This window comes from Dipteris shenzhenensis, chromosome 26 (assembly GCF_047967505.1).
Source record: "Dipteris shenzhenensis isolate YYH24624 ecotype China chromosome 26, Dip_SZ_1.0, whole genome shotgun sequence".
NCBI classification, from domain to species: domain Eukaryota; kingdom Viridiplantae; phylum Streptophyta; class Polypodiopsida; order Gleicheniales; family Dipteridaceae; genus Dipteris; species Dipteris shenzhenensis.
Genome location: NC_141621.1, coordinates 20261807 through 20550164, shown reverse-complemented (window position 1 = coordinate 20550164; position 288358 = coordinate 20261807). Strand labels below are relative to the sequence as shown.

At 44.8% G+C, this 288358-nt stretch overlaps 3 protein-coding genes and 1 pseudogene across 5 annotated transcripts; 1 reads left to right on the top strand and 3 right to left on the bottom strand.

Moving 5' to 3' along the window:
* Window positions 1-61985: 61985 nt before the first annotated feature.
* Window positions 61986-237115, bottom strand: LOC147884787 (uncharacterized). Of its 3 annotated transcripts, none has more exons than XM_087397171.1 (17): window positions 236940-237115; window positions 236395-236533; window positions 217095-217246; window positions 216836-216919; window positions 216688-216750; window positions 190362-190499; window positions 168309-168524; window positions 115620-115730; window positions 86429-86484; window positions 86086-86236; window positions 85854-85994; window positions 72641-72748; window positions 72378-72476; window positions 67831-67920; window positions 63050-63137; window positions 62784-62914; window positions 61986-62699 (listed from the first exon to the last, which is right to left on the bottom strand). In XM_087397171.1, the coding sequence occupies exons 1-17, from the start codon at window positions 237024-237026 to the stop codon at window positions 62547-62549; spliced, it is 2007 nt and encodes a 668-aa protein (XP_087253297.1). In that variant the 5' UTR covers window positions 237027-237115; the 3' UTR covers window positions 61986-62546. The 3 variants fall into 3 exon arrangements, with proteins under 3 accessions (XP_087253297.1, XP_087253298.1, XP_087253299.1); XM_087397172.1 differs by having other exon boundaries at window positions 62784-62908; window positions 63122-63137; XM_087397173.1 differs by lacking the exons at window positions 85854-85994; window positions 86086-86236; window positions 86429-86484.
* On the top strand, window positions 79511-82115 carry LOC147884789 (uncharacterized). Its single transcript, XM_087397966.1, has 4 exons — window positions 79511-79996; window positions 80113-80838; window positions 81103-81572; window positions 81728-82115. Exons 1-4 carry the CDS (start codon window positions 79511-79513, stop codon window positions 82113-82115), a joined length of 2070 nt encoding a protein of 689 aa, XP_087254092.1.
* On the bottom strand, window positions 226573-228162 carry LOC147884788 (uncharacterized; annotated as a pseudogene).
* A 31330-nt stretch (window positions 237116-268445) lies between the features above and the next one.
* LOC147884786 (peroxidase 46-like) lies at window positions 268446-271171 on the bottom strand. Its single transcript, XM_087397806.1, has 4 exons — window positions 270352-271171; window positions 269860-270048; window positions 269451-269616; window positions 268446-269173 (listed from the first exon to the last, which is right to left on the bottom strand). The coding sequence occupies exons 1-4, from the start codon at window positions 270592-270594 to the stop codon at window positions 268758-268760; spliced, it is 1014 nt and encodes a 337-aa protein (XP_087253932.1). The 5' UTR covers window positions 270595-271171; the 3' UTR covers window positions 268446-268757.
* Window positions 271172-288358: the final 17187 nt, after the last annotated feature.

The window sequence follows — 288358 nt, the reverse complement described above, 5'->3', positions numbered from 1 at the left end:
CTACAATGATGTGTCCCAAACATGCAATTTTCTAGGAAGCCCATCAAGGGACATCGGGTTGTTATTTTGCAGGTGATGTGATAGTGAAAAATATTTTTTAAGCTAGATTGTGGTGGACAATAGTAATTAAGGATTCATACAAATTTCGGACAATGTGCCTTTAAGGGAGAACAACCAGTGAGCATACTATCCAATGCACATTAATACATGACAATACTCAAACCACTGACTAGGTAGACTCTTCGTACAGCATATCTGTAGGGTTATCATCTGTATGAACCTTGACAAGCTCTATGTGCTTGTCCTCAAGTACCTCCCTGATGAAATGGTACCTGACCTCAAGATTCCGTGCTAGCTGAATAGCACTCATGGAATCACTATGCAATGTCGGTACACTTGTATGAATCCCATCTCCCACTAGCCAATCAAGCCATATAGCGTCCTTGCAACCCTCTGTGGCTGCAACATACTCAGCCTCTATGGTAGACAAAGCAACGCAATTCTGTGCACGAGACATCCACGACACTGCACCACCTGCAAAGGTGAACACATAACCAAAAGTGGATCTCCTACTATCCACATGCCCTGCATAGTCTGAATCTGTGTACCCAAGTACATGCATGTCTCCTCTACCAAAGCAGATGCACATCTCCTTGGTACCCTTCATGTACCTCATGATGCACTTAACTGCCTCCCAATGCCTCTTTCCTGGATTAGCCATATATCGGCTAACAACTCCCACTGCAAATGCAATGTCTGTTCTAGTAGCTATCATAGCATACATAAGACTCCCAACCACTGATGCATATGGAACCTTGGCCATCATGGCCTCTCCGCATATGATTTGGTACTATTTGTATGACTCAGTTTCACATATGGAGGCAATGGAGTACTCACTGCCTTCCCCCCCTCCATATTGAAACGCTACAATACTTTTGTAACATACTCCTTCTGTGAAAGCCAAAGGAGTTTCCTACTCTGATCACGCGTGATGCACATACCAAGAATATGACTTGCAAGTCCCAAATCCTTCATATCAAAGGCCTCATGCAACCTGGCCTTTAATGCATCTAGTTCATAAGTATTCTTGCTAGCCAATAGCATATCATCCACATATAGTGTTAGGAGTATCAGGCTATTATCCTAACCCCTTTTAGTGTAGAGGCAATGATCAATTTCACTCCTTCTAAAACCTTGGGACCGAATGAAAGCATCAAACTTCTGATACCATTCTCTAGGTGCTTGCTTAAGACCATAGAGACTCTTCTTTAGCTTGCAAACTAAATGCTCTTTGCCCTTTTCTTCAAATCCTTCCGGCTGCACCATGTAAATTTCTTCATGCAAATCCCCATGCAAGAAAGCTATCTTGGCATCCATCTGCATAAGCTCCATATCTTCTGCTGCCACTAGTCCAAGCATGCATCTTAGTGTGGTCATCCTCACAACTGGAGAGAATATCTCATCAAAGTCCACACCCTTCTCTTGCTTGAACCCTTTAGCAACCAAACAGGCCTTGTACCTAGGCACATCATCACTTGTGACCTTCATCTTGTAGACCCATTTACATGGCAATGCTTTCTTTCTATGTGGCAAAGAAACCAAGTCCCAAGTCTTATTCTTCATAAGTGAACTCATCTCTGATTGCATAGCATACTCCCACTTGCGTTGATCCTCACGCATCATAGCCTCTCTGTAGCAAGAAGGCTCCCCGCAATCAGTAAGCATCACATAGTCTATTCCTGGAACAAACCTATTAGGCAGTCTAGACACTCTACATGATTTTCTCAAGAGCATTTCAGCTTGCTGTCCCACCTGCATATCAGCCACATTTGGCTCATCATTTCCACCAATAGATGATCCATCATCTATCCTTGATTGTATATACCTGTGGGAGTACTTGGTGGTACCATTTCTTGCACATTTGGTGCATGGACAACTTGCTATCTATCAACATATGCAGGTGGACTCACATCCTGGAAAGTGATTCTCCTCATTTCCACATCCCTCATGGGTGCCTTATGCATCTTCTTCTCATTGAAGACTACATCATGGCTGCATATGATCTTCTTTGCTTCTAGATCCCAGAGACAATAGCCCATCTCTCCACTTTCACCATAAGCCAGAAAGATGCATTTCCTAGACTTAGGGTCAAGCTTCTTTCGAAGCTCTTTTGGCACATGTGCATATGCCTCACACCCAAATATATGCAAATGAGAGTAAGAGGTCTTCTTGCCACTCCATGCATCTTCAGGAATACCACCATCCAAACTCTTACTAGGTGATCTATTGATCACATGCACTGCAGTCTTCATTGCCTCAACCAAAAAACCACCAGAAAGACTTGCATTGGAAAGCATGCATTGCAACCTTTCTTGAATGGTACGGTTCATCTTTTCTACAACTGGATTTTGCTCTGAAGTATGAGGGGATGTGAGCTCCCTCTTAATCCCACGTGTATCACAGAAATGCTAAAAGTCATGAGAGAGATACTCTCCACCATTGTCAGTCCGTAGGCATTTAAGTGTTCCACCTGACTGATTCTCAACCAAGGCCAGAGCCATTTTTGAAATACCTGGAACACATCACTCTTCCGAGCTATAGCATAAGCCCACACTTTCCTAGTTGCATCATCAATGAATGTCACATAGTACTCAGCCCCGCCTAATGACCGTGTAAGCATGGAACCACATACGTCTGAATGCACCAAATCAAGCTTTTCAAATTCTTTCTTTCCCCTTCTTTTATGGGCTGATTTGGTCTGCTTCCCATAGAGACAGTGCTCACAAAATTCAAAATCAGAGAAACTCAAATGCAGTACATAACCCAAACGGCATAAGAGTTTCATTCCATTCTGGCTCATGTGCCCCAAACTGCAATGCTACAAAGAAGTGCTTGGCTGCTCCGTTATTGCAACAACATGATCAAATACCCCTGATACATGTAAGGGATACAAAGTCCCACACTTGGCTTCCCTGGCCAAAAGCATAGAGCCCTTTTGAATTTTCCAACTCTGAAAGCCAAAAGTAGTGTGAAAACTAGCATCATCTAGCTGACCCACTAAAATAAGACTCTTGGTCAACTTAGGCACATGTCTCACATGTTTTAAAATAAATGCAGACCCATTTGCAAAAGAACACTTTATGTCACCTACTCCCACTATGTCACATGCACATTAGGAAAAAAGGGAGCTCATTTTGGGGCCTTTTAGAAGAGAGAGAAAATAGGCTCTCAACCAATCAGGAGTGGGCCAACGTAATGTTGAAAATTCAACAAAAGAAGATGAAAATAAGAAAAAGAAATAGTACTATATGTTCGTAGAAGCATGTCACATTAATGAGGTGATCTGATTTGAATCTTTAAAAAATTTATTTTCTGTGCAGAATTTGGTGATTCTGACACCGCAGACGCGTCCGGACGGCCCAAAACCCCAAGAACGGCACTGGAAACACTGGAATCGGACATCCGGAGGCCCGGAAACGGCCAAAAAAGGCCGAAAAACGCGATTTGCAGCAAAGTGCGATTTGGCACTTTGAAATTTCAAAAGTGCCAAATCGCACTTTGCTGCAAATCGCGTTTTTCGGCCTTTTTTAATTTCAAAAGTGCCAAATCGCACTTTGCTGCAAATCGCATTTTTCGGCCTTTTTTGACCGTTTTCGAGCCTCCGGATGTCCGATTCCAGCATTTCCAGTGCCGTTCTTGGGGTTTTGGGCCGTTCCGGACGCGTATGCGGTGTTAGAATCACCAAATTCTGCACAAAAAAGTATTTCTCTTATATGAACATTGAATGTAAAGCATGTGAAAGAATATATTTATTCCTTTTCACACTAACATTTCTCATGCAAGTATCCATATTTTCTTGCTTTTGTAGAGAGAGAAAAGAGAAAATAGTGAATTTCGTACAGGGCCCCAAAATGAGCTCCCTTTTTTCCTAATGTAGTCATTTCCAAGATGCACACAACCTATCTTTCCACTATCATAAGTGGAGAACCATTCCCTATGGGAAGTAACATGGAATGAAACACCAGAATCCAAAATCCAATCCTGGGAATATGCATCATCTGAAGTGGTAAGAAACTCTACAGATAAAGTAGACATGAAGAAAACATCATTATCACTATCATGTGTGACTGCATTGATCTCCTCGATCTTCACTTTTCCTTTGTCCTCCCTTAGACTCTCTTCCTTTTGATTTGCACCCTGATTTGCATTTCTTTTCTTATCCTTTTGCTCTCTTTTCAGCTTGTAGCAATCCTTTTTCATATGGCCCTTCTTGCCATAGTGGTAACACTCAATGTTCTGTGCCCTAGATTTACTACGAGACTTCCCTCTTTCTTGGGACTTCCCCCTGAACTGTGATCTGCCCCTTTGCACATTTAAGGCTGCATCCTGCTTGTTGTCGTCCATATACTTTCGTCTAATCTCCTCGGCCAACAAGCTGCCCACAACATCATCAAATTTCAGTACTCCACCAGGTGCAGAGTTACTAACAGCTGTACGAAAGTATCCCATGAGGATGGCAATGAACATAAGAGAAATATTGCCTTAGTCTTCGCATCAAAATTCATCTTCTGAGCCTGAAGCTGGCTGAAAATAATATTGAATTCATTCAAGTGAGAAGCAATGGAGACCCCTTCCTTCATCTGTAGCTCAAACAACCTCTTCATGAGGTAAACTTTATTAGAGGCAGTTTCCTTCTCATAAGTGGCACACAGTTTCTTCCATAAATCTTCCGTAGTCTGCTCATTTAATACTGTGAAATAAACTGACTCTACAAGATGAATTTTAATAGTAGACTTTGCTGATGCATCCAACTCATTCCAATCATCCTCAGACATATTTGCAGGCTTAGCTTCAATCCCTGCCAAGGGTTTAATCTGCTTCTTTTGAATAAGCACATCCCTTATCTATTCTTTTGAATATACAGAGATCTATAACTCTAAAAATCCTCCACTAAATCGCATAAGAACTGACAGGTAGGGGTCTCTGGGCGTCTGGAATGCAATGGAATAGACAGTTTTGGAAATTGTGGTCTCAATCACTGGGTCCAACACACGGACTGAAAAACGTCTTTGGAAACAGAGTTATTTCTAAACTCCACCGGAGTTCGAATGATGAGCAACATAGAAGTTTTAGAACCTCTTGAGTCCACCGGAACTGACAGATCTGCAAATGGTTGCTTCAAACTTGAGTTCCAATACCCGGGCAGAAAAACATAGAAACTAACATAGTGAGTCAGAAATCCAATGAAATGATCCCAGATTCAAGAATGAAGGTGTTTCCAAGCTCTTGAAGTGAAGTGGACACCAAAAGCAAGCAATAGTTGCCTCTACAAGTCAATACGGAGTCTTTGTCATTGAATGGAACATGGAAAAGCTCAAAAAACGACTTTTTCTTTGAAAACACCTAACAGGCTCCCAAAACCACTTTGCAAAACCAAAGCGACTTTTCCAAAGGTTCCTCTAAGGTCTCTGCACACTCGAATGCAAGTAAAGTCACCCACAAAGCTTCCCACAGAGCTTCTCCTTCCTCCCACAAAGCTGCTGAGCCTCCAGGCATTCACGTACGCTCAGCTAGATCACTCAGGCTCTAATACCAGTTGAGAGTACTCTCAACGGAAGCAAGAACGAAAGAGGGAGAGAGACAAACAGAGAGCCACACAAGTTTTGGTGGGTGCAGAACACCCTAATCTTCTTTTCCATTCATTTATATATGTGTTTGAGTATTGTACATAACCGAGGTAAAGGCACAGTGACCTTTAACCCCCACAGTGGGACCGTTCAATCTAGATGCAAAACACATTGGGAACAAATACATTTTGGTAGCCACAGATTATCTCACTAAGTGGGGAAAAGCACAAGCTCTACACCACAATTCATCAGACAACACTGTAAAGTTCCTATACCATGATATCATTACATGGTTCAGATGTCTGATAAATTTGGTATCGGAACAAGGAGGACACTTCCTAAACAAAACCATTAAAAATTAACAAAAAGTTAACATGATTGTTCAGAAATTTGTATCAACATACCATCCACAACAGGTAGAAAGTTCCAACAAAATCATGAAGCGGATTCTAAATTTGACAATTTCAAAAAACAGAATGGACTGAGACACAAAGCTAGATTCAACATTATGGGCATTCTGAATAGCATTTAAGGTGAGCATGGTGTGACACCCTTCAAGTTGGTCTATGGAGTTGAGGCAGTGGTGCCCATGGAATTTGTGACCACCAGTTTACAATTTTTAGTAGAGAAGCTAAGTCTGGAGGAGTCGATGGAATTTTTGACAATAGCAATAGAATCAATTGGAAGAAGATCGATTAGAAAGTTGGTATACTACATAAGTCATCCAACATCGATGAAAATCTTGGGCTGACAAAAATATCAAATTTAAATTGTTCAAGGAAGGAGATTGGGTACTGATGTGTAACACAAAATTGGGAAATTTCCTTGGAAAATTGAAATTGAGATATGATGGATGATTCAAAATTGTGAAGGATTTAGGCCAAGGTACATTCCAACTGGCTGATATGCATGGTAATATATCAATGAAAGTAGTCAATGGATTTCTACTAAATGGATATGCATGGTAATATATCAATGAAAGCAGTCAATGGATTTCGACTAAAGCCCTATTTCGAATTCAAAAGCAAGTACAATCTCTGACTTTGGATCAGTTGGTTGGATATCAAACTTTTGGAGATCTGATGGTTAGGATTTCAACACATGACAAAATCAGCACTTCACTTTGTTCACAATAGTCATTCCAAATTTTCCATCATCCTGCACCTGCTTCAACTGCTAGTAAATCATAATGAAGAAGCAGGTTTGGAATGCAGAATATTTATGTTAAGAACACTCTATAGGGTATGAAGAAGTAGGTTTAGAATAACACCATTTTTACATGATTTTTATGTTAAGAAGTAGGTGCATCATATTTATTTGGAATGGAAACAATTAAAAGAATACAATGATATCTTACTTAAATAGAATCAATGTTTAAAAAAGATTTAGCATGTTATGTTTCCATTACTGCTTTTCTGAGTGCAATTTTATATCTATTTCCTTCTTTCCCTTTGAGCAATGAGAGAGAAGTGTATTTTGTTCTGTAGTGACAATATCTCAACTATCTCATAGATCTTAGTTCTTTCCTTCAACAATGCATAGTTAGTTCAGTTCTTTGTTTTCCAACCCCCCAAAGAAAGAGACACACTTTGAAGCCTATTTTAACAAAAACATTGTCATCACCTTCCATTTAGCTCATCTTTTGACACTCAAAATCATTGCATATATGCCTTCTAAAAATGTTAGACAATTGTCTTATCTTACATGTAGATGGATATTCTTATATTGTCTACCTATTTTAATGCATGTGTCAAAGCTCTAGGTCTTTGCATCCCCATCAGACACTTCTTCTATGCCTTTACTCTTTTTACTTGATGTGCTATTACCACATGAAGAAAAAAGGGAGCTCATTTTGGGGCCTTGAGAGAAATTCATTTTTCTTTCCTATAAAATAATAAAACAAGACATAATACCACTGACATATAGTGTAGAATTTGGTACTTACAACATCTCGACACAGCCGGAGTAGGTTGAAAACACATGAAGGACTTTTGAAACACCAAAAATGAGTATCTGAAGGTATCTTATTACTACTTTGACTATCTAACCATTGTAACTCTAACTCTTGTGTTGGGAATCTAAGTACTTTGACTCTTTTTGGGTGTATGACTTTTTTGTTGGGTGTCTAACTACTACTCTGACTCTTGTGTTGGGTGTCTAACTATAACCACTTGTTTGATTCTTTGTGTTGGGTTTTTAACTACTACTTTGACTATTTGACTATCGCACTTCTTACACCTTTAGGAGTCCCTCATGAGAGATCTATTAGACACCTACACACACTACAACTATGCACACCACATATGGTAGTCATGATGTCCATAGTTGCAATGGTCCAACCTATTGTACCAATGCACTACAAATTGTGGGTAGGTGACATGCCATCCATTTTGACCCCACATCAGCGTTGTAGATTTCGAAGAAAAGGTAGAGAAGTAGTGTCCCATTTCATGATGGGTATTTAATTACTACTTTAACTGTCCAACTACTACTACATCTATCTAACTATTTGACTTCCAACACCTTTAGGACTCCCTTTAAAAATTTGAGAAGAAAATGACCTATAGCATAGATCATGTAAGACTAGTGTGAGATTTTTGGAATAGCTATGCACAACATAGCTTTATGTCAATACACTAGTCGGCATGCTCCAAACCTAGCATAATTTTTTCACCACATAAATTTCTATTGAGATAGTGGTAGGCATGCTCCAAATCTAGCCATGTCACCCATAGCTTTAATGGTTTAGTGTGTTGTACCAATGGCCCTAGCAGTCGCCCAAGAAGTAGAAGCTTTGGTGTTCAATGAGAATGGTGCCACTAATGACTATGTGTCTAGTAGGCTACTCACTTCTTGATATCCTGCTCAATGGAGGGTCCAATTTGAATGTCTTACCTAATACTATGTGCCTACAACTCGGATCCAATGTAGTCAAAGCAATCAACTTGACTCTCTAGTGCTGAATTCACCCATTGGAGTTGATGAGGATTAATGATCCTATGCTTGGTTTTCCATTTGTGGTGGTTTCTTGTGGTCTTGTGTGAATAGATGATTCCAAAGGGGAATATCCAATGTTGGTCCACCTATGGATCCAAAAATCTCAGATGAAGCTATAGTTGGCATTCAATGTTCCATTGGCACTAAACACATCAATTGATATGCCTATCTATTCCCAATAACTTGCACATGCATGGATGTCATTTATTGCCTCAGAGGCCCAAATCTCTTGGGCAACATGAACAAGGTTAAGAATGGTTACCATTCATCTGCATGAAAGTGTTAATAGTCACTTACATGTAAATTGACACTAATACATGGTAAGCACATGAAATTATTTAGTATCTATAAACTAGTGAGATGAAATCCCTGTGGAAGGTCACAAGTACACTCTCAACACTAGCTTTATCAAGGGACCACCATTGGATAAAGGGGTAGATGTTTCTGCTATTGACCTAGCGAGCTATGTTTGGCAAGAGTGTCAAGAGAATATCATCTAAGAAACCACATCGATACCAACTTGTAGCTCATTATAGGTATCTCTTGAATTTATCTCGTTGTAGAATAAAACTGTTAATATTTCCACACAAGCTATATCATGGCTGTAGCATTAGCCGTGCCATAGCATGGGCCTCCTTATTCTTAACATGATTTCATAGGGAGATTTCCCCCCAAACCAAGACAAATGTGCATATTTAGCTAGGTCATTTTTGCGATCCTTTTTGTGGAGATGTGGTTCCATATTCTAGCCATTGTGGAGCATTGAGTTGAGGGTTGGATGGGAAGTTGCTCCCTGACAACAACTAGTGGCAATGCAATCTCTACATAGGAGGAACCCACAAGGATGGAATGGACTCAAGAGATAGGCAAAAGCTCCTAATTATTCATCTCCTCTTTATTTAAATGCAAGCTTAACATGTTTCTCCTAAAGGCAGGTGAGAAAAAGAATTCCATGGAAGTATGCAAGGTTGGAGAATCTACATCAACTCGATAACCTTTGATTGTTTGGACCAACCACTAGATCCTATATTGTCTATAGCTCTTTTTGCACCTACTCAAGAGGATGGAGCTAGCAATGATGACCTCATTGATGTGTATTCAAAGTCAATATTAAGCTATAGCCCTTTGGTCTTCATTTTGTTCAATTATCCAACTACTGCTCCACGTGTTCACTTTGACTATCCAATAACTACTCAAAGTGCAAGCCCAGAGTGCAAACCCATTTTAGTAATTTTGGGACAATCCCAAGTCCCACTTTAATTCAAAAGCACAAATTTTTATACAATAGAATTCAAAATTAAAATACTTTTGTACATAGATTTCTTCACTTAGGAATCAAGTTTCTTATAAGTGTGTGCATTGATGTGATCTTTATAGACTACTTCATTCAATATTTAGGAGCTTTTGTATAATAGAATTATTCATTTAGGAGTTTTTAAATGATAAGTTGGGCCCCAACCACTATATTAAGAGGCATTGTCCACATGCACTTGTGCATTCTTGTTAGAACAAACTTGTGATGGGATTTTCTATCATCAAGAGCGGCATGGATTTGTTTGATCTTTGGGATCACAAATTTGAAAAATAAATTTCTATCCCAATGATCGTACAAATTCATTGCTCTTCTTGATGATGAGAGAGGATGACTGCAATTTATTGTGTCTAATATTAATGTCGACACAAAGTTGTGCACCCTTGCTAGAAGATTTGTGACCTGCTTTTCTGTCATTAAGAGTTCTAGATGGAGCAAAGCACCAACCATATAACTTTTTCAACACCGTTTTAGTACATTTGGGACAAACCTTCAATTTTGAAATGAATTTGATATAATCTCTCTCTACCCTGTCTATCTTCTTATTTTGCTCTTTGCCACCTTATCTCGCACTTTCATCCTTGCTCTTCTTTCCCCTCTCATCCACCCTTCCCCCCTTTGATTCTTGCATGGCGTTTCATGACACCCATATTCAAACTTAACTGCACCCTCTAGAAGCCCTAGCTCCCTCACTCCCACCCACACCACACAAAAAAATTCCTACATCTCCTTCCTATCTCCTTTAAAAAGGACGACATTTTTCTCAATTATTTAACTACATACCAATTATAATTTATTAATAATATGTTAATTAATTGATTAATCAATTAATTATTACATCATAATTGGAATTAATTAATATTACTATATATTAAATTTTATAATAAAGAATGAATCTATTTGCAATTTTTCTTTTTTCAAACCAGCTGAATTTTGTAAAGGATTTGTTGGTAGTCATTCTCAATTATAAAAGACCCAATTTCAAGAAAAAAACATGATGAATAATCAGCCAGTAACATTGCAAGGAAATAAATATATGACCACTAGTACACACAGATCCTATTACAACATTTATGTATCGACATTTAGCATCCGCTGAGTGTTAATCATCAGTATGAAAAGTGGGTTTCGTAAAGCGTCACTATATAGCGACTCTTGCTAAAAGTCGCTATATAGCGACCATTATAAAGGTCGCTATATAGCGACTTTTAAGTGTCGCTATATAGCGACACTGATATACTATTTTATAGCGACGTTTTTCTAGAGAGGTTTTTTTTTTAAATATAGGCCTTAAAAGTTAGTTTTTTCTAATGACAAATTTTTTTAAATTTTCATACATGTTTGAGTTCATAGAGAATAAAAAAATGAGAGCATGTACATCAATTAAGAGCATTTGCATCAACTGTTTCATCTTGAGCCAAGTCTAAGGCACCAAACAAGTCTATCTCCAACTCTATACCGAGTTGATCTCCTATATCATCATCATACTCTAGCATCGTACGTTCACCTAAAAGTATTTGATCATCTTCTTCAATAAAGTGTGGTGATTCTTGATGATTGTTGTCTTCTTCCTCAATATCATGATCTCTATCTTCCTCCTGTGCGATGTCATTATGTGCATCTTCCTCTTGGCTCATATGGTGATCTACATCTTCTTCGCTAGATTAATCAATTGGATCCGGCATTGGTAGTGGCATCTCCATATCCACATCTCGATCTTCAAAAATTTACTTACTTCGTGGTGCAACTTGGATCACATATCTCCATCGATCCAGATGAAAAACCACCTATATTGAAGATGGGTGCCAAATGTTGTCAATTATATTTATGAAATTATGCTCAAGTACATGTATCAATGGACTTTAAAAATGAAAGCTTCGATTAATTAAATCATTAGTATGCACCTACTCACAGTGCTTGGGAAGAACAAAAGTATCACTTTCATCGGTCCAATGTTTAGTGGAGTCTATTGCAAAGAGACCGCTACTATCTTTTCTCACTGTCACATGGGGACCGTTGTACATAGTTCTAAACCATTTTACATCAAGAATGAAAATACTAAATCGTCTAAAATCAATTTCATAGATGTTGCATATGGTTCCACAATAATCCAACTATGAGGAGAGAAGATTGGTATCCGAAGCACTTGCTCGGCTATCTTGTGTGAAGTTAGCCATGACTCCACAATCATACGTGACTCTCTTTGAATCAATGCATTCCACGTGAAAATGTCGTCCATATGACCATAATGCACTGTACTTTTTGTATTGTAAAAGAGCATCATTAAAACAATGAAGATGCATCTATTTTATAGCATATATTGCCAGAAATAATTACTTAATTACGTCAAGAGGTAAGAAACTTACATGCACCATACATCCAAATGATAACTCTCGCTTGCACTCGTTTATTGTCTCTCCATCATGTTCGGCTTTACGTAGAGCTAGTTGTAGCCAATCAAGTGACATGTGAGTAGGGAGAAGAGCCAGATCCCATGGATATGGTTGTGATCGCCTATACATTACTCTAAATCTCATCCTTGCATTTATTCTTTCTGCTTTGGCCACTTCATATCTCTCAATCCACTTCTGCATCTCAGGGCTATTGAGGATACAAAACTTATTGAATTTCTCCATTTGGTCTTCGCTCATCTTTCTTTCAATACCTTTTCCTTGGGGAACCTCGCCAACGATGCGATGATCATCCTTGTTATGCCAAGCTTGTGGCATATCGGGATCCGTGGATGCAAGAAACTCTGTGATATATACTAATGACTCTTGCACAAGCCATCCCTCTGCCATGCTTGCTTCCGGTCTTGCTCTTTGTCTTACAAATCCCTTTAAAGTTTTCATAAACTGCTTGAGAAAAAACATCCATTGACTATGAACGGTAGCTACTATAGCCACCTCATCAACTATGTGCACAAGCAAGTGGACTTGAGTTGTCATAATGCTCAAGGGAAAGTGCTTCTCAAGCAAGCATACAGCTTCGATGGATTCCACCCTAGCCTTCTCGATGCTTGATATAGAGATCTCTTTTTGAGATATCCACCTATTTCACATGTCCATGTAAGATATTTTCATAATCAGTCTACAGATTAATCAGCTTAAATTGAAGAAAATACATTCAATGCGATTTGATAGTAAGCATACCTCACAATACCACAGATCTTGAATATAGCATTTCTAACATCTTCTTGTAAGCACCCTTTTATTGTAATTGGGAGGATGAACTATCAAAGCAACAATGAAGTCATGTCAACAATACAACATAATAATAATTACGCTAATGCATCACGATTATTGGTACAGTAATTCTACTTAGAATACTTGTAAGACCTTGTGCCAATCATGGGTCTTGAGCCCACTAAGCTTATTGTCCTTTGAAAATGCTCCTTTCAAGCAACGCATGTACCCTGTCAATGTTTGAAAAGAGGCAATGTCTGCCTTGACCAATGCCTCCTCCCTCGTAGAGAGGATCCACATTGCTTTCGGGAGGACAACTTTTCCCGAAGCATGCACTTGGGGCCACAAACGAGACATCCTATTCATAGCACGCAAGTCTTCTCGCACTCCTCTCGAGTCCTCGGAACCAACCAAGTGTGCCCAAATAGTAGCCCCCACATTCTTGAAGATATCCATGGGATCCAAGAGATGATTGATTTGTAACTGACCCCAATAAGGAAGCTCGTGAAAGATCGATAGCCTCTTCATACCAGGAGGAGGTTCCTCTCCATTCCCCCTCCAAGCTTGAATCCAGTCACTTGCCTTCAAATATGGTGGTGGTGAATCAAGCTGACCTCCACGTGCGAGATGGTCGAGCGGAAGGTATCGAGCATGACCTTTATAAACATTTTTCCTCATATGTTCGGAGTAGCATGCAAGCGATTTCAGAGCCGGTCGACAAACAGGACAAGCATGGTACCCACTTATAACAAGTCCTACATGCGTGCATGAATGTGTTAGTACAAGACATGCATGCGAAAGAGAGTCAAAAAAGCATAATCCCTCATTGTACATGTAAAGACACAACCACGTACCTACGCACTCTCCATATTCTGGGTAGTCATGCATGGTCCACATCAAGATACCCCTGACCAAAATATCATTGGTATGTCTAGGAGCTCTAGAAATATCAAAGACCTACGCTTCTCTCCATAATATCTGTAACTCCTCTATCAAAGGTGCCATGTACACGTCCATGTTTTTTGCCTTGTACTTTCCTGGCACAAGTAGTGCAAGCATGAGGTGTCCCTTTTTTATTGTTAGCCATGGTGGGATATTGTAATTCACCAGGAGTATGGGACATGTCGACCAAGATGTCGAGCGTAGCCTGAAAGGATTCATGCCATCCATGGCTAGCCCAAGATGTAAGTTGCATGGATCCCTCACTAAGTCCGGCCACTGATTATCTATGTGCTTACAAGCTGCATAATCTGTGGGAATCCTCAATGTGTCATCAGTGGATGGATGAGATGCATGCCATGTCATCAACTCTGCTATGGATTTGCATCGAAACATGTGTTGTATTCTTGCAATGATGGGAAAGTGTCTCAAGACCTTTGCCAGTATCCGCTCACCCTACAAGTCATCTCTATATCATCCTTCCCCACACTTTGGACAACTAGCCAAATCTCCATGCTCACGATGAAAGAGAATACAATCATTACGGCAAGCATGGATGGTATCATAATCCATACCCACCGTTGTTAGCATCTTTTTTGCTTCATCTCTTGATGCGGCATGGTATTTGGTGCAGGCAACATCTTCTGGAGCAACCTATGACAATTCAAAACATACATAGGCTTCGAACAATGATGATTCGGTATACACTATCCAAATGATGATTCTCAAAGCAAACAATATCCACATAATGAGTTAAATTAATGCAAGAGCTAACCTCATTAAGGCCGAGACACTTGTATCCGACCACCCATACTTTACTTGTAGATTCAAGATTGAGAGACAAGCACGTAGTTTAGACATCCTAGCATCCTCGTACAATTGTGTTGATTGCAACTCTCGCATTTTGACCTCAGACTCTGACATCACGTGTACATGGGATGTAGTGCCCCTAAAAATGGAATCCATCATGTCGACCATACCATCGTCATCATCTGAGAAACTATAGTCTTGCTGAAAGTGAGAAGGTATATGCGTACCCTCGTCACCCTCCTCATCCTATTTTAAGATTTCATGTAAATATAAGATCTTTTATTTCCTGGTATATACAATAAGACTGTGAACTTAAATAGCTTTGACTTACCGATGGTCCATCAACACGTGCAACACCAACAGTGGGTACTAGTTCCGGCTCCTCCCCATACATCCACAAGTGGCGCCTGATAATACGACGTTGATGTCGTACTTCTTGCTAGCAATGAGTGCAATGACAGTATAACCTCTCCGTAAGCCACTTCGTGCTCCCGGGCATTAGTGCATCATCAGACGAGCTTCCACTCATCCCTTCCATCTACACTTATAAAATCACAACATAAGCATGAAGAAGAGATATTAATAGTTATAAAATAGCATCTATAAGCTTTTTTTCATGCTACAATAAAAAAGTGACTGTAAGCATCGCTATATAGTGACGTTTTTGCTCTGTTCCGTTGCTATATAGCGACGTTTTTATCAAAAACATCGCTATATAGCGACGGATAAGCGTCGCTATATAGCGACACTATGGGTTAAAACCCGAGACTCTCGTCGCACGGCACTTTCTTTATCCTCTTCTCTAATCTCTCAAGTAAGCAAGCCAATCTCTCCTCCCACCTATTTTTTACGACCTCCCACCTATTTTTGACAACCTCCCACTCTATTCCCCACTCCTCACCCTTCTCCTAGCTCTTGTACTCACTCTCTACCCTTTTCCCTCTTCAGTTTCTTGAAAGGAAGTTCTTCAAAAGGTGAGTTTGTTTCAACAATGTAGGTTGTTTGTTTGTTAGCTTTAGTTTTGTGAGTGCTTCTCCTTGTATTGCTAAACCTGTAAACTAGTTTTCATGCTTGTTTTCAAAGGATTGAAACAAAAAATGAGATTTCAAGAAAGAAAGAAGACTCACCTCTTTTTTTTGTATTTCTCTTCCTTCTCTTTCTCCTTGTCTCCTCAATCTCCTCCTTTCCTTGTCTCCTCAATCTCCTCCTTTCAAGAAATTACTTTTGTAATCTCCTCCTTCCTCTAACATCTTATTTGAAAAAATGGCTTGTTTCCTCTCTTTTGTAGGGCCAGTGAAGTAGACATATGCTCATGCATAAACATGAGCATATGTCTCTTTTTTCCCCCTTCTCTTATTCTCTCTTTCCTCCTTCTCGCTTTCCTTTCCCATTTCCTTTCCCTCTTATTCTCTATTTCCCCCTTCTCTTATGCTCATGCATAAGCATAAGCATGAGCTTATCCTTATGCTTATGCTTAAGCATAAGCATGAGCATAAGAAAATGAGACATATGCTCATGCTTATGCTTATGCATAAGCATAAGCGAAGTAGACATATGCTCATGCATAAGCATGAGCATATGTCTCTTTTTTCCCCCTTCTCTTATTCTCTCTTTCCCCCTTCTCTCTTTCCTTTCTCTCTTTCCTTTCCCTCTTATTCTCTATTTCCCCCTTCTCTTATGCTCTTCTCTCATTTCCCTCTTCTTTTATGCTCTTCTCTTATGCTCTTCTCTTATGCTCTTTTTTTCCCCTTCTCTTCCTCTTATGCTCTTGTCTTATGAGCATAAGCATAAGCATGAGCATAAGAATGCTTATGCTTATGCATGAGCATAAGAGATTCCTCTTCTCTTATGCTCTTCTCTCATTTCCCTCTTCTCTTCCCTCTTCTTCAAATTCCTCTTCTCTTCCTCTTCTTCTCTTCCTCTTCTTCTCTCTTTCCCCCTTCTCTTATGCTCATGCATAAACATAAGCATGAGCATAAGAATGCTTATGCTTATGCATGAGAATAAGAGATTCCTCTTCTCTATTTCCCCCTTCTCTCTTCCTCTTCTTCTCTTCCTCTTCTTCTCTTCTTTCCCTCTTTCCTTTCCCTCTTCTTCCTCTTCTCCTCTCCCTTCTCTTTTCCCTCTTCTCTCCCTCTTCTTCAGATTCCTCTTCCTCTTCTTCCTTTTCTTTCCCTCTTTGCCTATGCCTATGCCTATGCCTATGCTTATGTTTGTTTTTTTGTTTTTTGTTTTCGTGTTTGTGTCTATTTTAGACATGGGATCACGACGCTCATCTGATGAGTACGGACAGCCTCACAGGAGAAGAGCTCATGATCTTTATGCTCCAGAGGACTTTGATTCCTCTCAGGCGACTACCCCGAGGACTACCCCTGGTCCGACTCCTCTCGAACCTAGCACTATGACTACCCCTAGTCTGACTCCTCTTCCATGTAGCACTGCGACTACCCCTCGGGGAACTCCTTTGCTAGCCACCCATGGCTTTGTCGGGAGTCCCGGCGAGTTTGTAGCACAGATGAGCGATGAGGAGGTAGCGAGATTCTTCTCTCTGCTATCTCAGAGGACCTTAGCAATTCCCTCCCCTACACTGACAGGTGGATGTACTGCCCAGCCGTCCCCTCATGGCCCTTTGACCGAGGGGTCATCACTTGCGCATGCCTCTCATAAGGGAAGGAAGAGTAGGAAGGGCGGCTCATGTTGTGCTGACTTGGGAGACGTAGACGAGTCAGCACACTCACGTTCCTACAGGTCTCCACTTGGTCTAGAGACATAGTATCAGTTAGGTCCCTTTCCCTCTCCTACTCCCACTGCTACTCCTTGCTCCGGAATCGCTCGCGCAGCTTCCACTCCTTCTGACTCTGCTACCGTCAATCCTCCTTCCTCATCAAGGGATCTCTCCTATCAAATCACAGCTGCCGGAGAGATAATAGAAGATAGAAAGGGCAAAGCAGTGATGGCCACCATGAGGAGGTTGATGAGTCATCACTTCAAGAGCGGTATTGCTACCAATTGGTGGTATCAAGATGGCCAAAAGAAGTAGGCAGTCATCGATGAGTTAAAACAAAGATACCCTAACCCACCAAATTGGGAGTTTAATGAGGATTATATGCGAGAGCGCATGGGTTTGGTCTTGAAGCACCGTAGATCAACCTTGCGTACTTCCATCACAAAGGGGTTGGCTAAACCCAGCTGGGAAGACAAAGCTGATTGGAAGTTCTTCAAGAAGCAAAATAGGGACCATCCCAAATTGTTCGAGGGTCAGAGGAGGGCTACGAAGAGATGGCTGGACGTCGTAGGTACTTCGCACTTTGGTGCAGGCGGATGGTTGGTGTTCGAGGCAACCGTGGTAAGTCTACTTCTTCTCATTTAATGTATTGTTCTATTTGTTTTACTACATATTACATGCACTTTAGCTAACTCTAACTCTCCTAAATTGGATCCACAGCAAGCTGTGATGGGTTGTCTTCCTACAGATGCAGAGATGCGATGCGCATTTCGGATAGGAACAAAGCCGTGGTTTATTGAGCAAGAGGCAATGGGAGCGACGGTCGATTGGGCTGAGGTGGCTGCTTGCACGGTATAAGTTTACTCCTACTTGTAATCTCACTTTTTAAATTGTTTTATTCTTTAAGTTCCAATCTAATTTCGATTTATATGGTTCACTCTTAGGGTCAAAGCTCAAGCGTCTCATCATCGGAGACGAGCGATCAATAGGGCCAAGAATCAGACGCACGTGACGAGGATGAGGGAGAAGACGCAGCTGACGAGGACCAAGGAACAGGCCAACAAGACGAGGATGATTTGGATTCGGATGAGTATTAGTGGTAGTAGTGGTAGTAGCATTTTCTTTACCCTGTATGTCATTTTGTATATCCGCTCGTTTGAGCAATTTTGTATCACCTTTTCGAAAGGGTAATTTTGTTACAAACTATTACAAACAATATTGTATATGTCCGACATGTATATGCTTTTGTTGCTCATCATTTCACAAGAACAATTTTGTATCACCCTTTTCGCAAGGGAAATTTTGTTATAAAAAAGCTTTGTTTTGTAATTACAAAAAAAAAAAGAATTAGTGGGGCTAAACAGGGCCATACCAAGCCCTGTTTAGCCCCACTAACCCTTTTTTTTAGTTCTGTTAATCGTCGCTATATAGCGACATTTACCAGTGTCGCCATATAGCGACAATTAACAGTGTTGCTATATAGCGATGTTTGTCATCGTTGCTATATAGCGACGATTTATAGCGACAGTTCTTTTTCGATGCTTTTAGTGGCTCTTATAGCGATGTTTGCGCTTGTGAAAAAAAAAATTAATGTAAAAAGCGTCGGTATTTTCATCGAAAAATGGCCTATGCCTTGTAGTGGACGCTTTCAATTATTTTCATTTTCTCAATCTAAATGGTGAGGAACATATAAACAAAGTTAATTTGTTGTCAGAAACATGCAAGGGAACCCCTTATTTTTGTTATCCATGGGGTTGGATGAAATAAATCCCACAAGTTAAGTTCTACACAAAAACAAATCTTCTAAATAGCATTAAAATGAATCTTCCAAAAGTGTTTTTCAAGAAGTAGGTAATGGCACCATCGAAATTCCCTTGTAAGAAGAGATTTTCTTGTGCTTTCTCCCATACCTTATCAAGTATTCTTATAGGTGCATTTTTTCCTTTTTTCATGTTAGTTGTCTAGCTCTAAAGAATTGTGTCAACATGCTCCCATCACTGTGGATCTTTTTTGTTACATAGCCAATCTTTTTTCCAACAATTCCTATAGATATTTTCAATAGTGTCATTGAGTAAGAGCCCAATATTGCACCTTCACTTTCATGTTATTTGTAGACTCTCAATCAAGAACAATTTTAGACATTGCAACTCTTAACCACATTGGATAAATTTTGTACTCAGCCTTACAAGAATAAATTCATCCTTTTTAACATCAATCATAGGGTCAAAAGCTTCCTTTTTCTTATTGCATGCTTGACCACAATAATGATCATTTCCAATCCTACCATGTTTCACTCATCGTCATAACTATTATTTTTGTCATCCATGAAGATGGAATCATGGTAGAATGTGATTAGACACTAGTATGTGATGGGGGATGCATCCCCCCAAAAAACAAAAACAAAAAAAAGAGTTCTGCCCCTTGTTTTAGAGACCAATCAATTGCCTTGGGGTGCATCTTGTATTGCATCAATGGCACACGTTCTTGCATGAAGTATTGAAATTGCAATGGTATAGAGTTTCCAACCAGTCTGTCATTCTTATCACACAAAAGACAATCCACAAAAACCTTAAGTATAGAACGTCTCAAACCAAGAACGGTGCAGTTTTGCACATATACACTCATTAAAGCTTCACATTAGATGTGGGAATGTGAATGTGCAACTTGTTCTTAGGTGTTCTGATAGTCATCTAAATAACACTCAATGTATTTATGTGTGTGTTTTACCATAAGGAATACTAATTGAACCATCTCAGAGACTCCCCTTGCAACAAGCAAGGAAAAGAATGCAAACACAATCTGTTTTTATTCTCAGATCCGCAATTCTCAAGTTGAAGCATAAACACTTTTCGCAAGGTTTTAAATGTTGAAGTATTTGGCTCACCCTGCACACAACCATCATCATCTTGAAAATGAATTGGTATAATTGAACCCACTTGTTGGTTACATCCCATATTGTCACTTTGCCCTTGACAATGCATTTGCCAAATTGAGATTTTCAGTAGCATTGATATTCTTTTGTAGAGCCTATACGTATGGATTTTTTTCTTCTTTGATTCTCATGCCATTATCCAAGTCCACCCTCAAGGTCAGTGATTCAAAAATATTACATGGGGATCTTTCATCTTGTCCAAGCATCAAGTGTCCAAAAATATGTTTATCATTTCCCTCCAAACTCCGTAAACACATGGTCAAGGATCCCACTATGAAATTTGGGTCTCTTGGTCAAAGTCCAATAGCAAAGTGGCCATAGGCATTCTGCCCATGACCATGTGTTATAGATCTCATCAATGACTTTGGTAATTGCATTGCATGACCCAATGATTTTGGGATAGGTTGTAGCCATGGAATGCATGTCTTTTGTTGATCCATCTTATCATGCATGATGCACAAATATTGTTTTGGATTTAGCTCTAAGTATAGTCTCCAACCATAGTGAACATTTTGATAGGTCATTTGTTTAATCATGTGCACTCTTATTTTCATTAGATATTTTGCATACTCCTCTCAACTTTTCGTGCATTCCAGTTCCAATTTGATGGATGTGCAAATATTACATTTTGAAAATGTGCTTGTCTTTGATATACTCATAGTTTTGAGCCTTGTATGCCAAACTCTATTAAAGGTAGACCTGGACATGCTCTTATGTTGCAAACCATTTAGTGCCATGTTAGATATCTATTTGCTTATACACCGATGGAATGACAAGTTGTGTTTCTTGAGACCTATGAAAATATGTCGTGCAGCTCTTATGTGGCATTCTATCTACATTCTTGTCTACAAACTCTTGTATAGCTACTTTCCCCATTTCAATATGCTCCCACGCCTTCCTAATGATTCCTTTATTTCCATGCTTTGCTTTCTTTCCCCCTAGAACGTGTTGTTTCTTGTACCTAAAAAATAAAGTCCTAGAAATTCCATGTATAATGTTCCATGCAGTGTAACAAATGTCTTTCCCATCACATGAAAACATTATATGTTACCCATTTTCATCATCGCACATGGCCATTGTTAAGCTATCATACACATATGTTACACGATGACTGATTTTTTGTCCCCAATATTCTTTTCTTCTCTCCATAAACTTTTCACGGTCGTCCATTTGACAACATTTGTTCTTACAACAATCAACAGATGCTACCAGTCAAACAACTTCTTTAGAACATGTTCCAAGATTATTCCTTTTAGTATAGGCTTTTGGCTCCCTACTTATCATTTTGTACTTTCTTTTACCCAATACGTTGGGTGCTAGACTAGATTGCTCTTGGTTTGGACCGACACTGTTGTTCTTGTCTTCTTCTTGATAGCCACTGCACATGCCTGCTTCTATATCTCCCGCTATTTCCAATTTAGCGCCATCTTCAAAAGTCAAATGTTATATAGGCCAACGGACTAAGTTCACATTTCCAAGTTTGAGTTGATGGTACTTAAGGTTGAATTAATTATTTTCCCAAAGTCACAATCTACAACCTCACCTAAGTTTCCATCCCCAAGCTCTTGCAAGTTGATGGGATCATAGGGTACACCAATAAAATAAAACGACTTCCCACTTTCTCAACCCCAGATGACAACAATATCACCTTCTTAAAAACCTTTAAATCCCCTCTCATGTTATTCCAGGATAGCATTCCTTTATGGACAACCTCACCCTTAGATTAGGACAACTTTTAAATCCCCTCTCACTTTTGATAGCATTCATTTAAAGCCCTTGCGCAATCCCCATAGATAGAGAAAGTCAAAACAAACACTTAGGCATTTGCCTTTGGCATGCCAAAAAGTCACAAAGGAAGAGGGAGATGCACATGGAACTCCATTCTCTATTATGGGATGCTCAATGCAGGTTATTGGCTAGCTACCTTCACACGCTTCATCAAGTACCCAAAACTTGTTTTATCGTTTCCCTAGTTCTATGTGATAATGTGGCATACCACATAGCCTATGTATATCTATCACTACACACACACACACACACACACACACACACACACACACACACACACACACACACATATACATACATACATACATACATACATACATATGTATGTATGTATGTATACCTATGTGTGTGTGTGTGTGTGTGTGGATATGAGAACACTTATAAATCAACAAGACCCACCAAAGGTGTGACCTGACCCCTCTAAACTTGAAGAATATGGAATTCTTGTGTCCAAGATGCCTAGAGGTACAAATATTAGGGTTGTCATGGTTGTTGTTGATGAGCTAGTATCCTTCTTTTGGCTTTGCAGAGGGCATTGCCTCCAATAGTGATTTTTCCTTACCACAATAGTTACATGATTGATTTTCTTTCAAAGCCTGGTGCTCCACATTGGACTTCTTGTTACACTTTCCTCTACCTCTATTGTTGTGTCTCCACCTTTTTTCTTGTAGGGCAGCTGGGGTTTCAGATTTTCCCCCCTTTAGAGGATTGTCAATTTGCTTCTCCTGGTCCAACACCATAGACAAAAGCTCCTCGATCACAAATGAGTCTAATGTTCATCCTCCCACTCATCATTTGGGATGAGTAAAATGCTCAAAACTATTCAAAAGAATGGAACCCAAATTAATGGCCATGTCCTCCAAAAAGATCTCCATTCTTGCTTGCAAGGACCTCCTACTGAAGTGCCTACAACATATTGATGTAGCTGGCTTTGTCGGGCTCAATACTCACATTTGGACTTCCAAGGAGACACACTTCATTGGAGATACCCTATTATAGAGAGACACCAAATGCTCCCAAATACTTCTAGCTAGTGCCATGTTATTCACATGGTTTATCACGTCGGGGTACGAGATAAAGGAATGAACTCTAGCATTGGCCTGATTCCATGACTGGGTCAATGTCCCTTGCTCCTTCTACTCCATAATGCCAAGATCCTCCTCCTCCGAATCCATCCTCACACTCCAATGTCTCTAGCTCCTTCCTCTCCATAACTAGGCCAATGTCCCATACTCCTTCCGCTCCATAACTAGGCCAAATTTGTCCCCTACTCCATAACTAGGCTAATGTCCCCTATTCCTTCCCCTCCATAATGGCTAAGATCCTCCTCCTCCAAAATTTGGCCTGACAAATCCAACAAGAATAAAATGAGCTTGGTCATATGATTGCAACATTGACTCCATCATCACTTTCCACACCCCATAATTATTTTTGTCCAACTAACGGCCTGCCAAGAATTTGGGAAAAATGGGATCCTCAGTGGCAGCTTAGTAGACATGGCATCTCAAGGGGGAAGCTTTCTCTTTTAAAGGGGAGAGTGGATGGGACAAAAGAGAAGGGAGGGTGGGTAGGAAAGAAGAGAACGGAATGTGGCTAGAAACATATGCTAGAAAGAAGAGGCTAAGAGCTCTACGTTAACAATCTTGCAAGACTCGGTTATCATCCCGTAAGTTTCCATGAGCAGCCTGTGTTTTCGAGAGTGGATCTTCATCCAAGAGAAGATGATTTTGTTTTCAAAGGCTAGTGTTCGTCAGTGGGTGTGATCAGCTAGAGGGTGGCCGTTTTTGATTCGAGGGAGTCTAATGCTTGCTTCAAGAATCTGTTTGCACAGGGAGCTGCTGATTGTGAGGGTGATCTAAAGGAATAGCAAAGCTATGCTCAAGCAAAAGCCAGCAACGATCAACGAAGCAAAAGCCCTTTCGGATTCAGAAGCTTTGTCTACTGCTGAGTTGCTTGCAGTCTGGCTGGCGCTGCTTATTGCTAGCTTGTCGAGCCACTTATAATTCTGAGTCCGTGTTGGCTACTGAAAAGAAGCGTAACATGAGACAAGGCGACCAAGTCTGGAGACTAAGTCTGTAAAGGAGGCGTGAGCTGGTTGAGCAGAAGCAAAGATTTTTGGAGAACCATGGACGAGATGCAGTGAACCAAAATCGGCTATTCGTTGAGCAATACACCGTGAAGAAACCTCAAGGTTCTAGAAAATTGCCACGTGTCACACAGTAATCTTCTATGAAGCACTCTTTCCATGTTGCACATGAACACAGTCTAAAACTTTTGAGACGCTATAATTCGTGATACATTAAGAATTTTCTTGCTGTTCAACAATTTTTTGAGCTCTTTCCATTCGTCATATTTGTAAATGAGGTAGACACTACCAACTAGTACTTGGAAACACCCCTCATGGAGCACACACAGGTGACCGTAGCAAAATTCAATGGAGATGGATTCTATACAATGCAAATGAAGACCATGTACACATTGATGAGAAAAGGTTTATGGGAGTTAATCGAGCTGAGTGAAGAAAGTGAGTGTGCACAAGAACCACAAACAATCACAAGGCACTTGGCATAATGGCCCAAGGGTTAGGTGATGAAGTTACGCATCACATTGCAGGTATCAAAGATGTGAAATTAGCATGGGAGTAACTCAATAAAAGCTTTGGAAGTAAGACTCAAAGCTCAAAGATAAATCTCTTAATGGAGTTCTTTTGGTTAAAAAGGAGAAGACACAATGACAACTCACATGAACAAATTCAAGGCATTAAAGCAATAACTGGTCGGCATGAAGAAAAAGATTGAAGAAGATGAAGTTTAAAGCCATATGGAACCCTAGTATCCACACTCAAAAATGTTGATAAAAGTCTCAATAAGATTGAAGCAGCACTGCTTGAGCATGAAGCAAAAATAAAAGACACAGTCCCCCCTAGTCCATCAAGCACTCTATGTCAAAGGGAGGAAAAGTAACTCCTCAACTCCACCAAGATGTTACCATTGTGGGAAGGTTGGGCACACAAAAAATGAATGTTGTAACAAGCACCAACCAAAGTTGGAATGCACATTTTGTGGAAAGATTGGGCATGTAGAAGAGCAATGCTATCACAAGAAGAATCAAGCCAACTACTCCAAAGCCAAAGAAGTTGTAATCCAGGATAAAGAAGGGCTTCTATAAGAGCCATGATATGTTGTCACCCCTACAAAGAGTGTTGTAATCCACCCTCTAAGGCCATATGATGCTCAAGGTGAAGATCCAAAGTAGTTATAAGGCAAAAGTTGCCTGAACACATAGCGAGAGTGAGGAAGAGAGAAAATAAAGATTGTAATCTCACATCTACCACCTTGCAGTAGCCTTGTTGGCACCAAGGGGGGGTGTTGAGAAGTGTGGTGCCAAAGTGCACATGGATGTAGTCCTCGAGGATAGAAAGAGTGCTATTGAGAGAAAAAAGAATGAGTGGATATGGTGATTGTGACAAGCAATGATTGGCTAAAACCATCTAGAAGGATGTGGTGGACAATGTACTTTGCCTATATATTGAGGCACTATGCAATGGAAAATATTTCACTTACCTTGCTCACTTTCTCTCTTATCATGTTGATTGTCTTTTATCCTCCTTAGGTTTGTAACACCATCTTTGCTGCATGGACCTACTAAAAGCAACATCTCACGTACAAAATATACATGTGACTAGAACCACCCTCACTCCAAGAAGAAACACAACACCGCATGGACCCACTCAAGCAACATCTCATGTACAAAATATACATGTGACTAGAACTGCCCTCGCTCCAAGAAGAAATACAAATCCACCAAAGAAAAACAAATCATAACACTTTCAAGCCCTTGTCAAGAAAATTTACTTATTCTAAGTCATCGTTTGAAAAGGAAAATCCAATAGATATAATTGAATGATTTAAAGTTCCATGGATTATTAGAAGAATAATTAAAAGTTACTTGCACAAACATCTCCCTCCCCCCCTTAGACACATGATTAAATCTTTTATAATGAATTGAATCTCTTATACTGACTCACCTTCTCACACATATGATTAAATCCTAGCATTAAATTTTGATTATTCACAAAAGAATTGAATTTTCTTATGCAAACCCCATGCTTCTCAAAAGCCTATCTAGTTTGCTTTGTCCTCTTAAATAAGCCTATGACAAAATATGAAGAGGGGAGAGGAGAAGAGTGGAGATGAGGAGAGAGGGCACAGCTAGAGAGCACACCACAAATGACTAACTATACACTAGATTTAGTTGGAAAATTAGAATATATACAAACCCATTTAGGGTTAGGGTTAGGGGATCTAACCCTTTCCTTTATAGCACTCTATAAGGTTAGTGCTATGCACACATGATCACATGATGTTGAGCGTGAACTCTCAACACCTTCCCTCAAGATGATGATTGTGGGGAATCAAAGAAGGACTAAGCATTACATTCCATCACACCCCTTTAATGGGAATGTCCTTCCTCTGCATCAAACCAAGAGCTAATTGGTGTTTCTCGAAAAGCTCTTTACCGAGTGGTTTGGTAAAGATGTCTGCAACATGCTCTTTGCTATCACAATGTTGCAGTGTGATGTCACTAAGTAACACTCTTTCTCTGATGAAGTGCTCTCTAACATCAATGTTCTTTGTCCTGGAGTGGATTTTTGGCCAATGCTTGAGCCAATTGATTATCGCAGTATATTGTTGTTGGCTTTGACTCATCAAAGTAATCTGTTTTTGACAATAATCTTCTGAGCCATATAGCCTCACATGCACCTGTAGTGAGTGCTCTATATTCTACTTCAGTCGAAGACAAAGAAACAGGTGGCTATTTCTTTGACAACCATGATATAGCACCTTGACCAAGGAAAAATGCATATCCCTGTGTCGATCTCCTGGTCTCATGATCTCCGGCATAGTCACTGTTACAGTATCCATGCAACCGTGGATGACTTCCTCTATATTCTATCCCAAACTGTCTTGTACCTCTGATGTATCTCAAGACTCTTTTGGTTGCATTCTAGTGAGACCATTTTGGATTTGCCATAAACTATGCTAGTGAGCTTACTGCATAACAAATATCTGGCCGTGTGATTGTCAGATATATAAGAGATCCGATGAGCTGCCTATAGTATTTGTCATTGATTGTAGGCTTTTCTGAATCTTTAGTAAGTTTCAAACTCTATTCCATGGGAGTGGCTACAATCTGCCATATGAAACTTCTTCAGGAGACTGTTAACATACTTGAGCTGACTCATGAATGTGCTATCTAAATCTCTCCAGATCTCGATTCCAAGACAATAGTGCATAAGTCCAAGATCTTTCATGTCGAACTCTGCAGATAAGTCTTGTTTCAGTTTTTCGATGAAGCTATCCTTGCTTCCTATCACAATCAGATCATCTACATACAAAAGTGCAATAATAATGTCTTTCCCTTGAACTTTGTAGTAGAGAGTATGATCTGCATTGGACTTCATGTATCCCAGATCGGCAAAATACTTGCCAATTTTGCTATACCAACTTCTGGGTGCTTGTTGTAAGCCATAGAGACTTTTTTCGAGATGGCAAACCTTATTCTCCTTTCTTGGTTCAACATAACCTATTGGTTTTTGCATGTAGACTTCCTCGTCTAGGGGTTTTACATGTTAGAGTTAGCTCAAATGTCCACCTCTCATGTAACCCACCAATATTCTATGTACCCAATGTTGTAAGGCCCCCATATGAGGAGAAGCCATGATGGGTATCGGATATTGGGAGGGATCCCCAGTTTAGACACTGGAAGGGGTCTTAGAGTAGACCAGATGGTTATGAGACAGCTTAGGAGCCAAGAGTAGATACCCGTCTGCAAAAAGGGGGGGTTCGGGGGGGCGATAGCCCCCCCGATAGCAGGGGGTCCGGGGGGCGCAGGCCCCCGGTGGGGGTCTGGGGGCAAAGCCCCCAGCGGCAGGGTCCGAGGGCTTTGCCCGACGGTATGACCTATGCGCGATCCTTCATCTGCCCGCCGGCATGTTTTCTGAAGGGTCGGCTGGTCTTCCAGGCCGACTGTCTATTAGGCCGATTGCCTATTACAAGGCCGACCGTCAACCGACTTACACTATATAATAGTGGCCACCCCCTATCATCAGATCACCAGTTCTTCACGCTCATAGTCCTCCATCCAGCATCTATCTAGATCACCATCAAAGCTCTGTCTGTAGAGCGCACGGGTGGACAGCCAACCATCAGTTGTATCAGCAGTTTGGTATATCAGAATTTTTGTATTCTCTCCAGCTTTCCATCGTGTACTTGCGTTTTGTGTTATCTTCCGCTGCGTACTATTTTCTTACATGGTATCAGAGCTCAGGCTATCTGAGTAACGACTTTATTGCAAGTTCAACGAGCTTTGTTAGCAAAGGCTACTAGGAGTGATGGCTGCACCAACCCCGTTGCGAATTCGTCCACCTGCCTTCAATGAAGGCAAGCTCGATGGGACGAATTATACTTTGTGGAAATTCAAGATCAGCGCGATCTTGGATTCATACGAGCTTCTGGATACTGTTCTGGGATTGGGGATCCAGAACCGGTTGGATCACCGAATCCAAACAACCCCAACGTCATAACCCCACCGAATGCAGATCTTCTTCGGGCATGGAAACGAAGGAACGCAGATGCACTCTGCGCTCTTGTTACCAGTTCAAGTGATTCTGTTTTGACTCTGATTCAGCATACAGACAAGGCAAGTGAGGCTTGGAACATACTGAAAGGTCAGTATGAAACGTGGAATCAGACCAAAATTCAAAATCTGGAGAATATGCTTGTTGCAGAGAGGTGCTCTGATGGAGAATCAGCTGAGACATTCATCACACGGATCAAGAATCTATGTGATCAGATGGCGGCGGTTGGGATTACAAAGACCAGCGAAGAGTTGGCCAGAAGGTGCATTCGGATCCTTCCACAAAAGTACGATGCATTGGTTACGACACTCAACACGCAGGTAAGAAATCCACCCCTCACTTTTGAAGAGTTTAGCGCGATGCTCCTAGAAGAGGAGATGCGAATGAAGACCCGCGATGGCGGAAGTGATGCAGCATTCTCAGCCACATCCAAAGGGAAGGGTGGAGAGAAGAAGAATGGTAAGAAGAAGAAGTTTTCAGGTAAGTGCCACTACTGCAACAAAAGCGGTCACATGATCAAGGATTGCAGAAAGAAGCAGCAGGACGAAAAGAATGGCACTACACAGTCTTCTTCGAAAGGCAAGGAATCTGCCAACACAGTTGAAACTGAGTTGGAGCTATGGGTTGCAATTGAAGAAATATGCTCCTCAACAGAAGTTTCAACAACGAATGATTCGTGGCTCCTTGATAGTGAGCGTCCCGTCACATGACCAGAAAGAAGGACTGGTATAGCTCTTTCAAGCCTCTACAAGAGCCCATGAATGTGACGGTCGGTAATAATGCAAAATGCCCTGTGGAAGGTACAGGTACTATCGCTCTTTCCATTCAAGAAGGTGAAACTAAAGAGCTTTCTGATGTATTACTAGTTCCTCAGCTAAAGAAGGACTTGCTTTCGGTTGCTGCGATAACTGATCGCAACTTGGAGGTGCATTTCAAGAGGACCGGAGCAGAAATCCTTAATGCAGCGGGCAAGGTGGTCGGCAAGGCAGTAAGGAAGAACAATCTCTACGAGCTGATGGCACTAACAGTCTCTTCAGGAGTGGGCATCAGTAAGGTATGGCATGAAAGATTTGGTCATCTTAGTTATCCTATTCTTTTGGAAATGCAGAAAACAGGGATGGTTGCACACTTGCCTGCACTCTCAAAGGTGCAGGAACCTTGTGAAGCTTGTATGATGGGCAAGCAACAAAGGAAGGCCTTTCCACATGAGAGCGACTATTGGGCAAAGGCTCCTCTACAATTGGTTCATGCTGATCTCAGTGGGAAAGCTCCGACTCAAGCTTTGGGGGGATGTAACTACTATATGCTTATCATCGACGACTACAGTAGATACATGTGGGTGTATTTTCTACGAGATAAGGCTGAAGCTCTTGGAAAATTCAAACAGTGGCAAAAGATGGTGGAAAATGAAAGCGGGCTAAAGGTAAAGAAGCTTCGCATGGATCGAGGAGGAGAGTTCCTGTCAAAAGAGTTTGACACATACTTGCACGAGAATGGCATTAAGCGCCAACTCACGACTGCACATACTCCGCAACAAAATGGTGTTGTAGAGCGTCGCAATCGTACTGTCATGGAGATGGCACGATGCATGGCACTAGGTAAAGGACTGCCTAAGTCTTTTTGGGCTGAGGCAGTCAATACAGCAGTCTATATCCTCAATCGAAGCTTCACAAAGGCCTTGACGGGCAAAACACCTTTGGAGGCTTACTCAGGTAAAAAGCCTTCCGCTTCTCATTTCAGAACATTTGGATGTGAGTGCTTTGTTCATGTTCCAGATAGCACCAGAAAGAAATTAGATCCAAAGAGCAGAAAGTGTATCTTCATGGGCTATAGCCAGGAGTCAAAGGCGTACCGGCTATATGATCCAGAGGCAAAGAAGATCGTGGTCAGTCGTGATGTGGTGTTTTGGGAATAGCCACATACAGTGGAGGAGGAGGTATGCCCTTCCACTTTATCATCAGCCGTAAAAGTAACTCACCTTGTGCCCGTATCTAAAGCAGAGTTGCAGAATGAGGAGGAGTACTTCGAGGAACAGACTCCACCAACACCACAACATGCCTTGGCTCCACAAGGTAAGCCACTTCCAAAGTGGGCAAGGCAACTCTTTGATGAGAAGAATCCGGTTCCAGACTTGGCGGAGTCATCTGCAGATGGACTTCGACGATCAAAGAGGATAGAGGAGCAGAAAAGGGCTTCTGAACACATAGTCAATATGGCCTTGATGATTGAGATTATGAAAGTTCAAGAGCCTACGAATTTGGATGAGGCAATGGTCGATCCAAATTGGAAAGCTGCCATGCAAGAGGAGTATGACAGCATCATGAAGAATCAGACTTGGGACTTGGTTGATCGTCCAGTAAAAAGGAAGATCATTGGTACCAAATGGGTATGGAAGGCCAAGTACAAATCTGATGGATCTTTGGAAAAGTACAAGGCTAGGCTTGTTGCACAAGGATACTCTCAAGTTGAAGGCTTTGATTTTGAGGATTCCTTTGCTCCTACAGTAAGGATGACAACTATTCGGGTGGTACTTGCCTTGGCTGCTCATAAGCAGTGGCCGGTGTTTCAAATGGATGTGAAATCTGCGTTCTTGAATGGACATCTCAAGGAGGAGGTATATGTGTTCCAGCCACCAGGATTTGAGGTGCCCAATTCAGAGAACAAGGTTTGCCGACTAAAGAAGGCATTGTATGGGCTGAAACAGGCCCCAAGGGCATGGTACCAACGGATTGATAACTTTCTCATATCTATTGGTTTCTCAAAAAGTGCTTCTGATGCTAACTTGTATGTTTGTAAGCAGGATGGCAAGTATGTGGTAATAGTCCTTTATGTGGATGACTTGATCATCACAGGAGATCATGAGAAGATGCTGCAACAGTTGAGGGGTCGTTGAGTTCCGAGTTTGAGATGACAGATTTGGGGCTCATGCACTTTTGCCTCGGCATTGAGGTTTGGCAAAAACCTGGCAGGATTTTCATCTCTCAGCAGAGATATGCTCGCGAGATCTTGAAGGCATTCGATATGACCGAGTGTAAGGACGTGGTCTCTCCCATGGAGGTGAATGGTAAGCTCTCAGTGGAGGATGCATCACCACTTGTCGACATCAAGGAGTATAGGAAACTTGTGGGGAGTCTCATTTTTCTGTGCAACACTAGACCTGATATCAGCTTTGCAGTTGGTGTACTTAGTAGGTTCTCAAATCAACCTCGAGAGAACCATTGGAAAGCAGGGATGCGTGTGCTAAAGTACGTGAAAGGTACACTAGAGTATGGCATTACCTACAGAGCAGGGAAGACCTTGGCGGGTTACTGTGACTCAGATTGGGCGGGAGATTGTGATTCTAGAAAGTCAGTTTCTGGATATTGTTTCTCACTTGGTTCAGGAGTGTTCTCTTGGATTAGCAAGAAGCAACCAACAGTGGCACTATCTTCGACGGAAGCTGAGTACAAGGCAGCATGCATTGCTGCTTGTGAAGCAGTTTGGCTAAGGAGGATCCTGCAAGACATAGGAGTTCCAATCGAAGATGCGACGGTTCTAAAATGCGACAATCAGAGTTGCATGGCCATCGCAAAGAATCCTGTGTTCCATGCTCGTACAAAGCACATAGAGATCCAGTATCACTACGTACGAGAGCTCATCGAGGATGGAGTCATAGAGCTGGAGTATTGTCCCATAGAGGACAATTGCGCAGACATCTTCACGAAGGCTCTTGGGAGTGATTTATTGTTGCGGCATCTACATCGACTCGGCATTGGGCCGAACACGTAGTTCATCTTCGGGTGAACATTGAGGGGGGGTGTTAGAGTTAGCTCAAATGTCCACCTCTCATGTAACCTACCAATATTCTGTGTACCCAATGTTGTAAGGCCCCCATATGAGGAGAAGCCATGATGGGTATCGGATATTGGGAGGGATCCCCAGTTTAGACACTGGAAGGGGTCTTAGAGTAGACCAGATGGTTATGAGACGGCTTAGGAGCCAAGAGTAGATACCCGTCTGCAAAAAGGGGGGTTCGGGGGGGCGATAGCCCCCCCGATAGCAGGGGGTCTGGGGGGCGCAGGCCCCCGGTGGGGGTCTGGGGGCAAAGCCCCCAGCGGCAGGGTCCGGGTGCTTTGCCCGACGGTATGACCTATGCGCGATCCTTCATCTGCCCGCCGGCATGTTTTCTGAAGGGTCGGCTGGTCTTCTAGGCCGACTGTCTATTAGGCCGACTGCCTATTACAAGGCCGACCGTCAACCGACTTACACTATATAATAGTGGCCACCCCCTATCATCAGATCACCAGTTCTTCACGCTCATAGTCCTCCGTCCAACATCTGTCTAGATCACCATCGAAGCTCTGTCTGTAGAGCGCACGGGTGGACAGCCAACCATCAGTTGTATCAGCAGTTTGGTATATCAGAATTTTTGTATTCTCTCCAGCTTTCCATCGTGTACTTGCGTTTTGTGTTATCTTCCACTACGTACTATTTTCTTACATTACAGGTATCCGAGCAGAAAACCATGAGCAGAGAAGTCCGAGTGAGCCTTTTTACAACATGTTCCTATGTATATTCATTCAAGGAATCATATTGGAACACTATTACAGTGGCATATGTTAAATACCAACTATATTCATTCAATTCTAATAGTACAAACTTTCCATGTATAGTATTTAAAGAAAATGTTAAAATAGGTCAAGGTCATTTGCAACCCCCCTAGAATGATACATTATCTTTCAGAACATTCATATGTTTAAATTCATTATTTTTTTTCTCTATTCTCGTCACACCTAAAGTAGACTGTTCAACTAAGTTGGTCACTCATGTATGTGATTCCATCCATGAACAAGGTTTGGACATATTGCACAAAACTTTTACCAGATGTGGAAGTTTTGCCCAATATATTCCTAACCAAAAAAACATTAAATCTAGATCATGAATCCAAGATTCCACACTAAAAATTATAACCCACAAGCATAACTTAACTTTTGAATTTCAATGAACCAATCCGACCAATAAATCTACGTGTGCACTTCAACTTGCTCATCTATATGTAAGCCACCAATTGATATTTTACAAACCACATGCAACAAGTTTACCAGATGCAGGTAACATAACAAGTAAGAGTGACAACATATGAAGGAAAAGGAATGCATATCATAGAATGTTGCATTAAATTATGCCAACCAACAAAATAGAAGCTCAAGATTGTTTCCAAAAGCTAAAACAATCTGTACCTCCAATGTAGATTTTACTTGCACATTAATAAACACGAGTGCACCCAAAAAAAGTTTTCCAAACTATTGTCTCATACGCATAATGTCACAAAATTTTAGAATCAAAACAATAGCCAAAAATAAATATCGTGTATGTGAGATAGCACCAATGTCTAGTAGATCATAAAGCATAACCATAAACTAATTCTCATCGGCGGAGTCATCCACAAATAAAGTCCGTTGTCTCCTCTTTTCCCTCAACTCATAGTTATATGACTTGTCTTTCCTTTTCATGTGCATGGCCATACTCTCTGCATAAGTTGGCAATTCACTTTAAAATGAAACTCTAGAACTCCCTTACATGCGTAAATGAAAGGTATTCATTCAAAATAAAGAACAACATTTTTTACTCACTAGTCCAATGGCACAGCAACATTGATTTCTTCCTCCTCAGCATCGACGTCCATGAGCATATGTTGTTGTGTAGATGATCCCACACCTGCATAAATAGCATCCACCACTCCTGGAAGTAGTCTAGTACATATCTCTGGGTCATTGTCTATTGCCAAGCAAGGGTGACTAGAGTGGAGTGTAGCCCTCAATCCTGGTCTTGTCCTTGCCCCCATCTCAAGCATGGAACCATTTGGAGGACATAACATCTCCAAGAACATAAGTATGGATGCAAGATTCTTCTCAAGAGATCCATGCCATGCACCTCCCTTGCCAACTCTTTCGGAATGATGGACTCCCAAGTGATGTGGAAGCAAGTTGCCATCTAAACTCATCCTCATCATGGAGGCCACACCCTTTGTTGATTGCATGTTAAATGTGGGTCTTTGTCCTATCCTCCTCATAGCCATAGCATGGAAAACATAAGACTATTCAAAAAAGCATGAGTCAATTTCTATGTGATTTATGATACAGAAGTAGAAGCAAACATACATCTGAAGACTCACCTGCACACCAATCCCAACTGTATTTGAAATACCTTAAGGTTCCATGCTTTGTACTATCCATCTGCTTGAAACGAAACAATATGTACCAGAATACTATAACCTATAAGACTACATGAAGTGTTCAACACAAACATCTTATATTTTCCTTTTGTTTCTCCACCAACATCTTTTGTTGCTCCTCGAGATTTTTACGCTGCTCCTCGGTCATGTCTCCAGAGGATCCAGAATTAGATTTACATTGACCTTTCGAATGCCTTACCAAGAAACCCATGGAGCCAGTCAATCACAAAAAACTAGTTAAGAACAAGAGGCACATAAATAACCAACATGAAAAGTTGAAAGCCTTATAGTTCCCTTTGTAGTCATGTCCTCACGAAAGACTTTATGTGTGTACATGCAATATGTAGGAGGATTGAGCACTGTCCATGCCTTGCAAATAGATGGAATAGTCTGTATCTTTTTTGTTTCTAGCAAATGAAGAATAAACCTATTCAAAACCCAAGCAATTAAAAGCATAAGAACACTATGAAATAGAAATTTAAGAATTAGGCAATGAAAGATGAATGCTTACCTAAAAACAACTCTTCTGCTTGCATTCACAAGGTCAATCTATTTTGCAGGCATGGTAGCCACAGACATGAAGGATGCAAAAGGCTCATACAAATCACTCTGATGTCTTGCCACAATATCCTCAAAATATTTCCATAGTGTAGGATGCTCTGGCAACTCCAAAGGAGAAACACCAACAAAGGAAGCTTCAACCTGTGACAACAACCTATGACACTCTTCAAGAAGCTGGTCCATAAAAACTTCCTTTGTAAGCCACCCAATGAAGGCATGGTCACTTCTTGGCATTCCATAACTATTCTTCAAATTCAAATCAGACCCAAGTAAAGATAATAATGAAAGTTGCCTAGCCTTGCTGCAAGAAGCAATGGCCACTTGATACAACTTGTCTAGTGTAATTTTAGTGATTATGTCTTCATATGGCAAGGACCATAATTTGTGAAACCAATCTTTGCCATGTGCAGGATTTATTATTGACAAAATCTGTGAAAACCACACAAAAGAAATTCAACGTGACATTTGAAAGCAATGCATAGTAATATTAGACAAAGGAAAATGCACAAACTCACCCTGTGCACCTTTCTCCTGTATGTTTGAGTGCCTATTCTTTTAATCCTAGCTATTTTAACAACGCTTTCATCTTTATCCATTCCAGGAGGCAGCTTCTTACAAGCTGCTTCAAAATCAAATTTCCACTTGCCCTGCAAAAGCAAGTATGCAGAAAGCTATAATTCAAACTATATAGAGGAAGTGATGAAGTAAAAGTAGAAGGAAAGAAAGCATGAGGTAGAAAGCATAAGAACTCACAACATAAACCATGCGACCAAGAATAGCCTATGTGAGGGGATACCAAACCCTTCTTCCTTGACCAATCTCCTTTTGCTATACAACCTCAATATTTTGCTTTTTTTCTTCCGTGAAATCTTCTAGAAATACTTGTGCATCACAACTAACAAGTGTGCTTGTATGATACAAGTAATCTTTAAGATTTGTTGTGACAATTGCCTCCTCATTCAACTTGGACAATGGAATCTGTTTTAGCATTAAAGTTGAAAATAGAAATATGTTCTTGAAACAACTAGTGGAAGAAAGAAAGATGATACTCACAAGTTAAACCTTTGTAAAGCTGCAATCAACCTCAATTCATTGTCAGGCTCTGGAGCTATAATATGTGCATGAATCCTAATATGAATTGCCTTGTTATTAACAAAGACCTCCCCAATGCTCTCCATCCATGAGGCAGTTTGACGGTTTCCCTCCCACACATATAACATCTTGCAAAATAGGAATTCCCACGCAGGAGTCTATTGAAGCTCATGCTCAACTCATCATTCATAGTATGCCAATGCTTATCCCATGAAGCTCTTATCTCATCATCCACCTCTTTGGTTGTCCCATCAGACATCCCAATTGAAATAATAAAGGACCCCTTTGTGGGGAAATATCCCTCCATCTCAAATGCTCTCTTGAGAATGGAGAGGTTAAGAAAATCACTTCCAACATTACTATCCATTGATTCAGGGACAAATTCATCACCTTCTGTATCACCCTTAGCCTTTCCACTGTCCTTCTTGCTAACAGACTCTTTCTCCACCGACATCTCTTTAACCTCCTCGGCATTTGAAGATTTGGCTTGTGTGTTAGCAGATGTGGGGGATGGTGTTGGTGCTTGCTCTTTCTTTTTGGCAGTCTTTTTCTTCTTACCATGAGCTTGTCCACCTATTGGAGATTTTCTCTTTCCTGACCTAGTCATGACTTCTAGCATACACAAAAGAAAATTGGATATTAGATCTCAGCCACCATTCATTTTTTATTGTACTTTGAGGAAAAGAAAGCCATTGAATGAACAACGAATCAAAGAATGCAATTGACCAAAAGAGAAATACTTGGTGATCTTGGACCTTGGGCTGATACCACAAACAATTCAGTTTCCAATATTCCAACCAACACTCTGCAAAGAGAGATTCAAGAAAGTCAAGAACACATATTGACATAGGAGCATAAGAACATCAAAGAGCAACCATAGTGTGAGAAAAAACTAATGCACAGTCCCCCTATTCCACCCAAATTCAAATTACAAAAGGAGAAATTCCTAAGGAGCTAGGACCTCTATCCCATTTCCCCCAAAAATTCAAATCTCCAATATTTAAAATGACAACTTGTATATAGTGATTGAAGTAAAGTAAGGAATATCTATTGACATAGCAACTAGAGAATTATGAAAGTAAAGGGTTTACAGTTGGAGCATTTAAAGCAATGAGAAGTTACAATAGTCTACATCTAGTTGCAGATGTCTACAAAAGAATATACTTGCACATATCCATGTGGCCGATACACCAAGAATGACCATCCAAGTGATCTTCAACATGCTTGGATGTTAGAGATACAAGGTCTCTCCCATATCATAATGAAGTCTTTCCCCTATTCTACTAGCAAAATAGGGTGGGGAGGGCATCAAGGATGCATAGTGTTTGCATAGTAGAGAGGGCACGTTCATTACAAAGTGCTAAGCAAGAAGCAAGAACACTAAAATGGCGTTGCCTCTCCCCTCTTCTATTGGTAGAATAGGGAAAGGAGGCCATCAATTTGAAGCCCGGTTGGACATTATCAGTTGCACTAGCCAAATGTGATGTAGCCTCCAAGTGGTATAGTATTGCCTCTCCCCCTATTCTGCTAGTGGAATATGGTAGGGAGGCCATAAACTTGAAGCTTCCATGTGATCTTCAATATTCTTGGATGCTTGAGATGCAATGACATTGAAGTATTCTTCAATATTCTTGGATGATTGAGATGAAAGTGACCTTCAGTATTCTTCAATATCATGGCAATCCCCTAATACATCAACTTGAAGCTTTGCCATAGCTTCCAAGTGATCTTCTAGATGCTTGGATGCTTGAGATGCAAGGATACTAATGGCAAAAAGGGACCTAACAGTCTCCATTCTCTTAAATTCATTTAATTAAAAGATATATTTTTTTTAATTTATCAAATGCATTTAATAAACTACATGATTCCTATCAAGTGCATTCCAAAAACTATACAATCTCCTATTCCACTGGCAGAATAGGGAGAGAGTGACATTAAGAGGTTTCTTAATAAGGGGAATAGATTCAGTGAAAAGCTTTTTCAACCCAAAATGGCAAACTTTCTATCTCCTCTTCCAATGCTACATACCTTCAAGGCCAGATACCCTATCAAAAGCATGCTAGAGCTCCCAACTCTTTAAACGCACAGTCGGCCATCTTCAAGAAAGGTGCTTCCATACAAGCCTCCAGTGGCTTCAACAAACCAAGGCCTAGACAACATCCAAGGATCCAACTCTGTGAACAAATCATAGCCAATGCTCATAGCTCACTCTCCATGACCAGATCCAAAACTATGTCAAAGCTCCACCACAACCAGCCCGTCCATCAATGACCTCCATATCCGAGACTCAAATGATGCCTTTGACAAGCAACTGACTGAGCACCTCCATCGGTAACATTTTATTGACGATCCCTTGAAGCCGCTATCTATAACAAGCAAGACGTCCTTCAATGTCCTTGAAGGAGGCAAGAATGCAAATCCCCTATTCCGCTGGTGGAGTACGGGGAGAGAGACTCACAAGGTCAGTTTTCTTTTATTTTCTATCCACTAAAATCAGAACCCAGCAGAGGCCATGTGATCTCTATAGAGAAAGGTGATTATACAGATGGGAATAGACGACAGAGAGAGGAAGCAAACTAACAAATGTAGAAGCTTCTTCACCTTTCTAAATTGTTGATGTAGCCTAAAAACGATCGAACGACTTCTCTGATGTCTTCAGGGGTGAACTCTACGAACTACAATGCATGGGCTATGATCAATCCTTGTGACTTTTGTGTCTCCACACTTTCAAGAAACCTTATCCAGAGCCAGGTTTTGAAGAGCTAGCAAAGACAACTAGTTAGTCAAGCTTGTAGAGCATCTCCCCTTTCGTTAGAGGTGCTTGGTCATCATCTTCGGAGGGTAAAGAGAAAGGAAATGTGGGAAGAAGCAATCACTAAGCTAAGGAGTAATAAGCTGTAGTGATAGCATAAAGTATTGCGAGACAAAATGAAGAGTCCTCTTAATGTCTCTCTCCCCCTATTCCGCGAGCGGAATAGGGGAGATAGAAGCTTGAAAGAAAAGCTCGAGGTAGTTGATGCCGAAGAGCTGGGAATTGCAGTTGGAGAACTTGCAAACAAGGTGGTCGAAGGAGCAGAGGGGAAGCTAGGAGTAGGAGATGCAACCTTTGGAAAAAGAGTTCCTGCGATAGCAGGAGCTGATGTTGTAGCTTTAGCAGTAGAGGAAAGAGTAATTTGGGTACCAAAATTAGAAGCCGATGAACTTGCAGGCTAAAACCGAAATTGCCGATGAACTTGCAGGTGGTGTCGAAGAGAAGGCAGGGGCCGAATCGAAAAAAGAAGGCGCACGCTAGAAGGTAGTAGGAGGTGGAGTTATGGATGATGAGACCCCAAAGAGTGGCATCGAAGTAGATAGCAAGGCACCACTAGTGGCACTGGTGGTGATCCTCCAAATGAGAAGTAGTCGAAGAAGCTTCTTTCAGCTATGGCAATGATGATCATTGCATCAAAGGAATTGCTATAGTTTCTTCCTCTTCATTGCTATAGCAAAGCAAAATTTCTTGCCAAAAGATCACTTCAAGATAAACAGAAACCCTCAAGATCAGCAAACGATCATCATGTGTTTCAAGACAAAGAAGATAGAATCGCTTGCTCTGCCAAAAACCTTCCCTACAATCATCTGGCCACACAGCGATGAAGTATTCATAGGCCTCGCATCAAGCTCATGTGTTGTTATGGCGGATGCATCTCCTATAGCCGCACGACAATCAACTCAAGTATGTTGGTAGAGAGACTCGCATCGTGGTGGTGAGTAAGAATGTAATGGTGCATATGGTTGGGTGGTGCTACCTACTACTTTAAAGCTCCCTCTCCCTTCATACTATTGTACTATTATCCACACTACTCTACTCAACATTCTTGGCTACTCCCCTCTTCTGAAGCTTTCCCCACCATCAGGTACACTCGATTTTGAATTGCCGCCTCTCTAGCTTTTTTCCTTCCCCTCAGCTGCTACATAATCTATGCATGCTTGGAACTTTGGGTGCTCTTATTCTTTCCTACAAGATCTGCCACAACAGTACTTGCCTTCTCCCAAAAGTCTCCTGCAGATGCGTATCCTCCCTTTTTCTCCATCTTGTTGCTATATACTAGCTACTCATGTGTGACATTTGTACACTCAGACTTGCACGGTTTCGAGTCACTTTGGCCTCCCACCTTGGTCGCCGTCCTGTGCATGGCTAGCCATACTACGCTGGTAACTCATATCCCAAACATGGGATTGTAATGTGCATTCATTCTGGTGTGTTTGCTCTGGTCTCCAACCTCGATTTCTTGGGCACATCACTTGTTTTCATGCCGTACATAGCCGAGAGGCTGTTTGATGATCTGGATGCTGACTACCTTGGAGGAGGATTCTCGACTATCTCGGCTTCTTTCTAGATGCCCACAATGTCACTCCCAACTATCTCACCTCCAATCTACCTGATCATTCCTCAATCAACAAGTCTACCACCACACTCTTTGGATCTCTCTTCAAGCCCCCAGTGAGATCTCCTCCGCCCCTAGCTCTCTACTCATGAGAACCACCATGAGTATGAGCTCCAAGTTGTCTACCTTTGCCGATCAGGCATTGAAAAGGCACCCCACCAAGCAAGCGGCTCTACCATAGGCTCCAGAGACCACAGTCGAATGTGCAAACCAAAACAAACTCCAGAGACCATAGTTGAACATGCAACACTGAAAGAAGGCTCATTACCACGGAATCGATTAACACAAGCACAGCCACAGTTTCAGCAGCTACTTCTGTTCCAGGGCGCATTGATGTATGGCTTGCATAGTTTCAGGTCGAAGCCAACATCTAGGGGAGCCAAGATTGATCAAACTATTAATTACATCAATTACCAGGGATGAACCTGAGAATGATTAATATCAACAAGGAGTTGGATAGAGTATATAAAATGGATGGCTAGAGTTTAATGAGAGTGCTAGAAAACCAGGACCTAAACCTGTAGCAGAATGATGCTTGGAGACCATTTTCTACAGTAGAATGTAGAGCGGCACTTGTAGAAGACCACTTGTTGTAGCTTTGGCGTGAAGGTATCGAATGGCAAAGGTCGAGTAAATGCATGCAAGACCACTTGTCCACTCCATCATATGTACAAAAATGGGCGTTTCTTGAGGTTGATCGTTTCAAATCCAGTGCTCGAGCATGGTAGGAAATCACATGTAATCGCATGCATGATTGCAATGTTATCTTTCTCAATCTAAAAAATGGACATTGTAGTCACATGCATGATTGGAATGTTATCTTTCTCAATCTGAAAAATGAATTATACCAAATTTTACAAGTGTCTTGGATTAATTATCAATGCAAATGAATTTCATATTTTTTTTCATAATTTGAAATAAAATATTTATGATATCAAAATATAATATTTAAACAAAAACAAGGCAAAGCATACACTAAGTTTTGAGTTAATTTTATTTAAATGCAAAGTTGATAGATTTAAAAAATAACATTTTCTGCATCATTAGATAAATATTCCTTAGTAGTTATACAGTTGTATGTGATTAATTCTTTCACATTGTAATATATCTTTTGCAAGACATGCATTATAATATGTTTTTCAATCACTCGCTTAAAATGTTTTTTAATCACCCCCTTAAAATTTAAAAGAATACATACATTTAAAATATACCCCATCCTTTCATTGGTGGCACACACTTTTCGAGCTCGAGTTACTATACCACTACTCCACCTCCTTTCATGGCATTTATAACTATACCCCCTCCTTTCATGAGTGCCATGCAATTTAAGAACTATCATTACTAAATCACTACTCTAGCACTTGCCTCCAAGTTTCATAGCTTTGTTCACACCTGCCTCCATGTTTAACTTCAACCATCATTTTTTCTTGGGTAGCTCCACATAGCATTTGAGGTGCCTATTTCATGTTCAATACTACCTCTACCACTTACTTTTGTGAGCTGTGGCCATTCTTGTTCTTTTGCTTTGGCAACATTGAACTTCCTTGGCATGTGAGGTATCTCCACCTTCAAAAATTTTCCCTTCCTTTTTCAGCATTATTTATGGGACATTGCACGGTAGATATTTCCTAACTTCTATAGTCTACTGCAATTGCTTTCACAAATTTTGAAGCTTCTTCTATAAAAGGAAGAGCATTTATCCTTGTTCGAAATCTTTCTGATGGAAATGGAGAGTAGTGCTATGCTTCATGATGAGAATGGTGTTTTGTTGCTACAAAAGGTTGCTCAAATTGGTGTGTGCATGCTTGAGGAGAATGAAATATTTTCGGTCTTTGATTTGATTTCTTCCACCATCATGATTCACCAGTGTATGGATGTGTCATAGCAAGAGGTTGTGTTTGAGGTGCCATTTGCAATAAGAGATGGGAGGGAATATATTTTGGACATTCAATTCGGGAATAAGTTCATTGAGACTGGGGATAGATTGCCTTCAACAGAAAGAGACAAAGATAAGCCATTTCACAGTGTTGTTGACTTGTTACGTAAATTGCCACCTTCTTATTCTCTTTTTATTTCTTTTCAAATGGTCTCTTCAATTAAATTTGTTAAGGAGCTACCCAAGTCATATGATGGAAATATTCTGTTCGAGCTGCCTCCAACATTTCAGAAGCAAAAGACAGTAGGATTGGAAAACAAGTTTGATGGTCATGTCTAGAGTGAGGATGTTACAACAAATATTGCTAGCTTCAATGGGATAGTTAGATTGAGGAAATGTGCAGGTCGATTGCAATGTGATAGTAAGATGTGTCATTTCTTTCTGAGATTAGGTGTTAGAAATGAGAGTCATTGGAAGGGACAATTAATAAAGATTCCAAAGGTCCACCAAGTCACAAGTGGTACTCTCAAATGCTATCATTGCAAGACTAGTCCACTTTGCATTGCCAACTATCCTTGCAAATTGTACATATTCTTCCAAGAGACACCATGGAGCATCCAATGAGTAGATGTGTGATTCACATTGGTTTTAATATGCATTTGGTGGCAAAGGGATCATCTAGGAGTGAGTTGGATGAGTTGAAAGGAAAGGTTTCTAAAATGGTGGAAAGTAAGCATCCTTCTAGGCCTAAGGCTTTGCAAAAGATGGTGGCTGAAGAGATGGTGTTGAAAGCTATCATTCCAAACAATGATCAATCTAATCCCTTGAACTGGATTCGTTGCTAAAAAAGATGGAGCCTTTGCTTGATAATAAGAGGTGAGGTGTTCAGTACTTTTTCATTACTCTTCTTCTTGAATGCATAGTTCCTACCTTTGATTTTAATGAGTTCACTTTTGTGCCTGTGTGTAGGTTGTCTAGATGGAAGAAGGATGTGGATGAACAAAAGGGTGGAGGTGAACAAAGCCTTGATAGTATTTTGAAATTGAAGTCAAGGAGTAGATACGAATACATCCAAAGTATTATTTTCCCAGGATAGTTATCTTTTTCATCCTTTAATAGATGCCACATTTTCAAGCTTGGTTTGCTTTGATCATGTGGAGAGGATTCGAGGTTGGTCAACCATGGCTTGCCATGTTTACAACCCTCACCTTCAAGAACTCCAAATAATAGCCATTGGGGATTTCAAAGGTGAGGACACAGAGAGTCAGGTGATTTTTTGGTAATTGTTGAACCAAGACATGGGGAAAGAGGGTTTTCATAAAGAACAGTTTCATGGTTTCATAGGGGATGAAGCTCAGGCAAATTGGAGGGCTGTTTGGATTGTCTTTAATGGGGGCCCAGAGAATGTGATGCTGGGAAAGGAGCGCACTTGTTTGTGGCACTAGGAGGATAATCATCATAAGCATGCTACAAAATGCATCCCACCTCATGACCAAGAGGAGTTCAAGATGAAATGTAGGCAATGGAAGAATTCTCCAGCCAAGGAGGCTGCCATGCATGCATTCAAATCATTGTGTGAATGGCTTGAAAATGGTCATGCAATCGAGGGCAACATCCACTTTATTCAGACATGGCTCATGTGGTGGCACTCAAGAGTTTATCACTGGGGAGAATACATTTTGAAAGTGAGTGACTTGAAAATTTTAACATTGTTAATCCATTAAAATCTTGCATCGCTGCTTCCTCCTTACCAAAGTTGATTTCTTATTCTTGTGTAGGAGATGGAGGCTCAAGAACATTACCTTGTTCCTTGGACTAACCTGTCTAAATCAATCCATGGTAGTTGGTTGAGCACAAACAATGGTGTTAAGTATGTGTCATTGTATGATGCATGCATCACTGACATGACTGTAGCAATCTTGCAAAGTAGTAAACAAGGATCCTATATGAGAGGAAAACATATTGGTAAAGGTCTGACAGTGCAAAAATTGAGAAGAAGAGAATCTATGTGGAGTAAAAATCCATATTTGAAAAGAAATTTCATTGACCTTACAAATGATGTGGCTACAGAACTTGGAGTGGCACATGAAGGTGGGATTGACCTTGGAGATATTAGAACAATATGGAAGAAAAGACCAAAATCCATGTCCTCTGCAATCCATAAAGATGACTCCCATAGACCTGAGCATCAAACAGTTAGCACACCAGTGCCAAGAAGAAGACATTCATGTTCAATCGTGATTGACAATAACAATCTTGATGGTTGTGAATAGGGTGTGGCAGAGGTGCAAATACATCAGACAAAGTGGGCGATTCGACGTACACAGGCAGGGAGTCAAGTCCACTGCCAAGGGTATCTACATCAAAGGGGGGGGAAGTGTAACAAGTTAATTGACTCAAAGGGAAGAAAAGGAGCTTTGGGAGTCCCTGCACCTTCATTTTTTGGGAGGATTAGAACACCGATAGGTGTAAAGTCACAAATGATCTAGTTCTGTGGGGATAGCATGGACCACTCTTGGAATCCAACAACAGCAATTGAGGCATTACAAGAACCAGCGCCAACAAAGTGGAAGGTTGCTGAAGGAACTAATATCAGCTTGGAAGAGTTTAGAAGGAGGATTTGTTCTGGTAAAACCACTTCAAAAAGGGTCAAGGAAATTTGGGCATGGCCATAAAAAACATTTGGAGAATCAAGCGAGACCTGAATTTCGAGAGGGCCATAGAGTTGTCTTTAGAAAAAAAATAACTAAAGATATGCAAGCAAGGATGGATCTAGCAAGGGTTATGGAATGTGAGGTGCTTCATGTGAATGAGGTGGAGCCTAAGGAGCACGTGGAGTTCATTGTTGGTACAACTGGGTCTTGCATGAGGGGGCTTCAATATATAGTGACCATATCTGTTTTTCCATCTTGCACTTGCGAAGACTTCCTATTTAGGTCTAGTAGATTGGATTGTTACATTCCTTGGAAGCACATTTACTACATACTAGGATTTATGCTTGGAAAATGGAAACCCCCTCGTCTAGGTAACCATTGAGAAATGCATATCAAGAACCATATGGAATCATCTTTGCTATTGGAGCATAAGTCTCATCATAGTCCTGACCATATTGTTGTGCAAATCCTTTTACAACTAGTCTAGCTTTGTATCCCTAAATACTTCCATCTGGATTGTACTTCACCTTGTATACCCATTTGTTTGCTATGGCCTTCTTTCCTGGTAGAAGGTCGCATCATTCCCAAGTATTATTTCTATACAAAGCATCCATTTCTTCATTCATAACAATGTGCCATTTTGGCTTGTCTACTGCATCTTCAAAGTACACTGGCTCTTCTGTAGCCATGATGGTAGTCATAAGAGCATAGTTGGTAGTTTCAACCTGAATTGCTTTGCCTTTTGAGCATACGTCAATCTGGCTGGAGGTCTGCTTTCCCTAGTAGACCGTCTGAGCTGCTGTGGCTCTGCTTGGGGTGTTATTGGCAATTCTTGCTCTTATTCATTAACCTATTCTATAGATGACTGTGAAGTCAATGCTTCTATCTCCTGTGTAGGTGAGGTTTTCCATTCTGATTCCTCATCAAAGATTACATATCTGGAGATAATGACTTTGCGGTTGATGGGATCATACAATTTGTATGCTTTGCTTTCTTCACTGTAGCTAACCATGATGCATTTGCGTGAATTTGCATCCAATTTCTTGCGATGATCATCATGTATGTGGGCATATGCTATGCAACCAAATATGCGGAGATGCCCAATGTGTGGCTTGTGTCCAGTGAATGCTTCATAAGGAGTCATACCCTGTATCAGTTCGGTAGGAAGCCGATTAAGCAAATACTTTGCTGTAGCTATTGCTTCTGCCCAATACTAATTTGGAAGATGCTTTTCACTAAGCATTGCTCTAGCACTATCTGCTAAAGTCCCATTCTTCGTTTCAACTCTTGCATTCTGCTGAGTATCTGCACGTGAATTGTCTTCGTATGCCGTAATTTTTGTAAAAATTCATGAATGCTGAAGACATATATTCACCTCCTCTATCTGATCTCATGACCTTGATCTTTTTTCTTGTCTGGTTTTCTACCATGGCTTTGAATTCTTGAAATCTGGAAAACACTTCAGATTTCTCTTTCAGAAAGTAGACCCAAAAATATCTGCTGTATTCATCGATGAAGGTCAAGTAATAAAGTGAACCATTGATGTTGCGGGTCTGGGCATAACACCATACATCTGTATGTATCAAATCAAGAATACCTCATGCACGAGAGGTACTTCTGACAAAGTTTGTTTGCTTTTGTTTGCAAAAGCAGCATGCTTCGCAAACCTTTCCAAGAAACTGTAGCTTTGAAATCTCAATTGCCATATTCTGATTCCTGAGATCTAACAAGTACTTGAAGTTGACATGACCATATCTCTTATGCCATTTTGCAGATAGTGGCATCTATTGCATTTGAGCTGACATGGCATGCTTATTTGGTACTATAGCTAGCATTCTGTATAAGCATCCTTCCTTGACACCTTTTGTTACTAGCTGACATCTTTTGGATTTATCTCTGATAGTGCATTCATCACCATCGAAGATGACTTTGTAATTTTGTTCCGTCATTTGACCTACTAACAAAAGGTTCTTGCTGAGCTTCGGAACATAGAGCACATCTTTCACTAATTCTTTTGTACCAGTGAAATTGTTCATAGGGATAACACCTGTCCCTTGAACTGGATTCAGTGTATTGTTTGCTATGTAGATGACATTTTTCTGACCTTCTAATGGTTTCATCTCTATGAACCATTCATGATGATTTGTCATGTGAGATGATGCATCGCTATCATATGTACCAAGAATCTTGTTCCACTTGGTTGACTTGATAGTTGTAATCCTCTTTGGGATTGAAATCAATGTCTAGGTACACTGTATCAGTCTGATGCAATTCCTTGCTTGCAAGAAACATATTTCCATGTTCATTTGCAAAATGACTATGACTAGAATGTCCACCATGTTGATTTCCTCTACCTTGGGAATTCCCTCGATTACTGTTGGATTGACCGCCTTGGTTGTACTGCTTCTTGCAGCAATCTCTTTCATAGTGTTCAAACTTGTGACAGTAGTTGCACTAGATGTTTGACACATTGGTGGATGCATTCCCTCGTTCTTGAAATCTTTCTCGATTGGAATGATTTCCTCTTTGCTGATTCTGATGCTGCTGAGGATGATGCTGATTCTGACTTTGATTTTGTTGATGATGGCCACTTTTCTAGTATGATCTACCTCTGCCTCTACCTCTGCCTCTGCTTCTATCTGAAGCTATGAATGCCTAATTATTAGAATGACCTTTACGTGCTTGAATGGCCTGAGTCCTGAGTTCTTCACCAAGTAGGACTGACTGAGGTCCTTTCAGTGTCAAAATTTGCCGTTGGATGGCAATACTCTAGACTAGATTTTCGTATCCCTCTCCTAGTCCATTCAGAATGACTTGAACCATTTTTGCGGGGTTCATAGTCTCTCCTGTTGCTACAAGTTGATTGTTGTAGTCTTTTATGCGAAGTACATAAGCATGACCGGTTTCACTACTATTGCGAAGACTCTGGTTTATTTGGTTTCTCAAGGTGAGAATCCTGGATGTGTTCTTGGACTTGTAGAGAGCTGTGAACATATCCCATGCTTCTTTTGATGTCTTGACTGTATTGAGCTATCCTAGCATGACATCTTGCACATTCTGCTTGATCAGATGATAGGCGTACTTGTCTTTCTTATCCCTTTCTGCCTGAGCTCGGGCAATGGCAGGATCTGCTACTGGTGCGAAAAGTGTTTGTGTAGATGTAGATGCCATTGTAGATCCCGTTGCTAGTGCTGTGACAACAGATGAAGTGCATCTACTTGTGGTTGGATTGACCAATGGTCTAGGTGTAGACCCATCGACATACTCCCATTTGTCCTGAAGTACAAGAATGGTCTCCATTCCGTATTTCCATGTACTATAATTGGAGTTGTCTAACTTAGCATATGCCTCCAAATTGAGGTTGCTAGTGGACATGGTGCAAGAAATGTACTCAAAAGTGTCTTGAAAAATCTCTGTATGAATCAATTGCAAATACACTGACTATGCCGAGTGAAATCTCTAAACTGTCGGTGAAGATAGAACTCCAATATATAAAATCTGATCTGTATTACAAGGCTTGTGGCAATGATTTCGGGAATAGCCAAGAGGCTTTACAAGGTCGAAATGATGTGCACGATGCCATGAGATAGCCGAATAAGCTTTAAATGGTGGCATATCTGTGTGAAATCAAATGCTGTCTGCCCTCTGAAACAATCTGCAATGCCTCTGAACTCTAAATTCTGCTCACTGAACTGATGAACGTAAGGTTTCAGGTAATGTAATGATGTTAAACCATATGTGAGCATATGGACTGACTCCAAGTAGGTACTAGTCGGGAATTTCAAGCATGGCTTAGATTGGCAACTTGGGGAAATTCAAAGCGTCCCCTCTATGACAATCTGGACTACTCTGATCTAGATCTATACCAACCGTTGATTGATGAAAGAATAGCAAATAATTCCTTTTCTTTTATTCTTTTTAAGTGCTGGCTCAGATGCGTTGATGTAGAGGCAAATGTGCGTAAGTGGTTTTGTCGACGAGGCTAAAATGTGAGTGTAACTTGCACTGAAATGTGCGTATGATGTGACGAGTGCATAGAGCATGAAAAAACGAGCGACTTTCCTTTTTGGAGCGCCCTCAAATTCTTCTTGGATCAAGAGATATGACTTGATCTAGGTGGAGGGGCAAAAGGAGTGCAAATGTGCTCAATGATGATGTGTCACTGTGAGTCACATGCAGTGATGATGTGTCACTATGCCTAGCAAGAGGTGTGCCTGTGAAGCCCTGTGCTGAGGTGGTAAGAGTGGTCACATGAAGTGACTATGAAGCACTGTGTGTGCCTGCAAAGGTCAGTGCTGACTAGACAACTGAGGTGGTACAAATGATGATGTCAATAGATGATGTGGCAATGATGACATGGCATTGATGAGCTGGCAAGATGATGTGGCTTGCTTATGTGGCTGTACCATCCATCTGCTTGAGGCACTGTGTGCCTTGGTCACTAGCTCGTAGGAGTCCTCTGCTTTCTGCAGGTCATGGTGGCCGTCACTATTGCTACTTGAAGCTGTTGGCGTTGATTGGAGCTAGCATTTGTAGGAGTTCTTGAAGCAGCTCATCATAGGGAGACTTAGATCCCTTAGTTGCTAGACGCATTGGAGAAGCTGGAGCATCACACTACTATGCAAGGCTACTTGTTGTAGAATAGAGTTCTCTCAAAGCTGAAGAGAAACTATCAGATTTGAAGAACCCCTAACCTTTCTGTTAGAAAGTGAACCTCTCAAGAAATGAATATTCTCACACAAACCTTTCGATGAATTGTCTCAAAGAATACACTCAAGGAATGAATAAGGACTCTTTCTTTCAATGGAAATCTCTCAATCTCTCATGCACGAAATTCTGTCAATGCGGAAGTTCTCGCAGCAGAAGAGACACGCAAGAATTCTCAATCTCTTGATCTCTCTATCTCACTCGCACAAGGTGGATGGCACCTCCGTAGAAGGCTAAACCATGCTCTGAGACCATGACAAAATATGAAGAGGGGAGAGGAGAAGAGTGGAGATGAGGAGAGAGAGCACACCACAAATGACTAACTGTACACTAGATTTAGTTGAAAAAATATAATATATACAAATCCATTTAGGGTTAGGGTTAGGGGATTGAACCCTTTCCTTTATAGCACTCTATAAGGTTAGTGCTACGCACATATGATCACGTGATGGTGCTATGCACACATGATCACATGATGTTGAGCATGAACTCTCAACAGTCTACAAAGTTAATATATATATTTGTATATATCAAAAGGATATCAAGTTGCTAAGAGAAACTAACAACAAGCCCATTAATATATATAAAGTGTGATAAAAAAGTGTCTTTTAGAGATTGCACTTAATATCAAAAGCAGGCACTAATAGATTCAGTATGCATCTCTCTCTCTCTCTCTTTCTCTCTCTCTCTCTCTCTCTCTCTCTCTCTCTCTCTCTCTCTCTCTGTGCACACACACACGCATGTCTCTCGCCAAGTCATGATAGTATAAACACATGCTTTGGCAACATGAGCACGCAAAGCATCAAATGATCACATGAAGGGAGGGTAGCGATAGAATTGGCATCGTTGGACAGAACAAAAAGCAAAAGGGTGAATGAAGCTACCTTGAACTGGCTATGCTAATATGCCATGACATACTTACATAAAATTAAAGGATAGTGTGCTCATACAAAGGCTTCAAGGACTCATGACCACATGAAATGGATTGAGAAAATGAGAACTTACATGAAGCAGACTCCAGAGCCACAAAAGAAAATGGCTAAAGTAAACCTTTTATGGGGTCACCATAGCCAGGCTCATAGATTTAGGTATAGGCAATAGCTACCAGGGAGGTGGAAATGGAAACAGTTGTCATCCTTCACCAGCATCCCTCTACATGGCAAGGAAATTGAAAGCAACAAAATACCTTATCGACCCCATCGTGGCCAACGCATCTGACCAAAAAAGGTCGCAACTTGTGTGGAGACCATAGCCACCAAACAAACGACGTATCCCCGCCATCTCTACATGCACATAACCAAAAAAGCATGGATCCCCAGGGAATGAGATATACTAGATGAACAAGAGAGTCGCCTGTGAGAATGTAGGAGAGGTCATCCCCATGAGCTTAGAACCAGCCACGCGACTTGTCAAAAGGAAATATTAGAAGGAGCAGAGTGATGAGATTGCTCAAGCTTGTGTCCATTCAAGGAAAGGTTATTCAGGTCACTAAGCACCCATTAGAAACCCCATCTCCCACCCATTAGAGACCTCGTCAAAGGCTCTCTATGACCAAAGAGAGCACAACTAATGAGTCTCGACTCACCTTGGACAACTCGTTCTACTTTTTGTCCTTTTGTAGCTCACTCCATGCCTTGCTCCATGATCTCGCTTCATGACTTTTCTCCACATGCTTTCCCCAAGCACTCGCACAATGAAGACGGGAAGAAGAAGATAACGTTCTCCTGAAGTGCAAAACGGTGATGAATATGAGACCTCAAGTATTTTAAACAAGGTGAAAAAAGTTCAAGTGGCCTACCTTAGAGATTTAATGTGTAGGAAGAAATGGATTGGAGTGGTGTTGTTTGTTTTGGAACAAGTTAGCATCACAGTGGTAAGTAACAATGTTGGATAATACCGTACTTCTAGTTTATGCCATGATGATCGAGTTACACATTTTTTTATGCTTGTAAAGTTAGGATATTGAAGTTTATATGAGAGTATGGTTTGACCAACACATAAAAAATGTTCCATGATGATCATTTGTTATTGTGGATGTGACCCATATGTGGTCGATGGTAGACCCATGGATTGTTGTGGGTGTTGTGAGAAGATGTTTCATGTTTTTGGATTCCATAAATTGCAGAAGGATTGATGTGCTTGTGGAGTTAGAGTGATAGTTAATATTGAAATCACCTATTGTGTATGTTGCAATTTCATTCGGCATTTTTCTGTATAGTTCTTCTAAGTTTTGAATAAGAATTTCAGTTTTCGGGTGCGGAGATTTGTACACATTTATAATCGCTATTTGTTTATCATCCCTTGTGTTAAGTAATGTCAGGAGGCACTCACAACCTTGCTTCTATGTGCTCGTTGTGTCTATAAGTTTGATTCATTCTTCAAAGCACGTGATGAGGCCTAACCCTTCCGATGTCGCGATATTTTTTAGGCTTGGTAGTGTTATGTCAACTGATGGATTTGCATGGGTTTCTTGTAAACATAGTATTTTTGTATTCATTATGGTTGGTGAATGCAAGAAATCTTGTTTATGGCAAGAGAAGGATCATGTGTTAAGGCTTTGTAGTGGTGATAGGCAATGGTACACAAATTGTTGTGCACTGATATGTTCAGTATTAAATATTGTGTTCCCCACATTCCTGATTTGCTCATTCGCTTTGTCTATTGTTTTGGATACTATATTTGATTGCTACTTTTACTGTATTGTTTGTCTCCTTGTCAATTTTCATTATGTAATATGAGGCCAATCCATGAGAGTTAATGACAAATTGGATGTCTGTGTTTGCTTCCCATAGCTCTGAGATTGTAGCATTGAAATTGTTTGTGTTTATATCTTCAAGCTTTCTTTTTAAAGAATAATGTGGGTTCAGAGATGCTACTTTGAAGGGCGAGAATATAATCAACTTCTATTAGTTGTAACTTCTGAAGGAATGTGTCATAATGAGTGAACATTGTTTCTCTATTAATAGCATAGTTGATACCATTTTGAAGTTTTTCATGTGTTTATTTTTGTGGGGGGTGCTTTGTAGAGGCAGTAGCACACGAGCTTGTTTAATGGGCAGGTGTGGAGACCCAAACCGACATTTCTTATTGTTTTTTGTACGTGTACCCTTTTTGTGCCTATGTGTTTGTATATCTCTCAAATGTAACAGTAATTTCGCACTGCCTGTTGTAATGTGGTTTGTCGCCATATTTTTCTATGATCTCATTATTACATTTTCAATAGATTTGAGCACTGTCAATCGACAATAACCCATGGTCATGCTGGCTCCCTCTAAACTAATGTTGTGTTGGAGATTGACCGTAGTGTTCTTGTTTCTAGTGTTTTATGGAACGTTGGAGAGTCTTTGCATGCATGATACCAACAGCTCCCACCGCTTCTCAGTGTGGCAAAAAAAGTCGCAAAGATTGTGGGAGGCCCCAACTGTCTAAGCATTGCGAATACATTTCATTTGAGACTCTGCTTGTAATCAGCTGACGTGCATAAACATAGGAAGTCCCTGTACCCTATCCTAGATTGTAGCAATTGTTTAATGTTTGTATCCACCATTGCAGTCTGTGTTTGTAAAATGATCCCTTGTAGCTGTCCTTTGCACATCCCCATCGGACCAAGACTTTCATGGTTTTAAAGAACAAGTTTTTGATAGTGGATGAGAATCACTGATTGTTGTGCCTTAGCTCCCACTTCATGATGTCTTGATATGTTCTTTTGGATGTTGTGTCATATGATCTTTTGTGTCCATAGAATAATGTAAAAAATCCTAGCTCTTCGCAAAATTTGTTGTAAAGAAGACTACTAGGTGTAAAACCTTCTGATGGAGCAACCACTATTGGTTTATCTTCAAAATCCACCACTTGTTGGGCGACGTAAATTCCATGTACTAATGTGTCCATCCCTTCAACATGTTCGATGAAAAGTTTACTGAATGATGACAAGTCAGGCTTAGCAAAATGGTTTTACCAAAAACAGCCAAAAGAGTATTTAGGAGTGTTACATGTCTTTACCATTTGCAACAATATCTGGTCTAATGGTGGCCCATCGAGGTCTACTTTCACAACAACAAATGCTATGGTGTTCATCAATGACAAAAATGAGGCTTTGGTTGTTTCCACCTGGTTTGTTGCTTATGGCGCATATATTGTTATTGGTTTCTCAAGGACAAATGATATGACACCATCAAAGAGTTCACCCTTGATAACTGTTGTTGCTGCTGTCAGAAACCGAAGTGGAAGCACAAAGGAGAGGGAAGGAGGGAGGAGAATATGAAGAGACACGCAGATGGGACAACCAAAAGCTTAATGGAGGATATCCAAATACAAAGGTTAGGAGCCTTTAAATAGGCTAGTCAGCCCATGCACAAAAGGGCCGGCCCTCTACCCAAGAGACTACTCTCGTACTACACCCAATTGCCCCATCCCCCCCCTCGCAGGCACACAGCCTACTCACACACCCTGGGCGGGCACACCCACAGTAAGGCCCTCTCTAGATGCACACATGAAATGCCCTATTCTAACACCCTCTCTATAACTCAGGTGTGCAGAGAATCCGTAGAAGAATGCCGATGAAGATGCAACCATGGACACTCTAGCATCACGAATATTGGATACACCTCAGAAAGAGCACCTATCTACCTTGCATCTCGGAATACACTGTCACCACAAATAGAGGAGGATCTACTTGCCCACTCCAACTTCCCTGATGTGGAACCTTGAGCTGATGAAGTCGGTATCCCGTCCATATCCACTTCCGTACCATGCAGTGACCTCGAAACTCATCCTGTTCAAAAGCTGGTACCACGCCAAAGTAATTTCAACATGAGCCCATTCTCCCACCCACAAGCCCTCTCTGGCCGTGACAAGTGGGGGGAACATTCACTGCTCAGAAAAGTTCTAGGACATGACAATCTTGAGCAAGGTCTTATCACCCTATGCCTTTGTCGATGAAGTCGGGTCACTCTCTTTAGATTTGCCCTTGTCCTTAGACTGACAATCTTTTGCCTGATGACCTTTCTTCCCGCATTCAAAGCACTTGCCCTAGAATTTCCTCTTCTCTATCGACGTTGCGAGTGCCTGCTCATCACCTTGAGACCCCTTCAGCTTACCCTGGGACACAAGGACAGTTTCCTCCTCTATGAGAAGAGAGCAGAGATCTTCGAAATCCAACTGATGGCTCGTGACCTGGCACCGCAAGGATCGAGCAACCATGTCATATTGCTCCGAAAGCTTCGTGAGGATAAGTGCAGCCAACTGTCCAGATGACAAAGTAGCACCCATTGCCGCTAGTTGATTCTTCACCTTGACCAAAAACTCCTGCATCAAGCCACTCTTGGAGAAATTAATATTGTAAAGTTGACCTTGCAATGTGATAGCTCGCATAGATGAATTTCGTTCATAGAGATCCGCCACCAACTTGGACCATACTGTAGCAGCACTATCCAATGTTTGCACCACCGGAGAGACCTCCTTCGAAATAGTCCGCACCAGTGCCGAGTGTGCCTTCAAGTCGCGGCTTTCCCAATCCTCCAATTCCTCAAGAAACTCGTCCTCCTGAACCTTGGTCCACCGTTTTGGATTCTCGGGTCCTGCCGGCTTCTTCTCATGGCCCTGAACGAGGTTCCACAGACCCTTGTGGATGAACCAAACTCGCATGGTCACCTTCCAATGCGCGTAGTTCGTGCCATCAAGCTTGTCTTCCTTGCTGATACACGGGGGAGCCATCGAATTCCAGAGCACCAAAGTCGTTTACAACGTCCTTCTACAGAAACGGTTTCTTTTGTAGAATGAGCTACTGCAACTTTATATACAAGCATCGAATTCTTGTTTCGCTTTGAATGTAGGCCATGCTTCTTTTCTAATGGTGCGTGTGCTCGTAAGTTCTGATGGTGCGCCAAGAACTTGCAGAATTCTCTCTATTGTTCTTGTCATGCATCGATGCAGCAACAGCAAACAACGCTGCTCATGCTAGGCATGCCAACAAGCTAGTGACGATCTCAGCATCAACAGGAAATCTGCCGACTAACACTTTGTCTAGCACCTTGTTATTGCACAGCCTTTAGCTCGCCGACCTGTAAACGCTTACGAGCTGCTCCCCAAAGCTTTCATGCTGCCGTTGGAACCACTGCCTTCCATCACTGTTTCTTAAGCTCAGTCGGCGTGTAAGTTTCTATTGATCACGGTTGCCTTGGCTTCGTGGCTATCTCAAGATCCCGTCCAATCTTGAGTCTTCAAGCCTCGCTTCTGTTGTTGGGTATCTTCACCAAGCCGTCATCCTGCAGCCAGACTTCTCAAGCTTGCCAAGAATCATAAACTACCACCTCGCTTATACCACGACTCCCTGGAACAAGTTCCCAGTACGCCACCGCCATCGATAGCTCGCTTCCATAGCCAAGCGGTGTTTAAGCTTGCGATCCAAGCCTCTACACGTAGAGAAATCCGGAAGCCAACTTCCTACAAAAAAAGGCTTCCTTACGTTCATATCCACCACGCACTGGCTACACATGCGCCAACATCAACGGCCACATCGCAGATAACTGCAGAGAGCCTTCAAGCTCCCTCTGACTAGCTCACTGCGAACAATGCTTCCACCTCCCTTATCCCAGGTCTCAGCCAAGTCTACCCATGCTCAGATACCATGTCAGAAACCAGAAGCAGAAGCACAAAGGAGAGAGGAGGGACGAGAATATGAAGAGACACGTAGATGGGGCAACCAAAAGCGTAATGGAGGATATCCAAATACAAAGGTTAGGAGCCTTTAAATAGGCTAGTCAGCCCATGCACAAAAGGGCCGCATCCCCCCCCTCGGAGGCATACCCAAGAGACAATTGCCCCATCCCCCCCCTCGGAGGCACAGCCTACTCACACACCCTGGCTGGGCACATAGAAGTACCACCCTCTCACGCACACCGTTTTGTAATGGCTGGTCCTTCTATTCTGAAGAAGCTATCAACTCGCAGCACGTCCCTTAATTGCAACACGTATGCGCGTGGAACATGGAGAGTGATTGTTTCACCACATTGTGCATCTGTCAAGTTGACTCGCATGAAAATGGGGTAGGACACGTCCCTAGCTTTGAAAGTGCCATTTGTTGCTAGAACATTCCCCTAAAAAACAAATCAATATGGCACACACTCTGAGAGTGCATCTATGGACAAAACTGGGAGGTTGTTTCAGTGCACCAGGCCTAACTCTGCCGAAACTATTACTGTAGGTGGTTGTGCTTTGATGGACGCAATATTTGTTGTGTTAAACGAATCCTTTCCATTGCCCTTGTCAATCCTATGCGAAAAGCTTGAGCTTGTTGAAATATTGAATGAATGCTATTGTAAGTAAACCTTGCTTTGCCTAGCGATGCTCAAACTATGTTGTCCCACATGTACCTTCTCATGCTAACTTGCAAAAGCAAATGATTCATGCTAACCTTTCAATTAAAGAACAACTTTTCTCATTTGTTGTACTATGTTCTTGTGAACGGTAAATGTTGCATTTGTCTCCATTCCAATTCAATACGACATAGTAAACCAAATGCTCTTTTGCAAAAAAAATGTTTGAACTTAACTCACTATCGCATGGTATGATAACATTACAAAAACTGTTTCTCTCTCTTTTGTCTTCAAATGTTGTTAACAAACTAATTTACCATTATCTTTGTACATGCAAAAACAAATCAAGCTTCCCAAAAAACCTAACCATCTTGCTACAAGCTATTTTCACACACTTTGATTTGAAGTACAAAAAAAAAAGTGTTAAGGAAATCATGGGGACATGCTAATCCTTGGTGATCTCGGATTCACTATCTTCCTCAGTAATCAGTGGCGCAATTTCCATCTCTATCCTACAACGCATCTTCAAAACACCTCTCTTGCGTATTTCTTCGCAGGCTGACCAATAGTAAAAAGGAATTATAACCACAATGTAGCACAACCTCTTCAAAGTAAAAACTTAAGCTTGCTCCGCCATTGCTGCATGAAGAGCAATTTTCAACATCTTCTCCATGGTCTTCTTTATGTTGGAATTCTTGAGAAGACTTCCATCTCTATGGACTTCTTTCGTTGAGTCCAATACACAAGGCACATCGATTGTTGATACTGGACCAGGTGACGCGTTTAGCAGACAACCTCCAAATACACAAACATAGCCTTTATTGGCAAGGGCGCAAACAGCTTCAATGACAACTACTGCAAGATATCATGTTCAATCTGAGCTACGCATGCAAATTTGCCTATATTCAATACCCATTATACGAGAGGAAACTATGCATATTGTAATCATCCACGTTGAAATATGCAAGAAAACAACAAACTGCCCAACAATAAATCGGATAATTGTGACAGATGATGAGCACAACAGCACCAAAGCGTCGAACAATAGCTCGTAGGATTTTGCCACATTTCCCAACGCCCAAATTCAAAAGAAAAGACAAGGCTATCAAACAGCCTGATGAGAAGCTGGTCTTGACAATTTTGGGAAGTTAAAGAAGCAGTCTTTTGTTGTCTACCTTCAAATATGAACTCAATTCTAGCAGTGATCCAACAAGCTTACAGGAATAAATACTTTCTTCACAACCAACTACACAATACACCTTGTTCAAAACATAACTTGGTGTACACCTAGCAAATGCAGAGATGTGAAAGCAACATCATTCTACTAGATATGGAGCTCTCTCTCTCTCTCTCTCTCTCTCTCTCTCTCTCTCTCTCTCTCTCAACAATAGCCTTGCCCACCTCAACATGAGTCAACATGAATCTTTCATTTTTGTGGGAGCATATGTTGAGATTGCCACAAATTAAGTGTATTTGGAGTACATTTTCATAGAAAATCAATTCAATATCAAGTCAATAGCTAGACATACTATAGGACATGCTTCATTGGTGAGAGTAGAGAGGCGATGCTTTTAAGCCCACATTTGGCATTACACTTGAAATCCCTCCTCTTTGACTTTTTGGTCAGATTAGGAATACTATATGTGGGGGTTTCTGGGAGGATTAGCTTTAGGAGGCTACAAGTCTAGGCCGCTTCATGATGTTCACAGATGAGAATGAGAAGGCCAAGGAGCAACAACGATGTTACTGCAGTAAAAGCTACCATTTGTCTACTACTAGACGCATCGAAATGCAAGCATCCCAAACCATGTCCCATACCCACATGAAGCCTCTCAGAGCCCCCCAAAAGGTCCCGAGGAGTGGGATTCTCTAGAGCGGCTAGACAAATAAGATTTAGAGATCACATCACCATCCTCAAAGCTAATCAGAGGCAAAACACAAAAAACAATGTATATGGATGCTTTGTGCTCTTCTGAACGGCCTTCAACTTTGTACCATGAGCTCTTCCCCTTGCATGATGTAAACCATGGATATAGCATGTCATGATATGGGCAATCGTTGGTTTGTATTAAGTGTTATAGCCAAGGTGCACATCACATAAGGAATGTTACAAGAGTTAAGCAACAATATGACCCCCCTCCCCCCACGCTCTTCAAACTTTACATTGACAAGACGACCCCTTTCGTGGATGCATTCATAATTGACTTTTGGCGTAGTCAATTCTACCTATCTTATAATATGTAAATGATGAAATTGTTGATGCTACAGTGGGACTACAAATGGATCTAACAACTTTGCGAGCTTTTTGCAAGACGTGCTCTAAGGTCAAACTTTTAAAACCAAAGTTATGATACCTCAATTTTAATAAAGGTCCACTTCAATGAGAGCCTTTCACACTTGTAGGGGAGCCAATTGAGAAGTTAGATCCTATGTATTTTCTCAAGCCCCAGGTTTTCCATGGGACAACCAAACCATGCACACTTGACTAGAGGGCATGCATCTTTATGGAGACTAAAGAGGACTTCCACACATTTCCAACATGTCTAGCACTGATCGCAAAACCAAAGGGACTACAAATGTATTTGGCAACCTTGCAAGATTTTGTGAGAGCTGAGACATGAAGGCCAATGTGGGTAAATACTGAAGTGTCTAACTCAATGAGACGCTTTCGAACGAGGAGCCGATTGAGATAGCAAATCTTATTCATATGTGGGGTGCATTTCACGAGTCTCCAGTTTACAATGAAACCGATAACATAGGCACACTTAACCAAGTAGCATACCTCATTGTCGAGATAAGAGAATGTGTTTCCATACACATTTCTACGAAATCACTCCTCTTTGACTCACGATCGACTAACCATCGTACTTTCTAGGTAGTCAACCTCAAGGACTATGAGTTGGCTGGTTTTGAGAGGCTAGAAGTCATGATGTTGTCTTGCTGCATTCAAGGAAAGAGATCGTAGAGTTTACGAGACCCCTCCACACAGATGCCTCATTCCAAATCACACTTATTTAGACCATGTTAAACAATTCGGCTGGACAAATGCAAGTCATCAACGACTATCATCGATGTAGATCTCACAATTGAGGAACCTGAGCAATGTCAATATTCAAGTGTGTCCACATGGTTCTGATCTCAATGCATGTCTATCAATCTATCAATATTCACTGCATCCCTTTCCTAAATTTAACCTAGGGTAATTATATATATATCCATAGGATATGGGTATCCACCGCAACCACATAAAACCAAGTTGGACTTCTACAAAGGACATTTCCTCCACCGTACATATATATATCCATAGGATATGGGTATCCACCACAACCACATAAAACCAAGTTGGACTTCTACAAAGGACATTTCCTCCACCGCCGGAGTGACGACATCATCTAGGCACCAAGATGCTTGCAGTTCATCACCATGGACCAGCTCAAGATCTCATCCCATTGATTCTAGATCGAGGCAGGACGTGAGATGGCCGCCACACGAAATCATCAAGATCTAAGGCTCTACAGTCTACAATACGTAAGGTGGAGAGTTGAGGAGCATGGATTGATGTGATGCCTTGAATACTATGAGATATAACTACCTCCACCCATGAATACACATGAGCAGACGTGGCCGACTACCCAAACAACAGATCTGCCACACTCTTCACACACAAGGTCAGCCGACTCAAATTTAGACTCGTGAGAATGACCAAAAGCCAAGGTAAAGACAACAAAAGATCACAGACGACTACACTGGAGAAGACGTGACTAGAAGACGTCGGGCCCGAGAACCCAACCTTCAAACATGCTAAGCCAACAGGCAACTAGACAGAGGTCTTGCGAGCACTGCCCTAGTAGAGAACAATTTGACCAGTCTATAGTAAGCAAGAAAGGCGATTCGACAACACTATGCTAAGTAACAAAAATACCACAACCCTTAAAAATAAGGAAATTGATCTTACAATTTAAAACTCTTGGAATTTGTTGAGTTAACTCGTAGTCTAGACATCATTTGCATACTGTACTGGGTCAGATTCTACACATCAGGACACTACAATATTTATTCATGTATCAAACAAGCATCGCTTTCTACAGTTTAATTTATATAAGTACAAGTAACTTAGAAGAGAGGAAATGAATTTTCAACAGTCAGAGTACTCACTGAAGTGTGTATAAAGTTGTTTCTTCCATTAAGTATATACATTCAGCAGAGCCCATAGTGGCCACAAGAAATAAGTCTCATCCAATTTTTGAAATGAATAAGAAGAAGAATACTCCCAGCTCTGATATAGACTGCAATGGCAGTAAAATATCAAACCATTTACCTGGTAATGACACAGAATGTTTTGTATTGCTTATGCTGACATTTTGAACAAGGAGGATTCTGGCCACTACTAGACATAGCTGGGCACAGTCCTCAAAAATTTCTCGAACGATATTTCTTATATGCCCCCCTTCTATTTTATTTCAACCATCTATGATACATTTGTCAGTCTTCAACACTTGAAGGACTGTTGCTACTCTCTCTTGTGACTATCCACTGCCACTACTAAGGGTGACAAAGACTACATCCTGGATTGTAATCATGGCAGGTGGCACCGCAACTTCCAAAGAAAGAAGTGAAGTGATCCTTTTCCCTTGAAGTAAAGGATACCGGTGAACACTTTACCTGAATGGGCAAAACTTACATACACCCCAAGAACGAGATGAAAAGGAACATAGGTGATTAAGCCTGATACCTAGAAAGCACGTTATTTTTTCCTCACTGGCGGTGGCTGGTGTCTCCGTTGCATTTGCTGTTGCTCGTGAAGTATCCTGTCCTGATACATCGGGAGGCGCAAAATCTCCTGTATCTCTGCGAGAAGGACATCTTCAGTGATGTTGTCTTCAATGCTTTCCATTACCTGCATGATAAATACTCATCAGTTTGCCATGTGTACAAAGAAAATCAACTCTCCAAGACTTCTAAAGGGAGTATTCAACGTAACCTTTTTATAAGTCTTCACTGCATTAGGATATTCTTTGTCAACTCGGACCCGCATAAATTGCCATTTCTGTTCATCGGGGAGCCACGCACATTCAATGATTTTCCCTGAGAAGATATTTGGATCTTCTCCATCTGATGTGCAGTCATTAAGTCAACACATTGACTGGGTATTCTACCCATACACAAAATTTAGCAAATACAGAGTCCACATTTTTTGCCTTCCCACACCCAATTGCCAGGCCTTGGAACACAGAATGCAGATCTTACCAGGGAAGACCACAGATGCGCCATCTAGAGGCCATAGCTTGTTTTTGTCAATCAGGAACAGTTTGTGTGAACTTCCATCAGGGAAGACCTGTACAGTGTACAGAGACGACCAGCAATGATCCCCGATAGTACCTCAATATCACAAAATAGATTCAATTCAAGAGCTAGACAATTTCAAACAACAAATGACACAGCAGTTCACGAAAACTTGACAGTGTTGGGATGCAGAAAAGTGATTCAACTTGACTAAGCTGCAGGATCTTAGAGAATAGTCACTAAACATTGATGAGGTTTACCTGACAGCCAGCTTGTGTCCTTAACCTCATTGCCAGGGTCTTATTTATCTTTCCAGACTTTCTCTAAATCTGTCTAAGGGGTAGTACAGTTCCATTTCTAGAATGTCTAATTGCAGGAAGAACAGACAAGGAAAACGTATCTCTTGATGTGCATCATAGGGATCAATATATATGACCTGCTTACGAGCTGCCTCCATGCCGACTAGATTCCATGAACTAAGCTTGCCTCTCAAGTCTTCACCAGCTCAGACTAGCCTATCACTGATCATGGTGGTCTTCTCCAAAGGTCACGGCCCTTCCAGAGTCCTGAGGCGACTCATGATCAACGAAAAAGAAGGTGGAGAAGAGGTGGTACGCCGCCTTCATATCACATGCCCAAGCCTGCATGCAAGAGTGCCAAATGGCACAAAGCACATGAGGAGACAAAGAGACGACTTGCACTCAGAATACCAATCCATTTTTTCAGGCAGCGCAGCTCTTCGTGTTTGTTTCTCGGGAGAACTGACCTTGATAGCGACCCTTGGTCTGGCAAGAAGGGATCACATGGCAGCACCTCGACCCCCACTGTGGTTAAGATTATGCTCTCTCCGGAAGACAAACAGCATGTCAAGTGTGAAGTAAAGGCTTTGCAAGACAGGGCCCTGGTGGGTCGCATTGTTGGGCTCACCCCGAAACAAGTCAGGGATTGGCTTCAGGCGAGCTTAGCCCTAGGGGCTGACCACATCCAAGAGGTCACGATCTATGGGAGAGGAATCTTCCTCATGCAGCTGAACTCCCCCGACACCATGGCCTCCCTTGTCAAGTGGAGCCCTATCCTACTAGGCCCTCATGTCGTCTACCTCCTTCCTTGGTACCATGGCTTCACAGTCGAGGACATAGATTCGACTCATCACGTGCCACGATTCCCAGTGACACTCCGCTTCCCGAGGCTTCCGAAGGAGTGCAGATTTATTCTTCCTTCCATAGGGAATTGTTTTGGCACAGTTCTAGCATCTCCGCCACAGAAAGCGGCTTCAGTAGTGGCAGACGACGGGGTCCCCCGCCTCCAAGTTATCGCAGAGCATCTGGAGTCCCTTCCAGAGGAGATCCTCCTGGAGACCGTAGATGGAAGTGAGTTTAGACAACGTGTGGAGATCTCTGGCTTGCCCGAGCAGTGTCCTCGGTGCAAACAGATGGGTCACGTGGCACGGGACTGTTTGGTGGACAAGGCCCCTCACCAGAGACAGGAGCATAGGGAGGCGCAACGCCGTCCGTTGGCTAGGCCCCAACAGCAGGCGAGGCAGCAGCAGACTCAGACCCTTGGGTCGAGCCCTCCCAAGGGACTTGGACCAAGGTGGAGAAAAAGAAGCCCTTCAAATCAGCTCGAAAAAACAAAAGAAGGAGAGCCAGACTTAAAGAGTGCAAGAAGGCACAGACTTCTTCCCAGGACACAGGGAAGGGGAAGGGGAAGGGAAAGGGGAAGGTGCGAGCGGAGTCCCCGGACTGGACAGAGATGGAGGAGGAGACCTTTTTCGATCTCCCCTCAGACCCACAGGCGACAGCAAAGCAGAGTACCAAGGTTCCCGTTCAATAGCTGGAGCCCCAGCAAAATCAGCTCCGGAGGTCCCTTCGCCTCCCCCAGCCCTTTTCTCAACTTCCAGGTCCTAAGCCCCGCCCTGGTCATCCTCTGCCCAGAGAGTTTTGGAGGCTAGGACCGTGGAACTACCTAGAGATTCCAGACAGATACCCGCTTGCTCTAGAGGTGTCAGTCCTGATTTTACAGCCCCGAAAAGGGAGCTCCATAGGAGTATACGGCTCTCGTACTCTTCCCTTCTGGGGATTTCACTTCTCAGCTAGTGGGGAGGAGTAGGGGACCCCTACGCTATTTGATTTGATGATGGGGCAGCAGATGTTCAGCATGATGGAGGAGTCGCTAGGCCCGTAGGGGTGGGAAGTGTGGGTCTCCCATGGGAAGACCGCCACTTTTAAGTTGGGTTTTTTCTGCAGATAGACCAGACTTGGGAGCAGCTATTTGTGTGATTCGCCTAGGTCCTGAGGTTCAGCTTAAGCAGGCATCATACTAGACGCTACAACAGTGCGTGGATAGGCGTGGAGTCAAGGCCTCCTTGATGTAGTGGGCCATCAAGGTAGGCATCGAGCCAGTTACGCCACTAGTTCGGCGCCGAGTGGATTTAGACTACTCCCCCTCCAAACCACCGGCGAAGTCACAGAAGTCGGAGGTTGTAGTGCAAGCTCCTTCGCACAGGAGAGCCTTGTTTCCCAACCCCCCCCCCCCCCATGAGTTGGACCATGGTGAGTTGGAACGTGCACAGACTCCACGATCGGGCACGTCAACAACCCCAACACTTGTTACTTCACCAAGAGCTACAGCGAGACTGGTTGGCAGGGCAGTGGATTTCCTTTTGGTACAGGACCATATGTTTTTCTGCCTCGGACATCAGACGTAGACGCCACCTCCTTCCTTGGAGAGGCCCGGAGATCTGGTCTCTCGCAGTGGGAAGGAGTCGAGGGGTTTGCATTTCAATCTCGCAGGCAGTCGCATCAGAGGTGTATGACCAGGGGGAGCTCATTATAGGTAGAGCAGTCTGGATGGGAGATTCTAGGATTGGGATCCTGAACGTGTATGCCCTAGCTTGTAGACAGCAGTGTTCGGCCTTCTGCAAGCGCTTGACCGATTGTCTCCCGGATGTAGCCTCGTGGATTGTTGGAGGGGACTTCAACAATCTTGAGTTCGAGAAGAGAAACAAGGGGGTGCTTCTTTCTCTGAGATGCCCACGGCGGAGAAGAATACTTGGGAGCAATTTATCTTTTCGGTCTGCGGCAGAGATCCCAAGAGGGAAGCTGAGTTGTCAGGACCCCTGGCAGTCTTAGTTTCTCCTTTGGCCAATGCCGGCATGATGGATTGCTTGAGAGGCTGGATAGGTTCTACATTGGAGATTGGGCCATGCATAGAGGTGGTTCCACGGTGCATGGTGGTTCCACGGGCATTCTTGCAAGGACTACCCTGAATCTACCGACGATAGGTGGACATGTTTCTGCAAGGCTTAGCCTGCAGGTGTATTTTATGATCTCACGCCGCGAGGATTCGCTGGCTGTATAGTCCACCACCGTGGTTGTTAGCCCCTATTACAGAGAATCCCTAGGCAGTGAGCTGGGATCTCTAGCAACAGGCCGGTTTTCTTTCAGCCCGTTTTTGTTTTTGGCAACAAATTGGCACCTTTCCAGTTTTGCCAATTTGTATGGTTGGATTTTAAGCATTAATATAAGTTCCTTCTCTCTATAATTTTTTTTTTTTTAAAAAGAGGGAAGGCCTACTTCATGATGTTGATCTTAAGGGAAGGTGTTGAGGATTCATCTCAACATCATGTCATCATATGCCCATAGCATTAACACATAAAGTGTTAAAAAGGAAAGGGTTGAAAACCCTAACCTTAACCCTAAAAGGGTTTGTAGATATTCATTATTTTCAACTAAATCTAGTGTACAATTAGTCATTTGTGGTGTGCTCTGTAGCTGTGCTCTTTCTCCACTCTTCTCCTCTCCTCTCTCCATATTTGTTCAAGCAGGACCAGGCGTAGTAGGGAGCCAGATTGCATGCCTTGACAAACCCAACCCCAAGACTGCAGACATATCCTCGCTCTCCGATGTGGGGAGACAAACCACTGGAGTGACGATAGCATTTATCATTCAGCAGGCTACATCAGGGAGACTACAAAGGAGGTCGGTTGGACCTAGACAGGCCGAGCACCAGCACAACGATATATCGACGACTTTCTTCCTCCATGCCCGTAAATCCGGAGCCACCGTCAGAAAAGCTCCTCTTGTCTCTCATGGACAACTGACCGATTGGTAGGCAGACAGGGGCTATCCCTTACTTTTTGCCCTTTTGGGTTTCTCTCGCGAGCAGCGACAGTGCGATATATTATTTTTCTTTCTCGTCACAGACATCAGCATTGGGTTTAGTGGCCCCACCCTTAGCTTTCATTGTATTTAATTTTTTTAGTCTCATAGAACCATTGGTCTATTGTAGACATTAATACTCCCTCCCTCCATCCATCCTTTGGTCTATATCTAGGCATGACCAGTTAAATTTCCTTGACTAGCTTTCTAGATATGATCAATCGAAGGCTTCAAGTTTCCTTTTGATCCTATGCTGATGATCCTGGGAACCCCATCCGTTCCCTCAAATTCTGACCAAGAGGGATCGTGTTTAAGACTTTGCATTTACTTCTGGAATAAAGACTCTAGACTATGTTCTAGTTACAGATCTGTTTTATAATTTGAGCATACATTGCTGAGTCTGGGGGCGTGTGAAAAGAGCAGCGAGGACCAAAACTACAAGGTTGTCTTGCCAAACCTTGGAGCACTATTAAGGGACTAGTCATGAAGCAGTCCGAAAATTCTTCACAGAGAGTCTAATTTACCCCAACCTTTGCAAACCCAAGATATTTATCTCAAAAACAACTCACAAAATCCAGAGTATACCTCAAATTTGAAATCGACAGAATTCATGTGAGCATACTTCCATTTTAGTAAGCCATCGTTGGTACGAGCAAGATATGGATCATCCCAACCCTGCAATAACAGTCCAACCCAAAACAAATATAAAAAATCATTTGATGTATTCAATTTGTCAAGAACACCCCCCCACCAAAAAGAAAAAAAGGGGAGGAAAAAAGTGGTGTAATTAATCACTACACTAACGAGCTATTAACAGTAACCTTCAACATGACTCTTTCCGAAATTGAAGGCCACAGTGAGTTGAGCAAAAAATAATTCGAGAAAGAACCTCTCCAATCGCATAATTAGTAGAACATTCTCCTCTGCCCCTCCTTCATACACTCTCCTCACCCCGTGAGCATGCAGCCCAAGGACTGCCGCTTGCCCCATATATCCCCCCCCCCCCTTGGCGTCGTTCTTTTTCTGTTTGCCCCTTGCTGTTGCAGCTACTACTTATTTTGGACTCCACCCTGCAAGGACTGGATCGAGGATGGCAATGCATGCCCTCAACCATCCCCCTTGGCCGAAGATCTAGGGAACAGCTCACACAAGGGGTACAGTCTTAATTACTGGCAACCAGGTTGTAAAAAGGCCAAAAGAAATGCATGCTGCAAGGCAAAACAGACACTTGGGAGATAGGTAGTAGAGACCACCTGGGCCAAGATCCTGACATCTCTTCTTAACTTTCCTCCTCCCGCCTCTATGTTGCAGTAGGACTTGTCAACTACAAGAAAACGATGATTGGGCATATCATGACTATATTCTTTAGGACTGCATTGGAATGTTTCCTTAATGTATGCATCAGGCATGACCAGTCCACATTAAACATATTTACCTCTGATCCATTATAGAGAAGCCCTCATAGAGATTGTAGACTTCAACAAGGCCTATGACTCTATGCCATCTAGAGAGCTTTTCCACAAGATGCATTTGAAAAATCATGGCTTTATATAAACAAATCAGAAGAGATAGTTCCAAGGTTGTCCAAGCCATTTTCCAGTAATATCAGAATGCGACAAGGCATCATCCACATTGTGAGAAGCTTGATGCAGATTTTTATTTATGCTGATGACATGCAGGGTTTCAAACCCATTGCATGCATTCCAATCATTTTATATGGAAGCAAACTCTCGTGTCCAAGGCAAATGAGTGGCTTTCAATACCTCTTATGTAGTCACTCTCTCTTCTGATGGAAAACCCTGTAGTCACATCCCAATGCATAACTGAAAGTGGAACGCGAGGGGCACCGACTCAACATGACTTCAGTAAGAAGCACAGAATTGCATATGGAATATGGCATCCCTTAAGCAAAGTTCTGGAGCTTGCTTTCGAAAATAGAATGAGATTTCTTGTACTTGCAAAATGGGATGTCTGGCTATTGGTATGCCCAGGCTGGCACATGATTTGGGGCCCTCAAGCTTAGAAAAGAGGATCTTCCGCCTTTCCAAGGCAGCCTCGATAGCCCAGCCATCACAAAGCTTCCCAAACACGACTAAGCCATAGGTTCTCTTTCACCTAGATGTGACCAAAACATGTGCACAACCCATTTTAGGGAGAATGGAGAACCGGGTTTTACAAGAGCACTTTCTTCACCTAGTCCAAATGAATTGACAAAGTTACACATGACGACTTGTTCATCACATATGAAATTATTCATATGCATACTGAAACACTAAAGGATAATATGATATTTTTGTCCACAATAGACTCTGGAATTCAATTGCCAATTGCATAGCTCAGGCGATCGGTTGAACTGTTATAATCATAAAGCTATGAAGTTGCCGTTGGGTACAAAGGATATCTTTCACATGGAGGCAACAACAGTAATTGCATGCAAAATCTTTTTTGGCCACAAATGCAACCTGTATGGTCTTGCATTTTAACTCCTTTTCTCATGCCAGCATGGTTTCAGATGCAACTTGCATTTTAACTAGTTTTCTCATGCCAGCAAGGTTTCAGATGCATGCCTGGCACATAAAGTTGTATGTATGCATGCGTGCAGGTGAATGCACATGAAAGAGAGAGAGAGAGAGAGAGAGAGAGTGCGCACGTGTGTGTGCGTGTGCATGTGCGCGTGGGAGTGGGTGCAAAGCTGGGCTGGCTCCAATTCAAATTTGAGACACTAGATCACAGAATGTAAACTACTCGGTGCTTTCTATCAATTCAGACAACGGATTTTGCAGAGGCGTTTGAATGAAATGATTGTGAGTTGCCAAACACATATACTTGAACTTAAGAGTTTGCAATTAAGCTGGAATTAAGACTTATACAGCTTAAACACAAAGTGACATCATTGGAGAATGCAATATGATTGAGGGGCCAAGACGCCCCCCCCCCCCCCCCTTATCCAGGCTCACTTTATTCTTGAAAATGGAGATACAAGACCAAGGTGCAATGCACCTTCCAAACTGATGAACTCAGTGAAATCCTAGGACCTAGATACAAGACTCAAGAGCATATGTACAAGGTAGACAACAAAAAGGAGGACTCTAAGCTTAGGTTTCAACTCTTGGCTTGCCCAATCCACAAGGAAGAAGCCTGCAACAATCACCACTTACATCCAACATTAGAGACAAGCACTAGTTTCTAGAAAGATAGTAGAAACAACATGAAATAGTGCTGTAAATGAGATAAACTTGACAATACAGGCTCCCTTCGTGACTTGACCCTTTTGTAGATGAAGTCCTTGATGCCTCTGAAGCTACCTTGGGTGAGGAGAGTGTGGAAATGGGGCTGGAATGAGAACAGCTTAGAAAAACAGCCTGTAGGCTAGAGAGAGAAAGCTTTTATGGAGTGATAGCTGTAGAGAGAGAGTGCCAATGCTGATCCCAAGGGAGGAGATGTAAGAGAGGAGCTGCTGCTGTTCCAGAGGTGCACAGAAAGGCAGATTTCTGCAAGGGAAATGGGCTGGAACAGTAGAGAGAGAAATTCTGCAGTAGAGAGAGAAAGACTGCAGCGGGAGAGAGAAAGGGGCTGTGGCTGCTCCAGGCTAGGAGAAGGAGAGAGGATGCTGCTGCTGTTCCAGAAGAGCTGAGAGTGGGCAGATTTCTGGAGAGGAGGGGCTGGAACTGTAGAGAGAGAATGTGCTGTTGTAGAGAGAGAAGGTGCTGTTGAGGTGAGAGAATGGCCTGGGGAGAAGCTGGCTGCACCCAAGGAGCTGGAGAGGTTCTGCTGCATCATCCAAAAGGAGGGAGAAGAAAAGTGACGAAATTTTCATGTGTGGAATGAAGGGGAGAGGCCTTCTTTTATAGGCTCAGCCCCCCCCCCCCCTAGGCCTAGAGTGGAAGGTGGACACTTGTCCCAGATTTTTGGTGGGCTGCAGTCCCAAAGAGGACAGCCCACAACCTGCCCCAAATCTACCAGATTTGGGGCCAAACACTTGGCCTGCATGCCCTGCCACTTGCCATGCATGCTGCCACATGTGTGGGACAGGTGGACTGACCTGCCAGCTCAGATTCTATGTGGCAGTCTGCCACGTGTCAGCTGCCACGTCACTCCCAAAAACCCTAAAATTTCAAAGTTGTCAGAATTTAATTCTGATCGCACCCACGGGTTCCTAACAGCTTAGACTATCTATTGACGTACTCTAAGGTCATAATTGAGCCATACTGAGCTCATTTGTTTGTCGTCTTATCTTGTATCTCCATTACTCTTGGCATGCTGCCAGGCCCACACCCAAAGCTCAGGGAACATTCTCTTGAATGGTTCCTAGGTCGGTATGCAATCTGTGCATTTGATTGGTCCCATGTTTGGGTACTCAAGTGGGGTGTGGTTTCTAGATGTCCCTCTCAAAGAGAGGCCATCACTCTTGTGGGTCACTAATGCCCATAACCCCAAGCAAGGGGGTCCACCCTCAAATGCTAGACCTAGTCCCCATTGTCCGTAACTGAACAGAAGGAAAACATTTCATTTCTTAATAAGCATACTATTGAAAAACAAAAAGAAATAGTACCAAGCAAGTGGATACATGTTGAAGCAGGATGACACAGAAACTGAAATCAAGATAACCCATTTAAGTTTCCTACCTCATGTTCTCACTAAAAAGTTAAAAAACTTTGAAAGACGTCAGACACATCCCTTTTCTCAACGTAACAGCTTCTCTCAGCTCTCTTTTTTAAACCACAAGCTGCTGCTTAGGACTCGCACCCAGAGACTTCAAGAAGTTACCTAGATCATTGATGTGTGTGAGCGCTCGCAAGTGCAAGTGCAAGTGCGCGTGCGTGCATTGAGACACCCAATCACAGAAACTGATAACTCATTTAAGTTTCCTACCTCACGTTGACGTCAAACACATCCCTTTTCTCAACGTAACATTTATGCTTCTCTCAGTTCTCTTCTTTTAACCACAAGCTGCTGCTTAGGAACCCCACCCAGAGAGTTCACGAAGTTACCCAGATCATTGATATAATGCATAGAAGGTCGCTGCACACCGAGGCACAATCCTACATCTTGCTAGGCAGCTTCAGTTTCAAGGTAAATAACCGCAAAGCCAAAGACCCAAGAAGATAAATAAAAATGAAGCCAAGCATAACCTGGAAAATTAGTCCATCTGCTTCGTGAGAGAGCGTTGGAATGAAATCACGCAGTAACTTCACTGTAGTGGACAGCATCCAGAACTCTTTTCTCCTTACCTGCACAACCGTGGGTTACCAAAGGCATGCAAACCAGACGTCTAACATCAAACAACCATGACCCCCCCCCCAACCCCTCAAGCACACTCCTGCTCCCAAAGGGGAAAAGGAAGAGAGAAACTTGCATCAGATTATGGAGACAACATCAAATACCAGTAACTCACCCTAAAAGCCTCCATGTCATAATTGTACCAGTTATTAACCTGAGCTTCATGGTTACGCGGATCAATGATTTCCGTCTTTATTCTCTTCCATCTCTCGTGGAAAGGCAACTGGTCAAAAGTTTATATACATAAGTAGTTGAGAATTACATTTCTGCAGCTCAAAACAAACATTTGACAGCTACCAGCAGTTTACACTTAAATGGGACTTTCACACTTCAAAGTTTCTAGTTCCATGATCACGTACGAATGAAGTATGGCATATTAAAGAAAGGTACAAAGGCAAAATCAATCAATGCTCTTAAACAATCAAAGCCCTTTACGGATATACACCTGAACATCGTACGTTGGCTGAGACACATACAAGTTGATTTAAAAGAATCTGAAACCATATCATATAACAAAAATGGAAGGTATTGAGAGAGGCTCCTGGGGAGAGAGGGGAAGACAACACACAATGAATTTAAAAATAATACACAGATTTTGAGGAGCTGTTGGATAGTGAGCTTGCAGATGGCACGGTTTTTTTTATAAATGCCTCTGCTTAGACCTTAGATCTCCTCCTTTGTTGGCCTCTACCAAGCCTACAGTGCCCATATGGATGGGTTCTCCACATACACAGCAGTCACCGATGCTCTCAGTCAAAAGACCTCCATCTAGACAATTCCAGGGTCAACAGTGCTTAAAATCCAGGGGAAGTACCTTGACAGCATGAAGGCACACTACAAGGACTCTGCAGAGTTTGGCACCCACTTTCATTTGGCCACCACTATAGATCCCGGCCACTATTCAATGCACGATGGGTGGCTCGTTTACAAAAATAGGCTTTGTGTGCTCAAAGACAAAAGGGATACACTTCTTCATGATGCCCACGACTCCCTTGTAGGTGGCCATCGCAGCATCAACAATACCTTGGAGAAGTTAAGAGCACCCTATTTTATTGGCCAAGGATGCGGAAGGATGTGTACAACCATGTTCAGAGCTGTTAGATATGCCAAAAAGTAAAGGTTTCCCACAAAAAAGCGACTACAGCCATGGACTTCTTGGGGCCCCTTCTAGCATCAGCAGGTACGCAAAATACCCAATGCTTAACTATAAACGATCGTTTCAGTCAGTTTTGCATGTTGTACTTTGTAAACAGCTGCCCAATGCAGAAGATGCAGCGTGCATGTTCATCTGATATTGGTACCCGATTGGCTATTTATCACGGACCATTAGATCAGACAAGAACACCAAATTCACTTTGCATTTTTGGCCAGTCTTGTTTGACAATTTTGCCACAAATTTACAGTTGTCCAGCGCATTCCACCCACAAATAGTTCTCTAGGCATATTTTCACGAATACACAGTCCAAGTCAGTATTGTATCTTCCATTGGTGCAAGCTCTTCTAAATGATACGCATTCATCAAGTATTAATCTCACACCATACGAAGCTGCAGTTGAAAAGCGGTTCTCATCTCTTTTATCTCAAATGATTTATCCAACCCTTGCAGCCAACAAGACTACAGAGACCATGGTGGACATCATAGAGTTAGTCAAGGACCACCTAGCCAATCACTCGAGAAGCATACATGCACCAAGGCCAATAAGTCCTGAGGAGACGTCATATTCAAAGAAGGTGAATGGGTTTCTCTATGCATCACAAAGCAGACATTGAAGCTTTCTTTCAAGATTTTTGGACCTTTCCCTCTCATTAAGAAGATCAACAATGTCTCCATGACGTTGAAGTTAACAAAAAGTTGGACCATGCATAATGCCTTTCATGTCATTGGACCCACACTCAGCAATGTCTCAGATGAGACACCACCCGAATTGATTGACGACACAAAAATCATTGAGCTAGAGCAAATACTCCTTCACAAGTGGAAAAATGGGTCAGGCTGTTGGCCGAGAGTTCTATACAAAGTTTCAAGATCGAGTTACCCATGAAGTGGTATGGTTAGATGAAGGCTTCTTCCAAAATTTCCCACAAACTTTGGCGGACTATTTGGAGGCACTGCATCTACTGCAAAGTTAAGGAGGGAATGTTTCATGCACCCTTGCACTAGGGGCACTGCGACACACTAGACTCATAATCAAGTGCATATTGCATATCAACAGACCCCTGTAGTAGGCTTTTTATCGTATGTCATGGTCCCATTATGAGTCCCAGTCCAAGGATGAGTTAGGCACGAGCTACATATATATCTTGATGAACCCAGGGACATGCCCAGACTCATCACATAGTGCAGTTTAAATCTCATGATAGTCACTCATAAGGTTGGGAACTAGAAACTCCACGCATAACAGGGACTACCTACTATGACATCCCCATTCATGTCATCAACGCCCAACTGTGGGTGTAGAGCATAGTATAAACATATGCTCTCACACAACAAATCCACACACCCACACATACTTGAGCATCCATTTATATAAAGGTATTTGTATTGAGTTTCTATTAGCACTCCAGAGGTGAAGGGCAAACTTAGCCATAAGGCTGGCACTAAAGGAGAAGGCTCATCAAAAAGTAGTCCACATTCTCTTCATTCCAACTAGAACTGCTTGCGAAGACTGTACGATTTCATTTTAGTCTCTCCCAAACGAGCATCCAAGCAAAAAAAAAAGAAGCTTAGACCATCTAGCTAATAGGTAAGGGCAACCCACCACTTACAATCGAAAGAATTTATCGCAATATCAGCAGGAAATAGGTAGGTCAATCTCCAAGCCTTAGGATTAGTCAAAATTCCTATAGCAACCACTAGAAAACTAGTTAGGTTAGACGATAGCCCCAAAAGTAGGCACAGTTATAGTTAGTCTAGGTCGAATGGCCAACCATTTGATAGCCTTCGGGCAGCCAAATGCTTGGCCAACTAGGTCATCATATAATGTTAAATAGGACCCAACCAAACAGGTTGGTTAACCCAACCAAGACTGCCAGTCGGCATGTTACACGCTTATATATAAGGGGGTTTTCCTGCCCCTTATTCCCATTACCACCCTTTTCCAGCCTCAGTTCCGGCCCTTGTTGTTGGGTGCAGGAGCAATGGAATGCAAGGGAGAAAACAACAAGGTGAAGAAATGAGAGTACTTGCAAATGGATAATGAGAAAGTACAAGTGATGGCCAACATAGGCCCCAAAGTCAACCACAAGAGTTGACTAATGGAGTCAACCTAAAGGTTGGTTGATGGAATCCTAAGTTGCCTACAAGGCCATACAAGGACTAAGTGCTAACAAAGCTCCCTCCATGGTATGGCTAAAGTATCCTGGATACATCTCAGGTATACCTGGAAACTACATTGTGGTTGAACATATCCGCATGTGAGAAACTACACGCTTGCGGCGACCTATCCATCTTCATAAAGGGTCATGGACTTCAACGCTCGAGTGGGTGCCCGATTGAGCACATAGTTGGCACAGATAACAGCATACAACTAGAACGTATTGGGCAACTTAAGCATGCAACTGCCCATTCCCATTTCTTTTTTATTTTTCCGCTCTACAAGTCCATTTTGTTGTGGAGTGTATGGCATTATACAGTGCTGTATGATACCCCAAACTATTAAAAGATCAAAAAAAATTCTTGGGGTAACCTTGTCATTGCAGAGGGTCAAGAGTTTCCCCACTCTCATTCTCTGCTAAGACAAGAAAAGGGATCAAACAATGACTTGAGAAAACAAAGATACTTGCAAATGGATAATGAGAAATTACAAGTGGTGGCCAATATAGGCCCCAAAGTCAACCACAAAAGTTACCAATGATGTCAACCTAAAGGTTGACTAAATCCTAACTGGCCTACAAGGCCATACTAGGGCAAAGTACTAACACTTGTGCTGAGCCAATCTAGGTCCAAAAGCAATCGTACAACAGCTCCAACATATCGCTATTGAAGAATTCATCTCCACACAAGATCTCACCAAACTGTGGACATCATCGAAGTCAAGGTTTGGAAGTCTATTTCAGCAGTTCTATTTCCATTTGCAGCTCAACTTCATCCCTCAATTTCACTCAGTTCATCTCTTAGCTCTCAGGGATCTCTCTCACTTCTCTTAGTCCAACCATCTCTCAGTTCATCTCTCACAGTCACGCAGTAATTCTGCATGCCTGTGGACGGCACTAGCTTCATCACTATCCTCACAAAGTGACCTACATCGATGGTGTGAACAGCATTGAGGCCTTGGCCCTTGGTTGGAGCTGCTTCTCAGGCCTTTGGGTGTGCTCTAGTATTCACAGTGTCTCTTCAGAGTTGCATACTTCCCTCTCTTAGTTCTCCAAGATTAAAGCAAGTTCTCCCTTGTATTGAAGGAGGGGTCCCTCAGTGGTTACAAGGACCCAATCGGTTGTCGACTTGCTACCTCCTTTACCATTATCTCTCGCATAAGTAGAGACGACTCGCTCAAGGTTTAAAAAAGGTCCTACTGCAATTACACAATCATTAACCGTTGCATGTTAGAACATAGGATCAACCAATCAATGAACCAAGGTGTGTACATGTAAGAGTCGTGTTCTCAATGATAAAGCAAATACATACGAACAATGTGTGTCATCACAAGCCCTCAATATGAGGCGCTTGTGGATCTCAAGAAGTGCAAAGCGCCTCCAAATCATAGTTACTAGGGAAAAGGGAACGTTTCAAAAATTCCGGAGTCAGAACGGGAACGTTCTGGGAAGGGGGAACGGGGGAACAAAAGGCCACGTCATACCGACACGTCATCATATGGCTTAAAACTATGTTAGAAAATGAAAGAAACTAACATTTTACAGCTTTAACCTTTATATACAAGCTCTAAAATACTCATTTGAAACTTTCAAAGAGCAAAAAAAAAAAAGAGGACGTTCCGGGCCCGTTTCGGCTCCGGCTTGCTACCTGGAACGGTGTTCCAAACGTTCCGGATGTCGGAATGTTGTTCCCTGGTAACTATGCTCCAAATGGCAAGGCTAGGGGCAAATACACAAAGACGAGGTAATTATGCCTTTATAGCCACTCTACCTTTGAACAGGCTTATGGTGACCTCAACTCTTGTTTCTTGCTAAGAAAAGAGGCTATAAAGGTCAATAAGTCCAGCTCCGTCGACGGAATTCTTTCCGTCAATCTCAACCTCCCCATTCAACCTTGAATTGTTTACAGATGATATGGGGCTTTGCAGAATTCAACCAAAATAAGTTTCTCTGTAGCTTTCAATGATAGCACCCCTAGCAAAAGCTAATCTTTTGAATCCTTGCAGGTTCTTCCGTTAGGGATCTATACACTTGCATGCGCACGCACACTTATTCTTTTTTGTAAAAAGCAATATCTCATTTTAAAAAAATGTACATTCATAGCTGCTCTAGTAAGGAGAAGCTACTACTCAAGAACTGAAAACAATGAAGAAACACTTCTAACTAGGCCGGAGGAAGATCTCCCAAAGAATGTGTGTCCTGAAGGGAGTGATGTGGGGACGGACAGAAATAACAATAAATATCCACAAAGGAGTGCCCATACAACTGAGAGTTGCGGGCATGATATAATGACCAAAGAGCCCAGTAACAACACCAACTGAAGAACTAAAGAATCCGGTCTACAAGCATATCTCCTAAACAACCAAAACTGCCTGCCAAAAGAGATGCCAAGAATTGAGCATGAAGATAAGTCCCCAGTCTGGGAAGAGCAGCTGAACAAGCCTAGAGCAGATGCAAAACAGTAGCCCTGGGTTGTGAACAAGATGGGCAGGCCGAGGAAGATTTTCACCTAGCAGCCGAAAAAGAGTGTGTGTGTGCGCGCACACACACACACACATAGATAAATATATTTGTATGTATATATGGATGTGCATATGTATGTTCATGTATATATATGTATATGTATCTATCTATGTATTTATTTATCACTCAAATGCCTTCAGTTCACGCCTCCATTTAGGTGATTCAGTAGTGCTACCGTTCTGGATGGCATAATATTTGGGAATTTTATACTCTATGCCTGAATTTTGAATTCTGGACCATAGTCACAATGAAACGCGTTTCATTGAATTTGAAACGTTTCGAGACGTGCAGCACGTTTCGAAACGTTTCATGTTCAATGAAACGTGGCTAGGGTACTGTAGGTTTAGACAAAAATTTGTACTTTTTGACTTAGACTGTAGAGGCGAAATCTCCCGTACGGCGGTGTGCATGTTTAAGTGACAGCCCTGCTCTTCGATTACCTGCAAATCCAAGCCCACTAGCCTCGACTAGGCCATCCCTTGCGCACAACAACTAGCCATGCAAGGTCTTCATGCTTTTTGACGACACCTGCGCCGCTAGCTATCTTCAAGCATCGGCAGATTGCAAGGCTCAAGCGCCTTGGCCCCTACGAAATACGTGCAAGCTAGCAAGCAAGTACCACGAGCAGCAATCAATTGCATGCATAGCTACTCCAACGCCAATTGAACGACGAACAAGAGCGCAAGTGCATCGTGGACGCAGGTTCGTTAGCGCATCATGCATGACGATAGTAGCCCCTTTTGTTCGTGGATTCACTAGCCCCTTTGGTTCGTATACAGCTCGCTGGCCTTTTGTTCGTTGGCAGAATTTCTACGTGCTCCTTCTTGCCATGTGTCGTTGCGTTGGAGCCTAGCAAGTAGATTGCTGCATGCATGATGCTGCTAATTGCCAGCTAGCTAGCTATTAGCTAGCTGCTGTGAGCATTGGAAGCAGTTGGCTGGTCATGTTCATTAGTATACGTATTACTTACTACTACATTCACGATTCACAATCAAAAATCTATTGTAATTTGTCTTGCAAGCTTAAAGCAACAGATAATCAAAGGGATTATTGGTTGTCTCGCAGGTCAAAGACTCGAAGTGTCAGAGGGCTACAGAGTAACCTGTAACCAATTCCAGCTTCCAAGGACTTAAGATAGTATAGCTTAGAGATGGGGCGAGCAAAGAACACTGTTTGGGAGCAAGTGCATGTGGAGCAACAATATGGTGCTTCGGGTTCGAAACAATGGAAGTGTAAGCATTGTGGTAGCTCATTTTGTGGTAGTGCACCTCGTGTAAGGGCACATCTTGGTATCACTAGAAAGGGTGTCAATCCATGTGTAGGAGAAGTTCCAGATGATGTAATTCTTTCCTTGGGAGGCACACCAAGTGGCCCGTCAAAGAGGGCACGAGTTGAGGCCTCATCAACACTAGTAGGTCCTGGATCTCCTCCCAGGAGTCCCATTATATCTGTGACATCTGGACCCCCTCCTCCACTTTCACAACCTACACAAGGGGCTTCTTTTTCTATTGGTAGTGCTTCCACTAGACAGGCATCAGTGCAAGTTGTGAAGCCTCCAAGGTTTCCAAATTCAACCAGGTTACCACCCAGGCCAGGGACTTTACGAGCCAGTTGCGTCACAACTTTGCTTGCATCTGTTCGTCGGGCAACTCGCAAGCTCTTTTATGAGTGTGACCTTTCCTTTAACCTTGCTCGTACTCCAGCTTTTCAAGAGCTTGTTCAGGCAGTGGCCGAGGCTGGCCCTTCATTTAGGGCCCATCTTCAGAGACTTTACACACTCGGGAGCTGAAAGCAAAGGTCTTGCAAGTTGAGAAGGAGCTGCAGCCTATTAAGGCATCATGGGGTAGATACGGGTGCTCCATTTTGTGTGATGGGTGGTCAGATACTAGGAGGCGCCCGCTCATTAACATTCTTGTATCATCTTGCGTGGGTACTATGTTTTTGAGATCCATAGATGCATCAAATGAATCTCATACAGGTGAGTACATTTACAGCCACATTAAGAAGGCAGTAGAGGATGTGGGGCCTCAGAATGTAGTACAGGTGGTTACAGATAATGCAAGTAACTGTCAGCGCATGGGTGCGCTACTTGAGAGTGACTATCCGCATATCTTTTGGACTCCCTGTGCTGCACACAGTTTGGATCTTCTTATAGAGGACATAGGGAAGCTTCCTTGGATTTCCTCGGTGGTTGACAAGGCACGGAGCATGGTGACTTTCTTGAGAAGGAAGCATAGAGCCCTTGCAATTTTTCGGCGACATAGCTCCCATGAGATTCTGAAGCCCTCAAAGACCCGCTTTGCCTATCTCTTTATAGTCTTGTCACGCTTGGTAAAGGTGAAGCCTAACTTAAGGCGCATGGTAGTCACTAAGGAATGGTTGAGCTGGGATAAGTCCAGCAAACCAAAGGCACGTGCCTTTGAGGACATTGTGTTTGATGGTGATTTTTGGCATGCAGCTGAGGAGATTGTGGGGATTGTGCAGCCCCTTTTCAGTACCCTTTGACTTGTTGATAGAGAAGGATGCACAATTGGACTCGTGTGTACAAGTTCATGGAGAAGGTTGGAGAGGCATTGAAAGGGTGCACATGGCTTGATGCAACAAGGTAAATGCAAATCAGGAATCTTGACTTTCCAATTCACTGTTGGCTGCAATTAATTTTCTTATTTGCAGCTTTAAGGCTTTGCATGTATGATGTTACATTTGTATTTAGAATCTAGAATCTAGATTCTAGGTTTGCAGCAACCTACATATATTTCATTTGCACCCTACAGAGAGCAAGAGATTATGGCCTTGTGGGAAAAAAGATGGACATGGTTCCATAGGCCTATTCATGCAGTGGCACACATTTTGCATCCTCTATGGAGGAGGGAGGACCAATCGGATGATGCTGAGTTGATTGTAGGGTGGACAAGTTTCCTTGAACGTGCATATCAAGATGCAATATTGCAAGATGCTTTGGAGGACCAACTCCTCTCATTTAGGAACTCCTTTGCGGAGTTTGGATCAGCTCGTGTATGTCTCCGTGATGCTCAGTTGAGACCTGTTACCTGGTGGGAGAAGTATGGTCGGGGCACGCCGGAGTTGAAGCGCATTGCCCTCCGAGTCCTTTCACAAGATTGCTCATCTAGCGCCTGTGAAAGGAATTGGAGTGTGTTCTCACTTATACACACTAAAAAAAGGAATAGACTAGGCACTGGACAACTTGACAGGTAATTCATATTCGCATTGATAATTTTGTGTGTGAGCACTCGGCATATCTATTTTCTTTTATATGCACTCAGCACACAGTTCATTATTAGCATTTGAATTATAGTTATGCTAGAACCTAGATGTATTTACTGTTAATTCATTTGGTGTATGGTAGGCTTGTATATGTCCATGCCAATCTACGACTTATTCGACGAATGAAGACCATTGAAGGTCCACAGGAGGTGGATCCTCATAAGATACGTGTGCAAGTCCCTGAGGATGAACTGCTTCATCCTATGCATGAGGATGATGATGCATATGCATTCATTGCTGAGGAGCGGGCATCGTTGGCACGTGTCACACGATCTCAGGCACGCAGACGAGCAGGGAGAACAGAACCAACTTTAATAGCAGCTGCTCCAGAAGAACAGGAGACCTCCTCATCATCAGAAGAGGATTCATCCACTTCTGCAGATTCTGATAGTGATGATGGGGGGGAGGAGGAGGGGGCTGAGGGCCACGGAGAAGATGCGCAAGCACCTACAGATCTTGATTCTTGCTGATTAACTTGCTACTTTCTTTCAGATTTCAGTAGAGTTTGAACTTTAGTTTTGTTTGAAATTTAAAGTTGATGCCTTCACTCTTGACTCTTGAGTTATGTAATCTAGGTTCTAGTCTATAGACTAGCAGACTATTTACAAGAGTGAAACTGAGCTCCATGGTTGTGATTCCTGAACTTGTGAAAACTGAAATATGATAAAGTTTAAGGCTTGAGCTTGTAATCTGAAATCTGATTTTTTGCGACCTATCTAGTATCTACTCAACTGAAATCTAATTTCTAAAATTTAAAGGCTTTATTGAGCTTTGTAATCTACACTCTATTCTAATTTCTAGCATTGGCCATTATAGGCTTGTTGATAAAGTTGAAGACTTGATTGAGCTTTCTAATCTGGAGTCTATAATCTATTCTACCATTGGCCATTATAGGCTTTCTGTCAAGTCTTTTTCTATGTTTTTTGCTAGTTTTGCACAGTTTTGGCATACCAAATGTATGCTCTGGAGCTTTTAGGCACTTGTGGGTGCGCCTTTTAATGAGGCACCCTACAATCTGGTTTTTTGAAACTTCACCTATTTTTTTGAAACATTTTGAAATGTTTCAAAACGTTAAACGTTAAAACGTTCTGAAACGTTTCATTGAACTATGTTCTGGACACCTGCAACAGTCAACATTTGCATAATTTATTGATAATATTCACAAACATTAAACTGCCAAACACAAATGAGATAACACTAACAATCGATGCATTGCCTCAATTTGTGCACCACTTGAGATTCACCCTCACTTTCTTGGCTTGATTGTCACCGCTTTGATTCTTTGTGTTCTGAACTATGCAGCGCGACCATTCGTTTGTAGATCGTCCACTGCAGATGCCACCTTGTAGGTTGTGACGTTTTTCCAGTTTCCACAAATCGTTTGCCTCTTCATTGCCATTCACAGATCCTTGTTGCAAGGTCTCATTTGACGCAAGATTCGAACTAGACTTTATGCAAGCCATTGAGCTTCTAGGGTTCTGCAAACCCTCTTCTAGAGATGCTTAACCTGCACAATATCCCTTTGCTTGTCCGTTTCAGAGCAGGTCTTCCTTTTGCACAAGCCCAAGCTTTGCAGGTTTTTCACTCTCTTGCTAAGGCTTACAAAGGAACCTCAAGGGCTTGAATACTCACTCAGTCTTGGGTGAGCTCTCATCTTGGAAGAAGACTTCCCATAAGGGTGTCTACAGATCCTCCAAGGATGGATCTGATACCATAACGAAAAAAGTAAACGGAGGCCTACTACAGTGCAGTGCACATGTACGAATAGATTCAAACACGGAAATTGCTGTAAACTGAAATGCCAACACTAGCTAGAATGAAAAGCATTGAATTGCAAATGCCTTCTTCATATGGTTGCTATCAAACTTTGGCGCAGTTTCAAAGGAGGATTCTCCCCACTATGCAGGTTCAGATTGATAGACAGCCAATTATGTGGAATGATTCTATTTTAGATGACCGTGGTAGACCTCTGGGTGCTTCAGATTATGTGTAGTGCTAGAAGAGAGACCATGCCGCTTACCTGGGCTCTTGGAAGGCTTTCAAGGATCTCCCTGAAGAACACAAATGCATATTGTTTCCCACCTCAAACGGAGTCACAAAAGAGTTGCTCAGACAGATGCTGCTATCCTTTTGGATTGGGCCACTAGACATTTCTGGTACAAGTGTTCCTTTGCCAGTCATTTCACAATTTTGGTTAGATCTTTGAATAAGGTCGGTCAAAGTTGTGGGCCATGTGGAGCAATGCCTCTATGCTATTAACTATCCCCATCCAAGGGACCCTTCCCTTGGTATATGGACTCTGGAGGCTATGCCTTTATGAAAGTGTTCCCATAAAGTTTCTTCAGCGGGACGCAGGAAATGGGAGTGGATTGATGTAACCGATCACTCCAAGATCGTTAATTTTACAGCCAACAATGCCAGGAAATTTCAGCATAGAGCTAGAAGATGGACATCTCCAGAACCCCTCCTTGGCAACTCTAGATCCCTGAGCCCGCCTGATCCTTGCTGAGCTTCTGTAGAATCTAGTCTTCGTGCCTTGAACCCTACACCTTGCTGCTCTAACTGTCAGCCTAGGTGTGCAGCTTCCAGTGAGTTATGTTTCCAGGTCCTTGCCACCTCACTCAGACTTGTGCAAGCCCTTCTGGCTGGCTGTGTACTGCTCCAATCAGCTCTTTACTGCTGCTCCAGATGATAGATTATGAGCATCCAAGGCTCCCTTTATGTAGGGGCTGGTAGCCCCCCATACAACCGACCTGGTAGGGGCCTTATTGGCCAACCCAACAGCCTGCCCCAGCTGACCCACCCAGTCTGTAAAAACCAACTGGTGGGGGCACAAGAATTGAGGTATGGCTGGCCCTGCCTAGCTACGTGCCAGGCTCCCACTGGCCTAGGAAGTCCTGCCCATAAACCGACCTGTTCTAGGGCTCTTCTGGCCCTAAACCTGCTCCAATGCAGCCCTGCTGTTCCGCCTCCTGTCAGGCCATGTCCAGGCCCTGGATCTCTCCAAACAGCTCCGTACTGCTTCTGAATACCTCCATACAGCTGCTGATGCCAGCGCCATGTCATCGCAGTGTTTCCTGGCTGTATTCCCTGTGCAATCATGCTCCCTCAAATCTCTGACAGCCACATGGCACCTCAGTACCCCTGCCGTCCACCATGTTGGCTCAAAAATGCCAGGTAAATCTCTAAACCTGCTGCCAACATGGCAGCTCATGTGCTGCCCATGTGGCAGCCCCATGTGTTAATATATTCTTGTTTGTATGCTGCCCACATGGCAGCCAAAGTACTGCCCATGTGGCAGCCACATCACCCTTTCGTTCACCGACTTACAGATGAGGAGGTGACCATACCAGTTCCAACAGAATTGTCTCTACAAGCAAATGAATGCCTTACAGCAGTCGCCCTACAAGCAAAGGAATGCCTTACAGAAGTTGCTTGGGTCAACCAGACAGCAAAACTGGAAAAAGCTACGGTTCTCTATTTTCTTTCATCTTTTAAAGTTGAGTGTGTCATGTAAATCTAAGATAATGGTATTCACATTCCCAATGCCAAATCTGTTGGAGATAAGTGCACACTAAGTGTACTATTTCCTAATCTACATTTGTCTAAGTCTAAGTCTAAGTCTAAGTCTAAGTCTAAGTCTAGTCTTTATGCCTTGAGTGTGTGCCATGTGGCACTTCTACAATTATCCCATAAGCACTCTTGCTTTATGTCTTGTACTTTGGCCCATATATTCAATGGGTCACATCATTGTAATCTATCAGTCTAGCTTGTGTCTTGTCTACACTCTTCTCAAGGTATTTCTAGTTTTTTCAGTCTTGTCATTTCATTTCTAGTTTCTAGTTCTAGTTCTTGCTTCCATATTCCAACAAAATCAACATACAGCATGGAATTCCCATTCCCGTGCCCTTTGAAGTTCTGTTTTTTTGTTCCCATTCCCTTTCCCGTTCCCTTGCTATGATCTTCCAGTAAAAAGATTTCATCTCCCCTAAACAAAAAACAAATGGTAGTGATTGGAGTCACCAAACCTATTGAAAATCAAAACGCAGTCTTATTTGTGAATTTCAACCAAAAAGAAAATCTAAATCTTCTAGAAAGAACCCTTCAAAGGCTCAACTACATTTACAAGACTTGCCAAAATACCATTCTAGTGGCAGATACAGCCAAAGACAAACATGCCTCAGGGTATGGTAGAGAAGACACTACACCTGCACAAGAGATTCCTGGTTTAACATCATGAGATCATACACCAGATATCTTCTTTTTTGTTGATTAGTCCCAGGAATTGTGTCGATGATCATTTCTCCATCCAACAGAGTCAAGTGTTGAGTCTCTGTTGGTGAGGAATTCTATCATGTCCACAAAAACAAGAAAGTCATGAAGACAGTCATCCAAGGAAAGGCGAGGCCACCCTCTTATATAAAGCTCCAATATATTTACCTTAATGGGAAAGCGCAGTTGAACCCTCCGAAATTGAAACTTCCTATCCACCAGGTAACAGCCATCGCGTGTTATGAACATCATATATCGTGTACCATCTGCTTTCCAGGTAGCATAATAATACCGTTGCCTCAGCAGCCGCAAATTTAAGCTGTGAAAATAGTAGAAACAAAAGGGAGCAGGCATAAACTGAGATAATTATCAAACCTCATGACATGCTCATAAGACCTACAAATTCAAAGGGTGTTGGTGAACAGATTGTGGCAAGAGGGAGAAGAAAAGCGCCCGCGGGGGGGGGGGGGGGGGCGGTTTATATATGTGTAAGAGAGGAAGGAACTAGTACCTGCTTAATGAGACCGGTTGTGCTCCAGGAAATTGGTAAGATCCATGGCCTGGAGGCTGCCCAAACAGTAATGGCAAAACCATGTGTCAGCAGCCCATGATTAGGAAATGTTGACAAGAAGATCAGCAGTTTCATGGTATCAATTTGCACTGACAACACCTGCACTTGACTGTCAAATGCAATTCCCAAGAACAGGCATCATAAGGGGCCAAAAGGACCAACAAAGCAAGGCTGACTGGACTCATTCACGTGAAGAAATCGGTCAACGACCTATCCTCAGTGCAATAGATATGCCCATGGTCAGTTTGCTGGAAGATGCATGATCTTATTCTAGAACCCCAGCTTTGAAGCTTTTTACATAGGCTGTGGATACAAACAAGGTCTAGTCACACCATCACAAACAAACCCACTTTACAGCTTTTACACCCTCAGCCTAAAGACAACGAGCAAGAAGTTCCAAAGACTTTTAATAATCCCTCTCTCTCTCTCTCTCTCTCTCTCTCTCTCTCTCTCTTAGAAGTGTCATCGACGAGGCCAGGGCACGGAAACAAAGGGTCTATTGTTGCTTTGTATATGTCTGCAAGGCCTTTGATATGGTACTAAGAGCCCACCTCGCCCGACTGTTGCAGGAGCTGGGTTATGGCCGAGAGATCATTTGGGCTGTCATGGCACTTTACGAGAGGGTTTCATTTAGAGTCCGGACAAGAGCTGGGTGGACAAACGAGATCATGAGCACTATTGGGATCAAACAAGGGTGTCCTCTCTCACCTACCTTGTTTGGCTCTAGATAGATGAGCTCGAGACATTTATGCAGACACTAGGGGGGGCTGGTGCTCTCTAAATGGTGCTTTGATTCAGATTTTACTATGTGCAGATGATGTGGTACTTCTATTTTCCTCTACACAGGGCCTCCAGAGACATTTAGATGCATTACAGTCTTTTTGCGAGTCACATGATTTGAAGGTCAATCTAGGTAAGACCAACATAATGATCTTAAATACATCCAAAGCAGCCATGCATAGAGAGTGATTCACCTTTGATGGATCACCAATTGAGATTGTTTCGTCCTACACATACCTAGGAGTTCTCTTTTCTGGCCCTATCTTTATGATGAGACCGGTGATATAGGCCCAACTGAGCAGAGGATATGCCTCGCTGGCCAGGTTGGAGAGGCAGTGCAGTGCTTCTACTCTCACTTCCAGGACCCTCGGACCAAGGCACTTCTATTTGACTCCTTGATCGAACCAGCCGGGATGTATGGCAACCCTTGTTGGGGATCGAATCTCTCAGATGCAAAGTGGGCTCGGGTGGAGCGTCTACAAGTTCTTATGCTATCACGGATGATTCATAGTAAGCCGTCAATTCCCTACCAGATCATCCAAGCCGAGTTTGAATCACCCCCAATACAGCTTGTCCCAGCATTCTAGGTCATCACATACCTATGAGCCATCAGTCTTCTGAAGACTTTAATAAACCTAAACCCGTTCTAGTAGCTCCGCCCTTTCATCTTGTTTTGTATCATGTTTCTCATAGTCTCATAGACCCATCGGTCTTTTGAAACTTTAATAAACCCTCCCTCCTCTCTCTCTCTCTCTCTCTCTCTCTCTCTCTCTCTCTCTCTCTCTCTCTCTCTCTCTCTCTCACACACACACACACACACCCCCTTGCCACAGCGGTCATGGACGCAGACATCAGATCTTTTAAGGGCCTCAAGGGGGAATGAGAGCAAGAGGGTGAGAGTGAGAGAGAGAGAAGACTCAAGGTGTGCGGGTGTGAAGTGATGAGCCACACCACAAACTCATTTGTTTTATTAGGATTAGGTTTACCCTATGACTGTCTTAAGACAGTCATAGGTGTCCTATCTTTAATGAAGGGTTGGCAATGTGCCTTTATCCCAACAACCTCCCACCTAAAGGCCAATGTGCCTAAAGGGGAGAAAAGAATAAAAAATTACAGCAATATACAGTTACTGTATACAAGACCATAAAATAAGAATGGTCTCATCCTAATCCCATGATGTGGCGGCAAAGTGCAAACCGCTCTGTAGGCAATCTCTTAGTGAGCAAATCTGCAGGATTATCATCAGTATGCACTTTCACAAGCTCAAGTCGCTTGTCTTCCAGTACCTCCCTGTGATGAAATGATATTTCACTTCTATGTGCTTGGTCTTCTGATGAAAAGACCGGATTCTTTGCCAACATGATAGCACTCTGACTATCACAATGCAAAACTGGCATATCTCCTGTAATGCCCAAATCTCCCACCAGCCGAGTAAGCCATATTGCTTCCTTGCAGGCCTCAGTGGCTGCAACATATTCAGCTTCAGTGGTTGACAGTGCAACGCATTTCTGCAACCGAGACACCCATGATATAGCACCTCCTGCAAATGTGAAAATATAACCGGTAGTAGACTTCCGGTTATCTGCATTCCCTGCATAGTCTGAATCTGTAAAACCATGCACCAATGCATCCTGCCTACCATAGCATATGCACAAGTCTTTGGTGCCCTTGAGATACCTCAAGACACCTTTCACTGCTTCCCAGTGCCGCTTGCCTGGATTTGCCATATACCTGCTGATGACTCCCACCGCAAAAGCAATATCCAGACGAGTGGCAACCATGGCATACATCAAAGATCCAACTGCAGATGCATACGGAACCTTGGCCATTTCAGCCTTATCATCATCTGATCTGGGGCTGTCCTTACTGCTGAGTTTTAAATGTGGAGGCAACGGGGTACTAATGGACTTCCCCCCCTCCATTTTAAACCTCTGCAGTACTTTGTCAATGTACTCCTTTTGTGACAGAAACAAAAGTCCCTTGGACCTGTCACGAGTAATCCGCATGCCAAGAATATGATTTGCATCACCCAAGTCTTTCATGTCAAAAGACTTATGCAGTTGTTTCTTCAAAGCACTAATCTCATGCTGAGATTTACTGGCAATAAGCATGTCATCCACATATAGAATGAGTAGCATCAAACTGCCATCCTTTGCCCGTTTGGTGTACAAGCAATGATCGGTCTCACACCTATGATACCCTTGGGACTGCATGAAGGCATCAAACTTCTTGTACCATTCTCTTGGTGCCTGCTTGAGTCCATACAAGCTCCTCTTGAGCTTACACACAAGCTGCTCTTTCCCTTTAACAGCATATCCCTCTGGCTGACTCATATAGATCTCATCATGGAGATCTCCGTGAAGAAAGGCTGTCTTCACATCCATCTGACATAAATCCATGTCGTCATGAGCAACAAGAGCTAACACTGCTCTCAAAGTAGTCATCTTGACAACAGGGGAAAAGATCTCATCAAAGTCAATGCCCTTCTCCTGCTTAAATCCCTTGGCAACCAATCTGGCCTTATACCTTGGTAAAGCATTTGAATCCACTTTGACTTTGTAAACCCACTTGCATGGCAAAACCTTTCTGCCTGCAGGTAGCTGCACCAAGTCCCATGTATCATTCTGAAGTAGGGAGTCCATTTCTGACTGCATGGCTTTCTCCCACTTCTTTGTCTCTGTTCTTCCCATAGCTTCCTTGAAGCTGGAAGGCTCACCACAATCTGTCAGCATGATAAAATCAGCCACATTATTGGCTCCTGGAACAAACCTGGCAAGAGGCCGTTGTACACGGGTGCTCCTCCTAACAAAATGTTCCGGATTAGGCTGCTGTCCAGCCTGTTCTTCATGCATGACGGGTGGCTGTACCACCATATCTGGCTGTTCTACAGCCCCATCTGCTGGCATATCCAGTGGTGCATCATTGGCAAAATTATCTGGCTGATTTTCAGCCTGTATACCCTCTTGAACAGGATGATCTGCAGCAGCCTGCTGCTGCATATAAATGGGCATTCTTTGCTGTCCAACATCATCATAAATAACCCTCCTGTATTCCACAGGTTGCACGGGTTCCTTGTGTACACTATCCTCTTTAAAGATGACATCATTGCTGCGTATAATCTTCCGTTTAACGGGATCCCATAACCTGTACCCCATTTCACCTTCGTCACCATAACCCATAAAGATGCATCTGATAGACTTTGGATCCAGTTTGGTGCGCAGTTCTTTGCGTATATGAGCAAAGCACTCACAGCCAAATACACGTAAGTGCTTATATGAAGGTGGCTTGCCAGACCACACCTCCTCTGGCACTTTCAACTCCAAAGCCTTGTTTGGCGACCTGTTAATAATGTGAACTGCTGTTTGCACGGCTTCTGCCCAAAAGCCATGGGGTATTGCAGCATAAGGCAACATACATCGAACCTTCTCCTGAATAGTTCGATTCATACGCTCACTTGCACCATTTTGAGATGCATTATGAGGGGCTGTGAGTTCCTGTTTGATGCCCTTAGCTTGGCAAAACTGCACAAAAGCATGTGACACATACTCACCCCCATTATCGGATCTGAGGCATTTCAGCCTGCGACCTGTCCGATTCTCAACCTGAGCGACAAACTTCTTGAAAGCATCTAAGGCATCGCCCTTATGCTTCAAGAAATAGACCCACACTTTGCGTGTGGCATCATCAATGAAAGTAATAAAATATTTTGCACCCCCTAGTGATAACTGTGGCATCTCACACAAATCAGTGTGCACTAGATCAAGTGGTGCTCTATTCTGGGGAGTTCTCCTCTTATGAGGAGTCACAGAATGCTTGCCAAATATACAATGATCACAAGTAGGCAAATCTGAAAAAGAAAGAGGCGGCAGATAACCCAAACGTGACAGTTCTTGCATTCCTTTAACAGACATGTGTCCCAACCGGCTATGCCACAATGAAATCTTTGGCAGCTCGGTTATGGCAACAACATGATTACCCACACTGGAAACATAAAGAGGATACAAGGTATCACTCTTAAAACCCTCAGCCACTACAGCCTGGCCATCAGTAATCACCCATTGGGAATCCCCAAATGTGGTGTGGTAACCACTGTCATCCAATAAGCCACTGCTAATCAGATTTTTCTTGATTTGCGGCACATGGCGGACACCATCAAGCATGAATATGCGTCCATCAGGAAATACTATCTGTATACTGCCAATCCCTGCAATCTGACATGCATAGTTGTTCCCAAGATGAACAACTCCATGAGTACCTGTGTAGGAAGTAAACCACTCCCTATGAGGAGTAACATGAAAAGAAGCACCTAAATCCAAGAGCCAGGTGTGCATGTCATGGCCATCAATAACCAAAGCATGTGCTATTACAGCAGAAGAGCATAAAACATCATGTATGTCACTGTCACTGTCCTCTGCTGCAACATTCACTGCATCCAAGTCATCTGCCTTGGCCTTGCCTTTGCCCTTGCTTGCATTTCCTGCATCCTTTGTTTCAGCCTTCTTGGCTTTCTGATCCCGTATGAACTTGAAGCACTTAGACTTCACATGTCCCTTCTTGCCACAATAAAAGCATTCAATATCCTTTTTGCCACGGGACTGACTGCGGGATTTGGACTTACTAGCAGATCTCCCCTTCTGCTGAGTCCTGCCTCTATCCTGTACCTGCAAAGCATTTGAAGACTTGCTGCCCGCATTATTCTTCCTGCTCATCTCCTCCATGAGGAGAGAGCTCTCTACATCAGCATATATAAGAGTGACATTTGAATTAGACAGGGTGGTCTTGAAAGTGTCCAAACTCTCAGGGAGGGTACACAACAAGAAAGTAGCCTTGAACTCCTCATCAAGATTCAACCCCTGTGCAATCAGCTGTGTAAAGATGGCATTGAACTCACTCAAGTGTGAGGTCATATCATGCGAAGATCAACCAGCTTCTTCAGCCAATAAACCTTACTGGCTGAGCTCTTTTGGGCATACAATTCTTCTAGCCTTTGCCATAGACCATAAGAGGTCTTTTCAGCCTGAACATTGAACACAAGAGTGTCTGAAATAGTGAGCATGATAGCTGCCCTTGCGGACAAATCAAGCTCTTCCCAGTCATCAGCTGCCATGTCAGATGGCTTGACACCCTTCACCCTTATGGGCTTAGCAATCTTCTTTAACAGAAGTACATTCAAGCACTGTTCTGCCCATAATGCATAGTTGTGTGCTCCTTCCAGTTTCTTTATGTTCAGAATTGAAGAATCACTTCCCCCTGATGCCATATCAGATAAGGAAAGTACCTGACTCCCTGGAAGTAAAAAGGACTGAATAAAAATTCTGATTTCTCAGAAAAAAAAAAAAACCTGCTCTATTCAAGAGCCAGAAGCACTCTCAATGGTGCTGTTTTTTACTGTCAGGAAAATCTGCAGCAAAACAGTAAATGACCCTGCAAATACTGTACCTTCTGACACACTGTACCGTGCTCAAAGAGGCATAAAAAACAGTAATTTCAGACTGCTGCAGTTGCTCAACAAGTGCTTAACAGTGCATAATCATCTGACAAAGCACAAACACTGCTGTAAACCCTGATGTACTGACTGTACTGATCACTTCTCTCACCTCAGATGAGGTATTGCACTGAGTTAATATGCATAAACCACTTGGCAAACACCCAAAAAAAAAATGACACTTCAGCCTGTCACACAACCTGCAACAGAAAATGGGATAAATCCCAAGCAATCACCCTTATACCAAGGGGAGAAAATGCATCTGAAGATCTCTGTCGGTAACCCAAGTGCTATCAAACAAAGTCTGGGCAAAAGCCCCTTGATCTGACACCTGAATCAAGTGGAGAACACCTCAACACTGAGGTAGCATGCAATATGAAAATCTCTCTGACAAAATCATTCACCAGTGTAATGCATATACTGCCCTGTGTAGAAATGACATACACAGATCCCAACGTACAAACACTCAATGAGGAACCTTTTGAGCACTGTCAACGATGGACAGTTAGGAACCGAGTAAACTCGATGCGCCCTGGCCAAGCGTGGCTCAACTGAGGTTCTCTGAGTGTGGCACAAGAAATGTGACCTGCAAGAAAATGTCACCTCGACACTGCGGAAATCAAGACAAATGTGTGCTCTCTGGCACCACACTGCCTCAAGGCATACAATGCATCACCTTCCGGGCAAAAGCCCTATGATCTGCTCACCTGTAAACTGAGATTCAAACCCAGTAAAAGCATATGTCCTCTTGCAAAATCAAGGCATTACCTTGCCAGAACAAAATAACTGTGCAATCAACCACACACTGTGGTTCTCATCACCTCAAGCACGAGATGAATGAAAGTACTTGCTGTACTTTCAAGATAACACAGTTTGGTGAACTGAAAAATGACCCTGAATCAAGAGGAATGAAGAGCAGAATGCTCTTTCTCCTCTCTTTCTTCCCCAAGCAAAAATGTACCTTTTGTACTTTCGTACTTGCTGTACTTGTGCAACAGCCAGATCCAAAGAAAAAATTTCCTCTGACACAGATCCCGAAAACAAAAAAAATGTACCTCCCTGCTGCACAAAATCGAAAGCAGCTTCCTGTACCTGCGCTGTGGAGATCCGTACGGATGTACGACTCCTGTACGGAATCCGTACAACAGGTACGGATAACCGTACCTGAGCGCACGCTGCGCGCTCTGGTTCCGCGCAGCCTGGTGCTGTGCACAGGCTGCCCCTGCGCAGACTAGCAGCTAGCAGCTGCTGTACAAGGCAAAGGCCCGCGCTCAGCTCGATGCTCGCGCCCTAGCCCGTGCCCTGATCCGTGCCCGCTGCCCTGCCGCCGCCCTGCCTGCGCAATGCGCCGCCGCCCACGCTCGTAGCCCGCGCTCGCGTCCGCGCCCTGCCTGCAGATCGGCGAAGCTCGTCCGTACAGATGTACGGACGACGTACGGCGCTGTCACCTGCGCTAGGTAGAGGTCGAGGGTGGTAAGGGCTAGGCTAGGGTGGAAGGGAATGGAGGCTCTGATACCAGTTTAAGGGCCTCAAGGGGGAATGAGAGCAAGAGGGTGAGAGTGAGAGAGAGAGAAGACTCAAGGTGTGCGGGTGTGAAGTGATGAGCCACACCACAAACTCATTCGTTTTATTAGGATTAGGTTTACCCTATGACTGTCTTAAGACAGTCATAGGTGTCCTATCTTTAATGAAGGGTTGGCAATGTGCCTTTACCCCAACAATCTTTCCCCACGACTTGACCTGCACAGGCCTCAGTGGGGAAGATGCCTCAAAACCCCTGGTATGATGATGAGTGCCAAGAGATGAGAGCTCACCTTACACGTGAGCGAGCCCTAGGCAATTTGACGTCTCCCGAGGCACAGCGGATCTCACTATGACTCATACTCTGTAAAAGACAGGCATTCCTCACCCACAGGATGGACGAGGTGATCATTTCATTTCGAGGGGGAGATCCTACCATTCGCTGGGGGCTCCTATCAGAGGGGAAACTATTCCTATCACATATCCTGGTGTTTGGCACACTTCTGTGCATGCTCTCTATGATGTTCCGATGCACGCACCACCCGATATGTCCTCTATACCCAGGCCCACTACATGTCACTTGTTGATTGCATAGAATGTACGGGCAGCACTCCGTCGGCATCATAACCAGAGAGCACAGGACCATGAGGGACTACGGACCGACCACTTCACCCACGAACAAGAGGTTTTGACTCCGATCCTAGCACAGATGTTCAACCACGCCATATTCCACGGATTCCCACCTTCTTGGAGCACTACCATCATCGTACCGATACATAGGGCAGCCGACCCCATGGATACTGGGAACTACCGCACTCATGATTGGCGACACTTTGGCCAAGATCTATGGATCGGTACTAGAGAGGGAGATCTACAGCCACACAGAGGCACATGGGCAATGTGCTCTAGGACAGGTAGGATTTCAGAGACAGCACTCCACCCTAGACCACATCTTCACCCTGAGGGCTATCATCGAGGAGGTAAGATCGAGATGCCAAAAAGCCTACGGTTGCTTTGTAGACTTTCGAAAGCCTTCGACAATGTCCCTCCCGCATGATCAAGAGACTACTGGAGAGATGCAGATCCCAAAGATTTTGATTTGGGGAGTGATGAGCCTATATGAGTCCGTCAGAGGGAGAGTTCGCGTCCCAGGAGGCCTATCAAACTGGGTTGAGAGCACGATGGGGGTGAAGCAGGGATGTCCCATCTCACCGACTCTCCTAAGGCTCTAATTAATGAGATCAAATCTTTCATAGACCGTCTAGGAGGTGAGGGATCACTACTAGCTAACTTGATGGTACAGATACTACTCTATGCAGATAACATAGCTATTCCTTTTGTCATCCTTAGCAGAGGGGCTACAGAGACACTTAGAAGCCCTAGAGGTGTTATGCAAAGAGAGAGACATAACGATTAACCTTGGTAAGACCAAGGTTATGATCTTCAATACCTCACGCTAGTGCTCCACCAATAGAGCTTCACTTATCGGAGTCAGCCAGTGGAGATTGTACACTACTAGCTAACTTGATGGTACAGATACTACTCTATGCGGATGACATAGCTATTCCTTTTGTCATCCTCGACAGAGGGGCTACAGAGACACTTGGAGGCCCTAGAGGTGTTATGCAGAGAGAGAGACCTGATGGTTAACCTTGGTAAGACCAAGGTTATGATCTTCAACACCTCACACGTGGTGCTCCACCAATATAGCTTCACTTATCGAACTCAGCTAGTGGAGATTGTGCAATCATACACATGTTGAAAACGAGGGAGCAAGAAGCAAGAGTAAGCTAGAGAGCATAGCAAAACGTAGAATGCAATAGACAAGATAACATTGCTACAAGTGAGGAGGTGGTTTTGTCTATGTGACAAAACCACACTAACCCACTAACTGTGGTTAGGAGGAAAAAACTCTAGTGAGTTAAAAGTGCTCCTAACTCACTTATGGATTACATTGGTCACTGCCTAGAATATGCCAATAATTCTAACACCCTCCTGCAGTGCCAATGTGATGTACGAGAAAATGATCAATCGCCAACAAATGTCTCCTCATAATCAATGCCCTTTTTCTGAGCATATCCTTTGGCAACCAGCCTTGCTTTGTACTTGTCAATGGACCCATCGGGGTTCCATTTGACCTTGAAAACCCATTTTGTACCTATGGCATGCTTACCTGGTGGCAAATCCACAACACCCCAAGTCTGATTTTTTTCTATGGACTACAATTCATTGTGCATGGCTTGCATCCAATGCACATTATCCTTTGCTTCTTCAAAAGAGTCACGCTCCTCTTGATCAAGAAGAGTCCCTGGATAAGCTGTCTCAACTGAAAGAGCCCCCCCTCCGTGCCTTACTGCACTACGAGTCCTGCCAGGCAATGGAGCCTCAAGCCTACTCTCCCTGAGAGTCTGAAGCAACCAATTCGGGACTGTTTTGGCTGCGTGTATCTCTTGAATCTCTTGCTTGACAACTTCATCTGCACCCTGAGGTGGTACTAAATCAGCGGGTGGCTGAATCAGGGCATGTGGATCTGGAGGAGGTTGCTGTAAATTCTGAGTTTCAGCGCGGGAACCAAATGTGATAGGAAGCATCCCCTCAAACACATCACCTCAAGAAGCTGGAATCTGAAATTCAGCATGTGTATGTGCTGAATTTTCAATGAATATAACATCTCTACTAACAAAAATCTTACGTGTAGCAGGATTGTAGAGACAATAGCCTTTGCTTTGTGAGCAATATCCCACAAAAATGCATTTGAGTGCCTTATCTGACAACTTGTGTCTAAACTCCACAGGCACGTGGGCATATGCAACACAACCAAAAACTCTAAAATGGTCCACTGAAGGCTTTCTCCCAAGCCATGCCTCATAGGGAGTAAGTGTCTTCAAAGCCTTTGTAGGAGCCCGATTCAAAATATAGTTGGCACACCTGAGGCCTTCAAGCCAAAACCTGTGAGGCAACTTCTTACTTGTGAGCATGCATCTATCCATCTCCATGGCAGTGCAATTCTTCCGCTCAGCTTTGCCATTCTGTTGAGGTGTAAGCCTCGCTGTAAGCTGATGTGTGATGCCTTTCTCCTTCAAAAATGTCTCAAATTCATGAGACATATACTCCCCCCCTCCCCCCCTCGATCTGTGCGAAGTGTCTGCACCTTAAGTCCTGTCTCATTCTCAACCATAGCCACAAAGTGTTTGAAATGAATAAACACTTCTGATTTTGCCTTGAGACCATAGACCCAAGTGTAGCTGGTGAAGTCATCTATGAATGTAACAAAATAGAGATAACCCCCAAAAGCAGGTGTCCTCATGGGACCGTGGACATCACTATAAATAAGCTGTAATTTCCGTGTAGCTTTCACTGCACCATTCTTTTTGAAGCAAAGTCTATGCATCTTGCCAAGGATGCAACCTTCACATGCATGAGGAGGAGGCGATTCCAAAGGAAGCAATGCATCAACAATATCATGCCTCTGAAGTGACATTAACCTGCCGTAGCTCATGTGCCCATACCTAGCATGCCATAACTCCGCATTCTGCATCGCAACAGTGGGAGTGCTAACTAATAATGCAAGATCGGATCTTTTTTCATATAGATCAAGCTGAAAAAGACCCACAAAGTGCCAAACAACATCAAAGCATAGTCATTCTCTTTGTCTCTGACTGCGCACTTGTCATCATAAAAAACAACCTGAAATCCTCCTTTATTGAGTGAGGACACTGAAAGCAAATTCTTCTTTGTCCCTGGCACATAGAGAACATCTGAAATTCTGAAATCTGTACCATCAGTGGATCTGAGAATAATGTCTCCCACTCCATACACTGAATAAGAAGAGTTTTTCGCACAAGTCACCTTCTTTTTAGTGGATGGAGGATGCAAAGATACAAACAGACTCTTCTTGGAAGTGATGTGCTTTGAAGCACCACTGTCAAAATACCAAGTATGAAGTGTCTCATTGACACTAAGAGAGCATGCATCCTTTGAAGGATCATAACTGCAAGTCAAGAAAGCATATGGGTCATCATCATTAGTGGCTGTAGCATCTGAACTACCCACTGAAAAATCTGAAGTGCAAGACAGAAAGGCATAGTGCTCTTCCACAAAGTTGGTTGCAACATCTCCCCCATCATGAGAATGTGGAGATGATGCATCTGACACAGCCATACCGGAATCCCTTTTCTTTTCTTTGGCTATGCGCTTCTTGCATTCTCCAATATAATGACCTGGCTTCTTGCAATAATGACAGATGCCCTTCTTTTTCTGCTTATTTGTATCACCCTTTGCCTTATAAGAGGGCTGTCCTGAATCAGCTTTATGCTGATGTGTGGCCTGATTGGCATGTGGCTTTTGCTGCCCTTTACCCTTGGGCTTGAACTTGGAAAGTATTGCATGCTCACCAGCCCGGGTTACCATATTTCTGCGTGTCTGCTCCTCTTGCAACAGAAGTCCTACCAACTCGTGAAAAGAGAGAGGATTGCTGCCCCCCCTCAATGACAAATTCAGCTTGGCGTGGAAACCGAGATAGGACTCAAGAAGAGAGTTCAGAGTGGTGGTGATCATCTCTGAATCCGGGATGACTTCATCAATATTCAGCAATTGTTCCCTCAAGTCCTAAAGCTTTGTGAGGTGAGAATTCATGGAATCTCTCTCCTCCATATGCGTATGGAAAGCTCCCGCTTCACAGAGGAAACCCTAGCATCATTTCTTGCTGTAAACATACTCTCTAGTATCTCCTAAGCTGCCATAGATGTCTTGCATGACCGAATACGAGGTATAATGAACCTCTCGACAAAAAGAGAAATTACTGAAAGAGCTTGTGCATCTCTAGAGTCCCATCTTTTATGCTCTGCTGTGGGAGCTCCTAGAGCGGCTGCTCCAACGACTTGTGCTGAATTTGCACCTCTACCCCTCCGTCCTCAGCTGTAGGAGTGACAGGTGTAGCCGCCTGTATCTGCTCTTGCTTCATCTCCATTGACATAATCCCAAAGATGTCTGCCAACCAAGATATTGCTAACCATGAAACTCCACAAGGAGTAGTTGGTGCCATCCAACTTATCCTCCTGTGTGAGAACTCCGAACACCTCATTGGGGTTGTTTTGAGCCATTTTCACCAGATAATCTCAAAAAATACAGCAAACTAACCAAGTAAAATCCCTTCCTGGGATGTAAAATACACAAGTAAAATCTACAAAGAAAATCTGCCCACAGTGACAAATATTGTCACAGCCTATCAAAGGCTCAAAATGCACTTCAATTATCCTGCAAATGCTCTCAATCTGCCAAAAAAACACTAAAACTTGCCAATGTCTGCAATGTCACTCAAAATGAGTCCAAAATTGCCTGCAACTGTCCCAAAATGCTTGTACACTGCCAAATTGCATCAGAATGCCAAAAGCCCCAATTTCTTCAGGGGAATTGCATCCAAAAGAGGGTAAATTGCCTGAAAGCCCCAAAAATGCAAGAAATTGTAGTGTAAAGCAAAAAGCCTTAAATTTTTGCAAGAAATTGCAACTCAAAAGGGGGCAAATTGACTGAAAGCCCCAATTTGCAATTTATCTGCAAAAGAACCAAATTCTACTACCAATGTGTGCAAATGAGCACACCCACAATCTCAAAATGCACCTGCGTGAATCCACAGCCAAACAATGGCTCAATGCAAAAAACCACCTGTGTAGCTGGAACAAAAAACCACCTGCTAACTGAACCTGCACCTGTACATCAGAGGAGTTTGTGCTACCAATAGAATCCACCAAATGAGTTGGGATTGTACGGACAACAACGTACGGCTATACGGTTGCTGGTGCAATGTACGACTGTACGATCTGGTGCAGTTGTATGGGCGCACACAACTCGAGACTGTACGGACAACCATACGTTGTATGATGCCACATGTGTGAAACAGGTACGGCAAGAGCTGGTATGGACAACGCTACGGATGAGTAACAATGCTATCAACTAAACTGTACGAACGTCCGTTGTACGGACGCTGGCTCTTGCAGGGCTCTTGCACGTGCGACGTACTAATGGACGCCTGCAGGTGCAATTGCTATATGGATGGAGCTCAAATCTGCAAACGAAGCTGGTCCAAGTGTTGGTCTGAGCTGCAGGAGCTTGAGCTACAACAGAAGCTAGGGCAGGGAGCAGGAGCTAAGTAAGGAGCAGGTCCGGAAGGAGTAGTTGCTTTGATACCAAATGATGTAAATGGAGAGAGAGCAGGAAGCCAGAGAGAGTGAGAGCTGAACGACGAATATGCAATAGAATAGAGTAAACCAAAATATAAAGGGGGGATAAGGTTTTGTCTAAGTGACAAACCTTATCCTTCACTAACCATAGTTAGTGAACTAACTATGGTTAGGGGAAAAAACCTCTAAATGAGGGAAAAGTGCCCCTAACCCACTTATTGTCATTACATTGGTTACTGCTAGAATATATCAATAATTGTAGCATACCATGCACGTGGGGCTTGTTGCAGCCCATATAAAGCTTCATTCAGCTTGCAAACTTAAAGTGAAAGTTCAAAGCCAGAAGGTTGTTTGACATAAACCTCCTCCTGCAAGTCTCCATTAAGGAAAGTTGTTTTTATGTCTAACTGATGGACATTCCAGACAAAATTTGCAGCCATGGCAATAACTGACCTGATGGTGGTAATTCGGGATGTAGGAGCAAAAGTTGTGAGTAGAGAGTGAGTGAGAGAGAGCAAGAGAGAGTGTGAGAGCTAGAAGCTTGGAAGCTGAAAGCTTAGTTGCAATAGAAGAGTGTAAGAGTACAACACACTGAAGGAAAGATAAGGTTTTGTCCTAGTGACAAAACCTTAGTAGTCACTAACCATAGTTAGTGAACTAACTGCGGTTAGGGGAAAAAACCTCTTAAAGAGGGAAAAGTGCCCCTAACTAGCTTATTATATTATATTGGTCACTGCTGAATTATATCTATAATTCTAACACCCCCCTGCAGTGCCAATGTCATGTACAAGGCTGATCAATCACCAAACAGATATAAGTTCAAGGCACTGCGAAATGCCTCAAACTTTTCACATTGTAGTGCTTTGGTGAAAATATCTGCAACGTTGTCATGTGTGGACACAAAGATCATACTGATCTCTCCTACATGCAACTTCTCTCTGACTTAGTGATAGTGAACCTCGATGTGTTTCATGCGAGCATGAAACACTGGATTCTTTGCCACTGCAATGGCACTCTGACTATCAGTGAGAATTGGAGAGGGATCCTCCAAAGACAGATGAAGATCAGCAAATAGACGTCGCAGCCAGACATATTCAACTGTTGCTGTGAAAGCTGCCCTGTACTCAGCTTCACATGATCAGGTAGCCACTGTAGATTGTTTCTTGCTCAGCCATGAAATGCAAGATTTACCCAAAAAGAAACAATTGCCACTAGTGGACTGCCTAGTGTCATAATCACCAGCCCAATCTGAATCACTGTAGGCATGCATCTGCAAGTCACCCCCCCTGGGAAATAGTAAGCCAAAAGACTTTGTGCCCTGCAAATAATGGAAGATGCGCTTAACTGCCTGCCAATGCATAGTTTTTGGGCTGTGCATGTACCTGCTCACCTGAGATACTGCAAATTGAATATCAGGTCTAGTGTTGCAGAGATATATGAGGCATCCAACAGCCTGATTGTAAAGTGTGGCATGAACTGATTCTCCTGCATCATGCATTATGAGTTTCAGCCCCGGCTCCATAGGAGTGGCTATGGGCTTACACTCTTGCATGTTAAATCTGTCCAAGAGTTTCTGAACATACTTGGACTGAGACATAACAGTGCCACGTCTCTCATGAGAGAACCGGATCCCCAAATAAAAGTGAAGCAGCCCCAAATCTGACATGTCGAAGTTGGTCTACAAATCAGCTTTGAAATCTGCAATTTTTTCTTCATTGGACCCTCTGAGCAATAAGTCATCGACATAAAGAAGGATGAGTAATATTTCCCCCCCATCCATCTTGATGTAGAGGGTGCTCTCAGTAGGACTATTGTGCAGCCCCTTGCTGGTCAAAAAGGCATATATCTTGGCATACCATGCACGAGGGGCCTGTTTCAGCCCATATAAAGCTTTGTTGAGCTTGCATACTTGAAGTGTATTTGCTGTAATTTCAAAGCCCGGATGTGGTTTGACATACACCTCTTCCAGTAAGTCCCCATTTAAGAAGGCTGTTTTTATGTCCAACTAATGAACATTCCACTCAAAATGTGCAGCCATTGCAATTACTGATCGGATGGTGGTCATTCGGGATGTAGGAGCGAATGTCTCCTCATAATCTATGCCCTTTTTTTGAGCATAGCCCTTAGCAACCAGCCTGGCCTTATATCTGTCAATGGAGCCATCTGGCTTCCGTTTGACTTTGAATACCCATCGTGTGCCAATGGCATGTTTACCCTGTGGCAAGCCCAAGTCTGATTTTTTGCAATGGACTGCAACTCATCGTGCATGGCATTCATCCAATGCACATTATTCTTTGCGTCTTCAAATGTGGCAGGCTCCTCCTCATCAAGGAGAGTACCTGCATATGCTGATTCCACTGAATTAGCAACTTCCATGTGCCTTGCTGCACTGCGAGTCCTGCCAAATAACGGAGCATCAAGTTTACTCTCCCTGAGAGTCTGTAACAGCCAGTTTGGGACTGTTTTTGCTGCATGTATGTCTGCAATTTCTTGCTGCACCACCTGTTCCACTGCCTGTGGAGGGGGCAAGACATCCTGTGGCGGAACTGAAGCATCTGGAGGTTGCTGTAAATTTTGATTTGGATCAGAAAAATCAGCAGGGGAACCCAAAGCAATAGGAAGCAACCCCTCAAAGACATTTTCTGAAGACGAAGGCATTTGAAATTCAGCCTGAGTGTGAGCTGAATTTCCAGAAAATATCACATCTCTACTTAGGATTGTAGAGACGGTACCCCTTGCTTTCTGCACTGTATCCAACAAATATGCATTTGATGGCTTTATTTGACAATTTGTGCCTAAATTCAACTGGCACATGTGCATAGGCAAGGCATCCAAAGACTCGAAAGTGATCCACTGAAGGCTTCCTGTCATTCCAGACCTCAAAAGGAGTTTTTGTTTTTAAAGCCTTAGTGGGAGCCCTGTTCAAAATGTAATTGGCACACATCAAACCCTCTAGCCAGAATTTATGAGGCATGTGTTTGCTTTTTAGCATACATCTGTCCATCTCCATGAGGGTTCTATTTTTCCTCTCAGCTTTGCCATTTTTCTGAGGGGTCAGCCTGACTGTGAGTTGATGCACAATACCCTTGCCCTTGAGAAAAGCATCAAATTCTGCTGATAGGTATTCCCCACCTCTATCCGTGCGCAATGTCTGTATCTTGAGTCCGGTTTCATTTTCAACCATGGCTGAAAAGTGTTTAAACACCGTGAACACTTCAGATTTCTTTTTCAGCCCATAAACCCAAGTAAAATTGGAGTAGCTATCAATAAATGTAACGAAGTAGAGATGACCACCCAACGACGGAGTCCTCATGGGACCACAGACATCACTGTGTATAAGCTGCAATTTGCAGACAGCTTTAACTAAACCATCCTTCTTGAGGGGAATCTATGCATCTTACCTAAAATGCACCCTTCACAGGCATGTGGAGGAGGTATCTCAAGAGGTGGCAATGCATCAACCATTGAAAACTTCTGAAGTGTCATCAAGCTGTTGTAATGCATGTGGCCATATCTGGCATGCCATAATTCTGCATTTTGCATGGCAGCTGTAGGGGTAGAAACTGCCAGAGCATGGGCTGCTCTTTTCTCAAAAATATCAAGCTGAAAAAGCCCACGCAGCAGAGTACCAGATAACCTTAAGGCATAGTCAGCTTCCCTGTCTCGGACAGCACATTTGTCATCCTCAAAGATGACCCTGTAAATGCAACTTAGATTTCTGTACTTGCACTGTCAGAAATCTGTCCAAGCATCAAAAACTCTCCAAAATCTGCCAAAAGTGCTTCAAACACTCCAAGAAAGGCAGTATGAACTGAATACTCCAAAAAATGCTCTCCCAACACAAAAGCCCCAATTTGTGGCTTGAAATTGCAACCAGAAAGGGTCAAATTCACCAAAATCCCCAAATTTGCAATTTCTGAACAAAAGCCCCAAATTTGCAGATCTATCTGCAATGTTTGCTTTGCAAGTAACTGTGAACCTGCAAATGAAGGAAATCCTGTACGGATTTGCAGGTACAAATATGCCACACGTGCGGATGTACGACAAAGTACTGATGACGCAGAACCGTACGCAGAACCGTACGGTGATGACAAGGTGTACGAAATGAGGAACCTGTACGGAAACAGGTACAACTAACTGTGGTTAGGGGAAAAAACCTCTAAATGAGGGAAAAGTGCCCCTAACCCACTTATTGTCATTACATTGGTTACTGCTAGAATATATCAATAATTGTAGCATACCATGCACGTGGGGCTTGTTTCAGCCCATATAAAGCTTCATTCAGCTTGCAAACTTAAAGTGAAAGTTCAAAGCCAGAAGGTTGTTTAACATAAACCTCCTCCTGCAAGTCTCCATTAAGGAAAGTTGTTTTTATGTCTAACTGATGGACATTCCAGACAAAATTTGCAGCCATGGCAATAACTGACCTGATGGTGGTAATTCGGGATGTAGGAGCAAAAGTTGTGAGTAGAGAGTGAGTGAGAGAGAGCAAGAGAGAGTGTGAGAGCTAGAAGCTTGAAAGCTGAAAGCTTAGTTGCAATAGAAGAGTGTAAGAGTACAACACACTGAAGGAAAGATAAGGTTTTGTCCTAGTGACAAAACCTTAGTAGTCACTAACCATAGTTAGTGAACTAACTGCGGTTAGGGGGAAAAACCTCTTAAAGAGGGAAAAGTGCCCCTAACTAGCTTATTATATTACATTGGTCACTGCTGAATTATATCTATAATTCTAACAAAAGTCTCCTCATAATCTATGCCCTTTTTCTGAGCATAGCCTTTGGCAACCATCCGTGCCTTGTACCTTTCAATGGACCCATTTGCCTTCCTTTTCACTTTAAAAACCCATTTGATACCAATGGCATGTTTCCCTGGTGGCAAATCCACACCATCCGAAGTCTGATTTTTCTCAATGGACTGCAATTCATAGAGCATGGCATTCATCCAGTGCACATTATCCTTGGCTTCTTCAAAAATGTCAAGAAGTTCTTCATCAAGAAGAGTACCTACATAAGCTGTATCAATAGAAAGAGCCCCCCCTACGTGCCTTACTGCACTGCGAGTCCTTCCAGGCAAAGGTGCCTCAAGTCTACTCTCCTTGAGAGTCTGTAGCAACCAATTCGAAACTGTTTTGGCTGCATGTATCTCTTGAATCTCTTGCCTGACAACGTCATCCACTGCCCATGGACAAAATCAGCATGTGGCGGAATCGGGGCATGTGGAGCAGGTGGAGGTTGCTGTAAATTCTGATTTTCAGCATGAACCTCAGTTGAGGAACCAAAAGCTATAGGAAGCATCCCCTCAAAAACATCATCTAAAGAAGCTGGAATAGTGAATTCAATGTGTATGAGCTGAATTCTCTGAAAAAATAATATCTCTACTCATAAAAATCTTGCGTGAGGCCGGATTGTAAAGGAGATAGCCTTTGCTTTGTGCACTATATCTAACAAAGATACATGTAACTGCCTAATCTGAGAACTTATGTCGAAACTCCACAGACACATGGGCATATGCAACAACCAAAAACTCTAAAGTGATCCACTGAAGGCTTTCTCCTATGCCAAGCCTCATAGGGAGTGATCGTCTTCAAAGCCTTAGTGGGAGCCCGATTCAAAACATAATTGCCACACATGAGGCCTTTGAGCCAAAATCTGTGAGGCAACTTCTTACTAGTAAGCATGCATCTATCCATCTCCATGAGAGTGCGATTTTTCCACTCAACTTTGCCATTTTGCTGAGGGGTAAGCCTCACTGTAAGCTGATGTGTTATGCCTTTTTGCTTCAAAAATGCCTCAAATTCATGAGACATATACTCCCCCCCTCTGTCAGTGCAAAGTGTATGCACCTTGAGTCCTGTCTCATTTTCAACCATGGCCACAAAGTATTTGAAATGCATAAAGGCATCTGATTTTTTTTTCAAGCCATAGACCCAAGTATAATTTGTGTAGTCATCTACAAATGTAACATAAAACAAATAACCACCAAAAGCAAGTGTCCTCATGGGACCGCAGACATCACTCTGTATGAGCTGTAATTTGTAAGTAGCTCGTACTGCACCATCCTTTTTAAAGGGAGATCTATGCATCTTACCAAGGATGCATACCTCACACGCATGAGGAGGCGGTGCCTCCAAAGGAGGTACTGCATCAACCATAGCATGCTTCTAAAGTGTCATCAAGCTGCCATAGCTCATGTGCCCATATCTAGCATGCCATAACTACGCATTTTGAATGGCAGCAGTGGGAATGCTCACTGCAAGTGCAAGATCGGATCTTTTCTCATAAATATCAAGCTGAAAAAGACCCTAATACGAAGTGCCAAACAGAATCAAAGCATAATCATTCTCTTTGTCTCAGACTGCACAATTAGCATCATCAAATATGACCTGAAATCCTTCTCGATTGAGAGAGGCCACTGCAAGTAGATTCTTCTTTATACCTGGCACATAAAGAACATCAGAAATTCTGAAATCTATGCCATTTGTGGAGGTAAGTATGATGTCACCGACCCCACACACTGAATAAGAATAATTGTTTGCACATGTCACCTTCTTTTTAGCGGGTGGTGCATGCAGAGATGCAAAAAGGCTCTTTCTTGAAGTGATGTGCTTGGAAGCACCACTTTCAAAATACCAAGTGTTTAGTGTCTCATTGACACTGAAAGAGCATGCATCCTTTGAAGGGTCATAGCTGCAAGTCAGGAAAGCATACGAGTCATCATCAAGAGTGGCTGTAGCATCTGGACCAGCCACTAGAAAATCTAAAATGCAAGACAAAAAGGCATAATCCTCTTCCACAAAGTTGGCTGTAACATCCACTCCTTCTAGTGCATTAGGAGCTGATGCATCTAAAACAGCCAAACCCGAATCCTTTTTCTTCTCCTTTGCTATTCTGTTCTTGCATTCACTAATGTAGTGACCCGGCTTCTTGCAGTAGTGACAAATATCCTTCCTCTTTGGCTTCTCTGCATCACTTTTAGCCTTACGAGAGGGCTGTCTAGAATGAGCTTTATGCTGATGTGTGGGCTGATTTCCATGTTGCTTTTTATGCCCTTTCCCTTTGGACCTGAACTTTGAAAGCATGGCATGCTCACCAGCCCGTGTGGCCATGTTCTTTCTTGTTTTCTCTTCCTGCAACAAGAGTCCTACCAACTCGTGAAAAGAAAGAGGATTGCTACCCCCCTCAATCACAAATTCCGCGAGGCATGAAAACGGAGATAGGACTCCGGAAGAAAATTCACAGTGGTGGTAATCATCTCTGAATCCGGAATAATCTCATCTATATTCAACAACTGTTCCCTCAAATCCTGAAGTTTGGTGAGGTGAGCCTTCATGGAATCTCCCTCATCCATGTGTGTATGAGATAGCTCTCTCTCTCTTCAGGAATGAGACTCTGGCATCATTTCTTGCTGCAAACATGCTCTCTAAAATATCCTAAGCTGCCTTCGAGGTCTTACATGACCAAATGTGAGGAATGATAAACCTCTTGATAGAAAGGGAAATAACTGAAACATTCACAGACTTTGATCTTGGCAAATCAAAAATGAAGTCCATTGCAATACTTTTCCACGGTGCCTGAGACACGGGAAGAGGCATAAGTAGGCGAGGTGTCTTCCGTCTATCATACTTGACACGTAAGGCATTCAGTAACAAACTGATGTATATCTTTCCACATCCCTGGCCAAAAGAAATACCTCTCTAGTGCTTGAGTTGTAGTTGTGATTCCTCTATGTCCAGCATAGGCAAGTGCATGGCATTCTTTCAAAATCTTTTTCCTCATCTCTTGGGTGATGCATAGGCAATCATCTTTCATTAGATGCCCATCTTTCAGGGAATAGTAACTGGTACACTGCCCCTCTTGCATTTGCTGTAAAATCTCACCAATATTTGCATAATTAGCATATTGCTCTTTCATGTCTTCCAGGTCCTGATGATAAGTAATAGTCACATTGTTGACCTGAAGTCTTCGAGACAAGGCATCTGCCACTCTGTTCCGAACTCCTGGAGTAATTAACGGCATGTTTGCCCATTTCATATGCTTCTCGAAAAGCTTTGTCTGAGTCAAAAAGTATCTCAAACTTTCGTGATCTGTTTTAACTGTAAAATTTGCACCCAAAAGATAATGCTTCCATGTATGGATGGCATGAATTACAGCCAATAACTCTCTCATAGATTCCAAGATATCTCTCTGCATCCCGGAGTCTCTTGCTCTCATAGGCCACTACATGACCATTCTGATGCAATGCAGCCCCAACACATTCCCCATAAGCATCACAATCGACATCAAATGGCTGATACAATTCTGGAACTATTAAGATTGATTCTGTGGTCAACCTCTCTTTGAGTGTGGTGAAGGCTGTCTTTTGAGGAATTCCCCATCTAAAAGCTGCATTTTTCTTAGTAAGATCGTGGAGTGGAGCGGCTATATCTACAAAATGCCTGATAAATCTTCTGTAGTAAGAACACAGGCCTAGGAAACTTCGAACTTCATGCACAATTTTCAGCTCTGGCCATTCCTGAATGGCACGGATCTTTGCTGGATCCATCCATATCCCAGCTATGGATATTATATGCCCCAAGTAATGGATCTCTTCCAGAAAAAATTCACTTTTCTTGCTGTTTGCATAGAGCTGATGATTTCTCAGCTCTTGAAAGACTTTAGCAAGATGCTCCTTGTGCTCTTCTTCAGACTTAGAAAATACAATAATGTCATCGAAGAAGGTACCAGTGATCTGTCTGTAGGGTCGGAAGATACGATCCATCATCCGATTGAAAGTAGCTGGGGCATTTGTCGATCCAAAAGGCATCACCAGATACTCATATAACCCAAAAGTAGTGCGGACCGCTGTCTTATGCACATCCTGAGGTTGTATCCTTACTTGGTGATAGCCACTCTTTAGGTCTATCCTGCTGAAAACTGAAGCTCCATTTAACTGAGCCAGTACATCATCAATGCGCGGAATAGGGAATCTATTCTTGATGGTCATTTTGTTTAGTACGCGGTAATCGATGTACATACGGAATGAGCCATCTTTCTTCTATACTAGCAGCACAGGGGAACAAAAAGGAGAAGAACTGGGCTGAATCAGCCCCTTGGACAGCAAGTCCTACACCTAAGTCATAATCTCCTCTCGCTGAGTTGCACTAACTCTGTATGGGGGCCTATTGGGTGGCTCGTTGCTAGGAATAAGTTCTATGCCATGATCCTCAGGTCTCTCAGGGGTAGCTCCCCTGGCAACGCGTCAGAAAAACAATCTTTAAAAACTGAAATTTATTCTGATCTTCCTCACTTATTTCAGCATGCATTTCCATCTCTCTCTCTTTTACAAAAACCATGTAAGCTGAAACTGCAGACTTTATTTCTTTTCCAACAGAACTATTTGATACAATGGGAATAGTTTCCCATCTATTCCTAGCAACCACACGATGTACTTTGCCCCTATGTACAAACTCCAACACTCTTTCAGGAAGAGTCAACTTCACTGCCTTGCAATGAAACCAAGGCATACCAAAAACTACATCATAATGTTTCAGTGGAGAAATAAATAAGTCTTCCTAATCCACATAACTCTATACATGAAGACGGAGCTTCCCTATCAAGGGAGTGACTAGCAAAGGGTTCCCACAGAACATCTGGTCAGCATCCAGAGCCCTTCCCAACTCCTACGTCTTTATTCCCAACCTCAGGGCTAGATCCTCTGATATAAAGTTATCAGTAGCCCTTGGATTAAATAAAATCAGCACTTGTTGGTCTCTGACTTTGCCCCAAGATAGCAGCAATTCTCGTTCTCTGGGTTTAAAACATAACCCAGTATGTCAGGAATTCCTCCTGCCATTGGCTTTTGCGGTCCCCGTGGCTTCTCTGCCTCTTTTCCCTTCGGAGTTGAAGGCTTTTCTGGGCACTGGGCAGCCACATGCCCCTCTTTGCCGCATCTGAAGCATTTACCCTCTTTCTTAAAAGTTTCAATCTATTCAGGGGTAAATTGTGGTCTTCCCTTATGGGGCCTTTGTATCTGGTTTCCCCTCGGCTTCTGAGGTTGAAATCCCCTCTTCTGAGCCTTGGGAAACTCTCTTGTTTCAAACTTGGGGGTCCTTGGCTTTTTATCCCCCGGTAACCTTGCCTGTAGTGAAGGCACACTGGTAGGATCCTGCATGTACATGAGACTAGCCACATTGGCTGAATGCATAAGATCTGATATTTCTTTAATATCTTTAGTATTCACTTGGGCCTGTATCCTGGGAGTGAGTCCCGCCCGGTACTTCCTGAGTTGAGTCTTGTCAGAAATTTTCTTGAAAGGCAAGAAACCTGCAAGTATGCGTCCCAAAATTTCTGGTTGTAAGACTCAATTGTATCTTGTGTTTCCATATGAATGCTCTCCCAACCAAGAAGGACATGATCCCGAAATTGTTTGGGAATAAACTGTTTATAGAAAGCTTTCTTGAAATCCTTCCATTTCCTGGGGGCTACATAGTTGGCTGTTTTAGCTATCCACCATGCACTGGCTTTACCAGTCAAGTGCAAACCAACCATACAAAGCTTTGAGGACTCACTAAAATTTTCCGAGCTGAAGGCAGCACCAAACTGCCTTATGAACTGCATAGCCTTTTCAGCTTGGCCATACTGGCCATTGGAAGTGGCAAATCTTACTGACTTCCCACCGTCCTTGAATTCTTTAGTCTCTGCCTTCCTGCTAGACTTCTTCTTCTTCTTCTTCTTCTTTCACTCTGAAGATCCCAAAGGAGGTGATGTCGAGGATGAAGAGGTAGAGCTAGAAGATGAAGACGAAGTGGATAAACTATGATGATGCCTTTTTCTTCTTGGGAAGAGGACCTGCTCTTTTTCTCTTTTTGCCCACCACTTCTTCCTGATCTTCTCCAGAGAGAGGCTTCTCTGGCTTTCCCTCAAAAAGAGGTTGTACCATCCAGCGAAACAAGGGATCGCTTGTTGCCTCTCCCAACTGAGTAATCAACTCTCTGTACGCATTCTCTTTATTTATATGTATAGCCTCAGCCTGCTGTACCTGGTTAAACTATGACATTCCCTCATGGGATGATTGGGCATCCTGCTGTGCAGCCATCTCTACAACTAAAATCTGAGAAATGCAACTCTCTCACACACACGGTGTAAGCAATTGATGCACGCAACCTTTGCTTTTTCAAAGAGAAAATTACCTCAACAAGAGGTGTCTTGCATTCACAACTTGTGCCAGTGCCGAGCTGTCAACTCAAGGCATAAACTCAAAGCTGTGTGCCTCTTTTCTGGCTACTGCAAATGACTTCAAAAAGCATCTGTATTTCCCCTTTTTCACTGCTCAAAGGCATGCATTTCTTCACTTGTGCAAATCTCTGATTTCTCTGCTTTTCTGCTGTTTTTCTGACAGGAAAAAGTCTGACAGGTAGGTGAAAATTGATGGCCAGAACTGTCTCTGCAATTGTCTTTTTTTTTTTTTTGACAGTTAACTGGATGGGTAACCGGCTGCCCCACCATGCTCCCCTCCACACTAGCTGCTCACCCCCCCCCGCCACCCTTGTTCTCCGCCTCCACCCGCCTTGCTCTCCTCCTACGCTCTACGAGCCACCAACGACGCGTCTCCGCTCCATGCTCCCCGGCTTCACGCTTCCACGTCTCCAAGTCTCCCACAACGACGAACTACAAGCGGCTCCAGCAGCCTTGCGGGATCCAACGTCCAGCCTCGACAGCGGCTGACAGCCCACACAAATCCTACGCCAAAAGCATATCCCGTCTCTACAACTATGGACGAGCAAAAGCCCAACGAGATGCCATCAGCACACCTCTCCACGACCTGCAGCAGATAAGCCTCTACTGCCAACCAGCTCATTCAGCAGTGCCCCAAATGCCCAAAGCTCTAAGAATGGCCTCGACCCGACTTCACCGACTCCTACTACGGAGACAAGCGATGCTCCAAAAAACCTAGTCAATGAACCACAGCGCCAAACAGTGAGGCCCACCTATGCTCAGCTGCCAACAACGCCACGACCTATATCCATGAGCAACCTCCACGATAGAGAGCAGCCGCAACCACCTCTGAGCTCCGACTACTTCCAACAACAACTTCTCCATGCAAAGCCTCCAAGCGAGCTCGCAGCCAACCGCACCTGCATGCAAACGATTGCACAACACGGCCACACTCCAACAGATCCTGCTTCACCGCGCCATCGTCGTCGCCTTGCATCCTGCAAGTCTTCCACAAAGTCTCTGACCTTAGGCCACGTAGTAGACAAGGACCTACCTGGGTTAGGTCCAACTAACCTTGGGTTCACTGGGTGGCCTGCTTAGTGACACGTGGCAGCACTTAAGCCAACCCTAGTACCACGGCCTCCCAACAGCAGCGCCACCTGCACAACAGGCACTAGGGTTGTCAGCCCCCCCCCCCCCCGGGCGACTTGCAACAGGGCTCAGGGCCCCCGTGGGCTACTTCTCTGCCCAAACCCCACCCCAAACCCCCCCCGATTGCTCCTTGGACTGCTCAAAGACTGTCATGGACAGCCTTTAAGGTGCGGGCACACCCACAAGGCCACACAAGAGGACCTGCAAACAAGAACACAATATCCAGCCTCCCTTCATTCAAAAGAAGGGGGGGGGAGGGGAAGGGACTGATTGAGATTTCATTTCTGAACAGTAAACAGTGACAATCTCACGCACTGTTAGATCATCATGACGACACGGAGCTATGTAAAAGCTCTTGAAAGTGCAATGACAGTCTACATGGCTGGTTCACCACCCAAGAATGCTTCTGAGGTCCTGACCCACCTCAGTAAAATTTGTGTGACCTTGATTGAGAAAGTGGATAGCCTTGAGACCACCAATGTGGCATTGATGGCAGAAAAAGCACACCTTATAAAACATTGAATGAAATCAAGAAACTGGGAGGGCGTATGCAAGAGGAATGGAGGAAGGAGAAGAGCAAGAGAGATGAATGGGAGAAGGAAAAAGAAACATGGGAAATTGAAAAAACCAGCCTCACTGACAAAGTGCAAGCAATGGGGACAGAATTACAGCAACTGAGGGACATGCAAGGCAATGGAAGATTTGAAATCGGAAAATGAGAAGCTCAAGAAGGAGATGGTGTTGGAGATATCATAGCCAAAGAGTGTGTTGATGTGATGTGTTGGTGTGTAGTACTAGGTGATCTAGTACTAGTCTATGTGTATGAGTCATGTGATTGCCACGTGTCATGGGACTTATCCCATATGCACTAGGTGGTAGTGTGTGAGTGTGTAGCCTATATAAAGGCTTGTACTTCACTTGTCATGATATACTTGATGAATGAATGAAAGCCTTTGTCATGTCTTCATTTGAGCATCATTTCCTCACACCCTAACCCCCCCCCCCCCCCTCTCTCTCTCTCTCTCTCTCTCTCTCTCTCTCTCTCTCTCTCTCTCTCCACCATGTTTCTAACATGGTATCAGAGTAGGTTCACCCTGCCATAGCTGCCCTGCCATGTCAACATCTCCCTAACCCTAATTCGATTCTAGCTGCCTCTTTCTTTCAGCTCCTCATACCCGATTAGGGTTTCCGCACACTCGCCTCAATTCCGCCTCTAGCTGCTTCTCCTTGCTGCCATTTGCATTCAATTCTGACTATCAACAACCTCCACAGCCAGTCACCCCTATTCAAGCTCTCTTGGAGCACTAGGTGGCCCATTTCCTTGCAGGTCGGCACAGTTTTCAAGGTCTGCCAGCATGTGTGAAGTTTTTTGTCGCCTAAAATCAACCTTTTGTTGCTGCAGCAGCATAGCCGACCACCTTTGCGTGCCGTTTGCAGAAGTTCGAGGCCCTTTGAGGACATTTTTGACCAGTTCTGAGGCTGCTCCTGCACTTTCGAGCCATTCTGAGTCTGTTGCTGCATAGCCGCCTCTGTTCAAGTGTCTTAGAAGCAGCACGAGCCGAGATTCGAGTCATTTCAGCACATCTACAATCCCATTTTAGGGTTTCCAGGCCCACTACAGCAAAGGTGTTCATCTGCGCACGTCGGTTGGAGCATCTCGGGTGATTTGGAGGCCTCCTCGACCTGTTTCGGAGCAATTACTTGCATTTTGAGTTGCTCTAGGGTTGCTGCTGCACAACCGCCTTCAACAGAGCAGTTTTTGGGGCTGTTCCTAGCCTACTAGAATTGCCGGTTCTTGGTCTGGTGATCTGCTGGTGCATTTTGGTCCACCCATACCTCTACTACAGCCTCTTGGTATAGCTTGGAGCTGGTTTGCAGAAGCGCTTCACAAATTTCGAGCCTTAGGGGTCATCGACCAGCTGCTAGAAACGTTTATTCAAGCATTTCTTCAACCGCCCTGGCTTTGTGAAGGCTGCTGATCCATTTCAATCTTGGATGGATTTGTTGATGTAATGGGCTGACAGCAAATGTGAGAAGAACAAGATAACGCTTACGAAAACACAAAAGATACGATGTCTCTTGCAAGGGTCATGAAATGGAAAAGTGAACTCATTCAAATATCTTGGAACCAATGTGCCTTACGATCATAGTGACAAAAGTGCTTTGAAAGAAGAATATGCTTATGCAAGCAAGCTGATATAATACGATAGAATTCGAGACCTGGTATTATAAGTCTTGCTCTATGAGGTAGAGATTTGGGGGCGGAGAAAGCACGCTACAACGCTACTCACATTATATATATCATTGCCAATGGTAACTTCCACACTAGCAACTTCCACCTTCCATTCACTGTAAAAGACAAAATTTGACCTCATACTTTTTGCAACATATCGAACATATGACTTCATTATACGTAAATTATATGTGTCTTTGGAAGGTCATCATGGGAGGACAGGATCACCTACATAGTCCAGACTATAGCACAAATTTCTTAGGTACGAAGATGAGCAATTTTTCCTATTTATTTTGGGGATTTGAGTCTACCCAAGCAATTGCTAAGAGTTTCAAGTTGATAGGCATGAGACCACACCAAAAAAAAAAAAGCAGCACCATTCTCCCAAGTTACAATTGTCCACAAAGCAAAAATCATATGGTGGCCATGCACATGAAAAGTGCACATACCATATCAAGCCATAGATACCGAAATATAAATTTCAAACTAAAATGAAAACTTTCAATTCTACAAATAGTCCTTATTTGACCCATGACGAGCATGGAAAGATGCCATGAGCAAGAGGTTGATAGCTTTGAGCTAGTCTTACCGGATTTAAACCAAGACCATAATAGCACATCTTTTGCATCTCCAACTGCTGCATTTCGGGAATAGCATCACCGAGAACATCATCATTTGTCATGATTTCTTCACCTACACCCTACACAGTTCATAGGTCACACGCTCAAGACATCAAGAATAAAATAGCCAATGAGGTAAATCTTCCATCCATTTCATTTAATATCTCGTATTCCAACAAGCTTTGAACAACACTAGAACCTAACAAAGACCAAGACTTGTCCTTTTACACATTTTTCTAACAGATTTTTTATAGTTCCACTGAATAGATTAATAGAGTGATCACCAAATGAGCCATCTCCCTAATTTTGGCGATGAATACTTAAAAATCACACTAAATATTGGTTCACATCAACATCATCAAGACTACTATATTATCTCAGATTGGATAGTGTGCTGTACAAATAGTCCATTATTGCCAAGCTAAGAAACCTTACTAATTCACGATATACTGCCAAGTCTCCTTATTCACAAAGAGCAACGGAATGAGAACTTTGACAATCAAACGATACCAAATTCTAACCATCCACAGTCACCTGAGGCAAAGATACAAGCAAGAGCAGATGTCGATCACATGTTGAGCAAGTCCTCTAGTAATGACAGGGTTTAAAAATGGAATGTTATGGCCATTAAAAAGGCAAAGCCAAAAGTCAATCCAATTGCCAAATGAATCTCAAAGGAAAGTAAGCAACCCTCAACACCTAGGCTATGCCTTTGAAATCTTAAGTTCACGGGGGAGGGGTTAAAAACCCTCAAACCCAATATTCACTTATTACTTGCTACTGCTTTCGTATCATACAATGAGCAAAAGAATAATGATATGAGAATGATGGTTCATCAAACAACATGATAGTAGATAAGGATTGGTGATAGGAAATCCTTGAACAAGCAATAATGACACTCTAACCGTTAGAGCATTAGAGTGCATGTGCATGTGTGTGTGTGTGCACACACACACACAAAGTGATGCGCAGGTGCACACACAGTGTGCATGCGTAGGCGCACATATGTGCGCGCACACACTCGTAGTGTCTGTGTGTATGTGTTTGAGTGCATTCTCTCTCTCTCTCTCTCTCTCTCTCTCTCTCTCTCTCTCTCTCTCTCTCTCTCTCCCCCCCTCCCTCCCTCCCCGTACAACCCGTCGTACAGCCCCGTAACCCCTCCGTACAGCTCGTCGTACACTCCTTGTACATTCTCGTACAAGTCGTCGTAAAGCACCGTACAATCCTCGTACAGGTCGTCGTACAGCCCCGTACAAGTCGACGTACAGCACCGTACAGTTCTCCGTACGGTTCTCCGTACAGTTCTCCGTACAGCACCCGTCGTACAGCCCCGTAACCCCTCCGTACAGCTCGTCGTACACTCCTTGTACATTCTCGTACAAGTCGTCGTAAAGCACCGTACAATCCTCGTACAGGTCGTCGTACAGCCCCGTACAAGTCGACGTACAGCACCGTACAGTTCTCCGTACCCTTTTCGTACATCCCATACCAATCCATCGTACCTACCCGTACCTTCTCGTAGCAAAGCTCCTAGGGTTTCTAACCCCGAGTTAAGCTAAACTCCCAACCCAACTCGGGCGTGAGGTCGACTAGGGAGTTCTAAGAAATAGCCAATATGGATTGGCCTACCCTCTCCTCCAAATCCCCCTCAACTCCATCAACCTCAATTATCGGGACTCGGTACTCCTTGGGAGCTGCCATGTGCCCTCCCTAAGCTATTGTATTGGATGGTTTTTTATTGTCCCATAGACCTTTGGTCTCCCGTGGACGTTAATAGACTTTCTTTCTTTCTTTCTCTCTCAGGGAGACATATGGGGACTGCACATTAGGGAGACAGAGGTTGCCATGGTTAGCTCTCGATTCCTCCATGAGGTTGGCAGCAGAGGGAGACGAGCGATGCTGGTATGCACAGACTCACAGATGGTTTGTGAGACTAGGGTTCCACATCGATAGGATATCTCCTTTTCAGTACAGTTTAGATGCCCCTCCGTTACTCCCACCCACCATCCCGATTGGGCCACACACCAACCAGGTCATTCGAGAGGATCTCCAGCAGCTACACACCTTTAGGACCTGGTTGGAGCCGAGGGAGCTCCCAGTGAAGCTGAGTTTCTACAAAGATTACTGTCTTCGTATTTCAAAGGAGGGATTCATCACACCACCGGGGTACACTGAGCTTCATATGCCTTACTACGGATCTCCATCGGACAGTTTCGGGTATCATCACACTGCCTCCGCATAGAGAGCGACAGAGCAAAGGGGATTCCTAGGGAGCATCGCTTATGCATATTGTGCGACTGTCAGAAGGTTGAGTCGGAGGAGCATTTTATTTTCAGGTGCCCAGTGTACTACGAAATCCGAGGTCGCTACCACTGCCTCTTCAGAGACGGCTCCGGGCTCCTTTCCAGATTCCTCGCCTACCCAGATCAGAGATGCCTCACGGCCTTCATTCACGAGGGGGTCCGACACAAAGAGTACTTACTCAGGCGACGAGGCTTAGCCACATTATCACACACCTCTCAGAGCAGGATCACAGAGTCCTTCCCATCGAGTGACATTGATCGTCCAGTCTCCGCATAGAGAGCAGCAGAGCAAAGGGGATTCCTAGGGAGCATCACACTGCCTCCGCATAGAGAGCGGCAGAGCAAAGGGGATTCCTAGGGAGCATCGCTTATGCATATTGTGCGACTGTCAGAAGGTTGAGTCGGAGGAGCATTTTATTTTCAGGTGCCTAGTGTACTACGAAATCCGAGGTCACTACCACTGCCTCTTCAGAGACGGCTCCGGGCTCCTTTCCAGATTCCTCGCCTATCCAGGTCAGAGATGCCTCGCGGCCTTCATTCACGAGGGGGTCCGACACAGAGAGTACTTACTCAGGCGACGAGGCTTGGCCACATTATCAAACACCTCTCAGAGCAGGATCACAGAGTTCTTCCCATCGAGTGACATTGATCGCCCGGTCTCTAGCCGCAGACGTGACAAAGACCCCGACCCAACGACCACAGCACGACACACGAGACATCGAGGGGAGACACAAATCACTCTGGGGATCTCCCGTCATTGTTTAGACCCGAGATACGTCCCATGGGAGTCAAGGTGGCTCTGGTCTTGTGTCGAGCCTCGTCCAGGAGACCGAGACGCATGGCACACCTTGACGGGCGCCAACGTCCCATCACTCGCTATGCACCAACCAGGGCGACATGACATACGGAGGATTCTGCTCCGCTCCAGTCCTTTTCTTTTCTTTTCATTGTTACATCCAGATGTATTTGATTATGTTTGATCAGACTTAGGGTTCAGCACGGGTGATGATGCTCGTTTCAGTAGCTCCACCCTTACTGTGATTTGTATCAGGTTTTCTTTCAGTCTCATAGACCCATCGGTCTTCTGAAGACTCTAATAAAATTTCTTTCTCTCTCTCCTTGCATCTAGTTTACTTTGCATTTAGGCTCAGATTTGACATTATGTACTTTCACTTGCATTGTATTGCGTAGCACTTAGATGATATTCGACGATGCCTCTTCTTTGTCGTTGATTTTGTGCTATCTTGTATGCAGAGTTCTTGATGTCCCATGGGCCCATTTTGGCCTTTAGTGGACAATAATACACTTTCTTTCTTTCTTCTCTCTCTCTCTCTCTCTCTCTCTCTCTCTCTCTCTCTCTCTCTCTCTCTCCCCCCCCCCCCAGGTGAAGGCCTAAAAAAGCTAGCTAATAGGAGGCTCGAAACACACAAGGGCTGGTAGCACAAATTATAACATTGGAAGAAGAGAAGACAAAGAAAATGCTTAATAGGCTTACAACGAATATGGCTCTAGAGGAAGGGTCTCTGTGTGGTTTTCTTCACAAAAAGCAAGGAGAACTTGCGAGCACATTTGGAAGTAATGCTTACTAGGCTTAGGAATAGGGCTCTCGAGGAAGGCTCTATGTGGTTTTCTTCACAAAAAGCAAGAACTTGCAAGCACATTTGGAAGTACTATGAGAATTCTGCAGGCACTCACAAATGCAGGTCAAGATAGTGTAAGGGGTCACTATTAGTTAACACTGATCGCCAGTCCCATAGATCCTGAAGGGTTTCATACAGACTTTAACAGAACCATATCATATACTCCTCTCTCTCTCTCTCTCTCTCTCTGTGTGTGTGTGGAACCCTCCAGGCCGTCACCTGCCCCTTCCAGACCATCGCTGGAGCCCTCCAGGCCATTGTGGGAGCCCTCCAGGCCGTCGCCTACACTCAAGCCTCTTCCAGGCTGTTGCGGGGGCTTCTCAGCCCCCCTCGTCTGTCGCGGGACTGTGGCACCTGCTGCCGGGTACCGCGGTACCTGTGTGAGCCCTGAGGCTTCCAAGCAGCCCCACAGGCTGCTCAGCTGCACCAGCCAGCGCCATAGGGAGCCCCGTGGCTCCTAGCAGCTGTGCGCTGCTTGTGAGGAAGCCTTGGTCTGCTAGATATCGAGGCTGACCTTGGTGGCCAGCCCCTCAAGACCTCAAGGCCTGCTTACCCCCCACTCCCTCCTCAGTTCTCGACTCCAGTCTGCATCAAATCTGCACCTGCAAAAATACTCTCAAGAAGACTATAAGATCACTCAAGAAAGGATCAGGAAAGCAGCAAGAAGGCACTCTCCAGCCCCATCGACTTGTAGCAGACATCCATACCTCAAGTAAGCAAATGGAGCTATCAAGATTGCATCTCAAATGTTAACAGAAACCTGCAAGAAAAGAGTAGGAATTAGTACTTCGAAATTCAGTAAAAAAAGGGGGACTAAGGCTACAAACATCCAAACAAAATGCCCACCCGAGGCTTTGTGGAAGACACATGGGGCAAACAAGCTCTAGATGCTGCCATGACAGCCCTCTCATCATCAGGGACAGCTCACAAAGCAACAAATGAAGTTCTGGCCTGCCTCAACAAAATATGCATTGCATTAATTGAGAGGACTGACAGCCTAGAGGCCACCGATGTGGCTCTAATGGCTGAGAAAGCTCACGTAGACAAGACACTCAATGAGTTCAAGAAGCAAGGAGGTAAAATACAGGAGGAATGGAGGAAGGAAAAGGCAAAGTGTGATGAATGGGAAAAGGAGAAGAAGGATGGGTAACTGAGAGAACCAACCTCCAAGACAAGGTAAATGCATTAGGGGCCAAGCTACAGCAAATGAGAGACTCACAAGTGACCTCAGAAGGGGGCTGCAAAGCCATGGAGGAACTTAGAGCAGCAAATGCAACCCTCAAGAAAGAGATGGCTGCCATGCAAGCCAAAATGAATGGCAAACATGCAGAAATTGCACAACAGATCAATAAAGGGAAAGAGGAGATGCTTGAATGGACAGCAATGGTTAAAAAGGGGGCAGCAGCCCCTAAGTAGGATTCATTTCTGAGGCTCTCGAGGAAGAGAAGAGGAGGGCCAGCAAGGCTCTGAACGCATTGGTAAGAGGCTTGACAGTAGGAGACACTCTAATAGCAGATGCCCAAATTTTGTTCACCAAGGTGGGCGTCAATCTCACATGCGAGACAGCTTGGCGGGTAGGCAAGGCGGAGACACCTACAAGACCACTAGTGCTAAGACTCCGGACCAAGAAGGACAGATCCACACTCATGAGCGTGAGGACAGCTTTGAAGGGCACCAGGATTTATTTGGATGATGATCTCACCCTCCTACAGTAGGAACATCGCAGGGAGATGATGGTGAAGGTGATGGCAGCAAGACATGAAGGGAAATGGGCTGCATACAGAGATGGCAGAGTGATCATTCAAGAAAGGGAAGAACGAAGGTGAGGAGGGTGAATTGTGACGGTGTCAGGACGAGTGCACATAGTGGTCTGAGAATGGCAGTCTAGAATTGTAATGGCCCCCTCTGGTCTGACCCAGGAGGTTTCTTGGAAACATACACTGACAAAGACATAATTTTCTATACCGAGACGCATGAGAGCCCAGAGAGAGGGCTCCCCATGGTGACAGGGTACACCTCGGAATCTGCCCATAGGAGGGAACTGAGGCGGGATATTGGAGTGCGAGGCTCTGGGGGCGTGGCTGTCCTCTTCAAATCAGCCCTCGGGCCACTCCTCTCAGTGGTAAGGAGGAGCATGCACGGGACATGTGGATTACGATTCAGCTACCAGAGGCACGTCCGATCATTGCGGTGTGCTACTTCCCCTCGGATACATCATCCTATGCACGTGAGGTTGCTACAGAGGGGAACAGTCCGTATGAGAGTATACACGATGATATCACAGCGTTCTCTAGACTGTCATGACAAGAGAAATGATTATTTAGTTAATTAATAGTCATTAGAACTTTATTATAGACGCCAATTTGATGGTGCGGTTATATGTTTGTATTTATGATAGATCAAGCAGTGTAAATAGTACCGCCAAAACTATGTAACATTGGCCAATGATTATTAATAAAGATGTGCACACACGTGTCTAGGTCCTAGGGGCAATAGGAAAGGGAAAGGGTGCATTAGAGTGCATTGAATGGTAGGTGCATGGGTCATAGGCTAAGGGTAGGTGTAAATGGGAAGATGGAACTTGAGTGATCTCAAGGGACATTAATGAAAGGGTATCACCCTTTCATTGTGAATCTCACGTAGCATTCTTTCTACCACATTGCATTCATCCGTCATCTCTCTCCCACCTTGCATGTGGGTCGAAAAAGAAACAAGTACTCTCACGAGGGCGCTCTTCCCCATTGGAGGGCCAATCGGCATTCAAATTCTGCATGCATTGCACACATTTGCATTTTCGAAAAGCGTGGATCTTCACATTTGGTATCAGAGCGGCGACGATCCACGAGCGGGACGAGAAGAGGGCGACAGTTGTGAACGACGGAAGTCGCAAGAGAGGTTGGCGGAAAAGAATCACGATCGACCGATCTCGAGGTTCTGAGACAAGGGGTTTTTTTTGAAAAATTTTCGCCTTCAACGGCGAACGGCGAACGGGGTGTTCTCTTTTGCCCCCCCCCCCCCCTGTGAATGTACCCTTAAACCGTGAGAAAAAGGGATTCCCGTTCTACCCAACCGGAAGTCGGATCGGAATAAGATTTTAAGGGAGTGATCCACCCATCAAGTAACCCCTATAACGGTATCTAGAGCTCCAATCCGCTCAAAACAAGTAGCCCAAACGGAGCGTACCAGTTTACAGCAGAAATACAAGAAGAAAAGCTTCAAAGAGAAGGGAAAGGAGGTCATTTTAAGTGTCTTCTCAACACAAACGAAGCGGGAGTCGGATAAGTACCACCACCTCTACAACACTTGAAGTTTGCTGTAAAATAAACCTTCTTTTTTGAAATTACAGCAAGACATTTTCTCTCTTGTATTAATAAAAGGAAAGAATGGAAGGGGAAGGGACATATAACAATGAACTTATTCCTTTTCCTCCATTACCCCAAGGAGAGAGAGAAGGAACACCTTCACCCCCTCTTGAAGAGGATGGATTAGGTGAGAGTTATACACATCTTGAGTATGATAACCCACAAATAGATTTACAGCAGTCTCTCCTTCAAGAACCTACTGATAGGGAGTTCTCCTTTCGTAATGAAAGAAGAAATGAGACCAGCCAAGAACAAGGTGATGAGTTCACGCCTTTAACTCAAAACCCAATACACATGGATTCTAATCCAAGTGCAAGAGGAAGAGAGGAGACTCTTGTTGATAAGTTGGTTTTCCAGCTTAGCAATATGATTGAGCAGTCCATTATGACAAGATTAGGGACTAAGAGGACTTTAAACTTCGGGGATGAAGAGTTGAGTAACCCTTCTAAGAGGTCCAAATTCCAACCGCGAGAGAGAATTGAGTTCCCCAAATATGATGGAGCAAGGGAGGCTGACAGAATCCTCAATTGGATTCGTCATTTTGAGCTATACTTTGCCCATCAAGACAAGACCGAGCAAGAGAAGCTTGCTCTTGCCACATTGCATCTGCAGAAGGATGCTCTAATGTGGTGGTCCTTGTCACAAACAGAATAAGAGCCTATTCATGAATGGGCTAAATTTGTGGAGCAACTAAAAACCACTTTCATGCCACCGAGGCATGAAGAGAACCTAACCTTTCGTTGGGAGAGGTTTAGGCAGTTCGATAATGAGAGTAATGCAGATTTTACAGCCAGATTTTGGAAACTCTCTCTAGAGTTACCCTTGATAGGAGAAAGAAGTATTTAGCAGCTTTAAGCCCAAAAGTAAGGTACGAGGTTGAAATGTTTAACCCGACCACGCTTAAGGACCTCACTAAGCTGGCTGAAATAGCCGAGAGAAAATTGAATCCTCGTAAACCCTTCAATAAGGAGTATGGGTCATTATCTAAGACCAATAATATACCCACTTTTAGGAAACCAAACCGGTTTAAGAATAATAAAGGGAAGGGTAAAGCTCTTGTAAGGAATGTGAATAGCCAATCACGTCCTGGATGGGTGCCATTTCCTTCTATGACTGACGAAGAGAAGAGGAAGTTGATTAAGGAAGGAAAATGTTTCGGTTGTAAGAAACATAAGCCAGGGCACGTATGGCATAAGTGTCCCGTTCTCTTGGCTAAGATTGCCAAGACGAATTCAGTAAAAGGGAAAGCCAAGGCATCCAAGCAGGAGGGTGAGGCTTCTACCTTGTCACCCTCAAAATCTACTGTGACTATTGAGCCAATAGTGAATGCTGTCCATTCAGCCAATACCTTTGGGCCTCATGATCTTTTTAAGGTGTATGGATTCGTGAATGGACAGAGAATAGTGGTTCTCCTAGATGATGGATGTAATTATGACTTAGTAAGTGATAGATTGGCAAAATTACTCCATCTTAAACCAGAACCTATAAAAAACATGTCGCTTTCAGGAGCTTTTAGGGGACACAATGAAGAAGACACATCCATAGTACGAAATATTCCTTTTCGTATACAAAAATATAGAGATCGAAGGGATTTTCTAGTAGCCCCTTTACAAGACGTTGACATGATACTAGGTAAACCATGGCGGTATGATTTTAACCCTGCTATTCATCCTCATACTCATCATTGTTGCTTTGTACATAAGGATGAAAACATAAGGATTGTAGGGGATCGAGACGTGTATACAATTCCATTGATTACTCCTACCCAAGCCAAAAGATTGGTAAAAAGAGGGGTAGATTGTAATCTTGTGTATATACGGGATTCACGAGATCTTCATATCTCAAAAGAAGATCGGAAGAGAAATGAGTTCCTTAGAGCTTATGAGGATCGATTTTCAAGAGATGACTCATTCGAATTGCCCATGGAGAGAGAAGATGATCATGCCATAGACTTAGAGCCAGGAGCTTCCCCTCCATGTAGAGCCCCATATAGGATGAACAGGATAGAAATGGAGGAGGTAGAAAAACAAATTGAAGATCTGTTGCAAAAAGGCCTGATTCGACCAAGCAGTTCTCCATTTGGAGCACCTGTATTATTGGTTAAGAAGAAGGATGAATCATATCGTATGTGTATAGATTACCGTGCTTTGAATAAACTTACGATTAAGAACCGGTATCCGATTCCAAGAGTGGATGATTTATTGGATATGCTTAAAGGTGCTAAAGTTTTTAGCAAATTGGATTTGAAATCTGGTTATCATCAACTTCGTATGAAAGCTGGGCATGAACATAAGACAGCTTTTCGCACTCTCACTGGACATTATGAGTTTTTGGTCATGCCTTTTGGCCTAACTGATGCTCCAGCCACTTTTAGTAGGCTGATGAGAAGGGTTTTGCGACCCTACTTGGGAAAATTTGTCATAGTCTTTTTTGATGACATTTTAGTGTTCAGCCAGAATGAGGAAGAGCATAAGGATCACCTTGCTAAGGTGATGGAGCTCCTAAGGAAGGATCGATTGTTCCTAAATATCAAGAAGAGTGAGTTCTTCAAGACAGAAATAGAGTATTTGGGACACATTGTGTCTGCCGAGGGAATTCGGGTTGACCCTAAAAAGGTCAAGGCCATAATTGAATGGCCAATACCCAAAAACTTACATGAGCTGAGATCCTTCCTAGGGATGTGTAGTTATTATCGCAGATTCATTAAGAATTTTGCACGTCTTGCTTCCCCACTAACAGATTTGTTGAAGAAGCATTCCTTGTATGAGTGGGGAGAGGTTCACCAAGTAGCTTTTGAGGAGCTTAAGAGAACATTAGTGACTGCACCAGTGTTAATACTTCCGGACATGGACAAAGAGTTCTTTGTTGTATGTACGGATGCTAGTGGTACCTCGATTGGGGCAGTGTTGATGCAAGGAGGGCATCCCATTGCTTATGAGAGTAGAAAACTTCAAGGGGCTGAATTGAAATATATCACGTATGAGAAGGAGTTATTGGCAGTCATTCATGCTCTAAAGTTATGGAAGCATTATTTATATGGTTCTGCTTTCAAGATTAAGACTGACCATCAAAGTATCAAGCACTTGTTCTCTCAACCCATTGTCTCTTCAAGACAAATCAAATGGGCTGAATATATTCAATCCTTTGGGCAACCAAATATCGAATATCAGCCGAGAAAGGAGAATTTAGTAGCTGATGCTTTGAGTAGACGGCCCCAAGTTAATCACGTTTCTGTGATTAAGGAGAAATCATTAGGAGCAATGGTTGAAGCTTATCCTTTAGATGAGGACTTCGCTGACATTTATGGGAAGATTCAACGTAATGAGGTTGGGGATTTAGAGGCTTATTCCATCGTGGATGGATACTTATTTTTGGGACGTGCCATATGTGTACCCAAAACATTTCGGTATCTAGTCATGAGTGAGTTACATGCGAGTCCATATTCTGGACATAGAGGCATTAGAGGGACCATTGACAATATTGAGAGATACTTCCATTGGCCTAAACTTCGCAAAGAAGTTTCGACCTTTGTTCAACAATGTGACGTATGTCAGCGCATTAAATCTGACACAAGTAAGACTGCTGGTCTTTTGCAGCCTTTGCCTATTCCTTCGGAAAGGTGGGAACACATTACAATGGATTTTGTGTCTGGTTTCCCCAAGGTTGGTCAGTTTGAGCAAATTTTCACTATTATAGATAGGCTGAGTAAACAAGCTCATTTTATTCCCTGTAAAAAAGAGTTGTCTGCTCCTGAAACAGCAAGGTTATTCATTAGGGAAATCTTCAGGTTACATGGGTTACCAAAATCCATTGTATCCGATAATGATGGCCGTTTCATTAGCAACTTTTGGACAGCTCTATTAGAGAATCTCGGAACCAAACTGAAATTTACTACAGCCTTCCATCCTCAAGGAGATGGACAAAGTGAGAATGCCAATCAAACCATAATTACTCTACTTCGAGCTTATGTCCATGACCAACCTAGAAGGTGGCCAGAGTTCTTACCCATGTTAGAGTTTGCTTATAATAACACTGTACATACTTCCACCAAGAAAGCCCCATTTGAAATCATCTATGGGCAATGTTTACCCACTCCAATAACACACTTGGGGGGGCGAATTTTCGCCGCTGACCAGTTTGCTGAGGATATGTCACAGGTTATTGAGCAGGTAAAAGAACATATTAAGAAGGCCCAGGTTCAACAATCCAAGGCAGCCAATAAAAAAAGAAAAGAAGTTTATTACAAGGAGGATGATTGGGTTTTATTGAAGATTGATAAAAGAAGAATCAAGTCAGTGAGAGGAAGTACCAAACATGTCAAGCTAGCACCGAAGTTTTATGGTCCATTTCAGATTTCATCCAGAAGAAGGATCCAGAGCGTATGAGCTGAAGTTACCAGCCCACTGGCGTATGAAGAACATCTTTCATGTGAGCAATTTGAAGAGATACCGTGGCGATACTTCTGCGTTTTTGGATACTCAGCAGCAAGAAGAACCTGAACTTGAAGATGGGACTGAAGTTCTTACTCCGGAACAAATCGTATACCATAAAGAGAAGAGTACTCGAGGAAAGAAGAGATATATGTATTTACTGAAGTTTAAAAACCAGCCAGCTAGTGATGCACAATGGATGGAAGAAGAGTTCTTTACAGATTTTCCACAGATACTCGCAGATTACAAAGAGGCGATGCAATGGCAGAAGTAACAAGAGAAAGTGCACATAAGAGGAAGAGACAAGCAATAATCCAGAAGAGGACTTCTGCTCATTCAAGCAGGAGGGAGTGTCATGACAAGAGAAATGATTATTTAGTTAATTAATAGTCATTAGAACTTTATTATTGTTAGGCGCCAATTTGATGGTGCGGTTATATGTTTGTATTTATGATAGATCAAGCGGTGTAAATAGTACCGCCAAAACTATGTAACATTGGCCAATGATTATTAATAAAGATGTGCACACACGTGTCTAGGTCCTAGGGGCAATAGGAAAGGGAAAGGGTGCATTAGAGTGCATTGAATGGTAGGTGCATGGGTCATAGGCTAAGGGTAGGTGTAAATGGGAAGATGGAACTTGAGTGATCTCAAAAGACATTAATGAAAGGGTATCACCCTTTCATTGTGAATCTCACGTAGCATTCTTTCTACCACATTGCATTCATCCGTCATCTCTCTCCCACCTTGCATGTAGGTCGAAAAAGAAACAAGTACTCTCACGAGGGCGCTCTTCCCCATTGGAGGGCCAATCGGCATTCAAATTCTGCATGCATTGCACACATTTGCATTTTCGAAAAGCGTGGATCTTCACATAGACAGGGTGACACCCTCCTCCTTGGTGACTTCAATGCACGCACAGGGGACAGCCAGGTGGGGCTACTTCTTTACATCTGACTCCCTCATAGTACCAAAGTTAGATGCAGCCGAGCTTGGGATAGTGAGACACTCGGTAGATACACCACATGCGACAGGATCTGGGAGGTACCTCACTTGAGATGGGAGCACTTCATGATTTGATCATATATGATGGTCTGCAGAGATGGCCATCATCCGGTGGGCTCACTTGTTTTCCACATGGAAGGGGGACAAACACACTGGACTATCTGATAGGCTCCCTTGCCTTCGCACCTCAAATCCACCACTTTGTAGTACCACCCCCCCCCCATCCCCCCCCCCCCCTTGGTGTTTACCACTCATACTTGACATTCTGTATCCCCACTACCAGGCTAGCCAAAAAGAGAGTACTCGAGGCACCCACTCGGACCACGTTCACTTTGATCGGGCTCTCGATCCAGTTTACGTGAGTCACTTAGCTCGAGAGCTTCTGACCCTACATGGAGCTGAGGTAGACCTTGCTCAGGTTTCAGCCACCCTGGCTTCAGTAGTCCACAACATTGCCATCGTATCATTCCCCACAACTCGACCCACACTTGGGAAGATGCCTCAGAACCCCTGGTATGATGATGAATGTAAAGAGATGAGAGCTCACCTCACACGCGAGTAGGCCCTGGGAAACCTAACCTCATCTGAGACGCACCATTCTCACGTCGGATGACACGACATAAGAAGCAGACCTTTCTCACCCGCAGGATGGATGAGGTGGTCAAATCGTTTCGACAGGGAGACCCGACTATCAGCTGGGGACTCCTATCACAAGGGAAGCGGCCCATTCCCATCACAGACCTGGAGATTTGGCACATGCTCCTTATACGACATCCCAGGCCAGATGCCACCACATATGTCCTCAAAGCCCGGACCCACTACTTGTCACTTGTTCACTACGCAGAATGTGAGGGATGCCCTCTTCCGTCTGCAGAGCCCGAGAGCACCAAACCGCGAGGGGCTACATACAGAGCACTTCGCACATGGGCAGGGGGTCGTGGCCTCGGTTCTAGTGCAATTGTTCAACCGTGCAGTATGCCACGGTTTCCCACCTACTTGGAGCACCACCACCATTGTACCGATACATAAGGCGGTGGACCCCATGGATACTGGGAACTACCGCACTCTCATGATTGGCCACACTCTGACTAAGATTTATGGATCGACACTGGAGAGGGCGATCAGTAGCCATACAAAGGGCCATGGACAGCAGCTCTTGGGCAGGCAGGCTTCCAGAGATAGCACTCCACACTGGACCACATTTTTACCTTGAAAGCCATCATTGAGGAGGCGAAGTCCAAACACCAAAAGATCTACACTTGCTTCGTGACTTTCGGAAGGCCTTTGACACAGTCCCACGCTCTCGCTTGATCAAGCGACTACAGGAGCTGCATCTCCTAGAGGTCATGATCTGGAGAGTGATGAGTTTATATGAGTCCGTTAGAGGGTGAGTCCGTGCTGCTGGGACGCTAGACTGGATCAAGAGCACCATAGGGGTGAAGCACGACTACCCCCTCTCACCGACTCTCTTCGGGCTATACATTGATGAGATCACATCCTTTGTTTGATCGTCAAGGAGGCGAGTGCTCCCTATTGGCTGATCTGATGGTATAGATACTACTACATGCAGATGACATAGTCCTCATTTCATCCTCAACGAAGGGACTGCAAAAACACTTGGAGGCCTTGCAGGAGTCCAGTAGAGAGAGGGACCTGACAGTCAACCTTGGGAAACCAAGGTTATGATCTTCAGCACATCTCGAGTAGTGCTTCATCGACATAGCTTCACTTATCGAAGGGAGCCAATGGAGATAGTGCAGTCCTACACGTACCGGGGGAAGTATTCACGGGACCAATGTTCACAATGACCCACGCCACAAGAGCACGACTCACACAAGGGAAGGGTGCCCTAGCCTGACTCGAGAGATAGTGCTTCCAGGCGCATTTCCAAGATCCACTAATGAAGGGCTGGCTTTTTGATACTCTAGTGAGACCGATGTGTGAAGATTTTTGAAAACCCCAAACTCGTCTGAACATATGTACATGTGTGATGTTCAACCTGTGTGTGTGCTTGCTGGCGTTCAATCAGATTTTGTGCGAGCAACCTTCGAGCACTTCATGGTGTCTAGGGACGGGATGGTGTTCATCATATGTGGATGGTCAGTGGGCAATCAAATGCTAATGACTGGTGGCATGCAATTGTGTGCACATAGTCAATGAATATGTGCTTAAGTGCCTTGGTGTGTGATTTGAAGGAAAGAGTGGGAGAGTGGTGAAAAAGTAAAAGCTGACGTGGCTATAATCAAAAAAGTATCCATGCAGGTGGCTACGTGACGACGAGGCGAGGAGGTTCTAGATGGCGAGGTGGCGACTGCAAGTAGCATTGCTACGAGGAGAAGGAGAACCGTGAAGGAAGAGGGGGGGGGGCACGGACCTCGGGTGGAAGAGAAGACTGTGTGAGCTTTGAAAGGAAGGGCGGCTGCTTGTTGAAGGGGGTCGCAATTGCAAGGTGGGAGACTCTTGGAGGAGAAGCGTCGCCAATATACAAGCTGGAGAACGGGAGTAGGGGAGGATACGTGAGCTGGGTAAGCTCTGTGAACGAGAGGAGGAGAGCTCTGAAGGGGAGAGCTTTTGAAGTTCGGGGCTCGAGAGCTTGAATGTGGCCTGGGAAGGATGGCGCAAGGAGATGCGAGGTCAGGGGAGTTCTGGATTTGGGTGATGGGGGCTTCGTGAACAGGGGAGAGGACCGTGAAAGCGGATCAACTGGGCTGCGGTCGCTAGGATCTAAAAAGGAGGTTGCATGTTACGTGTGTGGTGAGCTTCTGGGAGCTGGAGGGCTACGAGACATTAGAGAGACTGTGAGCAAGAGAAGTGGGTGTGGAAGGAAGGACGTGTGAGCTGAGAAGAAGCTGCTGCTCGTCGAGGGGGTCGCAATGACTACAGGAGAGAGCCTGTGAGTTCGTAAGGGTGGTGGACAGCCGGAGGATCTCAGACGACAGAGAGAGAGGCTTGCTGATGGACTACATCGTAGAAGAGCTCCTTGGCTACTAGTAGATGAAAACACGAGACTGTGAGATAAGGAGGAGCGGCTGCTGGTGTAAAGGATTGCGCACAGAGAGGACACCGGCGAGTTTCTGAGAGCGGAAGGAATAAAGTGCATATTCACGAGCCAGGAGTTTTTGCAGTATATGAGTTCTGTGAGCAGTTGAGGACGATTTAGAGGTGATGAGCAGACTATGGAGTTTGGGCGCCAGAGCAAGATAAGCTACAGTAGGCCTTTGATCATGAGCTGAGTTACCAGAGTCGTCGCTATTGATGAAGGCTTAGGGGATTTAGTCAAGGATGCTATGCAGGATGAAAGAGATGGGCAACAGAGGCGTTATGAACTCCATATGCAAGAGATGAATTCAGTGCTTGGGTTATTATGGGAAGGGATCAAGATGGAGAGTTTATTAAATTGGAAGGGTAGATCTTAGAAGAGGAAGAAGAGAACAATAGGAGAAGCTGCAGCCGGTGTAAGGAGCTTCTGTGGTGATGACAGAGGGTGCTGAACGAGAGCACAGGCTAGACAATCGCGTATAGAAGCTGGAGTACCTTGGTTTGAGAAAGCATGAGCTGCAACAAGAATGTGGTTGGGCTTGCATGAGATTAAAGAGGCTGAAGTCTTTGCTTGAGGTGTCTTTTGTGTGGGTTTGTATATGGTTGACTATGAGCTATTGCTTAGTAAATGGCAGGCTGCATCATTTATGGTACTTGATGTTGATCTTGGGAAGACATGATAAGATGTCTGACTTCTGACCGTGGCCATTTTGTGGGTTGATGTCTTGAAGAGTCAAGAAGATAGTCTTCATGTGCATTGTGGGTTGGATGCATTTGAAGCTGAATGCTTTCAGAGTTATTGAAGGAAGGAGTCCGCTTGTGATGGGCTGTGTGGTCCACTGCATTTTTGTTTGAGGTTGTCTGGCTCTGGAGAAAATGTATCCAAGAGTGAGTTGTCTCAGGAGATCTATAGAGAGGAAAATGTTGATTGAATGCCTTTTGCCTTGTGATAGTGTTGTTCGGGTGTTTTGAACGTGGATGAGTGTGGCTGTGAAGGCGGGTTAGGCTCTACTGTTTTTGTCCATCCACGTTTTGGTGCCTCCACGGAGGAGTTCACTTCAGTTTACAAGATTGGAGGAGCAGGTGTTCTGAGACGTGTTGCAAGCAATGGGGAGAAATCCACACATGAGAGTGATACAGTGTGAGTGGTGTGGAAAATGTGGTCACAGGAAGGACAGATGTATTGAAGTCCAGCTACGTGTGATCCGACTCCGAGCTAGAGTGCAGAGAGCTTTGAAAGTGCTTGCCCGCAGGAAAAAGAATGCTCTTCGGATGTAGAGTGAGCTTCTTCAGTAGTGTGTTTATTTTGTTGCCTTCCAGTTTTGTTGTGGTTGAGAAAGCCAGGGTGTGTGACAGTTGAAAGATTGTGAGGATGGCAGAGGACTTTCCAGAGTTTTGGGGGATGCCATATGAGAATGCAGTGAGATTCTTGGAAAAGATGGAATTTACAGCACTGATGAAGGATAGGGCAACCCCTCAGATTTTGTTTCAGATCTTGAATTATTGTTTGCAGGGAGATGCAAAGGCATGGTTGCAGACTCAGATGGCTACCTTCAGGACTACTCATCCTCAACAGCAAAATCCGGAGTATACAGTGGTGAGAGCAGCTTTTCTTGCACGGTTTGCACAATCCAGGAGCCCTAATGAAGTATGGAAGGAGTTGTGCAAAATTCAGCAAAAGGATGGTCAGGATGTAGATCAGTATCTGATAGAGTTTGGTAGACTATGGAGTCTATGGTGTGAGGCTTTGATTCCTGAAGTACCCCCGCAAATGATAAAGAGAGACCGGTTTGTGGCTGGTCTGGAGCCTTCACTCCGTCTGAAGGTGGAGATGAAGAATATTGATAGTTTTGAGGATGCAGTCAGAGTGGCTAGAGAGAAAGAATGGAAGGTCAAGAGACTGAGACAGCTTGGTATGCAAGAGGAGCCTAAAAACCTGGTCAGTAGGCCAGAAATGATCAAGGCATATGCAGAGAGAGAGCCGGTGTCTATTCCTATGCAGGATGATTCCCTAAAAAAGGAATTGCATGAAGCTGTGGAGCTGATGAAAACACTCAGCCTAAATTGGATGGAGATTGCAAGAAGAAGCAGAGGTCAAAATAACAGCGGAGATGCTATGGATGGAGGAGAAGGAAGTTCAGCTGATACAAGGAGAGTACCAGATTATGTGATGAGCTGTCGACTGGAATTGGAAGAGGAACTTGAGGAGACAGTCACAGATGAAGAGATAGATTTTTTGAGTGAGACAGAGGAAGAGAGCATCTCATCAGAGGAAGAGAGTCAGTTGTCTTCACTGTTGAAGGAACCTGATGATGTAAAGGAGCTGGATATCATTACACTTATGAGTGGAGGCTTGTCAGTTGCTATGAAGGAGGGTGTTGCTCAGCAAGATCTGTGCGAGGTGGTAGAAGAGAGCCCGAGAGAAGGGGTTGCTACCATAGATAGCAGAAATGTTGAGAGCCCATTAAAGGCAGCTAAGGATAAGTCTATATGTGTAGATGATGATCATGCTCCAGTGTTGTGTGGTGATGATGTGCATATGATGGCTGAATGCAATCAGTTTGTGGTTGACACTGTGATTGTGCATACCGAAGAAGATGAGGTTTCAGGTTCAGCAAATGAGGAAGAGAGGTGTGAAATTAGTAGTGAAGATGAGAGCTCAATCATGTGTGACAGTGATGAAACTGATGTGGCTATTACTGATAAGGTAAAAGACCTACAGTCAGCAAGTGTTGATTGTGTGCATGCAAACTGTGATGAGGATGATGAGGTTAAGATTCAGTGTTTACAAGATGATGGTGATTCAGTTGATGAGCTAGATTGTGTTCTTGATGATGCACTGGATGATATGTTAGCATTGATCTCTTCGAAAGAGAATGAAAACACCAGTATGCATGTTGAGTTAGATGGCAGTGATAGTGTGATTGATGATCAGCTGGATGCTTTACTTGATGATACCCTCATGGATTTTGCATGTGTGGTTGGCAATGACAAGAAAGAGTATGCTGGTATGTTTGAGCATTCTTCAGGTGGAAGAGATGTTTGTTTGCTCCTGGGTGATTTTCTTAATTCATGTGATGGGTTGAGTTTTGCAACTTTCAAGGTTGAGGCAATAGGGTATGCCGAGAAGTCCCTAATCACAGATTATGAGCTGGTTGTGCCCGTGAAATCTGTGTGTGAGGTAGTGACCTCAAAAGCTCATGTGAAGATGAGCAAGACTCATGATATAAGTGTGACGGCTGATAGCCAGTGGAGTGGTGTAATATCTTGGCAGGATAAGTTATGGGATCCTGGAGGCTTAGTGAGGAAGTGGATACATGGAAGTAGCTGGTGGCTACATCAAATTGGTGTGTTGTTGATTCCATTTGATCCAGGAGGATGGTGGATTATGCATATCTGGCAGTGGAGGGTTCAAAGTTATCCTTTTGATCCGGGAGGAGAAAAGCAGAGGCATAGAGCACTAGCTTGCTTTGTTTTTGATCCAGGTGGTTTGCTGATGTTCTTCTTTAGCTGCTGGACATCAATGTCACAGCAGAAGAGTAGGGGTTGCTAAAGGTGTGTGAAGATTTTTGAAAACCCCAAACTCGTCTGAACATATGTACATGTGTGATGTTCAACCTGTGTGTGTGCTTGCTGGCGTTCAATCAGATTTTGTGCGAGCAACCTTCGAGCACTTCATGGTGTCTAGGGACGGGATGGTGTTCATCATATGTGGATGGTCAGTGGGCAATCAAATGCTAATGACTGGTGGCATGCAATTGTGTGCACATAGTCAATGAATATGTGCTTAAGTGCCTTGGTGTGTGATTTGAAGGAAAGAGTGGGAGAGTGGTGAAAAAGTAAAAGCTGACGTGGCTATAATCAAAAAAGTATCCATGCAGGTGGCTACGTGACGACGAGGCGAGGAGGTTCTAGATGGCGAGGTGGCGACTGCAAGTAGCATTGCTACGAGGAGAAGGAGAACCGTGAAGGAAGAGGGGGGGGGCACGGACCTCGGGTGGAAGAGAAGACTGTGTGAGCTTTGAAAGGAAGGGCGGCTGCTTGTTGAAGGGGGTCGCAATTGCAAGGTGGGAGACTCTTGGAGGAGAAGCGTCGCCAATATACAAGCTGGAGAACGGGAGTAGGGGAGGATACGTGAGCTGGGTAAGCTCTGTGAACGAGAGGAGGAGAGCTCTGAAGGGGAGAGCTTTTGAAGTTCGGGGCTCGAGAGCTTGAATGTGGCCTGGGAAGGATGGCGCAAGGAGATGCGAGGTCAGGGGAGTTCTGGATTTGGGTGATGGGGGCTTCGTGAACAGGGGAGAGGACCGTGAAAGCGGATCAACTGGGCTGCGGTCGCTAGGATCTAAAAAGGAGGTTGCATGTTACGTGTGTGGTGAGCTTCTGGGAGCTGGAGGGCTACGAGACATTAGAGAGACTGTGAGCAAGAGAAGTGGGTGTGGAAGGAAGGACGTGTGAGCTGAGAAGAAGCTGCTGCTCGTCGAGGGGGTCGCAATGACTACAGGAGAGAGCCTGTGAGTTCGTAAGGGTGGTGGACAGCCGGAGGATCTCAGACGACAGAGAGAGAGGCTTGCTGATGGACTACATCGTAGAAGAGCTCCTTGGCTACTAGTAGATGAAAACACGAGACTGTGAGATAAGGAGGAGCGGCTGCTGGTGTAAAGGATTGCGCACAGAGAGGACACCGGCGAGTTTCTGAGAGCGGAAGGAATAAAGTGCATATTCACGAGCCAGGAGTTTTTGCAGTATATGAGTTCTGTGAGCAGTTGAGGACGATTTAGAGGTGATGAGCAGACTATGGAGTTTGGGCGCCAGAGCAAGATAAGCTACAGTAGGCCTTTGATCATGAGCTGAGTTACCAGAGTCGTCGCTATTGATGAAGGCTTAGGGGATTTAGTCAAGGATGCTATGCAGGATGAAAGAGATGGGCAACAGAGGCGTTATGAACTCCATATGCAAGAGATGAATTCAGTGCTTGGGTTATTATGGGAAGGGATCAAGATGGAGAGTTTATTAAATTGGAAGGGTAGATCTTAGAAGAGGAAGAAGAGAACAATAGGAGAAGCTGCAGCCGGTGTAAGGAGCTTCTGTGGTGATGACAGAGGGTGCTGAACGAGAGCACAGGCTAGACAATCGCGTATAGAAGCTGGAGTACCTTGGTTTGAGAAAGCATGAGCTGCAACAAGAATGTGGTTGGGCTTGCATGAGATTAAAGAGGCTGAAGTCTTTGCTTGAGGTGTCTTTTGTGTGGGTTTGTATATGGTTGACTATGAGCTATTGCTTAGTAAATGGCAGGCTGCATCATTTATGGTACTTGATGTTGATCTTGGGAAGACATGATAAGATGTCTGACTTCTGACCGTGGCCATTTTGTGGGTTGATGTCTTGAAGAGTCAAGAAGATAGTCTTCATGTGCATTGTGGGTTGGATGCATTTGAAGCTGAATGCTTTCAGAGTTATTGAAGGAAGGAGTCCGCTTGTGATGGGCTGTGTGGTCCACTGCATTTTTGTTTGAGGTTGTCTGGCTCTGGAGAAAATGTATCCAAGAGTGAGTTGTCTCAGGAGATCTATAGAGAGGAAAATGTTGATTGAATGCCTTTTGCCTTGTGATAGTGTTGTTCGGGTGTTTTGAACGTGGATGAGTGTGGCTGTGAAGGCGGGTTAGGCTCTACTGTTTTTGTCCATCCACCGACTACCATGTATGTGACACCCCTTTGAGGGAGTGACCTTTCGGCTACTGACTGGAAGGGATTTAAGAGGCTATAGGTGATCATGGGATCTAGGATGCTTTGGAGTAAGCCTTCAGTTCCCCATGAGATTATACAGGCAGAGTTTGCCATGGCACCTCTCCAGGTGAACGCCCTCCTCCAAACCATGTCTTTCCTACACAGAGTTTGGGCCCTACCCCAGTGGAGACTGCCGAGACTAGCGTTGGAGTCATCCTCATACAGCACGGTATGTGTGGGTGTCCACATGGTTTGACAGCCATGACATCCAGACAGATAGGCTCCCCCCCTTTCAGTATAGCATGGATGCACCACTTGGGCTCATTCCACATGATGAGATGAACCGTATCATACAGTTAGACCTTCTTCAACTCCTTTCATCTTGGGCTTGGGGGGGAAACCAGGAGTTCCCCACCAAGACCGAGTTCTATCATGACCACTTTCTGAGGCTATCCAAGCATGGTCTCATCATCAGGCCCCAATACCTCGAGGATAGGAGAGTCTCACACTCATTGCGCATTGCTATCGGACAAATACGATTGAGGCAGGGAGAGCTGCCGGCATACCTAGAGAGCAACGGGTCTGTAGACTATGCACAATGGGGGAGGTCGAGACAGAGGAGCATTTTCTGCGGATCTATCCGGCCTACAATGAGATCCAAGGGTGATACCACTGTCTCTTTCAAGAGGGGCTTGGCTTCGAACCACTCACACGGCTAATACATTTCCCCAACCAGGTTTGCACTGGGCTCTACCAGATTGAGATGCGGAGACAAAGATTTCCTTGTGCGGCAGGCCAGATAGCAGCTATAGATGATGCCTTAGGACACCGAGCCAGACCGAGCGCAAACACGTGGCATTGATTTTTATGCATCCGAGCCAACACCAGGGACCTCGAGAAGAGGAGCGCAATATGAATCAGCAATGAGACCCATCACTAGGATGTGGTTGGGCTAGAGATACAGAGACCACACACGGCACGTGGGGCGACCAAAGCACGCACAATTGAGGTCCGGCCTATCTCAGCCCTCCTCAGAGGGGACCACCAGAGACGAGGCATTACTCTTGATGTAGCCCATCAGATACGGAGATGCAGGAGAGCGCGCCCCCGTCACCATGGGAGACAACCCGGCAGGTGCAAATACGTGAGCTCTTTGCATCACATCAAAGTGCCATTTGTACTTGGAGCTCTGGCTCTGAGCAGCACGCTCTGAGCAGCACTTGATTGCTCTTTTATTACTATTTTGTACTAGTTTTGGTATTTTTAGCACTCAGCAAGGGCCTTAGTGAGCCCTTTGCTTCAGCCCACAGTAGCTTGTATGAGTTACATATAATTTGTCTCATAGATCCGTGAGGTCTCCTAAAGACATTAATACATCTCTCTCTCTCTCTCTCTCTCTCTCTCTCTCTCTCTCTCTCTCTCTCTCTCTCTCTCTCTCTCTCCCCCCCCCCCTCCTGCCGCCGCCACCTGCCTGTGCCTGCGCCTCCCGCCTAGCACCTAGCTCCCCCCGTCTTCTTTCCCGCTCCCACCTAGCAGGGCTGCTGTAGTCACAACAGCACAGCACACAGCAGGAAAGGGGCGGCCCCAGTACCAGCTCGCGACGGCAAAAGCATCAGCAGCAGCAGTTCATCTCGAACCCAAGTCGCGCAGGAGGGGGCAGCCTTCTTTTCGCACATCAGCCTAAAAGAGGTACAAGAGCAACCTAACTTCAGTCCCTAGGCTGAGCTGAACCCTGGGCTCAGTTTGGGGTGTTAGAGATAGCAAGAGAGCCCCCAGTTATTAATAGGTCATCATGGAGCCCTCAAAGAAAACCCTCCTACTCCGACATCGCAGCAACACCCTGCCCATAAACATTGCATTACAAGCAGAGGGTTGGCTCAGACCCACGAGCAGATATATTTTCTACTTCAGTCCCTAGGCTGAGCTGAACCCTGGGCTCAGTTTGGGGTGTTAGAGATAGCAAGAGAGCCCCCAGTTATTAATAGGTCATCATGGAGCCCTCAAAGAAAACCCTCCTACTCCGACATCGCAGCAACACCCTGCCCATAAACATTGCATTACAAGCAGAGGGTTGGCTCAGACCCACGAGCAGATATATTTTCTACAGCAGGAACTAAGGGAGCTTAGACTTATGGTTGCAGCTCTCGGGAGAAAGTGAAGGAGATGGTGAACAATGGCAACCAAGACATCATACAGGTTGTACTACAGATACGCATGGAAGCAGCACCTGCACCACAGTTGATAACCAAAGTCCATGACATGGTTACCAATGCGGTCAAATCGATCAAAGAGGAAATCTCAGCAACAATGGGCAGCCAAAAGTGAAGTATATGGAGAGGTGCAAGAACAAGAAAAGAGGGCGGCTAATGCTCGATGTCTACACATTGGAGGTTTACGTGAAGATTGGCATGAAAAGAGCCTGGCTGAAAAAATTCATATTATCATAGCAGCAACCTTTCAGATTAAATGGGACTTCAAGGATTTAACCATTGTGGCTCCTATTGGGACACAAGCTAAAGTGGTACTCAATCACAGGAAGGCAAGAATCAAGATTCTCATGCAAACAAGTAAGTTGAGGCACCAGAGGAGATCACCTCGACTAAGCTCAAGATGAAGTCCATAGAATTGAACAAAGTGAAGGATGCTCGCGAAAAAGCACTTATAAGGAGTTTAAATCCAAACCCAAGGACTCTCAGTCTTAAACTGATGTAATATAGGCTGACTATCTCACCTAGTATAATGTAGCTTATCTATAATAACTTTGGAAGTGGTTATATGCACTCCCAAGAGACTATCAGTCTATAACTCATGTTTTGTATTTACCTTTTTGGTGTGTGTGCTTTGTCTCATAGTCCCGCGAGGGCTTCTGAAGACGTTAATCTCTCTCTCTCTCTCTCTCTCTCTCTCTCTCTCTCTCTCTCTCTCTCTCTCTCTCTCTTTTTCTATGCAGGGTGTTTATTGCCAAGGTTCTTAAATATCGTGAATGTTGTATTACTCAATGTATTTCAAAATAATTGTTCTCCCCCCCTTCCATAAAAGGAAGGAGACACTTGTATCGTGACTTTTATGGGTCCCATGGGTCGGTATTTCGGCCCCCAGAGGACGGTAATACATTCTTCTTCTTCTTCTTCTTCTTCTTCTTCTTCTTCTTCTCTCTCTCTCTCTCTCTCTCTCTCTCTCTCTCTCTCTCTCTCTCTCTCTCTCTCTCTCTCTCGTGAGGCCGTCTCAGGACGTTAATCTCTCTCTCTCTCTCTCTCTCTCTCTCTCTCTCTCTCTCTCTCTCTCTCTCTCTCTCTCATCTATCATCCCTTCCTACCTCGACTTCCTTCTCTCTCTCTCTCTGCGACAAATCATGAATCATGAATCGCCTGGCTCATCTGCGACAAATCATGAATCGCCTCGATCGTTGCAGCAAATCAGTCCTCGTCTATGCAGCCAGGCTCATCCGATGATCTGAACGTCGCTCTCAATCATCCACGAGTCGGTGCCCATCTATAGCAGATCGTCCTCGTGAGTCGCCAAGGCCTTGGTTGCATCTGCAACCAAGCAGCAACAGCAACGGTGGCAGCACACCATTTCCCGTCCCATCTCACAAGGATTGTAAGCGCAGCATAAACAGGAACGTTTTCGATATCCAGCATCATCCTACTTCTCTTCCCCTAGTTTCTGCTCATTACACTGATGCTTCCATTTCAACAATTTCCTATTGCCCTCGACATCAAACAATCAAAAGAGAGCTTCAAGATCGCCTGAGGTAGCTTCCACCCCTAGGGGTTGGAATCAATCTCGCAAGGATAGCTGACCCTGCTTGCTCGTTTCCAAAGAGTTCTTGCGGGCATTGCAATTTGCAATCTGCTCAACGCCTCACTCAAAGCCCTTTGAAAGTCGTTTACGGCCCATCCTGTAGCAAAGGCAGGGAGAGGTGGGAGGCTCGTCGTCATTCGTGGAGGTGGTCTCCTGGCAGAGGTGGCAAATTGTGCTTTCGACATGTGGCAGATGATGTGGCAGACAACTAGTTGACCCGTGACCAATTGACCAAAGACCAACTGGCAGTTCAAGTGCAGTTCAGTTCATATAACCAGGACTTCCAGGACTAAGGAGATGCCACAAACAAGGAGCTCCACCATGGCCCTCCAAGGAGCAGAAGTAGAGAAAGATAAAAGCATAGGCAGCAATACAAGAGCTGAAGAGGCAAGTTCTTCTTTACCCTTAACATCTCCTTCCCCACCACCTCCAACGACCTCCCTTGCCTCCACCCCAACCCTTTCCTACCCACCTCCTTTACTCAATCCTCCTGTGGCTCCTACCTCATCTCCTTTACTTCCATCTCCCCCATCACTTCCGGTTACCTTCCTTGCCTCAATCCCAACCCTTTCCTACCCACCTCCTCTACTCAATCCTCCTCCTCCCCCTCCTTCACCTTCACCTCCTCCTCCCGTTCATTCCTCCCTAGCCCTTTCCCTTGCTTATTCCTCCCCTCCCCTAGTCCCTACCCATCCTCTTCCTTCCTCTTCCTCCCCTTCCCTACTCCCTACCCAGCCTCTTCCCTCCTCTTCTTCCCCTCCCCTAGTCCCTACCCAGCTTCTTCCCACCTCTTCCCACCTACCCTCCCTTTCAGCCCCTTCCTCCCCTAGTGTAGGCTCGTCTTCGGTCCCTGACTACCTACTTCCTCCTACCGGATCTCTCTCTTCAGGACCTCCATTTTCTGCACCCCTCCTTTACTCGCCTTCTTACCCTCTTACCCCCTCATCCTTGTACCCCCTCTCCCCTTCACCCTCCACAGCGGAAGCAGTCCTGGCAGATAATCTGCGCTTGAGAGATTTAGTTATGCAGTGCATGGAGACTTGTAGACTTCAGGGCACTGCGATTCAGTCTCTCACAGCACAGATACACACACTGACTGCTCAGCTATCGATAGTTGAGAGTCATAGATCTGATCAGGACTCCCATATTCGCCAGCTTCATACCATAGATATTGATTGGGACATCCAGTTACGGACACATGCTGAGCGCATAGTGCAGCTGGAGGCACGCATTCAGGAGCATGTTGTGGCATGCAATGATCGCCTCCAGCAGCTGCATGTAGCTCCTCCAGCTAGTGCAGCAGTTGAGGAGAGGCTGGCCACACTGCAAACAGAGGTACAGAAGACCTCAGAGTGGGTGGACGTTGTGCGTAGAGCCCCACAGGAGGCCCAGCAAACCACAGTCTCTGAGACTATTGCCGAGAGTCAACGGCGAGCTCAGAAGGCCCTCAACATCCGCATCCGCGGAGTTGAGCGATCAGATACATGATCAACCATGGATCAGGCAACAGATTTCATATCTGGGACACTCGAAGTTCAGGATCATGGCATAGTAGCTGCATATCGAGTGGGCCGGGATCCAGCACGGTACCAGCCACTTATCATCAGATTCAGAGATGCTGAGGCCCGTCTCGCAGTATTACGGAGGAGATCCAGATTGAGGGACCATCCACAGATTCACATGGATGAGGACCTTACAGCTCTTCAGTGGGAGGAGCATAGACGTCTCATTGCACAGAGGGATGTTGCCCGTCGTGAGGGCAAGTGGGCCGTGATCAGAGAGTGCAGACTTTTGATAGGAGCTATGCGATCTAGACCGGCTGGAGCCCACAGTTGACGACACAAGGCCTATGGGACACGTAGCCTGCCAGATACCTTGAGTTTCGCAGTTTGGAATTGTAATGGTTCCCTCACAGCTCAGCCTGGCAACTTACGAGAGGCCTTTTTTTATCAGGACATCGTCTTCCTTACAGAGACCCATGAAAGCCCAGAGAGAGGCCTGCCGCAGGTGACAGGGTATGCCTAGGAGTCTGTCTTTCGACAGCAGACTAGACGATCAAGAGGAGTCAGAGGATCTGGCGGTGTGGCAGTTCTTTACAGAGAGCATCTCAGATCGATACTCACAGTCGTGAGGAGAGACCATCGGGCCAGATATCTTTGGGTACGGATCAGGAGACCCCCCCTGAGAGACTTGTTTATTGCAATATGCTACTTTCCCCCGAGACAGTCTCGTTATGCCTCAGATGGACCAGGACAGTCACCTTTTGAGGATTTGTCAGCCAATGTATTGGAGTACTCACGCCGCGGAGAGGTCATCCTTTCAGGAGATTTCAACAGACAGACAGGGGTTCATTTTGACCACCAGTTCGATGATATTTATAGCCAGCACCTGAGTAGTCTTCTCCGTCCGCACCTTCTCGATGCCCTACCCTCCACACACGATCGGTGGGACCTTGTACCATACCTCCATCATCTCGGCAGCCCACAAGTCCTTCCCCGTCACTTGCCACACATCCGGTCCTCCACCAGTCGGTCTTGTGCCTTGTAATGGATGGTATGATGAGGAGTGTAAAGAACTCCGCAGGAAGCTTCGCCTTGAGACACAGGAGAAGTCTCCCCTCCTCATTGAGACCAAGAAGAGTTACAAGCGTTTGGTGCGACACAAAAAGCGCCAATTTCTAGCCCGGAATGAGGAGGAGCTGAGAAGTTTACTTTTCAGCTGTGATTCCAAGGAATTCTGGAAGAAATTCCTTCGCTTGAAATCTCAAACTCCTCTTACAGACCCGCAGGTTTGGCTTGCCTATACTTCCACTTTATATGATATTCCAGACCAGCCACAGATCGACTTATCCCATGTGCCTAGACCCACCTCCTCTACCTTATTCTCATCCAGTAGTGTCCGAGCAGCAGTTCATCGTTTGAAGACTGGGAGAGCTAAGGACCATGATGGATTGCAAGCGGAGTATGTAATCCATGGGACTGATGCCTTAGCTACAGTCCTCTCCCGTCTTTTTAACGAGTCCATTTGTACAGGTCTTCCACCTAGTTGGCTAGAAAATACTATAGTACCCATACACAAGTCGAGGGATCCTTTGGAGGCGTCGAACTACAGGCCAATTATGTTGGAGGCGTCGAACTACAGGACCATTATGATTGGCCATGTCATGGCCAAGATTTATGCCACCATTCTAGAAGGACATATAAATGACCATGCCGAGGCGACAGGTATGAGAGCTAGAGGGCAAGCAGGATTTCGTGCAGAGTACTCGACTCTAGATCATATCTTCACACTCAGGGCTTTGATTGAGGAGGCGAAGTCACGTAAGCAACGGCTCTATTGTTGCTTCGTGGACTTCAGAAAGGCATTTGACACTGTGCCGCGTTTCAGACTCTTTCAGCGACTTCGTGACTTGGGATTCAGTGGGGAGATTCAATGGGCGATCATGGCCTTGTATGAGAGAGTCACAGGTAGAGTCAGGACACGGGCGGGGCTGTCGGGGGAAGTACGCAGTACAATAGGGGTGAAGCAGGGGTGTCCTTTGTCTCCGACACTCTTTGGTCTCTATATCGATGAGTTAGAGATGTACATACAGACGATGGGTGGTACAGGTTCTTTACTGGCAGGATCCATGATACCGATTCTCCTCTATGCAGATGACGTGCTTCTTATTTCTTCCTCCCAGCAGGGTTTACAGGCACATCTCCATGCACTCCACAGTTTTTGTCAGGACAGAGGGTTGTCTGTAAACCTTGGGAAGACCAAAGTCATGGTCTTCAACACGTCATACCAGGTTTATAGGAGAGGCGAGTTCTCTTTCACATTTGATGGGCAGGAGGTGGAGCTAGTCAGGGAGTATACATATTTGGGCGCCACATTTAGAGGTCCAGTCTTCACCATGACGCATGCAGCACAAGATAGGATCAGTAGAGGGTATGCCGCCTTGGCTCTTCTCGAAAGGCAGTGTGCACAGTCACATTTTCAGCATCCCGACACGAAGTCCTTACTTTTCGATACACTGGTGAGACCTGCAGCCATGTATGCTAGCCCCTTTTGGGCAGGAGATCTCAGTGTTGCAGATTGGAGACGAGTAGAGAGGTTACAGATCATCATGTTCTCCAGATTTATCAGAGCGAAGCCCACGGTACCGCATCAGATTATGCTCGCAGAGTTCAGAACTACACCCCTAGCGCTAGATGCAGCATTTCAGTCAGTTACATACTTGCATAGGATCAGGGCGCTCGGAGACTCAGCAGCAGGCAGAGCACGATTACCGTGGCTAGCACTGACATCCTCGCAGATGTTAGCGGAGAGAGGTCATACTTTTTGTTGGTACCACACACTCTCCACATGGCTCACCTCGTTGGGCTTGGATATGGATAGGCTGCCACCATTTCGATACAGCATAGATGCCCCTCGCCTCCCTCTCACTCGACATGAGCTCAGTCAGGTTATCAGGGCAGATTTGTTGCAGCTACACACGTTTCGCACTTGGGTTCATCCCACGGAGCTTCCTATGAAGATGGCCACATATCGTGACCATTTTCTCAGGATTTCAGAGGATGGCTTCATCATATCCACAGGATATATCGGCGTTCATATGTCGCACTCACTCAGGATTGCCTTGGGCCAGCTCAGGGTATCTTCCCACAGATTAGATGTTGAGACCAGCAGGATGCGTCATACAGCTACCGGACATAGACCCAGGCGAGAGACTAGGATATGCCCTTGTTGCACTATGGGGGAGGTGGAGACTGAGGAGCACTTTGTTTGCAGATGCCCTTTATATTATGAGATCCGTGGCACATTTCACTGTTTATTTGGGCTCGGATTTGGACCTCTCTCTCGGATTATGGAGTATGAGGATCAGTATTGCTTAGCGTTGTTCATCAGGGAGATCACTAGATACAGAGAGAGATTCCTCAGAGAGCACCGTCGCATCCCTGCCAGAGACTTGGTTATTCATGAGGAGCAGGACGAGGCGCAGGACCATGAGCACAGAGATAGCCCATCTTGCCAGAGAGCACCGATGGTTCCACCCCGAGGATGTACATATGACATGATCCGGCAGCACCGCAGGATGATCTTACACAGAGGCCGTACTCGTCGCTTTATTTCTAGACGACGGAGGATGATGGCAGATTTTCGGAGGAGATTGCTCCATGGAGACTTGGCACCGCCAGCAGCCCACTTGACACTTGCCCAGATCTTCACACTCATGGCAAGAGGCATGGTCGATGGCCATGACTTCCATCATTTCTTTGGATCACAGACCCCTTAGGGAAGACGATGTTCCTCATATTTCATATTTTACATTTTGTATCTAGGCATTTTTGGTACTCTATTTCATTTCATTTTGTATCTAGGATTTTTGTAGCCATTTTTGGCATCTTAGCTGTATTACGATGAGGCCACCTAGTTGGCGCATCGTTGATGATGTATTTCCCTTTCGGATGATTTTGTGTCCCATAGGCCATGTATGGCCTTCCGTGGACCTTTAATAAAATTTCTTTCTTTCTTTCTCTCTCTCTCTCTCTCTCTCTCTCTCTCTCTGGTCTGTCATAGGTCGTAGGTCTGCGTGCATAGGCCTAGCGTAGGTCTGTCGTAGGTTGTAGCAGGTCTGGCGTAGGCCTGGCGTAGGTCCGTCATAGGTCCGTCATAGGTCCGTCAACATTTCTGGTCGTAGGTCCATCGTTGGTCGTAGGTCCATCGTTGACCGTTGCTAAAGGTGGAAGTCTGTCGCTGATCGACGTCCACGCCTCTGCTCCAGCTCCCTCTCTGGTCCGTCGTAGGACCGTCATGCTATGCTGCCCTAGGCAGTTCGTAGCTCTAGCCCGGTAGCTCCAGCCCGTCACTCCTGTAACCCTCTCGTCGTAGCTCCCGTCAGCCCCGTCCTCCCTCTCTCTCCATGCTCCATCGTTCCACACTCCATCGCTCCACAAATTGGGGTCACATGGAGGGCACTCCTCGCTGCTGCTGACGGCGCCCAAGGCACACGGGCCCTCTCGTAGCTCCCTACTAGCACACGGGGCTTCTTGGCTGCGCCATCTCCACGAGACTTCTTGCTGCTGTGACCAAAGAACACGGAGGGGCACAAGGGCCCTTCTTTTACAAGTACCGACGACACCTAGCCCTCTCGCAGCTCCCTGCTCGCACACGGACTTCTTGGCTGCACCATCTCCCTAACGCTTGACACAAGCCACGCCAGCAGCACATGGCATATCGCATGCTTGCCACGTCACTGCTGACACGTGGCACAACACATGCCTGCCACGTCACTGCTGACACGCGGCAGTGCCACATCAGCACATCAGGGCTCCCTTGCTGCAGTCACACGGGCTCCCACTGGATTGGCTCCAACTTGACAGAAAAGTGCAGAAGCAGAGAAAACATGTGAAGATTCTCTCTATTACTGCATTTTCCAGTTCAGCAAATAAACAAGGGCAGACACTTACATTGCACAATGCCTACACAAGCATGTGTGGAGGACATTTGGGGGGAACAAGCGCTTGAAAATGCCATGACAGCATACACAGCAGGGACCACTCCAAACATTACATCCAATGTCCTCACCAGCCTCCAAAAGATATGCCTTGCATTGATTGAAAGAATCGATAGCTTGGAATCTACTAATGTGGCCCTCCTTACGGAGAAGGCACATGTAGATAAAACACTAGCTGAAGTGAAAAAGCATGGAGGGAAAATGCAGGAGGAATGGAGGAAAGAAAGGGGCAAAAAGGAGGAATGGGAGAACGAAAAGGGTGAATGGATATGCGAGAAAAACAAGCTCCAAGACAGGGTACATGCTTTGGAGATTGAATTGCAGCAAATAAAGGATATGAAAGCACCCCCGGAAGGAAATTGCAAAGCAATGGAGGAGCTGAAAACAGAAAATGCCAGGACATGCCACCATGCAGGAAACAATGCAAGGCACACATGCTGAGCTTAAACAACAAATCAGCAAAGGGGAAGCTGGGTCAAAAAGGGCACAACAGCCCCCAAAAAAGAATTTATCTCCGAAGCACTTGAGGAGGAAAAAAGGAGGACCAGCAAAGCATCAAATGTCTTAGTGAGGAGGCTTCCGATGGGAGATGCCAAAATACTGTTCACCAAAATGGGAGTCAATCTCACTTGTGAGACAGCCTGGAGGGTGGGTAAACCTGAGGCACCCTCAAAGCCACTAGTGCTGAAATTTCGGACAGCCATGGACAGGAAGACCCTCATGAGCATGAGGGCGACTTTGAAGGGAACAAGGATCTACCTGGATGACGGCCTCACAATCTTACAACAGGAACATCGCAGGGAAGGTATGATAAAAGTAATGGCAGCAAGGGAAGCAGGGAAATGGGCTGCATATAGGGATGGTAGGGTGATTATTCGAGAAAGAGGAGATAAGGAGGATAAAGAAGAGAAGGAAGAGAAGGAAGAGGGAGAATTGTGACGGTGTCAAGCTCATAGGATGTGTGCACATAACGGATTGAAAATAGCAGTACGGAATTGTAATGGCACATTATGGTCTGACCCAGGGGGCTTCCTGGAGACACATAATGATAGAGATATGATTTTCTACACTGAAACACACAAGAGTCCAGAGCGAGGGCTGCCCACAGTGACTGGATACACATGGGAATCAGCTCACAGAAGAGAGTTGAGAAGAGATAGCGGAGTTCATGGATCCGGTGGAGTGGCTGTCCTTTTCAGATCACAATTGAGACCACTCATATCGACGGTTCGGAGAGAGGAGCATGCACGACACATGTGGATACGAGTTCAGCTGCTCCCAGATGCTCGGCCTATCTTCATTGCAGTATGCTACTTTCCTCCAGACACGTCATCCTATGCACGAGAGATCACTACAGATGGACACAGTCCATATGAGAGAATCCATGATGACATCACGGAGTTTTCCAGACAAGGAGACACTCTCCTACTGGGGGACTTCAATGCACAGACAAGAAATAGACAAGTGGGCCTACTTGACTTCTCAAATGATGACAGAGACCCACACATGGTCCCAGAACTAGATGCAACTGAGCTTGGGATAGTAAGGCATTCTGCAGATACCCCACAGGTGACATGGAGGCTATCCACGACCTGATCTTCTTAAATGGCCTTCACAGATGGCCATCTTCTGGAAGACTCACTTGCTTCCCACATGGTGGTAGATATAGTACTGTGGACTATCTACTAGGCCCACTAGACTTTATCTCACGGATACACGACTTCGCCATACCCCCCCCCCCCCTCAGAGCTGATCACTCATACTTGACCTTTCATATCGCCACCACCACACCGACCACAGGGAGAGCTCCCCCCACGCCCCCACGCACTCAGATCCACTTTGACCGTGCTCTTGACCCAATATACATGAGTCATCTAGCCAAGGAGATCCCAGCTATACTTGGAGATGACATAGACCTCACCAGCGCCTCCGACGCCCTTGTCTCAATGGTACAAAACGCTGCTATCAGATCTTTTCCCACGACCCGATCCAGGGAAGCCAAAGATGGGAAGATGCCTCAGAACCCTTGGTACGACGACGAGTGCAGAGAGGCGAGAGCCCACTTCACACAACAACAAACTTTGAGTCGTCTGACGCCACCTGAGCACAGAGGATCTATCGACGTCTGACACGCCGTAAGAGACGGGATTTCCTCACACACAAGATAGATGAGATTGTCAAATCGTTTCGAGGAGGAGACCCGACCACTGGATGGGGATTTCTATCAGAGGGGAAGCCACCTATCCCCATTTCTGACCCAAATGTGTGGCACACGTATGCATGCTCCCTCTATGATGCCCAGATGCAGACACCGCAGGATATGTCCTCCACGCCTAGGCCCACCACTTGTCATCTATTCACCACACAGAATGTATGGGCTGCACTCTGCCGTCCACACAATCGGAGAGCGCAAGACCACGAGGGCCTCCGGACTGAGCACTTTGCACATGGACAGGAGGTCCTAGCCCCGATCCTATTGTACCGATACACAAAGCCAGGGACCCTATGGAGACTGGGAACTATCGGACCCTTATGATTGGCCACACTCTGGCCAAGATTTATGGATCAGTTCTAGAGAGGGAACTCAGCAGTCATACAGAGGCTCAGGGGCAGTGGGCACTAGGACAGGCAGGATTCCAAAGATAGCACCCTACCCTAGATCACATCTTCACTGTGAGGGCTATCATTGAGGAGGCGAGGTCTACACACCGAAAAGTCTACACATGCTTTGTAGACTTTCAGAAGGCTTTTGACACTGTCCCACGATCCCGCATGATCAACACGTTACACGAGCTGCAGATTCCAGAGACACTGATATGGGGGGTGATGAGCTTATATGAGTCAGCCAGAGGCCGAGTTCGTGTCCCAGGAGGCCTATCGGATTGGGTCGAGAGTACGATTGGAGTGAAGCAAGGATGTCCCCTCTCACCGACTCTCTTCGGGCTGTACATTGATGAGATCACCTCTTTCATAGACCGCCTAGGGGGTGAAGGATCACCACTGGCCGATCTCATGATACAAATATTGCTATACGCTGATGACATAGTCCTCATCTCATCCTCAACGGAGGGGCTGCAGAGACACTCGGAGGCCCTAGAGGTGTTCTGTAGAGAGAGAGACCTAACAGTCAACCTTGGGAAGACCAAGGTTATGGTCTTCAACACCTCATACGCAGTAATCCAACAACTCAATTTCACTTATCGAACCGAGCCAGTGGAGATAGAGCAGTCATACACATATTTGGGAGCAGTCTTCACAGGACCCCTTTTTACTATGACACATGCAGCCTAGGCACGACTCACATGGGGACGGGGTGCTCTAGCCCGATTGGAGAGGCAGTGTTTCCAGGCACACTTCCAAGATCCACCGACAAAGTGCTGGCTTATCAATACGCTAGTGCGACCGACTGCCATGTATGCAGCACCTTTCTAGGGATGTGATCTACCGATAGAAATGTGGGAAGACATTTGAGCGGTTACAGGTGACCATGGGATCTAGGGTGATTCGGAGCAAGCCCTCAATCCCGCATGAGATAATACAGGCAGAGTTCACCATGACACCACTACAGATTGATGCCATCTTTCAGACAGTGACTTTCATCCATAGAGTCTGGGACTTACCCCATTGGAAACTACCGAGGCTAGCTTTGGAGTCATCCAAACCACTAGCGGAGAGTGGGACAAACACATGGTATGAAAGTATATCCACATGGTTTGCCAGACACGGGATTCAGATGGACAAGATCCCCCCCTTTCAGTATAGTTTGGATGCACCCCCTGAGTCAATCCCGCGAGATGAGATTAACCGTATCATAAGGTTAGATCCTCTCCAGCTCCATACGTCTCAAGCTTGGGGGGGAGATCAGGAGCTCCCCACCAAGAGACAATTCTACCGTGACAATTTTCTAAATGTCTCAGAGGATGGATTCATCGTCAAACCCCTATATCTCATGGACAGAAGAGTCTCACATGCGCTGAGGATCGCCATTGGGCAAATGCGGGTTTCATACCATCAGTTGAGGATTGAGACAGGGAGAGCAACACGTACACCTAGAGAGCAGCGGACTTGCACGCTATACACAGTGGGAGTGGTTGAGACACAGGAACACTTTCTTTGCACCTGCCCAGCCTACTACGAGATCTGGGGCCGATACCACTGCCTCTATCAGGACGGGAGTGGCTTCGGCACACTATCACGCTTGATCCATTTCCATGACGAGGTCTACATTGGGCTCTACCTGCTTGAGATGCGCTGACATAGGGAGACCTTGCTACGACATATCAAAGAGCAGCAGGAGGCGATCACACCACAGGATGCAGAGGCTGACCACAGACAACGGCACGTCACAGATTTTCATGCATTCGAGTCAGCTCTAGGACACAGTGGGATGGAGGAGGAGGAGCTAGCTGCTATACGGGCAGCCTGGATTACCAAGAGAGGACTGCAGAGGCCACCCACGACACGAGGACCGCCTAGAGCACACTCGATTGAGGTTCGCCCTATCACAGCCTTCCTCAGAGGAGACCGCCCGAGATGAGGGGTCACTCTGAACATAGCTCAGCGAGTTCAGAGATCAAGAACACCACCCCCCCCCCTCTGATGCTACGGTATGAGACAGCCAGACAGACTCAGATTCGAGACATTTTCACCGCTCATAGACGAGCCACCACAATGCCCGGTTTCGATTTCTGAGTTTCCAGTCCAGTTCCAGTTCTCAGCCTGCTCCCGATAGCAGATAGCACATGATATGATATGATATATTTATTTATTTTTGTACTTCTTTTTGTTTGAGCCAGTGAGCTCTTTTTATTTCAGCACAGTACTCAGCAAAGGGTCTTGGCGGGCCCTTTGCCTCAGCCCCTTGTGGCTTGTATGAGTTTCTCTCTTTGGTGTCACTTTGTCCCATAGGCCCGCGAGGCTTTTTGTGGACGTTAATATATATTCTCTCTCTCTCTCTCTCTCTCTCTCTCTCTCTCTCTCTCTCTCTATATATATATATATATATATATATATATGGTGTGTGTGTGTGTGTGTGACCAAGAGAAAAAGATACACCAAGACCACACACGACACGAAGAGTGACCAGGGCATGCTCAATCGATGGTCAATCTATCTCAGGTCTCCTTACAGAAGTCGAGGAGACCACGATCTCCGCCACAGCGAGAACCAACTCGACAAACACAGATATGGGATATCTTTGCAGCCCACTGGAGAGCCATCATGGCACCAGTTTTCGGCTTCTGAGTTTCGGTTTTCAGCTTTTGACTTTTGAGTTTGAGATTTTGAGCTCTTACTAGCATAGCACTCAACAAGGCCCTAGCGCACCCTTTGCTTCAGCCTATAGAGGCTTGTATGAGTTTCTTCTCTTGATGTACTTTGTCCCATAGGCCCGTGAGGCCTTCCTAGGACATTACTCTCTCTCATTAGAGATTTCAAACCTAAACCCAAAGACTCTCAGTCTTAAACTGATGTTATTCAGACCACCCTTAATATAGTACTTGAATGTAGTTATGCTATAATAATTTGGGGCTGAGCTGCTATACTCCCCCATAGACTCTCAGTCTCTAACTGATGTTGATGATTTTGGTGTGCATTTTGTCCCATAGACCTGTGAGGTCACCACCTCTCTCTCTCTCTCTCTCTCTCTCTCTCTCTCTCTCTCTCTCTCTCTCTCTCTCGGGAACAGGCATTAGGTCACATGCCTACACATGAGGCACAGAGGAACTTCCGACGACTGACACGCCGTAAGAGGCAAGCTTTCCTTTCACACAGAATGGAGGATATCATCAGCTCATTTCGAGGGGGTGACCCCACTACTAGATGGGGGTTCCTGATAGACAGGAAGCTGCCTATCCCTATCACGGACCCATCTACGTGGCACACTTATGCGTGCTCCCTATATGATGTCCCCAATCAGGCTCAGCCCGATATGTCATCTATGCCGAGGCCCACGCATTGTTATCTATTCACTACACGGAATATACAAGATGCACTGCAATGGCTGAATAATCGGAAGGCACAAGATCATGAGGGACTACGGACGGAACACTTTGCACATGGCCATGAGGTTTTAGCCCCGATCCTCGCATGGATGTTTAATCACGCAGTATGCCACGGCTTCCCGCATACTTGGTGCACCACCACCATAGTCCCGATACACAAAGCAAGGGATCCTATGGACACGGGGAACTATCGCACTCTCATGATTGGCCACACATTGGCCAAGATCTATGGGTCGGTACTAGAGAGGGTACTTAGCAAACACACAGAGCTCCATGGGCAACGAGCACTAGGACAGGCGGGTTTCCGAAGACAGCACTCCACTTTGGATCATATCTTTACTTTGCGAACCATCATCGAGGAAGCCAAAGCCCGACACCGGAAAGTCTATGCTTGTTTTGTAGAGTTTCGGAAGGCCTTCCACACTGTCCCACGAGCCCGTCTCATCACGAGATTACACGAGCTACAGATCCCACAGACGTTGATTTGGGGGGTTATGAGCCTATATGAGTCGGTCAGAGGAAGAGTCCGACGAGCCCCAGCAAGTATATCAGACTGGGTTGAGAGCACGATTGGGGTGAAGCAGGGTTGCCCTCTCTCGCCGACCCTCTTTGGACTCTATATCGATGAGATCACATCCTTCCTAGATCGACTGGGCGGAGAGGGCTCACCATTGGCTGACCTCCTCATTCAGTTATTACTATATGCCCACGACATAGTTCTTCTATCTTCATCGGCCGAGGGATTACAGAAGCATCTGGACGCCCTTGAGGTGTTCTGCAAAGAGAGGGACCTAACTGTCAACCTTGGCAAGACCAAGGTCGTGATCTTTAATACCTCACGTCCAGCACTTCTTCGACACTTCTTCACATACAGAGGGGAGCCTGTGGAGATAGTACAGTCCTATACATATTTGGGCACGGTCTTCGCAGGACCCATTTTCTCGATGACCCAGGTTGCCAAGACACGACTCACACGAGGCCGGAGCGCTCTCGCCCGACTAGAGAGACAGTGCTTCTAGGCACACTTCCGGGATCCTCCGACGAAGAGCTGGCTCTTCGACACTCTAGTACGGCCGACCGCCATGTATGCAACGCCCTTCTGGGCGAGTGACATTCCAACAGTAGATTGGAGGAAGTTTGAGAGGCTACAGGTCTCAATGGGATCCAGGATGATATGGAGTAAGCCCTCAGTTCCACATGAAATCATACAGGCAAAGTTTGCCATGATGCCACTATATGTCGATGCTATCTTCCAGACAGTGACTTTCATTCACAGGGTATAAAATTGGTCCCTTTCAATCGAGAGCTGCTGCTCCTCCCCGTGAAGCTGCTGCCCCTCCCTCACCCTCCTCCTCACTAGCCCCCCCTCTCCCTTCCCCCCCTTGCTTCCCTCTCCATCACTGCCCTCTCCCTCCCCCCCTCGCTGCCCTCTCCCCTCCCTCGCAGCCCTCCTTTGCTGCCCCTCCCTTCCCCCCCCTCGCTGCCCTCTCCCTCTCCCCTCGCTGCCCTCTCCCCTCCCTCGCAGCTCCTCTCCCTTCCCCCCCTCGCTGCCTCTCCATCGCTGCCCTCTCCCTTCCCCTCCTCGCTGCCCTCTCCCCTCCCTCGCAGCCCTCCTTCGCTGCCCCTCCCTTCCCCCCCTCGCTGCCCTCTCCCTCTCCCCTTGCTGCCCTCTCTTGCTGCCCCTCACCCACCCGCCCTCTACCCCTCCTCCCCCTCGCTCTTGCTGCCCCCCCTCACTCCTCCCTCTCTCCCCCGTCCCCTCCTTCACCCCCGCCTGCCCCTGCCCTTCCCGCCACCCTCCTCCCCTCTCGTCGGCTGCCCCTGCTTTCCCCCGCCCCTCTCCTTCCCCCCCGCCCCCTCCCTCCCTCTCCCCCGCCCCCTCCTTTGCCCCCGATCGCTCCCCTCTCCCCCCCGCCTTCTGCCCTTGCCTTTTTCCTCCCCTCCCGGCCCCCCCCTTCAACCCCCGCCCCCTCCTTCACCCCTTCCTACCCCGCGCCCCTCCCTCCCTCTCCTCTGCCCCCTTCCTAACCCTCTGTTGCCTACCCACAACTCGCCTCCCTCTTCTATTTTCCCCTCTCCACTTTTCCTCCCCTTCTTGCGCCCTTGTTCCAGGGTGTCCTGGGCAACATTTCCACGGACGGAGTAATTACAGTGTTTGAATCAGCCTTTTCACTTCAATCGGCAAATGGATCCCCATTCAGCCAATCTTCGTCCACCCCCACTGGCCGCGAGAACCGTCAAATTTTCAGAAGACGAGTTGCAGCAGCTCAAAAAAGATGTAGAGCTCAAGGGCTCCACATCGCTCTTTGCACGCATCTTTGGGTCACACCCTTCCAGATCACAGGCTAGAGACTAGATGCTGGCGGCGTTACCAAGAGATCTCGCCCCACACCTCACGGATATTCGACTTTTGGGATGAGGATTTTTCCAGGTTTTTTTTGACTCTCATGAGTCCACAGCCCTTGTTCTCAAAGCTAATCCTTTGGCCTTGGGTTCGAGGAGGATTTTTCTTTTGCCCTACACCTTGGGCTTCGATCCGGTAGAGGAGGATAGTCAGGTCACATCTCTGTTCATCAGGTTCCTTGGTCTTCCTCAGATCTACTATCGACTTCTTGGTACTATCGGAGCCACTTTCGGAGTGGTCACTGAGATCCCTCCCCTTCCTGACATGCCTTCTTCCTCGGCAGAGGCAATCAAAGCGGACAGGGTGCCTCAAGTTAGGGTCATTGTCTCTGACCCTAACATTTCAGATGACCACATTATGCTTCAGCGTCCAGATGGCTCTCTTTCGACAAAGAGTCGAGATCGCAGGTAGACACGACCAGTGCAAGATCTGCAAGACACTTGGGCACTTTGCTAGAGACTGCCCAAGGAAGAGAAAAAGACCCAAGAGGTCTTCTGGTGCGGCTCCTTCACGTACTACCCTGACTGCATCTCCCCAGCGCCCTATACCACGCACTTCAAGACCACCAGGAGCAGCAGGGCACCCTGCTTCGTGCACCCCAGGACCACAAGGGGCAGCAGGGCGCCCAAAGCCCGCAGCACACCCAGTACCATGATGGAGAGCGATCAGAGCGGCTCCTTTACCTCAGGAGGAGACCTTTGATCAGGTTCAGACAGACGCCGTCCAGACTCCGCAGATGGATGTTGTTGCAGCCCCAGACACTACAGTTCCACATCAGGAGGGCCTTCAGATGCCCCAATCACTTTGGTTTCGGATCACAAGGGGGCTTCCGATACTTCTTTCCCACAGACTGTTCCTGCCACAGTCAGGACGATCGAGGGAGTGCATGCACAGATGAGGACTCCAGATCCCTCTTCAGCCCCGCCACAAGCCTCCTCAGCCCCCAGCTCCAGTTCTGCTGATAGAGGCCTTGCAAGTCCTTCTCATCCATCTTCCACGAGTGCAGGTCTTCTTCCCACTCCTCAGCCACACTTGCTTCTCAGGAATTCTTTTTCGACACTGGCAGATTCGGCGACTTTCATGGATGATGATGAGTTTGTGCCCTCCACCTTAGGGGTCCCTGTCATTGGGATTCCTTTTGATAGGGCCTCCCCCTCAGCAGGTGTGGGGATCCTTTCACTTGTTGAGTTTCCTGCCCTCAGCAGGAGTGTTTCGGCCCAGGGGAAGCTGGTCTCCTCTACTAAGTCGGGTAAGCCTTTGTATGATAATAGTCACTAATTCCGGATATGGCTGCAGCTACCTGAGATGGGCGGACAACTCCACCCTGTATGTGAGAAACCCAAATTTGTAAAATATCCTCCGTGAGGCTCTCCTCTGCATAAAAAGCATCTGGAATCATGACACTGGCAGATTGTCCTCTCCGATGAGGCTCAAAAATCTGCAATACCACTGGAAAATGATCTGAGGTGGAAACCAGTAGAAATGCATACAGATCTGCCTCTGTCAAGTGCCCAATCGTCTACATAAAATCTGTAATACGTGCATGAATGGGCATATGTAATCTCCTGTTCGACCAAGAGTACATGAGTGACTGTGGCATGCATAACATGAAAGGCATCATCAAACCAAGTGTCCCTGCCACTGTACTGAAAGAGAAAGGCATCCCAAGCTGCCCTCTCCAAAGAGTGAATTCCACCCTGTCTGCCTCCCTTTTTGTCTGATGGCAATTCAACCATGTTGAAATCACCACCAATGATTCAGGAATCTGCAATGGGGGCCCAAGAGAGTAGTTCCTTTCAAAAGGAGATCCTCTCCCCTCTGTTGTTGGGGGCTTAAAGATTGAAAAGACCAATCTTACGCCCTCCAACCAAAATAATGATCCATTGAGCTCTAGAGGGGGAGATAATACCATGACCAGCAACAAAGGGGAGAATAGAAGGAGAGACCGAAATGCAAGGACCTCCCCTTGTGCCCATAGCAGGTGACCAGAAGGTATGTCCTGAGAGCAGTTTGCCAGACTTAGCGCAATCACTGGCATCCAACTTGTGTTCCTGGATAAAAAATATATCAATAGCACCTCCAGTGACACCTGGATGAAGCTGATTCCGAATTAGCTGCCTATGGCGATGGTGTGGAACTCCACCTAGGCCCTGTATGTTCCAACTGACTATCCTCATCGACGAGAGGATGCTGGATGGAGAGATTGGCCATTCTACTCTTGGACTTTGAGAAAGCCTACGACAAAGTAGACTGGGATTTTTTTAGAGGGTACTCCATCTCGCTTTGGTTTTTCAGATGCCTGGATTAGAGGAGTATCCTCTCTCTACAGATCAGCCCATAGCCAGGTGCTCATTGGGGGGGGAAGAGGGGACAGATTTCAGATTTCCAGATCAGTCCGCCATGGATGTCCTCTTGTCCCTTTTCTTTTTCTATTTGTGGCGGAAGCTATGAGTATCTACCTTAGATCTCAAGCTGATATTTATGGGCTGAGGCTTCCTATCCACTGGGAAGAAGAGCTCCTGGATAGTGAGTTGGCAGATGACACGGCTGTTTTTTTGGATGCCTCCCCCAGGACACTCCCTTCCAAACAGCCTTGGATTTATTTTGCACGGCTGCACGTGCACACATTAATTGGCATAAATCCAATGGTTTCTGGATTTGCGATGATGACACCCCGGATTGGGGTAATGATATTGGCTTCACTTGGGTACAGAGGGGCGTCTCCGTCAGATATTTGGGCTGCTAGGTTGGGGTGGACATCTCTCCTTCACAACAGTTTGCTCCGGTGTTGGAGAGTATCAGAAGAAAGCTCCTTTTCTGGAGCTCAGCCAAACTTGACTTGGCTTCCAGGGTGGTGGTGGTTAACCAGGTTCTTCTAGCCACAGCATGGTTTGTATGCTCTTGTTGGTGCCACTCTAGGGATTGTATCAATCAGCTTAAGAGGCCCGTACGAAACTTTTTATGGAGTGGTCTAGATGGCACAACTGATGTTACAGCCAGGGTGGCTTGGGAGACCTTGATTCTTCCTACAAGAGAAGGGGGTTTGAATATCATCGACCCGGATCTATAGTGCAGAGCCCTACTCTGCAAGGTAGAGGACTTATGCCAGGGCAAGAGCCTTGGAAGGATTTCTTTATCAGATGCATACAGTCTCGCACGCCCACCTCTGGAGAGGATTGGACACACAGTACCAGATGGGTTTTCACCACCGCCCACCTCAGATCTCCCTCTTCCCCTCTTATGGTTGCTATCCTGAAAGCATGGGCCAGCTTCAGGAGTACTCTTCGCAGGATTCCCCCTTCCACCCGTGAAGAGATTGAAAGGCAGCCTATCACGTGGAACGACAGTATTTTGGATGAGCATGGCAGACCACTTGGAGGGGCCCTGCATCTACTGTGGGAGCATGGAAAGCCTTCAAGAAGCTTCCTGCAAATCGACAGGCCCAATTGGTTCTTAATCTCAGAGGGAGTGCAGGGAGAGTCCAACAGATTGATGTAGCCTTGCCCTTGGATTGGGTGGACACAGATGATATGCCTATTACTTGCTCCACCTGGATGGGGGCTTTTTCTAAATTGGGAGTTCCTTTACAGGTGATTTCTTTTCGTGACACTCATGAGGATGCCTTAGTCTTTAATGTTTCTTTGGGGGGCAGGCTGTCCAAATCCACAGATGATATCTTGTTGGAGGTACCGTTTCAGCCAGTCAGGATAGTGGGCTTCATGGAGCATGGCTCTCTCTCACAGTGGTACTTGGATCCTGACCCGCTTCTCATCGCCCTGGGCTCATGGAGGCTGTGGCTCTATGGAGGTGTCCCAATTAAGTTTTTGCAGTGGGACCCTGGGGAATGGAAATGGATAGATGAAGGGCATGGAGAGAAGGGCATCCCCTTCTTTCGTTACACGGTCAGTAATGCCAGGAAATTCCAGCTCAACTATAGGGGTTGGAGGCTTACCAGAGCTCATCATTGGGAGAACTTTCAGATTTCTGCTGACTTGCAGAAAATTTTTTGGCAAAGGCTCTGGAAATCCCACCGGAATAGAAAAATCACTTTCTTCTTTTGGCTTTCTATTCATGATGGGATAGCAGTGAACCAATGGAGATCTAGGTTCGGAGCTGACCCTTCTTGCCCTCGTTGCCTTTCTGCTTTGGAGACAATACAGCACTGCCTTTGGGATTGCAGACAGGCGAGAATCATATGGAAGGGTATTGCAAGACTTTTCAGCACTTTTGTTCGCCTACCCTTCTTCATGACCTGGGGATCAGTGGCTTGGCTCACTCTTTTAGGGCCCCAGGTCTTCTTTGAGAGACTTGACTCCTCTTGGGCTCTTCACATCCGACAACATCTTGTGGAGTCATGCTCTCTAGAGGATGTTCTGGCCACTCTCTTCAGAGCTGCTCATTCCTCGGTTGACTCTCCATGGGAGATCTTAGCTAGCATTGCAGCATGGCACATTTGAAGAGCCAGATGCACTGAGGCTCTGGAGGGTTCTCAGGTTCACCCTTCTCAGATCTTGGCCAGTACTTGGACAGATACGGTACACACTCTGATGGCCATTTGGGCGACCATGCAGGATTCATCTCGAGCAGCCTCCTCCAGGAGAGTTACTTTTCTCAGAGATTGGAGAGACTCTCCCTTCTTTGCTGAGACTTCTACAGGGTTGACTTGGCATTTTCAGCCTCAGCCTTGGTTTCTTTCTACCTCGTTCCTCTGAGGTGTTTTCATTACATGCTTAGCATGTTGTATTTCCGCACAGAGCTTGCTCTAGCGAGTTTCTTTCTTACTTAATAGAAGTCTCCTTTTTGCCCAAAAAAAAAATTTCACAGCGTATGGGCTCTGCCTCATTGGAGACTACTGAGGGTAGCTTTCGAATCATCCCAATGCCTAGCAGGTGAGGGAGCAGCCACCTGGTATGCATGCACAGACACATGGCTGACTAGCCATGGCATTCAGATGGACAGACTACCCCCATTTCAATATAGCATGGATGCCCAACCTGAGCGACTTCCGCGCAATGAGATTAACCGTATCATACGGTTAGACCTCCTCCAGCTCACCACATCCCAAACTTGGTTGAGGGACCAGCCGCTCCCCACCAAGATGCAGTTCTATCGTGATCACTTCCTCAAAGTCTCTGATGACGATTTCATTATCCGACCTCCTTATCTAGAGGACAGAGGAGTCTCACATGCACTCTAGATTGCCATTGGCCAAATGCGAGTTTCCTCCCATCAGCTTAGGATTGAGGCGGGCTGAGCTGCAGGTCTACCCAGAGAACACAGGATCTGCACACTATGCGACATGGATACCGTTGAGACTGAGGAGCACTTCCTATGTAGCTGCCCAGTTTACTATGAGATACGAGGGCGATATCACTACCTTTATCAGTAGGGGACCGGCTTCGGCCCACTCTCTCGGTTGATACGCTTCCAAGACCAGGTCTGTGTAAGGTTGTACTTGATGGAGATGCGCTAACACCGAGAGACACTACTGAGACAGGCCAGAGCACTATCAGCACTGGACAGACTACAAGATACAGAGCCGGACCCAGCTTAGAGGCAGGTTATAGACTTCTATGCCTTCGAGACGGCTCCTGGACACAGTGGAGTTGAGGATGAGGAGATTGTCGACATGAGAGCAGCCTGGATCAGCAGTCGGTCACACCAGACTCTTCGGCCTACTAGAGCGCACATCACCAGAGCGCACACCATTAAGGTTCGTCCCATCACAGCACTACTTGTAGGGGACCGCCGGAGCCAAAGACGAGGGATTACGATCGACATAGCCCGACGAAAACTGAGATTGAGGCGACCACGGCCACCACCTAGACGCGAGACAGCCCAACAGTTACAGATATGCGACATCTTCATGGCCCAACGGAGAGACTTGACCTAACTTGATCTGGACACTCCTGAATCTTGATTCTGATTCTGATTTTGTCTCTATTCTATTCTATTTAGACACTAGATCAGTACTTGGCAAAGGCTTTAGCTCACCCCTTGCCCCAACCCACAGAGGCTTTATGAGATCTTTTTTGATGTTGTATCACTCTGTCCCATAGACCCACGAGGTCCACGAGGTCTTCCGAGGACGTCTCTCTCTCTCTCTCTCTCTCTCTCTCTCTCTCTCTCTCTCTCTCTCTCTCTCTCTCTCTCTCTCTCCCCCCCCCGCCCTCTCTCTCTCTCTCTCTCTCTCTCTCTCTCTTCCCCCCCTGCCTAGGTGGCAAAGGATCTGACAATGATTGAGTGGCGACACTTCAAGAGACTACAGGTGACTATCGAATCTAGGATGATTTGGAGCAAGCCCTCAGTCCCCCACCACATCATACAAGCAGAGTTCGCTATGACACCCCTCGAGATTGATGCTATCTTCCTTGCAGTAACCTATCTCCACAGATCTGGGCCTTACCCAGAGAGAGGCTACGGAGAATGGCACTAGAGTCATCTGTGCAACTGGCTGAGAGTAGAGCTAGCATGGCCTTGCATGCACGCATTTCTAGGTGGTTTGCATTTGGATGGATCGTCTCCCCCCCTTCCAGTATAGTCTGGATGTTTCAGATTCTCTTGTCCCACAAGATGAGATCAACCACATCACATGACTAGACTTGCTCCAGCTTTACAAGACGCAGACGTGGGGAGGGGACCAAGATTCCACCAACACCAGATTCTAAAGCATCCACTTCTTGAGTGTGTCAGAGGACAGAATGATTATCAGACCCCAGTATCTGAAGCACAAGCGAGTCTCACATGCCCTTAGAATTGCCATTGGGCAGATGCAAGTCTCATCCCATCAGCTGAGGATCGAGGCAGGGAGAGCTGCAGGTGCACCTAGGGAGCAGCGGATCCGCAGATTCTGCACATTGGGTGAGATAGAGACTAAGGAGCATTTCCTATGTACCTGCCCTGCTTACTATGAGATCCAAGAACGCTATCACTACCTCTTCCATGAGGGCCTTGGATTCGGGCCCCTCTCCAAATGATTCACTTCCATAACCAGGTCTACATCGTTCTCTACCAGATGGAGATGAGACTCCATAGAGAGACCCTTCTGCATCAGATCACAGAGCGAGACAGAGCTGCTCAACAGAAGATAGAGGTGGATCAATCTTAAGGACGCGTCACAGACTTCTACACTTCGAGTTTGCCCCTGGACATGGAACCACACATGATGCAAGATGGACCACAGCACGCAGGATGGAGGTCCAACCCATGATAGCACTTTTGGGAGAAGATCGCCCGACGAGAGGCATTACCATTGAAATGTCCCACCGGATACAGAGAGCTCGCACACCACGGATAGAGGAGGAGGTGATCGATCACATGAGGGTAGTATGGACCAATGAGGGCAGTATGGACCAATGAGACAAGACGACCATGGGGAGGGATATCAGCAGAGACGTTGGAGCCACCCACGATGCAAGACGGACTAGAGCACGCACGATGGAGGTCCAGCCCATTACAGCACTTTTGGAAGAAGACCGCCCCACAAAGACGTTACCATTGATATGGCCCACCGGATACAGAGAGCTCACACACCACAACCCCCACCACAACGTGAGACGACCAAGACATTTTTGCAGCTCACAGGGGAGAGCTACCATGGCACCCAGATATGTCTTCTGACTACTACTCCGAGACTGAGTCTAGCAACTAGTCCTTAGTTTTTGGATTAGGACTTGGAGTTTACACGTTTTTGGTATATTCTCATTTTAGTAGAGTATATTACTTAGTGAAGGGTCTTAGTAAGCCCTTTGCCTTAGCCCTTTGTGACTTGTAAGTTGTATGAGCATGTGTCACTTTGTTACTGTACTATGTCTCTTAGGTCCGCGAGGCCTCTCAAAGACGTTGATACATCTCTCTCTCTCTCTCTCTCTCTCTCTCTCTCTCTCTCTCTCTCTGTGCACATACAGAGAGATGGTTTCAGCGACTGGGGCTCCACATGGATAGATTACCTCCCTTCCAGTACAGCATGGATGCTCCGTTTTCTCCCCTCCTATCACACGAGGTCAACCAGGTTATCCGTGAGGATCTACTACAGCTACACACATTTCGGACCTGGTTGGGACCGAGTGAACTCCCAGTGAAGCTTAGCTTCTACAGAGATCATTTCTTACATATCACAGCGGAGGGTTTCATTGACCCACCAGGATACACGCAGATTCACCTACCCCACTCGCTGAGGATCTCTCTTGGGCAGTTCCGGGTCTCTTCACACGGACTTCGCGTCGAGAGCGGCAGAGCAGAGCGACTACCCATAGAGAGGCGCATATGCACACTGTGTGACATGCAAGAGGTTGAGACAGAGGAGCATTTCAAGTGTCCTGGGTACTATGAGATCCGAGGGCGTTTTCACTGCCTCTTCAACGATAGTGTGGGATTTTGGCCCGTTTCCTCTCCTACTCAGACCAGCAGTGTTTGGCAAGTTTCATTCATGAGGCACTTAGACACTGCGAAAGGATACTCCGAGCGCGGAGACAAGAGCAGACTTCTTCCTCGGTTGATCCCTCTCAGAGCTCTATCATGGAGTTCTTTCTGCTAGATCACATGGACTCCCACGAGACGAGGCCTCGACATGACCGTGACCCAAAGCCTATGACCCGACAGCTCAGACAGGGTCGACACACAGATCACACTTGGAGACATCCCCTCCTTGTTTAGAGCCGGCGGAGCCCGACCGACAGGGGTCACAGTAGCCCTAGTCAGACGCAGAGCTACGACCAAAAGATGTGCCAGGACCGCACCTCTGAGTGGCCGACAGCACTCTATTGCCGACTTCATGCCTCCCCTGCCTTACTCATCCTGATATCTTGCTGCTATCGATGATGATGATGATGTTGATTAGTGATGGAAATGGCCAGATGCATGTTGAAAGGCAAACATTTGCCTAATAAGTTGTGGTTGGATGCGGTCATGCGTGCAAATTACATCTTGAATAGATATCCTACAAAGGCATTGCAGACTATCACACCTTATGAGGCTTGGACAAGCCTCACATTTCCCACATGAGGACTTTTGGATGCTTAGCTTATGCTCATGTGCCTTCACAGAGACGCACTAAGTTGGATGATAAAGCTGTTTATTGCATTTTTCTTGGGTATAGTTCAGAGAGCAAGGGCTATAAGCTAAATCAACCCCGCATTGCAAGTGGTTTGTTGGTCGGGATGTTGTGTTTGATGAATCTTCCACTATGCCTTTGCTGGACTGTCAAAAACAGCCCGTTGTTGATGCCCCAGACAACAAACTATCTAATGATTGTATCAAACATGCTAAAACAAAATATGAATGTCACTAACATCAGCACATATACATGGAGAGAAGGGAATGATGATATTTCACTGTGAGAGTCCATCCCATGATAGGGAGAATAGAGAAAGAAGCTTCCCGCTCAAAAGAAAGGAAGAAGTATTTGAGCAAGAAATTTTCAAAATGGCGGTCAAAAATGATCTGACAGACCACAATGTTTTAGAGGCAAGGCTTAAGTGTCATACAGCCACGCAACCCTCTATTTCTAACTTAGACAGAAATCAATTAGAAGCAGTTTACTCCCTTAAAGAGCTCAAAGAGGCTGTTTTTGCAATGTCTGATGGAAAAACCCCTGGAGATTGATATAGTCAACCATCGACGTGATTATGTTGTACTTAGGACTTAGTACTGCCATTGTGCATTTTTGCATTTTGCATTGGTATGGATGCTCGTTTAGTAGGTCCACTAAATCAAGACACTGCTTTTAGCTTCTCATTCTCCTCTTTCAGGATGACAATTTAGGCTCACACTGGGGGGAAGGGGAGATTCAACCACCTATAAAGGAAGAGCTGATTCTTCTTAAAGAACAGATTGAACAGTTTAAGGATGCCAAGGGGACCTCGGCAAGCTCATTGATGAGCTGAAATCTGAGAATGAACAGTTTAAGAGGGAAATGTCCGCGCTACGGGTCACTAATCAAGGGAAACATGCTGAGTTCACACAGCAAATCAGAAAAGGGAAGGCGGACATGCTTGCGTGGAAGGATGTGCTTAAAAAGGGCATAGTAGCTCCTAAAAAAGAGCTCATATCTGAAACTCTAGAGGAGGAAAAAAGATGCAGCAGCAAAGCCATGAATGTATTGGTAAGAGGCCTAACAGTGGGTGACACCCCTATGTCAGATGCCAAGGCGCTGTTTGAGAAAATGGGCGTCAACCTTTGAATCAGCCTGGAGGGTAGGTAAAGCTGATGTGCCAGCTAGGCCCATGGTGATAAAGATGCGGACAGTTACTGACAGATCCACCCTCATGGATATGAGAGCTGCGTTGAAGGGCACCAGAGGCTTTTTAGATGATGACCTCACACTCCTACAACAAGAGCATAGGAGGGCAGGAATCGTGTGAGTTATGGCGGCAAGGCAAGAAAGAAAGTGGGCAGCTTACACGGACAGGAAGGTGATTATTCGAGAGAGGGCAGAAAGAGGCAGGGCAAAAAATGCAGAAAATGGAGAGAGAGAAGGGAGGGAAGAAAACAGCACATGATGGTGTCTGACTCTTGAGGTGAGAGCACAAAACACGCTGAAAATGGCAGTATGGAACTGTAATGGCACTCTCTAGTCTGACCCTGGGGGCTTCTTGGAGACCTACGCTGATAGAGACCTGATTTTCTATACTGAGACACATGAGAGGAGAGGGCTGCCTACAGTGACAGGGTATGCTTGGGAGTCAGCACACAAGAAAGAAATGAGAGGGGACAGCAGAACTAGAGGTTCTGGAGGAGTGGCAGCTCTCTTCAAACTACACCTGAGACCGCTCACAGCTGTAGTACGGAGAGAGGAGCATGCACGACACATGTGGATACGGCTCCATTTCGAGACACGACCTCTTTTCATTGTAGGGTGCTACTTTCCCCCAGATACCTCATCCTATGCGTACGAGTTTACCACAGAGGGTCATAGCCTGCATGAGACGATCTTCGATGACATCAAGGAGCTCTCCCAGCAGGGAGACAGCCTCCTCCTCGGTGACTTCAATGCACGCACAAGTGACAAGCAAGTGGGTCTACTAGATTTTACATCTGACTCCCTTATGTACCAGAGCTGTGGACCCAGCAGAGTTTGGCATAGTGAGGCACTCAGCAGATACATCACATGTGACAGGGTATGGGCGTCATTTGCTTGAGATGGGAGCTGTCCATGACTTGATTATATATAATGGCATCGAGAGGTGGCCCTCATCTGGAGGCCTCACATGTTTCCCACATGGCGGAGGGTCGAGCACAGTGGACTACCTGATACGCCCACTAGCTTTTGTTTCACGGATACTCGATCTCTCTGTGCCCGCCCCCCCCTCTTGGTGCTGACCATACATACTTGGCATTCGGCATCTCGGTCACCATGCCAGTTGTTGAGAGAGCTCCTCTTGCACCTACCCGTGTCCAAATCACCTTTGACCGCACGCTCGACCCCGTATATGTGAGCCAATTGGCTCTGAGCTCCCAACCCTACCTTACCCATGCCTCAAATACCTTGGTTACTATGGTACAGGCTGCAGCGATCAAATCTTTCCCCACGACTCGGTCCTCGAAGGTCCCAGATGGAAAGATGCCCCAAAACTCTTGGTTTGGTGAGGAGTACAAGAGCTCACCTCATACGTGAGCGAGCTTTGGGACACATGACACCACTCGAGGCACAGCAGGTCTCACATCGTATGACACGACGGAAGAAGCGGGCTTTTCTCACACGCAAGATGGATGAGGTGATCAGATCCTTTCAAGGACGTGATCCCACTATCGGCTGGGGGCTCCTCACATAAGCCTATTCCTATCACAAACCCGGGTGTCTGGCACACATATGCATGCTCTCTTTATGATGTCCCAGGGGCCAGGCACTCCCAGATATATCAGACATACCCTCGCCCACCACATGTCACCTATTCACTACACAGAACATATGCGAGGCGCTCCTGCGACTCCATAACCGGAGATCAACGGATCATGAGGGACTACGCACTGAGCACTTTGCACATGGGCAAGAGGTCCTAGCCCCAGTCCTAGCACAGATGTTCAACCATGCTGTATGCCATGGATTCCCATCTACTTGGAGCACCACCAACATTGTACCGATACATAAGGCAGTGGACCCCATGGATATTGGGAATTACAGCACTCTCATGATTGGCCACACTCTGGCTAAGATTTATGGATCGGTACTTGAGAGGGCGATCACCAGCCATACAAAGGATCATGGACATGGGCCCTTGGGCAAACAGGCTTTTGGAGACAGCACTCCACACTGGATCATATTTTTACCCTGAGAGCCATCATCGAGGAACCAAAAGAGAGAGAGAGAGAGACAATTGCAGCGGAGTTCTCATGCAAAGATCTCTATGTTAATTTTATCTCATTCTCCGCAGACGTGTCATGCACATCACAAAGAGAAAAAACAATCAAAAGCAGTAAAAACTGTAGAAATCAATGCAGCATTCTCACCTCGAGAGCAGCCATAATACCTCCATCACTTTCTCCATCATCATCGTCACCATTCGCCTCACCATTCAGATCGACCGCTGCTCGGCGTTTCCAATCGGGTGTTGGTGGACAGACTACAAGATCAGGCTTTTTTTCGTTATAAAATGTGAACAGACTATCAATATATTCTTGCTTATATATCCCAGGAGGCCTTGCAGAGGCAAACATCTCCAATGCCTGCACAGCAACAAAGTCATACTCAAAGGAAAAGGCATGAGCTCCCGAACTGAATTCATCAAGGGATTTGATCAACGACACTCCAATGGAACATCAAAATCAGATACCAGCAGGCAGAATACACTTCAACAAAAAGATTAATTTAAAACACTGCTCTGACTCACCTCAAAACATATGGATTGAAACACTAGTTCTCCATGTAAAAAGATACATATATCAAATCACTGCATTATCATAACCACTGATGGCTGTCCTCACATCACATTAAACCTCATTTTCCTTTTGAAGATCCACAGGAACATCTTAAGAGATATCTTGGGCATTATAAGTAATCCTACTTGAGAATTATGTATATTCTCTCCCTCCCTCCCTCCCCCCCTCTCCATAGCCCATACGAGTTGATATTTGATGATATCCTGGAGTGCTCCAAACAGGGGGAAATCCTACTTTTGGGTGACTTCAAATCACGTACGAGGGATAGACAAATGTGTTTACTTGACTTTGAGGCTGATCGCCTCAAAGGGCCAGAGATAGATCTGGCAGAGCTTGGGATTACAAGACGATCAGATGACACACCAAGTGTCACTGCATATGGTCGACATCGACTAGATATGGGAGCAGTTCACAATCTGATTATATACAACGGTCTTCTCAGACGGCCGTCGTCAGGGGGGCTCACCTGCTTCCCACATGGAGGAGGATCAAGTACAGTGGACTACCTTTTGGGATCCCCAACTTTTGTGTCACATATACATGATCTCACTCTGCCCAACCCCCCACTAGGTGCTGACCATTCCTATCTGATTTTCAGTGTCTCGACCCCCATGCTGGCCATTAGAGCCCACCATCCTCCACTCCGGTCCATGTACCATGCCCTTGACACAATATACATGAGTCACCTAGCCAAGAGCTGCGAAATCATCAGCTCTATGCAAACAGCAAGAAGAGTGAATTCTTTCTGGAAGAGATCCACTATTTGGGGCATATCATATCCAAAGATGGGATACGGATGGATCCGGCAAAGATTCAAGCTATTCAAAAATGGCCAGAGCTGAAGAGTGTGCATGAAGTCCGTACTTTCCTGGGCATGTGTTCTTACTGCAGAAGATTTATCAGGCATTTTGCAGATATAGCTGCTCCACTTCACGACCTTACCAAGAAAAATGCAGCTTTCAAATGGGGTACTCCACAGAAGAAAGCATTGAAGAGAAGCTGACCACAGAGCCAAATCTGAAAGTTCCTGAATTGTATCAGCCATTTGATGTGGATTGTGATGCCTATGCGGAGTGTGTTGGGGCTGCATTGCATCAGAATAAAAGACTCCAGGATGCAGAGAGATATTTGGGAATCTATGAGAAAGAGTTGCTGGCAGTAATTCATGCCATCCATACATGGAAGCATTATCTTTTGGGTGCAGATTTCACGGATCAGCAATAGAAAGGTCTCAGGAAAAGCATAAGAAGGCTGCATATAAACATAGGAGACAGTTAGATCTCAAGGAAGGGGATTCGGTGTCTTTGAAGCTCGAGAAAGCTAGGCTCCGTAAGCTTAAGGGCAAGCCAAAAGTGTATGAAAAGTTATCTCCCAGATACTATGGCCCTTTCAGGGTTATAGATGAGATTAATGAGGTTGCATACAGAGCATTAGAGAATTCACAATGCCTTTCATGTGAGTCTTCTAAAGAAATTTCAAGGGACCGGAGCCTAAAGAGCCAGCAACAGAGGATCCACCAGAAGTGGACGAGCTGGAGGAGGTCCTTCAGCCAAAACAAATTGTGTACCATACTGTAAGCAAAGGCCCCCAGGGCAAGAATTTTATAGGTATCTTGTAAAATTCAAAAACTATTTGGCATTGGATGCCAAGTGGATGGATGAAGACATGTTGTCTAATCATCCACAGCTTTTGAATATTTACAACAAAGCTTTTTTAGTTGAGGTCAACTGAATAGAGACTGAGGGGATGTCACCAAGTTGTAAATATTCCAAAGTCAAAGTTTTACTTGACCATTTATTTGATCATAATTGAAGAGTTTCTCGTTTCTATAATTATGTTCAAAAGTTACTTTTTATTGGTGAAAGTATTGACTTCGGTCAAAGATACTTAGCCACGCTTAGGAAGACTTGGCGTTGTAATTGCGGTTAACCAAAGAACCTCTGACTTCGGTCAAGAGGTCCCTCTAAGCAAGTTGTCACTGCCAAGAACGACAAAGCCTATGCTATCATATTGCTCGGCCTTGGAGATGATTACATTCATCACATCTCCGACATACAATCTGCTCCTCAAGCATGGATCACTCTAGATACCCTTTTTGGAGTGAAGAAGTTGCTGAATTGAGAGCTGATCATTACGGAATTGACATGTTGCATGGGCATCGTTTTCTTTGAGAAATGTCAAAAGGGGAAAAGTGAAGTTGTTCTTGTGTCTGTGCTTATCCTGGAGCTTGGCTTTGCTTGATGGTTGTGTTGATGTGAGAGTGTTCACTGTACCGTTGTGGAGTCCTGTGGTCGGTTGGATACCTGCTCTGGAGGTCGGTGCATAAGCTCTACCTTGAGAGCTACCACATTACAGTACTGATCCCGGGGAAGTCCTGAAGATATGATTTTGTCTCTAGAGTTGGATTCTGAAGAAGTGGATATGATACTGTTTGTAGGCTTTCATGTAGAAATTTACTATCTGAAGAGTATTTTGATGGTCAGTGGACAATTTTAGTGCGGTTGAGGGATGAAGAGTGGGAGGGATTGACAGTAGATGAAAGTAGCTTACCAGATTTTGTTTTACACTTTGAGTTTTGTGAAGAGGAAGACACATTGTAAAAGTTGTGTTCTGGTCTTTGAATAAAGCTGGATGTTAGGCATGATTTTGTGTACTTGTTTGTTTGCCTTAGAGAGTTTGTTCAAAACATTCAGGGAGAAAAATGTATGACTGTATGGGGTCAGCAGTAAAGCACTGAGTCATTTTGTGTTTGTCTGAGGACAGTCCTGTGTTTCACATCATTGTTTTGGCGATCCTGCTGGGGACAGAGCCCTTGTTTTGGTGAGTGAAAGTCCACCCAAGTCAAGGAGTACTCAGTGATCTTGGAAAATGGCTCAAGATTTTGCAAGATTTTATGGTTTACCCAATGAAGACCCCGAAAAGTTTATTGAGAGTATGGAGTTCACAGCTCTCATAAAAGACAGGAATGCACCCGAAGTGATGCTGCAAATTTTATTTTTTTGCTTGATGGGAGAAGCCCGTACATGGTTGCAGGAATTTCACGCCAGTTTTCAAAATGAGCAAGGAGAACGCAGGAATCTCACTTATGGAGAGGTAAGAAGTGGTTTTTTAGCACGGTTTGCATGTACCAGGGATGCAGATGGAGTATGGAGGGAGTTATGTGCTTTGCATCAAAGGAAAGACCAAACTGTGGATGATTATGTGAGTAGATTTATGGTCATGTGGAATAAATGGCAGTCAATTCTTTTGCCAAAAGTACCACCTCGTGTCATAAAGAAGGACAGATTTATTGCAGGATTAAAGCCTGAGATACAGGTGAAGGTTAAGGTGAAGGACCTGCCAACCTTTGAGGAAGCCCTGAGAGTAGCTAAGGAGAAAGAGAGGAAGCAAAGAAGGATAATTCAGTTGGAGTATGGCGTGCCTGTTGTTCCTTCTGTTATGGAGATGCCTGTGCAGAATGTAATTGAGCCAGTGAGGCCAGAACAAAAGAAAGAGGATCAATGAAGGATGAAATTCATGAAATGGCTGAATTAATGAAGAATCTCAGTTTAAACCTTATGGCAGGAAGAGGACGAGGTCGGACTCCAGGTGGTAGAGGAGCAGGTAATGCATCCAACTCAAGTGTTCAAGCACCTTTGCAAGCCGGGAGAGGACGGGGAGTGTATGCTCCGTATGTGCAATGCTTCAATTGTCTAGATTGGGGACATTATAGTACACAATGTGATAAGCCTCCCAGACTTGGCAGTGATGTGTACCCACTTCCTTCAAATTTAAATGACAGGTCAACTGATCATGGAGTGGAGATAAAAGAGCCTGGACCTTCAAGTAGTAACGGAGTAAAGAAGATTTCTTTTGAAGATAAGGGGAAAGGTAAGTTTGTCAGTGTGCTTGGGGATTGGAAAAGAGTTATTTGGATGTTTTGCCTCTTGGGAAGAGAGACAGGGATGAAGAAGGAGAGCCAAGTGTAAAGAAGAGTAAGCAGGCTGAAGATGTTGTTACTTACCAGAGGAAAAAGATAAGGAAGCCTAGACAGAAGTACAAAACAGCTGATTATCCCTTGGGGAAGGAGCAGGCTGAATATGACTTGATTGCTGATTTGTCTAACAGAAAGGTGGATATTACTTTTGCACAGATGGTTGGGCTCTGTCCAAGGCTGAAGAAAGAATGGAGGAAAGCTGTAAATCCAGGTAAGAAGAGAGTTGTGCATAAAGTAGCAAAAAATATTATGTCTATTTCGGAGCTTCCTGATATTTGTCCTTCGGTGGAGGCATGGCATAAAGGATATGAGCTTGGAGAGGCATACATTGATGGAGGTGCCTAGATATGTGTGATGACTCAATCTTGTGTTGAGAGGTTGGGTTTGGAGGTTACTGATCCTTCTCACTTCCGAATAAGAATGGCCAACCATGCCAGAGTGAAGAGTTTGGGGATAGTGAAGGATTTGGATGTGGAAGTCTTCAATGTGCATTGCAGAATAGATTGTCATGTTATGCCGGCAGGTATGGGTGCTTACCCTCTCATTTTAGGCAGACCTTGGTTGAGAAAAGTGGGAGCTATTCAAAATTGGGGGAAGGGAATAATCTCAATATATACATCTAATGGTAAAAAGTTCAGTTTTGATATGGTAAGTCATGCTGAGATATCAAGCCCAATCGAAGAAGAAGAAAAGCAGAGTGAGACCACGAGTGAAGAAGAAAGTAGTACTACTTCTGACAGTGATGAAGCTCAGGTTGCTTTCATTGAGGGAGTGAACTTTTTGGGCACAAGTGAGCAGGCTGAAACTGTACATCAGTTAGAAGAGGACAGATTTGAAGCAATGGAGGAGTTTATGCAATCTAAAGAGGCACCTGTCTCAACACAGGAATTAGTACAGCAAATGATTAATCGAGATCTTACCCTGAAAGAAAAGGAAGAGTATTCAGCCATGCTGCGCAGGTATCCCCATTTATTTATCACTTTGTATGAAGAGATTAGAGGGTTTAAAGGGAAGCCTTTGAAGATTGAATTAAAAGAAGATGCAAGGCCGGGGCAGAAAATGAAAAGATTGAGTCCTAAGCAAGTGAGGGTACTTCGAGAGGAGGTGGTCAAGTTGCTTAAGGCTGATATAATTTTTCCCATTGTTCACTCTGACTGGGCCAACCCTGTGGTTATCGTACCAAAGAAAGATGGACGATGGAGAGTATGTGTTAATTACAAACCGTTGAATGCTATGACGAAGAGTAATCACTATCCTCTCCCACATGTGGATGATATACTAGATAAGATAGCCAGTCATGAGATGTATAGTTTATGTGATGGGTATTCGGGCTATTTTCAGATTGCAATTGCTCCTGAAGACCAGACAAAGACAACTTTCATTACTCCCTGGGGCTGCTTTTCTTATAAGAAGATGCCTTTTGGTTTGAAGAATGCTCCCTCGCATTATCAGGAGAACACAAATGAGGTACTTGCCCCTTTTCTTGATAAATTTTGCAAGGGTTTTATTGATGATATTTGTATTTTAGTGATCGGAAGGATCATTGTTCCAAGTTGGATCAAGTACTTGGGAGAACTGATGATAGTGGAGGACAACTTAATCCCAAAAAATGTAAGTTGGCACGGCCAAGTATTAAAGTATTGGGTCATGTTGTTTCTGAGAATGGAATAGAGCCAAACCCTGAGAAGATCAAAGCATTGGTTACTCTAGCACCTCCAACAGAGACAAGGCAGTTGCATACTTTCTTGCAAAAGGTTAAGTATCTTTCAAGATTCATTTCTATGCTTTCTCAAGTTTTGTATCCATTACAACAAGCAGTGAAGAAGGTGCCCTTGCAATGGACAAGTGAATGTGGAGAGGTTTTTGAAGCAGTTAAAGAGATTGTTGGAAGAGTGTCAAGTGTTAAAGCTCCTGATTTCGATAAGACTTTCTATGTCAATCCTTCAATGGGGCCGGATGCATTGGGAGCCATTTTATTGCAGCAGGGAGAGCAATCAAGGTATATGAGACCTGTGTTTTTTGCTAGTAGGGTAAAAGGTGAAGCAGAGAAGAAGTATTCAGCTGCTGAATTGGTATTAGCCAGCTTTGTATTTGCATGTAGAAGATTTCGGAATTATTTATTGCCTCATTCTTTTGTGGTACTTACCAGTTGTACTCTTTTGCCACAACTTGTGAATGGTATTAATTTTTCACGAAGTATGGTGAGATGGGTAACAGAATTGCAGGAGTATACTTTTACTTTCCTGGTAGAGAATTCAACCAGAGCAACCCTGGCTGATTTGCTTACTTACAAAGATACTCCTATTTTGGTCAAAGAAGTGGAAGATCATACTGAGAGAGTGCAAGAAAAAAATTTAGAAGACAGCTATACCTTGTTTTTTGATGGTTCTTACAGGAAGAGTATTGACAAGGCAACTGGTGGAATGGTTGTCTATGATCTTGATGGTAAGGTAATTCGGAAATCAGGTTTTCCCTTGAAGGTAAGCAGTAATAATGAAGCTGAATATGCTGCTTTAGTTGAAGGCTTGCAATTATGTTTGAAGATGGGAATAAAAAGGCTGACCATAAAAGGTGATTCAATGCTGGTTGTAAAACAGATTCTGGGGGTGTGGAAGACAAAGCATGAACATTTAAAGAATTGGGTTAGCATTGTTAAAAAGTTACTCAGACATTTTGATGCATGGTTGTTATAGCATGTGGACAGAAACTTGAATCATGAAGCACATGATGCTGCTTGTGGAGAGGAAAATGTTCAGGTGTGTGTAGTAAAAGTTCAAGAACCTTTGTACAGAGGGAGAGAGTATCTTTCGAATGTGGAGGCTTTCTTGCTCACAGGAAAAGTGCCAGAAGAGGTTCCGAAAGAAAAGAGGTATAGATTTGTTAAGACTTGTGAGCCTTATTGATGAAGGGTGCAGATTTAGTCTTGAGAAGAATCTCATGGCAAGCTGAGATCATGCATGTACTTGAGGCAAATCATGAGGGGATTTGTGGCGGACATTTCGCATTCAAGACAATGTTGAGAAAGATACTAATGGAAGGGTATATCTGGCCCTCTCTACAGAGAGATATAAAGCATTGGTGCAGATCCTGTTTTTTTTTGCCGAAAAAACAGTGCTAATTATATTACTTCGAGAACAAGATACAAAAGGTCAGCTTGTAGCTGACGGGCTGCGTTCACAAATCGGACACAGCCCTAAAAGGTAACAAAATAAATCATACTCTCACGGAGGGATAAGGCGAGTGTGAATGAACAGCCATCGGGGTGGTGAGTAGTGCCACCGAAGGCCCTGCGAAGTCTGCTCGAAGAAGAGGCCCTGTGTGTCCCAAGCCCGGAGGAAGTGTCTCCGCTTCTCCCGGCCGGCCCGGAAATCTCCCTGAATCTGGTCCCACTGGCCTCTGAGGGTATGAATAATCTCGCTCCAAATCTCCATCATGATCTGGGCAGTCGATAAGGAGGTGCCACCGAGGATCTGCGCGTAGCGCGAGGTCCAGATGTGCCACCCTGCAATGCTGCTAATAATCTCCTAGACTGGCTGCCTCTCCTGAACTCCTGTATCAGCCTCTGCTAGGTGCTGCGGGATACCCTCGAGCGGCCCCCACGTCCCCTGTGTGATAAGGAAAGTGGGGTCCTGCTGGCATGCCTCGAATAAGTGATGAAGACCAGGTGCGGTGCTGCACCAACAGAACGCGCCCCAAGTGATCAATCCTAGCTCCGGTGCTACGCGAGTAAGAATCCCGAAAGTCCACCTCCACACTTCCTGGGCACGAGTGCAGCTCCACAGGCAGTGTTTTGGTGACTCCTCATCCTCATGGCATATCTGACAGCATCCGTCCTGGCCTATCTGCCGCAACCAGCTCCCCACTGGAAGACCTTTGTGGGCAAGAAGCCACAAGAAGTAGGAGATCTTCCGCGGCCGCCAGCTCTCCCACAAGGCCTTCCAGAAGGCTTGCAAAAAGAACCTGGAAATACCCTGTGCATACCAGCTGGGCCGCTGGGTGGGGGGGCGGCTCTGCATCCTCCCAAGAACTCGCCTGCCCAGAGTAGTGCTGTAGGCGAAGAAGGAGGTCGGCCCCTGTCCTGTCACAATCTCTGGCCACCACCACTCTCCTGGGTCCCAATCAAGCAATCAAGCTCTGACAAGACCCGTCCCTCCCAGAGCCGAAGGCGCCAAAGCTGCATCTGATCCTGCTCGATGCTAGGATCGGTACGCCAGACCTTCCCCAAAAGGCCTACGACCCGAACCCTCTGCCATGGGAGTAGGGGGTCGATGAGCGCATCCTCTCTCCTGAGTCGTCCATCCCCCATAACCGCGAAAAAGGAAATAGAGGAGTCATCCATACGTCCTGCGACCACCATTGGGATGCCACGGGGGGTGAACTGTCCCAGCCAGCGGTCGTCACCAAGCATGAGGATCTGAGGCTCAGGTGGAACCAACCAATCAGCTGGGATCGCGCCGTCGATCTCCGTGCGTCTCGCCTGGGCTCCACGTGCACCTTCAGCTGCGTCTGCAAGATCAGCCGTCTCCAGATGTCTGTACGTGTCCCTCCAAACTCGAAGGGACCGGGCTGGCCCCCTCATCCAGTCATCCCACCTGATATGTGATCTCTCCCCCAACTGAAGGCCCTCGGCATCTCTGACCTGACCGTTCCAGATAAGCGGCTGGCGATCGATCTCCTCCTGACAGCTAGGAGGGGACTGAATGAGACTGAGACGGAGCCGCCTCCAAACCATGAGGAGGCTACGAACGAGTGGGGGACGGGGCTGAGTGAGCGGGGCGGAAGTGAAGATCCATCTGAGGGACGGTAGCCACTCTCCACCTCGGCGCGGGACACAAGAACCGACCCCCTGCTGAAGTAGCATCTTCCACGTCTGCCCCCCGGGGTCAAACCGCGGATGACAAGCTTGCCTAACAAGGCCTGACTCTGAAGCTCTGGATCGATGACCCCCAAGCCACCCTCAGCCTGCGGAAGAATGACTGTCTGCCAAGCAACCCTGGCTCTAGTATCTCTGAGGCCATCCTCCCCGGACCAAAGGAAGTTCCGAACCAGCCTCCTGAGCTGTGCCACGCTGGATCTCGAGAAACACCAACAGGAAGCCACATACCAAGCCGTGGCTAGGAGTGGTTAACTACCAGGGCACGACCTGCAAGGGAAAGCTTAGCAGTGCTCCAGAAAGCCAGCTTCCGTCGGATGGAGTCTAGCACCGGGAGAAACTACTGAGCTGGCGTGATGTCCAGGCCAACCTGAAAACCAAGGTATCTAGCTGTCTGTCCCCGTGGGATCCATCTGAAACCCAAAAACCTCCCCCACTGAGAACACGCCCCGGGGTCTGTGAGAAAACCAACTGATTTGTTCCAGTTGATTTTCGCACCAGCGGCCGAGCAGAAGACCTCCAGGGCCATCCGCACCCTCTCCAACATCCTCTCATCGTCCTAGACATACAGGGCTGTATCATCCGCGTACTCCGAGTCCAAAAGCTCCGTGTCCTCCCGGAGTGGAAGGCGAACACCCCTGATCCCTGTAGACCTCGCCCGAAGGTAGTAAGTCATAGCCTCGGCGAAGAAGAGAAACAGGTAAGGAGCAAGGGGGCAGCCCTGACGCACTGATCTCTCCAAGCTAAAACGCTCACCCATCCTGCCTCCAATGATGACCCTGCTAGAAGCTGTCCTGTACAAAGCTGAGATACCCTGAATCCAACCTGCTGGGAAACCTAGCCGCTCCAGAGTCCCCTCCAAAAAGGACCAGTCCACTCGATCGTAGGCCTTCTCAAAGTCGAGAAGTAGAATAGCAAGGTGTGATCCACTGTGCTGAGCCCACTCCGCCGCCTCTGAAAAGGTGAAGACATTATCCAGGATACTGCGATCCTGGACAAAGCCTGTCTGAGTGTCATGGATGAGGTCTGGGAGTAGAGGCCGAACTCTGGCGCTGATCATCTTGGCGAGGATTTTGTAGGCAGTGGTAAGGAGAGTGATCGGGCGCCACTGACGGATCTCCTGTCTATCTCCTCCCTTCGGGATGAGGCAAATCAGTCCCGAGGAAAGGCTCTCTAGCATATGACCGCTGCTGAAAATCCTCTGCAGAGCTGCAAGGAGGGGCTGATGGATCTGGTCCCAGAAGGAGGTGAAGAATGCCCGGGATAGCCCATCCTCACCTGGGCATTTTTGTCCATCGATGGCCATCAAGGCCTCCAGCATCTCATCCGTAGTGAACGGTGCCAACGTCGCCTGCATGCTAGGCTGGACCAGGGATGGAGTGTGCCTCCACACCTCCTCACGGGCACGTCGAGTACGAGGGGCAAGCGGCTCCTGCTGGAAAAGGATCCTGTAGAAGTCAGTGGCCAACCCCAAGACCTCCCCCGGATCCGTAACGATGTGTCCATCCGCTGTCCTAAGACTCCGAAGCTGATCACCTGCAGCTCTCTGGCCATGCGTCCTGAAGAACTCCCTGCACATCCGGTCACCCTTCCGGGCCCAGAAGGAGAGAGAGGCGTGATAGGAAAACTCTGAGCGACGCTGGAGTGTCTCCTCCAGAAGGGCTCTGGCTCGAAGGGCCTGGTTCCGAAGCTCCTCCGAGCCAGAGCCCGAGGAAGCCTGCTGGAGTCGGTGAATGGAGGCGAGGTCCCTCCGAAGAGCTCTCTCTCTGCCCCACCAATCCTGTCGAACCTGTAGGGCTGCGAGCTGGCAGATCTGGCTGGACTCCTGCAAAGCCTGCGCCACCGAGCCAACCAGATCCACGCACTCGCCCCAGTCTCTGTCCCAAAGACTGCATATACTGCTGCGCACATCCTCCCTCGAGAAAATGGAGTCAGGAATCCGGCATGAGCGGGGGGGAAGGGTCTGAGCTGCCGAATCTAATGATAAGAACACAGGCGCATGGTCGGACAGTGTCGTCCCTGGAACTATACCCGCCTGACCGCCTCTGCCGATGGCCCAATCACTAACATCGAATCTATCCAGCCTCTCCAGGAGTCTACCTCCTTCCCTGCGGAAGCCCCACGAGAAGTCCAAGCTCTCGTGCCAACGTCGGAAGGACGGGTCTCGCCAACTGTCCCTTCCTCCTGTCGCAAAGATAAAAGAGTCCCAAGCTGACTGCTCTGCCTGAGACATACCTGTAAACTCCGGTCCTCTGCCCTACTGGTCCTCCAAGGTCTCCAGATTGTTGAAGTCACCTCCAACAATCCAGGAATCCATGTCTGGGAGAATCCCTGTAAGTGTCCTCCAGAAGGTGGCTCTACAACGGAGATCTGTGGGAGCATAAATGTTGAGGACTCTAACTCTGGATCCCTCCAGTTCCAGGCCTACCCAAAGGGCACGGCCTGGTATCAGCATGCCATGACCGAAAACTCCCTGGGCTAGCTGCTCGCCCACGGAGGTACAGACACCACCACTCCTCCCCAGTGCGCCGATCGAGGGCTCCCAATAAGTGTGAGAACGTCCAGGGAGAATCTTTCCGCATCTACGAGAGTGAGCCGCAGAAAGCTTGTGCTCCTGGAGCAGAAGTACATCCAAACGACCAATCACTGCTGGCTGAAGTTCCTGTCTCAAAATGAGCTTCCTAGGACCACGGGTTCCAGAAGAGTGAAACCCGTTCACATTCCAGGAAACGAGGTGTAGGCTCATGGTGAGGACTGGGAGGCTGCGAACAACTGTCTGCTCGCGGTCGAAGTCGAAGAAGAAGCTGACATTTCGCAGTGGAGGCGCTGACGCTTATGGGAAGGTTTGGAGGGGGAGGCGGGGTCATCCTGCCCGTCCTTCAACACCTTCAGCAAAGGCGAGAGGCCTTTGGTATCATGAACGAAAGCTTTCTCGAGCCAGCTCGAGATCTCTGAGGTGAACATGCCGTAGAAAGCGAGAGTTTCTGAGGGATCCAGGCTCTGACATCTTGGGGGAGGGGCCAAGACAGGGGGGGCCTGAGGATCACAATCAGTCTGAAGCGTTTGGCGGCGCAACGCCACCGCAGGCGCACGTCACCCTCGGACCACTGAGTCTCGAGAAGCTGCCCACCGGACGGGCCTATCCAGGAGCAAACCTGAGCATGTGTCTGCTCCCTGAGAGCCTCCCAGACCGAGTCGTCTGTCCAGGTCTCGGTGCCGTCGCTAAGGAACGTGAAAGCAAAGCTAGGGCCATCCCTGGGGGCCAAGGCGGCTATCTTCCCATCCGCCCCTTTGCGGAGCAGGAAGATACTGATGTCGAGGCAAGCAGGGAAAGTCCCGAGGTCGGCCACATCCAAGTAGTCCCAGGGGCCAGATCTGTAAAAGTCGCGGGGGAGCTCTCTCCTGAAGCTAAGGCCCGTCAGAGTCTGCCACTGAGGGGCTAGCAGACAGAGAAGCCTGCTCCGGTGAAGGTGTAGACTCAGGGTGTCCTGCTAGCAGAGGGGGAGGACGAGGAGGCTGGGGAATAGGCAACTCAGACTCCTCAGGGGCGACTAGCGGAGGAGGAGGAGGGGGAGCGGGGGCTGCCCTCGGCTGAGGAATCGTCGGTGCAACTAGCTCTGCGGGAGAGCTGAAAGAGGCGAAGGGGGGGGGAGGGATGGGGATGCATCTGGAACTGGGGCTGAGAAGGAGGGGGAGAAGACTGAGGAGGACGAGGAGGGGGCTGAAGCTGCGGGTCGGGAGAAATGGGGTGCAGATGGGAGGTGGCCTGGGGCTGAAAGGGAAGAGACTGGGGAGAGGAGGAGAGGGGGACCTGAGGCTGTGGAGGGCGGGCTACCGTCGAAGAAGATGCTCTCCCAGGTCCCTGGGGCGGCTGCCTGTCGGGTCTCTGAGGTGCAGCTGCAGGTTGGGTAACCTCAGCCTCTTTGCCTTTATCAGAAATCTTCTTGTTCTTTCCTCTTTTCCTTCTAACCTCAGTCCAGCCGCCAGCTAACTCTGGTCAGGGCTCCGGCTGCCTCTGCTCCTCCTGACGTGGCTGCCCGGAGGGGGGGGGGAGGGGGCGGAGGGGGGGGCCGGGGGGCCGAGAAGAGCTGACGAAGCGTGGACAAACAGCCGCCAGGTGCCCAAAGCCGTGACACCTCAGACACTGCCCTGGCTGTCCGGTGACTACCATGCTCTGGGTGATGCTGCCGGCATCTGTCACGATCTTGATCACCGTCGGGAGAGTCGCAGGATCCGCCACAGCCACACGAACTCGGGGGGCTCCTGCCGTAGTCACCGCATCGGCGAAAGTATCGTGCATAACCCAGCCAAACTGGAGCCCAGATCCCTGACAATCGGCCGTAGCTCAGCAGCAAGACCTGGAAAAACTAGCGTCACTGGATGACGAGGTATACGAAACCGAGCATCAAAATCCGCTGCGCTAAATCCGCGGTACCACGGGACTATCATGATAATCTTTCCATCCACTGTCGTGGGGGAGCCAGCAATCAGGTTGCTCGCAGCTTTCGCGTTGGAGAGTTTGAGCCAGAAGATGCCCCTTCCCATAAGGGCCACCTCCTCAATATGGCCGTCCTCTAGCATGAGAGGGGAGCCAGTCCCTGATGGCTGATCTGGAGGAGGAATGTCCAATGACTCTGCCATAAACACAGGTAAGGGCAAAGTCATTGGCAACCTCCTGAACCCGAGATGATTGTTGCTCTGTCAGGATGACGCGGTAGGCATCTGGAGAGGGAGGGTCCATACTGCCAAGACAAACTGCGAGGCTTTCGATGAGGAAGAGGCTTCCACCCAAAAAAGGGGAGAGGGGGGTAGATGCGGGAGGGTGGAGCCTGGGTGTGGCGGAAAGGATGGAGGGCGGGGGGCAGAGGAAGCGGGATGGGGGGGCAGAAAGCGGAGATGGCGCGGGGTGGAGGAGTGGGAGCGGGGAACGGGGGAGGTGGAGAGGAGGCGGGAACGGAAGCGGGGGCGGGGGAGAGGCGGAGTGGGGCGAGAGGCGGGCGGGGGGCGGGGGAAAGGGGTGGGATGAAGGGGCGGGGTGGAGCAAAGGGGCGGGGGGGGCGGGGGCGGAGAGCGGGAGGGGGAGACGGGGGTGAAATGGAGGGGCGGAGAGGCGAAAGGGGGCGGGAGCGGGGGCGGGAGGCAAGGGGTGGGTGGGCGGAGCGGGAGGCGGGGGGTGAGCGGAGCGATAGCGGGGAGGGGTGGAGCGGAAGGGCAAGGGGAGAGGAGACGGAGTGGGGGGGGGGGTGAGCGTGGCGAGGGGGGGCGGAGCGAGGCGGGGGGGTGAGGCGGGGTGAGGGGGTGAGGGTGGAGTGAGGCGGGGTTGCGAGGAGGGTGAGCGGAGGTGCGAGGGGGGGTGAGGCGGAGGTGAGCGGGGATGGCGAGGGAGGGCGCAGCGGCAGCGGGTGAGGGGGAGGTGAGGTCGAGGCGAGGAGGAGGAGGGCTAGGGGAGGTAGAGGTACGGAGGGGGAGGGGGAAGCTCGCAGGAGCGTTCACAAGAATGTGGTGCAGATCCTGTTTACAATGCCAACAGATGGGAAGAAGAGTATTACATCCAGAGTTGAGAAATCTCATCATAGCATACAACATATTCGAGAAGTGGGGGATTGATGCAATCGGTCCACTTCCCATGACTTCAAGAGGTAAGTGTTACATTCTCACTGCGGTAGAGTATCTTTCGAAGTATCTTTCGAGATGGGCAGAAGGACGAGCAGTTGCTTCAGTCAATGCTAAACAAGTGAGCAAGTTCATATATGAAGATATATGTTGTAGATTTGGAATGCCTCTGGAATTGGTAAGTGATAAAGGGCCTGGATTTAGTGAGTTGGTTGACTTGTTGTGCGATAAGCTCAGGATTAAGCATAGATATGCTACTCCTTATTATCCTCAGTGTAACAGTAAGAATGAATATTTCAACGTAGAGTTAATTAATATGATGAGTAAGATCATGAAGATGCATGGGAAAAGCTGGGGCTTACCGAATAGCAGTCAAGGAAGGTACACAGTTTTCTCCTTTTCATCTTGTATATGGAAAAGAAGCTATGTTGCCATTGGAAGTAGAAATTCCAGCTCTGAAGTTGCTCATGAAAATGGATGAAGAACCTAACACCAAGTATGAAAGAAGGTTGGTTGAACTACAGGAAGCTCAGCTTGATAGAATGAAAGCAGTTGAACACTATGCTCAGACTCAAGAAAAGAATCAAATGAAAGCTAATTTGAAGTATAAGGATAAGAACATCAAAGAAGGAGACCTTGTGTTAAGATATGACAGTAAACTAGATAGTACTTTCAAGACTAAATTTGTGACAAAGTGCGTGGGTCCTTTTAGTGTGTTTAAGAAGTATTCAAATGGATCTTATCAGTTGAGTGATTTGGATGGAAGTTTGCACACCAATCGAGTGAATGGGTACCGGTTGAAGAAGTATGTGATAAGAATAATGCAAGCGTCGACATGTGGGCCAGTTGTGATGTAGGAAGATGCATCCAGTGAAGTTTTGACTGAAGATATACTTGTTGCACTGCAGCTTATGTTGGCTTCAAGCTGTCAAACATGAATGTTTGCAGCTTTTTGGTTGGGCTAATATGATAGGATAAAATCTGTATATATTTTTCTCCACATAGATTGTGCATGAGGGTAGACACTGAACACATGATAGTGTTAATTTGCGGGTTGTGTGTGAATAAGCCAATGTAACTGGCTGCACATGTAAAAGACCTTTTTATTTTGAACTTGAAAGACTAAAAGTTTTTTTGCAGGGACTTACTTGGGAAATGATGATAGATAGTGTGGGAACACCGAGATTTCTAGAGCAAAAGGGTATCCATGTGAAGTCAATGTGGGAATATCAATGTGTCAATCAATGTTCCTTTGTCATGTCATTATGTTGTCACTTGTGGTTTCCGTTCTATGGTGGGCAATGTGACTACCCATGTGTTGGATTTGTTTTTTATATGCCATGTGATAGGGCATTCAATGTGGTCACTTGTGTGTGCATGCAACTAAGGTTGTGTATGGAAAGCTTGTGAAAGGTTTGAGTGGTGATCTAAAAGTTCTATGTGCATTAAAATGTGCCTTGGTGTTATTTCATGTGGATTGGAAGAGTGGTAAAATGCTTATGGTGAGGTGGATGGAAGAGCCACCTAGAGGGTGAAGGTGTCAATTACCATATAAAGAATCGTGTATGGAATAAAATGGACATTTTTTTCTGAAAATACCATGCATGCACGTGGCAGCTGAGGGGTGTTAGGAAGGTAGGAGGTGGCAGCCTGGCCATGCACGTAGAGGTTGCTGAATAAGGGAGACGGAGGTGGTGCAAAGGAACGTCGTGGGGGAAAGAAGACGGGGGCTGCGGGGGATTAGATTCGCAGGTGCGACTGGGAGAGAGAAAAAAGACGACGGACTGTCCACGGTTGACATACCCAGGTGCGTAAGGGAAAAGAAGAAGATACGCTGAAGGAAAACCACGATGGACTGAAGGCGGCCTGTCAACGGAATCGATTTTGGGGGAGCTGCCAGCTGATTACGAGGGCTATTGGGAAGAGCGGCCTACGTACGTGATATATGTCGTGGTGGATCTTCTGTGAAAGGAGAGCTGATAGAAATTTACTGTCTGAAGAATATTTTGATGGTCAGTGGACAATTTTAGTGCGGTTGAGGGATGAAGAGTGGAGGGATTGACAGTAGATGAAAGTAGCTTACCAGATTTTGTTTTACACTTTGAGTTTTGTGAAGAGGAAGACACATTGTAAAAGTTGTGTTCTGGTCTTTGAATAAAGCTGGATGTTAGGCATGATTTTGTGTACTTGTTTGTTTGCCTTAGAGAGTTTGTTCAAAACATTCAGGGAGAAAAATGTATGACTGTATGGGCTCGGCAGTAAAGCACTGAGTCATTTTGTTTTTGTCTGAGGACAGTCCTGTGTTTCCCCTTTTTTTCACATCACCGTGAGCTGAACTTTGTACTCAGTTTTCATTGAATTAATAAAAACCTTTGGGGGGGTCCAGCCCGACAAGTTGTCCTAGGCCCGCGTGTCCGTGTGCGTGTCCGAGAGAGAGAGAGAAGGATTTCATAGTGTGATTTCTCAGAAAGAGTTGACTTCGGTCAACAAGACTTGGCTTTGCCCAAAGCAGGGTGACTCCAATCAACCTTTCTTTTTTTTTCCCAAAGAAAGGAACCTTCTATTAATGCTTGAAAGACTTCATACAAGACAGCAGCCCCGAGGGTACTGAGTATGGAAAAAAATCGAAAAAGGCTGAAACAAAAGAACCGGCCTGTTCCAGAGAAACCAAGCTCACTGCCTAGGGGATCTCTGGCACTGGGGCTAACAGCCAAGTGGTGGGACTATACAACCAACCAATCCCTCGCAGAGTGAAGATGTAGAAAACTCCTGCAGGCCAAGCCTTGCAGAATCGAGCCCGCCTCTTGATAGTCACTCTAGAGCCTGGAGTTCCACGCTCCCAGATGGAGCGTAGAGTGTAAATGATATCCTGCCAGATGGCGACTAGGGTAGCCGAGGGTGGAACCGGATACTCACCCATCACGAGATTGCAGCGAGCCACCCCAATGTTTCACGCAGTGATAATGGCTACCACCTCCCAAACGCTGTCCTCGAGAGGAGAAGGGGGAGCTAGGCTATCAAGAGGGACTGCCTCATGGAGCGCTATCCTCTGAATGCTCTGACCCTGTATCCAGAAGGTTAGGGAGATCTCATCAATCTGGAACGTGTGTCCTCCATTAGTCAACCAGGCCACCATCCCCAAAGGCGATATACCAAGCCGTGGCCAGAAGGACCCGGTTTGCCATCAAGGCACGACCTGCTAGAGAGAGCTCGGCCAAGCTCCAGTAGAGAAGCTTGCGCCGAACACTCTCAAGGACCGAGACGATCTGCAGCTCTATTGTAATGTCAATACCAACCTCGCATCTAAGGTATCTCATTGTCTGGCCCCACGGTATCCATCTAAAGCCAAAGTCACTCCCCCACTCACGAATCTCCTGTGTCTCCTCATAGCCCGTGAAGAAACCTATGGACTTTGTCCAGTTGATCCGTGCACACAAGGGCTCGCAGTAAATAGACAGGGCTCTCCTGACTCTCTCCAAACTCAATGTGGTGCCCTCAACATACAAGGCCGTGTCATCTGCAAACTCAGAGTCAAGCAATTCCTCCTCCTGTCTGATTGGGAGCCTCAACCCTGTGAGGCCCGCCACCTGTGATCTTAAGTAGTAGCCCAAAGCCTCCACCACCACGAACAAGAAGAGGAAGGGAGTGAGTGGGCAGCCCTAGCAGGCCGAGCAAGAGAGAGGAAAGGCCTCGCCCATGTGTCATCCAATAAGCATCTGGCTAGATCTCCCCGCATAAAGCGCAGAAACTCCTCTGACCCATCTGTCTGAGAAACCCCATCTCCGCATAGTACCCTCCAGGAAAGACCACTCCAATCTGTCGTAGGCCTTCTCAAAATCCAACAAAAGGACGGCCAGCGGCTGTGACTCCTCCTTGGACCAATCCACGATGATGCGCTCTTGGACGAACCCCGTCTATGTGTCGTGGATGATGTCAGTAAGATGGGGCCGTAACTGCAAGCTCAAGACCCTGGCGAGGATCTTGTATGCAGTATCAAGAATAGTGATCGGTCTCCACTGCCTGATGTCTGACCTATCTCCCCCTTTCGGGATCAAACAAATCCACCCCCTGCAGGGACTGAGGGAGGGAGCCCGTGTCAAAAATCTAGTGGCATGCTAGTCGGAAAGGGGTGGAGATAATCTCCCAGAAGTTTCGGAAGAAGGCCGGAGTCAAGCCATCCTCGCCAAGACACTTCTGGGTAGGGAGAGCCTTGAGGGCTTCCCAGAGCTCCTCATCTGTGAAAGGCTCCTCAAGTCTGCTGTATAAATCCTACAAGACTACTGTCGAAACGTGATCCCAAACTACCTCTCGGGCCAGAATACCAACTGGAGTCATCCTCTCCGTCTGAAAGACCTGGCTATAAAAACATGTGATCAGGTCTATATCTCCTGCGGGTTAGTGAGCATGATGCCCTGCGGATCTAGGAGACGTTGCATCTGTGTGCTTGATTGAGGCCTAGTGGTCGGAAAAAACTGCTTCGTCATCCTATCCCCCTGCTATACCCACCAGACCCGAGAAGAGTGATAGCAGAACTCAGCCCGCTGAATCTCCGTGTCTTGAAGCTCAAGGCGAACGCTCTCAAACCTATCGCTAAGCCACTGAGAACCTGGGTCCTGCTCCCTGAGCCGCTCTATGGAGGCAAGGTCTCTCCTCAAAGCCCACTCGTGCTCCTGAAGAGTCCTCCGCTTAAGGGCGTGAGCCTGTAACTCCTCATTGCTCCTCTGGATCGCATCGGCCACCCACGAAGCCCAGCCCTTGCACGGTGTCATCTCTGACTGCTCCCAAATCGCTGCCATGACCTGTTGAATCTCCTCATCTTGGAGGAGGGCCTTTGGAATGCGGACCCCCTTCTGGGGAAGACCTCGACGGGGCTGATCTAAGTGAAGTACTACCGGAGAGTGGTCTGATATCATGGTACCTGCCAGAATCTCGGTAGAGCCGCCTCTGTGGAGTGCCCAGTCCCCAACGTAGAAACGGTCTAGTCTCTCAAGCAATCCATCGTGTCTCCTCTGTCCAAAAGAGAAGAGGGACTCCGGTCAATCTAGATCACTACCGACTCCGGTCAGAGAGTTCTAGCATTAATTAAGGTGCCTTGACCTCTGGCCAAAGTCCTTAATTACGGCTAGAAAGATTGGCTTTGGTCAACCACAGAATTAGTTATTTTATGTGCACATGTTTTGCTTGGTGGAGATGCCCATAGAGACTAGGATTAGTCTGGAATTTATTTAAATGCAAAAGCGCTAACGATTAATGTTTAATGGTTGCAAGTTCTAAGAGGGGTTGATTGCCCAAGCACCATGGAGCCCAGTGGGTAGCCAAGAGATGCTCATGTGACCAAGGGCTACGAAGACCCTAGAGTTTTGCCCTTTGAGGCATGTAATTAGAGATAGCTAGATTTTTGACAAGTGGCATGTTGCCAAGAGAGTTTGAGCTTGTGTGCTCTTTGTAAAAATGAATCACGTATGTTTTTCAAGTAAGCAGCCCGTGAGCTGAACTTTGTACTCAGTTTTCATTGAATTAATAAAAACCTTCGGGGGGGTCCAGCCCGACAAGTTGTCCTAGGCCCGCGTGTCCGTGTGCGTGTGAGAGAGAGAGAGAGAGAGAGAGAGAGAGAGAGAGAGAGAGAGGAGGATTTCATAGTGTGATTTCTCAGCAATAACTCCACTCAGCCAAAAAAGATTCCCGGTGACCCTGTTTCACAGGTCTATGTTGGAGGGAATTACACGTTATGCGATATGCAGGAGACCAAGACAAAGAATCACTATGCTTTCAGATGCCCAGTATACTATGAGATCTATGGCAACATTGTCTTTTCAGCACTGGTTTTGGCCCACTCAGAGACTCCTAGCATATCTAGATTAGAGGCGGGTGGTTGTTTTCCTTACCAAGGCTCAAAGACACAAAGATAAGCTCATAGGAGCACAAAGGAGAGCACATGAGGGACCGACCAAGGCAAGTCAGAGCATGATCATGGATCTTTTCCCTGGTGACCCGAGCTAGGGACAGCAGGTGATCAAATGCAGGAGAGAGCCAGCAGACACAACTCGCCAGATCTAACCTCAAGTGGGCACTCACATGAGGGGCGCCGCCGACATACCCTATATCTTTGACGTGGGGAGGAAGAGTGACGATAGCACTTGTCAAAAAGCGGATTTTCTCCCTTGAAAAGACAGCCAGAATTGCTCGAGATTGGCGAGGAGAGAGCCAGGTTGAGATGCAGAAGATTAGCTAGAATGAAATAGGGCAATTGTTTGCAACCAAGATGAGACAACTTGGTGGAGTATAGGCAAACCTATGGGCGTGGGAAGGTCCCTACTCCTCTCTCAACCTTCGTCTGCTGCTGCAAAGTATGTGAACTTGCATACACAGCCTGAGGAAGCAAAAACGAAATTCCAGAACAGTTCGAGAATTCTATCTTGCTGCCATATCTCCAAGCAAAACCACAAGATTCAAGCACCATGAATTCTCTTGTCCATCCTCTAGGATGCAATCACAGTGCACACACAAGCGATTGCAACGGCACCAACAAAACATTCGAAGCTCTAGAATCAAGAAGAAAGAGTTTGCTAGGATTTCACAATTCAATGGAATAATGGCATGCCTCATCACTCTTCACTAGAATGGCACATTCAATGGAATAATGGCATGCCTCATCGCTCTTCACAGGATGGAAAAAGCTTGTGTGGGCTTGCTGTCCAATCACTATTGCTAGTCTTCATATTATTCTCTCAATGGGATACAAAAAGGGATAATGACCACTTTTCTTGGACTACTTCATAAAATGCCAGTTTACTCTGCCCCTTAACAAAAACAACCACCCTCCCCACCCCAAAAAGAAAGCTTTCTTAGGCCTCCTACATTTATGCTTCCATCATTGGAATTCCCCGACACACTCTTCCCCCCGCCCCCCCCAAAATCCAAACACATTGTAGCCTTAAAGATATATTGAAAGATAATGCTCATCATTTTCAAACAGCAAGTACAACATTGATACCATATTTTGTGAACTACTAGTCATGACAGTGAATTTTGATCTCATAGACCCCAAAACATTTATGCTTTCTTTTTCTTAGGAGTAAAATTCAAAACTGCAAAATTTGTTGTAGCAATGGCTCCCGTCTTCAAGAAATTTATACAGAAAGAGAATAACGTTAATTGTCACCTGCTCCACTGTTAGCCCTTGTTGTGTCCTCTTTAAGTAGTGTATGATCATGAACCCAGTACGATTGTGACCGTGTGTGCAATGAACCAAGATGTACTTCTTTGGCTGGCCTCTTTGGGTGTGGAAAAAGTGCAACACCTGAAAGCATCAGACACCTTCCGTAAAACAACACCTTGAAAAATGTCCTTTAACAAAATACATTTTCAAAACACTCACAAAGTAGCCTATAAGCAAGAAGGGGTAGCCTTATACGAGAGAGAAGTGTTGATGACCAACAATGGGTTTAGGTTGGAGGATCCCCCCCCCCCCTCTCTCTCTCTCTCTCTCCCTCTCTCTCCCCCCCACACACACACACTCAAAGATCATGCATAGACCTTCACAAGGAAAGTTGGGATGACTAAAATCGCTTGAAGTTGACCAACAATGAGTTGAAGTTGGAAGATATCCCCACGCCTTCACACCGAGTTGCAAGTTGCATGTAGGAGTTTCATGTTGTATGTAGGAGCTGCATGTTGCCTGTAGGAGTTGCATATAGAATTCTCCCTATCACCCCCAACAGGTGCCCCCCCCTCCCCCCCCCCCCCCCTCTCTCTCTCTCTCTCTCTCTCTCTCTCTCACTTCACACACACACACACATTGGGGTGAAGCAGGGCTGCCCTCCCTCACCAACTCTCTTTGGACTCTACATTGATGAGATCACTGTGAGTTGTAGAGGGAGAGAGAGAGCAAAGTGTGAGAGCAGGAGAGTGAGAGCTCAAAGCAATACTTGCAAATAGAAGAGTGTGTTACAACTGAAGAGTGGGATAGGTTTTGTCTAAGTGACAAAACCTTATCCTTCGCTAACCGTAGTTAGTGAACTAACTGTGGTTAGGGGGAAAAACCTCTAAATGAGGAAAAAGTGCCCCTAGCCTACTTATTACAATACATTGGTCACTGCTAAATTATAACAATAATTCTAACACCCCCCTGCAGTGCCAATGTCATGTACAAGGAAATGATCAATCACCAAAAGGAGATAAGTTCAGGGCAATGCGAAATGCCTCAAACTTTTCACGTGGAAGTGCTTTGGTGAAAATGTCTGCAACATTGTCATGTATTGACACATAGATCATACTGATCTCTCCTGCATGCAACTTCTCTCTGACGTAGTGATAGTGAACCTCAATGTGCTTCGTGCGAGCATGAAACACAGGATTCTTTGCCACTGCAATGGCACTCTGACTATCAGTGAGAATTGGAAACGGACCCTCCAATGAAAGATGAAGATCAGCAAATAAACGACGCAACCAAACACATTCAACTGTCACTGTGAAAGCTGCCCTGTACTCAGCTTCACATGAAGAGGTAGCCACTATAGATTGTTTCTTGCTCAACCAAGAAATACAAGCTTTGCCCAAAAAGAAACAATTGCCACTTGTGGACTGCCTAGTGTCATAGTCTCCAGCCCAATCTGAGTCACTGTAGGCATGCATCTGCAAGTCACCCCCCCTGGGAAACATCAAGCCAAAAGACTTGGTACCTTGCAAGTAACGGAAGATGCGTTTTACAGCCTACCAATGCATAGTCTTTGGGCTGTGCATATATCTGCTCACCTGAGAAACTGCAAATTGAATATCACGTCGTGTATTGCAGAGATAAATGAGGCATCCAACAGCCTGACTGTAGAGTGTGACATCAATTGATTCACCTGCATCGTGCATTGTAAGCTTCAACCCCGGCTCCATGGGAGTAGCTATGGGCTTACAATCCTGCATGTTGAATCTGTCCAAGAGTTTCTACACATACTTGGATTGAGACATAGCGATGCCACTTTTCTCTTGAGTGAACTGGATCCCCAAATAAAAGTGTAGCAGCCCCAAATCTGACATGTTAAAAGTAGCAATTCAACTTTAAAATCTGCAATATTATCTTCATTTGACCCTGTGAGCAATAAGTCATCTACATAAAGAATGATGACTAAAATATCCCCCCCATCCTTCTTGATGTAGAGGGCGCTCTCAGTTGGACTATTGTGCAGCCCCTTGCTGGTCAGAAAGGCATGAATTTTGGCATACCATGCACGTGGGGCTTGTTTCAGCCAACCGGCCCAACATTCAAGCATCAGCATCAATGTCTACTTCCATCTCTTAACCTCCACAAGAGCCTCACCAGTAACAAAGGCAACAAAGAAGAAGAGAAACCAAGCAAGTGTGGGTCCAAAAGGATCTACTAGAGGCCCAAGGGTACTTTGAAGGTGAAACATATATTTGGTTTCCAGCAAAACCTCGACATCAAAAGCCACCCCATTATGCAAACAACAAACCCTGACATCGGAGAACAAAATGACACCATCCAACAAGGCAGATACACAACCAATGGGTTTCGCTAAGATTACTTGAGGCCTAGGGATATTACCTTGGAAACACTTATATTTGAATACACTTATATTGCCTTGGGTAGTAATCCCTCAAAGACATCATCGGAAGAAGTAGGCAAATCAAATTCAGCTTGAGTGTGAGCTGAATTTTCTGAAAATATAACATCTCTACTGACAATAATCTTGCGTGTGACAGGATTGTAGAGACGGTAGCCCTTGCTCTCTGCACTGTACCCAACAAAAATGCATTTGATTGCCTTATCAGACAACTTATGCCGAAACTCAACGGGCACATGAGCATATGCAAGGCATCCAAAAACACGAAAATGATCCACAGAAGTCTTTCTCCCTTGCCAAACTTCATAGGGAGTCTTGGTCTTCAAAGCTTTTGTGGGAGCCCAATTCAAAACATAATTGGCACACATGAGACCTTCAAGCCAAAATTTATGAGGCAATTTTTTGCTTTTTAGCATGCATCTATCCATCTCCATAAGAGTACGATTTTTCCTCTCAGCTTTGCCATTCTGCTGAGGAGTTAGCCTCACTGTAAGCTGATGTGCAATGCCCTTGTCTTTCAAAAATGCATCAAAATCTGCAAACAAATACTCCCCTCCTCTATCTGTGCGTAATGTCTGTATCTTGAGTCCTGATTCATTTTCAACCATGGCTGCAAAGTGTTTGAAAACCATAAACACTTCTGATTTGCGTTTCAGCCCATAAACCCAAGTGTAGTTGGAGTAGTCATCTGTAAAAGTGACAAAGTAAAGATGACCACCCAATGATGGAGTCCTCATGGGACCACAGACATCACTATGGATAAGCTGTAATTTTCGAACAGCTTTTACTGATCCATCCTTCTTGAAAGGAAATCTGTGCATTTTACCAAGAATGCACCCTTCACAAGCATGTGGAGGAGGTGTTTCAAGAGTAGGCAATGCATCAACCATAGCATGTTTTTTAAGTGTCATCAAGCTGCCATAATGCATGTGTCCATATTTGGCATGCCATAACTCTGCATTCTGCATAGCAGCAGTAGGAGTGGAAACTGCAAGAGCATGTATTGGTCTTTTCTCATACATGTCAAGCTGAAAAAGACAACGTAACAAAGTGCCAGACAATCTCAAGGCATAGTCATTCTCTCTCTCATGGACTGCACACTTGTCATCTTCAAAAATGACCTGAAATCCAGCTCTGTTAAAAGTGGACACTGAAAGTAGATTTTTTGTGATACCAGGCACATACAAGACATCAGAAATTTTGAATGTTGAGCCATCAATGGCTGTAAGTTCAACTTCTCCTGTACCACGAACTGAATAGGAGAAGTTATTGGCACATGTGACCTTTTTACCAATGGGAGGTGGATGCAGAGATGTGAAAAGACACTTCCTGGAAGTGATATGCTTTGAGGCACCGCTATCAAAATACCATGTATTTTGTGTCTCAGACACTGAAAGCTGATGCATCCTTGGAAGAATCATAACTGCATGTCAGTAAAGCATAAGAGTCATCATTACAAGTGGCTGTACTATCCGGAGCAGCCAACTGAGAGTCTGAAATGCAAGACAAGAAGGCATAGTCGTGCTCCACAAAGTTGGCTGTAGCTTGCTCATTGTCAGATGCATGAGGAGCTGAATCTGAAACAGCCATACCGGAGCTGTTTTTCTTTTCTTTTGCAAGCCTTTTCTTGCATTCTCCAATGTAGTGACCTGGCTTTTTGCAGTAATGACATATTCCCTTCTTCTTGGGCTTACCTGCATCACCCTTAGCCTTTTGAGGAGGCTGTCCTGAACCACTGGAAGGCTGATTTGCTTATGTCTTTGCTTGTCCCTTTACTTTAGGCTTGAATTTTGAAAGCATGGCATGTTCACCTGCTCGTGAAGCCATGTTTTTCCTGGTCTGTTCTTCCTGCAACAGAAGTCCTATCAACTCGTGAAAATTGAGAGGATTTGCACCCCCCCTCAACGACAAATTCAGCGAGGTATGAAAGCTGAGATAAGACTCAGGAAGAGAATTCAGAGTAGTGGTAATCATCTCTGAATCAGGAATGATCTCATCAATATTCAGCAATTGCTCTCGTAAATCCTGTAGCTTTGTGAGGTGCACTGACATGGAGTCACCCTCTTCCATATGCGTATGAGACAATTCTCTTTTCAAAAAAGACACCCTGGCATCATTCCGAGCTGCATACATGCTCTCCAAAATATCCCATGCTGCCTTTGAGGTCTTACACGACCGGATATGCGCAATGATGAATCTTTTCACTGAAAGAGAAATACACGACAAAGCTAAAGCATCACGTGAATCCCATCTCTTTTGCTCTGGAGTGGTAGGTATAACTGCACCAATAACTTGTGCTGCAGCTATACCCTGTGCACGACCTCTGCCTCCTCCTTGCTGGGGAGGGGTATTAGGTGCCACATTTGCTGGCCGGATCTCATCCCCATTTACATAGTCCCACAAATTACGGGAAATCAGAATATTGCATACCCTAAAACTCCAGAGGGAGTAGTTGGTACCATCTAGTGTATCCTCTTGTGAGAGACCACTGAACTGGAAATCAATCTGATTTTGATGGGCCATGTCTGAGAAAGAAAATACAGCAAATGCAAATCTGAATTCCCTTGCTGGGAATGGAGTGCACAATTCCCAAAAAAATACAGCCAAACACTGGCTGAAAATGCAACTCAAAACTCTGTAATGTCTCTGTCAGAAATCTACCAGAGCATCCAATCTCTCCCAAAACCTGCCAAAAGTGCTTCAACACACTCATAGAAAGGCAGTGTGAACTGAAACCTGCAAAATTGCTCTCCCAACACAAAAGCCCCAATTTGTGGCTTGAAATTGCAACCAGAAAGGGGCAAATGGTCTAAAAGCCCCAAATGTTGCATAAATTGCTCTCTGCCTGCAAAAGCCCCAAATTTCACTGCAAAATTGCAGTGTGATTGCAAAAGCCCCAAATTTTTGCAATCTCTGCAACAAATGCAAAAGCCCCAAATTTGACAAAATTCCCAATACACAAAATGTGTCCAAATCTGCCCACAAAATGGCCTGCAAAGCAAATTTCTGCCTCGAATTTGAATGGCTCCCTGCAAAATGCCTGTCACGAAACACCTTCCAGAGTCCACCTGTAAAGAAAGAATCTGTAGAAAGTACGACCTCTCAGATTGTACGGAACTGACAATACGGAACTGTCAGTACGAAATCTGTACAATGTACGGACTGTACGGATGTACGGATCTGTACGGAACATTACGGCTGTACGGTGAAGATACGTCGATAAGCTGTACAACGATGTATGGTGTACAGGCAACGGGCTGTACGAGCGATGTACGGACGAACCTGACGGCACGGGCTGTACGCACGGATGGGCTACAAGCTATACAGCGCCGTACGCTTGTACGGAGAGAGTGTGCGCCCTGTGTGCGGAATGCGCTATCAACGTACAGCTGTACGGATTGCAAGATTGGGAGCTGTTCGTTGTACGGTCTGCCGACTCTGCGTTCTGGGTGCAGGTACGAACGGTGAGCAGTGAACGTACGGTCTGTTATGATCGAGGAGCAAAGCTGGTATGGACAGTAGCGAATCGGTGTACGACGCAGGGCAGCTGTACGATTGACGCTCATGGACTGTAGAATGGCGTAGGGCGGCTGGGCCTGGTACTGACGTACGGAACAGCCAACAATGGCTGTACGGACTTGTTCACGGGCAGCTGTACGAAATGGCACACAGATGGAGGACTAAAGGACTGAAGCTTGCGGATGAGAAAACAAGTCCGAGAGCTAAGCCTGCTTTGATACCAAATGTGAGTTGTAGAGGGAGAGAGGGAGCAGAGTGTGAGAGCAAGATAGTGAGAGCTGCAAGCAATAGTTGCAAATAGAAGAGTGTGTTACAACTGAAGAGTGGGATAGGTTTTGTCTAAGTGACAAAACCTTATCCTTCACTAACCGTAGTTAGTGAACTAACTGTGGTTAGGGAAAAAAACCTCTAAATGAGGGAAAAGTAACCCTAACCTACTTATTACAATACATTGGTCACTGCTAAATCATAACAATAATTCTATCAATCACATCTTTCATAGATCGCCTAGGGGACGATGGTTCATTACTAGGTGATCTCCTCATACAGATATTGTTATATGCTGATGATATAGTCCTTATATCCTCTTCGGCAGAGGGGCTGCAGAGAGATCTGGAGGCATTAGAGGTGTTCTGAGAACGACCTGACGGTCAACCTTGTGAAAACTAAGGTGATGATCTTCAACACCTCACGATCAATATTTCACCGCCTTAGTTTCACCTATCGTGGTGAGCCAGTGGAGATAGTGCGGTCGTACACATATTTGGGAGCAGTCTTCACAGGACCCATCTTCACGATGTCACATGCAACCCAGGCATGGCTCACACGAGGGCGTAGTGCTTTGGCTAGACTAGAGCGACAGTGTTTTCAGGCGCACTTCCACAATCCACCGACGAAGGGCTGGCTTTTTGACACACTGGTGCAACCGACTGTCATGTATACAACACCTTTCTAGGGATGCGATCTTCCAAGGATAGACTGGAGGAGCTTCGAGCGGCTAAAGGTGACGATGGGATCCAGGATGAATCCGATGTAAGCCCTCAGTTCCACCTGAGATAGTACAGGCAGAGTTCGCCATGACACCTCTCCAGGTTGATGCCATCTTTCAAACAGTGACTTTCATCCACAGAGTCTGTGACTTGACCCACTGAAGACTTCCGAGGTTGGCCCTAGAGTCATCTAGACAACTAGCAGAGAGCGTGGCAGACACATGGTATGCACGCATATCCACATGGCTTGCCAGGCACGGTATCCAGATGGACAGGCTTCCCCCCTTTCAGTATAGCATGGATGCACCTCTTGAGTTGATCTCGCGAGATTAGATCAATCATATCATACGGTTAGACCTCCTCCAGCTTCACACATCTCGGACTTGGGGGGAGGACCAAGAGCTCCCCACCAAGACCCAATTTTATCGCGACCACTTCTTGAGAGTATCAGAGAAGGGATTCATCATCAAACCCCAGTATCTCAAGGATAGAGGAGTCTCCCATGCATTGAGGATTGCCATTGGTCAGATGCAAGTTTCGTCCCATTAGCTGAGGATCGAGGCACGAAGAGCTACGGGTATACCCAAAGAGCAGCGGGTCTGCATGCTATGTACGATGGGGGCGGTTGAGACAAAGGAGCATTTTCTTTGTGTTTGCCTAACCTACTATGAGATCCGGGGACGGTACCACTGTCTCTACCTGAAGGGGAGTAGTGACCTCAACCGAAAAGTCTCCTTGTAAATATCCAAAAGTTGTGGATGATCAGACAACATGTCTTTATCTATCCACTTGGCATCCAATGCAGAATAGTTCTTGAATTTTACAAGGTATCTCTAAAAATCCTTGCCTTGGGGGCCTTTGTGTACAGTATGGTACACAATTTGCTCTGGCTAAAGAACCTCCTCCAGCTCATCAACTTCCAGTGGATCCTCTGTTACTGGCTCTGTAGACTACGGTCCTTGATATTTCTTTAGAAGACTCACATGAAAGGCATTGTGAATCCTCCAATGCTCTGGCAATGCCAATCCATATGCAACCTCATTAATCTCATCTGTAACCCTGAAAGGGCCATAATACCTGGAGGTAACTTAGCATACACTTTTTCTTTTCCCTTAAGCTTGCAGAGCTTGGCTTTTTCAAACTTTAAAAGTACCCAATACCCTCTCTTGAGATCTAAATGTCTCCTATGCTTATTATGCTTTACTTGAGACCTTTCTATTGCTGTTCAAACCAAGCTGAAAGCTGTCTGTTTCTCCAATTTTTGGGATCAATATTGGATTTTGGTCACCCTCAAAGACACATTCTTTTGAAAACTTCACTATTTGTCCAAACAACCCCCAAAAAGGCCCAAGAATTGGGGCACTTTTCCACATCAAGTTCCCTGGCCAGCTCTGACAAACTAATATCTGCAAAAATCTCAAATTTGGTCCTCAGGATAGGTGGCAGAATCACCTTTCCATAAATGACCGCAAAGGGGACTTTCCCTGTCGAGCTGTGAACAGTATCATTATATGCAAACTCCACCGGTGGAAGGAACTTTTCCCAATCTAAATTTTGGTCAGCTACATAGCATTTCAATAAATCCAACACTGTTGAATTTACTACTTTGCTTTGACTATCTATCTGGGGATCAAAAGAAGAAAATTTCATATTCATCCTCATATTATCAAATAGGGCTCTCCAGAGTAGGTTGGTCATTCCGAGGTCTCAGTCACTGACAATGGACTTTGGCATTCCATGATGCTTAAAGATCTGTGCCATAAAAAATTTAGCCATATGATGTGTGCCTTTAGAGTTTTGCATACTAGAATGAAACGAGCCTGCTTGTTGAATCTATGAATGATAGTCCAAATGCCATCATTCCCTAATTTCGATCTTGGCAAATCAGAAATGAAGTGCATTGCAATACTTTCCCATGGTGCCTTGGCACGGAAAGAGGCATAAGTAGGCCAGGTGCCTTCTGCCTATCATATTTGACCTATTGACAAGTGAGGCATTCTTTAACAAACTGATGTATATCTTTTCGCATAGCTGGCCAATAAAAATACCTCTCTATCTGTATCCTCTTGTTTTCACATCAAATTGTAACTTGTGCGTGGAAATGACTACAATGTGATATGGGCCCTTTGAGCTCAAGTGGCCATCCACAATGCGTTGAGATGATTTGCTCTTCAGAAGTCCAATTACTATCACTATATGTATTTCACTCACTGTTTCCTCTTGGTTTCTCTTCTAATTGTAACTTATGTGTGCAAATCACTAGAACTCCATAGGCATCACAATCCACATCTGAAAGCTGATACAAATCACGAACTAACAGAATTGGCTCTGTCGTCAGCTTCTCTTTGAGTGTAGTAAATGCTTTCTTCTGCGGAGTACCCCATTTGAAAACTCAATTTTTCTTCGTCAAATCATGAAGTGGAGCGACGATATCCACAAACTGCCTGATAAATCTTATGTAATATGAACACAGGCCTAGGAAACTATGGACTTCATGCACAGCTTTCAGCTCTAGCCATTCCTAGATCGCTTAGATCTTTGCCAGATTCATCTGTATTTCATCCTTGGAAATTATATGCCCCAAGTAGTGGATCTCTTCCAAGAAAAAATCACTTTTCTTGCTGTTTGCATAGAGCTGATGATTTCACAGCTCTTGGAAAAATCTAGCAAGATGCTGCTTATGCTCTTCTTTGGACTTAGAGAAGAGGATTATGTCATCGAAGATCCCTTTGGAGATTGTACCAATCTGTAAAAACAAGAGATTGTACCAATCTGTAAAACAACTGATTCCTTGTTGCCTCTACTAGCTGAGCAAGCACTCCTCTATAGAAACTCTCTTTGTTAGATTGCATGCCCCCTTCCTGCGCCTGATATGTGCAATTCCCTCATGGGAAGAATGAGCATGGTCTTGCGAAGCCATCTCTGCAAACTTAGCCTACATTTTGACAACCCTCACACAAAAAGTATGAAACCAATGCACACATCGTTTTGTTTTCAAAGTCAAAATGCCTCAACAAGAGGTGTATTGCATTCACAACTTAATCCAAACTTGTGCCAACAACTAATTGTCAGTTGTCACCTCAAGGCATGTGTCTTACACCTTAATTGCTGCGCTGCCCCTTATTGGGTACTGCAACTAGTCTCAAAAACGCATCTACTTTCCCTTTTTCTCCTCTTCTCTGACAGGTTGGGGCTGACAGGTAAACATTGTTTTTTTTTAAGGGAGTTGGCTGTCTGACCAGAGTGACTAAACCAGACTGGAGTCGAGTTAACTAGACCAGTGTGGTCTGCTTAACTGCAACTGACTGTGATATAGTTAGCCTCAATGGACTGGTTAGCTTTAACCAAGATTAACCAACTATGGTCAGACTAGACCACGACAGTTGGCCTAATTGGTTATAGTCTGAGCTGGTTTACCACATCACCTCCATGTGTCTGCCACGTGTCACTACTCCCCTACACTGCCACGTGTGTGCCACGTCAGCTTTGTAACCTACCACGTGAGAGCCGTGTCGGTGCCATGTCTGCCACCTGTCAGGGCCACGTGTCTGTCTTGCCTGCCACATCATCTCTCTGTGGGTGAGCACCCTGAAACGTGCTTGCTAGAATAAGGCGCATCTGCTAGCATCAATTGGTCGTCACACAAGCCTTACCAATGGCCTAGCAGGATACTGCGTGCGTGTAGAACACATCTCCTCAGAGACTCAACCGGTGTGAAAGCGTTCAGAATGGGAAGCACGTACACAGAAGCTCGCTTCCCTCCGACAACATCCAGGCGCAATTACTCACTCATAGGCGACCACACGAAAAAAACGCCTTTGATAAACCAAAAAACGAGAAGATGAATCGTCATCGAAAGTCTAGGGCTCTCCGAATTTTTCCCTCTCTAGACCGATGCAAGCACTTAGATGTCACCCGGTAAGGTCTGTCGTCAGTGCACCACGAGCACTGGCTCCGTGATCCAACGTCAGCAGAGGATATCTTCCCGAATGCATCTACCATAGCGCAAGACCAGCTAATGGTCCTCAATGGAAAACGCCCATGCTTACGTTTCAGTATGCACCGTCGTCGTTTAGCAAAACTCGATCCTTGTGCCTTGGATCATCACAACCTAAGAAGTATGTGAGCCTCTACTCTAATACCAATAAAACCCGTATGAAGGCCTTCAATGATAAACAACGCACTGATTACAGCACACTCTGTCAGACTCTCTCAGCAAGGGCCTTAGCACGCCCTTTTCTCCAGCCCTTTGTGGCTTGTATGAGTTTTTCCCTTTTGGTGTATTCCGCACTTTGTCCCATAGGCCCACGAGGCCGCATGTGGACGTTAATCTTAATCTCTCTCCCACACTTTTGGGGGCCATCTCAGTGGAGCAGAGAGATCCACACTCTAGGTTTCTTTGGATCCGGATTCGACACATGGATAGCCGGGATCTGTTTATTGCAGTTTGCTACTTCCCCCCGAGACCTCCCGCTTTGCCAGAGATATTCGAGGGGAGGATGAGACATCACCATTTGTTGCTCTTTATCAATCCATTGTTGACTTCTCTAGCCGCGGGGAAGTCCTCCTAGTTGGGGACTTCAACGCGAGAACAAACGCTCGTCAGGCACCACTCCTCGACTTCAGGGATGATTCCACTCTACTGCCAGACATTGACCTTGAGGAGGCAGGTATGCTACGAGTTTCGGCTGAGGACCGCTCACATCCTACGGGCAGGCCCTATTAGACCTCGACAAGATGCATGATCTCATTATCTATAATGGTCTTGACAAATGGCCCGCCTCAGGTGGCTTCACTTGCTTTCCACATGGGGGAGGCTTCAGTGTTGTGGACTACATCATGGGATCCCCTGCCTTCACATCTCGCATCACTGACTTTATCGTAGCACCTCTCCCTCCAGGGGCTGATCATACCTATCTTTTCTTTAGTATTTCTACCCCCCGCCGCACAGCACTTTCTACCCCGTTGAGTTCTTAATCCACCTACCATGATATACGCTTTAATCGCAATCACTCACCTACTTACTCTGGCCATCTGCATATACTTCTAGCATACATTGACTTTATACCCCTATTAGAGGATCGAGCTGCCCTAGTCACTCGCTCACTACACAAGGCTGCTCTTCACGCCTTCCCCCACACCACCCGCCCACCACCACCTAGGACCGTACCCTGTAATACCTGGTACGATGATGAGTGTAAGGCTTTACGCCATCAGCTCAGATTCGAAACAAAAAACAGCCTTCCAAGCGAACCAGAGACGCTACGCGAGTACCATCATCTGGTACGCAGGAAGAAACTTGACTTCGTGCGTCCAAACGAGGAGGAGCTACTGAACATTCTATTCAGTAACAACTCTAAGGACTTCTAGCGAAGATTTCTAGAGGGACGGCCCCTCCCACCACTCACTGACACTCAAGTGTGGTCTGATTATGCACGCACGCTCTATGATATCCCAAATCAGCCAGCCCCTAACCTATCACATATGCCGCCCCACATCCTGCACCCTCTTCACTAGGGGGGGGGGGGGGGGGGGGGGGGGGGGTAAAGGATGCCGTAATGAAACTTCATAATGGCCGAGCGAAGGATCACGAGAGACTATGCACTGAGTTCATTGCATATGGGATTAACCTCCTAGCCCCAACCTTGGCCAAGCTATTTAATGAAGCTGTTTGCTTGGGTTTCCACGCACCTGGACCATCAACACTATCTCACCCATCCACAAGGCAAAGGATCCCATGACCCCGGAGAACTACAGGACCATTATGATTGGACATGTCATGTCCAAGATTTATGCATCAATACTTGATTTTGAGGTCAGCAAATTTGCAGAGTGTCGAGGGCTTAGAGCAGTGGAACAGGCCGGTTTCAGGCGGGATCATGGGACCATGAACCATATTCTCGCGCTCAGATTTATCATCGAGGAGGCGAGGGCACGGAAGCAAAGGGTTTACTGTTGCTTGTGGATTTCAGCAAGGCATTTGACACCGCTTCGAGAGCCCGCCTCATACGATGCCTACTGGATTTGGGTTACGACCAGAAGATCATTTGGGCTGTCATGGCACTTTATGAGCGAGTTTCAGGCAGAGTCTGGACAAGATCTGGATGGACAGACGCGATCATGAGCACTATCGGAGTCAAACAAGGGTGCCCATTATCACCTACCTTGTTTGGCCTCTACATCGACAAGCTCGAGACAATGATGCACGCACAGGGTGGGGTAGGTTGCTCTCGCAGGCACGCTGATCCGGATATTACTTTACGCAGATGACGTGGCTCTCTTGTCTTCCTCAGCAGAGGGGCTCCAGAGACACCTTGACGCACTACATTCTTTTTATGTGTCTCATGATTTGAAGGTCAACTTGGGTAAAACCAAGGTTATGATCTTCAACACATCTCGAGCCGTCATGCGCGATGAGCATTTCACATTTGATGGGTCCCCTGTTGAGGTAGTTTCATAATACACTTATCTTGGGATCGTCTTTTCCAGACCCATCTTCACTATGAGACCCGCGATGCATGCACGCCTGGGCAAAGCATATGCTTCATTGACTAGACTAGAGAGGCAGTGCTTCCGCTCTCACTTTCAGGCTCCACGGACCAAAGGGTTGCTTTTTTACTCATTGGCCCACCCAGCAAGCATGTATGGCAATCCATGCTGGGGACCAGACTTGTTGGATACAGAGTGGGCCAGGGTGGAGCGGCTACAGGTTCTCATGTTATCACGGATGAACCGTGGTAAGCCATCTGTCCCTCACCAGATCATTCGGGCGGAGTTTGGGTCACCCCCATTACAGCTAGATGCTGCATTTCAGGTCATTACGTATCTGTACCGAGTCAGGGAGTATGGGGATTACACATCCGAGCGTAGCAGGATACCATGGCTAGCACTGTCCTCTTCTATGGCACTTGCAGCAAGGGGAGACCAGAGGTGTTGGTATGCACGCATAGAGAGATGGTTTGCAGGACTAGGGCTCCACATGGACAGACTACCTCCTTTCCAGTACAGCATGGATACTCCTTTCTCTCCCCTCCTATCACACGAGGTCAACCAGATTATCCATGAAGATCTACTACAGCTACACACATTCCGAACTTGGTTGGACCCGAGTGATCTTCCAGTGAAGCTGGGCTTCTACAGAGATCACTTCTTACATATCACAGCGGAGGGTTTCATTGATCCACCAGAATACACACAGATTCACCTACTTCACTCGCAGAGGATCTCTCTTGGGCAGTTTCGGATCTCTTCACATAGACTTTGTATTGAGAGCGGCAGAGCAAAGTGGCTACCCAAGGAGAGGCGCATATGCACACTGTGTGACATGCAGGAGGTTGAGACAGAGGAGCATTTCATCTTCAAGTGTCCTGTTTACTATGAGATCCAAGGGCGTTTCTACTGCCTCTTCAAAGATAGTTATGGGGTTTTGGCCCGTTTCCTCTCCTACCCGAACCAGCGATGTTTGGCTGGTTTCATTCTCATGAGGTGCTTAGACACCGCGATAGGATACTCCGAGCACCGAGACAGGAGCAGACTTCTTCCTCGACTGATACCTCTCAGAGCACTATCACGGAGTTCTTTCAGCCCGATCACATAGACCACACAAGGCGAGACCTCGACATGACCGTGACCCGGAGCCTATGACCCAACAGCTCAGATAGAGGGTTGACTCACAGATCATACTTGGGGACATCCCCTCCTTGTTTAAGATCGGAGCCTGACCGACGGGGGTCACAATGGCCCTGGTTAGACGTAGAGCTACGACCAGGAGACGTACCAGGACTGCACCCTTGGGGGGGCGACAGCGCTCTATTTCTGCCCTCATGCCTCGACGTCTACAGTCTCATCCATCTTGATGTCCTGCTGCTGCTGATGATGATGATGATGATGGTTATGATGATGTCGACGATGATGCTGAGATTGATTGATATCTATAGTCGAGATATGACTATGTTGTACTTAGGATTTAGTAAAGCCATTTTGCTTTTTTTTTTGCATTCTGCATTGGTATGGGTGCTCGTTTAGTAGCTCCACTACCACAGCTCATTGTATCAGGTTTTTCAGAGTCTCATAAACCCATCGGTCTTCCGAAGACTTTAATAAACTCTCTCTCTCTCTCTCTCTCTCTCTCTCTCTCTCTCTCTCTGTGCAAAGGATGCCAACCTCAAGAAAGATATTGCAGCTTTGCATGCCACAATGCAAGGGAAACACGCTGAACTAAAACAGCAAATCAGCATGGGGGAAGCCAAGATGTTGGAATGGAGAGGCACACCTACCGCCAAAAAAGAGATCATCTCCGAAGCACCTAAGGAGGAAAAGCAAAGGAACAGCAAAGCGCTAAATGTCTTGGTGAGGGGCCTACCAATGGGAGACACCCCAATGGCAGATGCCAAGATACTGTTCACCAAAATGGGGGTCAATCTCACTTGCGAGACAGCTTGGAGGATGGGTAAACCTGAGGCAATCACAAAACCACTAGTGCTGAAGTTCCGGACAGCCATCGACAGAAAAATCCTAATGAGCACGAGAGCGACTTTGAAGGGAACCAAGATTTACCTGGATGACGACCTCACACTTCTACAACAGGAGCACCGAAGGTAAGGTATGGTACAAGTAATGGCAGTGAGGAAAGTGGGGAAATGGACTGCATATAGGGATTGTAGGGTGATCATCCAAGAAAGAGGAGACAAGGAAGATAAGGAGGAGAAGGAAGAGGGAGAATTATGACAGTGTCGAGCCCATGGGATGTGTGCACACACCGGACTGAAAATAGCAGTATGGAATTGTAATGGCACACTATGGTTTGACCCAGGAGGTTTCTTGGAGACACATAATGATAGAGATATGATCTTCTACGCCGAGACGCACGAGAGCCCAGCGAGAGGGATGTCCACAGTAACACGATACACATGGGAGTCAGCTCACAAGAGGGAGTTGAGGAGAGATAGCAGAGTACGAGGCTCCGAGGGAGTGGCTGCCCTTTTCAAATCACACCTGAGACCACTCATAGAGGAGCATGCACGACACATGTGGATACGAGTTCAATTTCCAGATGCTCGACCTATCTTCATTGTGGAGTGCTACTTCCCTCTAGACACATCATCCTATGCACGAGAGGTCACTACAGATGGACACAACCCATATAAGACAATCCATGATGACATCATAGAGTTCTCCAAACAGGGAGACACGCTCCTACTGGGGGATTTCAATGCACGGACAGGAAATAGACGGTGGGCTTGCTTGACTTCACAGATGACAGAGATCCACACATAGTCTCGGAGCTGAATGCAGCTGAGCTCGGGATATTGAGACACTCTGCAGATGCCCCACAAGTGGATACGAGTTCAATTTCCAGATGCTCGACCTATCTTCATTGTGGAGTGCTACTTCCCTCTAGACACATCATCCTATGCACGAGAGGTCACTACAGATGGACACAGCCCATATAAGACAATCCATGATGACATCATAGAGTTCTCCAAACAGGGAGACACGCTCCTACTGGGGGATTTCAATGCACGGACAGGAAATAGACGGTGGGCTTGCTTGACTTCACAGATGACAGAGATCCACACATAGTCTCGGAGCTGGATGCAGCTAAGCTTGGGATATTGAGACACTTTGCAGATGCCCCATAGGTGACAGGGTATGGACGACATCTCACCTGCTTCCCGCATGGCGGTGGGTCTAGTACAATGGACTATCCTACTAGGCCCACTAGAGTTTGTCTCACGGATACACGACTTTGCCATACCCCCCCACTCGGAGCTGGCCACTCATATTTGGCCTTCCATATATTTGCCACTATGCCAGCCACAGGGAGACCCCCCCGGACGCCTACACGCATCCAAATCCACTTTAACCGTGCCCTTGACCCAGTGTAGATGAGTCACTTAGCCAAGGAGCTCCCGGCTCTACTTGGAGATGAGTCACTTAGCCAAGGAGCTCCCGGCTCTACTTGGAGATGATATAGACCTTGCTAGCGCCTCCGACACCCTTGTCTCTGTGGTACAAGATGCTACTACCAGATCCTTTCCCACAACCCAACCCATGCCGATCCGAGATGGGAAGATGCCCCAAAACCCTTGGTTCAACGACAAGTGCAGAGAGGCGAGAGCCCACTTCACACGGGAGCAGGCTTCGGATCATCTGACGCCACCTAAGGCACAGAGGATCTTTTGACGAATGACACGTCATAAGAGGCCGGCCTTCCTGACACATCCCCAGCACTCCTGAAACCTATGATCTACAAGCAAACACAAGAACACACCAATCGTGAGGAATCTGAGCAAGCTGCTCACCACCCAACCATGACATCTACGGGATGTGATCGAATCAAGCGATGTCCCCTCTGAGCCATGAGCTGAGCTACTGGCACGAACTCCCAACCAGATCCTAACCAGCCTTGTGTCCCATACCACCAAGTGGCACCTAGAGGCCTGGGATCTGCTACTGGGCCTTGGGCTACGCTATGATGCAAGCGCGCATCCGCGACTCAATCCAGGATCAAACCTAGCACTTGGGAACGAGACTTGCTCCCATCGGCTCTCCGAGAACTGAACCTCTAGGCCCCTGATTCAATATCTGGAGGACATGCAAGTTACCCATGCGCTGAGGATTGCCATAGGAGAGATGCAAGTCTCGTCTCACCAGTTGAGGATTGAGGCAGGGAGAGCCACAGGGCACCTAGAGAGCAGCATATTTGCATGTTTTTTTTTCTTTTTTGCAAAGAAAGGAACCTTCTATTAATGCTTGAAAAACTTCATACAAAACAACAGCCCCGAAGGTGCTGAGTATGGAAAAAACTGGGAAAAGGCTGAAAGAAAAACCGGCCTATTCTAGAGAAACCCAACTCACTAGCCTAGGGAATCTCTGGTACTGGGGCTAACAGCTAGGTGGGGGGACTATACAACCGACGAATCCCTCGCGGAATGAAAATGTAAAAAACTCCTGCAGGCCAAGCCTTGTTTTTCAGTGGCATTCTTGCTGGTCGGCTCTTGTAAATGCTCTTTCTTCATGCCTTTGCACTCCTCTTTGGCTGAGAATGCAATTGGGCATTGGCTACTATTGTTATGCTCTAGCCGGGATAGCATGACCTCGGATAGATCGGTGGGCATTTTCTCTTAGATGACCAACTTTTGTAATAGTTAATGTGCGTAATTGAAATGGTCAAGAGAAGTAACTGCCAAGGTCCTAGGTGAGGGCGAAATGGCATTGACTAGATAGTTCTGAGTGCTAAGGCCTAGGTGCACCTAAATGTGCAATAATGCCAAGGGGCAAGTGGGTTTTAATGTGCCCCAAGAGAGGGGTAAAATGGTGCACCAAGTGGAGAGGCCAAAATGCTGACATTTGGCAAGGAGAACTATCTAGGGAATTGAGGGTCTCAAGGATAAGGATGATGGAAAATAACGAAGAAAAATGTACGTAATATGACGCATCAACATCCCTGAGAATTTGCTGGGAGGAATAATTGAAAAGCCATCGCCCGTGACTAGTTAGAACGAAATCCCAGAGAGGATCAGGCGTAATTAGTACTAGGAACGACGAAAGGTGTTGACAATTAGAGATAGAGTTTGTGATATTTGGTATCAGAGCTGAGGCAAGGAAGAGATCGACGGAAAGCTGACGGGCTCAACCTCACCTAGGCCAAGGCTGTGCGTGAAGGGACTAGGTGGACGGACAGTAGACGATCGGTGTGGGTGATGTGCTGATCACCGTGAGGCGTTGCGCTGTGGCCTGGGAGAAGAATCGATTTCAAGATCGATGAAGCAAGTGATCTGCGCCAGGAGAGGGTCAGATGTGACGCAGTGTTGGCGACTGTTTTTTGGGACTTGAAATCGGGATAGTGAGCAGAATTGTGACGTGCATGATTCAAATTGATGCCCGCAACCCGTTGAATCTGTCTGTTCCGCTCCTCAAGTGTGGGCTAGTTGCAAGGCTTCAGCCTTGGTGACTATACCGGTCTATAGTTGGCGTTGTGGCCACAAGGCCTAGCCTTTGTAAGGCGGTTGGCTGGTTGTGGGCAAGCAGAGATGGGTCGTGAAAACACGAGCATGGAGTAGAGACGGGCGACGCATATGCTTGTGCAATGAGCAGTTTAAGTCGACGTCTATATCGTCATCTGCGTAGAGAGCAGGATGGGCGCCGCGACCTTCTAACGTGATTTTTCTGGAATCGCTATTCTCAAGAGATCATAACCGCGAAAGTCAGGAGCGCACGAACTCGGATCGCGTGGAGATTCCAGGGAGCATTTTTTCCTCTTTCAAAAAAAAAAATTTCTGAGTTGCAGTTAATTCGTTCTATACAACAGGGATTGTCGTTTATCTTTTTTGTATTTTTTTTTTTTAAAAACACAACAAAGAAAAAAAGAAAAAAAAAAAAAACCCCATCTTTCACTGTGAACCTATGGAAGCAGAAGGACAGAATTCAAGAGTGAATCCTAGTGAGTCTAGAGTACAGTCTACACAACAGATGTCACATCAGGCAGCACCTACTTTGATTGGTAGGATTTCGATATTAGAGGATGCTTTACAGCAGATTATGAACCAGCAGCTTCAAGTGAATGCTGGTCAAAATGAGATCAGGGAGATGGTGCAAGCCTTGTCGGCTAGACCGTCTAGGATTGATAAGGGCAAAGCTCCAGCAGAGCCAGAGCCCAGTATACATTCCTTAGAGCGCGCAAGGGTCAAAGTGCCCAATATCGCTAATTATAGACCGGAGAAGTACGCTGGTCGGATGACCGAGCGCAGCTCTGATGTGATCGAGGTTTGGTTACACAAGTGGGAAGAAGCCTTCGCCATTTGTGAGATTAGATCCGATCTAAAGAAAATCCGCGAGGCCACACACCTGTTTATTGAGGCAGCGGACAGATGGTGGATAAAGCAACAGAAGGATCAAGTTGCTCCAACCACCTGGGAAGGGTTTAAAGCTGAATTCAAGAAACACTTTCTCCCACCTGATGAAGAATCCCGAGCTTGGGATGCTTATAGAAATCTTCGTCAGAGGAGCTTGTCAGTGGCAGAGTACACTGACAAATTCAGGGAATGTGTCATGAAAATAACAGACCCTCTCCCTATGTCGGTTCAGTTAAAAGACTATATCTATGGACTGAACGACAAGATCAAAATGGAAGTTCGGGCTAAATATGTGACTACATTAGATGAATCTATTGCAGTAGCCCTGAACTATGAGGATGCCAGAGGCAGGTCTGGTGGATTTGTGCAGGCAGGGACTCAATATGAGCACCCGAGAAAAGAGGGATTTCAAAGGAAATGGGTTTCAAAGACAAGTGTCTCGCAGCCAAGTGGTCAAACCAAGCAGGTGAAGCCGGTTGAGGGACCAGTAAAGGCAAGTACCACCGTTGGGGTGAAAAGGAAAATAACTCCAATGGCAGCCCGGGCTTGGTCAAAGTCCTCGTTGACCCCTGAACAAAAAGAGAAAGCTAGAAAAGAAGGATTGTGCTTCGGCTGCCTTCAGCGACATCAGTGGAAGGATTGTCCACTGAATAAAGACCGTTGCACGGCTAATATGATAATATCTGAATGCGACGTAGAAATGCAGGAGAGTCCCAGTGCGGAACATATGCAGATGCAACTGGCGGGACCTTCTCAGAGGTTAGTACCTTGTTTGTTATGTGTATCTGTTGCTAAGTTAGTGACGAGTGCACCTAATAACATCCTATCTAAGCCCGCAGCAACGGGGTATACAGCCTTTAATGATACGGAGTTAATTAAAATGAAAGGGCAAGTGGCCAATCATGATGTCATTGTGTTGTTTGACTCGGCGTCAACTCACAATGTGATTAACTCCAAGCTCGTGAAGAGGCTGAAATTAAAGACAAGTCCATCTGACTATGCGTATACAGTCAGGATGGCAGATGGAAGTTCAACTGAAGTATGGGACCAAAGGGTTACCCAGTTGGAGCTTCGGATTCAGGACTATGCTGAGAAGCTTGATTTTGAAATGACCAAGCTTGCTCATGCAGATATAGCCCTGGGAATGGCGTGGCATTCTAGGAAGAATCCAGCCATTGATTGGAAAAAGCACGTATATCAATTCAAGATGAATGATGTGCTTTATGTCTTGCGAGGTGAAAAAGATATACCTCTGGGACCGTTGGTTTCCGTGATGAAAATCAGAAAGGCTCAAGTAGAGTTTTTATACCTTTGCACAGCATCGGTAGAGTCGGTGGATGATTCTTCGACTAGCACTGATGTTACGCAAAGTGGTGAGATGGCCAAGCTGGCTAATCTTATATCAGAGGAGTTCTCTGAATGTTTTAGGGATGAACTACCTTATAGGTTACCTCCAGAGCGGAAAGTTCAACATAAGATTGAACTGATCCCGGGGGCAGAACCTGTAAATAGACCTCCCTATAGAATGAGTTTTGCTGAAGAAGCGGAGGTGCGTAGGCAACTGGAAGAATACCTCAAGTTGGGGCAGATTCAACCAAGTTTCTCACCTTTTGCTTCGCCAGTGATATTAAAGAGGAAAAAGGATGATACGTTTCGCCTCTGTATAGATTACAGAGCATTGAATAATATCACTGTTAAGCACAGGTATCCGATGGCTCGGATTGATGATTTGCTAGATGCATTACATGGAGCCGTGATTTTCAGCAAGATAGATCTTAAGTGCGGCTATCATCAGATCCGGATTAGAGCCGAGGATGTGCATAAAACCGCTTTTAGAAGCAGGTTTGGTCATTATGAGTTTTTGGTAATGCCTTTCGGACTTACCAATGCTCCAGCGACCTTCGTCATGCTTATGAATGATTTACTACGTCCGTATATCGGAAAGTTCGTAGTACATTTTATTGACGATATCCTGATATTCAGTAAGAGTGTTACTGAACATCGTGAACACTTACGGATAGTGTTCAGTACTTTGAGGAAAGCCAGTCTTTATGTGAATAAAAAGAAAACTATACTGTGTATGGTTAGGCTTGAGTATTTAGGGTTCATAATTACTCCACAGGGGGTAGAAGAAAGTGGCTGCGATACTAACTTGGCCAATCCCTCAGAGTCTGACCGCGTTGCGATCATTCTTGGGATTTGTCCAGTTTTATAGAAGGCATATCAAAGGATATTCCGGAATAGTATCGCCATTGACTGATCTGACCTCAGATAAAGTACCTTTTATTTGGGGACAGAATCAACAAGAAAGTTTTAACACCATAAAACAAGCTGTGGTCTCAGGACCGGTGTTAAAAATAGTTGATCCCCAGAAACCGTTGTTCCTAGAAACCGATGCAAGTGGCATTGCGGTAGGAGCAGTCCTCCTTCAAGAGGGAAGGCCAGTAGCCTTTGAAAGCAAGAAGCTTTCTCCCTCTCAAAGGAATTGGCCAACTCATGAATTGGAGTTGTATGCAGTTATCCATGCTTTGAAAACATGGAGGCATTATTTGTATGGTTCAGAGTTTTATGTGGATGTGGATCATGATACTCTGAAACATTTTTGTAAACAGCCTGACTTGAGGGGCCGCCAAGCTAGGTGGGCAGAGCCTCATGCAGGAGTTTAATCTAACGATTCGGTACCGAAGAGGAAAAGACAATAAGGTAGCTGATGCGTTGTCTCGCATTATGCACAACCTGAGTTTCACGGTATTAGAGAGTGCTCTAATGACCAAGATAAGAGAAACTCAAAAAGTGGACGAGTTTGTCCAGAGCTTATGGCCTAAAGCTCATGTGTTAAAACCCGGGGAAAGTGAAAAGGATGACCTGGCATCCAGAAAAGGCCAAACTTATGCAAGATATACCATAAGGGATGGTATGCTAGTTAGAAATGGCAAGGTTGTAGTACCTGGTCAGAATGATCTCAGGCAGAGAGTCATTCGACAGTGCCATGATAGCCCGTGTGCGGGACATCCAGGAGTCGAGAAGACATATGATCTCGTGAAGCAAGATTTCTTTTGGCCAAAGATGAAAAAGCATATTCATGAATATGTGACACGGTGTTTCTCGTGTCAGGTAAGTAAGGCCGAGCGGGTGAAGCCACCCGGACTTTTACAGCCCTTGGAAATACCACTAAGTAAGTGGGAGAGCATTTCCATGGATTTTATTGTAGGGCTACCTGCAACACAAGGAGGGTATAATTCTATCCTTGTGGTGGTTGATCGTCTAACCAAGATGGCTCACTTCATTCCGACTAGAGAGTCTGTTAGTGCCCCGCAAGTGGCGGATTTGTTCATTAGACATATATTTCGTCTGCATGGATTGCCTAGATCCATAGTGTCAGACAGAGATGTTAGATTTACCGGTCATTTTTGGACAGCGGTATTTGAGACACTAAGGACTGAGTTGGGAATGAGTAGTGGGGATCATCCTGAGACGGATGGTCAGACGGAGAGAGTCAACCAGACTTTAGAGGATATGCTGAGGGCATATGTGTCATTGAGGCAACATACATGGGACAAGTGGTTGCCATTGTTGGAGTTTGCTTACAATGATAGGAAACATTCATCTACCGGGTTCAGTCCGTTTGAGCTGAACTATGGTTATAGACCAGCCAATCCGACTATAGTTGGAGTACCTCAGAAAGTGCCTAGTGCGGCGAACTTTGTAGTTCAGATGCGGGAGATGCTACCACTTGCGAGAGCTAATATCCGCCAGGCTATGGATAGAGCCAAGGTGTATGCGTATGAAAATCGGTCTATAAGAGTATTTGAAGAAGGAGAAAAAGTTTTTCTCAGAATTCCTTCGCACTCGAAGTCGTTGACTTCAAGAGAGTGTGCTAAGTTATCACCTCGATACTGTGGGCCGTGGTTAATTCTAAAGAGAATAGGCAGTGTAGCCTATAAATTAGAATTGTCACAGGGGTGTAAGGTGCACCCGGTTTTTCATGTTTCGCGCTTAAAGAAATTTTTGCATACAGGTGACTCACTAATCGAAGGTGTGGTTTTGTTTCAGGAGATAGAGGATATTGCAAGGCGCCAGCCAACAAGAATCCTGGACCGAGGAACAATGCAGATACGAAATCGGAAGATACCCACGGTGTTGGTTGCATGGCATGGTCAGCCTCTATCGGAAGCTACCTGGGAATCCGTATACCAGTTACGGAGAGCGTTCCCAGATTTCATCATCGAGGACGCTGATGCTTGAAGAGGGAAGGAATGTTATGCTCTAGCCGGGATAGCATGACCTCGGATAGATCGGTGGGCATTTTCTCTTAGATGACCAACTTTTGTAATAGTTAATGTGCGTAATTGAAATGGTCAAGAGAAGTAACTGCCAAGGTCCTAGGTGAGGGCGAAATGGCATTGACTAGATAGTTCTGAGTGCTAAGGCCTAGGTGCACCTAAATGTGCAATAATGCCAAGGGGCAAGTGGGTTTTAATGTGCCCCAAGACAGGGGTAAAATGGTGCACCAAGTGGAGAGGCCAAAATGCTGACATTTGGCAAGGAGAACTATCTAGGGAATTGAGGGTCTCAGGGATAAGGATGATGGAAAATAACAAAGAAAAATGTACGTAATATGACGCATCAACATCCCTGAGAATTTGATGGGAGGAATAATTGAAAAGCCATCGCCCGTGACTAGTTAGAACGAAATCCCAGAGAGGATCAGGCGTAATTAGTACTAGGAACGACGAAAGGTGTTGACAATTAGAGATAGAGTTTGTGATAACTATGCCCTCTTGGCGATAGAGGACTTGGTTCGAGTTTTCAGGGCTTGGTGAGTTGTGATTTTACTACTGCAATTTCCTTTTGCCATAAGCTATTGGCTGGCCTCGTGTGCCACCTCTTTCTTGGCCCACAGCTGCCTAGGCAGTGCTACATGAGTCATTCTTTGGTTGGGTACTTTGCTGATTTTATTTTGGAGCTTTGAAAAGCTTTGTGAATGCCATCTGGAAACCACTCAAAGAGAGTGCAGCTAGGGTGCAGTGTGATTGCATCTGGACAACCAATGAATTGCACTCGGAAAAGAGAATGCCTTTGGGTTGAGCCTATGGGTTAAGTGCACTTATGTGATAGTGTTCTATGCTTGAAAGCCTTGCGAAGGCTTAGTGAATTGGGGCTGCGTGCTCAGTTGCAGGGAAGGTCTCCCAGATGCAACTTGTAACCATTTCACTGTGAAATATAAAGAAATACCGAAAGGGGCGCCACAGTGTTTGATCGGGTGCACTTGTCTATGTTTGTTGTGGCAAAATTTTGGCACCCCCAAGGATTTTTGGGCGAAATATGGCTTCCAAAATAATATATATACAGCCAAAAACACAGATTTTGACAAGAAGTCGCCAAAAACTAGATAGAGTGCATTATACTAGGCATAATTATATGGAAAGTAGTGTATATCACCATGATACTTTCTCCAAAATATATATGGGTTGTCACCAAATGTCAGACACTTTTCCAAGGAGGGGCCTTGGAAAAAAATACACTATAGGGGAGGCCTATTTATAGGCCAGAATGAGGAGGCCTGGATGGTCAGCAGACCCTAGATCTACCCAGATCTAGTCAAACACCCTGGTCAGGACCAGATCTGGTAAGCCCTCTTGGGTCAGACCTGCTATAAAGGCCTGAATTCGCCAACCCACTGAAGCCTTCTCAACAGGCAATACAGGAAGAGAGTAAATCACGAGTTTCAGTTATCCTCAGCCTGCTATCGGCTTTTGAGATGCCAGTCCTTTGCTGATGTTTGTAGCCCTTGTTTCGGCAAGTTTTCCACACAGTAAACATCTGTTTATTGAGTATTTTGGCACTTCTTCAATTCCAAAATTTTAGGGCCCTTCTCTCTAGCAAGTTCCCTCTCACAGCACACAAGGAGTTTATAAGATATTAAACCTATATCAGGCCATTAGTAAATGCCTACAGAAAACCAAGGTACACAAAGATTAAGTTGACTAATCACAATCAACTACATTATAGACAATAGCTTTTATAGTAGTTTTTTTTTTCCTTTTTTAAATTTACTTTCTCTCTTCTTCTTTTTATTTTTCTTTTTTGAGGGGGGGGGGGGGGATTTCAGCTTGACCACTCAGTCAATCGTAAGAGTCTCTTGAGAGAATCTTGTATCTGAATTCGATGGGGATTGTATATGTCTTCTTAATATCAAGGACTCTACCATACTCAGATTCCAGATATCAACCTAATTCTGTATTAAACTTCCAAAACAAAGCTTTGGACTTCCCAAACAAGGCTATACCTTCTGATTCTTAGTAGATATTTAACCTATACCAGGCCAAATCAATAAATCCCTACAGAAACAAAGGTCCCAATAAAAATAACATTCACCTACTGCATCTAGCTCCAAGACACCTGTTTCTTTTATTGAGCTTTAGCAAACAAAGTGAATTTCTTCTTGGACTAAACAAGGGGTTCTAGTGAATAATTAATGGATACTTTACTACTACATGCTTACAGAAAACAATGGTACATAGAAGCTACGTGGCCCCATCACCTACTTCGTAGACGAAAGTGTTGACTAATGCATTATCTGGTACTTCATTGCGACCTCTGCAACGAATCTGGAAGCAAAAGAAGAAAAATCCTTGTGAGCGTGCTCCAGGCTTATACAGCTGTACTGTCCACGGTATATAAATGGTTCTTGACCTTGACATATTTGGTCCCCTGTTTTGTCCATTCGGTGGCAGGGTAGTAGCGACTCGTATTAGTGAGATCTATCACCATTGCTACCTACAGATAATTCAGTAAAGATCAAGGGATGTGGAAGAGACATATCCTTGGAACACACTGCAAATTGATGAGCTGCAAACAGAATACAGTGATAATAAACTTTTCATGCAGAAACAGGAAGATCATCATTTGTATTCTATATGTCAAAAAAAACAGTGAAGGCCCAAAAGCAGACCTCTCTGCCAGCAGCCCGCTGTTGTCTGAACACTTGATGCGACGAGTATCTTTTTCCCGCTTCTACAAACTCATTGAAAGAAGCCCCTAGCGGTACCTTGGAAGGTATCAGACCAGCAACAGGTTGGCCAAAGTTGGGGCACTCCATCCACCCTAAGAAGGAAACAACAATGTGGTGTAAAACCTGACTGTGTTCATCACATAATACACTAGACACCTAAAACGAGCAGCAGATCCTCAGTAGTCATGTGCCTACCGCACTTCAATTACATATCTCTAAAGGATAAAAAGAGAAAAGCAAACATATAACATAGTATGGGTAGAAGCATACCACTAGAATTGGCTCAGCCTGGATTGAATGAACTTTCACTGAAAGCTAATGGATAAATCAGCTTCTCAGCTAAGATACTACAAATATGGTGCTGCACGTTCCTTTTTTTTTAAGGAAATTTCTATTAATGCTTGGAAAATCAGACATACAAGTCAGCTATCCCGAAGGTGCTGACCCTGGGAAAACAAACAGGAAAACTGGCTGAACAAAAAATCAGCCTGCTTCCTGAGAACCCAGCTCACTGCCTAGGGTATCTCAAGGGCAGGGGCTAACAACCAAGGAGGCGAATCCCTCGTGGCATGAAAGTGTAGAAAGTCATGCGGGCCACACCTTGCAGAACCACTCCCACCTTCAGCCGTCGCTCTAGAATCCGATGACCCACGCTCCCAAGTGGTGCGCAGGGTGTCATGTAGATGATATTCTACCAAATAGCAAACAAAGTGGCCGGGGTTAGACACTGTGCTCACCCATCACTAGGTTTCATCGCGCAACCCAAATGAAACACGCTGTGGTGCTAGCCACTGTCTTCCACACACCATCCTCTGGAGCAGAAAATAGGACGATGCCGAGCGGGTGGTGTCATGTGCACGCTAGGGACACACAGGCAAATGACGGACTAGAATGCTATCCGTGGGAACATGGGTCAGTAGGATTTCTCTTTCACTTTTCTTGGCACTTCTGTGCTTTTGTCGGCAAGCACTCTTCCTTGAGGCTATAAAGGGAGGGCCAGGGCCATATAGTTGCACACACAAGCCAGTGAGGGAGCAAAGCTAGGAGCTATCAACGCAGCTGTTCACCAGGCGGTATGGGATGCCAAGGGTGAGGTCTGGCTTGCAAGGCTGGCAGTTTCCACGAGGCTCTCTAGCCTGGTCTCAGTGGGGCTGATCAAGTCTGGATCAGCATGGTTGGGTGGCCAGTTGCCTGCTGATGTTGTAGAGCATGGTTCTGATAGGGTTAGATCCTGTGAGGCATGACAGATGGTATCAGAGCTGCCCTATCGTGGATGGTCTAGATCGTGGTTGAAGTGACGTGAGGTATGCTGGAGTGGCAAATTCTAGATATGAAGACAATTCGTAGTTGCTGAAAATTTTGAAGTAGTTTGTGATTTCATCAGCTAGGGATGTGAATTCGTCTCATGACTGGAGAGAGAGGATCCTAACTGTAGTACAAGAACACCTCGTGATGAGGAAGATTGAACCAGAGAGAGGAATTCACCAGGAATCTGGGAAAGAAGAGCAGAGCAGTAGCTTGCAATCGTTGAGAAATCTGATTTGGGATTAGTAGGAGAGAAGGCCAGTTTGTCCTAGAAAGATGAATCCTAGATGTGAAATTTTTCCTGAAAAGGAGCGATGGGAGCTGAGTTCTGAAGAGTAGGGTGCTGCGAATTGATTGGCAAGGACCTGGTCAGGCTAGGAGACATGCATGATATGGCTCATCAGGGAGGATTGGCTGGCCATACTTTTAGGAAGATGTTTTCTTTTTGGGCAAAAATAGGAAGATGCTTTTAGGATTTTTGGAAATTGCTTTTGGGAGCTTTAATTACCAAAAGCAGTAGCCTCTGCTTTAGTTTTGGATGGCTAAAGGGGAGAGACAGGGAGAGAGAGCTTTTTTGGAAAGCTATGCTTTCCAAAACAGCAGAAGCTTTTGGGAAAAAAAGCCTATTTCAAAAAAAAACGAAATTCGTTTTTGAGCTTTTTGGGAGCTAAAAGCTTGGGCCAGCAGCTTTAAAACCCCCACCTTCCCTTGTCCAATGCCCCGCACAGCCTATGTTCATTGCGATTTAGCACGAAGAGATTCCAGGACAAGTTTTGCAGTGCACAATCTACTCCATCACAGCATACTCCAACTCTTTCTCGCTTCTTGCGCCGGGCATCCTTCTCTCAGATTTTGCCATCATTGCTAGCTCCTCTTCTCTTGCAATTTGCCACCTCTACCCGTCTCTTCTCAAGCACAAGCTCTGTAGCTACCGCTTCTTCCCGGCTAAATTCTTCGTCCCCTGTGCTATCCTCCTCCTCCTCTACCATTCCTTTCAGCCATCTTCTAGTGGACAATTTCCCTTCATTGCACAAGTGGTGGGTAGAATTGAAGCAGCTTGCAGCTTGCAGTTTCAACTTTAGCGAGTATTTTGAAATGGAGAGCCACCATAGTAACAAGACTCCTTCCTTGGATTACTGTCTTGTAGAATTGGAAAACGAAATCACCTCAAAACTCATTCCTCGAAGACCGGAAGCTGTCCTTCAAGAGATGGAGAATTTGCGAGAACAGCTTTGGGAATCTCTTAAATATTATACGACTCCACGGAATCAGAAGTATGTGACTGAAGGCCCACACTGTGATAAGTGTCGAGAATCAGTCTTAGAAGCATTGCTCAACACCATGTTCTTTATAAGCATAAGAGATCTCGCACTTGATCTCTAGGCATCTCGGCATTTCTTTGTACTCACCCAATTTTGGGCTGAATTCAATACATTGTTTTCTTATGCTTGCCATAAGGCTAACTCTTAAGATTTAGACCCACTTATTTGTGGATGTGTCTAAGAGACTTTTATTGCTTTGTTCTTATAGACATGAGACCCTTTTGATTGCCAATTTGGAGGGTGTCTAAGATGTCTATAGCTAATTGTTCAATGAGAATCCTTTCATGATCTCAAATCTTAAGGATTTCAACGAGTCCAAAGTTTTGGGAAACATGCTTAGTTTTCAAGATTTGATGGGTATAGATAGTAGTTTCAACTAGGACGCTAGTCAGGGTAAGTTTCCAAGTGCACAAAAGTTATCTATTCCCTGGACCACCGATCAACTGCTTCTGATCATATTTCCAAGAGTTGGTCCCTACTCTCGACTTGCATTATACTTTTCGAAGTTTTTTTTTTCAGTTTTTGGTTTTTGGTTGGCCATTTGCATGTACTATTTATGATAGTTCACGACAAATCTGAGTATTTGGTTCTCTAGTGTAAAGGACATCAAGATTAAAGCATGCGAGTATTTTGGCCACATCTCTTTAGGATAGTTGTTGCTTACCTTGCGCATTCGTAACATGTGCCTACCTTAGGTATTGGTAGCATTGTCATAGTAGAGTTGCTAGTTGGTTCATTTGATAGAGGTGTCACTTTTCGACTAGGACTTCATGCTCATCTGATGTTTCTGAGGAAGTGGTAGGATTGTCCTTGAGCCTATTGGTTTCGACCAATTGTGAGTTGTTTCTACCCAGTTGACTACTTTTCAATTTTTCTGAGCTCAGGAGTGAGCTCTTTGAGTAAGGGGAGTAAGGGACAAGCAGACAGATGATGGGCTAGAGTGCTATCCGTGGGAACATGAGCCAACAGGATTGCTTTTTCGTTTTTCTTGGCGCACATGCTTTTCTTGGCTTTTCTTGGCGAGCACTCTTTCCTAAGGCTATAAAGGAGGTCCAAGGCCATAGTTGCACACAAGAGGTCCAAGGCCATAGTTGCACATAGCAGCCAATGAGAGAGCAGAGCTAGGAGCTACCAGTGCAGTTGGTTCACCAGGCGGTATGGGACATCAAGGGTGAGGTCTGGCTTGCAAAATTCGAAGTTTCCACGAGGCTGTCTAGCTTAGGCTCGGTGCGGCAGATCAACTCTGGATCAGCATGGTTGGGTGGCGAGTTGCCTGCACATGATTCTAGTGTTGTAGACCATGGTTCCGATAGGGTTAGATCTTGTGAGGGCATGACAAGTGGGGTCGCCTCATGCAACTCGATCTGGTGAATGCTATGCGCATGTATCCTGTATGCAGAGAGACCTCGTCAATGTGGAAGGCATGCCCCCCCCTCTGTCAACCAAGCCACCATGCCCCAAGTGAAATCTCATTGAATACTATGCACCCGGGTCACAATCAAAAGGGATCCCAACTAGATTCTCTGAGCGCTCGAGCAACTCCATGGGCAGTGTGAAATCATCTCCAAAACCCCATCCATGCAGCAGTGGCAACACCCATCCACTCGCATCTGCTCCAACTGGGTAAGCCCCTATGGACGATCAACCAGAAGAAATACGAAAACTTCCATTGGTCGAAGACTAGACCATAGTCGCGTCCAAAATCGAGATCTGACCTCCTGGGGCGCCTGCTATTCGGTCCAGTGTCTCTCTCTCCAAGAAGTCCAAGCCGATGCCTCCAACTGGAGCTTAGTGTCATGTCCGTGTCGTGTAGGAAAGAAGGCCACCTCACCCACTCACTCTGTGTGGCCCTACTCTAGACGGCCAAAACCACTTTCCAGAGTCCCCTTGGACCTCTGCCAAAGGTGCCATCGGGGGCATCTTGGTCCAGGATGCTAGGAGGGTAGATAAACCATGCCTTGCCCAAGTGTCCCACCACCCTGATCATATGCCAATGAAGCGAATATCCATCTTTGGGTCTCTCTCCGTCATTGGCTTAAGGAGGCTTAAGGAGCCCTCAAAGCCCTACTCTAAAGAAGCTGGCTCGATCGCTGCCTCACCTAATCCATAAACATCGGAGGGACCCCTGTCTTGGAAAACAATACCGGAGAACTGGCCCAAACATCTGCCGTCTGTCCAAGTCTGAAGTGATGCCCTTCACGCCTCCGGGATGGCTGCGCCAATCTCTCTCATCCGCTGTCCTACTCCTTCGAGATGAGAAATAGCCCTCAGCACCACCTTTGTATCTGCAGGAGTTGGTTGGGCCACTATCCCACTAAGCCCATCCTATGTGAGTTCATTGTTCGAGCATAAGACCATTTCGCTCCCAGACCTCAGGGTGCCACATAAGGGGCTCGAGCCCCGATGCATCCAAACCCTGAAAATGCTCTAGATCAATGGGGCCCCCTTCCCCATGAGAGGGGCCTCATTAAAAAAGGCAGCAATGAGACTGCTGCCACTTGCCACCTGTGCATAGGATGTTACTAAGAAGCCCCCTCTATAGAAGGAGATTCCAGGGCTCTGTGCCAGGAGTAAGACCTTGTACCAGCTTGCCCAAAAGGGCTTTGCTTTGCATCTCCGGATCAATGACGCCTCCTCGTGCCGACAGCATGATCACAGTCTGCCAAGCAACGCTTGCTCTGCTCTTCCTCCTGCTATCGGAATCGCCCAAAGGAAGTTGCATACCAAGCACATGAGCTGCCTAAAGGAAGTTGTGTACCAAGCGCTTGAGCTGCCCCATGCATCCCCTATGGAAGCATCAGCAAGAGACTATATATGAAGTCGTGGCTAGAAGAACCTAGTCGACCACTAAAGCTCTGCTTGGTAAGAAGAGTTTTGCGGAGTTGCAATAGCAAACACTCTCTAGAACAGGGGTGATCTCCTACTCTACCAAAATGTCAATCCCTACATGGCATCCCATATACCTGCAACTCGCGCTCTGTTGTTCCTCTTGCCATCCGACCCGGCCCAGAGGAAGTTGCACACCAAGCACCTGAGCTGCCCCATGCATCCCCTATGGAAGCACCAGCAGGAGGCTATGTACCAAGTCATGGCTAGAAGAACTTGGTCGACCACTAAAGCTCTGCTTGCTAGGGAGATTTTTGCCGAGCTGCAATACCAAACACCCTCTAGAATTGGGACGATCTGTTGCTCTACTGAAATGTTAATCCCTACCTGGAAGCCCATATACCTCGCAAGTCCACTCAAAACCCAACGCAGCCCCCCCAATCTCGAACCTCCTGGACCTCCTCTATCCCTGTGAAGAAGCCAATCGATTGGTGCCCAAGGCTCCCTTAACTGTCTCAAGGCTCTATTGATCCCTCCACATACAATGACATGTCATCTGCGAACTCTGAATCCAACAACTGCCATATCGGGAGCCTCATCCCAATTGGTCCTGCAAAAGGAGCCTAGTGCCTCAACTACGAAGAGGAAGAGAAGGGGGCAAGGGGACAACCCTGTCTTACCAAGAAGGAGAGAGAGAAGGCCTAACCCGTATGTCCACCACTAAGCACCTAACTAGAGCTCCCTTCATAAAGAGCTGATACCCCTCTGATCCATTTGCCTGAGAAGCCCAGTCTGAGCATGGTTCCCTCCAAGAATGACCACTCACCCTGTCGCAAGCCTTCTCGAAATCTAGGAGGAGGACAACTAAAGGCTATGACTCCTCCCAAGCCTAGTCCACCACCTCCCAAAAGGTAAAGATGTTGTTCAGGATGCTGCGTTCTTGAACAAAGCATGTCTATGTATCGTGAATGATGTCAGAGAAGTGGGGCCACACACCCTCGCTAAGATCTTGTATGTGATATCCAGGTGATTGGTCTCCACTAGCAAATGTCTGACTTGTCCCCCCCCTTCCAAATTAAACAAATCCAGCCCCGACTCACCGACTGAGGAAGTAAGCCGGAGCGGAAGATCTCTTGACAAGCCTGCCTTAGCGGGGTGACAATGCACTCCCAAAAACTCTGAAAAAGGACAGGAGTCAAACCATCCTCCCCAGGGCACTTCTGAGGTGAGAGGGCCTTGAGGGCCAATGAATGGTGCCTCTAACTGTCTACTCTTGCTTGGCAAAACCATTGTCGAACCTAATCCCACACTCTCTCTCAGGAGACTCCTCGCACCGGAACAACTGCCAATAGAAGTATGTGGTCATCTCGAGAATCCCCTGAGGGTCTACGTGCATCTGGCCCTGCTCTCGCAAATGTTGGAGCTACGTCCCAGCTGATCAAGGCCCTACGAACTAGAAGAACTTGGTCATCATGTCTCCCTGTTGAACCCATCTGGCTCGAGAAGAGTGGTACAAAAACTCGGCTTGCCGTACCTCCATCCACTCGAGATCAAGCAATGGGAGCTTGGGTCCTACTCTCTGAGTCTCTCTATGAAGTCCTGCTTCTGTAAAGCATCTCTGCCTGAGAGCCTAGACTGTTGCTCCTTATTGCTCCCCTGGATTGCATCTGCCACCCAAGGAACCCATCCCTCCCTGGTCCCACCCTCTAGCTGCTACCAAATCTCAGCTGCTACATGTTGCACCTCCTCATCCTGGAGAAGATCATCTCAGATGCAAACCCCCTTTGGGCTGAGGGGCTGCTCTAGGTGAAGCATACATGAGAAGTGGTCCGACATCGTAGTATCTACTAAAATAAACGTGAAACCTCCCCTGTGCAACGCCCAAATCCCCAATGTGGAACCTGTCAAGGCACTCCAACAGGCCGTCGTGCCTCCTCTGCCCAAAAGAAAAGAAGAGGCTACCTGGGATCCTAGCAAACTCTGCCTCTCTCCATGGGTCTCTGCTATACTGACCATGAAAATGAACTGCTCTCACGTGCTCCTCTCTGCTACCAGCATCTCTGATAAGGAAGCTCCTCCTTGCTCTAAGTAGTTGAAGTCCCCTCCAACAATCCAAGAGTCAACATCCGGAAGGCACTCCTCCAAAAAGTAAGGCAGGACTCCCACACTCGAAGATCCATCCAAACTGCTTGACCTATAATAAGCTCCCCTGCTCATAGACCTTAGGGGCCACTACCTGGGACACTGAAATGCAAACACATCCACTCCGGCCTATTGTGGGAGACCACGCCTCTGGGCCTCTCACCAAGAGTAGGTGGTGGCGACGACTGATGTCCGCTGCTAGGAACATGTGCTCATGTACTAGAAGAAAAACCACTGCTCGTCCTACCACTACCCTCTGCAACTCCTGTCAAAAATAAGATGTTATGGCTAACTACGTGCACAATCGTCGAGCCAATCAATGTTCCAACTCACCATAGTCCAACTCATGGGGAGGAGAAAAGAGTGAACAAGGCTCGTCTGAGCCTCCACCACGTTCTTAGACTTCTGTGACTTCACAAGAAACTTCAAAGGAGAGTAGTCTGTATCTGTACGTCGACACACCAAGGGCATAATGCTTGGCTTCTGTGCCCACTGCATATGCTTGCCTTCTGTGCCCACTACATTATGAAGGAAACATCCACCGCAAACTTATCAGCGCATTGTTGAAGCGTCCAATAAGTAAGTCAAGTGCCTGATCTCCACCTCTGGCGACAAGCTGATCACTGCAACTGCCAATCCTACTCCTTGTCTCTCTGCTGTAAAGCTGAGCTAGTAAACAGCTAAATCACCATGGTTGAGCCACAAGTCGATCCCTTGTGATTTCATGACAAGAGAAACCACTATTTTGTGATTAACAACCTTCTTCTTTTTTTTCCAAAGAAAAGAACTTCTATTGATGCTTGTAAAAAACGATCATACAAGTTGGCAAATACCATAAAGGTGCCAACCATGAAAATCAACAGAAAATTAAATGCTGGCTGTCACAAGGACACTCCTGCTGCCAGAGATCCCAACTCACTGCTTAGGGATTCTCTGTAACACGGGCTAACAACTAGGGTGGCGGACTATACAGCCATATAATCCCTCTCGGTGATGTTGTAGAAAACACCTGCAGGCCAAGCCTTGCAGAAACGTTCCCGTCGTGCAACGGTAGCTCGAGAACCTGGAGAGCCTTGCTCCCAAATGGCGCGAAGCGTGAAGATGATGTCCTGCCAAATGGCTACTAAGGTGGCCAACGGTGGAACATGGTGCTGGCCCATAACCCAGCTGCAGCGAGCAACCCAGATGTTCCATGCCATAATGCTAGCTACTGTCTCCCACACGCTGTCCTCCGACGAAGGAAGAGGTCGATGACTAGTGGGAGGGGTCGCCTCATGAAACTCAATGCTGTGAATGCATAGCATAGTTGCCAAGAGTTTCTGAAACGAGAGGTTTCAAACGGGTTTCATACGTTTGAAACAGGTTTCGAAAAATGAATGAAACGGGTTTCATTCGGAATGTGAAAATATGTGCATTCATACCTAGGGTATGCATCATGCCATATACAAAAATGTGGAAATAAAGATTGTAAGTGACTCCATAGTGTAGACATGATACAAAAAGAATACATATCAAGTATAAGCACCATACATACTGAATCCTGATCATACAAAAAGCTAGTCATCAATGATCATACATTATACATATTAGAGTACTCAATGATCATCTTCACACATACATACTGAATGATCATACATATTGATAATTGAATCTTGATCATACTGATCATACATACTGAATACTGATAATAATAAAAACTAGAGTCATCAATGAACCTCCCAAGACATCCATGGTGATGGACCATGAAGGTAAAAAGGTCAAACTACAACTGGAATTCAAAGTACTGTCTATCAATGATAAGTGACAGAGTCACAAATCAAAAGTCAAGCCTCATCATCAATGTCAGCATCTTCCTCCTCAACCGAATCCATGTCCTCATCAGCCGCCTCCTCACTGCTACTGGAACTCCCAGAAGACTCATTAAAAGCATCCTCATGAGATGCAGGTGCAATTGAAGTACTGGCACCAGCTGCCTAGGAGGATCGAGTGTGGTGAGATGAAGCCGTGATCTCCTCGTACAACATGGCGTAGATATCCCCCTCCTCAGGTGGAATCACCGGCATCTCCTTGCACTTTGTGATGTCGATTTTGTAGGGATTCACCTACCGAGGCTCAATGGGGTAGTTCGTTTGCTCGAGCAATCGTAGATTGCAGTGGCAAAAGACCAACCTCTCCAATTGCACAGTGGACAACCTGTTCCTCTTCTTCGTATGGAGTAAGGCCCATGTACTCAAGTTTCTCTCGCAAGGTCCAGAGCTACAGTCTTGTGAGAGAACTCGCATCGCTATGCGTCTCTGAAACAAAACAAGAGACATTCTCGGACTTTACAGTTTAGTGGCAGCTTCCAATTGCTAAGCTATACCCACATGTTTTCAAGTAATAAGAAAGTATTGCCTCTAGGGTTAAGTATTACCAAGTGGGGTGCCTCAATGCCATATTTTTCCCACCAAGAAACTGCTGCTAGCTGAGTCTCCTCTCTCTGTGCATTGCGTGATCCAAAAACACCGCTTCGGTTGCGGAAAAGAAGGCGCTCATCCTCCACCTTCAAAAGCAAATCATCATCATCTCCCACGATCTTGCTCATATAAGCTAACCACCCATCCTCTAATTCTCTATCGAGATATTCCTGCTCATTCCTCCATAGAGGATGAAGGATATGAGCAACAGTATGGATTGGTCTATTAAACCAATCCCAACGCGTGTTCCAAATCTCCTTAAGGTCTTCAATCCTTCATAAGAAAATATGAATCAAAGGCAAAACCGACAATGTTTAGAAAAAATGAAAACATAGATTAAAAGGAATTCTAAGCATGCCACTTTGCTAAGTGGAAAAATGCTAAACTTCAAAGGATGACTCATGAGTACGGGATACCTGTCTGCAGATAGGTGAGTACACGCATCAAGGGATTCCCCCACTTTGTCCATGAACTCATAGAGAAGCCCAATGGTGCTCCCCTCCATATCTGTCAATCGGAGAACGCTGTACATGGGGTTCATTGTCTTCACTAGAGCTGCAGCCTCCTCCCACCATGCATCTCTCATGACCATGCGGTTGAAACCAATTGCTTTGGGCTCATTCCTATCCCCCCATTGCTGCCAGTCACGGGAAACAACTGTACGCATCAAGCCATGCCGCACTTGAACAACCCTCTCCAACATTATGAACATATAAGCAAACTGTGTCTTTGAGGTCTTTAAAAGGTCGAGGTCACTATTTTCCCTGAACTGCTCAAGACCTTGGGTCTTTTGGTTACAAAATTTACCATGCTCAAAGCTTTAGAAAATATATGAGAAACCCAAGGCAACTTTGCCATGTCCTCAATGGCAAGATCCAAACTATGAGAAGCACATGGTGTCCAAACAATAGTGGGAAACTCATCTTCAAGCATCCTTCCCATGGACACACAATTGGAGCCATTATCTGTGATCACCTACACCACATTTGCTACACCAATCTCAAGAATAGCTGTGCGCAAATGAGACCATATATATGCACCTGTCACCACTGCCCCTGAAGCTGATGCATCTATAGCACGAAGGAACATAGTTCCTTTGCAAGAGGAAACTAGAATGTTGTAGACATTTCTTTTCCTCACATCTGACCAGCCATCACATAGCAAGGTGCAATCATACTTCTGCCATGTTCCCTTCAGAGGCTCTAGCTCTCTCATCAATGCTTCTTTCTCATGGCGAAGCTCTTTTGTATGCAATGTCTCATAACTCGGACCCTCCCACTCACACCCAATACGCGAGATAGCTCGCATAGTAGACTTCCAACGAGCGGTTCGAGTAATATTGAAAGACAATGCACATTGCACAAACAACTTTGTTACCTCTGTAGTTGCCTCCTTCATAGCTGCCTTTTGCATGGCTGCCTTCATATCTCCTCGCTTAAACAAGGGAAGGGCACTTCTTTTAGCTGTGGGCGTGGAGCCTAAAGACTACGACATCTACAAAATGTCATTCTCCTCCCTCATTGATGCTGGAATAGCTGAGATATTTAATTCAAGCTCATCCCATGCATTGATTCTATCAATTGGAATCCCTAGCATTTTAGCTTTCCAGGCCTTCAAGCCATCATACACCTCCTTTGGCACACGAGAACAAGGGCCAATACCAAAGCCCTTTGTTCAAGAAAAGTGAGCCTGCAATCTCTGAAATGTCCCATGATGCGGCTCAGCACAAAAGTTGTAGGTCCACTTGCATGTGCCACTCTTATCATAGTGTGCACCAAAGGAATTGAAGGTGACATTGCTCCACAACGCACTACCTTTTCGAGGCATCTTCTTGCTTGCAAAAAGCGATGTAGAACAGCAAAAGTAATTGCAGCTTTGCAGCCTACATCATGCATGCAAGATGAGCAGATGAATCAAGAGAGGAGCGTTAGATTTCAGAAACATCAGAAAGAGCAGATTTCAGCCTGCATGAAAGGATGCAGCGCCAAATTCAAGAAGAAGGGTAGACTGTAGAAAGGATGATTGAATGCACATTGGGGATGATTGGGGGCACAAACCTCCAGAATGGGCAAGAGGGAGCGTACGGGCTGCACGGACGGAGTGTACGGGCGTACGGAGTGCACGGGCATACAGCGAAATGCGTCAAATCGCTTTTTTGCCCCCTTTTGAACCCTACCCAAAAATTGGGGCTGTATACAAGTATGAACTATGATGCATAGGCCCTGTATCCTGTATGCTGGAGAGACCACGTCAATGGGAAAGGCATGGCCACCCTCTAACAACCAAGCAGCCATGCCCCACGTGAAGTCCCTCTGCGTGCCTTGAAGCCTCGCCACGATCCGAAGCGCTCCTCGCCATATCCTCTGCGATGTTGGGCAGCTCCAAAGGCAGTGGGGGATCGTCTCCAAAGTCCCAATCGTGCATCTATGGCAACCACTATCCACCCGGATCTGCTCCAACCAAGGGCCAATAGGAAGACCTCCATTTGCTATCATCCAGAAAAAGTAGGAGATCTTCAGCGGTCGAAAACTGGACCAAAGGCGTGTCCAGAACCTGGATCTCACCTCTCGAGGTACCTACTGCATTGCCCAATGCCTCTCTCTACACAAAGTCCACGCTATCGCTTCCAACTGCATGCGGCATCCGATGTGTGTAGTATAAGAGAAGAAGGGCACCTCCTCCACTCTCTCTGTGTGGCCTACTCTGGACGGCCAGAACCACTCGCCTGGGTCCCACTATACCTCTTTGAGGGGACGACCCTCCCATAACCATAGCGCCAGCGAGCTCCATCCAAATCTGAGATGTAAGAGGGGCCTCGATCAACCACTCCTTGCCCAGACAGCCCACTACTCTGACTCTCTGCCACCCTAGCTAATCCAAGGCTCCATCCATCTCCGGATCTCCAGAGAGGCCACCTGAACCCCCACTGTAGAACCGGGCTCGGCTGAGAATGGGGGGGAGGGGGCATAGCTGAATCCGAAGAGGTACCCCTGTCCCTAAGAACTGGCCCAACCACTGTGCTGGTGTGAAACTCTGAAGGCTCACCAAGGATAGCTGCCTCAATCTCTACCATCCTCGAGCCCCCGCCCCGAAGATGTGAGAGGGTCTCTAATTGTACCTCTGCGTCAGCCGGGAGTCTCGCCCACGTCCTGAAAGATCAAGCTGGGCTGATGTCCCATTGTGCCCAACCAATGTGTAACCTCTGTCCCAATTGAAGGATCTACTACACTTGTGTCAAAAGAGATGGTCCTCCTTCAAAGGAGTCTATGTTTTGTATGAGATGCATGCGATCATCTTGATCCCGGGCCTCTGGGTGCCAGATCAGAGGCTGTCATGCAAACTCCTCTAAAAACTGAGGACTAGCCCGGATAAGACCCCCTGCCAATCGCTAGCAAACTCTGAAGAGACTCCGCATCAAGGGAAAGCCCTTCCCTGTAAGGGGGGCCTGCGAGAAGAGCCATCTGTGTGACTGCTGCCATTGACCACTTGTGCGGGGGTGTTCCGAAGGAGACCGCACTGCAGAAGAAGCTTCCAGGTCTCTCACTACCTGAAGTGAGTCACTACCAACTTGCCCAAAAAGGCTCTACTCTGCATCTCCGGATCAATGATGCCCAATCCTCCTTGGGCCTAGGGCAAGATCGCTATCTACCAGACTACCCTGGCTCAGGTGTTACGTGTGCCATCCGATCCTACCCAGAGGAAATTGCGCACCAAGCGCCTCAGTTGTCCCATGCATCCCCTGTGAAAACACCAGCACAAGGCTATGTACCAGGCAGTAGCAAGGAGGACCTGGTTAGCCACCAAGGCCCTTCCTGCAAGAGAGAGTTTGGCCGAGCTCCAGTACAAAAGCTTGTGCCGAACACTCTCTAGGACTGGGGAGATCTGCTGCTCTGCTGAAATATCAATGCCAACCTGGCAGCCAAGGTATCTCATTGTCTGCCCCCTCGGAATCCACTGAAAGCCTAGTGCTGAGCCCCAATCCTAGATCCTTCTAGGTTATTTTTTGACACAAACAAAGCCGGAGCCTTTTAAGTACCACCAACTCTATAACACTTCACTTTTGCTGTAAAATAAACCTATATTCTGAAATTACAGCGAGTCATTTCCTCTCTTTTATTAGTAAAGGAAAGAATGGAAGGAGAGGGGAGGTATAATAATGAACTTGTCCCATTCCCTCCGTTGCCAAAGGAGAGAGAGAAGGAACTCTATCACCTCCTCCTGAAGACAATAGCGTAGATGAGACTTACACACATCTTGATTACGATAACCCATGAATAGAAATACAAGACCCTCTTGATAGAGAGTTCTCCTTCAGAAGTGAGAGGAGAAATGAGTCCACCCAAGAGCAAGGTGATGAATTTATACCCTTAACTCAAAATCCTCACACATGGATTATAATCCAAATGGGAGGAGAAGAGAAGTAGAGTCTACCGTTGATAAGCTGGTTTCTCAGCTGAGCAACACTATTGAGTAGTCCATAATGACAAAATTAGGGACTAAGTGCTGAATTTTGGAGATGAAGATTTGAGTACTCCTTCAAAAAGAGAGAAATTTCAACCACGAGAGAGAATTGAGTTCCCTAAATATGATGGAGCAAGGGAGGCTGATAAGACTGAGTTTCTGTCGGCACTCCGGAGGTGAAGGGCAAACTCAGCCATGACAAAGGCTAGCACTAAAGGAGAAGGCTAATCAAAAAGTAGTCCAAATCTCTTCATTCAGCATCTTTGGACATTCAGCATCAAGAGGATCCAGAACTTGAAGATGAGATTTAAGTTTTGATTTAGAAGAGATTGTGTACTATTAGGAGAAGAATACTTGCAAATGATAAAGAGGTGATGTAAAAGCAAGAGAAAGAGACAAAAGATAATCCAGAAGAGGACCTCTGCTCATTCAAGCAGGAGGGAGTGTCGTGACAAGAGAAATCACTATTTTGTGATTAAGACATAACATTATTACAGGAAGCGCCAATTCGATGGTGTGACATGCGCTTGTATTTATGATCGACACCAACCGATATTGTAATGGTGGTGGATATTGAGGATATGTTACAGGCTATTGAGAAGGTTATTGAAAAGAAATTTCAGCAGCATGATATGCATAAGAGAATTTAGAGCATAAGAGTTGAGATTACCAGTTAACTGGCAGATAAAGAATGTCTTCCATGTGAGCACAAAGAGATATTGCAGGTGATACTTCTGTATCTTTGGACATTCAGCATCAAGAGGATCCAGAACTTGAAGATGAAATTTAAGTTTTGATTCAGAAGAGATTGTGTACTATCAAGAGAAGAATACTTACAAATGATAAAGAGGCGATGCAAAAGCAAGAGAAAGAGACGAGATAATCCAAGAGGACCTCTGCTCATTCAAGTAGGAGGGAGTGTCATGACAAGAGAAATCACTATTTTGTGATTAAGACATAACATTATTACATGAAGCGCCGATTTGATGGTGTGGCATTCGTTTGTATTTATGATCAACACCAACCGATATTGTAATGGTGGTGGATCATCTGTGTAGATAGGGCATGTCGAGTTGGAGCCACTACTTCAAATGGGATCAAAATTGGACATGTAACACTTATTTTATTAATAAAAATGTGCACCCACGTGTCTTGGTCCTAGGAGCAATAGGAAAGGGAAGGATGAAGTAGAGTGCATTGAATGGTATCATAGGCTAAGGGTAGGTCTAAATGGAAAGATGGAACTTAGAGTGATCTCAAGGGACATTAATGAAGGGGTATTGTGAATCTCACGTAGCATTCTCTCTACCACCTTCCATTCATCCGCCATCTCTCCTACCTTGCATATAGGTCAAAACAGGGAATAAGTGCTCTCTACCACCTTGCATTCATCCACCATCTCTATCCCACCTCACATATAGGTAAAAACAATAAGCAAGTAGTCTCACGTTGCATTCTCTCTACCACCTTGCATACATTTCCCATCGCTCTCCCACCTTGCATATAGGTCAAAACAAGAAACAAGTACTCATGAGGGCGCTCTTCCCCCATTGGAGGGCCAATCGTCTTCGAAATTCTGCATGTATTGCACACATTTGCATTCTTATAAGCCTACACTTTCACATGCAGACCCATCTGCTCTCTCGTTGTGCAATCAAACAGAGACGAGGTCCAATGCTCCAGCGCGAAGGGAGATCAGGCGTGGGGGGCGGGGCCCGCGAATCGGAGGTGCAAACGGTCATTGAAGCGACAAAAGCTCCAATGCCACTCTACTGCAAGGTCAATTGCAGACTCTGGACTCATGTACACTAGAAAGCAAGGGAGGTCTGACAAGGGGGAAACAGTCGCCGAAGCATCCCTACGTCCTACTGCCGGGTTGGCATGTGTGTACCTTGGGCCCCTCTCACCTGAGGATCCTCTGGGAGATCAAAGAAAGTCTCGTCCTCCGGCGTCTGAGACGACCAGAGGGGGAGCTCCCTAGCTACTCTCCCTGAGACTTGACGCTCAGCCCGCAACTTCTCCTTGATTCTGGCACGCCTTCTGCGATTCCTCTCAGCCTGCTTGCTACGCTTTTTCTTTTTCTTTCCAACTTTGGATCAAGGACATTTCATGACTTTAATTCATGAGGCCATACAACACAAAGACCAACTGCTCAAGGCACATAGACGACATCAGGGTGCTCAGCCAGATTCCACTCGGAGTGTGGTAGTCAAGGCTCGAAGCGAGAGATACGACAGACCCATCAGCGTTCTATACATAGATCGTGCTCAGGATTGATCTTTCCTCCATGTTCACCAAACCAGATGCAAGGCCGACACGTGTGACAGTGGCACTTGTCCAACGCATGGCCACAACTAAAAGACCATAGCAAACCACGCATACCGACCATCCAGACCTATACGAGAGGGACATCGCATAAAGAGCACTCCAACTTTACCAATCAAGGCCATTGATGGAATCATCACAACTAAAGACGTGGAGAGGGGGCTGAAGAAACTAGCCAACGGGAAGGCAATGGGCTCGCAAGGCTTAGTTACAGAGATGCTAGCATGGGGAGGGGACCAAACAAAAGAAGCGCTCACCAAGTTCTCCAAAGGGTGGCAAGTCAACAGGATAGTGCCCATCCACAAGAGAGGGGACAGCAAGATAGGAACAAACTACACAACCATTATGGTGAGTAGTTTGCTGGCTAAACTGTATGGAACCATCATTGAGCAGAAAATTATTAAGGGAGCAAAGGAACAACGAGTAAGGGCACGATTCTAGGCAGGATTCCAGCCCGAACATTGGACCGAACATTGGACCATTTGGTCACTATATAAGGGCTGCAACAGAGTGAGTCAAGAATAAGAAAAAAGCCATGTACAGATGTTTGCGGACTTCAAGAAGCAAAAAACTATGAGAAAGACTACAAGTCCCCCAAGCACTCAAAGAAGCCACGCTCGTACTATATGCCAAGGTGCTAGCCAAACTAGCATAACCACCAGCTAATGGCACCTATAAACAAGGAAATGTAATAACAGGCAGTGACATAGGGGTCAAGCAAGGCTGCCCTATCACCAACCCTATTCAGATTGTTCACTGATGAATTGAAAGAATGGATGAGAGCCCACAGCAGAGGGGAGGCCACATTGCAGCCTATACCCTACTCCCACTCATCTACGTGGATGACGTGGTCCTCTTTGCAAAGGATTAAAAAGACATGAAGGCACACCTACATGCATTGGCAAATTCTGCAAACACTCAGGAATGCAAGTAAACATTGCCAAAACAAAAGTCATGAGCAGATTGTCTTCAAGTTTGAATGGGATCCCTTTGAAGCAACCACCTCGAGTCATGGGAGGGTTGAAGGCATTCTACAGCTTTCAAAACAGATGCAAGAAGGCATATCCATGGGGCTGGGAAATGAGAAAATTTCTGTAGACCATGCTCGTACAAACAGTAGAGCTGTACGGCTGCCCACCCTAGGCACCCGGACTATCCAGGACATATTGGAAAAGGATAGAGACCATCCACAAATGTTTTCTCCTGGATGAGTTGCAGGTAAAGCCCAACCTCCATACCCCATCTTGCTTGTAGAGACAGGATGTTACCTCTTGAGAGGGAGGCATTAAGGCAATACATGGCCTATCTCAACAAGCTTGGAAACATGGATGCAAGCACAATCCCACACAAGGCAATGGAGGCCACAAGCACCACAAGGTGGCATAGAGAAACGGCTAAATGGATGAAACAGTGGCAAATATTGGCTGCCGATATCTCACAGGATGAGAAGAAATCAGAAATCTGGTCATGCAGAAAAATGATACAAAAACTATGGCAAGACCTAGGCCCAAAAATGTACTTCTACAAACAAAAAATCAATCAAATGACACGTATGAAATGCAGTCAGCCAACCTATTGAACTGGGAACTGTGAAAGTATCTATATACCATGCTTGTGCAAAACAGTGATCCTCTACGGATGCCCAACCTGTGTGCTCGAGCTCTCCAAAGCGTATTGGAGAAGAATAGAAACATTACATAAACACTTTCTCATAGGAGAACTAGGGGTCAGGGTATACACACCCTATCCCATCCTACTGGCTGAAACTGGTATGATACCTCTTGAAGGGACAGACACATTATGCCAATATATGGTCTACCTCAACAAGCTTGATAAGATGGATGCAAGCAGGATATACCACACAGAGCAATGGAGGCTATAAAGACCACTGGACGGCATAGAGAGGGGGGAAATGAATGGAGTTATCAGGCATAAAGGCTGCTGATATCCCAGAATATATAGATGACATCAGGGATTTAGTAGCGCAGAAAATGCTACAGAAACTATGGCAAGACCCAGCGACAAAAATGCAGTTCTACATATAAAATGCAACAATACATCAGGGAGGATATGTTGAAAACGCATTTAGTCTGCAAAATAAGGACCAGTTCCCATGACCTAGAGGTGGAGAGAGGCAGATCGGCAAGGCGCACAATCCCAAGAGATGAAAGAATCTGCAAAATCTGCCCCACAGGGGAGATAGAAAATGAGCACGTGCTCCTACAGTGTTGAGCCTTTGCACACATCAGGTTAAAAAAAAGTGACAGCAGAGGCGACCTAAAGAAAAAATGCTTGGCTAGCAGTCTTCTTGACGCTGAAAACTAGCAAAGCACAATGGCAACGAAGCACTTGTCCTCCAAAAAAAAGCACTCTATAACTCTTAAAACCTTTCCAAATGTGTACCTTCGGGCAAGGGAGGACCCAAATTTCTGTTCCTATCCACTGGCCTATTCGGCAAGGCCGCAGGGGAAGGCAAAGGAGCCTCAGGTTCTCCTGAAGCTTTCCTTTTCAACTCCATCCTACTCCGTCGCTCCTCCCGTTCCTGAAAATACAGAGTTAACGTGAAAGGTTGCTCCGATGCGATATATTTAAATCATCCCTCGGATCACGAAATTAAAAGCGCAATGGCAACGTCACGTATCCAATGTAAGAAAACCAATGGAGTTTGCAAGCAAAGGGCAGCTTCTATATGAAAGGCAGGGCACTAGACCATCCATTTCAAACACGAAAATGTCTGTTCTGAACGTCTAAATAGACTTTATTTTTCACAAGACGGAACTAACTTTCTAGCTCATCTCACTGTTGAAAGCATCATTCTTCTCGGGGAATTTAAAGGCCAAATTTTCTAAAGCTGCCTTCCGCGCAAATCTGTTGAAAACTTCATTCTTTGTGAAAAATTTTGCTGGAAGAGTGGATTTCAGAGCTGGGAAGAGGGGGAGGACGGGTACCCGGCGCATGATTGCAACGGCAGACTCGGAGGAGCCGAATCTATCTTCGCGGTCATCGTCTGCGGCGGGAGGTTCGTTCAAATCCATGAAGAATTTGTTGATTTGCTTGAAAGAGTTGCTTGCAGGCAGCTAAAGAGCAAAAATGGGGTTCAGAGGCAACAGGGGAGGGTTTCTGAAACGTCTCTCATAGTGATCGAGTGTAGAGCAAGGCGGCCCTTATATAGGCTTTCCTATTCTTTGCTCTCCTACGTGGCACGCCTACGTGGCATACACCCCGAACGTCCTCTTCTTTGTCCCCATGAATGCTTTACATTCCCATGTTCACCCAATCCAGCATTTTTGGAGGGAGCCTCAAAATCTCCACCCCTGCTCCATGCATCACCAGACATCGCCACACCACGCACCATCGAGGAGCGATATGCGTGATGATCAGAGCTCCATCGATTTTGTTCTATTTTGCAGTGAATGAGTTTTTCAAGGGCATTCCCACGAAGGATTTGTGGAAAGCTGGAAAATAGGCTGATTAGTAAACTACTTGCTTTGCTATGTGGCTCATCGCTAATTTTCTTGATGTTAATTAAGCAAATAAATAGGGAAACCGGAGAATTCGGTGTGTTTGAGCGAATGGTAAAGTCCAAGGGAGCTCGAGAGCAGCGTGATAGCTTCCCTCATTGTCTTGGGCGTTTCTAGGCATAAAATTCTCCCACATAATAGCTTGGACGTGGGAATGTCCTCTTAGCTCTCTCCAAAGCTGCTCCCACTTTGTAGCCTAAAACCATGGGATTAGTCCTGCTGCTCCGTTTTTACAAGTTGAATCACCTCCCATGGTGCATACTAATATGCAAAAATGCACTTTAGGATCACAATGAGATGAGTAACAAATTTAGTAGGGTTGTCCACATGTTAGGAGGGCTAGCAAACATGGGCTACATCTCCATTTGTCATTGCATCTCTCTCTTTTTTGGGAAGATTTCATGATAACAATCAATAAAGGATTGGACCACTTTATAGCAAAACTGATGCATGCTCACGAGCTGCTCTCCTTGTAAGCAGTAACCTATATTAAGCTATGCATGTAGTCGCACTCTTATTGTGCCGCTATAAGAGCTAATTAAAAATTTACCATAACAACACCACTGCCTCCCCTTTTCCATGAATCATCAATGGTGCACTCAAGTCTCTCCACACTCTTGGAATTGCTAGTATGGTGTGGCTTGATTGGCTGAAAATGGTGCAATATTGAAATCCATCATGTGTTGCATTGTTACTTGATGAACAACAAATCCACATGCTTGCAAGGATTCTCAAAACATTAAATGCACATTGCTATTGACAAGATCCCCTGTGAATTGCCCATGAATGCATGACCCTTATAAGAACATCGCTAAAATCCCACATCCATTGCCTATGGATGTGTGATCCATGAAAATCCTTTATCACACACCTCTACTTGGAAATAACAAGTACCATAGAGTTGGTAATTTTAGACTCTCTATTTTGTGCTTTGTATTGACAAGTAGTGTTGCAAATGTAAGAGAACCACTCATACACTTATGACATTGTAAACGTTGGGATGGTAAGCCCATACATGGGATAGCTACTAGTAATAGGCTTAATAGGCTAGTGGATATAGACGACCCATGTTGGGAAGAGAAGCCCCTACTAGGATAGCAAAGCTGTTGCATGTAGGGATACTAAGCTCCTACATGGGATAGTTTTCCTAGGAGTAGGTTGTTAAGCTATTGGAGACAAGTGTCCCATGTTGGGAAGGTAAGGACCTACATGAAATAGCTTACTAGTTATAACCTTAATAGCTAGTCAATACAAGTGTCCCATGTTGCTATGGTAGCTCTAGTGGTAATAAGCTTGCCTAATGGAATAGGTGCCCTTATTGCCAATGGTGCTAGACTAACACAATTAGTGAGCATGAGGAGGAATGATCAATCCTTTAAGCACATGCATATGTTCTACAATCTCAGTGACCTAGTGTCTCTATTACAAATTTTGTGAGTGTGCTTATTAGGCATTCCCTACTTTGAAAGAAAAATGGTGTCAGCAACAAGATTAGTATCTTGCAATTCACTAGCCCTATGGGGTCCTTGACATGTATAGCATTAAATCAACGGTTTCCTTGTCAAGGTGTTCATATCTCTAACCGATTGAGAGATATGATATGTTTGGTAGATGGGAATATATCAACCAACCTACATAACATAATCACACATGTAGTTGGAGTGACTCATAGTATTGCCGTATTGAGAATAATCTCTCCCACTAAGGTTGTGATCTTGTTCTTCCCAATAGTTCTTCCACTAAGACTTGGTTCATAGGAGTGATTTGCGATGGAGGTGGTTGAGGTGCCAATATAGATGGGGGTAACATGATATAGGTGGTTGGCAGGAGTGGCTCCTTGTATTGCTAATTGTCCCTATTTAGGCAGATTTGGAGGCACCAACAACGTCAATGGTAACCTTGAGTGGTACTTAGTTTGGGGAATGGTCTTAGGGTATCGACATTGTGATGTCTCATGATTCCCCCGTCATGCATAATGGGCACAATAGAGTGTTGGGCTTGCCCTAAGGCAGGGTCACTCGTTTGTGGGACAATTTCCCATACAAATTCCACACCAATAATTATCGCACCTGGGAAATAGATGAGGATTACTAGGCGATTCCGTTGTTGTTCTTCCTTGCAACTGTTGGCTTAGCTAATTTGATGATTGGTAGGCAAGTCTTCCATGTTCATTCCTTTAGTGGTCGTGGCTGTCTCCATGGCTTCACCTAGATTGGTGGGCTTCAAAGTTTGTGAGTCCTCATATGAGGTGGATGAAGGCTTTTCCCTTAAGCTTTTTCCTTCATATTATCACCTCGACATATTTTAATCTTGTTGGAGCTCAAACAACGTGGGATTCATCGCAAATAGATGATCATGAAGCTTAGAGTCCCACAAACATATGAGAAAGTGTGGCAATCACTCATTCTCTCATGAGGTTTACATTGTGACTTTAGTGTTTTATCCTAGCGATGTAGTTGCTTAACCTCTTATAGCTGGTTGATAGGAATCCACTTTGGTCCACTTAGGGCAAACCATACTATGAATACTTTGCAGAAGGTGTCCCAATTGATCTTCTCTTATGGGTTCAAAGATCTGAACCACTGACCTACCTTGCCATCAAGAATTAAGCCAAAATCATTGACCTTGTCTAAATCACAAAATGTCTCACACATTTGTTCAAATTGTTCTACATTAGAGACTAGCTCTCCTTCTCCTAGGAACTTGGTGATTAATTTTGGAGATTGTGATGGGTTTACTTCTTAGAGGTTTTGGTCTCTTTCTATAAATGTTGGAAGCGTGGCCCCCCTTCCTAGTGCTAGCACTAGGATCCTCATTGCCACATGGGTAAGTATCGTTTGTGTAGTGGGTGGAACTTGAGGATATGGTGACCCTGCTCTATACATTGGTGGTCTCAGTGGAGAGTTCCATGTATTTGGTCTTGGTGCAGGATTTGACGACTCTAACCAACTAGGCATTTGCATTGCGACTTGGGGTCGGTTGGGCCAAACAATTTGGGTTGGAGATCCTTTGGGAAGTGGCATGTTCACCCTAGGGATAGGCCTATAAGGGGTAGTTGTTGGGTACCTCCCATGTTCTATGCCCAAGTAGGAAACAAAGGATCTTTAGATGTGGGGAGTCTTATTTGTGGACCATCTAGATTACTCCCTTGTCCAGTCTATTCCAACATTTGAAACTCTTGGGGGAGTCTATGGCCGAATTCACCCCTATATGACTAGCTCTTGCTAAAGAATGGATGTGGTGGCAATTGATTGCCAGTAGATACACTGGGACTTGGTTCCCTAAATATTGTTTCCGACACTGATGGGGGCTTACACTTGAGGTTCTACTACCAGCACCTTATTCTGCCTATTAAATGGGTTTAACATATATCGGTTTAGTTGGTCCAATTCTACCCATCATATTGGAAAAACTTTCCCTTAATCTAGCTGCTATAGAAGGGGTAGGAGATTAAAGTTGGAGTTCGGAGCCACTAACGCTCTACCATTGGAGGGTGTATGTCTAGGCTCATGGACTCTAGTGAGCTAGACAAGTCACCTTGTGGTGGTTTGTGCAAGGCATAAGAACTCACTTTTGAGCTTGCTGACCCTAAGGATGTAGAGTTGGGTGTGTAGGTCGCGTATTTGAGGCACTATCCTCAAGCTCGGGGTTAGCTCCTAGGACTCTTCTTGATCTCAAGTGCATGTGTTAGTAGACGCAGTTGAGGCCCCGATTCTAGGTTGATTCCGCTTCGACATAGGGTCAAGGGGCGACAACCCCTTGTGCCTTCCCTAAGCCAAAGCAAGGCAGGGTCCAAGGGCAGCATCCCGGCAAGGTGCAAGAGCAATGCCCTAGCGATTTTTTTGAAGAATGGGGTTTGTTTCAATGCAATTCGCCTGCAGATTTCATCATTTTTGTCTACATATGCAATTGGCCAACCTTTAGTTTTCAGGAGCTAATTCCGCATGGTCAAAGCTAACCTAGTGTGCATTGGGTTGTAATTCATGGGTTAAGGTTAACCCAGCTTGGTGCTAATTTAGTGTGCGCTTGGTTAATAGTTTAGCATTTTTTGTAATTCAATGTGGCACTGAATTAAGTCTAACTCAGCATTGAATTTTGTAATTTAGCATTATTCCAGCATGTGCTAGGTTAAGGTTAATGGAGCGTGTGGTGGGTTACTAATCCAGTGTACGTTGGGTTAATAACTCTATGTGTGCTAGGTTAAGGGTTTCTTATTTGGCACATTAAATATGCCAACTAACTAATCTTGTCAGGTGTGAGAGTGTCAGTCTATGTTTGAGTGTTGGTGCTAACCCAACATGGTCAATAGCTAACTCAATGTGCCAATTAATCCACCATGCACAAGGTTACAATGCAGCGTACACTGGGCTAGGATTAACCCATCGTGTCTCTCCTAGTCTCTGCTAGCCGATGGAATTTTCAAACTTTTGTGAGCTTCTGTGCAGGGGTTGGAGTCCTTCGGGAGTACTTTTCTACCTACTCTACCTACTGAATCAAACAAACAAAAAAAAGAACAAGATTTGAACACAAATGAACAATTTCAAAATTTGTACTGCTCTTGCCTCTCTAAACCATCACAAATCTTTTAGATTTAACATTTTCTTCTATTTTTCTTGTGATTTGACAACGCGAGGGCCTTAGCAATCATGACGCCTTTCTAATCCTTCAATTCACACTCATTCTACTTCAAACCATCAAAAGACCACTCAAAATCACATCAAAACACTTTCCTTTCACCTACACTTCCTATACTCCAAAACCAACATCTATTTACTAAGCTTACTCAGCGTTGGGCAATCGGTGCAACCAATAAGTGAAGACCAAAGTCAACCATTTGGCCTTTTATACATGCCACCTTTTGAAGGGAGGGCCAACCCTATTCTCTTTACACCACTCTCTTTCCTCATTCTTTTACAATCATCTTGGACCCATCTAGCCCCAAGGCACAATCCTAACTCTATGGTCTTGTCACTATCCACCATCAAGTGACATTACAAACCAGCGATGGCATATTGTTAAGCAAATTAGTTAACATCTGGCCTCTCGTATGATCTCATGCTAAGTGCCCCATCTATCTGCACCTAAGACTATGGCTTGATAGCTTGAAGACCTCCATTCTCTGAACACCTATGTGAGTATGTTTACTACGCATTCTCGCTGTGAATGGAAATTTGTGTGAGCAAAAGAAGTAACTTACAGTCCATTTCTACATCCAATGGTCACTATTCATCTCCTTTTTTACTTCAACGTATCATAAGCTGTACGATTCCTTGGGGCTCATGCATTTATTCTAGATTGTAAAAGAAAACACCTTTGTGACTAAGCATGTGAAGATGTATAACTCCATCCATGCTAGGAAGGGGTGGAGCCAGTTCTTCTGGATACCGTGATTAGAGAGAGAGAGAGAGAGAGAGAGAGAGAGAGAGAGAGGAAGACTATTTAAAGGATGTGTAGTCAAGTTCAGGGGTTATTATTGTTGTTGAGTTGATTATTTTGAGAGCATGAGTGTGCAGTTGTTTATGCATGGTATTGTCATTAGTGGGTGGCATGAGTAAGTATAACACAACAAGGTGCAGAGCGAGGGTTAGGTATGTAGTTGTAAGGTCATAATGTATGTTCAAGAGCGAGTGTGGGAGGTGACAAATAGATAGGTGTGTCTAGTGTGGCAAGGTTGCTTATACTACCTCACATAGATATTAAGTGATCAATGGAACATCCCTTTTCTTTCTTTCTTTTCTTTTTTTCTTTTTTTGCAAAGAAAATAACCTTCTATTAATGGTTGAAAACATCTCTTTTCTCCAATTGCTATCTAAGCCTTAAGACAATTGATGCACTTATGAAACACTAATCTACATGAGGGGTTGTGAGCAAGTTGAAGCCAATACTTCCATTAGGCATAGTAGCCTTTGCATAGCCCAGAGCGTACGAAATTCAAATTCACATTTGAGAAAACAAATTCAAATGTTGGCAACAATTCATAGTTGTAATTTTTGGTGATTTTGCTAGGGAGTGTCAGTGCCAGATGTGCCAATGATGGAAGATGGTGGGGTGGAATCTACATTGCTACAAGAATGGCAAAGAAACCTTGATATTGATGAAGGAGCAAGGTGGGAGGAAGTAAGTTGGAAATACCAACAACTTCTAGAAATGTGCAGTCTAGAATATGAAGCCACCAATGTAGAAGTTTCATCACCAAATAGCCATCTATGAAGTAGACTAAGTAGCTCTTCAATCAAAAAAGTTATCGTCTTACTAGTATTTTTTTACACTGTATCCTGGGAAGATCGAGTACTTGACCTACATCAAATTGTGTAAGGGAAGCTACCATGCATCTCAAGATGTGGCACAAATGCAATTGTAAAGGGATGACCTATGGGTCAAGTATATGAAGCAAATGCTGATCAAATTATGTAAGGGAAGTTACCATGCATCTCAAGAAACTCATCGATGTAGCACTAATGCAATTGCAAAGAGATGACCTATGGGTCAAGTATATGAAGCGAATGCCTTGGCACTAGGTATATGAAGCAAATGCCTTAGCACTAGGTATGTTGAAAATGAAGTCTGTAGAAGGCCAAAAGGCAAGCAGTGCATATCAACATGAAATGAATGTCAAGCTTAGAGGAGGATTCAAGAGATCGTCAATGGCCAAGATATCAACAAAGAAGAGTAGATGATAGTAGTGAATAACCAAGCTCGTGAAAGCATGTCGCTAAACAATGAGGAAAGACAAGCAGATAGGCAAGATGAGCAATTTGAAACTAAATACAATGCCAAAAACAGCAGCGAGGGAGAAGCAAAATGAGGCAAAGAGACTCAAGGTTGCATGTCCAAAGGGAAGCTAGGCTTATCATAACATGAAGCTTCGAGAATTAGTACCCACCAAATCGACAAAGGCAATAAAATTCAACAATGCACTCCATGAGAATCGAAGATGCATTGAAGAGCCCACCAACAACTCTAGCAATGAACTTGTTGTTAATCATGGTTGGAACTAAGGTAAACGTCAACTTTCAAATAGGATGAGGGGGTTAAAATCCTTGCTCCCATTTGTAGAGCTTCCTTAGAATGGTTGTGATATTGGAATGCAATATGGAGAAGTACTTATTCTATTTTCTAATGACATTTGTAAGTAAACCCATTGAATGATTCATATGGCCAATCTCTAAACAATCATTACATAACAAGGAATTGGTAATCCAAAGGAGGAATTCATGGCATGAATGCCACACTAAAAAGTGGAAATTTATAGAGGGCATGGTTGGTTTTGTTGTATTTTTCCAATAGGGATCAAGTAACAAAATCCTCATTGAGACTATGGGTCATGCCATACAAGATCAAGTAATAGCATGATAGTGGGACGTTCATTCTTGAAGACTTGGAAGGGAATAAAATTGCCAAACCCCATGAATGGCATGAAGATCAAGGAATTCTATCCTAAAGACAAATCATTGGGATGATGAAGGGACCCACAATAATTAACCGAATGGGCACAGGTAGTGAGTGATTATTACTATGTCAAAATAGGATTAATGGTATGAAGGGACATTATCATACAGGAGGCACTAAATCTAGCCAAGGCTCTCCAAAAGTGGAAAGTATTAAAGGCCCATGATACCACAAAAGGAGGTGTTCTTATGATGAAAAGAGTGGAATTCATGATGAAAAGAACACCACAAGTTTTGGAGGTAATGAGCTAGTAGTTGACGTCCAATCATAGGGAGGTAACCTACACCTACCACTATTTAATCTCATTTCAAAAGAATGTTCATGCATGATTTGCCTTGCATTTAGCACTCCCTTTTCAGAGCCGAGCAAACTATTACCTATATTTTTTGTGTTGCATCCCACCCAAGAATGTCTTTGAGCATTGCAAATGCTAACCCTACAAGAAGCAAAATATGCAAAATCTACAGCATGGTGACATCCCATCCAAACAAAAGATGACTGGCAAAGAGAAGAGGACACCACTAACTCCCAAGAAGAAAAGCTTGTGGAGAACCCAAAGCAACCCATATCTAGCCACCTCTAAAATGAAGCTAGCCACTAGCAACAACCAAATGGCTCAAACAAATAGGCTTCAGAGACTCAAAGAACTCCCTTGGAAAGAGGTTTTCTATTGTGCCATAGCAAAGGAGGTGATCAACATGTACAACATGGGGATGAAGTCTTTCAAGTTGGAAAGCAAGCAATTTTGAATAAACCAAGCAATGGTGGTAGCCACCTCCAAACTCCCTAATAAGGATGATGACTCATCTGATCCTTCAAGAGCAAAGTGCAATACAAGGCCATGGGTATGTAAGAATCAAGGCCATGGAAGGGTATGTAAATAAATTCTTTAGATTTCTAAACCAAATGAAGATGTTGGACACCTGTGTTTCAAGGCAATCAATCAAAACCCGATCAATGTATCTATGGGAGCAAAGTTAACTAGGCAGTGCTCCTCATGGCAAATATTAATGTAAAAGGCCAAAAGCTATAGGGTAGCAAGAAAAATGCATGCTTAGTTGGGGCACATATCTGCATGTTTGCAAGAGGAAACAAAGAAGTTGAAGAGGACAAATGTTTGTGTAAAGGATCTCCTCAATGATATATTGGCTAAACCATCCTAGAGACCTATGCAGCTAGAAAAAGCAAGCTATGCAAATAGCAATGACCTAAAAGGTAGCATCATAATTGGCACCAATCTAAGGTGACCAAAGATCAAAACGAAGGACAAAGGCAACAAGATCTTGGGAGTTGAACAATAATGGGAATCAACCCATCCAAGAAGATGAACCAAAAGAATTGAGTGGGAGTTCACATGATGGTTAGTTACAATTGGACACGGGGAACCCCCTATGAAGAATAAGGCTTCCACCAATCCCACAACAAGGTTACACAGTAAGAGCTCAAGTAGAATAGCAACACATATTTTTAAATGTCTCGGTATGTTAACATCATAGCCCATGTGCATGAAAATTTCCAACCCCCATGGTCATGGAATTTAGCCTACAGATTGCAAAATCTGAATGCAATAGCTGGAGGCAACATGTGCCTACAGATTTCAAAGCCTAAATGCAATAGCTGGAGGCAACATGTGCCACAATAGAAACAAAAAAAAATCACAATGGCATAAGGATGAGAAGAAAGTAGAAGAGCCATTTCCCAGGCAAGGGAGGAAGAAGCAAATCACTAAATTGGTTCACTTGAGGAAAAATTGACAAAGTTGAAGGAAATTGCAAAAAAAGGAAGCATTGTGGAGCTTACTCGTGCTCCAACACTACCCCTTCGCCTAGCTTCTACTTGCCATAACTCATCCGCTCCCCCCTTCACTCTACCCCTTCACTCTGCCCCTTCACTGTGCCTTCTTTCTCCTCCCTTGATCGTATTGTGTCCTTCTCCCTCCTGCGCCTTTAGCCTCACCAATGGGCTCATGAGTTGCTATACCAAGCCACAAGGCTTGTCCACTACACCTAGGGCACCTTGCAACCTTCCACCTGGCGGCAGCCCCCTAACCATGCTGGCCCACAAGAGCTCCTCTTTTGTTCACACAATCTCTGAAGTCTTGGATCCCATGGCTCTACTAGGCAATGTGCATCACTGAAATCGTTTCCTATTAGTAGAGAGAATGGGTGTTTGTAGTGCACTCTTGGTGCAGCACCTAGCTAGTCTTATTGTGACTGGCCAACCCTATTTTGATTGGGACAGCTCCCTTTCAAGGACACCCCTTTGCTAGCAACACCCCCTCTTAGCAGGGGCTTCAAGGCACGCTTGACATATTGGTTTTGAGGCTGAGCATTGAGAGCCCACATCTACCTCTCTTGACTCCTTTTAACATGCATTTCCACAAGTTTTCCTCAAGATTGCCACTCCACCTCTCAAAAGTTCTTTGGGATTGTTCTTCCCTTGGGTACAACCTCTCTCTTTAATGAGTTCAAGGACCCTTTTACACCCCTCCATGAAGAGCTTGTAGGCCGAGGTGCTCTTTGGTTGTGTGGCTGGCCTTTGGTAGATGTCCTTTTCTCTTCTTTTAGCTTTTCATTTGCCTGATGCCTAAGGACTTGCACCAGCTATCCTTAGTAGAGAGCCACTCCCTTCACTTTCTTTTCCACCTTTCCTCTCTGTATAGGGTGTAGCATTTTTTGCTTGTTTCTGGTGGTAGAGAGTTTTGGAGGCAAACCCTCTAGAGGTACTCCATGGCAGCAGCCTCGAATCCCCCAACCATCAAAGTTCTCTAGCTAATAGTAACATGTGAAGCAAGTAGTGAAATCACTTCACGATAGGATAGTTAACAACAATAGGTGAAGAAAGCAATGAAATCACTTCATTTTTTTCAGCTAATAGCAACAAGTGAAGCAAGTAGTGAAATCACTTTAGGATAGGACAATTGTGGAGAGAATAGTCGACCTCACTCCCTCAAAGATAGGTGAGAGATTGGACACTAGAGTCAATCCCTCAAGATGAGATTAACCGTATCATATGGTTAGACGTCCTCCATCTACATACATCACGGGCTTAGCGGGGGGGGGGGTCTTAGGAGCTCCCTACCAGGGTGCAATTTTATTGTGACCACTTCTTGAGATTATTAGAGGATGGAATAACCCCAGTACCTTGAGGATAGAGGAGTATCACATGCATTGAGGATTGCCATCGGGTAGGTCAGATGTGGGTCTCATCACACCATTGCTATGCACATTGGGGGAAATTGAGATAGAGGAGCAATTCTTATGTGCCTACCTAGCCTACTATGAGATTTGAGGGCGATACCATCACCTCTATGTTCCATTGATCACTTAATATCTATGTGAGGTAGTATAAGCAACCTTGTTGCACTAGACACACCTGTTTATTTGTCACCTCCCACATCGCTCTTGAACATACACTGTGACCCCACAACTACATACCTAACCCTCGCTCTGCACCCTACTGTGTTATACTTACCCATGCCACCCACTAATGACAATACCATGCATAAACAATTGCACACTCATGCTCTCAAAACAATCAACTCAACTACAATAATAACCCCCCAAACTTGACTACATATCCTTTAAACAGTCTCTCTCTCTCTCTCTCTCTCTCCAACCATGGTATTCAGATGAACTGACCCACCCTATTCCTAGCATGGATGCACCACCCGAGTCAATCCATCAAGATGAGATTAACCTTATCATATGGTTAGACCTCCTCCATCTACATACATCATGGGCTTGGCGGGGGGGGGGGGACTAGGAGCTCCCTACCAAGGTGCAATTCTATCACGACCACTTCTTGAGATTATTAGAGGATGGACTAACCCTAGTACCTTGAGGACGGAGGAGTATCACATGCATTGAGGATTGCCATCAAGCAGATGTGGGTCTCATCACACCAGCTGAGGATTGAGGCTGGTAGAGCTGTAGGTATACCTAGAGAGCAGCAGATCTGTAGGCTATGCACATTGGGGGGAATTGAGATAGAGGAGCACTTCTTATGTGCCTTCCCAGCCTACTATAAGATTCGAGGGCGATACCACTGCCTCTTTAAGAGGCGCATGGCTTTGGTCCACTCTCATGAGACTTATCCATTTTTAGGACTAAGGCTTTATTTGATTGAGATGAGATGGCAACAAGACATGCTACTATGATAGATCAAACAACAGTAGTTAGATATAGCATCACAAGCAATGGAGGTAGACCGAGCATAGTGATATGTCACAGACTCCAGGATACAGTAGGGTGGAGGAGGAGAAGGAGTTAGTTGACCTGTGAGCATTGTAGATCAGTGGAGGGAGATGACATGACCTTGTCAACCAAGGGACACAAAGTCCATACATGACACAGAGAGTGACTAGGGCATGCACCATCTAGGTTCAACCTATCTTCGACCTCCTTAAAGGCAATTGCCCAACACAAGGAGTTACCCTTGACGTAGTGGTCAAGGAGACCATGCCCTCTGCCATAGCATGAGACAACTCGATAGGTGTAGATTTGGGAGATCTTTGCAACCCACTAGACAGCTACTATGGTAGTTGGGTTTTGGTTTTGGATTCATTGTCGCACTCTCAGCTCCAGTTTTGTTTGAGTTTTTTATTTTTGAGACCTATAGCTATAGCTTAGACTAGCATAGCACTCAGCAAGGGCCCTAGTGCACCCTTTGCTTCAGCCCTTTGAGGCTTGTATGAGTTTCCACTTCTATTTGGTGTACTTTGTCCCATAGGTCTATGAGGGCTTCCGCAGATGTTAATATATATTTCTCTCTTTCGTGTGTGTTAATATATCTTCCACACAGACATTAATCTCTCTCTCTCTCTCTCTCTCTCTCTCTCTCTCTCTCTCTCTCTCTATGCTTGGCATGTCCTCCAACATAGCCCAAATCTTGCTGAAGATACGCTCCAAGCTTGAGCTTGAGTTCATACTGAGGCTATTGAGTGAAATGCCTTCATGATGTTTGGATGCCTTTTTTCTTGATGCGGTGCTTCCATCACTTCTGGGACTTTATTATGAGTTGGATCCATGTAGTTTGGACTTCAGGTCATATCTCACTTTTCCCTTCATTCGTTTGCTTGGACCTTCGCTTCATTATTAGAGCCCTGTAGTTTGGGCATTGGACACTCTTGCCTACCTTGGCCAACCTAAGCCTCTCCCTAAGGCATGTAGAGATATAGTTCTGATGCAATAGAGGCTCATCATCCTTGTTGGAATCCTATGTTGATAATTTGCACATGGTTTACTATTTTGCATACTACAATAAATGCACAGTTCAATTCTCTTTGTATTCTCAGAGTTTTTACAAAACTTGGATGTCTGAGGTGCATGTGTAACACTATTGTGCATAGGTAACATTGCACACAAATGAGAACTAAATGGAATATACATTTTTAAAAGACAAATTTGAGTTTTTTTATCACTATTGTAGAGTACCAATATGGGAAAAAAAGCATGCAAAATGTGGCCTAAATTTAAGAGTATTTGTCATAGGAATCGGGACAATTGTCAACATTTACATAGTTCTAAAAAATGCAAGAATAGTCCTTTTGGTTTGCTAGTATTTTACATAGAAATTTTGAAAATTGTTGACACAGACATAGTTTTAAAAAATACAATAATAGTCCTTATGGTTTGCTAATATCATCCAAGGAATTGAAAAATTGTTACTTTTTTTAGTACAATGATATTCTAAAAAAGATGAGCTTTTGGTATCACTACACAACAAAAATTATACATGGACTATCTCACTTTGCAAGTGCATCCTCTTATACATCAAAACCTATAGTTTCATCATGATTAAAGCCATTGTCATGATTTGATGATGATTCAAAAGTGGCAATCTTTCCTCCTCGGCACTATCAACAATAGCATTCTCTTCATCCTATGAAGACCTAATGCTCCTTCCATTTGCAACCATGTGAGTCTAGAGGAGAATCCAACAAGATGTGGGGAATAGGATGGAACCTTATCAAAACAGATGTCTATTGTCTCGTTCCTTAGGTGTCCATCATTTATAAGTTGAAAATCATTAAAAAGTATGTCTACTTCTTCAAGAACAAGAACACCTAATTGTGGCTAGTTTTTGGTGCCCCTTCTTGCCCTTTTTCTTCTTAAACAAGAAAATTCCTAAACATATGTCCATTTCAATGGATTTGCATGTGTAGACCTAAACCATTGCAGAACACTAGAAGTCACTTGCCATTGCATAGAGTTATGAATTTCAGCCACTTTTGCAACCAGAATGGATGTTTGAGTGGGCCCCCCCTTGAGCAAGAGTTACAATCATGGATCCAACCTATCCACATTTGAGTGAGCCCTTCTTATTTTTGGCAATATTTTCATGCACCAAGCTACATCTCTAGTAAAGGTATGTTGATTACACATTACTTAAAGCATCTACCTTAAGTAGTAGCCTTTGAGGTTTAACAAGGCTATCCTAAAGGAGAAGAAGAGGTTAGGCATACAAAAGGGTGCATGTTGGACATACAAAAGGACTAGACAAAGTACTAGTGCTACTTAAACCAATGTAGGGATGAGGGATTGGTCTTCAAAATTACATCACAATCCATTGTCTCCACTTCTAGAGTATGTTTTCCCTTCCTTGAGCTTGTGCTTGCTTCACCTCACTATCAATCACTAGAGGTTCTTGCACTAAAGCATGATTTTCATGCATTGGAATGAAGGAAAAAATTATAAGCCATGGATATGGGCACCCAATATAGAGAAGAGGCATATTAAACGGATGTAACTTTTTGGTGAGCTTTGCGTGGTGAGCTTTTCCACACCCCTATTTTTTGGTGAGCTTTTCCAACCACCAACAATTTTTTGCACATGACATTGTAAAGGCATGGAGGGCGACTACATGCAGTTGTTCATGCTTGCCCAGTAGTATTTGCACTACGGTGCGGTGGTCCATGCAAATTCTCAAGGAACAAGGTTTACTGCTATGAAGATTCATGCGGGGCATCTTGTGGAACCACTGAGTGTTGTGCCTAGCTTTCACACTACAGCTATAGATCGGGCAAGAATGTATGGAGCATCGTGTAGAGATGTGTGGAGATGTTCTGCACCGTGAAGAACCAGATGCGAGTGGTGGGACTAGAGGAGTTTTCTAAATCTTTAATGCAAAGGAAGCCTACTTCTTTCTTTGTGGTGGATCTAAAAGGGCACGTGCTTCCACTTCTTATTTGCATCGCTATTATCATGAGGGCTATATTCAATGCCCATTTAGGGAGTAGGGTGAGGTGATTCAAGATGGGCTTGCATTGGTGTAGCGCACAACACCATGCAAATTGTGGGTGATTCAAGACAGGCTTGCATTCTCTGTATTGGAAGGAAGTATGCATGCCTCTTTGTGTGTAACTTGGGGTTTCTTGGTTCATTTCACAATCATCTCTTTCTCGCACCATCTTGCTTTGCAACTCGTACCATCTTGCTCTACAAGTTGCACCATGTCTTGCTTGCACCATCCTCCTCTGCAACTTGCCTGTATCTCATAGTCATCCCTTGCTCACACCATCTTGCTATCTTGTGCGTCTACTTTGCAACTTGCTTGTATGGTGATGGAAATGGTACAGTTTTTCGCTCTCACTCTGCTACCGAACCTGGTAGATGGTGAAATGGACCTATGGCTTTGTCACTTTTGAATTCAAAGCTATAGAAGAATCGATTAGGGGTGTGAATTGATCCACTCACAGGATAGTTGGATGTGTGCACATCATGCCAATGCTAACTTCATAAATGTTAATGGTGAAAAACGCGTGCTCACAAAGGATTTGATTTATGACCGTGTGTTTCTTTCGTTTGATGGAGCTAGCCAGGCACCATCTTCATGCAACTAGGCAATAATGGAGTAGGAGTTCGGGCAGGGGCATTGGGTTGAGTATCGATTGAGCAATTATGCACATGCAAACATTTGAGAGTGTTTCTACTGAGCGTTGGAGCAAAGACTTACACCATGTCTATCCAAACACGTAGTATCCTATGGCTAGCAGAGGCCTAGCTGGTGGCTTAAGACAGAGTTCAAAAGGAGCAGATTTGAGTGGAGGCTACTAGATTACCGGAGCGAGCTCAAGGAATAGATCCACAAGAAGATAGGTCAAATCCTATCTATCCTATTCCCTTTGTTGAGGGAAACAGAGGCTTGCATAAGGAGCGATGCTCGAGTTCAAGTGCTGGTGCTGGATGGTCATCACCCACCAAGTGTCAACGGAGGTGAAGGTTCAACAACTGTGTTGCAGCTTGCAAGGCCTCGTTTGGTTATCCGGGTCTAGCTTAAAGTGGTAGCGCATAGATGAAGCACAGAGTCTAACACCTTCAGTTTCTACTTCTACCCTCCAGCATCCTCATCTCCCGACTTTGTGACTATTGACTCACTGACAACTTTGTATCAACAATGGTATCAATGGTTGAGGAGTTACCAATGCCAGTGTCAATGATGGTTGTGGAGGCCATTCTATTGGTTGCAAATAGTGCAATGGAGCGGGTTTCAATGGTGGAAAGATAGCTCGAGTTTGGTAGCTCTATATGGAGGTGGAGGGAGACAATTGTGCCACCAGCTACTACTACTTCTTTGTTGTCGATGCCATCGGTAGCTATAAAGAGCACGGTAGTCACTACAATTGCAATCCTTGCACCAATTGTCTCATGAGCCCCAAAGTAGATGGATTCACTGTCGGCTCGGTGGCTTATGCCAATCATATGTTGTAAATGGCTAGTTAGTGGGTGCATTAACAACGGTAACTCATGGACTTGCAAAGAGAGGTGGCAGTGCTGCACAAGAAAAACGTTGCATTGTAGGTACAAGCTAGGCAAGGTTAGTAGTTGGAACCTCCTGTGCAGTAGGTGGAGTAGAACATGTCCAATAACTCCACAACAAGTATGTAAGATCTACGAGGGTGGAGTAGGTGCGACACTTGATGATGGATGGATTGGCACATTACCTTGCCATAGTGCCCGATGATGTGTCGATTAATGTGACGTAGCTCAATGACCTTTTGGGCAATGTGCAACTGGATGTGTAAGAAGAACGAAACACTCAGGTCTTGCACTGGTGCCATGTTGTTGTTCCAAAGATGTGCCTTAGCATTCTTTTCTATCATCAAGAACCAAAAGTGGATGCGGGTGGTGGGACTAGAAGAGTTTCTAGATTGGTTAATGGGGAGCGCTTTCACCATCCACACTCCGAGTGCATAGGGTACATGTGGCAACGATGTGGCTAAAGGAAAAGCCATAATAATAGAACCCACACATGCAAACTGGGAAGATATTGTGAAGGTAGTGGGAGAGAGGGAAGGAGTCTCACTTGCGGCTTTCTCACATCCACAATGGGGGAATACACGCAAAGGTGGAGGCTGAAAACAGTTTTCCTCTTCTTAGTTGTGAAAGCCAAAAAGAACTCTAGTACAAAGAAATAGAAGAACCCTATATTTGGGTCTCAAACCAAACTCAACTAACTAAGGTGGCATACTAACTGAGCCACGAACTAGTGTAGATAAGGATAGCTGTCATCCAGCTATTATTCGTGGGTGGTGTACCAACCGCATCTGTAGCTAATAAGTCGCTGACATAAATGCACAACAGTCACCCTGGCATATCACGAGTGGAGCTTGATATCTCAACACTCCCCCTCGAGCTCAATCCCAATTCGTGCACACCAAGCAAGTCTTTGAACTTGCGCAGCTTCTCTACGCCCAATGCCTTCGTGAATATGTCAGCTACCTAATCCTCTGTGCTGACATAAACTAGATCAATAAGACCTAGTAAAACCTTCTCCCGCACATAGTGATAATGCACCTCAATGTGCTTTGTTCTAGCATGATAAATTGGGTTATTTGCCAAGTGTATACTACTCATGTTGTCACAATAAATGACAACTGGCCCATCTGTAGACTGATCATATCATATAGTAGCTTATGCAACCAAGCTACCTCACATGCAGCCATTGCTGCACCCCTGTACTCAGCCTCTGTGCTCGACAAGGCAACTGTAGGCTGTTTCTTGCTACTCCAAGTGACTACAGCACTCCCAAAAGAGAACATATATCCACTGGTAGATCGTCTATCAGAAATACTACTAGCCCAATTAGCATCAGTGTATCCATGCAACTGTATCTGAACCCCAGCCTCATAAAATAGTCCATACTGCAATGTGGACTTCACATACCTGAGTATGCATCTAGCCGCATCCAAATGTAGTTTCCTTGGAGCCTGCATAAACTGACTTACCAATCCAACAACATAGCTCAAATCTGGCCTGGTAATAGTCATATAAATCAAACTTCCTACTATGCATTTGTACATAGTAGGGTCTTCCAGAAGCTCACCTGCATCTGTGCTCAGCTTCACATTCTGCTCCAAAGGAACTGAAATAGGCTTAGAGCCTGTCATCCCATATTTGGACAGCATGTCCAATCCATACTACCTCTGCAAGAGCTGTATCCCACTTGGTGATCTAATCACCTCAATGCCCAAGAAATAACGCAGCTCTCCCAAATCCTTCATCTCAAACTTCTGCTTCAATAGCATTTTCACATGAAGGACATCTTCATCACTATCACCTGTGATGATCAAATCATCAACATAAATGACAAGCAGCATAATACCTTTCTCTGTTTTTCTCACATAGAGTGAGAAATCTGCCTTGGAGATCTGAAAGCCAATAGTGACAAGATACTGTCCTATCTTGTCAGACCATGCTCTAGGTGCTTGCTTCAAGCCATACAAGGCTTTCTTCAACCTGCAAACAAACTCAGGATGAACAGCATGAACATAACTTGGTGGCTGCTCCATAAAGACTTCTTGCAAATCACCATGCAAGAAGGCATTCTTTACATCCATCTGATGTAAAGACCATCCCTTTGATGTAGCCATAGCAATGACTGCTCTTACAGTTGCCATCCTTGCAACCGGACTGAATGTTTCTTCATAATCAATGCCATATGTCTGTGCATACCCCTTGACAACTAATTTTGCCTTGTATCTGTTCACAGAACCATCTGCATTGTGCTTGATCTTATAAACCCACTTACAGCCAATTGCATTCTTGTCTTTAGGCAAAGGCACCAATTCCCATGTAGCATTTGCTTCCAAGGCATCCATTTCTTCATCCATGGCTTTCTCCCATTTTTCATTCCCCATGGCTTGCTCAAAAGAAGTGGGTTCTGGATCCTGTATCACTTAGACCATATAGGCATAGTGAATGGCTATAAATCCATCATATTTCAGCCTATCCACAGGATACCTAGCTCTGGTAGACCTGCGCAAAATAGGCTCACTTCCAGGTGCTCTCAAAACATCCCTGGTCTTCCTTACTCCAGGTGTAACAAGTGAAGGAATACCCAACTCATCATCAATGCTCTGTTCTGAGCCACTGGATTCACCATCCACATAAGAGTGACCTGCATTCACATCAAACGTGGGCTGATCTACATTCTCTTTTCCTTCTCGTGATACCTGCATACCACTATCTGCATTGCTTTGAAGAGATTCTCCTGATCTCAATCTACCTATCCATGGCGAAGTATGTGAACCACTACTAGAGGACACTGTAGGTCCACTGATATTTTGTGATTGCTGCTGTGAATTCTATGCAGCATTACCATTTTGTGCATCTATATCAATCATCACATTTACTGGTTTATACCAGCTGCTCATCTCATCAAAAACAACATCTCTGTTCACTGTAAACTTACGAGTAGAAGGGTTATAGCATCTATCCCTTTCTACTGCAGAGAATAACCAACAAAGATGCACTTCTCAGCTTTTGGGTCCAACTTGGACCTCAACTCATTTGGCACATGAACATAGGCAATGCAACCAAAAATTTTCAAATGAGAAATGTCTAGTTTCCTACCAGTATACATCTCCTCTGGCGTCATGCCATGTATTGCTGCAGTGGGAGTCCTATTCACTGCTGTAGCAACTGCTTCAGCCCAATAATAATCTGGTAGATCTTTTTCATTTAGCATGGCTCGAGATACCTCTCCAATATGCTCGTTTTTCCTTTCTGCAAGTCCATTTTGCTGTGGGGTATGACTGCATGAATATTGCTGCTTTATGCCATGCTCCTGCAGGAACCTTGCAAACTCATTTGAGAGGTACTCTCCCCCTCCATCTGACCTTAGGCATTTTATTTGCATGCCTATTTCTTTTTCAGCCATAGCTTTAAAAGCTTTGAAATGCCCAAACACTTCACTTTTCTTTTTCATAAAATGCACCCAAATTTTTCTGCTGTAGTCATCAATAAAAGTGACAAAATAATGACAGCCTCCAATAGATGCAGCTTTAGTAGTCCACACATCAGAGTGGATTAATTCCAATTGCTTCTTGCTCTCTTGAACATGCCTAGGAAATGGTTTCCTTGCCTGTTTTCCAAATTGACAGGCTTCACATACCTTATGCATTTTTGCAACCTTGAATTTAGGCAATCCTGCAACAATATTTTGGGCCTGCATCAATTTAAGTCACTGAACATTAACATGACCAATGCGTTTATGCCAGATATCAACTACACCGGTCCCATGTGCAAACATTGCTCCACTCAATTCAGGCATGTCCAATCCAGTGTAAACATCCTACCCTTCTTCTTTCCTTTTGCTATCAAGTGACCGTTATTTTTCATATCCTCAACAAAGCATCCATGAGGATTAAATCTGACCTGCAAGCCCTGCTCAACCATTTGACCAATAGAAACCAGGTTCTTGGTGATGTTCGGGACATGAAATACATCAGACAGGTATTTCTTTTTCCCATCCTGCATAGACAAAGGAATTTTACCAATCTGCACAATAGGATGTGCAGTATCATCATCAGTGTCCACAAATCCTGGTTTTCCCATTTTCCTTGCATCCTGCATCCATTCTGCATGACCTATCATGTGGTTTGATGCACCTGAGTCAACATACCACACATCATTTCGTTCTTCTGCACTTGTCACAGAATTGGTCATGTGCTGCACCATAAATAGATGCTCATTTCTATCATCACCCTGTCTGCTAGAAGATGCATAATTGCCTTGCTGCAATTTTCCATTCATAATGTCATTCTGCTTTTTGTAGCAGTCTTTTGCCATTTGACCCATTTTACCATAGTAGTAGCATTCAACATTGCTGTTTGCATTTTGGCCTCTCTGCCATCCACCACGGCCTCTTTGGCTCCCCCTGCCTCTAGAGCTACCACGTCCTCCATAGGACTGGTTTTCTTGAGTTTGCTACATATTCTGATTTCTACCACGGCCTCCAGATCGGCCTCCTCTACCTTTGCCTCTACCTCTTCCAGCATTTGAGTAGAAGACAGTTTCTTTTGAAGTTCCACTTGAAGAAGATGCACCCCCATTTCTTTGCTCTTCAGAAATTAGAGAAGCAAATAACTCCTCAAAATCAGGAAATTTTTCACGGACTGCAATGGATGTTCGAAACTGTGCATAATCCTTTCCTAGACCATTCAAGGTCACAGAAACTAGATCATCATCTTCCACTGGAGACCCAATGGAAGCAAGTGCATCTGCAATTTTCTTCACCTTCATGTGGTAGTCATTGATGCTCAAATTTTCTCTCTGCACATTGTGCAACTCCTGTTTGAGGTGCATTTTTCTGGCTTGCGTATTTGTGCTGTACATTTTTGCCAAAGTATCCCATGCCTCCTTTGGCGTACTTGCATCCTGAATATGCACAATCATAGAATCCGAAATACTGATAGAAAGCCAGTACATAACTTTTCTGGCTCTCTCATGCCATCCTTCAAATGCCTGCATTTCCTGTTGATTGGGAACATTAGGAAGAACTGGTTCCTCTTCATTTCCTATAATGAACTCCCAATAGCCTTTTCCCATAAGGAAATTCATCATTCTAGACTTCCATGCCTGGAAGTTGTTCTTGTCAAGCTTTTCAGTGACAATCTGTGAAAGAGAATAAGACGCCATTACAGAACACAGCAAAATATTCTATCACTACAAAAAAACACAGCTTTTGCCTCACACGGGCAGATCTGCAAAACTGATGAAAGTGGTATTTGACCACACAGTCACTTCCTAGTGACGATTTTGCATCAACAAGCAACAAGGATGATTCTGCAACTCCCAATATCTCTACGCACAGGCATACAATGCAATTTCTGCAGCAACTTTTCATGGACCAGCAGAGCAGTGGTCGCACAGCAAAAACGGGGCCTTTTTTAGAGTGCCTGTGAAGAACTTCCGCCTTCAAAATAGGCCCCGAAATGGCCTCAAAACGGGCCCCGAAATGCCTTCTTGCCACACCGCAAAGGGCATCTCAATCTGAAACAGTGCACTCTTGCACTTCCGGCTGTGCTACCTGCAGAGATTTGCTCCCAAACTCGAAAAGGAAAGCAACACTGGTCCTCTTACCAGGACACCACGAACTTGGTTTGCTTTCTTGAGCTCCTTACCACGAACAAGGCTCTGATACCATGTGAAGATAGTGGGAGAGAGGGAAGGAGTCTCACTTGCGGCTTTCTCACATACACAATGGGGGAATACACGCAAAGGTGGAGGCTGAAAACAGTTTTCCTCTTCTTAGTTGTGAAAGCCAAAAAGAACTCTAGTACAAAGAAATAGAAGAACCCTATATGTGGGTCTCAAACCAAACTCAACTAACTAAGGTGGCATACTAACTGAGCCACAAACTAGTGTAGATAAGGATAGCTATCATCCAGCTATTATTCGTGGGTGGTATACCAACCGCATCTGTAGCTAATAAGTCGGTGACATAAATGCACAACAGTCACCCTGGCATATCACGAGTGGAGCTCGATATCTCAACAGATATGCCCAATGACTTAACAGAGATGGTCAAGAATCAACTGTAGATGAGGTGGCATTGTTGGGATCTATGCGCTTTTGGCTCAAACTCAATTTACGCTTGTGGGCATTGCATTTGCGACCTTGGCCACCTTGTTGGCATGCTGTAGAACAATTTTTGACATGGTACTTCACCAAGTACCACACTCCTTTTACACCTCTGCCAGACCCGCCAACTTTATTTCCTCAGACTTTTGAGCAAAGGGCTACAATGTTGGAGCATATCAACCTCAATCTGCCTTTTGGGGTAATCGTGGTGGAGCAGATGGAGAGGGGGAAATGTAGTCACAGCCGAGTGCTATTGACTACTTGTAGCCACCTCTGCTGCAATGGTTGATAGACATTGAGCAAGCACACCATCAAAGCCAGATCACTTGGTAGGAACAATGGATTGGTGTTGCACTATAGTGAAGGAGGTTGCGGATCAACAACGACGAGGGAGCAAGTCCCAACAGCACAGTGGGTGGTGTAAGTGCAGATGGTGGAGCTCCTAATGTAGAGGAGGGAATCAATTCTCCCTAGATGTGGCATTGTCTTAGGAGGTAGAAGCTTCATTGAGGAGGATTATCTACTACGAGTCATAAGTTCTAAAGCTGAGGAAAATATGTCTCCCCTCCCTATAACTCTCTCTATTGAGACTGAATTTCTTTTTTGTTTTTTTTGTGGTAATTAACATAGTTTAACATGAAAAAGTGTAATTGAGAAGTCCTCCATGTTGGGTGGATTAGAATGTTGCATTTCTGCCACTCGATGAGTTTACTCGACAGCCCACAAACTAGGTCACATTCCTAGAAATAATAATTATGCTTACCTTCCAAAGTAAATCATAACACTTAAAACCTTAAAATTTTAATTAATTTGAACTAAAAAAACATTGCTTCTCATAATCCATGTATCAGTCAATATCCAAATCCATAGTTTCAAAATTGTTTTTCTTTGTGCGAAAATAAAGACAAAATTTGTATTAACAAAAAAGAGGAATACAAAAGATAGAATAGACTCCATGATAAAGGTAGGCTCAAGTATGAAGATTCTAGTACTAATCTCAGCTAACTACTAAGCATCTAAAAAATCTCCTAAGATAGGCTGCAAGCCAATGTCATCATCTATGCCTAGATAATGGCATAACATGCATTTAGCTTGCTGTCCAAGTTTGCTGCCCGTGCTAGCAATACATTAATAACTCATCTCTAGGCTTTGTGAATGTATGTAATAACCATTTGGGTAGATTACTAACATTCAGATAGTATCTCAAGGAAATGAAAGCCATGTATTGCACTAATAATAGCAAGTATTGAACTTACTTGTATAGATGACTTGACCGTTATGCACCCCCATGAACATATGAATTGTCCTTTGTGGTGCGCTCAAAAGGAAAATGGGCATTTGCCTCCAACCTCCAATATCCAGTTCCTGTCTGCTCCAAACATTCAAGAATTCAGCACCGGTCCTCCTGCTTGTCCATGTTGGGTGTGGATGGAGTGGATGGCAACACCTTCATCCTCGGCACAAGGATCATATCCATCTAACATATCCAACATTATTGCTAGCTCATACATCTCCGAGACAAATGGAGCCTAAAGATATAGAAAGAAGTAAAATAAATACCACTTGTACACTAGTCTCCTAGAGGATTGCTCCATCTGTGGCTGCTTCTCTAGGTCCATTGTGTTCTTCATGTCATTCCATAGCTCATGGAAGGACTTACCCAAATGATATCCTATTTGTTCCTTCAAGAAGTTGTCATACCCATTTTCTACATCATTGCTTGAACCAACACAGTGGTCAGCACAGCAAAAGATTGTGTTGCGTAGCGCTAGATTGCGAAGCTGCATAATGGTAGGTGGCAAGGCAAAAGTTTTGTGATGTTGTCAGGCCAACGTGGTTGTGCTCGAACCAGCATGGTGGTCAGCGCAGCAAAAGATTGTGTTGCACAGTGACAGATGGTGAAGTTGCACAAGCAAACATGGCAAGGCAAAGGCTGTGTGATGTAGTTAGGCATCTCTGTGCTCATGAGTAAATGCATATAGTGCCATGTGTCGAGCTCTACACTATTGACCATGATAAGATTGTGCCTCATTATTACGCTAGTGCACGTTCATAACTCCTCTACTAGTGCTTGCCCACAAAGGAAGATTGGTTCCCAGTATGTCTCCTTCTTCACAAATGAATGGACCTTCTTATTGTCACTAAAGTTTTTAGCAGTAAAGAACATTTCTTTTAATCTTGCATTCAACATCATGTGCAAAATTTCCTTTTTCCTTTAAAAGACAAGAGATACATGCATTACACAGCTGCACAATGACAAGATGCCATTCCAAAGAGTATTTAAAGTCCTCAACGATGCAACATACCTCTTTGGGCAAATTTGGACTCACACAAAGTATATAATTTCTCCTTTGACACGAAATGAGGCCCTTTTGAGACCAATCATGACCAAATAGTAATTGAAAGAACCCATCTCCATTAGATGGGTTCGCAATATGCAATGTTTTGTAGGCCCTGTCTTGAAAGTTTCTTTCCACACTCTTTAGAGCTTTATTGTATTTCATAGAGTATTCAACCACAGACATGCCCTCCTTGGATAGATTCTCTATTGCCTTCTTTACAGCATTTGCAAAGTCTTCCTATAAGAATTTAGATTTGCATATTAATGAATTGAATTTAGATTTTCTCAAAAAAATGTGCAAATAGTTAGTTTCACATGAAAAAGATATACCTTTCGTACAAGTTGTGAAAGCACAGTGTGGCTGGTGTAGTATACCAAGGTAGTGAACCTCCTTTTCTTCTATCTAGAACCATCTCAATATCCACCCATCATTTATCCTCCTTAGACAAGAAATCCACAAGGGCGGGCTTATCCACTATCCTGAGTTTCTAGGAATTTTGCAAGACAAAAAATTCACTCATTCATGGACTTGAATGCAAGGAGTAGTTCTCCTTATTTTCTCTTGTACACCTTCAAAAATTGATGTCTCACACAAACATGTTGAGATGGGTAATGCTCATATGTTGTAAGAAATGCACAAAGTGCACGAGCAAATAATTTGCATTCCAATGCAATATACGACTTGTGCAAAAATAAATCCATGAATGTAGGCCTTCAACCTATGAAGCTAACCAGGCTTTCAACCTATAATTGCCATCCCACTGTAAAAATTTCCTCCCTTTTAATTCCTCCCTCTACTGCAAGCTAATTCTCAAATTGCTCATTGATAGATGCCCATGTGGGCCCTGAATCTTGCAAATCTTGGTGGGTAACCTCCAAGGGTGCCTCACTTTTCCTAGCTTGTGAAGGGACATGAGAAAAGGGTCACTAGACTCAACATAATCCTTTGCATCAAAACTATCCCTGAGGGAAGAAATTGCACTTGAGGCTATATGGATAGGCTCATTTGGCAACAATCTACACAAAGGTATTAGTGAGGGAGCTGAATGTTTTACAAAATAAAAGCTTAACATCACATCTTGTAGTAGACCAAGCTTTAACTCCTTGCCAAGAACCCATTGATGGGATATCTAAGCCTTTTCTTCATTGCCCCCTACTTTGGAAGTCTCATCTTGGGCTTTTACTTCCTCTTCTCCATCCCCATCCACACCAACCCTCGTAGTAGGTTCAATTGCCACTATGCCTTGTTGCTATGAAACATTCCGAGTCTTGCTCTAGATCTTGCCCTGTAGGCATATTTATAGTCAGAGTATGAGAGCTTGCCTTTATACTCATGCTGCTTCCACATGTCCTCCCAAATCACAATGTATAGCTCTTTGAAGTACTTGTGCAAACAACCAATACAAATAAAAAAGACAATGACTAAATGAAACCAATTCATAGATCTTTTGAACAAAACTGGTGGACTCACCTCTAGAAGGTCCTCATTTCTTTCCATGTCTTCCCATCTTTTTTGGGTATAAAGGAGACACCTATTCATTGCACACAAAGTGGGAGATTCAAGAGTTTTAAGATATTGCAAAATTGCCTAGTGTTGTGCCTAGCTTCCACATTGCATTGTGGACTTCCGCAACAATCTATGGAGCATCATGCAGAGACATGCGGATGCATTGTTCCATACTATGCAGAGACACTTTTCATCCTTTTGTATATAGTGCACACATATAAAAAGCTCTAAAAGGGATAGATATGTGTGCAAGAAATAATCTTGGAAAGGGTGCTTTTTAGGGGCAGTCTTAAAAAGTGCCCTTTCAAGATTTTGGCATGTCCAACCACCTTTATTAGGGTTTGGGTTGCACCGTATCTAGGACCCCAACATGGCATTTCAAAATCATAAAAGGCACACTTTTGAGGGCCCACTTTCATTTGTGTTAGCTTAGATGAAAAAGATCCTTCAAAAGTTCACCTTTTATGAATTCTCTATATTCATAAAACATTGTCAAGTAGTGCTCATATCAAGGAGGATGAGTTCAAATGGAAGCACGTTGAATCTCTAACTAGCACTTTTGCACATATGAAAAATGGTCTTGAACCACTGTATAGGGATTTGACAGTTTAGTCTTTATAGTTGATAGAATTTTAGACATCAAAATACACCAATTTGGCATAAAATCAGATCAAATGATTCAAGTGATGTTGTTAAGAGTAAAAAAATGACGAACGATGCAGCTCCCGCATTGCATTCTACGAGGAGCAGTAGGAAGTTGTAAGGGTTAACCGCATGTTGGACATCTAGTCCTACTACTAGAAGTGCAGGCAGTGGTGGAGCTACCAAGATAGGTTGATGAGGAGGTCCTACCAGAGATGGTCATGCCCAATGTGGATATCCACGTGTGCTCAGAGAGCTCCTTGGTCCTAGCTATGGAGACCTAGACCATCATCTTCAGACTGATCCTTCTACTGAAAGAGAAGGATCCCGTGAAGCTAGAGAATGTTAGCGGGGGCAAACATAGGAGGCAATGAACTAATCCTCATTGCATTTATGATGGAGAGGCCTATCAACATGGTCGGAGGTGCCTTCCTTGATGTCCTCCAATCCGTAAAAAATCATCATCCATCATCTACTTCCTCGCCCTTATCTTAGTTGTGGCGGCAGCAGGGGCAAAAATGACATGATATTTCTTTAGGATCCTCACTGCCCTAGCAAGGAGCATCAATAACATTGTGTCAAATGACTCCAACTCGCATCTCCAAGATTGTTGGGAGCTGCACTCTTTGCCATTGTTTATGTCATGTGAGCTTCAACATCTTAGGCATGCCTTCTTATAATCCATTGTAGTCTCCTTTCTTATTCCATTTTCATCAACCACTGTAGAGGTGTGGCTGCATCCAATCCATGTCTTTGGGTAAGGCCACATCTCTCTTGGTAGGACATTTGAAACCAACAAAAATAGATTGGTCTGTCAGTGCCATGGAGGTTGAGGTGGTAATAAGTTTCCACATATGGAAATTTATGCAGAAACTTATTACCACCTCGCCCTCCTTGGTGACGAATGACATGCCAATCTATTTTGGCCCCCACATATGAAGGGCCAAGGGACTGACTTGGTGGTTGAACGTGTGGGCGAGTGTGGGGTGTGTGTGTGTTTGACCACTAGCTAGGGCACCAGTCCAAGGCAGTCTACCCACTAGGTACTGGGCGAGTGTGTTGAGTGAAGGTGATGTTTTAAAAAAAAGGGAAGAAAGTTTCCGCATGTGGCTAGTCCTCTGCCTCATCGCTTACCTCCTCCAAGAGATTCATATTTCTACTGCCAATCCTCCTCATCATCACTTACTTCCTCCAAGAGATACATATTTCTACTATGAGTCCTCATCGTCCCACTTACCTCCTCCATGAACACCCCATCATTGTTTGCCTACCCCAAAACCTTCCAAGCAGTTTTTTTCTATCTGACATCCCTTTTGGATGGGCTCATCACAAAAACAGACTCGAAGAAGCAAGAGGAATCAAGCTACAAGAAGGACATCCTTCGAAACTAGGTGTGCAACATGCAGCAGGTAGAGAGGGTGAAACCTTCCCCTAGTTATCATTTTTGCTATTACATGGATGCAACTGTGAGGCTTATAACATATGTTTCTGCGCAAGACATGGTGGACGTTGGAGATGTATTGACCACCAAAGCATGGATAAGGAATACGATGCATGTAAGGAGGAGTTGTTGTGGACATATAAGCCTATGGAGAGCAGCAAACAATTGGTGATAAGAGTGTGCAACGAGGCCTGTGATTGACAGTGCAACAGATTGTCCACACGAGTTATCAAATGCTTGTTATCACGAGCTTGCTAGGATAGTGGGGAGTTTAGAATATCCCTGAGATAGGTTAATGAGTAGGGATGTTTGAACGTTCTGTTGCCCCATGGGCATGCCTTTAACTATAAGGTCTTTTTGTGGGTAGACCACCCATTCAATGTAAGCTAGCTATATTTGTGAATCAAGGGATTGGAATGTGTTTTGCAAACTAAAATTATATTTAAATGTGTGAAGTTATTTTTTAATGCATGTTTTTAGTAAGGTTTCCAAGTCTCCATTGTCTTCAACTGAACGTCTTCATGAATCCTCCATGGTAGTGGATAGAAATTGCTTGGTTTTAGTCATTGGACCTGAAACAACAAGATCAATGATATTCTTATCATTAAAAAGGCTTGCCCAAAAAGAGATAAGGTGAATCCGGGGTACAACCCAAGCATAGGGATAGAGAACCATGGAATAGAGGGATCATCTAGATAAATAAACATGGACAAACTAGGTCCCAAGGAGCCAATAGAATTCCGATGGGATCAACTTTCATGGCTAGAGGAAGATAGACTACAAAGTCGATATACAACATAGGTGATTCAGGCATGTAGACATGCATGAGACATGCATGGCAGGTTGATGTGTTGCCTACATGCCGTTAATACCATGTTAGAGGGTGGGATTCAACCTTGCTTCCACAAGTTCCTTAAGGTTAAATGGTGGCCACATCATTTGCATGTCATTAGGTCACAATTTATGTACTTGTCAATTGCCGGTGGTTCTCGGCTTAATTTTTATATGATTAAGGTTCAGGGTTGTTATAAAGTCCACATGTTGCAAGGTTAATGTTTTAAACACATATCAAACACAAAGTTAATTTATTAGCGCTTAAGGTTTAGAGTACTGGTAGCTGCCACAAAACTTAGAGAAAGAGACTCATATTTCTACTCCCAGTCCTCTGTATCATCACTTCCTTCTAGTATAGAGAATCTTCATGGCATCGTGTAGTACACCCAATGCAGGCCCATCTTGAATCACCTCATCCTATTCCATAAATGGGCATTGAAATTATAAATGGACTGAAGTAGTACTGCCAGCATAGAGCCATCACACGATTTGAGTATACCACTCCTTAGAATGTACATCTCCTCATAGTGCAATAAGTAATCCCAATTGTTTCATATTGATCCACACATCCCCAAGACTGCAAATCTATGGAGCATTATGTGCAGTCACTGTGAAGCATTGTTTTGTACAGTGAACCAGATGCTAGTGTGGATGGTGGGGACTGCAAGAGTTTCCAGAGCGCCTGCAATCAGTTCTAGGGGTCACTCGTGTAGATATTGGTTGAAAAGCTCACCTAAATTCTTAGAGTGCACTAAAAGCTCATGACAAAAAGCTCAGCAAAAGATTTCCCCCATTAATGACCATATAGATAAGCTCTTTGATCTACTCTTTTCTTTATGAGAAGTTCATGCTCAAAGCTTAGGTCATTCAATCTATTGGTACAACATTTCTCAACCTCTCCACCTTGAATAAATGTCATTATCTTAGTCTATAAAAGCCCTAATCCCTCATTGTTCACTATTCCCTGAAATGGTACCTCCCTCCTCCCAATGCTAACAGCTTTCCAAATCCACACTTGGAGACAAAATGGCCATAAATCCAAAGAAGTGAGTAGAATATATGATCACATTTTGATGCTTTTTCTTGAAAACTATTTTCATAGAACTATGTTCACAAAAGGAGAAATGATTTACATAAAAAAGTATTTAACTTTTTAGATAAAATTTTTCAAGAGGCTTCATGCTAATCTAATCCCTGAGATTGGATTAGCACCAGACTTCATGTTAATCCAATCCTTGGGTGGGTTGAGTATACAATCTTACGCTAGGGATTGGATTAGCCTAAAGGGATCAGATTTGTGTGAGATTGTAGTCTTGCTGGTTTAGGGTATTTTGATGAGTTCCCAAGATATTTCAGTCCTACGTTAGATATGTATGATGCCATCCTAGAAGTTTCAAGCATATCTAATCCTCAGGATTGGATTTCATGTGAGATTTCCAAATGAGTTATGATGGGCAGAATGGGACTGAAAGAGTCCGATCTTGTTTTCTGCACATAGCGTTTGGTGTCTTTTGTGTATATCGACAACGTACTGTTTCATGCAGATTCCGAAGTCTTCCGTGTGTATCGACACTGTTTCATCCAGATTCCGAAGTTTCTTGACAAAATTTCATCGAACAGTGACAACTATAATGTCATTTTCGTTTCAACTGATATTCCGATCCCTTGGAAAAATTTTATTTTATTCACATTGTCACAAATTTCATCTTGTCCGAAAAATTCACAAATTCCATCCTGGAAATAGGTCCTTATCGTACTGAATTTCAATATGCATAGAAGCTGTGCCTTTCCGAAAGGTAAAAGAAGGCAGCTGAAGATCAATGATGGATTGCTATTATTCAACCAGCTCAGAACGTTTTTGCAAGTGGCAACTTGCAACTGCAAGCCACAATTGTGCACACAACAAGTGTCTACAAACCTTTCGATCTGACACAAGCTTCTCAGACCCCAATTCGGCACCGATTATCATTGATCAATGCAATGAACGAGTCACAAGCTACCGTCAGCGAAGTACAATGTTTGAATCAAGGACGAACTACGAACGAATCATCACGATTCACTGACACAAAACCATGATCGTACACTAGTGACTAAAACACTGAAAGAAAGAGACCAACGTAGACAAATTGAGGGCTGGTAGAAAATGAACCACCACGAAAACAAATCATGAATTCAAGACGTTGCACTTCTTGCGAACTTCTCCTTCAGAGCCCGTCTTTACTTGAATGAGAGTGAGCTTGCGGAACGATTCCTCCCAATTAGAGAAGAAGCTAGCTTGATCAGCAGCATACTTTTGCACTAAGCCTCGGGTTCTTGCATCATTGGCCAGAACTTCGTCCGAGTGGAATAAACCTCGGCCAATTTCGATGTCGTCGTAGTAAGCGTTGTCGAAGACAGTAGGCGTTTTGATATCATTGACGATCAAGGTAGCAGGTTTGGGATTCGCGGGACACATCTTGATAAGCTGGGCAGCATACGCGGGGTCAAGAGTGGGATCACTAGGAGTGACAGTGCCATCGCTGTTGAAAGTGAAACGGTCATTAAAAGCAGTGCAATGTGCAACTCCCACAGTATGTGCACCTGGACAAGATGAACGACAAAGCATGAAATCACTAGCTTCAGATGCTGGACAACAAATATCCTCACTGAAGATCCACGTCAAGGGGAAGCGATTACATCAGCTAATCGACGCGGAAATTTCTGCATTTAGAAGTTTGCTGTAGTTGTACTTCAAAGCTAACGTTTCGAAAGTCGACCACAAACTGATAACAGCATTGCCCACGGCATAGCCAGACCAAAAATTGAGGACTCCCGTGGTCTTTCAGAGTGGGATTAAGTAAATATTAGCATAATGTACCTGACAGAGTCACAAGGTCTTGTATAGACAACCCCTTCTTTCCAAAGAAGCTTAACAGCTCGTCCAAATTGAATGGGGTATCAGGGATGTTGGGACGCACGTTTGCAGCAGACGACGTGAAACTATCCTTGCGGCCTGTCGGGATTTCCACGTGAGGACCCCCCATCTGCAAAAATTTTCCGACGACTTTATGATTCAAATAATTATTATCGCACACCAGAAACTTGATCTCCTTTGGCAAGCTCAATGACAATTCCAGAAGCGGGCTTTATCATCGTAGTTCTGAACGGAGTTGAGAATCAAAGGTACACAAAAGCGTCTGCAAACGGGAAGCCCATGGGACATATCCGCAAGGCGTCTACAACTTCTATTCACATACTTCAGCTGACGGGTAGAAAATGCCTCTCACCACAACAACAGCGTCCCGAGCAGCTAGAGCAACGATATCGGCACATGAGACGACACCAGGACACACCAGCTCCACGGTAGACTTGATTCCATTGATGGCACCAAAACCTACAAGATTGGCGTTGGCAGGATCGGCTTTCTCTGCAGCATTCGATGGGGTAGAGTCTAGAAGAACGGAGCCATCGCACCCCTGCAATACAGCACAAGAGCGCTTACAACAACGAGGGAGCTTCTACTTCCACTCTATGGCTGCGTTTAACTAACATCGTCTTTCCTGATTGAGAACTGATCTTAGCATCCTCTCCTTATAATCTTACGGGGAGGTGACACAAACAAAGCAAAAACCGGAGGAAAAACACAATCATCAAGCACTCTCGCATTGTGCGCGGGTAAGAATCTAAACCATAGAGTGGCCTCAGCCACTCAGCTCTCAAAGGGCACAGTTGTTATCCAGTCCTAGAGGTGGGCGATCGACAGAGAATGACGCAGTTACCTCTACGAAACAGTCATGGAACAGAAGCCTGAGGAGCTTCGGTGGAACGGACGCGTCAACGGCAGCCGCAGCTCGCACAGAAGCTGCAATGATAGTCTCGGCCCGAGAACAGGAGCTGCCATAGAAGCCGACGGAAGTTTGGGCGCTTGCAACTCGCAGGTGGAAAGTCAAGAGCACGATCACAGCTGCAAAGGCAGCGAGGAAGTGAAACCGAAAGCATGGCTTACAACTAGGACTCGTCATCTTGAAAACACCGTGGGTCTAGGCATGCGACGGAGCGAAAGAAGCGAGGAGGGGTACAGGGATTTTAAGGCAGGAGGTAACAACAGAGGAAACGGCACCACAGCTACAGCCTCCTTGTAGCCTCGTTGATTGTGTCGACGAGAATGTGCGAGAGAGGATGGAGAAACGACAACGATAGATGATGCTGAACAGCGGATGACTCTTCACAGCAAGAGCAGCCTCGTTGATCGTGTCGACGATACTGAAGGTTATACAAAATGTGCGAGTGAGGATGGAGAAGGAGGAACAATAGATGATGCTGCAGAGCTGATTATTCTTCTCCTTGAGAGTAAAACCCGCTGATGATTTTTCACGGTGCGATGTGCGAGGATGGATGGAGAAGATGAACGATAGATGATGGTAAAAAGCTGATGCCTGGATGGAGAAGAATCATGAAATAACAACGATAGATGATGCTGCAAAGCTGATGACTCTTCACAGCAACAGCAGCGTGTCGACGAGACTATGAGGCTGCTGATACAAAATGTGCGGAGAACAATCAACGGTAGATGATGCTGGAGAGCTGATAATTCTTCACTGTGAGAGTAAAACCAGCTGAGACTGATACAAAATCATGTGCGAGGGAGAAGAAGGATGAAACAACAACGATAGATAGCTGCACAGCTGATAATTCGTCACCGCCAGTGTGAAATCCTTCTGCAACAACGATAGACGGTGATGCAGAGCTGATGATTCGTAACTGTGAGAGTAAAACCAGCTGAGAGACTGATACAAAATGTGCGAGAAGACATATGAACAACCATAGAGGATGTGCACAGCGGATGATTCTACAGAGTAAGAGTAAAATCCTTCTTCTGCAACAAATATAGATGATGCAGCTGATGAGCGGATGATTCTTCAGTAAAACCAGCTGAACAATGATCCTGAAGGATGATCCAACAACGGTAGATGACGCTGCAGAGCCGATGATTCTTCACCGTAAGAGTAAAAGCCAGCTAAGGAGCAGCCAATCCATAGCCAGCAGGCTGTTGGAATTGCCCGCCATTGCCAGCGGGAAAGTTTCATCAAACACGCCGCTTGCATCACAAAATGCAGAAGTAACCGCCATAACTAATTTTAGGGCACAGGCTTACGTTATAGCAACAAGGTGCACGATGGCAAAGCACGATGGCAAAGCTGTATGTAGAAAGTTAGAAAGGCGGTGTAGAGGGGGGCTCCTTAAATTAAAGCATTTGTGAGTGAAAGTTAGCTGAGATGACATTTATGGTCTTATGGATGGCTCCATGTGGTCGCTGCCTCACTTGAATGAGAGGCACCGTGTTGTTGGGCCACTCAAATTCAGTAAATTCTTATGACCCATGTAACTCATGACCTTTTACATATACACATCATCCATTCATCCCTTGGCAACATCCCCAAGGCCACACAATCCTACCTCACCAAGTTCGACACTCCAACACACCCAGTAGAGGCATTGCTTGCAAAAGCACTCTCTGTCCCCTTGTGTGTAGTAGCCCCACCTTGGGGAGTCACATCAAGCTGCAAGCTCTTCATTGGGTGGTAGGAACAATCTTCTATTGCACCCCCAGGGGGTACACACAAAGAAACCCCAAATATGACGTGCGTTCAAGGCGTAATAAAAAACCCTTATTGTAGATTTTCCATGGATAAAAAGAACAGTCCTTTCTCTAAACTTTTTGGGCCCTGCAAAGGGTCCTAAGGGATGGCTTGGTTTTTAGGTCCATAGTTCTGAAGTTAGTTCATTTGGTCAATTCGACCATCCAAATCGTGGTTAGTATGAGCTTTAAGTGTATGTTAGTAGTAGTTTAAGAGCTTCTAATGTGTTTAGGGTTTAAAGGTTTTTGTTTTCTTGTGGAGGTCCTTAATGTTTTTGTCTTTTGCTATGGAAATCTTAAATGGTTTTGTCTTTTGTTAGGTATCTCTCTAAAGATAGAGGCTCTCTTTGTCTCTTGTATGACACCACCTTTATATGGCTCTTGCCAAAATAGGCACGTCCCCCTTACTATATATTAAGGACAGTGGGAGGTAATACATAACCACGTGTCATTTAGGGGAGAGAGCCTCCAACTGCCACATGTCATGTGGTTGGAAAGTGCAGGGCGCCACGTGTTATGAGACTGTCAAGAGGAGGGAAGCTAGCAAGGAGCATCGAAGGGCATGCGAATTTGAATTCGGGAGATTTCTCCTTCGCCTTGCCCAGCACTCCTTCTCCAAGGCTTGCAAAGGAGCGGAATCACTCGAGTGTTGGAGAGTTGTCTCTATGGTTGTCAGGGGAGAGATAGAGTGGCGTGCAAAGGTGTACAATTGCTTGATTGTTGTAGAGACATGGGAAGCAATGGAGCCCCTCCCCTAACACCTGCTCTCCTTCCCGTTGCCTCCCCCTTTCTCATCCCTCAGCTCAGCGCCTCGAGCCCCAGAGAGAAAGAGGGAGAGAGAGCTCTCCTTTCTGTTGCCTCTTCCCTTTCTCCTACCTCTGCTCAGCCCCTCGAGCCTGAGAGAGAGAGAGAGAGAGAGAGAGAGAGAGAGAGAGAGAGAGAGAGAGAGAGAGAGAGAGAGAGATAGAGAGGTAGATATTAATCACTGTTGTTTGTGCCTGGTGGTGGTGGCTATTGCTGGCGAGTAATGATAAATGGTGTGGTGGTGTCAAACTACGGGCCCGTAGCAGTAGATGCAATGAAGGAAAGGGCAGCCAAGAGTAGAGCAGATAGGGAAGCATCCTCACTTCAAAAAAGCAACAGCAATAGCATGCTGGCAAAGGGAAGAGGGCCTGCCAATGGAGGAGGGGGAGGAGAAATAGTAGCAAGGCTTTTTCCTTCACTGCCGTGGGTGTCGGAGAACATTACGTGGCTACTTCTTCTCCAGTGTTTCTTAGCAGCAAGAACTGGCCTCAAATCATCATTTTCCTATCGCATGAGGAGGAGGATGATTTCTTCACCCTCAAGGACTAGGCTTGAGCAGAAGCACCACCGTGTTCAAGAAAGCCGTCCTGAATGTAAGTCTCATCTTTTGTTTGCGAGGATGCATGGAAAAGGAAATGGTAAGGTTTTATAAGAGAGACGTTAAGCATAGAAGACCTTTGTGCTAAAGACTGCATATATTTGCAACAAAGGGAGCATGCAAAGGGAGAATCTACCACAATGGCACATCTGGGCAAGCTTCCCCATGTTACCATTCAACTTCTGAAGGTCAAGAGGAATGCCTCATCAAGAACCTTTGCTACTCATAGCTCTCTCTTGCCAACACCATCACCTCAGGCCATAGCTTTAGCACAGTGACCACAACAGCTCCAACGATTCAAATAGACACAAAACTCTAGGTGAGGCATGATCAAAATAACAACGAGGCAGCATGCTAGTGTGTAAGTGCAAAATGGTAGGAGTAGAATTGATTGTAGGGCTGGGCATGGTTCTTGATCCCTCCCCCATAAATGTATTTCTAAATCAGGCATTAACCCCTACACTTTGCTGTCCTGAATCAGTGTGATTAACCACTATGCTCCCCTCCACTTGCCAACATCACCTTAGACATTCTCTCTTTTTTGACATTTTCACCTTATAGATCCTTTCATGCATTCGGGACAAATTTCTTTGTGGAGCCACAATGCATAGATTGTGTCATAGCATTTGTAGCATGCCTGCCAATAGTGTCTCCTTTGCTTGATACTGCATGTAGGATTCTTTAATGCTTGTAGCTATTGAAAAACATGGTGGAAAGTAATTTACTCCGAGCTTCTTCTTAGACTATTCTATGGGAATTTCTCTTGGAATGTGATTAAAGAAGTATGTATCAGGATCCTTTAACGCTTGCAGCTGTTGGAAAACATGGTGGAAGGGAATTTACTCCGAGCAACTTCTTAGACTGTTCAATGTGAATTTCTCTTGGAATGTGATTAAAGATGTCCTGGTAGAAATTTCAAATGCATTAGTCCATAGAGGGAAGAGGATGTGAATGTAAGTCTACTGCAATCTCACCGATACTCTCCTTTCACCACCTACGTCTAGCCATATTGTTTGCGGCATGACTTTGTGACACCTTTGAACAGATGTTCATGGATACAAGAGTGAGATAGAGGATGAGTTGGTGAGGATGAAGCTATGATACTATAGCTGATTCCATAGGGGAAGGGTGGCACAAAAGATAACATGGCCGAGGACCTTGCATCCATCATGGTAAGAACAAGAAGGCTGGCGAGGTGCTACTAGTTAGCAATGCCATGGTAGTGAGACTCTTTTGCTACCTTCTTAGCTTGGTCGAACTAGTTTGAGTTGGATATGGGAGAGCATATTTGGGTGAGGGTAGCTGGGACGAGTAGTCTCTAGCTTGCAGGTTGTGATCTATGATCAAAGTTCCAAGCAATAGAAATTCAATGCCAGCATCAAATAGGAGATGAACAACACAAAGCAGTGCTATGAGGATAGATTTATCAATAGATTCCATGATGGTAGACTTGGAGAAGTGTATCACATGAGATACTCGAGTTCTGAATAGCCTAAATGCTAAAGAACCCAGAACCGAGCTTTTAAGCTTTAAAGGAAAGTAATGCCCATGATCTCCAATGAGATCCACATAGTCTATATGGTGCAAGCTTCGGGTTTAGGGTTTAGGCAAGTAAAGACCCTTTCCTTTTCCATCTGAACATTGTCCTTTAGTTCGCATTTGTCCTGGAGGTTTCTAGGACTTTAAAAGAATGGTGCGGAGATGTGGTCCATTTTTGTATCATCCTTTCCACTCTCTCTTTTCTTATTGGAGATACTACGCTTGCTTCCCTCCTTGCGCTTTCATTGATTATGGTCATAGGCTGCTCCTTTGCTATCATTTTATTAGTGGATGTAGGACTGGAAATGGTGTCTACAAGAGATTGTCTCAGATGAGAGACATTAAGGAAATTTAGGCACGAAAGTGCATGGTTGAGGAAAACAATTTAATTCATATGCATGTGAAACATGGGAGCATGGTAGAGGTTCACCATGTATTTAATAGCATATCTAATGGTGGCAATGTCATTTCCTCAAACATTATGATCCTCGGGTATGCCGACCAAGAAGAAGGTGAGCAAGATTTGGAGTTATTTGCATTGATGCACATGCAAGTATCCAATCAAGTGATTGAACTATTGAAGCTACATTGAAGCTTGCACTAGCATGGCAACTATGAAAAAGTAGAAGCAAGTCTCTAGAAAACTTATAAAGATAGGATGCTAGGAGAAGGGTCAGTATTAAGTAATCCAATCACGCGTAGTAAAGAGGGACTTTAAGATAAACATGCTCATGGAAAACACATTACTAGCCATGTATGTGAAATGTGGTAACATGGAACTTTCAAGAATTGTCTCATCATACTGTGGCTCCTTGGAACGCCTTGATTCTATTGTACATTGGGCAATGAGATTGTACCTGCCTAGATGCACCATAAAAGTGTCACACCAAATCATCTAACATTTGTCAATACATTGAAAGCCTAGAGTAGCTTGATAGGACTATTGGAAGAGGGAATGAGAAACTTGCAAAAAGAAGATGCATGGAGAAAAGTAAAGCCATCCACTCACACTTAATAAAGAGTGGCTCTGATTCACGTGTTTTTGTGGAAAATACCTTTGTTGATATGGATGCGTTATAATGGGACTTGGAGGATGCATGGCATGTCTTCCATGAATTTCCTCATCATGATGTCATTACATAGATTACATGACCTAGGGATATCCCAAGCAACCTAGCTTTGGAGCCATATGCCCCGATGTGCTAGGAAGGCTTGCATCCAACATTTGTTGGTACATTGAAAGCTTGCAATACCTTGACAATATTGAAAGGTGGGGAACAGCTTGACCACAAATCCATGGTAGTAGGATGCCTAGAGAATGTTAGAGCCATCTGCTTCCAAGTAGTGAAGAGTGGCTTACTCTTAGATGTATTTGTGGGGAATACTTTGGTGGATATGTACATAAAATGTGGGCACATGAAGGATGCATGGAGGGTTTTTTACCAATTTCCTTATCTTGATGTGTTTTCTTAGTTTGCCACCATGAGCATGGGCTGAAGTAAGCAGGAAGAGGGTGTATCGGCTTTAAATTTCTACGCTGGGACATAGCAAGAAGATGTCCAACTGAATGCTCGAACATTCATTGGTGCAGTGAAGGCTTGCAATAGCCTTGCAGTATTAGAAGAGGTGAACTAAGTTGACAGGAAGTTTGAAAAACAACATCTTTGGTGAAAGGTAGAGCTCTCAATTTCAAATTGTTTAAGAGTATCTTTGAGTCTACTTTATTTAGGGAGCCACTTTGGTGGAAATGTATGTGCAATGTGATGATGCACGGTATGTATTTCATGAATTGCCTCATCGTAATGCGGTTACATGGAGTACGTTGATCTTGGGGTATGAAGAACAAGAAGATCTGAACTACAAATCAGTATTAGATGTAAAATTTCCCACTAGGTATTAGTAAAACATGCATTTTACCTTTAGAAGAAGAAGGTGTTTACAAAAGACCAAAATTAGGTACGATGAGGGGGAATTTAAATCTAGTATCCTTGCATCAGTTTTCCTAAGATCCCCTTTACCTTTTAAAGAATAAGAGGGTGTTTGCATGTGATTTGAAATCATTTCACTAAAATAGGAGAAGCTCCCTGAGGAAGTAGCTACATGAAGGGATACATCATAGTGCCTGTAGTCTGGTGTGGTATGAAGAGAAGAAGGAATTTCTTTCTACTATGGTTATGAAAGCTAGGAAGATGAGAAAGCATGTAGAGAGAGTTTGAAGATTCCTACAAAATTTGCTCCATAGAGGACAACACGAAAGGCATAGAAGACAGGATAGGTGAAGCAAAATAAACATCGCATCTTTGAGCAAAATGATTGAGTGGTGCAAGGGGGGGGAAGAGAGGAGGCAAGGCATGGGGTGATGGAGGAGGAAAAGAAGCAAGAGGAGGGTGAGAAAGAGTAAAGGGCAATGGAGGATTCCATGCGAGTAGGAAAAGCAGGAGGAGGAGCGACGGGTGTTGCAATCAAAGGGGGCTATAGTAGGCAAGACATGGGCAGCAAGGCACGAAGAGTCTGCAAGGAGGGGGCACCATATGGCACTATCCTCCTGAGTATGACATAACACCTGGTGTGATGTAGTGTGGATACTCTCTTTGGAGTGAAGCTACATGTAGCTCAAGATATTGAGCATCCCCCAAAGCATCAAGCCACTTATGAAGACTTTTGATGGGTTGGTGAGAATGATGGAGGCTATATAGATCATATGTAGCTCTCAACCTATTCAGATGCTATAGTCTTTTGCATGTTTCGCCAAGGGAGATTCCCTACATTCTTCTATCATCCACTTGACCTTGGCTCTATTTGAGCCACTATTCCTATTGAGTGCAGAACATTCATGCAATGATTTTATTTTATTTTGCTATGAGCTTCATCGAGTTGAGAAATTTATACTTGTTATTTCTCTTTCTAGCTGCCACCTTTTTGTATCAATCACTATTATGTTATGAGACAATGCATGAATTATTGCCAATGTATAAATCTAATTTTCTTTTGACAAATAAACTTGCAATGGGGAGAGATAGATAGATAGATAGATAGATAGATAGATAGATAGATAGAGAGAGAGAGAGAGAGAGAGAGAGAGAGAGAGAGAGAGAGAGAGAGAGAGAGAGAGAGAGAGAGAGAGAGAGAGAGAGAGAGAGAGAGAGAGAGAGAGATGGAGGGAGGGAGGGAGGGAGGGAGGGAGGTAGGCAGCAGGCAGGGAGGGAGGGAGGGAGGGAGGGAGGGAGGGAGAATGCATGTGTGTGCTTGGGGGAGGGGGGGTTCTTTTGTGTGAGCATAGAGCCAAGCCAAGTGGTGCGTACCATGTAGGGAGTCTTGAAATTTGAAATTTTATTGCTTGAAATTTAAGATCCCACCTTGAGACCCAGTGGAGTAGGTCTCTAACCCGTTGTAGACGGGTCATGCTACTCGTTTATTTAATGGTCCTTACACCACACACCTCTTTCACCTCTTTTCTCTGGCTCTTTCACTCATCCACCTTTCCCCATATCCCTTCAAGTTCATTGCTTTTTCTCTTTTCCTTTCCTTCCAATTTACACCCATCATTTACCTTTTATAAGTTATTAGAAATATTTATCGAGCTTACACTTAGACTTATAATGTCACTCCAAAAGGCAGGGCCTTAGTGGGATCCCCACCTTGTTTTCTCCCCAAATTTCAATCGCCATATGTAAATACAATTCTATGGATTTACATTAATTTTTTGAATTTAAAAACAACTTCATTTGAACCCATGTAAATATTTATTATTGTGTGAACCTCCAAGGTGGTATTGCACTTTATATAGCTAGGTTAGCAGCCCATTTTCTTCAACTCTAGGCTAGCAATACAATGCTATCTTGATTTCTTGTAGTAAAGGCCTTAACAAGCTATGAGGATGCTTCTTCACCTAATTTTGCACTACAAGTGTCACCTAGCTAGCCCTGTTGGTGAGGGGACCTCCTCTAAGAGAGACTTTCTACACACTGAAACAAACACAACCAGAATTTTCTTGTTGTGCACACACTCTCATACAATGGTCAGAAGATTTGATCTAGTTTACTTTATCCAGTTTGCTCCAATGGATGAATCAAACTATAGCAAACTAGAGCTTGGAGCTTGGTCTAATCTGATTCATCCATACTAGTTTTTCAACCCATGGATGAATCTCTTTTAGGGATTTTGTAGCAAAATCTCTCATTTCACAATAGTATATATTATAATACTTTTACCCTTAAAGGATTTAATAAAGGGCCAAAACTTATCTACTCGCAATTTGTACAAGTATAGCCCCTCTCTCCACTCCTCGAGTCTTGCACCTCTGATGTGCACTAGAAAATTACTTGGACAAGGGAATTCCAAGGTGTTGGATTTTGCTCGTGCTTTCAATATAACAAACAAAGCAAAGATATACAATGCTTAGTTTTAATGATACAATATTTTCAAATAATATTTGATGTTCTTAAAATGTTTTTATTTTTGCATGCAAAGAAAGGGATTTATTAAATAAAAGAAAAAAAATTACAGATAACTTACTAGGTAGCTTTTGGTAATTGGAATGCCACAGAAAAAATAGAGTCCCTAAATACAATGTAGGCCCAAACATCCATAATTTTCCTTTGGAGACCACTAAACTAGACTTCCAAATAAGTTCTTAAAATGTTGTAAAAGCTTCAAAGACTCATATGCACTGAAGATGCAATAAATAGAAACTATTTGATCTTGTGATTGCATATGAGCCTAACCATCAAATAGTCCTGCATTTTCATATATATGTCTTATGCCTACACAAAAAAGGGACACACTAAATTATTATCATACATCTTCACAATGATAAAAACACATGCAATGATAAAATTATCCATCAAAAAACAAACAAGATCTTACTCTTCAAAATACTGAGACATCTCATCCAAGCTAATCTCTCAAGTCTTCACTCGATTCAATGCAGAAAGTATAATTTTCTTGATCCCTTACATTGATCTCCAAGAGGTGATCTTCATTTCTTCAAACAGGGTCTTCAAAGCAACATCAAGCTTGAACTTCTCTTTCATTTAAAGAATGTTGGGATCATCTTGTGCCTTTAGCTACTTGTAACCCTTTATATCTCCTCTTTTCCACATACTAAAAATTTCTTCTTGTAAATCCCAAACTAGCGTAGATCTAGAAGCTAGCTTTAAAAAATGGTCATGGCATCTAAACACTTTGTGTCATAAAAAACGAGGCCAACTTCCATTGCAGCATTGGATCCTAAATGCTAGAGTAGCCTTGGCATTACTTAGGTTAGAAAACCATTGTGTAAAAATTGAATCATTTGGATAAATGACATACCCTGCCAGTAGTCATGAACATTATTATGGTCCCAACAACAAGGGTGGTTTCTTCCTTTGTAAAGGGTGGGTTCTTCCTTTGGAAGACCTACATATATATTACACTTTGTTGTTTTTAAATGCACATAGTTAGGGTACTCTATGCATTGCTGCCTTCGAGCCTCTGCATTAAGACATCCTCCAACCACAAAACAGTCATAGGAGTTGAACTTTGGAATATTAAAATTGCCCTTCTCTAAGAAATGAGTTGGATTAACCATCATAGGAAAAAATACCACATTGGCAAAAGGATTAATCTTAATTCTAGCCCTCAAATTTGCCACATATAGTGGGTGTGGCTCTCTAACTTCTATGGGTCTCCTTCAAGAGGCCTATGGAGTTTCTTCACCTGCAACTCAGAAGTTATCACGTCCACAATGTCAGGTAAATTTGATCTTAGAGTATTCTATTGTGGGCTCACCATCCCAAAAGACAATAAAATTCTAGGAGCCTCTACATCCAACTCCTAATGGTCATCTATAGATGATGATGAGAGAACCTCCACTTGCTAAGGCATCAACTTTTGTCTCTTGCTTGAGGCCTCAATCCTTGCCTCGATTGATCCCTAGGCTTCTTAGCCTAGCCTTAGCTCAGGCCTCTTCTTCTCCCTTTGAAGACTTTTCGCTCTTTGATTCCAAAGATGCATCTAGTGGGAATATATAAGGAATAAGCTTGGGCAAGAGATTGGAGTTTGTTCCAATAAACTTTTGTACTCCTTCCTTGAAAGCAAGGGGCCTGATTCTTTCAAAATCATAATTTCTGTCAACGACTGAGATCTGCTTCTTTGGAGATTCAACTTTGGTGGATACTATGAACATTTTGTTTGTATGTGACTAACCTTGCTGTGCTATAACATTTGTAGTTCTTCTTGTCATCTTGTACAATGGAACCCTAAACAAATAATAGAATAGAATATTATCCAAAAACTCAAGGAACCATTTGTGATAAGGGTATATTGATGGTAGTCTATGCTTAAGGGTCTTCATCTAGGTATTGTTCTACATCCACGAGCCTTAGTGAAGGTAATTTAGGGTTAATAAGCCCTCTTTGATGACCACAAGAAACAAATAGCTTTGACTTAGCAAGTGGACATGTATGTTTGATCCCACTTGTCTTCATAACCTTGATAGGTACAGGCTAAAGGGAAGACCCTAGGGGGTCACTTTTTGAAGAAATCCCCTTCTTCTGCACAATCTTCCAGTTCAATGGCTTGCATAAAGAAAAGGAGACAATTTGGAAATTTAATTAAAATCTATTTTAAAAATTTAACAAAGCTATAAGTCCATTGTAATATAGACTTTCTCAAGGCAAGAAACTATTTTTTGATACAAAAACTTTGCGAAAATGGAAAAAAAACCTATACTAGATTCTATTGATAACATTAGAAATCTGAAAAGGAACTACCCTAAAACATAGGTGAAATCAATATAGATGCAACTTGTTCACACAAGTTCTCATGAAGCATAAGGGTAATCCAATGCCTGGGATTAGTAATAATTCACCAAAGTGGACCCATGAGGGTGTTACATATGACAATACAAGGAGAGTGTCTATATTACAAAAAGCATGAATGTATAAGGTGAGATGCATTTAAAAAACCCCCAAAAGGGATACAAAATCATGTCTCAAAAAATGGGCCTCCCCTTTGCATGTATATTGCTTATAGGCACATACTTTTATACATGTAGGTTTAAACGATTGGGCATCTTGGTTCGATGAAGTGATAGATTTTTAGAGAAACTCTCTCGAGAATTGGGAGTATCTCATTATTTTTTAATCTTTTCAGTATTTAGTAGTGAGATATAGCATTTTGTCGCATAATTAATGCAATGTGTGCTTGCTGCTCGCATGAGTGCTTAGCAGTGTGTGCACCATTTATGCGTTAAGTGTGTATCAGTGTGTTCACAACTTATGCGACGAGTGACGATGTGTGTAGGAGATTGTACCATTTGTATGCATGGCTGGACATATAGCTATGGCTATATGAGTGTATGGTAGTGTGTTCAGCACCACTTACACGATCATGATATACTTTGTCGCAGTGTGTGCACCATCCGTATGATCTTATGCATGTGTGGCAGTGTGTGCACCATGCGATGGTATGTCGCATGTGTGCACCATCCATCTATGGTTTGTTGATTTTGCATCGCTTAAATGCTGAAAGATTGAATAAGATTGGTGATTGATTCCAAGGTTTCTTTTGCTTGAAATACTTGCATTATTGATGGATATTGTGAATTCAGAGAAAAGGTAACTAATCAGGTGATTGCTATTGGCGATAAGCATGATTTGCCATATTTTTGTGTGCGTAAGGCACAACCAATGATGTGGGGAATAAACAAGGCTTACTTTCGAAAGCCTAGTTTTTGAAATTGCAAATGCTCATGTATATCTTTTAATTTTTGGAACATTGGAGGCTTAGCCTAAGCATATTATCAAAAGTGGGAAACACAAACTCTATTTCTGGAAAAGGAAAGCTATTTTGAAAAGTGTGTGTGTGGCTTATTTCCAGTTCGTGCATGGAGGAGATGTACATGAGCTTGTATCAATTGTTGCTGGAAATTATTGAATCAATCAAATACATAGGAAGTAAAAGACGAGCATGACACCTATGGGGGGAGATTGCACCCAACGCACTTGTTATCTTTTCTATTTGTGACTTTTGATTCTTGAAAGATAATGCATATTTTTTTGTATAGTTTTCATTGTGTTTTTGATGATTCACAAGTTCCACAAGCAATTCCCCTTGTAGTGGTATCGGAGCAAAGGCTTCATTGATCCATAGCACGAGAAGCGCATGGGCCTACAAGCAAATCTGCAAATAGTGAAAGAAAGTAGCACAAGAATGAGCAAAAAAATTTCGCCATCCAAAGCACAAAAAAGACACAAGCAAATCCGCAGATAGGAAAGGCATGGAAGAAAAGCAACATAGGAGCGCGCAAAAAAAATTTCCGTTTGCGAGTTTTGAAAGACTATGCATAAATTTGTGTATAGTTTTCATTGTAATTTCCATGATTTGCAGGTTCTGCGAGCGATTCCCATTGTAGTGGTATCAGAGCAAAGGCTTTGTTGATTCGTAGCACAGGAAGTGCATGGGCCTTTAAGCAAATCCATGAATAGTGAAAATGTGAAAGAAAGTGGCACAAGAATGGGCGAAAAAATTTTGCCACCATCCAAGGCAAGAAAAGGTACAATCAAATCCGTGAACACGAAGGTTGTGGAAGAAAATCGACGCAGGAGCGGGCGGAAAAAAATTTCGCCAAAAAGAAGAGAAGACTACACAAGGAGAATAGCTAGTAGTCAGTGCCAATCAGCCGAAGCATATTATCAAAAGTGGGAAAACCAAATTCTATTTCTAGAAAAGGCAAGCTATTTTGGAAAGTTTATGTGTGGTTGATCAGTCCAAGTTAAGCATATTATCAAAAGTGGGAAAAGCAAACTCTATTCCTAGAAAAGGCAAGCTATTTTGGGAAGTGTATGTGTGGCTTATCTCGAGTTCGTGCATGGATGAGACGTACATGAGCTTGTATTAGTTGCTGCTTGAAATTATAGAACCAATCAAATACATAGGAAGTGGAAGATGAGCACCAGTCCTATGGGGGAGATTGCATCCAACACACTTGTTATATTTTCTGTTTGTGAGTTTTGAAAGATTGTGCATATTTTTGTGTATATCATTTTGTTGTGTTTTCGATGATTTGTAGGTTCCGCGAGCGATTCTCGTTGTAGTGGTATTAGAGCAAAGGCTTCATTGATCCATAGTAGAGGAAGTGTGCGACCTTGCAAAGCATATCCACAGACAATGAAAACGTGAAAGAAAGCAGCACAAGAACGAGCGAAAAATTTTTGCCATCCAAAGTAGGAAAAGGCGCAAGCAAATCTGCAGACACGAAAGGCATGGAAGAAAGCAATGCAAGAGTGGGGCAAAAAATAATTTCACTAAAAAGAAGAGAAGACTACATAAAGAGAATAGCTAGGACACTGTGTCGATCAAGCGAAGCATATTATCAAAAGTGGGAAAAGCAAACCCTTTTTCCAAAAAAGGCAATCTATTTTGGAAAGTATGTGTGTGTGTGGCTGATCACTAGCCTAAGCATCTTATGAAAAGTGGAAAAAGCAAACTCTATTTCTAGAAAAGGCAAGCTATTTTAGAAAGTGTGTGTGGCTTATCTTGAGTTCGTGCATGAAGGAGATGTACATGAGCTTGTATGTTGCTCGAAATTATTGAATCAATCAAATGCATAGGAAGTGGAAGATGAGCACTACAACAACACAATGCATCCATAGACACACACACAGATGCATTTCCTTAACTAAAAAAAGAAATTATGGGTGCATCTATTAGCACATGTCTATAGACTTGCATCTATACGAGCGTCTATATAACAAACATATGCACATATAGGCATGCCTATAGAGACATTATTAGATGTGCTATAGAAATTAAAAAGAAATAAAAAGATGCACTGATAGACGTGCTTATAGACACTGTTAGTGGGAAAAGAAATCAGGACAAGAGGCTAGACACTAAGCATGGCGATGCTCAAGGGCCATAGAGGAAAGGAGAACGTGAGGGCGAAACGTTATCATGGGAGGGGAAAAGGGATTAGAAGGGGAGGGAATGAAGAAGCATGTACATGATGGGAGGAAGAATGTAAAGATGGAGACATCAAGGAAAGAGGACCATGCTTTATTTGAAAGGAAGGGAAGGGGGAAATCAAAGTACTAGCTAGGTGGCTTTACAAGAATGAGCGTGTCTCATTAAGGAATAGCCCCCTCCTTTTATAGCCAAGAGAGGGGGTTTCTCCCAATAAATGCATCCTCCCACATGCATGGTGTGTGTGGAAGAGTCTCCCATGTGGGCTAGGCAGTTACTCACTTTTAATTGTGTGTGATAATGCTTGGCCACATTTTTCCACATATATCAACTCCCATATCCCAAGTCTATGATACTCCCTTGGTCTCTTCCCAATTTTATAATACGTTCAAACATCTAGGAGGACAAGTGGAGGGTTGGCACAAGGAATCTTGCCACCTCATCCTACTTTCCCCATTATTTAACTTGCACTCTTGGACCTTCCATACCTCCCCCACATGGGCCTATCCTATATGGAGGGAATAACCCAATATAATATCCATCTCCACCTATTTTATATTACTTCTCCCATGGAATTTGGGCCATATCTCACTAAATGCAGCCGAGGTGGAGGGGTGGCACATGGAGGAGCCATGCCACCTTACATTTTATAATATTACTACCATGGATTATGTACATCACACCTTATGGGTCCTCTTACGTGGAAGGGTGGCACATGGTCATGCCCTGCCACCTCAACCCTGGGACCTATGCACACCATATTTTATTATACTATTGCCACACATACAAACACACACTCATATTTATTCCTTTTTCCCTTAGACAAATTTATCCATAATAGATCCCCCCCAGGCAGGGAATGCACAACATTTCCATGCCTAGGTCCATCACACACAAAGAAGGGCTTGAGGTAACGCTTGTTGATCACCTTCTTGCCATATTGATCATGCAGCTCCTGAACTTGTACAGACCCATTGCTATGTTCCTTGATGACTTTGTATGGACCGGGTCCACAGTGGCAGAAACTTCTTATCCATTTCGTGGTCCAATCTATTATCAAAGCATAGCACAACATCCCCCTCAGCAAAGTGTCTTTCCCATCCCTTGCGAATCTTAGCATCCAAGCGAGCCTTTTGTCGATTCTTTTGGATCTCTGTTTGGTGTAATGCAAGGTGTCAGGTTTCATCTAACGTCTCAAGTTGTACCAATCTGGCCTCTACATGTTCATCTTCTGTCATCCTCTGTTCTTGTGCCAATCTCAAGGCCGGAATCTCTATCTCTAATGGTAAAACAGCCTTAGTACCGTACACCAACTCAAAAGGAGTGTGACTTGTAGATGTTTTATGAGTGATGTTGTAAGCCCATACGGCTTCTGTGACCTTCTGATCCCACTGGCTCCTATTCCCTGTGGCCATTTTCCCCATGGTTTTACAAAGGATGCCATTGGTCCGTTCCGTTCGACCCATGGATGCTGGATAATAGATGCTAGAAATGCGATGATCAATACCCATGCAATCCATGAGTAACTCCACTGCTTCATTTAAGAATGGACTCCCATTGTCAGATACTATTTCCATGGGTGTCCCAAACCTTGTGCAGATACGTTTAAATATGAAATTTGAAACTGCCTTACCATTTGTAGCAGGGAGGGCGATAGCTTCAGCCCACTTAGTGACATACTGAGTGGCTACCAAAAGATACTTCTTTTTCTGGGCAGTCATGGCAAGGGCTCGACAAAATCTATTCCCCACTTCTGAAACGGATGGATGGACATCACTGGGTGATGTTGCCCTACCAAAGAATTGGCATGGTTCACAGGTTTTGCAATACAAAGTGACATCCTTGAACAAGGTCAGCCAAAATTGATTATTGAGGAGCAATATATCCGGGCTACTAGAGCGCCCCCCCAGGTATTTAAAAGTACTTAAACTCCTGAGGAGTGGGAGGGTGCCCCAAAATGTTATATAACTCACGAAAGATGGCATCCTGAAGATCAGGTGAGACTGAAGAGCTTCCTGCCACATGATGAACTGCAAAAAAGAAGAGAAGAAGATTTCCATCATGCATGCCCTCTTTCCATCACGCATGCAATCCCGTGATTTCCATTATGCATGCCCTCTTTCTTTATCCCGCCCTCATGCTGGAGTCCAATTTCCCTCATGCAATCACTTATTTCCATCATTCATGCAATCCTTTATTTCCTCACGAATGCTTAAGGCATTGAAAATTTGACTTAAACATGCATGCAAGGGAACGGAGAAAGAAAATAGAAGGGAGGATGGGAGAATGGAAGGAGGAGGGAGAATGGAAGGAGAAAGAGGAAGGGGAAGGGAAAAGGAGAAGGGGAAGGGGAACTATCTATCCAGACTGCATGTTTGGAACTCGGTTGGAGCATGTCTATAGATGTGGCAAACAATGCATCTATAGGCATGGCTACCTTGTTTTCCTAAATTTGGACGTGCTTTTAAACGCATCTATAGACACACTCTAACAGATGCTTTTCGACAAAAGGGTGAAAAGGACATGTGCCCGACCCCAAAAAGAACAACAATACCAAAAACATCCTTTTCCTACATATGACAAAGGACGAATCCATAGAGAACAACTTTTAGAGAAGACCAACCACCAAGAGACTTACCTTGGATAGAGGTATAGAAGCTTCTTGTCTTTCTTCAAAGGTTCCTCTCTCTCTTTTTTGGTGGCTTCCTTGTTCACCCTCTTCTCTTGTATGCCTGGGGATGAGTGTGTATGCCTGGAGATGAGTGTGGGTGCCTGGAGATGAGTGTGGATGCTTGGAGTTATGTGTGTTAAAAGGAAAGCAAGCGGTGCTAAAAGTATTGAAAGGAAAGTGTGGCGCTAAAAGTAGGTTCAAAAACCAGTCCGTAGTTCGTGTATCTAAAAGCGCATCTATAAGCGTGTCTACATTGTGTTTTAGACCCACCTATAGATGTGCTCCATAGTTCAGATGCGCTGATAGACACGCTTTTAGATGCGATAAGAGTTTTGTCATTTAATACTCAAGGAAGAACACATTTTTTGGGTTGTTTATTTGTAGGATGTCTTCATCTTCAAAAGTAGCTCTAGTGAGGATGAATCCCTCCGTATCCACCATCGAGAAATGTGGTTGGAGCAAAAAATCAAATGTATGTGTGATCGATGTCGAGGAAACATGTATCGTGCACATAGAATTACACTCAATCACATCTCAAAGTACAGAGAATGGGATCTGACCGTTTCTCGAGTAAGTGTTAAAGCATTGAGG

Coding starts and splice junctions, on each gene's coding strand:
- LOC147884789 (XM_087397966.1), top strand. CDS start 79,511: ATGGGGCGAGCAAAGAACACTGTTTGGGAGCAAGTGCATGTGGAGCAA. Junction 79,997..80,112: donor TCACAACTTTGCTTGCATCT/GTTCGTCGGGCA, acceptor CCCTTCATTTAG/GGCCCATCTTCAGAGACTTT. Junction 81,573..81,727: donor GGCACTGGACAACTTGACAG/GTAATTCATATT, acceptor GGTGTATGGTAG/GCTTGTATATGTCCATGCCA.
- LOC147884787 (XM_087397171.1), bottom strand. CDS start 237,026: ATGGATTTGAACGAACCTCCCGCCGCAGACGATGACCGCGAAGATAGA. Junction 85,995..86,085: donor AACTGCGCTTTCCCATTAAG/GTAAATATATTG, acceptor TGGACATGATAG/AATTCCTCACCAACAGAGAC. Junction 72,477..72,640: donor ATGACATGGAGGCTTTTAGG/GTGAGTTACTGG, acceptor ACGGTTGTGCAG/GTAAGGAGAAAAGAGTTCTG.
- LOC147884786 (XM_087397806.1), bottom strand. CDS start 270,594: ATGACGAGTCCTAGTTGTAAGCCATGCTTTCGGTTTCACTTCCTCGCT. Junction 270,049..270,351: donor TCCATGACTGTTTCGTAGAG/GTAACTGCGTCA, acceptor GCTGTATTGCAG/GGGTGCGATGGCTCCGTTCT. Junction 269,617..269,859: donor CTCGGGACGCTGTTGTTGTG/GTGAGAGGCATT, acceptor AAATTTTTGCAG/ATGGGGGGTCCTCACGTGGA.